Below are 237,055 nucleotides of genomic sequence, written 5' to 3'. Positions count from 1 at the left end.
AGCAATCCCATGTATATCTCTTCTAGAGTTCTAAAGAACACAAGTCCCAGTGTGTTCAATGAAACTTACTCCCAGGAAAGCATGTATAGGATTGCAGCCCTATTTGTTTTCAAATACAAATCAAAACATTAGAATGCATTCACTTTTTTGGATGGCTGAAAGAACAAATACAAATGACAATTGCACAACTTATGTATGCTTACTTTTGGGAGCAATGCTCCTTGAACTCCCTGAAGCATCTGGTGGGCCACTGAGCGAGACAGGAAGCTGGACTAGATAAGCCTCTGACTTGATCCAACAGGGCTCTTCTGATGTTAACTCAGTGGATATACCTTGAGTAAACAAGCAATGGACTGGCTATCAGCATAATTTTGTGTGACCACTGAGGAGAAGAGTTATATGAGATACTATGATTCTTGGAAATGTTTCATAGGTGACTGAAGATGAAAAATAATGCCAGAGAAAGGCTATGCCTCCACTGACTCAGAAAACATTTACTCCCAAATCATTAATTGGTTTGGATGTGGTACATGGTGGTTCATCACTGTGAAGTGAGAAGAGGCGGAATGCGCAAAGCTTTTGTGTTTAGAAAACAATGCATTATATAAAGATATGAGCATGGTTTCTTTGTATGAGAAATCAACAAAAGTCTGCTTCAGGCACCCTGAAATCTTCTACACGGAGTGGGCTATGACTTCAACCTTATGGATCAGAAGTGCCCAAAGGCCTGGGGGCCGTTTGCGGCCCTCAAGGACTCCCAATCTGGCCCACGGGGAGCCCTTAGTCTCACCTCTGGCCTCACCTAATGAGCCTCTGGCCTTCCGGAGACTTGCTGGAGCCCGCGCTGGCCCGATGCAACGTGAGGGTGACTGTTCGACCGCTCGCGTGAGCTGTGGGATGAGGGCTGCCTCCACTGCTTCACGTTTCATGTCTGTGATGCAGCAGCGGCAGCGAAAGAAAGACCAGCCTTACTTTGTGCAAGGTCTTTTTGAGGCCTTGAGCTACCGCAAGACCTTCATTCATTCATATAAGTTCCATCTCTAATATATTCATTTATGTAAATTTATTCAAATTTTAAATGTAAATTAATTGTTTTTTTCCCCAGCCCCCCCCCCCCCCCGACACAGTGTCAGAGAGATGATGTGGCTCTCCTGCCAAAAAGTTTGGACACCCCTGTTATGGAAGAAGTAATGTATGACATGGCAATTTTAAAAACATCATCCTTTTTGTAAGAGTACTTGTGGTTCTGTTCTGCCTACACTAAAATATAGATTTATTAACCAACCAAAGATTAGACTAACTCTAATTAATGGAGGATAGTTGCATCAATGGCTATTATTAACGATGATAGCTAAATGGATTCAGAAACATCATGCTACTGAGTACAAAATACTGGTACTCAACAACAGAGTGTAGCCATCCCTTTTGTGCCTTGTTCGCAATTTCCAAGAGAATCTGGCTGAGGGAAACAAGCTGTTTGATTACAGTGGAATCCGTTTTGTCAGTCAAGGCTGCTCTTCTGTTCTTAATCTCAGCAGTTGATTGAAAAGGTCAACAGATGCTGTTTTAGTGGTTGTTTGCGGTATCCCCTCACAGCAACAAACAACTACTTCTGACAGTGCTTCAGTTTATTCTGGGCCCAATCCTATCCAACTTTCCAGCACTGGTGCAGCTGCAATGCAGCCCCAAGGTAAGGGAACAAATGTACCCATACCTTGAGGAGACCTCTGTGACTGCCTCCCCACCATAGGAAGCAGTGCACACCCCATTGGCACGGCTACACCAGCACTGGAAAGTTGGATAGGATCGGGCCCTCTTTCTTTTAAGTAACACTGGGGCAACTTCTATCTCATGGCTAAGGTTTAATAAAGTATCTATGTCACAGGAAACTCTAGCCAGATTAGCACTCTTTATAATAACAGCATATATTTTAATATTTTAAAACAACTGAAAGAATGTACATTTAACAGCCATGGTTATCTGTAATTTTATATATTTGGTGTCCATACATTTACCTCTGTATTAACAAAAAGAGAAATCTTCCTTTTAAAGCATAAAGTGATCTTACATTCAGTTGTGGCATGTATGATAGCACACATCATCAATTGTTTTTACCGTCTAGTGTTCACAGGGCACTCCTGCAGCCCAATTCTCTGGGTGTGGGCAGTGTCATTTACTCCCTTGAAATATCCTTCTGTGGCTGTGACAGCACAAACACATGGAGACCTGCAGCTAAAATGTTAGCTTAATATCTAGCTCCCTAAAGCCAGATGACATAAACACTCTCAAAGTGCAATCTTAAACACGTTGGCACTGCACTTCTAGGCATACTTTATTTTTGTAGCTAAGGCCCTTTGAATTCAGTGGGGCTTACTCCCAAGTAAGCATGCATAATAACATAGCCTTTGCCAGAAGCAAGCCCTCCTGAGTTCATTGGCATGTGTTTCCTAATAATGATGGTTGTGACTGCAGCCTAGATTGGATAACCTGATATTTATCTCTCTTCCTTGTTTCCTGAGTCTGCCTGGAGGTTCTACAGGCATATAGCACATGGGCGAATACATTGTGTATTGAAGTCTGTTTTTTTTACAAAAACAAGTCATTTCCCCGAGGATATAGGCAATCTGCCTATGTTCACCCACACTCTGTCTTGAAGTTACAGTATATGGCCTTTCAAACAAACAAATGAAAAGGTGAATACCAAGCCTGTTACACAGCAGGCGCTACAGAAAATGAGAAGAGAAGCAGGAGAGGTATGTGTATCCTATGGCAATGTACTTTAGGAAGGCTAACGTACAACATATAATGCCTATAAACTGGTGGTTCTCAAATCTTTTACATCGTGTCCCACCTAAAAAAAAGTTTCACTTTACCAGCCGCTCAAGCCTCTGTAGCTATAATGGTGATTGGTCAGCAGTACTCCCTCCAAGTATCAGGTTGTTTAATCTGCAATGCACTAAGCCAGTGTTTCTCAGTGTTTATCCCCTGCTGTATCACTTCACATGGTCCACCTATTCAAAGTACCACCAGAAGTAACTGGCAATGACATTATTGCCAGTTACTTCTGGGTTGGGAGGTCAGATGCAACACAACAAACACCAGTAAGAAGCTCAGGGTGGATGGGACGGCTTTTTCAAGCATGGAAAAGCATGTTTTAAAGCAGTGGTAGGAAGCCTCCTGCCACTGTTTGCTGTGTCCTGTTCTTGGTCTCACTGCTGGGTGGCAGGTGTCCAGGCAGGGTAACCAGGCACAATGGAAGACAGAGTTCCTATACCTTTAACCACTGCATAGAAGAGGGGATTTTGGCAGGTGCAGCTCAACATGGAAGGGTTTAAAAAGCTGCACCTGCTTAAAGGTGCAGGTTAAAGTTAAAGGTGCAGACACTCTGTTCTCCTTTGTATCTGGTTACCCTGCAGACTGTCCAGGGATCCCGTGAGTACCACCAGACACTGCCTCAAGTACCACTGGTGGTACTCATACCACTGGTCAAGAAACACTTTACTAAGCCTAATGTGCCTTGTTAGTTTTATGACCCACCAAAAATTGGGTCATGCACCACTGCTATAAACTGATCTATTGTGGTCTTCCTAAAGCAACCCTGGGAAATGCAGGGTGGGAAGGAGCTGGCCTCAGGTCTTAATGCCCTCCCAAAACTATAATTCCCAGTGGCCTTAGCAGCAGTCATTGAGGGGAAGCCATACTTATTTTCATAACAGCCAATAGTTTTCCTATCACTACAGGAATAGCAGATGGGTTGACTCTGCACTGTGACCACATGTTGACCTGAAGCTGCACCAATCAGCTCAGGAGTTCGCTCAAGAGTGGCATGAATTTGAGCCAATCAGTGTCAGCAGAGGGATGGAGGCGAGAGGAGGAACCTTATTGGACTCCCTACTTTGATGGACGTGCCCAGCTTACTCAAGGAGTGAAGTGCTTCAGGTACAAGAGCAAAGTCTGTGCCAAACTTTAGTCTTAAAATAGGAAACACTGCTATAAAAACAAACTCACTTTCTCCTATTATGTCAAATTGTTTTGACTTTTAGAACTATAAAATAATTATTATAAAAGTCATATTTTTATTTTATATTACATTTTTATATTATAAAATTATATTCTTTTAACTTATGATTATTAATCAAATATTATTGTAGGTCAATTATTATAAGTCAAATATATTGCCTACTATAAGTCAAATGAGTAATTATTGTTCCCCCAGCTCCTGACCCCAAATGCCAATTTGCAGTTCACCACAAATGTGGGGCAAGCTGGGCACTTGAGACATGTTCACTCAGTGAGGACAGTTCTTAGGTCTCTTCTGGGGCAGGGTGAACAGATAGAATGGAGGACGGAGTGCCTACACTGTTGCAAGGTCAAGAGCAAAGTTCAAAAGCAAACTCAGTAGGCAAGAGTGGTGATTGTCTGCAAGCTTTATTTCGTTGCCAGCAACAGGCCTCTCAGGGACTTCTGTCCAAAGCAAAGAGAGCAATGAGAGCCATGTGGGAGCTCTCAGAGAAATGCAATTTTCCAGTGTGTGCCTCTCCCTAATATTGGATTCTGGTTTCTTTGTTTGAGGAGTCTTACATTTCATTGGCTGATGTGTGACATCAGAAATAGAGGCTTTGTCAGGATTGGCCACAGATAATTTTACAAGCATTTGATTAGTTGGCTTCAAGTTACAAACTCCAAAAAGGCAAAATGTACATTTGAGACATTGTTTCCAACAACCACTAGATGGCACTCTTTACTCATTTATTATAGAACTGGTGTGCTTATCTCTGACCACCAGTTCTATCTTTTCAAATTCCTTTCTGTCTGGTCTCATTAATCACTGTTTAAAGCAGGGGTGCCCAAACACCCGCCTTGGGGCCACATGCAGCCCTCAGGCTTCTCAATGCAGCCCTCAGGGAGCCCCCAGTCTCCAATGAGCCTCTGGCCCTCCAGAGATTAGTTGGAGCCCGCACTGGCCCGATGCAACTGCTCTCAGCGTGAGAGCGACTGTTTGACCTCTTGCGTGAGCTGTGAGATGAGGGCTCCCTCCACTGCTTGCTGTTTTACATCTGTGATGCAGTAGCGGCAGCAAAGGAAAGGCCAGCCTTGCTTTGTGCAAGGCCTTTTATAGCCCTTGAGCTATTGCAAGATCTTCATTCATTCATATAAGTTCATCTTTAATATATTCATTTATGTAAACTTATGCAAATTTATTCAAATTTTAAATGTAAATTAATTCTTTTTTTTCCCCCTGGCCCCCGACACAGTGTCAGAGAGATGATGTGGCCCTCCAGCCAAAAACTTTGGACACCCCTGGTTTAAACTAAGCCTTTTGCCTTCCCTCTATTCTATCTTTTCAAATTTCTTTCTGTCTGGTCTCATTAATCACTGTTTAAACTAAGCCTTTTGTCTTCCCTCTATTCTCTTTATATGTGATCTGTATTGTGGTTAATTTTATTTAATACAAGACAAACTAACTTCTTATTGTAAATAAGGATTTTAAGAAACCTTTCTCTTTATTTCAATCTAGCCCCTCCTGTCAGCTTTTAGCTCTGACAGAGGTTCTCACGAATGTTTGCTAATTAAGGGCTTTCTCATATTATCTTGTTCCTGTCCAGCTGTTTCTGCTGATGTCTGTATCTTGGAAAACTCTATTTTAATTAGCAACAGATTTACCGTCTTTACCAAGGCTGTCAACTGTCATCTAATGTTGCTAGTTTTCCCTCATTAAAAATGCTTCTAACCTGTGTATAACCTTTAGTTTTCTCGCTTCTTGCAAAAATTTATTATTGCAAGTGCCAAGAGATAAGTTTTACTCTGCTTCCTGGCTACTCCCTGCATCTAATCTCACTTTAGGTTGTAACTCTTTTAGTTCCAATTAAAAGTATCTAAATCTGTCACTTTGAGTCTACAGAGTTGGAATGTTTTTGCTTGAGATAAGAATCCTCCTTGTTAATTAAATTCTGCCAGACTTCTGCCTTCTCAGAGTTAGATTTGAATTACATTTTCAAACTTGTGGCTTTTAAGTAATAGCTTTTCACCTTTCTGTGTATTTCTATACTATTATTTAACTTTCAATAACATCAGGCAATTAAGCTTTACTCTAATCGCTAATTTATATTGGTTACACTTAAGGCATTGAAAAATATTTGCAAACAAGCAAACATTATAATCTCTTTGAAACTTCTATGAAACTTTGGTCTAAATAGCCCTTCCCAGTGTTTATCAAACTGTATTTGGTTTAAAAAGGAAAGCCTGAATGTTTTAAAATGTAATAATGCTTTTTGCCCTTTCAATTCTCTGCTTAAAAGCAACTTGAAGGTGGAATTTGCCTCTCTATTCAGAAACAATGCTTTATTTGATATTTTAGTATAATGAATATACAAGCTGTAAATTTGATTCCAAGAGAAGCTTAAATCATCTGTCATACTAGCAATTAGCCTGACAGATGGAAATTTCAGCTTCTTATACTCCCTTTTCCATGCAGCGTTCACTTTATCTGATGTCCTTGACAGTTTGCAGTTGTCTAAGGGAGAATACCATATCAGTGGTGGACCTGTTGGCTCAGAATCCGCACTGTGATTCTGGATAAACGCTCTCTGCAAGTACCTGGAGCCTCTTTAGTGCAACTTGGGCAAACAACTTTCCTACAACGCTAAGGAGAGTTGTTGCAGTCACCCCTGTCACCTTTGTTCTTGTACAGCGTGATGATGTTTGCATCCCTCATGTCTTGAGGTACTCCACCTTCTCTCCAGCAGAGACAGAGGATTTCATGCAGCTCAGTGACGATGATCTCTTTGCAGCACTTTAGGACTTCAGCAGGGATGCTGTCTTTTCCAGGTGCCTTGCCAAAGGCAAGGGAGTCCAGGGCCACGTGAAGTTCTTCTAGGGTTGGTTCACTGTCAAGCTCCTCCAGCACAGACAGGCACTCAATGTTGTTCAGCGCTTCTTCGGTGACTACATTTTCTCTGGAATATAGCTCAGAGTAGTGCTGCACCCAGCGTTCCATCTGCTGCGCCCGATCCTGGATGACCTCGCCTGTGGCAGACTTCAGAGGGGCAATTTTCTTCTGCGTTGGACCTAGGGCCTGCTTGATACCGTCATACATCCCCTTGATGTTGCCTGTGTCAGCTGCTATCTGTATCTGGGAGCAGAGCTGGAGCCAGTAGTCGTTAGCACATCTCCTGGCAATCTGCTGGACTTTGCTGCGAGCAGCTCGGAGGACCTGCAGGTTGCATTCACTGGGACAAGCCTTGTATGCTGCTTGAGCTCTCCTCTTTTCCTCAATGACTGGTGTCAACTCCTCAGAGTGGGCTTCAAACCAGTCTGCCATCTTGTTGGTCTTCTTGCCAAATATGGACAAGGTGTTGTTGTAAACGGCATTCTTGAAATGTTCCCATCTGTTGGATGTGTTTGCATCGACCAGGCCTGGAAGAGATTCCTCAAGCGCTCGTGCAAATTCCTCCACTTTTCTCTGATCCCGGGTCTTGCTGGTATCAATGCGAGGTCTTCCTTCCTTTTTCGTGTGGTACAGTCGCTTTGTTTGCATTTTCACTCTGCTGCACACCAGGGAGTGGTCGGTGTCGCAGGCAGCACCCTGATAGCTGCGTGTGATCTTGATGCTGGGAAGGCTGGAGCGTCTGGTGAGAATCAGGTCAAGCTGGTGCCAGTGCTTTGATCTTGGGTCTCTAAGTTGGGAGACTCTATGTTGGGGCTCCACTGGTCCACCACTGGTCCACATATCAACAGGTCCACCACTGATCCTGACAACTGCAGGAGAAATGCAGGGAACAACGACAGCCACTCTTTATAGCCTTCATAGATCTCACGAAGGCCTTCGACCTGGTCAACAGGGATGGCCTCTTCAAGATTCTCCCCAAGATTGGATGTCCACCCAGGCTCCTCAGCATCATCAGATCCTTCCACAAGGACATGAAGGGCACTATTGTCTTTGATGGCTCCACATCAGACCCCTTTGACATCCGAAGCGGCGTGAAGCAGAGCTGTGTTCTTGCACCAACCTTGTTTGGGATTTTCTTCACTGTTCTGCTGAAGCATGCCTTTGGAACTGCAACAGAAGGCATCTATCTCCGGACCAGATCAGACGGAAAGCTCTTCAACCTCTCCAGACTGAGAGCAAAGTCCAAAGTCCAGCTGAAATGTCTGCGTGACTTCCTCTTTGCCGATGCTGCAGCTGTCACTACCCACTCTGCCAAAGATCTCCAGCAGCTCATGGATCGTTTTAGCAAGGCCTGCCAAGATTTTGGACTGACGATCAGCTTGAAGAAAACACAGGTCATGGTTCAGGATGTGGACTCACCTCCCTGCATTACAATCTCTGCACATGAACTGGAGGTTGTCCATGACTTTGTGTACCTTGGCTCAACGATCTCTGACACTCTTTCTCTCGATACCGAACGAAACAAATGCATCGGTAAAGCAGCTACCACGTTTTCCAGACTCACAAAGTCTGGTCCACAAAGACTTACCACAAAGAGAGTCTGGTCCAACAAGAAGCTGATGGAACATACCAAGATCCAGGTCTACAGAGCTTGCATCCTGAGTACACTTCTTTACTGCAGCGAGTCATGGACTCTTCACTCACAACAGGAGAGGAAACTGAACGCTTTCCACATGCGCTGCCTCTGACGCATTCTCGGCATCACCTGGCAGGACAAAGTTCCAAACAACACAGTCCTGGAACATGCTGGAATCCCTAGCATGTATGCACTGCTGAAACAGAGACGCCTGCGTTGGCTCGGTCATGTCGTGAGAATGGATGATGGCTGGATCCCAAAGGATCTCCTCTATTGAGAACTCGTGCAAGGAAAGCACCCTACAGGTAGACTACAGCTGCGATACAAGGACATCTGCAAGAGGGATCTGAAGGCCTTAGGAGTGGACCTCAACAAGTGGGAAACCCTGGCCTCTGAGCGGCCCGCTTGGAGGCAGGCTGTGCAGCATGGCCTTTCCCAGTTTGAAGAGACACTTGGCCAACAGTCTGAGGCAAAGAGGCAAAGAAGGAAGGCCCATAGCCAGGGAGACAGACCAGGGACAGACTGCACTTGCTCCTGGTGTGGAAGGGATTGTCACTCCCGGATTGGCCTTTTCAGCCACACTAGACGCTGTTCCAGAACCACCTTTCAGAGCGTGATACCATAGTCTTTCGAGACTGAAGGTTGCCAACAACCTGACAGTTTGCGTCTGATTTACAGCCTGTCTCTGTTTCAGTTTGCAGACAGAGACCAGACAAACATAGTGGATTTCATATGTTTTAAGCATAATTTTCCTTATTTCTTAAACATTATTTGTTTTAAACTGTTTAGCTATAAACACCCATAACACTGCATTGACATTTGGTTCATTAACATAAGTAAATATTTGAACATTTTCCCTATTAAACTGTTAAGCATTTGCTCTGCCCAAATGATCTGTTTTATCATAATTGGCTGGCTTTCATTAGCCTGTATCAACGCCTTTAACCATTGTACAGAAGAGGGAATTTGGGCAGGTGCAGCTCAACATGGAAGGGTTTAAAAAGCTGTACCTGCCCAAACTCTCTCTTCTATACAATGGTTAAAAGTGTAGGTGCTCTGCCCTCCATTCTATCTGGTCATCCTACACACGTCCATGTGTGTCCAATATTTTATTGTACATGTGTGTGCATTACCTTTTATTGTACATGTGTGTGTGTGTGGGGGGGGGGCGAGGTTTACAGGACATGGTGTGTTCCAAGCACTGTGCACAAACGGCAAAGGTGGACAAATGTTCACCTTTAGGGACCCTGAACCTTTAACAATTGTATAGAAGAGGGAATTTCAGCAGGTTCAGCTTGTCTCACAGATGACAAGCTGCACCTGCTGCAATTATCTCTCCTACACAATTGCATAAAGGTCCAGGGTCCCTAAAGTTGAAAGTTTGCTCACCTCTGGCCTAGGGAATGCCTACCTAGCTGGGCTTAAAGACATAGGAATGTGCTGTTTGTGTTTAGGGTTTGCCGTAGACAAAGCCTTTCCCCAACTGATCTTCATTTGTTGAACTTCAGCATGCAATCAAACTTAAAAGCATGTAAGTATGGCATGTTGCAAGGGAAAAATCATACCATTGGGGGGGGGGGGCTGCAGCGTGACCAGATCCAGTGGAGGACAGAGTGCCTATACCTTTAACCAGGGCATAGAAGAGGGAATTTGGGCAGGTGAAGCTCAACATGAAGGGTTTAAAAAGCTGCACCTGCCCAAATTCCCTCTTCTATGCACTGGTTAAAGGAAGAGGCACTGTGGCCTTCATTGCATCTGATCACCTTGCGGGGGGGGGGGGAATCAAGCACCTTATTTCAAGCCACTGCACCAGAGAGGGAGCTTCTGTGGCTTTCCAGGCATGAATTCTGCTTATTCCCACTACTGGTGGAAAACCACCAGCTGCAACTAGGAACCGAAGTCTCCACGGAACCATTAGAGTTCAGCCTATTGTTGCACACGGTCCTTTTCCTCCACCCCTCCTTCCCCCCGTGGCGCAACATCCGGAAGTGCTCCTCCGAAGACTGCGGCAGGCGCAGTATAGTTCCGAGGGGCATTTCGTTCCGGGGAGTCTCACCCCAGGAAATTCTGCGGCGGGGCGCTTTGGCTTCGGCTGCCGCTGACATGATCCCGATGCCTGTGGTGGTCTGCGTGCTGGGGGGCTGGTGCGCAGTGTACTTGGCCGACACCGCGCTGAAGGTGAGGCGGGTGTGCCTCCCTCAACTTCCGCTGCAGAGGGAAGAGCTCGTTAGGGACGGCAGAGGGCAGGCTGAGGACATGGGGGGGCTGTTGCGAGGCACAGCAGGAGCAGCCTCCCCCCTAGTCTGGAAGGGGGATTCGTGGCTAAGTTGCCCACAGCCGTCGCTAGGGGGCGTGGACCTGCCTGAGAGGCTGAAGTCCCATAGCCATAGGGCACATGGTTGCTTTCCATGGGCTGGCCAGAGCCACCCTATTCTCGCCCCAACAAGAGACCCTATGAGGTCCGGAGTCCTTCTGAAAGCGCTGCTGCCGCCGCCGCCACATCAGGCACCCAAGCACCCAGAACCTGGTTGTGGGTGCCTTGCACGGTGGCGCTTTCAGAAGGACTCCGGTGGGGAGGCTCTGCCTCACCTGCCACCCCACCCACCACACATCTCTGGACCCTCTATACACTTTTAACAAGGATATCACAGAAGCTCAATGGGTGTAGCTGTTGGCTACCTACCTATCCTAACACTACATACACTCTGCTGTGGTCTCCAGAGTTCCACAAAGGAGGTGCTTTGTTGCTTACAGGGGTGTCAAATGTAATGCTCACTGGCCCCCCCAAAGCAATTTCTCCCCCCCCAATTATAATTGGGTTCTCCCATTGCGATAATTGGGCTCTCTCATACTCTGAAAATATGAACAAGATTTGAATGTTTTTCTTTTCTAGTCATTTGCAGTTAATGAGTTTTTATGTGAGAGCAAAGTGCTTCTTTATGGCCATCATCTGCTTAATGGTGTCACTTTCTGCTTAATGACATCACTTCCGGCCCTCTGCACTAGTTTTGCTAAAGTGCACTTAAGGGAGAGAAATTTGGACAGACCACCTCCGTAGAAATCATAAATAGATGCTAACTTTGACCCTCTATATGAAACAAGTTTGACACTCCTGGTCTAAAACCCTACACAGATGTTCTTCTATGTTGTTTCTTCTTATAAGGCAGATTATTAGAACTGGAGGTAGCAGGCCCTACTCCCCCTGTATGTTCAGTGTGCACATGTTGCATGTTATACTTTGTTGAAGCCTATAGGTATGCTCCAGTTTTTTGTTTGTTTTGCAGGTACTGTACCAATAACCGTTTGCTCCTATGTATAGTGTGGAATATGTATGCAGTGCTTTAAACAGACATTGTACTGCATGTCTCCACAGGGTTAAAAAGTTTGCCCAGCAGCATTAGAGTTGTTCGCACATTAATACTGGCAGATACTCCTGGGTACAGTTTAATCTGTGCCTGGCTCCAGTTATTCATACATGGTCTATTCAGTGCAGATAAAATCTGTGCACTGTGTACATTGTTAACCAGTCTGTAAAAATGAACCCTGGTATAGCCATTTACATGGAAATGTACTCATAATCATCAATTTATGATTTCTTTTGAGAGGGTCTATCTGAATTTCCCTTCCTTATGTGCACTTCAGCAAAACTAGGGATGTATGAAGGTATTTAGCTATGGTTGCGCATATTCAGAGCATGTTGCCTAATTCAAAGAGCAACCTAAAGATATACAAGGAAAAAATTCAAAGGAATATGAAATATGAGGAAAGCAGTAGAAGGACAAACCAGAACAGAAGAGAAAGTGAACACCTACAAAGAGCCATAAGCCTCCTTGTAGGCTGAAATCCTCTTGAAATTATTTGGTTACACTGATGTTTCTGTTCTCTATTACAGTCCTCTTCCTCTCTGAAGGCATCTTACGAGGATTGGCTCACATCCTATGGACTTACCATCTCTCCGTTTCACATGCGATGGCAAACTGCTCTTTTCAACCGTCTGTTTTACAATTGGGGAAGATGGAAGCCTAGATTTCTTTATCTATGGTATTGTTTCATGATTGTATTTTAGGCTTGTATGAGACAATTACTGGAAATTCTTTTGTGTTGTACTAAACAGATTATTTGCTGTTCTGGGACTGATTGCTTATATGCCCCTGGTATAAGAGACTTGACGTATTGTTGGTGAAGCAGTTGTTTCATTACATAGTGAATTTGCTGACTGGGCTTATCAAATTGATCTTGGAGGTGGTATCAGTCTCTGATATTGCAGATAGATATTGCAGATCTGCAGATATTGCAGATAGATATTGCAGATAGAAGAGACTCGGTTTTCCTGGAGTGCTCTCATGGAGCTCAACCCTTCCCAGCTAAAGAGTACTTAAGCTATTTCTACCCAACTTTGCAAACACACAACAGGGACCAAATGTGTACACCTGTGAGGCAGGCAAAAAGGGGTTATCAAACAGGGCATTACTAATAATATAGTACAATGTCATTTCTATCTTTCTTTCAGGTTTAGTGCAGGAATGGTGTTTGGCATAGCTGCTATGTTTGGTTCCGTCATTCTCCTTGGAAAGACTCTGATGCAGACACTCTCACAGATGCTAACTGAAGCCCCTGGAGCTCAGAATGATCAAATGTTGCAGGTGGTGGTGAGTATCATTTCTTCATTTACACTTTAAGCACTGGAACATAATATGAACCAATATCCTTTCAAAAAGGCATCGACCTTTTCCTGTGTGGATCTCTCATCTGTGTGTTTTGTGTTTTAAATTTGATTCAAAACATTCCTAAACTGCTTGCAGTGTCTGTTAGAATGGATTAAAAACATAATACAAGTCAAGCACAGAGAAAATCAGTGATTCAGCAGTCTAACCACTAAAGCTAAAGGCCAAATGGGAAATGTATCTTCTACAAGCCTGCAGGGAGGGGGAACTATGTAACTCTGTAGGGAAATAATTCCATAGGTTTGGAGCAACCAGTGTAAAGATCCTGCTCTTATTTATTTAATTTCTATTCCCATCTCTCTCTTAAAAAAAGGTGGTTTGCATAGAAATCTAAAATACATAAGGAGGTGAACATAAAATATAAGAAGAGTCTTGCTGGATCAGGCCAAGAGGCCATCTAGACCAGTTTTCTCTATCTCACAGTGGCTCACCAGATGCTTTGGTGTGTCAAGGAGCACTGAAGACAACAAGATACCAGTATCCTGTTGTCACTCCCATACAATAGGCATTCAGAGATAGCTTACTCCTAAAACCAGGACGTTGCATATATCCGTCATGGCTTGTAACCTGTGATGGACCTTTTCCTCCATAAATCTGTCCAGTTCCCTTTTAAAGGCATTTTAGCAAGGTGCCATCACAAGTGAACTCACATTAAAAACTAACATAGCAACACATGAAAAGGTCCAATAAAAATGAGATGTTTCAAAATACTTATGTCATAAAACACAATATACTGTGTTAAAAGCTAGGATAGATTAATATCCTAGATTAGTTTAATAGATTAATATGTCTTTTTTTAAGCTGCCTTACGCTATTGTGGCAATCAGAGGTGTGTGGCTTTGGGAGACTTGGCATGGCTCGGGAGTGTTGGGAAAATCTCCTGCACTTCAGAATTTACCCATGGGAATCTTGTCACTTGTGAAGTGGCTTTTAGACACTGTAGGAGGATGCCAAAAGGTCTGTCTTTGAAGCCCTCATTATCCTGCTTCTTGTTGTGTCTCTGGAAACAGGTGCCTGGTGTCAATCTTCCCATCAGCCAACTGTCCTACTTCTTCACTGCAATCCTCATCAGTGGTGTCTTACATGAAGTTGGCCATGGGGTGGCAGCTATCCGGTAATGCAATCTTCTTTTTTTACTTCCAAATGCCAAGAGCACTTTATTTGCCAGAGGATTTAATCACAGGTGAATAGGGCTGTATGTGTACTAATATGGAGAGTTCACATTATTAAAAAAGAAGAATTGACAAGGGAGTGAGGTAAGAGAGGAATTTTAGTTCTGGAAATCGAAAACTAATGCACACAGTTATACAGTAATGTGTATTTTCCATATATTGCTGTGCCACTTACTACCTTGCATACAAAGTTCAGATTCTGTCTCAAATTGTCTGCTTTGCAACTGGAAGGTACAAAGTTCTCCATCTTTTCAGTGTCCAGACTGTTCTGTCTCTCCTTTTCTTCCTGCACCTGCTGCAAATGTAATGTCCAGAGGACTGCTAATTAGAAATACCCGTCCAACCTTGTTATACACGGATTTTTTAATACACCAATTTGACTCAACACGAATGGCCACTGCAAATGAGAAGGAATGTGCTGATCCCTGGAGAAGGGGGAAAAATCCATCCTTTAAAATCACAGTTATAAAAACTGCTTTTTACTGTTGTGAAGAGACAGTCATGCAAGGGATTACAGGTATAACCTAATTATCCACAGATCTTTCTATCTGTACCCTTTAAATTAAAGGAAAACAGTCTTTTAACAACACCCTTATTAATGTGAGAGAGGGCAGCGAGCTGACAATCCATTAACCATTCTCTCTCCAGGCACAAAGCAAACCCCTCCCTTTCCCCTGAGCACATGAAGGAAGGCTAAATGGCAGTGATTATCACCTTCTCCATTCTTTCTTCCTCACTGCAGCTCCTGGTGAAGGGAGGGATTGCTGCCTCCTAGTGAAACCTAAGCGCCTGGAGAGAGACTGATTGCCACTGTGTGCATTTCAAAAGGTCAGCAAGGCTGTTTTTAAATCGCCTTGCAAGAACTTTGTTCTTTAAATTGATTTGCTTTAGTGTGGTTTTTGCCATCTACGTGAGTTCTGGGAATGGAATAATGAGACTCAACTTGTACTTGTCTTTCTGGAGTATAACACTGGAGGAGGCTATAATGGGAGCAACATGGAACTGGGCATGATTCTATCTCTTGGCTCTGAACAAATGAGGGAGGTTCAGATTGTATTTTTAGAGTGAGTCAGCACATGCTTCCTTTTCCCTAATCACCTTTGAAAGTTGCAGCAGCAAGTATTCAGTACAGAGAATGCCAATTGCTCCTGTAGACCCTGAAGCCTCACAGAGACTTTCTGGGGTCAGAAAGCAGGTTTGCTGCCAGAGAGGGTCGCCATAGTCTGGGAATACAAGTGTGAAAGCTGGTGAAGGCATACAGTACAGATTTTGAGGGCTACTATGCTCTGCAGAATCGAGTTTAGATGATCCCTGCTTGTTACTTTTGGTGACCCAAAAGTCACCAGGCGCTTGTCCTATTGAAAGAAGGGAATGTGACTCTTATGAACCTTTTTTGTTCAGCCCCATGCACCCTTCTTCTGACAGCTACACCTCTGCTAATGGAACCTTTCCTCTCTTCCTTAGTCTAAGTTTCTTTATTCCTTCTGTTTCTTTGTATCCTCTTCATACTGTTTAAGTGCCTCATTAATGCCCTAGCTTCACTCCTCTTATTCCTTCCCTCCCACATCCTCCCCAGCTACTTAGGGAGGAAATTGAATTTTTTGTAACAATGGTTGTTAGTAATGCCTCCAACCACTCAGAATGTCTTCCCCACAGTCATAAACTTGCTGAGGAAATAAAGAAGGCAAAAACTGAATACTGAAGGTGAAAACATTGAATATTTAGATACTGAAGGCAAAAACTGCAGGCATATATCTCAGTTTTCCTCCGTGACTCTGGTCACTTTAAGAAAGATGCAGCCAAACTGGTTCAGAGGAGAGCAACAAGGATGATCAGAGGACTGGAGAACAAGCCGTATGAGGAAAGGTTGAGGGAACTTGGTATGTTCTGCCTGGAGAAGAGAAGGTTGAGAGGGAATATGATAGCTCTGTTCAAATACCTGAAGGGCTATCATATGGAAGAAGGGACAAATGCCTTCTCAACTGCCTCTGAAAGTAGAACTAGATCCAACGGGTACAAATAGCAAGAGATTCCGATTGGATATCAGGAAAAATTTCCTGATGGTAAGGGTGGTTCGGCCAGGGAACGGATTGCCAAGGGAAGTGGTGGACTCTCCTTCATTGGAGATCTTCAAGCAGAGGCTCGACAAGCAGCTGTTGGAGATGCTCTAGGAGAATTTCCTGCTACTAGCAGGAGGTTGGACTAGATGACCTATTAGGTCCCTTTCAACTCTATGATTCTATTCTATGAAATATATTTTGTAAAGTTAAAACTGACGGTCTTGGATTCAGCTAAGGGTTTAGGCCTACCCAGCCCCCTGCACCAGATGACTTACCAACAGGAAACATTTGATGCTTGGAAGCTTTTGGCTCAGATTCATTGTAGACTTTTTTGAAAATCTTACCTTAGTTTTTTCCCCTTATCTTTAGCTCTGAAATAACATATTCAAGGTGTTGTTGCAGGGGGATAATCACCGTGTGGATTATAACCAAACCAGAATTGAATGAGGAGAGAGTCATAACCTTTGGTCTCCCAGGGATTTCAAAGAGCAACCAGCAGCAATGCAAAGAGAAAAGTAAAAGTCTGACCTAGAAACACATGACCCAGCAGACTACATTTTAGGGATTAGCTGGACATCTGGAAGTAGGTGTGCAGTGCTGATGGGGCTGTTGTATAGTAGGCCAGCCACAAATGATAATTCTGGAAATCCATAGCTTTCCAAACTTCTACAAGGGAGTTGGGAGCACAGTAAGTCCCTTCGGGGAGAAAGGCAGGGTAGAAATAAAGTTGTTGTTGTTGTTGTTATTATTATTATTATTATTATTATTATTATTATTATTATTATTATTAAGTGTGTGTGGTGGAGAGGGTAAGGCAGCAATGTGATCCCTAGGATTGCGCTGCTGCCAGGGATTGGAGGGTTTTTTTACTCATCTGCTGCCAGCACTGCAGTCCTGGGCGATCCAGGGCATCTCTCCACAGGGATTCAGCACCTGCAAAAGTCGAGAAAAATAAAAAAGGGGGGAGAGCACTTCTGGTTTTTGCAACGAAAGTGCTGGGAAGTGCCTGGGAATGTTCTGGAGAAGGACTGGGGCAGAGATTGGGACTGGCCTGGGGTGTGTTGAGAGCAGGCTGGGGGTTGGTATTGGTAACAATGCTGACATCCTATGACCCCAGCCTGGGTTTGAACTACCCCATTGGACCCACTTGGATTTATGCCAACCAAAGAGCTGGTACAGTTCCAGCTGGTAGGCTCATTGGGAACAAGGCAGCAGCAGATTAAGTATGTAGAATGAAGATTGAAGAATGAAGTTGCAGATCTCTTGACTAAGGTATGCAACTTGTCCCTCAAAACGGCCACGGTGCCAGAAGATTGGAGGATAGCAAATGTCACGCCTATCTTTAAAAAGGAAAAGAGGGGGGACTCGGGAAACTATAGGCCGGTCAGCCTAACATCCATACCGGGTAAGATGGTGGAATGCCTCATCAAAGATAGGATCTCAAAACACATAGACGAACAGGCCTTGCTGAGGGAGAGTCAGCATGGCTTCTGTAAGGGTAAGTCTTGCCTCACGAACCTTATAGAATTCTTTGAAAAGGTCAACAGGCATGTGGATGCGGGAGAACCCGTGGACATTATATATCTGGACTTTCAGAAGGCGTTTGACACGGTCCCTCACCAAAGGCTACTGAAAAAACTCCACAGTCAGGGAATTAGAGGACAGGTCCTCTTGTGGATTGAGAACTGGTTGGAGGCCAGGAAGCAGAAAGTGGGTGTCAATGGGCAATTTTCACAATGGAGAGAGGTGAAAAGTGGTGTGCCCCAAGGATCTGTCCTGGGACCGGTGCTTTTCAACCTCTTCATAAATGACCTGGAGACAGGGTTGAGCAGTGAAGTGGCTAAGTTTGCAGACGACACCAAACTTTTCTGAGTGGTAAAGACCAGAAGTGATTGTGAGGAGCTCCAGAAGGATCTCTCCAGACTGGCAGAATGGGCAGCAAAATGGCAGATGCGCTTCAATGTCAGTAAGTGTAAAGTCATGCACATTGGGGCAAAAAATCAAAACTTTAGATATAGGCTGATGGGTTCTGAGCTGTCTGTGACAGATCAGGAGAGAGATCTTGGGGTGGTGGTGGACAGGTCGATGAAAGTGTCAACCCAATGTGCGGCGGCAGTGAAGAAGGCCAATTCTATGCTTGGGATCATTAGGAAGGGTATTGAGAACAAAACGGCTAGTATTATAATGCCATTGTACAAATCTATGGTAAGGCCACACCTGGAGTATTGTGTCCAGTTCTGGTCACCGCATCTCAAAAAAGACATAGTGGAAATGGAAAAGGTGCAAAAGAGAGCGACTAAGATGATTACGGGGCTGGGGCACCTTCCTTATGAGGAAAGGCTACGGCGTTTGGGCCTCTTCAGCCTAGAAAAGAGACGCTTGAGGGGGGACATGATTGAGACATACAAAATTATGCAGGGAATGGACAGAGTGGATAGGGAAATGCTCTTTACACTCTCACATAATACCAGAACCAGGGGACATCCACTAAAATTGAGTGTTGGGCGGGTTAGGACAGACAAAAGAAAATATTTCTTTACTCAGCGTGTGGTCGGTCTGTGGAACTCCTTGCCACAGGATGTGGTGCTGGCGTCTAGCCTAGATGCCTTTAAAAGGGGATTGGACAAGTTTCTGGAGGAAAAATCCATTATGGGGTACAAGCCATGATGTGTATGCGCAACCTCCTGATTTTAGAAATGGGTTATGTCAGAATGCCAGATGCAGGGGAGGGCACCAGGATGAGGTCTCTTGTTATCTGGTGTGCTCCCTGGGGCATTTGGTGGGCCGCTGTGAGATACAGGAAGCTGGACTAGATGGGCCTATGGCCTGATCCAGTGGGGCTGTTCTTATGTTCTTATGTAGAAAGTTTTATACTTCTTTCAGTCATTGCCTGGTCTCTGGCTGGCCCATAGCATGCATCAGAGGCTGTGCTAGCACCACTTGGTGTTCTGGATTGGGCCAAGATAGGACTGGGCTGTTGAGGCATGAAGGCAGTTTTTTAATGTGTGTGTTTACCAGCACAAGGTAAATATATCTTAACCACATACCATAAGCACAAATTAAGGAAGTGTTTTTTTATTAAAAAATATTTTCATCTTAAAACCCAGTTTATATTTATGATTGTATTGTAGCATGCAGTGTACTGAATGATATAATGCACATGATGCAGTGCCTTTAAATTATTGTTTAAAACATTGTTATAAATATTACTGTTCTATCCTAAATAATTGATTCTGGGTTTGCAACATATCAGAGCAGAAAAATAAAAAAATAAACACACCCCAATCCGACCATTTTTTTTCTTCTATTTTAGAGAGCAGGTTCGGTTTAATGGCTTTGGAATGTTTATATTTATTGTTTACCCGGGAGCATTTGTTGATCTCTTCACCACCCACTTGCAACTTATTTCTCCAATCCAGCAGCTAAGAATATTTTGTGCAGGTAAATTAATTTAGATTCTTATATGAGAACTTAATTTGTGATGCACGTTGTTTTTATTTAAATGTATTTTATTTAAAAGATTTCTCCTCCACTCTTCCAGTACTCAAAGTGGTGTTTTGAACATTTCAGTGTGGTAGACTGAATGTGCAAGAGCAAAATTCACTGAGCATATTCTTCCACAAACATTACTGTATTCTCTGGAAGACAAATGAACTGGGTTTTAGATGAGGCTATAGCTTGTTTGAAGTGTGTTTGAGCTAGGACTAACAGTGGAAGTTGGGTTTTTATGCAAAATGTTTTTACATGTGAACCTTCTACTTGAATGGTGGTGACTTGGCTGCTTTTAAACCTCCAAATCCTGAATCCTGCTTTGTTGCTTTCAGTGGAATTGTGTGTTCAGTCACGTTTCATGATGTGCGGGGGCTTAAGTTAGTGTTGCTGAATGTTTGGCTATCTTACAAAAAATGATGGATATTTGTGGACTAGGGCTGGCTTTTGTTCTTTTCATAAGGTTGTAAGTATTAATATAGCAATTATCAGCAACCTAAAGTTCTTGAAGTGATTTACATGGTAAAGGAACAAAAGAATTAGTTTCATGTTCTTATAAACAAAAAAAGGGAGATACCAGCAACAACTACTGAATGAAATACTGTGCCAGAATGAACAGGAACAGTTACTCTCCTCCTGCTAAATATAAGTGAACCACCCCTTTTAAAAGTGCCTCTGGGTAATCAGTCTGAACTCCTTGCCTCATTTACTTCTTACATATGACTGGTGGCTTTACTGCCTTGTATAGATATGAAAACACATTTATACTCAGGAGTGATATATTTTTGCTATTGCTGGGAAGAGCTTTGTATAACCATCAGTGGTGCCAGCAACGGGATGTGTATGTAGATCACACACACACCCCACACACCCCCTTTGAGCATGACAGCTATGTCAGGTCAGTAGGATCTCCACAGCCTGCCTTTTGCCACCTGTTATTACAGGTGGAGGTATTCATTTGTAGTACAGGTACAACCTAATTATCCACAGACTTTTTACCTGCTGTTTTATCTCAATGCCATGAGAAGGGCCCTTTCAATTAAAGGGAAAATGTTTAGCAGTAGCCTCTTTAATGCAAGAGAGGGCAGCCAGCTGATAATTCATCAATCATTCTCTTCCAGGCACTTTGGACAGCTTCACTCCAAGGCAAATGACTCCTCCCTTTCCCCATAGCATGTGAAAGAATGCTAAATGGCAATGATTATCACCTCCTCCATTCTTTCCCCTGGGACTCCTGTTGAAGGGAGGGATTGCTGCCTCAGAGTGAAGCCTTTCTAAGTGCCTGGGGAGAGACTGATTGTCTTCTTGATGCATTGGAAAGGTCAGCAAGGCTGTTCTTAAATCGCCCAGCAAAGGGACATTGTTTTTTAAATGGATTTGCTTTAATGTCATTTTTGCTATCACATGAGTTCTGGGAACATAACCTTTGCAAATAAGGAGACTCAACCTGTAGTTACTGCTTGCACTCCTGGAGCTCCTGGCAAGTTCCTCCTAGATGTAAAAGGGAAGGAAATTCAGGTCCTCCTTTTTTCCTGTTTGCTGACTGCCTCTTGGCTAGAGAGCAAGCTCCCGTGTCACATTCCTGAAGAGATGAATTGCTACCACTGCCATTCCTTAGCTTGCATCCCTGCCTTTTTTTCTTTTCCCCTAACATCATCTGCTACTGCTCCTCCACCCACCATTTGCTTGAAAAAGTCAGAGTGCCAGGAGTGGAAAAAGAAGTGTGCGGAGGAGAGAGTAGAATGGTGTCCTGGAGCATTTCCCAAGAGATACTTAGGCCACTTATGCCTCCATGCTCTGACTTTTTCAAATGGACAGTGTAAGGAGGAGAGTGGCAGTGGTTGTAGGGGAGTGCCTTGGGTGCATGCAAAGCACCCACCACCCTTGATCTACTTCACCCAGCTTCATGAGCCAGCCAGCTCTGGTGGAAGAAAGGAGATCTAGGACCACTCATACATCTCAACATCTTTATCTTCACTACTTCAAGGCTTATTTACAAAGTCGTTTTAGAGGTGTTAATCACTTTTATTTTTAGCCAGCCTAATATCTTTGTGGTCTATAATTGAAGCTAACAAAACCATGTGGCGTGAACAATTCCTTTACTGTAATTGTGCTGCAATTATAATATCTTAGAACTACAAGAATACCTAGAACAATGGATTAATAGGGGGAAAAGGTAGGAGGAATTATTGTGGGAGGCAATCTGTCTTACTTTGAAATAGACTGTTTAAAGCAAAATTGTGTGTTGTGATGGTTCAGATGGAAAATAAAATGGCTCGGTTATCCATTTAATTTGAGCCCTTGTTGTGTATACTTATGAATGATGAACATTAGCGTTCATGCTGAATTTATGTGCCAATTTAGATTAAGCCAGATGTGATTTTTAAACTCTCCAAGGAGAAGTGTTTTTTTTTTTTTAATTAAATCAAGCCAGTAATGGAAATATAGACAAATCCTTAACTGTACAATTATGAATAGGCTAGTTTGGTTTACTAGTTTCTTTATGACAACTGAATCCCTCAAGGAAATCCTAAGAAATAAAAATGGTAGCTGGTTTACGAGGGTGATGCAAAAACATATCTGTAGCAAGCAGCTTTCATTGTGTTTAATTACTTCTGGCTTCTGCAATAATTCATTAGTAGATGTGAAATCAGATTATGTTTTCACAAGGTAGGATTTTCTAGAACAAGGACACACCAGAGTAATACACACATTTCCCTATGTTGACCGTGCCCAATTTATATCTAGGAAAAAGTGGAGTCTTGTACCATCTTTCCTAGAGAGCACTGTTTTTGTTTGTAAAATTATATTTGCAAGAGAAGTTATTAAATTTTGCTACAGCAGTTATGGCACACTTCCATGAGAGTAAGCTGTGTTGAAATCAATAGTAAAAATACTTGGCATTTATACAGTAGTTTTTGAGCTATCAAAGCAATTCACATATATATATATATATGGCACATATATATGTCAACACATGCAGCAAAACGAAGTGGAAGAGTCTTGAAGTGGTAGAATAGGTGATGTCATTTCAAGTTGTGGGTGGAGAGCACTTCAAAAAAAAATTGCTGTCAGAAACCTTACACGAAAAGATGTGAACTGGGATATAATTTTTCTCTTTGATGTGCTAGTGTGGTTTTCTATGTCTTTCTAAACTGGTATATAGGAGAATATAAAGTACTGCGCACCCCTTCCACTACATTCTGAAATAGCACAATGTACTCTTATCATTGGATCCTACTGCATGTATAGACCAGGCAGAAGTTATCTCTTAATGGAATTATTTCCAAGTAAATGCAAAATTGACTTGCACACACTTCCATGTTTAAATCTTTCATTTGGGGCTGGATTGTATCTGTCCCTAGGAAGCAACAGTGGTTCACAACAAAAAAAATTTGAAGAAACAGGTGATGCTTAAATGAAGCATTCTAACATTTAATTCCATTCTGGAAAAAATAATGCTTTGTTTGTGTGACCTTCTTGTATGCTGTGGGTCTTGAATGCTCCTTTTCAATGGTAAATCAGAAAACTCTATTCAGGATAACTCCAACTCCAGCTTACCTTATCACTGTGACAGGCTGCACGTATTGCCTGAGCAATTCTGATGTTTTGTTTTGCAGGCTGGATTGGTTCCCATTGCATTTTCTTATTCTTGGGTAGTGCTATATTGTGCCAGGTTTCCTAAGAACTATGCTCTGTTCACCAGGAAATAGCCCTAGTTATGGCTCACATTTTCATCTTTGACATCTTAATTAATATTATTGTTCCCTACTGGGCAGTACATTGTGTAGTGAAAACACAGGCCTACAAAATTGAGGATCAGAAAAGTTTTTTCCAAACTTTATGGTGGTTTGATATGAATTTGGGGTGCCGATTCCAAAAATGGCATCCGTTTTGCTCTATCATGTCTAGTTTTGGAGATATAGTATAGCCCAGGGGTGTCCAAACTTTTTGACAGGAGGGCCACATCATCTCTCTGAAACTGTGTTGGGGGCCGAGTTAATTTACATTTCAAATTTGAATAAATTTACATAAACAACTATATTAGAGATGGAACTTGTATGAATGATTGAAGGTCTTGCAATAGCTTAAGGCCTATAAAAGTTCTTGCACAAAGCAAGGCCAGCCTTTCCTTCACTGCCACTGCTGTATCACAGATGTGAAACAGCAAGCAGAGGAGGAACCCTTGTCCCACAGCTCATGCGAGAGGTCAAACAGCCATCTTCACACTGAGAGCAATTGTGTCGGGCCACTGCAGGCTCCAGCAAGTCTGCAGAGGGCCAGGTGCTCATTGAAGACTGGGGGCTCCCCGCGGGCCAGATTGTGAGTCCCTGAGGACTGCAAGTGGCCCCCAGGCCAGGGTTTGGGCACTCCTGGTATAGCCTCATTAGTGAATGGTTCAAGCAGCTTCCTCATGAGGAAGCCATGGTGTAGTCTTCCTCATGAGGAAGCTGCTCGAACTATTCACTAATGAGGCAATGCCGTGTCTCCAAAATTAGACGTGATAGGGCAAAATGGATGCCATTTTTGGAATCAGTACCCCAAATATACCCAGGAATTGGTGTAACGTTTAAGGAAGCAAATGCGTGATGGCCTGTGAAATCAGACTAACAGTGCAATTCTATACATGCTTACTCATGAGGTAAGTGCACTATGTCCAGTGGTGCTTATTCCCAGATAAGCATGTAGGATTGCAGCCTAAACAGATTAAGCAGTAACATTTTGTTTATACTTTTCTCCTTGTGTTGATAATCAACATCTTATTTTTTCCTCCTTGTAGGAGTCTGGCACAACTTTGTGCTTGGAGTTGCAAGTCTTGTGGTCCTTCTCTTCTTGCCAATCATTCTTTTTCCGTTTTATTACACTGGTGTGGGGGCACTTGTCACTGAAATTGCAGAGGTAAGAGTGATGAATGATCTGGTGCTTACAAAGAACAGCCTATAACCCATCAAACTCTGCAGTTTCTTAGTTATCTTCCGAAGTGACCTATGACAGCCCTACTTGGAGATATCCTTTCACAAACTACAGGCTGTAATCTATGACCAGTTGCTGCTGGATGGTTTCATTGCTACTGTAGTTTCTCTGTAGGGAAAAAAATGTATAGCATGTAACACTTCACAGTATGATCTAACTGTTGTTGCTTTTTCTTATATGTATATGTTGATTAAAAAGCCAGTATGTGTAGCAGCTACTCAGCTGGAAAATTTGCACTGGGTAAAAAAATACGTTTGCTATGCCATACATGTTACAGCAGGATATTTTTTCTTTATTTTACAAATACTGTATGTGTATGTATGTATGTGTCTTTCTGTCCATTCATCCTGCCTTCTCATCAAAGAGTTAAGTACAGTGTATGTGCTGGGAGTCTGTTGCCTCTTAGGTGGTGACTGTCCCTACTCCATACAGTATTACTGATTGCTAGGTTTTCCATATTACCTGGTTATTTTGAAGAATTTTTCTAGACTTTTGAGAACATGCTGCTATAGTTGGAGCTTCCTTAAACAATAACTCACTGCATATGTAGCAATGAATTAAATTCCATTACTAAAATTATGTATGTACTCTTGACTATTTTTTTTGTTATGGTTGGGATCTAAAGTGCTACATATAGTATTCCACACAAGCTTGATGGGTTTTGAGGTATCTAAATGCTACCTTGAAGTTCAGAGGCTGTCCAGAATAGTGCCACATAAAGAACTATGTGGTGCTGTTGGAAGGAAAAGACGCCTGTTCTCTTCCCCTTCACTGTACATGCACAGAAGTGTTTTAGGGTGCCAACAGGCATTTCTAGACCCCTGGCATAGCACCTATGACATTTGGAGGGAGGAACTTTGTCCACCAAGGGCATGGACAAGATTGTTACTGAAAAAGTTGAGTAGGAATGCTACTAGCATACATCCATGTCTTACAACCCAGATCATTGGACTGAAATTAATTACTGTCAGAACAGCAGATCTGATCCTCAAAGTATCTGCATATATTGCTCTGATCAAATACAACAGACGGTGATCCAGATTGGGGGGGGGATTTAAGCTGATGTAGATCTCCTTCTGCAGTATTAAATGTGCCTCTCAAATCCACATGATACAAAATCTGACTTTTCCATACTGTCACACATTTAAATGGAACACAGGGTCACATCTAGACCAAACCCATTCTTTGCAAAACTATATTGTTAGTGGCAGGCAAAAATCAAGTTTATTAAGTTGACTTTTTCTATAATTTAGCTGTAATATTATCATTCCCTCTAACTCTAAAGGTAGATACTGTACTCTTGTGCCTTTTAGTTCGGAGGTAAAATAGGGCTATACAGGTGAATGCCTTAATAAAATACTTATTGCTGATCTGCTTCTTTAAGAACCTGGTGAGCTTATTCTGCAAGACTCAGTTTGTTTCTTGAGGCCTTTCCCAGAATTTTGCTGGCAGGAAAACTAGCCACTGAGACAGTTGGCTAGGTCAGGGCTTTTCAAACTGGGGCATTGTGACGCCCCAACCTGTGGGCCCTGGCCTCTGCCCCCTTAAGGGGCGGGGACAGCCTGGAGGCAGGGAGGAGACAGCAGCACGATCCCCAGGATCGCACCGCTCAGGGGGCTGCAGGGGCTTGGGTGCACTTACCCAACCCTCCTGCAGCCTCCCCAGGGTGCGGGGAGCCTGGTGCGAACCTTTTGGCAGGGTTCCCTGCAGCAGTGAAAGTGAGAGTGGAGCAATTGCGCTCCACTTCCATGGAGGCGGGGCATGATAGCTCTGCTTTTACATTCGCTGCTGCGGGGAGCCCTGCCAGAGGTTTGCACCAGGCTCCCCGCATCCTGGGGAGGCTGCAGGAGGCCTGGGTAAGTGCACCCAAGCCCCTGTAGCCCCCTGAGTGGTGTGATCCTGGGAATCGCGCCACTGCCTTCCCCCCCACCCCTGCAAGCACTTACAGTGGCTCAAACTCTCCATTAGAGTTTGAAAATCACTGGGATAGGTAGATAATTAGGTATGAAATGCCCTATCTTTTGTTTCTTGCTTCATACGTATAATGACGCTTTTGCTTCAAGAAATTCAACTGGTGTGTGTGTTGCCTGCTCTGACAGTAACAGGTTTGTTTTTGGTGAATTGAAACCATTCTGGCCAGGCCTGCATCACTTCCATGTTGGGCATATCACGTAATGCATATTTGTGGTGTTTTTTGATTTTAAAAAAAAGTTATCCCCCTTTCCCCTCTTCTTTAAGTTACTTTGTGGTTTACTGGACTCCTCTTTGTTTTTTCAGAAAGTGTGGCAAGAGTCTAGGGACTACTATTGTTGTTATTGGAATTTACAATAATTGCTGATGATAAGGTGTGTGCAGATTTTTCAGCTTGATATTTTCCTGTTTTTAGGACTCTCCTGCTAATGGGCCAAGAGGCCTTTTCATTGGTGATCTTGTCACTAGTTTGCAGGACTGTCCTGTTCGTAGTGTGGAGGACTGGAATACCTGCCTTGCAGACATCTCTCGGAAACCACAAACTGGCTACTGCATAAAAGCAACAATTCCACAGCAGCTAAGCTTCCCATCTAGAGGTATAGCTGTTCCTACATTGTAGATGTTGTTGCTCATTATACTTTTATGTTTTTTAAATTATCTGTTTATTATCACATTCTAGTTGTGATTCATTACTGTCTCACAACTCTTTCCGACTCTGGCAATTATGTGGATTTTTTCCTCCTTTCTAATTATTATTTTTTAAATCAGTGATGGATTTCCTCTTGACCTCTACAGAGAATTTGGCTAATGGAATATAATTTGATTATCCTTCTAGGACATTCAGTAACTTCAATTGTTTTACTAGTAAAAAACCCACTAACTCAATTGTAAGGCCAGAACATGTTTTGTTAAATGCAAGTGCTGGTCAGTTTTGTTTTTGTTCTTTTTTTTTTAACTAATAACCAGAGGTGTGATTTTTAATGATAACAAAATAAAACCACAAAACACCACTTTCTGTACCTTTCATTTCGGTAAAAAACAAAACATAAAAGCCCCAAATCTGCAAAAATAAAAAAAATTTCTAATACCTAATTCACAGTGGCTGCATCTGTGGACACTATACCACCTATATCACCTACGTAGTACACTTTTAAAGCTTTTATAATTTTATAAAAATGCGCCCTTGGAGTAAAAACACATAATACCACTTTCTGCACTTTTTCATTGGGGGGGGGGGAACTAAAATCTACCCAAAAAAAGTTTAATAACATCTCTACCAATAGCACTGAGGTGTGTGCATCAAAACAGGGCAAAACGGTGGCAGGAGGTTGGTGGGTTTCATGGGTTTACTCCAGCTGCAGTTCCAATCCTAATTATACCCTCCCCTCACACTAATGAGACATAGCTTCAGCTGAAAGCAAATTGAAGTCTTTCCTCTCCGTGCATTAAAATAGTGTGTGGGTGTATGGGCACAATCCTAACCCCTTATGTCAGTGCTTTCCAGCACAATGGGACATGTGCTGCATCCTGCAGTTGGGTGTCACTCACGGAGGCCTCCTCAAAGTAAGGGAATGTTTGTTCCCTTACCTTACAGCTGCATTGCCCTTATGTCAATGCTGGAAAGCACTGACATAAGGGGTTAGGATTGCACCCTTAGTTATATTTAGGATCAGAATCATGGTGGGAACAAAGTGCAGTTTTCCAATTTTGGACACATATGCCCTAGTACGATTTGTTAAAAAAGCAAAACCAAACAGGCCAGCTCAGGCATTTGATGTAATTTGTGATTTGGCTTCTTAAGCATTGTTCAAATGGATTGTATTTTTCAGAGGCAAATTCTTTAGTTTGATGACTATATCTATTCTGCCTGTTTATTAATGATTATACCCCATGTCTGCTTAAGCTGGATAAAAGCAGAGATGACCATTAAATTGATACGCATGGGCAGCAAAGTGCTATGGATGTGCTCAGCTATGATATCTCAAGCTGTAGTCTTCACCCTTGTATCTAAAACAGTTACCTGTGCTTGGGAAGTGATGCAGAAGCTTTCTGTGGGGAGCCTCGCTGCTGTAGAATGATTGTGTGTCCTTGCAGAGCTGTTTTTCAGCTTTAAGCCTTTAAATAGCATGAGGGATGTCACATAAATGGATATTTTTGGCCCTTCCTCACCCATGCTACGAAAAGGACAAGCAGTGGACCATAGTGGCAGCTGTTGTATCAACAGTGAGGCTAAAATCAGGTCCCAGTGGGTGAGCTCAAACTGTGCTGCTTGAAATATCCAGCTGTATCGCTATTGCCCGTTTGCGTATACTGCAGAAAATATGTTGCCAACTTCTAGTTATATCTAATCTCCAAGAAGCAGCAAAAAATGAGAAATTGCTGGTTCCAGGTGCCAGACTCCTCCTCTCCACCCAGGTAAGATTGCTGCCACCTGTAGTTGTATGTAAATGAAAATAGGAAAAAAAAATTTTTGTTATTAGGCTTCTCTTTAGGCTTTTTTTTGGTTAGGCTTCTCTTCTCTATTTAGCTCATTTTTAGCTCAAGAGTCTTGAGCTAAAAATTAGTTGATAACACTTGGACGAAACAGTCGTTTTTAACTATAGATATAATACATCGTGCTTTGATGAGGCCCTGTGTTAAAAACTGTGTGCCTGGTCTGAGGATTCACAGTGCAGCCACTCTACTGAGGGCAAAGAGGACTCAGTCTGACTGGCTGGGAACACCATGAGTACCACTGTGAGTTCCATAATGGAAGAAAGGTGGAATGTCAATGTAATAAATGAAGTCTTCAATTAAAAGTGAAGTTGGCATTAGGGGTCATGAAGGGGTGACTGGGACTACACATGGGTCTTGGCCACCTGGTAGCTCATCTAGATAAAAGCTAAACCATCACCCTGACTGCCTTTTATTGAATGGCTCTGTTGTTTTTAACCTGAAGTGATCACAATTAGAAGTGGCAGAAGGATATAACAACGCATTCTGACTCTTGCTTTCCTGTTCTCAAGGTGTCTTTTTGACCCCACCTGCACACCTGTCCCATGCCCTATTCACACAGTTGAGGCCTCAGATAGAATCAGATGCAACAAGAATAAATCTTTCACACTTTCCCCACAGTTTTCCCTGGGCATCTCATTTTCCTGTAGTTCTTAGGCTGTGTCCACTGACATGGGAGTAGACCACATTGAATAAAGTGGGATTTGCTTCTGAGTAACTATGCATAAGTTAGTGCTCTTAGGCTGCAATCCTAACCAACTTTCCAGCCCTGACATAAGGGCAATGCAACTCCAAGGTAAGGGAACAAACATTGCCTTACCTTGAGGAAGGCTCCATGACTTCCCTCCAACTGCAGGATGCAGCACATGCCCCACTATACTGGAAAGTCGGTTAGGATTGCGCCCTTAGTTTTTTAAAATTTATACTGTAACTTAACATCTGGCTTTTATGTTCTACAAATGCTCAAAGTAGCCTAAAATAATTAAAACCAATACAATAAAAATAGTCATAAAGAAGCCCAAATAAGAATAGTTTTTAATCAATCTGATTTTGCATTTGTTTGCATGGAGATTTGTTTAACCATTAAGTTGATAGTTTGGACAGTGTGCCTAATCTTCCTTATGCACTCTCTTTGTTACAGTGAAGAAGTAGACCACAGTGATGTTAGCTGCGCTAAAGGGAGAGTGGGTGGGTGTGTGTGGTTGAGATTCTCTTTCCTTAAGACAGTGTTTCTCAACTGTGGGTCGGGGCCCACTAGTTGGGTTGCTAGCCAATTTCAGGTGTGTTCCCATTCATTTCAATATTTTATTTTTAATATATTAGACTTGATGCTACCATGGTATGTGATTGCATCTGGGAAAATGTTACAGACCTGTACTTTTACAAGCTACTATGTATATTCTTTTAACAATGGTAGTCAGTGGGAGTTACTCCTGGGTAAGTGTGGGTAAGATTGCAGCCTAGGATTGTGGAAAATTTTCCTGCTTGATGATGTCACTTCTGGTAATGACATCACTTCTGGTGGGTCCTGACAGATTCTCATTCTGAATTCTAGTGCTGAATGTGTGAGAACCACTGCCTTAACACAAAAACAGCAAGCTGTGATATCTGAAATCAGATAATTTACTCTTTTTTTAGGTTTTAAAAGACTTGATGGCACTGTTGAATGTTGTAGCAACAACAGCCTCACAGATGTCTGTTTTTCGTACAGTAATAATTTGAAAAGTCACCTGGTAAGTTGCTTATTCCCATAGTCACACTGGTATAGCACAAACATATTTGTTTGACAACAATAGTTTCAGGCTTCTTAATATGTATTTGAAATATTTATTCAGTGGTATGGACAAAATTCATGTAAAACTCTGGTGACTATATATTTTCCAGCATTTGTGAATTTGAAATAATTAGGTCAAATCAGTTGATAATGGAGAAAGGTGCAGATCAAAGCCTACCGTTTAGTCACTGGAGTTTGCTTCCCTGCCCCCAATTGCTCAGAATGTCCCCACATTTTAGTCTTGCAGACAGAACAAAGATGTGCCAAAAAGATAAAGTTTGCAAAGCAAAGAGATCATGGTTAAATTGCTTAGTCTGGGCTTTCTCATCAAGATGCTGAAAACTTTCCCAGGGCAATAAAATTGATGTTGATGATAAAAATAATTCACTCCACTTTACCCAACCAATAAGAGGAATGATGTATGAATAGATAAATTGGACATGGAACTTTGTGCATCCCTGTTCTCTTTCTGCTTCCCTCCCTTCTTTTCTTTTGCAAAAGAAAGAAATACAGGTCCAGCCTATTTATACACAGATTTTTTATACATGAATTTGAGTCAACACGAATGGCCACTGCAAATGAGAAGGAATGTACTGATCCCTGGAGAAGGGAAAAAATGCACCCCTTTAAAATCAGTTTAAAAAACTGAACAGTCCTTTAACACTAGCCTCCTTAATGAGAGAGAGGGGGGGCAGCTGGCTGACCATCCATCAATCCTTCTCTCTTCAGCGGACCCCTCCCTTCCCCCTGAGCACCTGAAACAAAGGTGATCACTTTGCATTGGTGAAGGGAGGGGCTGAGTGAAGCTCTTGGAGGATGACTGATTGATGGATTGTCTTCTTAATGACTCTTATCTTACATCACAAAGTTCAGCAAGGCTGTTTTTAAATCGCTGGAGCAAAGAAACTTTGTTCTTTAAATTGTTTTGCTATAGTGCGTTTTTTGCCATCCACATGAGTGCTTGGAACGGAACCCATGCGAATAACGAGGCTCAACCTATAATTAATTATTTTCCCTATTTATTATTTAGACTATCACAGATTTAAAAATGATTGGAAGGCAAGGGAAGACACGTAGTAGTTCAATTTCAAGCTCACTGCACTTTAGGATTGCATAATGACCCAGGTGCCAGTGTGTGCATGTGTTTATAAGCATTGTAAATGTTTAGTTAGTGGCATAGATGGGAAAATGAACACCATTGAGTAATCTGTGCCTGTGATCCCAGATGTGCACATGAAGCCATCTGTTGCTATGGCAGATGGAGCATCAGCAGTTCAGTCTGCTTTCTCATTGGGTGGGGCTGCATTACTAGATAGTTACCTGATCTCCAATTTTTGTACAGCTGTGGTACATATTAATGTTTGTTCACACTGGTGGTCCATTGAGCAGCAATCTCCTGCTTACATTATTATTTGAATTCTTTCCTGCCCAGCAGAATAGGATGAAAACATGAGTGATGAAGTACATACTGTGTATGTACTATCTGTCTGTGGCTTAGAGTACATGGCAATATCACCTATGGAAGCAGACTAGTGGGAATGCTGTTTTTAACCATTTTTCATCTATTTGGTGAAATGCAACTTTCTGTTTTGCAAATACAGTACTTATTCAGTACTTCATATACTTCAGTACTTATTTAAAACTTCATGTCCAGTATGCCTGTCTGCCAGCACGGAAAGCTATAGAGGCCAGTCAACTTTGCCGAACAAATATGGATTGCCAGAAGGACTTTGTTCCAAGGTTATGTGCAACTCCTTCTTTGGAAAATCAAACGAGGCTCATCCGAGTAAAGCATCCACCTCAAATTGATATGCTGTTCGTAGGGCACCCGCTGCATCTCCAGTATACAGGTTTGTGTGTTTTCAGGGTGGGTGGGTGTGTGGGATTCAGTATGTAACTAACTAATATTTAGTTATACTGGGATACTCTTTGGGATACTCTTTGGCAGGTCCTTTTGATTTTGTATTTGGTTCTTTGTCTTTCATGAAGTGACAAAAACCTCATGGTATGCCACAGTTTCCAGTGTAGTAGTGGATAGGATAGCTCTTCAGCCTGCTCCCAGGTTCCTAAAAGCAATACAACCCATCTACGGTCAGGTGCAGACCTGAAACCAACAAACATCATTCACTGTGTTTTCTCTCACTGAAATAGTGAGATAGTGAGGATAGTAATAATACTAGAGAGGCCACATGGTCAGGAGAAGGGTTATAGGTAAGTAATAATATCATACACATGATCTGCATGATTTGCATGCAGAAAATCCCAAGCTCCTAGTAGGGCTAGGCGATGCTCCTGTTCAAAACCATAGTTGCCAGACAATACTGAGCTAGTGGGACAGTGTTCTGACTGGGTAAGTTTCTGGGTACAGGGTTTTGACTGGCTTCCTTTCTATGATTTTTACTTTGCTTTTTGTACTTGAATGTGCACATATCTGAGCACAAATTCCATATCCATCAAGTGTGGAAGGTTCTTGGTGTAGAATTAAGTGCATGTCTCTTTAAAAATTGGAAGTGGAAACCTGAGAAGGATTGAGTCCACTGCTTCTAAACATACAAAAGGGACTCCACCTAATTTTACAAGCATGCCTTTTATAGTACTTGATGAAACAATGATCTGCTATTTTGTACATGGCTATGTGTAAACTGACAATTGCCCCAAGCAGTGGCAGGGAAATGCTGGGAAGTTGCATGGGTCAGATGATAAAAAATGTTACTGATAAATGAAATGTTACTGCTAAATGTTTAAATAAAAATTGCTCCTGATCACATTCCTGTCTGTTGCTTCAATAGCCCAGTGGTTCTCAAACTTTTTAGGGGCCCTAGAGGTTGCTGCCTGATTTATGCCAAGGGGTTTGGCTATAATGGTGATTGGGCAGCAGTTCTGTTCCCCTCCCCCTCCCCAAGTAGCAGTTTATTTAAGCCTTGCTGCAATTAATTGCCTAATCTGCCCTGTCAGTTTTGCATACCACCAAAAATTGGGTCCTGGACCCACAGTTTGGGAACTATTGCCATAACCCAGTGTTTCTCAAAATGTGGGTTGGGACCCATTGGTGGGTCGTGAGCCAATTCCAGGTGGGTCCCCATTCATTTCAATATTTTGTTTTTAATATATTAGACTTTAATATATTAGATTAGATGCTACCATGGTACGTGACTGCATTTGGGGAAATGTGACAGATCTGTACTTTGAACAGGCTACTACTATGTTTATGTTTTTTACTCCTGGGTAAGTGTAGGTAGGATTGCAGCCTAGAATTGTTAAAAATTTTCCTGCTTGATGATGTCACTTCCTATCATGACATCACTTCCAGTGAGTTCCAACAAATTCTCATTCTAAAAAGTGGGTTCCAGTGCTAAAAGTGTGAGAACCACTGCCATAGTCCATTCATGTACTTTCTTTTGCTACCTGTTTTAATCCTCAGGTCTTGGTGATATTTGCCTTGAAGAACTGAGCCCTGATTCTGACAGAAACAGGTATTCAAATCGGAAGTCCGATTTGAATTGCAGATTCTTAAATTATTTTCACAGTATCTTTTGGTCTTAAAGCCATATTTCAATATGTAGCGATGCTGCTTTATCAGTATTTCCACACATACCACAATCAAAACCTTGATCATTCCTCCTTGAACGCATTCTTCAAATAATCCTATTGTAACCTTAGACTTCTAAGTTCCTTGGTTTTAGTGTTCCTGTCTGCTATGAGAGGTAAAGCTCTGATAATCTGTCATTGGCAACATAGCACAATGTGCAGTTAAAATGGAACTTGTTTCCTGTTTTTCTGCCTCTTCTACAGCAAAACTGCATCTGTGGTTCTTCAGACAATGCTCTTATCTGTACTGTCTGTTCTCAAAGTCTACAAATGCTCAATTGTAAAGTGACCATAAGCACATCATGTGTTTTGACTAAATATTCTCACAAAAGCATGTACTATTATGACTAAATGATTGAGCCAATGGGGAGATCACTAGTGGGAAATAGGTCCTTGTTCATTCTTAATAGTACTGAGCTGTCTTGGCAATAGTGTGGAAAACAAAGTGTAAGTTCTATTTTTGCCAGGATGCTCATCAGAAAAAACAAATCATGTTGTATTGTGTTATTATGTTGTTTACTTTCATAACAAGCTTATAATGCTCTTTTTGTTTAAGTGAGCCTCAGCAGTTTTGTACCTCGACACAGCTTTCTCAGTATGGACGTGCCTGTGGTAATAGAAACATTTTGCAAGTATCCTTTGATATTTGTATGGGCTTTAGGAAAAAGAGGTTATCACTAGGGTGTAGAAGGAGCTCCAAGTACCACAACTCTGTTTCTTTTAAAGGGCCTCGTCTTCAGAATCACAACCATAAAACACTTGATTGACATTTCAAATTGTACCTTAGGTAATTATTAAGAATATTAACATACCGCTTTTCAGCATAAGTTCACAAAGTGGTTTACAGAGAAAATTTCAGGTTTACAGGATAGGGCTGTCAATCCAATTCTAAAGAATTTTTGGTTGAGTAATTGGATGCTTTTTTTTTTTTTACTTATTATTCAATTTGTTTTGCATGTTTACTCAATAATGTAAGTTCAGTTTTGGAGATTTCACCCCAAGTAAGTGTGCATAGGATTTCAGAAATGAAAGTTATCACACATGGTTAGAGAGACCTTCTTATCCAAAGGAAATTAGAAGCAGAACAAGCATTATGTTTATTTGGTGGTTTTATGATTGTTTGAATGCAATTTCACATGGAAATTTTCATCTATGATTTTAACAAAAAAAGTGTGCCCTTTACACCTTAGCCCACATGATGAAAAGGAGAGTGTGGGGGAAATGAGCCAAACCTTCAAAAGTGAGCAGAGCCAGGAGAAAATTGTTAAAAGCAGCGGAGCACATTGTAGAGACGGGGAGCTTTTCCTCCATTTGCACTTCTTTTGGTGTAAAAAAAAGAAAGAAAATTCATTCATCTCTGATTTACACATGAATGGGGCAATATAGGGATAAAACTCCATGTTGCATCCACTTTTACCACTTCAACAGTTTTGAGCTTGACTGATAACATAAGAATAAGGATATGGGGGTGAGTGAGAAAATTTGAAAATAGAGGAGAAATTTTTAAGTTTGTGTTGGTTCCACTGTCAGACTGAACACAAATATGGATGATAAAAGCAACTCATATGATTGCAGTCATGAGGTGAACCGTTTCCAAAGCTTAGACTCTAACAATAAATTTAATGCACATAGTTTATTAAAAGAACCACCTTGGTCGTACTCCTTAACTTATTTGAACTAGGTATCTGATTTCGCTGTCTGGAGCCTTGGCTGTAATTAATGCAGTTCCCTGCTTTGCTTTGGATGGTCAATGGATATTAAACTCTTTCCTGGAAGCTACTCTTAGCACACTGATTATTGAAAAGCAAAAACGGGAACTTGTTGGCTTTTTAATTTTGCTTGCTGGCAGTGCACTTTTGGCTGCCAATGTTGCATTAGGACTTTGGGTTGTGACAGCACGGTAGCATATTAGCTAATTTTTACATCTTACCATTTAAACATGTACTCCAGGTACACAAAAAATAATGACATTTGTTACCATGTAAAATATGGTGTGGGAAGAGAGACAGAGGGGTAAAGAAACCTCTTTTAATCAAATTGTATTTGAGTGAAAATGTTTACCATGGGAGCTGTTCTCAAGAGTCAATGCAAATAATTGTGAGCTGAAAGGATAGCTTCTTTTTGTCCTTATCATTCAGAACAACTATATTCAACGAGGAGGATTAAGGAGAGGCATGGCTTAAGTTTCCAAGCAGGAGTGTTTTTTGACATGAATGTCTTCTATACTGGGGGGCAAGAAGAACACTTGCTGTGTGTTTTTAATGAGGTGAACTATCTAGAGTGCATTTTACCATTGCCCAGCCAGCAATCATTTTATACAATTTGGATCCAGAAATTACCTGTTTTTGTTTTGTTTTGAATGGTCAAGTCTACTCATATGTATGTTGGTAAGGCGAGAGAAGACATGAAAACTACATCCACCACTACTTATGTCACAGATGCTACTTTTGGTTGGCTTGCTTCCATTTTTTTTGTCCTCCAACATTTTTGTTGCCTTTCAAATGACATTATCAGCTACGAATTGCTTGTTCTTAGGGGCAAGGAGACACTTCAGTGGAAGAAGAGTCTTGGTGGGCCAGATGTAGCCCACTATGGCCTATACTTTATCCATGATGTAAAAAGCCCCTTCCCCACGCATCACAATTAAGTCCTTTTTAGAATATATTGCATTTGATGCCTATATCATTGGGAAATTATACCTTCAGGCTGCAGCTTAAGCTTTTCCTTTCCTTTTGGTCATTCTTACTGTTGAAAATGCTGTCTGAGATTTGGTAAAATTCACCATTCTGTGATGGAGAAATGATGATGAAAATGACTTTTTGTCCATTCAAAATTACAATTTCCATTTCACGTAATGGTTGTTAGAGGAATTCCATCAACATTTCAGTTCCTCATTAAACTACATAATTATATCTGTGTTTCCATTTTTCATATTTAATGGAGATATTGCTGTGCACATGTGACCAAATACTGTTATGATTCCAGCAAGTGTATTCCATTTTGCTGTAAAGTTCTTACTGAATAAGTATTACTAGACATTGCATAGTATATTCGGTTAGACATTGAGGTGCCTTTTGAATGTTCTTCCTGCTCTGTGGGAGCTCATGGATAAGAAGTTCCCTCATGGCTGGAAGGATGTTTAAAAGGCATTGTAGTCATTGCTACAATCAGTACTTTTGCATATGGAATGTCTGAGAAAGAAATACTGGGGGACCCCCTTTTATGCAGCATCTGTGGTCAATGCATGCAATGAAACTTTCTTTTCTTATATGACATATGAAATGATGTGGGTGTGGGTTTTACATGCTTGGTTGTAAAATTTTCTTTCCCTAGAGTTGTAGTAACCTTTCTACCAAGATGTTCTGGATTGCATCCAGTACCAGGTTGCTGAGGACCCTGGGGGAATGCACTGCATTGAAACCCCTCTACTTATCCATCTCCTGATGGCTCGCTGGATGTTACTAGTACTGACAATACAGGGGTTGGACTGGTCCGGAAACCTCTGATGGGTGTGAGCCCTCTGCCAGTGTCCAACCAGGTCACTCTCTGATGCCTCCTTGGGTTATACCCAAAATGTGATCATTTTTTACTGTCTCTGTGTTAAACAGAATTGCTATGTTGACTACTCATTTTTAGTTCTGCTTGCTTATCAACTTATATTTGCATTTTCAAGTGTTTGGTTTATATGATATCTTAACCATGATTACCCCAGGATATTTTATAGCTGGTGTTGATCTGAGAAACATAAAGGGTATGCTTATGTGTGTTGATAATGGGTTGTGAGCTGCTTTCAGTGCCTCCTGGCATTAAAAGAAGATTTTAAATTTTAATGTAAAAAAAGGTGGAACATGAGCTACTGCTAATTTATATTTCATTGTAAAAAAATCTGTATCAGATGGAAAAAAGTACTGTTTGATATTCAGAGAGATTGTACATAATTTAGATTAATATTTGACTGCACTCCTATGTGACCCATCCTGCTGTGAAGATTTTAAATGAGCATCTAGAGTTAACATGTTTGATTCTGTCACCATATGATTAAATGCTTTCCATGCACTATGTATTAAACTTCTTGTGTAACTGGAAACACTTTTTTTAAAAACATATGATGTACATTGGATTAACATAAATCTTATTCTACTGAATTACCACTAGATCTCACAGCTGCCTGTTTGTAGGGCTATTTATCCTGCTAGAAGAGTCAGGTAGAGTGGGAAGAGTGGGTAGATGGGACTCGTTAGCCTGGGAAGGCAGCTCATCTGAGAGAAGGAAAACTCTGATCCCAAACCTCCACTGCCTTGTGGCTACATCCAGTTATGGAAAAGGCTTCAGGAGTCAACCTCGAGGCAAAATCCAGAGTCGGAGTCCCTGAGGCAGTTCATGGCTGAACACAGTCACGTTCTGGCAACTCCTGCGACACCGCTGGAACCAACCGTATTGGCTTCTGCCTTTCCATTGGACCATTTCAGCAACGTGGAGAGGGGGGAATTTGCTGCATGGGTCTATCCTCCATATCTACTCTACCCAGGCTTTGGCACTGGAGAGGACACTCTGTTCCAGAACCACCATTCAGAGCGCAATACCATAGTCTTTCGAGACTGAAGGATGCCAACAGACAGCAGAGTCTAATCCTGGCTTTTGACAAGTCTGATTACTAAGACTACAGTCCAATAGAGTTGGAGAGTGAGAGTTTTAGTAGGCCTAAGAATGTCTATTCCAAAATGGATAGTAGCCCAAGTAATTTGCCAACTGGAAACAAAGACAAATTGCTCAATTTCCTTTTCTTTCTTCAAATTTAGTATACATAATTTATAAAACTTGAAAACTATACATAATTTACCAACCTGAAAAACTTATAAATCCTACCAAAATATTTAATTATCTATGTATACAACCAAATTCTAAAAACGTAACCACAGTATGAGAATTACTATGCAATTCTATGAAGTGGAGTTAAATTATTAACTAATTAAATTCAATTTAGTGGAACTTATTCCCAGGGAAGTATTTATAGGATTGCATTTGGGCTGCCCAATCCTAATGGGGTTACCTGTGCCATGGTAGAGTGGTGCTGAAATGGCCGCCACTGTATTCCACGGGGCCAGGAAGGCATCTGGGAGGTCTGCTTGAGGTAAAGGAACAACCTCTATAGGTCTACTCGGATCTGGGCCAGCTCAATAGCTGGACTTTCAGGTGCAGGAGGAGGTAAAGGATATAGCAGCAGCTTCTGCTACCCCCCCCCCCCGCACAATTTTCTGGGAGTAAACGCCATTAAATACAATGGAACTTTCTTCTGAGTAGACATGCATGGGATTGCACTGTAAAAATACTGCGTTTGTCTGAAGAGTATCTAGTAAGTATGTCAAGGGTGGAACTTCAGAACTCATTCAGGCAGGCCTTGCTCATGTACAGAACAACCCTCTTTTCTGTGGGCCTGGACATTTATGATTTGGCTGTAATGAGCTTATCAATTTACTTGAGTGGAGGAGTAACCTTGTCTTTGATTCATAGAGCGTTTTACAGACAAAAGACTGTATGTTTTTTTTACAGACAAAAGACTGAAATGATATCTCTGAATTCTCCAATAATCTCAGATGTTTGACCTTGTCATTCATTTAAAAGAAACTATGTCTGCTGCTGATAGAATGTAATTGTTCTCCTGGTCATAAGCAGTAACTAGCTATCCAAATGAGTTTCAATAATTAACTAGTCTCACTAAGCAGTTGACATACTTTGAATTATGCAGGGTTTAAAACTGCTTTTCAAACTTTGGAACAGGGTGCTCCCAAATGCATCACGAAGATAAGGGTGGCCAAGACCAGGAAAGAACATGCTGTTAATGCTCAGTTGAAATTATCAATACATTGTGCACAACACAGATGTGAGAAACATTATCTGTGAACCAGTTGTCTATATTGTGTCCTTGGACAGTAAGTCTAACTTGCTCCTGGTTAGAAATGACCCCCCCCCCCCCAAAGTTCATGGTGGAGAGTTTGTGAAGATTGCCAATGAGATTCTGTTGCAGGGTACTGTGGCTGAATCTACTACTTTCTATCCTGTGCAAGATATGTATGTGATTTCTCAAGAATATGTCCATTGGTCTCCCTTCCACACTAACTGAAATCTTTTTTAAAAAAAAAAAAATCCTTGTTTGGAATGGAGAAAAAACATTTTTTTAAATTATTAACCAGTTTTGAAGGCTATCTTGACCAGGTTTCAAAATGGAACTTGTTAAATTTACCTTGGATTCCAACAGGCTGGGTTACAATTACATGTATGCAAAAAGCTAATGCTTTAGCCTTGCATATTAATGAAGGTGATTACCTAGTGCTAATTACTGAAATATACTCAATTTTTTTCTTAGTGTCATTGTATTTCTTTCTCCATGCCCTCTAGGCAAAGAGAGTTCCTGGAGAAGAACCAATAAGCATTCCTTCAGAAGATGTTTAGAGTTTGTCTGTGCTCATCTGAAAGTGATTGCTCAGTTAAGTGGGCAATTCTTCATCCTTTTGTTATACATCTCCCTAGAGGTTGGTTGGGATGCTTGCAGAGAGAGAGACCCCTCCCAGTAACAGATCACCAGGGCAGCTTATGATATTCATTAAAATACAGAGATAAGATAAAACAATTTTTTTTAAAAAATACAGAAGCCAACATAAAACATTATAAAAATATATATAACAAGAAGGCATAAAATACAACATATGTTGCTAAAATGAGGACATGGCATGCATCTGCACTGGCTAACAGAACTGTCTGTCCATGGCAGTTGCTTTGATTCTCTTTTTCAAAGCAGGGAATCAATCACCAGCTTGTTCATTTTGCTAGGCATAGGGAGATCAGTAACCTGTGTGGGTACACACACACATACACATGGAAACACTCTGCTTCTGTCTTCTTTTTCTCTGATTGTGGCATGAGAACTTTTTATTTGAATTAAACTCGAGGGTGGGTGATGAATGCTAGAACAAGGACGGTAAGTTTGAAGGCATTTGGGCCAATTCTTTCCTATTATTAACTAGTACAACCCTTATAGAACAGGAAAATGCCCTGTTGGCTTCATGTAAATATATCAGTTTTATTTTTATTGAATCAGACCATTGATCTGGTTGAGTATGGTAATTTCCGGCTGCCCTCAATGGTAATAGGCAGAGGGCTTTCCCAGTTACCTTGACTGTATATGCCTTCAGGATATGTAAGCTTTTAAGGGCCCAATCCTGAATGCTCAGCGCCAGTCCTCTGCCAGTGCTGAGTGTTGCAAACATGCTGTAAGTATGCCAGCAACACTCAGTACTGGGTAAGAGTTGGCACAGGTTCAGAGCCAGCCTGCGCTGAGCCATTGCCAGGTGTAGGTTCACTGCCCGAAGCAAGGCACAAGCTCTGGGTGGCAAAGTTAGTTGGGGAAGGTGTTCTGTGGTGTGGGGCAGCGGGAGGGAGCAGAGACTCTGCCAGATCCAGAACCCCGAATTGGGCCTCCAAGGCCAACACGGGGCCTCTCAACTCTGCACTGACAAAATAGTCAACACAGACCGAATAGCCCCATTGCAGGGCTTGGGCCTTCCCCTGAGGAGATGCTGGCAGCTGCCTGATAGGATGCAGCAGCTCAGGATTGGGCTGTAAAGCAATTATACAAAGACTCCTCCAGCTAATATGTAAATGTTGCTTGAGCAGTAAAAGTAAACTTCCAAGACAAATTCTTTAACCTGTGTACCAGAGTCCCATGGAGTTCAATAAGACTTTAGTACCCTTAACTATGTGGACAGATTGCGGGCAGTATCTTTGTGGAAAAACAACTCCTTGAATGGAAACAAAGCTAATTGCTGCATACCTCAGTGTTTGACTGTCTTATCAATGTATGTGGCATTCTATCAGATATTGAACAAAAAAGACAGGTTCTTGCTCAAAGGAGCTTATAGCCTAAATGTTGAAAGTAGGGGAGATAATGGGAAGAGGAGAAGGAAGGATTAACAAAGGCCAACAACTAATGAGAAATGACAGGTGAAAAGGTAAGGGAGAATGAACAGGAGCAATGCAGTGATTCTGTTTTAGCATAAGGATAAGTAGGAAAATGGGTGAATTCAATTAAGAAGTTAATGGCTGTAGGACAGGGTTCTCCAAACTTTTTGGCCAGAGGGCATCAAATGTCTGGCATGGTTTTGAAGGCAAAAAAAAAAAAAAAATTAAAGATAAAATTTATATAAATAAATTAAGAGATGGAAATTTGATGTGTGAATAAATGAATGAATGGGCTCATTCATTCAACCTCTCTGGCCCTTAGAACACTCTCCAGATGCAACCAGAGCATAGTTCCAGTTATGTTTGGCAAAGTGGGCCAGGGGCTTTCAGGGGACAAGAGGCTGGCCGTGGGCCGGATAGAGGCTCGCTGCAGGTAGCATCTGGTCCCCAGGCCGGGATTTGGAGACCCCTGCTGTAGGGGATAGAATTGTGGGAGCAGAGAGCACAAGCAAGAATCTACTGAGAAAGAAAAGCAAAAAGATTAGATGAGAAAACTCTGTAAATAAGGATAATTTGAAATTCAACACATGCATGTCCTGTTACTAATACAGTCCAAAATATTCCTTCTCTTAATAACACCAAGCTCATTTCCAGCTGCATTCAGATTTTTATTTTTCTCCTTTGACCTTACAGCTTTTTCCGCTGCACTTTCAGCTATTTTAAATAGAGGTGTTGGTTCAGTGGCAGTCTTGGTATGCAAAGCATATACTGGGGGGGGGGGACGGGGACTACATTTCCACACTAATTGCAAGGACTGTGAAAGGTTAAGACAGATCTTTAGTTCTGCTGAGATCTAGCTCAGCTGAGGAGCTGTGACCCTGAATATTATTGCCCCTGTAGGAGGAACTGCAGTTATGGTTTCCTTGTGAATTGCTGTTTATGTGATTAGTCTGCTAGCCTTGATCCAGTTTTGCTGTGTTTAAGTGGGGATAGTATGGTTCTCTTAAAAGTTTGGCCCAGAATCCTATGCTGCTGGGGCACCATTGTTACCAATTTGGTAGTTTTGAGGATGCTGTTTTTGATAGATGATCAGGGACCTAAAAGAAAGACTTGGATAATCCTCGATGACATCATAGAATATTTCTCTAACCATGAGAAGATAATAGCCATCAGAATTTAGGAGTAGAAAAGAGACAGCAAGAGGCAGTTGTGTGTTGAATTTGGGAAGAAAAGGAGAGAACTGAGTTGGCATTAAGTTGAAGTGCCTTGGGATGCAACTGTTCTCTTTGAGAGCCTAATGGATATACTGGCAGCCCATGGCATCTGTTTCCAAAGTGCTCTGTTTGTGTATATTTTGTAAATGACACACATCAGTGCACTTCCTTATCCAAGCAGAGTAGAGTCCCTGGGTTTCTCATCACAGAGAGGAGTGGAAAACCTAACAAAAGGCATAGGACTAGACAGCTGTACGTACTGATGGAAAGGATAGTTTGGTTGATTTGTTTGGTGAAAAGCATTAAGTTGAACTAGCACAAGGTCCTGCTTACAACTAATCACAGGCAGATAAGTTTTGTTCTTGTTATCCAGAGTAACTTGAAATTTTAATGGTTGTCTCATGGAGGGGGGAGTGAGAATGCATGAGTCAGAAATGAACTTCAGGAAAAAAAGAAAATGGTGATTTCATATGAGAACATAAGCCAACAGCACCCCTCATGTATGAACTTGCAGTGTCAGTCTTAACTATTTGGCAAAGAGGATGCAAAGAAAAGGCATGTTCATTTTCGGTAGGCCCTGAAACCTTTCCTGGGGTCATGGAGCACAATTGTTGGCTCTTAATTTGAACCCTCAAATTGATTTGATGTGCTTTCAGGAAATTATACTTTAACCTATTGCAGATGCAATGTACACTTATGTACAGGGCTGAAAAAATTGTTCAACATTCTAATGAGCATTGTGAGTTTTACATGCAGCTGATGCACTTTAATGTTCTGAAATAATATTAAGTAAAAGCCTATGTCTGTTAAGAGACAGGTTTGCACTGAAAGCAAAAACTTGTCAGACTTCTGGCTCATTGATTGATGTATGCCCAAAGCACCTTTACCTAACTATACTTAAAGGACACACTTTTGTTAATAAGTTTTCCAGGGTGAAAGGTTCACCGAGACCCCTGTGAATGCTACTGTTGTCTCCACAGGGATAAAAGGTTTCCTTTGGTATTTCTGCACAGCAGATTTTTTTTTAAATGTATTCTGTACACCCAGATCTGTTGGCTACACAGTGCCTGTGTGTAGCTTGCCTTGATTCTTCACACATTCATAAGGTAGGTGCTGCACTTGGATGCTAAAATGCAGGCAAAAATGTTCCCAATATCCACTGACGCATAAAAAGCTAGATCTAATTAATGCCTAAATTGCTGCAGAGGCCAGAAAGTGGTTTTCCTGCAGTTTGCAAACATTTCTGCACCTCTGGTGCAGGAAATTGTCCACAACATGTATGGGAATCAGTAACATGGATGTAGAGGACTCCATTCACTTTCTGTGATGCTGCTTCCTACACTGCCACCTGTGAATTAAAATAGGTATAAAAAACAAGGAAAATTTCTTTTACATCTGATTTTGTTATTATAACTACTATAAAGCATTATTAGCCAAACTTTCATATAAAACAACCTATTTTCATTTATATTCTTTTCAGAATAACCAGCGATCACTCATCCAATGTATAAAACACAAAGTATTGCAAGTTGGTAAATCCAGGCCCTATCACCAATAAAACTTTGGGTATAAAATCAAAGGTTTGGCAGTACTATCTGTGACAGAGATGAGTTGTGGGACAATTTGGATGTTCTCTAGGAAGGTGAAGGTGTTTGGGAAATTAAGTGACTTAAGGTTTACAGTGAAAGATTAATGCCTTGAAGGAGAATAAATTGTCCTGTATGTTTGGGAAGGGAAATGCTATGGTTGGAACAAATTAATGTGGAAATGTGAAAACTTGAGTCCCTGCAAGACTGGAGCCCTGATAGACTGAGAGAATAAAATTGTAATTTAAGAGTTATTGTGGATACCTGTGAGAGGAGAAAAGGTATAAATTGGTAAGGTGTACTCAGGAGAGGTCTTTAGGGTCAGTTTCTCTGGAAGGCTCTGCCAGCTGGAAGAGCAATTTGGCTCTATTACCATGCAAGTTTTATAAGTCCTATGTTTGTAGTTTAATATATTACAAGATAAATATAAGATTAAGGCTACAATCTTATATACAGACTTATCTGGGCTCACACTTATTGGACTCAGTGAGGCTTATTTCTCAGTAGTCATGCCTAGGATTGAAGAAAAAGTCATTGAAATAGGATGCAAAGTGGTCCTGATCTGAATGTTTTGTTCAGCTATCCCTCAATAAGTGATACCTGAGGGCATTTCCACTGTAAAGCTAGTTGAAACTTGGAAACCTCCATGAAATATTAACATGTATAAATACCAATAGTGCACACTGATCTTGTAGTTTCTTTGGTACACAGCCAGTTTCAAAACCACTTTGTTGTGTTGGGCTTGTAACAGCACCTCTTGTTAATCCATATTTCCTCAGCTGCCTCTCCTTGCTGACATCTTTCAATCCCGCTCCTTCACTTTGAGTGCCTTGGCTTTGAAGGCCAATAGATTGTTCATGTTCCCACACCTACACAGTGCTGCTCTCAGCAACGGCCCCTTGCATGCAAAAAATCACAGTACTGCACTCCATATTTACAATAAATAGATTATAAACCTGCACTCAAAGAATATGTGGGGAAAGGCTCCCCTTTTTGTTACTATGTGATGAGAAAGGCGCCTGAAACGCTTGCAATTTGGTTAAAATATTCAGAACTGCTGAGAATCCTATTTTTGTAGTTATTTGCTTAGGAAATCTGATAGTGACATTGGGAGTATTCAGTCCCTGAGTCAGATAATATGAGAAGGCTTTTCCCACATGAGAGAAAATGGAAAGCTTCTCCCCTCTGATTTGCTGGATAGTCTCCCAATGCTTCTCTTAAACAACTCAGGACACAGAGTCCTTTGTACCTTCCACCTTTTGCAATGAGAGGCTTTGGCTGCTCAGTAACTTTTGCTGTTAAGTGCTAGAACTTTGACAGTTTGAATGCCTCTTCTTGGTCAGAACTGAAGGAAACCAACATAAAAGCAAGCATGTTGCCAAATAACGTATTCAGTTTGTGGGTTTTTATGACAACAGAAGAACGAACAAAATAATGTGATAGGTGAAGAAAGTACGATGTGCACTGTGTAATTCTGAAAATGGCAGAAGTGGCTTGCATGTGCACTGCTTTCAGTTTCATCAGCTATGGTCCACTTCAATGAGTTCATGCTTTGGCAAACAGCACATTGCAAGCATGAAGACTGTGACAGAAGCGTCTTGAGGAAAAAGGATCTAGGGTTCTATCCAACTTTCCATCCCTGACTATGTAGTTATGCTAATGGACTGTGTGCTGCATCCTGCTGTGAGGGGGCAGTCACAGAGGCTTCCTTTGGACTGTGGCTGCATTGGTGCTGGAAAGTTCGATAGGATTGGGCCCCAAGTAATATAACTCTAAGCACACTACAGTCTGGATCCATCTGGAATAAAACCATTTATTACTGCCACAATCATAATTCAGTCTATACATTGACAATTGTAACTGTTGTTCTATGTTTAGGAAATTTTGTCATCTAGTAATTCTCCTGTGCTACTTCTAACACAGCATAGATGTGTGGAAGGACTTAAGCATGCCTCTCTCATTTTTCACTTAAAAATATTCCCCCTTGAGTTCCAAAGTACAGGGTGCTGCTTTTAAATAAAACAGTTCAAAGCACTTTTGCATGTATGGAACTAGTTGTGCAGTTCTTTGATCTTGGCCTGGGTTTGTGTTGAATGTAATTAACTCATGTTCAATATGAAACATTACTGTTATATAAATTCTATGCAGTGCTCTTTGTTCAGCAGTAGCTTTCTTAACTCTTAAGAATTATGACAAAAAGCAACACAAAGGAGACACTGCAGCTTGGCAACACGTAAAGGCATATTTTGTCAGTCTACAGTTTTGCTAGTTCTTTCCTGAGAAGCTTTGTACAGCCCTTAAAAGGTCAGCTTCCTTTAAAAAAGAGGAAGGACTAAAGAGCTAAGGTGACTTTTGTTGTGACCTAGTTATATCATCATGGGCAGTACTTGTCCTGAAATAGAATCCATGCAAGTCCAAGAGTGAAGAAGTCCTGAGCAGACAACGCACATTTTCTCAAGCAGCTCAGCAACTGCCTGGGCCATGGTTTATTCCCCCCCCCCCCGCCCAATCTGCAAATGGATGTGATATCTAGCTGTGGACCCCTGAGTGAACCCAAAGGTTCCCAATAGCTGTTACCCACCTCCAGCAAGAACATGGTTTCACCCTTTGCACATAGTCTAGTAAAACCATTTGAATATTCTCAGTTAACCAGAAATTCTGTGTAGGTTAAAAAGATCTACGTGACCGTGAATATTTTAATTTGCATGTCTTTTGGATGCCAACATGTATTACTTACTACTAGCAGTGTCAAATATATATTTTAAAGAGTCTTAAACATGAAAAAACAATGCCTCATGACCTGTTTTACAGGTGAGTTTTCTTGTTTTAGAAACTTGGTGGTTGTAAACATACTTATTAGCCCTATTTTAATATCCTTAAGCTTGTAAAACCAAGTTGCCTTGGGGCCTGGTCCTGCACCATTAAAGTTAATGGATGTCTGCTCATTTTTTTCCAGTGCAGTAGAATTTACTGAAATGCTGACTACTGAAAACCTTTATGCCAGAGACTTCAGCTAAACTAAGTCAAACTCCCTACACAGGTATCTTCTCCATACAGGATAGTGTGCATAGAACACTGTATGGAATTCAAGTGCTAACTGCACACTTGTCTATGTAGCTTTGTGTGTAAATAGTAGTATGCCCTGATTAACCATTCTGGATCCCTGTAGGTAGTAAAATAGACACTTGTGGATGTTTTTGGTATGTGATGCTATATATCCTCCTTTTAAAATCATACATTTTTGTGAAGAAACCTGAGCCATGCATATACATAGCATGCATCATCATGCTCCATCATCAAACATAATCTAAAACTCCTCAAATAAGAGGTCTGTGGAAAGTTTGATCTACTCCAAGAACTGCTTGTGAATGTGCAAGCTTCTCCGTTCATGATGGGGACAGATATGTCCCTTCAAAGGGATGAACACTACAGCGAATAAGGACAATGCTTGATGCATAGAATTTCACATACACCTAGGAATACCCATAAATTTGGCTGTGTCCCTTTGCGGCCTTTAAATAAACTGCACATCGGTTTACAACTACCCTAAAGCCTTGTGGCAGACTTGCCTTGCCTGAGTTAAGAACAAAGTTAAGGTCTGATAAGATCTGGTTTGATCAATAGTGCTAATGTGACTCCAAAGCCCCAACAGCATGCATGAACGTTACACTGCAGCTTACCCAGGTGCAAGGGGATAAATTTCCCCTCACCCCAAGGAGACTTCCAGCAGCCAAAAATACAGAACTCTTGATCAAACACGATCTTATCAGACCTTGCTCAGGCAAGGGAAATCTGCCACAAGGCCCTAGGGTGAGTGTAGACTAGAAACTAGACCTGCCTGCACTGCTGCAAGGGGATTTAGGGTAAGGGTAGGCTATGTATGAATCACATGTGCACTTTTTTATTTCGTCATCGGATCCCAAGTCTTTTGGGTACAGGTAACTCATAGAATTTTCCAGGTAACAGGTGAGAAACTACAATGGATGGAAATGGTGTTCATAGGACCCACAGGCTATCCTTGCACCTAGAATCCTTTGGGTACTCTGTGGGAAATCCCCTCCCCCAAACATTTAGCACCAGGGAGTGGCTACTGAAAGCAGTATACAAAGTGTAATTGAAACCTGGGGTGGATCATTTTTTAACACTTTCCTCTTTCATGATACTCAAATTTGTCTGCCCTCCTCCATTTCTATTCTTAATACACAGCTTGAAGAGCAGTGGTAGAGAACCCGAGATATTTAATATGTTAATTTCATTCAACAGCCTGGAAACTGTTCATTAGCCTGGAAGCTAATCATGAAACATGGCTTATTCAGCTGCACCATCACTCTCTTGTTAAAAGAGAGATCTTATTTTCCAGTTAACAATTCCTTTAAAGTGTTTATGCTCTGTCCTTTAAGACAAGTCTTCTTAAGACAACAACCAGATAAAACATTAAAACCAGTAGTAAAATGTATCACCTAAAGCCAGTGATTAAAAGCATTATGGAGAAGGGTTTTTACTACAAACCTAAAATCAGAAAGAGAAGGGGCTTAAGGAATATCCCCAAGAAGGGAACTACAAAGATGAGGTGCCAACACCAGAAAGCTATGATCCTGTGACCCAAATCCTAATCAACGTTCCAGCATTGGCATAGCTGTGCCAATGGGATGAGTGCTGCATCCTGCAGTTGAGTGCCTGAGGAGGCACTCATGGAGGCCTCCTCAAAGTCAGGGAATGTTTGTTCCCTTTCCTTGGAACTGCATTGCTGGAAACTGGGTTAGGATTGCACCCTGTGTCAAACAAGAGCCAGAGATCAGAGAATAAGCGTGTTGCAAACTGTGGATAGATTTCTATGGACAAAAGCAGTTTTAACAGCCCATATCTAATAGATATCCTATCCATATCTATTCAGAGGTAAATCCCACTGTAGTTAATTGCGCTTACTTCCAGTTAAGTGTGGACAAGATTGCAGCTTGAAGGATTGTCTTCACAAACCTGCAGCTTACTGATTTGCAGTGCAATCCTATTCAAGGCAAATCAGAAGTAAGTTCCACTGTGTTCAGTGGGGTTTACTCCCAGGAAAGTGTTATAGGATTGCATTCTTTGCTATACACTCTCATTGGATGGGGGGCAGCGGCAATTGAAGTCTCTTAGCTCTTATAGGGCTTATGAACAGAATCCCATAACAATCACAACCAGGAAAGAAAACATAAGGGAATTTCAGCAGGTGCAGCTTCCCTCAGCCAGGCTCCCCCTTTCTTTTTGCCCACTACCATTAACCCCCAGTGCCTCCATGTTGTGCATTAACTCTGGCCTCCCTCCTCTTCCAAGCTCCAGCCACCCAGTTCCTGCTGCCTCCTATCTGCAGCCTCTTCTCCGGCAGTCCTTCCTCCCACCCTTCCTGCTGCCAGGCGCTTGCAGCAGGCAAGGGAGGGGGGCGGGCCTGTGGTCCAGTTGCCCATCCAGGTCCCATCGTCTTCCTCCTCAGGCGTGTGGTGCTGCGGCTGGCTCAGGCTGCAGTCCTGCCCACACTTTCCTGAGAGTAAGCCCCACTGAACCCAATGACATGCATAGGATTGTGCCCGCAGGCTCGTCTCCCGTCTGGGGGCTGCAAGTCCACCTGCTTGCTCGAGCCACCAGGGATGCTCCATGGAGAGCAGGAAGAGGGGCTCAGAGGCTCCCCTGGGCAGGGACTCAGCTAAGGTGGTGTGTGAATGGGACTGAGGGATTCCTCTCCTGCCTTCTCTCCCTTCCCCGCAGTGCTCTTCAAATGTGCAGCCTGACCCTGGACCTGCTTAGTCCATACGCACCCCCGCCTGCTGCCTGCACAAGTCTACAAAGCATCGCTATAGTCAGTGGGGCTTACTCCCAGGCAAGTGCGGTTGGGATTGCAGCCTCAGAGCCCAATCCAATGCATGTCTACTCAGAAGCAAGTCCCATTCTAGTCAACGGGGCTTACTCCCAGGAAAGTGTGGATAGGACCGCAGCCTCAGAACCCACTCCTATGCATGTCTACTCAGAAGCAAGCCCCACCATAGTCAGTGGGTCTTACTCCCAGGAAAGCGTGGCCAGGATAGTGGCCTCAGGAAGGTCTTTTGTTTCAGGTGGGCTCAGGAACTCTGGTGCGGAAAGAAGGCTGGCCCTTCTTTTTGTTTGCGAAATACGTGCCGGGGAACAGGGACGAGAAGGGCAGCACATCCCCTGGGCCTCGTGCGGGCCGCCCGCTGCTGCTGTTGCTGCAGCCGCCTTCCCTTCCCTCCCCTCCCCTCCCCACCCGGCTGTTGACTCCTTCGCTCCCTCCCAGCCGGGCTGCGCGCCCCTCCCTCGGGCTCCCCCTGGCAGCTCTGGCGGAGGCTCGGCCGCAACCCCAGCCTGCAGCTCGCGTCCGCGCGCACACCCCACACACGCGCAGCAGAGCTCAGTCAGTCCGCCAGTGGCACTCGCAGCACAGCGCGGCCGCCTCCACCAGGCATGGCACAGGGCTCCACCTCACTATGGCAGCAGCAGCAGCAGCGCGACACGGCACCCTGGACCTCCTGCTCAGCGCCACAGGTGAGGGCGCCCACTGGGGCGGGGGCCTCCCGCGGCCACTGCCCTCCTCCCCGTCCTGGGGCTCTTCTGCCGCGCGGGCAGCCGGCGAGCGCTGCCTCCCGCGCGGCCGGCCAGGGCTCGCTGCAGGCCCTCGCGGTGCTTCTGCAGCGGGCAGACCGGGGCAGGCTTCCCCCCAGCGCTTCGGGCTCCCCAAGCCCCGTTTGCCGCCAACTCCTGCACCTCCCCCCCCATATTTCCATTTCTCCACTGCTTTCCACCCCCCCCGTAAAACCTTCAGGCTTGCGGCTCCTCCCCTTCAGATATGCAGATTCCCTGAAGCTCAGCCCCCCCAGCCCTTACCTCTAGCCATACAGATGTCTTGGCTGTCCCCCCCACACCAGCATGTGCCTGCCCGCCCCCCGTAATCGAGCAACCTCCATTCATTGCATTGAGCGCCCTCCATGCTCTCATTTGATCTGCACTCAAGCACCAGAAAATAGACCAGCGGAGGCCTTCCTTTCCCTTTCCGGGGGTGGTGGTGCTTGCTTGCTTGCTTTGTATCCTAGAAGGATATTTAAAAGGCTTGTAAAATAGATTTTCCAACTACGTCTTTCAAAAGATATGCATGGGTTCCTTTGAGGAGGAAGGGCTGACTGGTCTTGTACATGCATGACCCTTAGAGCCCAATCCTATGCGTGTCTGCTCAGAAGTAATTTCCATTATAGTCAATGGGGCTTACTCTCAGGAAAATGTGGATAGCATTGCAGCCTTGGGGCCCAATCTTATCCAATTTTCCAGTGCCACTGCAGCCGCACAAATGGAGTGTGCACTGCATCCTGTAGTGGGGAGGCAGTTACAGAGGCCTCCTCAAGGTATGGGAACATTTGTTCCCATACCTCAAGGCTGCATAGTGGCTGCACCAGTGCTGGAAAGTTGGATAGGATTGGGCCCTTACAACCAAATCCTATGCATGTCTACTCAGAAGTAAGTCCCATTAGTATCAATGGAGCTTACTCCCAGGAAAGTGTGGATAGGATTGGGCTGACAATCTCTTAGATGGACAACTTTATTTTAAAAAAAATTTCAGGGAGTAGAGTGGGGAGTATTTCAGTTTATTTTTCCCAGTAAATTATATGTTGATATGGAAAAATCTATGGGGTAGGGGGTGGGAACAGGAAGAAAATTGAGTTAAAACATATATTCCTTCCCCAACAATCCCTTTAATAATAATGATCTGATAGCAAATTGACCCTGCATATGCCTGATCTTGTCTGATCTTGGAAGCTAAGCAGGGTTAGGCCTGGTTAGTACTTGGATGGGAGACCACCAAGGAATACCAGGTGCTATAGGCTTATACCATAGTCTTTCAAGACTGAAGGTTGCCAACCAATAATGATCTTTATTAAAAAAGAACCCACCAGGATGTGCTGTTACATAGGTGAACTGGTATCATCCACGTGTAACACCATTAACAGTGCAAGCCTAGTCATGTCTAATCAGAAGTAAGTCTCATAGAGTTCAGTGGGACTTACTCCCAGGTAAGTGTGGTTCTCCCAGGTAGCAGTGGTTCTTACACTTTTCACACCAGGGCCCACTCTTTAGAATAAAAATCTGTCAGGACCCACCAGAGGTGATGTCAGGACCCGAAGTGACATCATCAAGCAGGAAAATTTTTAGCAGTCCTTGGCTGCAATCCTACCCACACTTACCCAGGAGTAAGTCCCATTTACTATCACGTACACCAGGGGTGCCCAAACTCCGGCCCTGGGGCCACATGCGGCCCTCGAGGCCTCTCAATGTGGCCCTCAGGGAGACCCCAGTCTCCAATGAGCTCTGGCCCTCCAGAGATTTGTTGGAGCCCGCACTGGCCCAACGCAACTGCTCCCAGCGTGAGGGCGACTGTTTGACCTCGCGCGTGTTCTGTGGGATGAGGTCTTCCTTCACTGCTCGCTGTTTCACATCTATGATGCAGAAGCAGCAGCAAAGGAAAAGCCAGCCTTGCTTTGTACAAGGCCTTTTATAGGCTTTGAGATATTGCAAGACCTTCATTCATTCATATAAGTTCATATTTAATATATTCATTTATGTATACTTATATAAATGTATTCAAATTTTAAATGTAAATTAATTATTTTTTTCCCCAGCCCCCGACACAGTGTCAGAGAGATGATGTGGCCCTCCTGCCAAAAACTTTGGACACCCCTGATGTACACAATAGCATTTTAAAAGAACAGATCTGTAACACTTCCCCAAATGCAGTCACATACCATGGTAGCATCAAGTCCAACATATTAAAAATAAAATATTGAAATGAATGGGGACCCACCTGAAATTGGCTCATGACCCACCTAGTGGGTCCTGATCTACAGTTTGAGAAACACTGGTGTATGGGATTACAGTCCAAGTGAAGCTGCAAGAAAAAGAAAGCAGGAATGTTTATCATCCCCCCTTTCTTGAGGGGGTGCAAGAGTACAGGTGATACTGGATGCAGAATCATTCTCATGCTTTGATTTGTTTAATGTACAAACTGTGTGTACTGTAAATTGGTTTATAACCTGTATTGCAAATCTTCAGTAGAGTTCAGTTGAAATATTTAACAACTGTTCTAGAGACTTTACATCCAACCACCTTCTGAGTAGTACAGTCAACATTTTACAGGTGTCCCCTGTATCTGCTGATCCAGTATCTACAGATTCAGTTGACCGACAATCCGCACCCTCTCCGATGCCCATCACAGTATCTTTGTTTTCTGTAGTAGGACTTGTAGCACAGGTGTTTCTTGCATAATATTCTTGCTCAGTTGAAGAACATGATGTGCAGGCAAGCAGCCTGCACACTAGAGGGAGACCAACCACACCTTAACAGGAAGCATCCTGGTTGGTCTCCCTCTAGTGTGCAGGCTAGTTACCTGCACGTCATGTGCTTCAGTTAGCAAGAATGTTATGCATGAAACACTCCTGCTAAAGATGCTACAACAGAAAAACAAAGGTAATGAGCATGGGGGCCGCTGCTTACATAGGTCTATTTACCTATCTGCGGTTTCTGTATCCATGAGGGGGCTGGAATGGAACCCTCTCAGATATGGTGGAACACCTCTTTTTACAAACAAAATGCTTCACATTATTACCATTAAAAAAAAAATACTTGGTTATCTTTTCTGAACAAAAGTTCTCAAAGTGGTTTTACATATTGAAAGTATGAAGAGGGTTTTCTGCCCCCAAAGTGTTCACAAGCTCACTCTCACTGACACCCATCAGCAGCTAGTGTCAGCTGAGATTGAAATATATGAAATATAAGAAGGCAGGCTTCTTCACCACAAGGCAGGCTTTTGCTGCAGGACTAACCTGCCCTAGGTGTGTGGGTGGTAAGGACATTTTGGGAATGTGCATAAAGACCAGACACATTGCTCATTATCCGCATGAGATTCCTGTTGGCAGAAGCTGGGACATCCAAATCGATAGTGAAGGACAGGTTTTGCCCCCACTCAGTTCTTTTCAGGTGCAGCAAGTTATTTTTCTCCATATGAGAATGTGCAAGTGCTTGTTTACATACTAGGAAAGTGAAATTGGCCATGGTTCCTTGTGTACGTGTGATTGGCACCCAGGGCAAGCTGCATGCAGTTTTCATGCTGTTTCTTACATGAAAGAGTTTTCTCCACATTGGGACTTTGTAATATTTTAATATTTGAAACATTTCTACCTGTTCTAAATGCATTGAACGGCTTTCAAGTTGGATTTTATAAATGATAACATGGGAAACACCTATCTTTAGGAAGAATTACTGCTAAATAATAGGGAAAGAAAATTATAACTACCAACTTTTTTTCAAACCACAAAAAGAAGACAACACTTTAAGCTCCTGCAGCACTGTCCCTCCCTTTATTCATAGCGATTCAGCTTAAGGTTTCTGGAGATATTGGACACTGTGGGTGGTTACAGCATGTAAGGCAGCATGAAGTTAAAGAAAGGACAATTTGCAAGCAGTTGCATAGAGGCAAGTCAGATACGAATGGAATTGCTTCTGTATAAAGTAGAGGTCAACAAGTCAGTTTGGCCCTTGAGGAGTCTTATCTTTCTTTCCTTTCCCTTGTTGTCTATTAAGAGAAGTATGAACAGAGTGGTGATTATGGTAGTGGGGTTTGCAAACAGTCCACCCAGTGGGTCAGGTCTTAGCTTTTCATTACCCTGATCTTCTTGTGCCTGAGATTGGGCACCAAATGCTGCAACTGCCCCTGTTCTTACTCAGTGGCACACTGGCAGATGCAAATAACTGCTCCTCCTCTTGCATGTGTTAGATTTGAAAAAAAGGAAGTAACAGAGCAGAAGAGTAAGTGTGGAGAAGAAGAGAGTAATGGGTTACAGCAGTGGTCCCCAGTCAGTAAGGCATGGCTCCCAGGGGCAGGGTGGTGAACTCTCATGGGTGTCAAAGGATGCTTGCCCCCTGACAGCGGGCACCCGACACAACTCTGAAAACAGCAGTAAATGGCTTGGTGGGCAGAGCTCTGTGTAGTAGGGTTTTGCTGCAGGGCCAGCCTGCCTGAGCATCTTATTGTCATTTTCAAAGTTGTTCTGTGGTCTCCAACCTGGAAGTAACTGATAATGATGTCATCGTGTCATGTGTCACTGCCACTTCTGGGTTCTGAGCATGGAGGGTCTTGTAGCATGGAGGGCATCACAACAGAGTTAAATTTGGGTAGTGCTGGGTTACAGTGTCTTCCAGAAGATGCTCTAGCCCACCATTCTCACCTTCACTTTCTGATTTCCTTATCCAATCCCAAAAACACAGGAAGAGGGGTGGTGTTTAACACACACTGCCAATCCACTGTCTAAAGTAACCACTTCAAACTACCACAGATACTCACCTACAGGGCCATAAATTTTAGCCAAGTAATCAAGCTTAAATTATTACCTGGACTTAGATCAGAGGGCAGAGCTTTTCAACTCTGAAAAGTTGGCAGGCAGTCACCCCTTGATCATTAGAAGCAATGCAGATCATTAGAGGGCTGTTAATTTCTATGGTAACCTCCCTGGGAAATTCCAGCCAAAGTTAGCCTTTTATTCTCCTCAAGAGAAAAGGGCTCAATTTCCATTTTGCAAATGCTACTGCAACCTGGCCTGATTCTGTTTTGCAGATGCTTGCATATGGCAGGGGTCTGTTTTTTGAAACACCAGGACATCATCCTCCTTTCCATTTGAAACAAAGTCCCAGGCTACAATTCAGTGCACCATTACTTAGGAATAACTGAGTAAAAAGTTGGCAACTATATGCAGCTGCACTTGCTCATCTCTCTGCTGTGAATTGAATTGCACACTCCCAGTTATGTGTTATAAGTTGTATGTTATATATAGAGCTTCTGGCTTAACACACCAGACACCTTAAAGGTGGATTTGATTCATGGTTCTCCTGCAGAGATTCCCAACTTTTTTCACTTGCATATCCTTGGTAGCCTATTTCCATAAATTGTACCCTTCATATTAGCAAAATGTTTGTAATTAATTATATAAGCCCTCATCTCCTCTATTTGAAAACTCATAATTCTTGTATTCATCACAGTATTTTCTCTTTTTATCTGTTTGAAGAACAGAAGACTCTGCCTTTGCACTGTTTTGCACCAGAAGTGTCCTGAGAAATTCTGGGTGATTGATGCGTATTATGTTTCCGCTTTTTTACTGTGCTGGTTTTCAATCACTGGTTCATACATGGATTGATGACCAACATCTAGCTATTGGTAGGGCTTTCACAGCCAATTAGCTACCTCCCTTCCTGCTTTGCTGGCTCTGCAAGGCATTCTGGAGCTCTACCTGCCTTTTCCTGCCATCATTCCATTCTTTTTCAAGTACCCCTAAAGGTCCTGTTGAGTGTCCCCAGGGGTTCTTGAATCCCAGATTGGGAACCACTGTTTTACTGGTGTGTTGTTTACAGTGCACTTACTCTGATAGTGTTTACAAAAAGATTGTGAAGATCAGAATTTAAAAAGTTAAAGAATGAAAATGTATCTTATGATCTTTTACTATGTTTTTAATAATTTAGAGACTATACAGTTCTTAGGTAACAATTACTGGTAGGTTATTTTTCAGGATCTGGCCTCTGGTAAAATCAGACAAAACTATAGTCAGGCATCCCCCCTAAGTTTAACCCCCAACTTATCAAAGGGTCATATAAAATTCCATGATTTCTGGCTCAAAACCTGCTCTCGACTTATCTGTGAGATCGACTTATGGGCTAGTGTCTGCTGTGCTTTGTGAATCGGCTGGCCCTGCTTTTGCATGTGGTCATCTGACAAAACTCAAGTATAACTCAACCTGCAAATTGTTTATATGATAGGAAAGTGAAATAGGACTATGTTTGCATATATAGATTCTGTGAAATCAGATTTTGGCAATCTGATCAGTTATGATACCATGCCTAAGCCAGGAGCCTCAGAAACTAATGGCAGTTCTGTATATCCAAGACTGTTATTTTGTTTTTTAAAAAAATATGAATAGCATCCTGATTCTTTACGTCAAACTTCTTTTGAAACTGTAAATAGTGCAAGAAGCAATTTATAGTGTGGGGTCTGCAGGTCAAGGGGGGGAGACAAACATTTTACTCCAGGCTCCACCTGCCATATTAGCCCAATTCTGTGCTGCAGAGTGTTATTTGGCACTGGGGCTTTTTGACTGCACTGCAAATCAAGAAAAATATGGGGAGTTTTTTTTCCTAATGCCAGTTAATATACTTGTGTTGAGGCAAGCTACTTCTGTCCTGCTAACCTATTAAACTGGTGTCCTATTAAACTGGTGTCCTCTAGATGCTGCCTAATTATGTTGCCATATGCACATATGTAATGGGAATATTCTTACAGTAAAGAATAATAAGCAAATAGCTGGCAGTTTTATATTGAAAAATATTTTTGTTTATGTTATTCCCGAAGCATTTGGTAATGTGTCATGAAACATTGTGATAGTAGCAAGTAGTGTCTTACAGAGTTAGCCACAGAAAAGGGAATACTTTGGGAACAAGGAAGCGTGCTCTGTTAGTAAGCCTTTGAAATAATGTTTGTTACACACTCACTCATGTACAGTAACCTTCTAACAGGTATTGCCTCTGCCCAAGAGTTTGATATGTCACAAAAATCAGTAACAGGAGTTTAACCTTTTACTGTCCAAATAGATAAGAGTTGGATTTGACACTGCTCTCGCACAAAGGACCTTGGGGATGTTGTATAGCAATTGGTGCTTTTGGGATTATATTGTATGTCAGGGCTTCTAACGTGGTGCCCATGGGTACATATGTGTCCATGGAGGTGTCAGTGGGTGGTCACCTGCTGTCGCCTTTGCCACTGCTGGATCGGAATAGCAAGAGAGGGGCTAACTCTTTGTCATTCCAGATATTCCATAATCTGCTTGAGTTGTTCAAGCTGTGCTGTGTGTGTCTGTTCAGAAGTTTTCTCTAATAGGATAAATAGCTTTGAGTGGAGGGATCATTCAGGTTGAGGTGTAGGGGCAAAAAGCTAAATTCTGCAGGACTGTGACCCCAACTCTGATCTGGATACCACTGTGTTGATGACTGTTTTCGTGAGAGAGGAAAATTCAAGGACTTTCCATCTTGCGGTGCTCTAAGGGAGAAAATAGTTCAAAGTAATGCAAGGCAAGTTTTTAAAAAGGAACAGTCAGTTACTTTGTTATTGATTGCATTAATGGCAAAAATGAGAAAGCAGTGGAACAGATCCATCTAGGGAACACAAGAAGGCTAGTAGCAGGGAATCGCTTGTGCAATACAGGAACTACAAAAACTTACTGCTTGTTATGTTGACAAAATATTCATGGGCTTTCTGAGTCAAACAGTTAAGAGGAAAGCTTAATCTTTGCTCTTGCTCTCTGGGGCCAACTCTTGTACAATTAAAGAATCAAAACATATGACAGAGCTAATATTCTTTCTTGAGTTTGACATAACAGGGAATGTTTCTGTACATTGAAACATTTTCCGAGATTGCAGTTTTATTTTGGTTGCCTTTAAAGTATACCTCTTGACACTGATAATAGAATCCAGTATGATACATCCTGAGCCTACAAGGATCTTAATATACTCATGGCATTACCCATGATCAGGCAAGATTAGAAGTGGTCCTTAATTACACAGCATGCCTTTTATTATTGCTCCTTTCTCTCTCTCTGTGCTGTGCCCCTGCTGTTCCCTCAACCTGGATGCTTTTAAATGCCACCTGGATATATTTAGAAATAATAAATAAATAGAAAGGGGGTCCTAGAGAGTGTGCAGAAAACCTTTGTATAGTATTTGGAGAAGGGCCGTAGCTCAGGGGCAGAGCACATGCTTTGTGTGCAGAACATCATAAGAACATAAGAACATAAAAACAGTCCCACTGGATCAGGCCATAGGCCCATCTAGTCCAGCTTCCTGTAGCTCACAGCGGCCCACCAAATGCCCCAGGGAACACACCAGATAACAAGAGACCTCATTCTGGTGCCCTCCCTTGCATCTGGCATTCTGACACAGCCCATTTCTAAAATCAGGAGGTTGTACATGCACATCATGGCTTATAACCCGTAATGGATTTTTCCTTGTAGGACTCACTGACACATTCTGACTGACCTGCTGAGCCTGGTAGGATTGTATTTACATGCCCTTTCCTTGTTCCTCTTTCACCCCCATCCTTGCCTGCCAGTACACATCTTCCTCCTGCTGGATGAAGTGACTACTAGACTGAGAACCCAGATAAAGAAGAGAGACAGCAAGCAGCCCCACATCTGCAAATATTGCAAGCATTTTGCAAATATGTTTCTTCTCAAGGAATTTTCAGAGAGCTAGTTGGGCTATGTTGGCATGGTTAATACAGTGGACCTTGGTATCTGTGGGGGTTCTGTTCCCACCTCCCCTCGTTACGAATACTGATTTCTGTGGGTCATCAAATTTGCGGAGAGGACTGACCTGAAAAACCGGAGCTGTTGTTCAGAAGCCTCTGGCAGGCCTCTGAGGTGTGGGGAGGTGTGCATGACCTCCCTGTGCTTCAAAACACCCTCCCAGACATGACCTGATCGCACTTCCAGCCACACCTGAGAGGTGATATGAGGCGCTCCAGTGAGGTTCAGCACCTGCATTGAGTAAAATGTGTGAGTGCTGAACCTATTAGTAAATTAGTAAAGTAATTAGTTAATTAGTAATTAGTAAATTAGTAAAGTGAGTTAGGTTTTTATCCACTTTAAATTAGTGGATAAAAAGTGCCCATTGTTCACCTCTGAATCATCCATAATTAGTGGAGATTCTTAAAATTTCTTTAAAAAAATGAAAAAAATCTGGTTTCGCCACATGCACAGCTAGCCGCTATTGGAAACCATTGCTGCTTTTTTAAACCTCAGGCCTGGTCCGATCATTAACATTTGAATTGCCTGTGTTCATATGAGAGGACACAGAATTCTTCAGGCTTTCCTTTTCACCTCACATAAATAGTAAATAAACAAAATTAGCTCTGCAAAAGTTAGGCTGCAAAAATACTAATGCGAAGAGCACAACCCCAAAAGGGAATAGGTGAGCCTTGCTGAAAGTGGAAATTGCCAGAAGTGCGTTTTGACACCATTACTTTCAATAGGTAATTAACGGGATTAAAGTTTCATGAAAGGTTTCAATTACACTAACCGTTTTACTAGTTTTAAACCCAACATCATTTTAAATACAAAATACTAAAGAGGCAGTTAATCCATATTGACTTGTTTTGAGCCCTTGAAACTTGGTTCCTGAAATTATAAATAGCCTTCTACAAACTTGTCAGGTTTGTATGCAGGGAGCAAGAGCAAATGCAAAAGAATAATATTGACCCCTATTATGCTATGAAACCAGAAACATATCGAACATTATTCAGGCAATGACATTCATGGGAGAGGGAGGTGGTAGACAAGGCTAGCATGATTTCTGAGACTTAGAGCTCTGTGAAATCCACAGGCCCAACTGCTTGTTAGACCCATGGCTATCACTTCCTACTCCCTCTAGCACAGTGATTTTTAAACCCTTTTCATCAAATGGCACACTGACAAGGTGCAAAAATTGTCAGGAAAACCATCAGTTTTTTGACAATTGACAAGGCACACTGCTCTGCTGGTGGGGGGCTCACATCCCCCATAGCCCTACTAACAAATAACCCACATCCAAACTCCCTCGGCACACCTGCGAACCACTCATGGCATAATAGCTGCTTTAGCATAATGCTAAAGTGTCCATTAATTACTGCCACTTTCTGAAAAATTACACTGCTTATTAAGCAGCAAGCTAGGTGAAACTTTGTGACTACATCTAGCTGCAGTGAATAAAATTCAGTTTCCGAATCCTGGACAATTCGTTAAACAAGCTTCCTCTTGGTTCTGTCTATATATAGTTATGGAGCAGAAAACAAAGGTCTTTCCTGTGACTGTTATTCACAGATATATTTAGAAAATACTTCTAAAATTAGTATTGTGGGAGACACTTAAGCCAAGGCCTATTGTTTTAGCAGACATGCTTGTACAGACAGGATAGGTTATTTGTGTTGAAGAAGGAGGGAGGAAACCTTATGAATAAATACCTGTATGTTTTTACCCTATATGAATAAAGAAATCCTCCCTCATTTTGTGCAGTAATGCTCAGGGTTCCGTTTTGTTTTGAACTGTGAGTTTGCAAGCCACTTTGCTTCCTTTGTTTTTTTCTTTTTCTTTTACATATGTCTGTGACATGCATATGTTTGCATCCCCTTGTATTACACAGGTATGCCATCAGAGAACTGGGATAATCATGGCTCTCAATACACAGTGACAAACATTTGTTCACTGTTGAACAATACTGAAAGCAGATTTAAGACAGCATAAGCTCTAGTTTTGTTGCTTTTGTTCAAAGCAAGAAATAGTGAAACTGTATGAAATGTATTGATTTCATTGCTTCCTTTAAGTTGTATTCAATATTTCTGTGTCATAAGCACATTCATTCGGATCACACATGTGACCTGCTATTGAAAAGCTACAGCTTATGGTTATTTTTATTTGCACTTAACTTACTGTACAATCCTAGGCATGTGTGCTCAGAAGTAAGCACCACTGAATTTAATGGGGCTTACTCCTAGGTAAATGTTTATAGGATTGCAGCTTGAGGGCCCAGTCCTATCCAACTTTCCCACACCATGCCCGGAGATAAGGGAACAAATGTTTCCATACCTTGAGGAGGCCTCTGTGTCTGCATCCTCAACACAGGAAGCAGTGCATACCCCATAGGCACAGCAGTTCCAGCACTGGAAAATTGGATAGGATTGGGCCCTCATTGTGAATTACGCCTAGCAGAGATCTTGCAGCTGCCATTTGTCTATGCTTCTGTCTTAAATTAGATTCATTGACTGATCCATAGCATGTTGGCACAGAACAACAATCCAAACTTTGGACAGGAATACAAAATGATTAGAAACAAAGGAAATATATCGGCAATTAAATTTGAAAGCACAACATAGAAGAAACTATTATCTTAATTATAATTGTGTACAAATTTCAACCTGGAGCATTAATGACTAAAAAGCATTATATTATGGGTAAATATTAACTCTTACCCTGATTAATATGAGGCCATTGTGTTTACAAAACCAAGCAAGACTTTTTGCCTTTATGGTAATAAAATGATCTAGATCAGGGGTCTCGAAACCCCGGCCCGGGGGCCAGATGTGGCCCGCAGCAAGCCTCTTTTTGGCCCACGGCCAACCTCTTGTCCCCTGAAAGCCTCTGGCCCACTCAACTGAACATGACCAGAACTGTGCTCTGATTGTGTCTGCAGGGTGCTCTGAGGGCCAGAGAGGTTGAATGAATGAGCCCATTCATTCATTTATTCACTCATCTAAATTCCATCTCTAATTTATTTATTTAAATTTTATATTTACATTTTTTTTCTGGCCCTCCACACCACGCCACATATTTGATGCAGCCCTCTGGCCAAAAAGTTTGGAGACCCCTGGTCTCGATCAATAGTTTCCAACCTTTTTTCACTTGTTTACCACTCGGCAGCCGATTTCCAAAAATTGTACCCTTCATATTAGCAAAATGTTTGTAATTAATACAGTTACTGTTTTTTCAAATTTATATACTGTAATCAAGGGTGCCCAAAGCCCAGCCCAGGGGCCACTCCCAATCTAGCCCGCAGGGAGCCCCCAGTCTCCAGTGAGCCTCTGGCTGTCCGGAGACTTGCTGGAGCCTGTGCTGGCCCGATGTGACTGCTCTTAGCATGAGGATGACTGTTCGACCTCTCGTGTGATCTATGGGATGAGGGTTTCCTCCACTACTTGCTGTTTCACATCTGTGATGCAGCAGCGGTAGCGAAGGAAAGGCTGGCCTTGCTTTGTGCAAGGCCTTTTATAGGCCTTGAGCTATCACAAGACCTTCATTCATTCATATAAGTGCCATCTCTAATATATTCATTTATGTAAATTTATTCAAATTTGAAAGCCGATCCCGCAAAGTATGAAGCGGGATTGGAGCTTTGTTTGGCCAGCCGGGAACACAAGAGCCTCCTCTCCTGAAAGGGGATTGGACAGGGACTGGGAGCTGGGCAGGCCCAGAGGGTTCTTAGGGCACCAGCAGCCGGCCCGCTTTTGCATGTGGGCACAGTGCTGACCCCTTGAACTCAGGTGCAACTTCTGAGGAGGCCTCTCCTGCTCTGGATCCCAGGGCCAGCTGCTTGGTCTGTAAGTTGGGCGATGGAGGTTTGCATGGCTCTGCCCGAGGAAAGGTTCGGGCTGCAGTCCATGCACACTTTCCTGGGGGGAGCCCCATAGTACACAGGTCAGCTTCGGAATGGCGCTCAGCCCCTGGCTCCGTGGCTGGAAGGGGACGGGTGGCCGCCTGATTGCTGGCAGGGGCTCCACAATTGATTGCCGCCTCTCTGCACGCTGCCCTGGGAGCTGCAGGGCTGTGACAGGCCCGGTGCTCCACTTGCAGGTGAGCCTGGGGAGCGAGGAGGCGTCCCGCCAGGCAGACGACCTCCGGATCCCTGTGAGCACGTGGGGAGCCGCGCAGGCTCAAGGAGGCCGTGCTCCTCCATTAAGAGGTCCTCCTGGCATCCCTCCAGGGAGTCTTGGAGGCTTGGCCCCACACCAGGTCTACTCGGAGGAAGCCCGCAGAGCGCAATGGGGCTTGCACTCTGAGCTGGACTCGGCTGCGCCTTTAGCTGCCCTTGCCTGTGAGTAAGCTCCATGGTCTTTAATGGGGCTTGCATCTGAGTAGGCGGGTGGAGGCTGGTGCAGTGGGGCTGCAGTCCTGGCCACACTTTCTTGGGAGTAAGCCCCAAGAACTGTAATGGGGCTTACATCTAAGGAGGCATGTGGCGCCCTGGGCGCTAAGGCTGCGACCCCGGCCACACTTTCCTGAGAGTAAGCCCCATGGGCTATAATGAGACCTACTTTTGAGTAGGCAGGCAGAGGCTGGAGTTATGGGGCTGCAATCCTAGCCACGCTTTCCTGGGAGTAAGCCCCGTGGGCTATAATGGGACCTACTTTCGAGTAGGCAGGCAGGGGTTTGAGCTTTAGGGCTGCAATCCTGGCCCCACTTTTAATTCTCCCGCCCCCCCCCCGGCCCCTGACACAGTGTCAGAGAGATGATGTGGCCCTCCTGCCAAAAACTTTGGATACCCCCTGCCATAGTATAGTTGGAAAATGCCTGGCAGGATATTGTTTCCCAAGCTCCTGGTTCCATGATTCTCTGCTCTTGATGAGCACTATAGGATAAGATTATGGTAAATCTGAAGTCTGTATTTTCACTAATGATCAGTCTGTCTTCTTTCACTTTCTAGCTGACTGTAATGCAATTTTTAAAGGTCTACAGTCCATCTTCCAAGAGCAGGGAATGACAGAGACTATTCATAACTGGGAAGATCATGGTTACCTAGCGACATATGTCGGTAAAAATGGCAGGTGAGTTGAATTTTTGACCTATTGTTTGTGAAGGATATTAATGATTACTGTTTAACTACAAGTTAGGCTGTGGACCCAATCCTATCCAAATTTCCATTGCCAATGCAGCCACAATACAGCCCCAAGGTAAGAGAAGAAACATGGCTGCATCGGCGTTAGAAAGTTGGATAGGATTGGGTCCTGTGTGTGTTCACAGTAAAAAGTAATAAAATGAACTGAACTGTTCATTTTAAATAAATTTGTTTGTTTTAAATAAATTGTTCAAATAAAATGAACTGAACTGAAATCAAAAATTCCTATTATATTGTCAAGGATTTTAAAACGTTAATTTCCAGTCCCTTCGGTAGTTAAAATGTTAAAAAAAAGAACTTGGACCCATGTGAAATTCATCAAGGCCTTATTGTTTAAATGCTACAAAGCTAATCTAGTTCCTTACTACCAACGTTTATACGTATGTTGCTGACTGAAATCATTGATATTTTTGTGGCCAATCGACAGTTTTGTGACCTTGCAACTAAAAAGGACATCAACTGTGGTTAGCTAATCTAGTCTCTACCATTTTAATGTCATCATAGGGAACGGAATTCTTCTCTGCTTGACTGCTAAAGTGGAAAAGCCAAATGTTCAGAGCTGGGGTTGCTGGGTACTCTCACATAACCAAAATAGTAACTTAACGTATTTTTTGAGGAATCATTGATAGAGGTTTTATAAAGTTATGGATCCATTTGGTGACATCTTTTTCAACTGCATTTATTATTATTATTATTATTATTATTATTAACAGTATTTAGATACCGCTTTTCAACAAAAAGTTCACAAAGCGGTTTACAGAAAAATCAAATAAAATCAAATATTTTCTTTGTATCCAGCAGTAGTCTGTTGTGATGTTACTTCAGATTAGGAGAATTTAACTCTATGCATGCTTGAATCGTTTAAGTTGAGATCAGAGATTACTGCAAGACCAAATGAACACTTGCATCCTTACTGTAATGTAAAGTTAGTAAACCTACAGAAGTCAGTTTTCTATACCTGTCAGATATAAAAGTCAAATGCTATAAACTGTAGGCTATCCTTCTGCTTTAGTTATTATTTTAGTAATTCAGTAATTCATCACAAGATTATAATTTATTTATTTTGCAATATAAACTACTTTGTGAACTTTTTTGTGGAGAAGCAGTATATAAATATTTTAAATATTTATTATTATATTTAATATTTAAAACTTTAATATTATTATACAGCTTTTAATTGTATGTCATAAGGAGACCTAATATCTGACCATTACCTTTTCCCACTTAAGTGAATGACTTTCATTAATTCCTATGGGGAAAAGTGCAGCACAGTACTTGGGGATGAGGCTATGGTGAGAGCAAAAATCTGCACCTAGCTCTGGCTACAAACTGAGCCAAAACCTCATCATCAGGGACCCCAGAGAAGAGAACAACATAACTCATCACGTACATACCTATCTCTGCAGGACCTGAAGGTTATGTTTTGGAAAAAGAGACCTCATCCAACCGCTTACTTTTCTTGCATCGTTGATCTCAGTAAGGGATGCTAGGGTACGGAATTCCAATGTAAATTGTGGCTAGATGGGTCATAGGTCTAACTAGTGTAGTATCAAAAGATTATTTGATTTGGAAATCCATGTTATTGTATTTTAACAAATAACTGTGGAATCAAAGTGTATTGCTGAGTAATGGTGTATAGTACAAAGGATTCAAGTATGCATGCTCTGCAGTTTCAGTCATATTTTGCCTGTTGCTGACAATTTTCTCTTTGTCAAAGGTGTTGTATTAATACCCATTTTGAAAGCTGCAGCTGCTAAATGATTCGAAGCTGATTCAGGGATTAAGCTATACTTTCTTGTTGTCACTACCAAAACAACTCATCTGTAACAAGATCAAACCTTCTTTGTCTGTAGCTAAGCTAGTAAAAGTAGCGTTTGTCATTTGTTCCAGGTCCACTTAATTCTTGTCTCATTCTAACTCAAAGTCTAATTGAAGAAGATTCAATTGTAAAGCTTTCATTGATCATGTTGTCAACATAAATGTGAGCAAAATAGCCACCACTTTCGTTGCTTACTGGAAAATTAATTACTTGTGCCAGTCAGAGCACTATATGTGGTGGTGAGTGATTTTCTGTAAAAGACAAAAACAAAAAACCCACCTCCACCACCAAAACATTTGTGCATGCCAGCCTCTCTGAAAATGTCAGTGAAAGGGGAGAACAAGAGATGCCACAGACATCTGAAGAAGACATGAATTCTTGTATTTTTGAGATTCTTGAGTCTGGGAACTTTTGGGGTGCTAGTGCATTTCTTAAAGAACTGGATAACTGTATAAAATATTGGGATAGTGCAACTATTTTTTTTTTTAAGTTTGTACATATACAGTACCATTTGGCAAGAAAAGAGTGAAGAGCTTGCCTTATTAGTCCAGAATGTTGTTAAGGTAGTCTTTGTTTGGGAACGTAGTGACATGTTTCATTATTTATTTGTGTCATGTGTCACAAGTCTAAGTTGTTCCTTTTGAATCTGTATATTGTACAAAATGGTTTTGGCTTTTTAAGAAAATTGATGCCTTTTTAAGCATCAATTCTGCCTTTTTCTGAATGTCAGACCATCAGTAAGTTTGTTCTCCTGAAGTGAGGGATTTTCATATTTATATATATTGCCTCAAACATTTAAAGAACATGTTTAGCTTGTACATCATCAGGTATCATTGTGCAAAAGGGAAAAGGGGTGTTTTTTCCCCTCTCACACAACACTAGAACTAGATCCACTAAAACTGAGTGGCAGGAGAATTAGAACAGAAAAAGAAAATATTTCTTTACCTAATGTATAATTAATCTGTGTAATTCCTTGCCACAGGTTGTGGTGATGTCTGGCCTAGATGCCTTTAAAAGGGGATTGGATAGATTTATGGAGGAAAATGCCATCTCAGTTTACAACCATGAGAAGTAGACTATCTCTAAATACTAGGTACAAGGGTCAGTTGGGCAGCGGGGAGCAGGCACTTTAAATTTGGCTCTGAGACTTGAGTTGTGACTTGAGACTTGAATTTGAGTGAGGACTAGAGACTTGATTTGAGGATTGAGACTCAAGACTTGGGGTTAGGGACTTGAATACATCACTGAAGTGTTGTAAGTAAAGATTTCCTCTTTCATTTGTTTCAATTACAAACATTGCAATTTTGAACTGCCACTAAAAGTAACACAATACAATAATTTTAACTAGTAACAATTTGTTTGTTTGCAAATGAAGCATAAACTTCCTAGATCAGATTTTTAAAAAATCTTGTAAACAAGTATGTTCCTTTTTTAATCACAGAGAAGTATTAAAATTGATATCCTACCTTGTTTTCAGGGTTTAAAGACATATAATCCAATGGAGAAAGGAGGAAACACACACATCCTGATGGCCACCTTCAGTACTACTTAAACACTTCTAACAAAGGAGTTGATCTTAAAATGGTTTTCTTCTCTCAGTTCTTATTAAGGAAGCTAGTATTTAGAATGTAGGTAGTGGCACCTGGCACTTTCAGCTAGGCTGTAATCTAGCAGCTTTGAATGGGAGGCTGGTGCATAGAATACCATCTTGCTAATATTGACAAGCAAGTCATTTCTTGTTTTTTAACATGGACTTTGCATTGGATACCAGGATCTAATAGAAGTTCTTTCTCTTATATTCCAGTTATGTTTAATCAAAAAAGAACCTTGCTTGTTTCAGTTCTTGAAACTTACTCTTGCTTTCTAGTTTTGCCAATCTGAGAATTTATCCTCATGGTTTGGTGCTGGTTGATGTGCAGAGTTATAATGATACGAAGGGAGGACAAGAAACTGAACAGGTATGTGTACGATTAACTTTATAACAGCACAGGGATTGTTTTCCGGAAAATATAGAAAGCTGCACTTGTTGTCATTTGCAGGGTTTTTCTTTATAGAGTACAGCTCGTAAGTCAGGTATCATACCAAACAATGGTTGTATTAATAATAGGTTTAGGCTTAATAGCCAAACCATAGCCATCAATCCAATTCTTGGGGTTGCACATTCTTTCCCTTGCCGGGCTTCAGTTTGCCTGAGGTTTGTATTGATGGCCAAGTTGATCGATGGTCATAATTTCCAAACAGACCATGTTTGGAGGATCCAAATGTACTAGTAAGCAATGCTTTAGAACAGTGGTTCTCAAACCTTTTAGTGCTGGGACCCATTTTGTAAAATGACAATCTGTTGGTACCCACCAGAAGTGGTGTCGTTAACCTGGAAGTGATGTTATGGCCGGAAGTGACATCTTAAAAAAACTATTTATATACTGCCTTTCTTGGTCATTGGAATTGCTCCTTTGACTTTAATTCAAGACGGAAATAAAGCAGAAAAATTTTAATACCCCCTTATGACTAAATAAATAAATAAATAAAGTAAGTAAGTAAATTAAAAGTTTAAAATAACTATAACTTTAAAAACTTGTTTAAAATAAAGAACCACCTCATAACCCTCCCAGGCAGTTGCTAATCTGTTTAAAAAAACATTCCCAGACATCCTGAAGGCTGCAGTTCTAGTCAGACTTACCTGGGAGTAAGCCCCATAGACTATCATTGTTAAAAGCATATACGTAGTAGCCTGTGTAAAGCACAGATCTGTAACATTTCCCTAATACAGTCATATACCGTGGTAGCATCAAGTCTAATATATAAAAAATAAAATACCCATCAAAATGGATGGGAACCCACCTGAAACTGGCTTGCGACCCACCTAGTGGGTCCCGACCCACATTTTGAGAAATGCTGCTTTAGAACTTAGTTTTCCTTTCTGCCTGCTCAGCAGTCAAGTCTCAGTGTAGTTGCCTTCAGAGGCAGAGCAGCAGCCATAACTATAGTTTGTCAATTCAGTCATAACACACCACACCATGGCTTCTGATCTTGGGTTTGCCAGCCAGTCCAAACTGAGGTTGATCAATTCAAGCATCATAGTAAACCATACTTAGGCTTCCTTTAACGTGGTGTGCAACCCAATCCTGTCATTATCTGCAAGGCAGCCATGCTGACGGAGTGCACATTTCATCCAGTGAGGGGGGAGACCAGAAGGTCAACCAGAGATAAGTAAAAATATTTTTTATTTATGGTCACCTATAGGTCTCCTCAGACCCACGCCAGCTATGTAACTGGCATAAGTCAACAGAGAGAAACAGGGCAGGGTAGCTTGGGAAAGGAGGTAGGATCCTGGTGCAAGCCACTGCTGCTGAGATTTACTCCCTCTCTCTCCCGAACTGCCACTTGCCCTCCCCGAATCTCTGCCTCCCCACCCACAACATGTATCTGCCACAGACTTACCAGGTTCAGTTCAGGCTCAATGGCAATAGGTGCGTGGAGCTGTCTATGTCTCTAAATGGCCCTACAGTGGTGTGATGTTTATGACATTGCTGGATCTTTTGTGATAGCGGAACTGAAGTTCCACTGTTGTAGTAGGATTGGCCATATAGTGTGATATATGACTAAGCTGCTGTCACTTAGCCTAGCTTCCTCATATAATTATTGTTACTTTTATGTGAAAAGTAAAATGAAATAGGCCATCTGAATCTTTTGGTATGTTGTTAAAATAAAAAATTGATGATGAAGGCCAGTTAAAGTCCCCTATCCCCTGCATGTTTGCTGCATTCAGACCCCACTCTCCTTGTTATTTGGAGAAAAAACAAAACTAACTCTCCATCTGGCCATGTTGCTTGATTATATGCATTTCTTGTTTGGCCCCAAGAGGGCAAAATACTACTATTTAGGCTTTGCATTAAGACTGGAAAATTGTTTAAGTTTAAATCAGCCATTCATTGTTAACATTGAAGGTACAGAATACAAGTTGGTTAAATAAACAAAAGTAATTTAAATTCCTAAAGTCCAGTATCATATTTTAAAGGGATGGGCTAGGATTTTTTCAGTCTATTGTTTATCTTAATCAGTAAAGAGTGACTTAAAAGTAAAGGGACAAATTCGCGTGAAGTGTTTCTGTAACCGTAAGCTATCATCTGTGGTATCAGATATGTCTGAATTTTCAGATCCTTTATAGGAAATGTTACTCCCATCAGATGCTCGATCTACTTGTTACTTTTTTATGTGTGTGGTTTTCGTGTTTGTTTTGTCCTGCAGTTTCTGAACAAGGTAGAAGAAAAAGTGAAAGAATTGTTTCACAGGAATGTCAAAAGGGTAAAACGGTAAGAGGATTTCTGATCTGATCCTAAATGTGACTAGATAAATTCATGTGAAATCAAAGAAATGCCTTGATTACAGAATAGTCATATTCAGTAGGCACTTGTAAAGCCAGTTATTCAGGCTTATTAATTTTTTCCTTGTATTTACAGTTAAGGTCTTGGTTCATCATGACTAAATGATTAATTTCGTCTGGAGTTCTCATGGAGTTACATAGTTACATGATTTAATTGAAACACTGGGAAATGTATTCAGCTGGTGCCATGTTTGTTGGTTTGTTTGTTTAAATGATTTAGAGCCCAATCCTGAGCTCAGTGCACCTGCTTGCTGCTGGCGTGCACTGTCGCAAACATACCATAAGACACATTTGCAGACCCTAGTGCCAGTGGTAGCCCAGCGGGTTCCCAAGTTCTGCTGCTTGCCAGTTGCGTGGACCACCAAGCAGTGTAGAGGTAAGTGGAGGCAGGGAGGAGGCGTTCCAGGGAGGGGAAAAGTGGGTGGAGGGTGTGTGGGAGGTGTTATAGGGAGGCGGGGAGAGGGTGGGGAGGAGGCATGCCAGGGGAAAGGATCCGGGAAGGAGGGAGGCAGGACTGGTGGAGCAAAGTTCCACTCAAGCCAAAGCCTCCCATTGCGGGGCTACTCCATTTACCCAGGGGAAGGGGATGAAAGTCCCCTTCTCCTGAGGAGACGCTGATGGCTACCTGGGGCATGGAAGATGCGGCAGCAGCCATTTTCGGTGCCGCCACAGCCCAGTGCCCCGGGCAGCTCAGGATTGGGCTGTTACACCCCACCTCCACTGAAAAAGGGAGCTACCCATTGTATTCATGCTTTTATTCTCTTTTTGCTGTAATCACATGGTGGGGGGGAGGTATTAGGTATCTGGGAGATTGGTAAGTAGAGGGACCTGTGAGACATCTTACTTGATATTCTTCTCTGTGTTTGGGTTAGAGGGAAATATAGCAGAAACCCAGCTGGGTGTTCCATATGCAGTTCCTCATTCTTGTCCAGTACTCTGAAAGGGATGATTACCAGGAGCAGAGAGTGATATCAAAGATATCTGTCTCTCTTCTGCTTGTAGATTCAGGATTGCCAGGTCTCCTGATACTTAGATTCAGAGACTTACCAGCAATTGAGAGGAGGCAAGGAGCAAGCAATTCACTAACCATGGCCCTGTCAGTTTGGAGGAATTTTGTCCAAGATATATCATTCCTTTATCCAAACCTGACAGTCCCTTCCTCATTAACAGGAGGCCAGCTGTGTTGAAGAGGAAAGTTTTGGCTTTCAGCTTATAAGTGCTGTAGGGGAGTAGGAAATTGCAACTATCTTGTATTTAGAGCAGGGGTCTCCAAACTTTTTGGCCAGAAGGCCGCATGAAATATCTGGCGCAGTGCTGAGGGCCGGAAAAAAATTTAAATATAAAATTTAAATAAATATATTAGAGCTGGAACTTGGATGAATGAATAAATGAATGAGTGGGCTCATTCACTCAGCCTCTGGCCCCATCTGGCCCCCGGGCCAGGGTTTGGAGACCCCTGATTTAGAGGAAGGAGCCATTTCTAATTTGCCGCCAAAGTTATGAGGAGCCCAGTAACAGTTCCTGACTGGGCAGTGAGAGGACTTGGGTAGTGGATGGCAATGACATGTTAAGGGTTTGCTCGTTTGCATATTATACATACTTTATTTGATTGAGGACTATGAATTGATTTTTATAGTTAACTAACTTACACCTTCTAGATTTCTGTTTCTGTCAGCTACTGCCCTCTAGTGTGTCTCCAAATATTTCACTATTTCATGACTTCAGAATAATGGAGACCATGACTTGTTTTTATAGTAATAGTAGGAACCTTTATTGGCATAATAACTTGTTTTTTCCTTATACTCTCCAGAAGCAGAAAAGCATAGTTTATTTTTAATTTATGTCCTTTCTGCTTTTAGAAGCCTGCAAGGTAACTTACAAAACATATAAAACATCACAAACACAATCACAATTCTTTGACAACTTTTCTATGTGACAATGTATACCTAAGTTATTTAAAAAAATATTTTGTGTACATGTACCTGCCTCGAAATCAGTTATTTCTGTATTGCATTCAGTTGCATATTTTTAGTATTCAGAAAATATCAACTTGAGTCTGCCCAGAGCATGTGAAGTACAAGCATTTTTCAGAAACTATGTATGCTGCTTATCTCTTGTTCCTGTGACATAGAAGATACCTTTAAAAGGGAATTGGATAGATATATGGAAGAAAAATCAATCACAGGTTATCAGCCATGATGACTATATGCAACCTCTGGGTTTTAGAGGTAACCTATCTCTGAATGCCAGATGTAAGGGAGTGGCAACAGTATATGGGTATCTTCAGTGCTCCATGAGGCATCTGGTGGGCCACTGAGAGATACAGGAAGTTAGACTAGAACAAGGGTGTCAAACTTGTTTCATACAGAGGACCAAAGTTAGCATTAAGGGCTCCAGCTGAGGGCTGGAAGTGATGTTATTAAGCAGAAAGTGACATCATTAAGCAGCTAACGGCCAGAAATCAGACTCTGTTTTCATATAGAATTAACTGCAAATGACAGAAGAGCAAGTACGCAAATTTTGATCGTATTTCAAGATTTGGGAAAGTCCAATTTTCATGTGGACCAGCTGTAACACCTCAGCAGCTGAGAGCCTGAGGGCCAGATAAAAAGCTTCTGGGGGCCACATCCGGCCTCGGGCCTTATGTTTGACACTCATGGACTAGATGGACTCCTGGCCAAATCCAACAGCACTCTTTCTATATTCTTATGTATTCTTGTTCTTTTTTGTAACTATATTTTATTGTGTCACACATCTGTGAGTCATTATTTACTATCATTAAAGCAGTTTAAAAGCAGATCCTTTGCTTTGACATTATGTAAATGTGAACTTCTGCGAACCTAATGCTTAAAAAAATCACTTTAGAAAAATTTACATCCTAACTTCTTACAGAATAAACAAACTGATCCAGTCCCTCATGTCTATGTTGCTAGATCCAGTAATTAATAAAAAAGACAATTTCTTTTAAAAGCGTGAATGTAAATATTCATCTCATTTTCTTACTACAGGTTGGACATCCCTTATCCAAAGTGCTTTGTACCAGAAGCATTTTGGTTATCAGATTTTTCCATATTTTGGAATATTTTCATATGCATAATAAATGATCTTGGGGATAGGGCCCAGGTCTAAACACAAAATTCATTTATATTTCATGTACCCTATACACATAGCCTGGAGGTAATTTTATACAATATTTTTAATAATTTTGTGCATAAAAGAAAGTTTGTGCATGAAACTCAGTTTGTGATTTTATTTCTTTAGGCAAAATGTAAAAAATAAAGTCACGTTGGCCCTCAGAAAATTTCCATATTTTGGAGTTCCATAATTTTGGAACTTCAGAAAAAGTTCCATATTTTGGAATTCTGGATAAGGGATGCCCAGCCTGTATAGCCATAAGTTCATTTATAAGACTTGCCCAGCACATTCAATAGACTTATGTATAGGCTAGTATCTCCTTGGTAACACGCACAAAAGTCAGGATAGAATTCAGAGTTTTCTTTCTCCAGAGTAATCTGCTCTGGATGCTACCCATTACATTTTTGTATTCTTTGTTCTTTTTTTCTCAGGTTGCCAGCCATTGTAAGAGGAGATGTCATTGATAGATACTGGCCCACAGCAGATGGGCGACTGGTGGAATATGACATAGATGAAGTTGTTTATGATGAAGATTCGGCTTATCAGAATATTAAAATTTTACACTCAAAACAATTTGGAAATATTCTTATCCTCAGTGGGGATGTTAGTGAGTACTATTGTCTTATTATGTCACTAGCTACAGAGTAACCCTACACAACTTTTGATTCAACAAGCCGAACTAGTATGAGTAGGTGTGTGAACTTTCTTTTTCTGCTAACCAAGGCAGACATCAAAACCAGGAGTTGTGACAAAACATGCATAGCATAAAGCTATGAAGTATCGGGAGTGTGGGATCTCACTGTTGCCAGCTATTTAAATTGAAGATTTTACTGTTTGACCGGATCTGTTTGACCAGATCTGTTTGACCAAGTAAATTTTTTCATGCTGGTTTGTTTCCCTTTTAGAATTTCTAATGCAGTGTATGATAGGGAAAGAGATCGGCTCTGCTGAACTTTGGTATCCCAGCCTTGGTGGAGAGAGGGCCCTTTTCCTTTCAATATTGTTCTAAAGGTTAAAACATGCACTGTATATGAATAAATTGTCACGTTATGTTCACACCCATCTGGGAAAAACAGTGATACAGGCATTACTAGATGTTTGTTGTTCTGAATATCTTGTCTCAAGTTATTCCAGAATTTGGAGATAAGTTATATATAGAAGATCAGATCTGATTATTTCCATTTTGTGATATCTGCTATGTATTTTAAAATGCAATTGTGCTGTATAAACTCTTTTGAAATAATAAAAAGACATTATGGATTCCCTAAAATACAAATTTGAGGTCTAATTTTATGTTTGTATTGCTTTTTAAATGTTGTCTGGTAAGGCATTAACTCCTCTGTGTATAATGCTATACACATTTATAGCAACACTTCTAATATACAGGACAGGTATTGTCAAGGGGGTTTTGTTATAATAAATTGTTTGTTCATCCTTTTTTCAAGATCTGGCAGAAAGCGACTTGGCATATACCCAGGCTATAATGGGCAGTGGGAAGGAAGACTACACTGACAAAGAAGTGCTCATTCTTGGAGGTGGCGATGGAGGTATATTGTATGAAATAGTCAAGCTGAAACCAAAGATGGTCACCATGGTAGAGATATCCTTTTAATAAGTGACTACTCATGTTTGTAAAACAGTGTATTTTATTTCCTCCTTATCCATTGTATGTTGGAAGGTTGGTATACATGATTGATGTATGCTGCTTCCTCGGAGAACCAGCTATCTTACTGTGTTGTCTGTGGGCACTTTAAATCTTGGCCATGTAATATAACACAGAGGTTCTTCTTGCCATCATTGCTTTACTAACCAGCTTGAACAATATCTGTAAGAATTTGGCTGATGATATGAACTTTTTTTTTTAGTAATAATTGATTTCATGTGCCTTCTTCCCTAGCAGTAGCATAGCAACAGTTGTCTATTGTGGAAATTGAGCTTTGCTTTTCTGAAGCAAAACAAAAGAGCTGATTTAAAACCCTAACAGAATAAGCTATTGGATTCTTAACAAGCATCAAAAACATTGACCAAATGGTGATTGACGGGTGTCGAAAATATATGCGCAAAACATGTGGAGACGTCTTGGACAATCTGAAAGGAGACTGCTATCAGGTAACTCCTTCTGTAAAGCGAGCAATTAGTTTTCATTAATGAGAAGTATGTGTCTGAGAAAAGCATTTGTGAAACAAATTTATTTCTATTGCGGAGTGTTATATTTACTCGAATTTGACAGTTTAGGATGCCTCTGTTGCAGCATTATTGGAGCTTATTGGGATAATTGTGTAAAATTATGTATAAGCACCAAGGTAGGACAAGCAAGAAACACAGGGTGTGAAAGCAGCACCATTTTTATTACAGGTGGAGCCTCTTCATCTGTGGATTTTACATCTGTAGATCTGACTCAACACGGGTGCCCCGAATCTGCATTGAGCCAGACTTGGTTGCACCTGTCCTCTCTGAAGGGGACAGGAGCACAGTTCCCTCCGAAGGATTTTCTGAAGCCTGCTGAGGCCGTGAGCATCTGGCTGCAGCCTTTATGGGCTTTAGAATGACCTAAAAGGCAAAAAAAAGTGACTTCCAGTTTTTGACCAAAAACCAAAAGTGCCGTTTTTATGGCCTTAAAAGGCATTAGGAGGGCCGGAGAAGACCCAGAGAAGCTTTCAGCCCTCCTAATGCCTTTTAAGGGCTTAAAAATGTTGCTTTCTGTGTTTGGCCAAAAACCAGAAGTCACATCTTTTGGAACTTTTAGGCCATTCTGAAACCTGTGGAAGCTGCGCGTGGCCTCTGCAGGCTTTAGAAAGCCCTCTGGAGGGCACCGGAGCACAGCTCTGATCCCCTTCAGATGGCTTTAGGGACTGAAAACTACACATTTGCTTATCCGCGGGATGGGGAATCCATGAACAGATCCCCCACTAATACCGAGGCCACACCTGCATTTGTACTTAAACTGAAGAATTGCTGAAATCTCCTTTTCAATAAACAAACAAACAAATAAATAAATAAAGTAGTCCACATATATTCCAAGCATTCAAACTGAGAGCCAGTGGCAGGAAAACAGTAGTGACTGCTTACTGTCAATTATAGTGTAAATTTATCACTAAATATAATTATTCCTTGTGCTATCTGCAGTAGCTTCATGAAGAAGCATAACCATGTATTAATTGGAAGAGTAAACATGTATTAGCAGAGAAGAGTGAACCCAAGTTCACTTTTTTACTACAATGAATGTGAATGGGCTGGTTTACTATATTTTTTCCCCTCACATACTCTTATGCGAGTGCTCTAATACCCCTAAAACTTCATATAACTTATATGGGGAGCTATTGCTGTAAGTTCTCCTACTTTTTTTAGGTTCTAATAGAAGACTGTATTCCAGTACTGAAGAGATATGCCAAAGAAGAAAGGATGTTTGATTATGTAATTAATGATTTGACAGCTGTTCCAATCTCCACATCGCCAGAAGAAGGTTAATATGGTTCACATCTATAATCTCTTTAAGGCAAACCTTGCTTGCAATTAAATTAAAAACCTTGCTTTCAGATGAGTAACTTCCGGCTGGAGGAAGAGGGAAGGCTGGGAGGGGGAGGGGGTACAGTGAGGCTTACATGGACTTCTAGTTTCTAATAATGGTTTTGGCAGTATGCCTGAGTGCAAAGGGGAAACAGATCATTACTGTGCCCCATTCCTCCCACTGCGTGCACAAGTGCTAGGACAGATTTGTGCCCTTAATTGTAAAAGTTGTTAATACCCTTTGTCCTTCCATTTTTTAACCATTTGTTTACAAGGGCTTGACCATAACCATGAACAAAATAATCATTAATATTACTAATGTTGCCTGTTCCCATCACTTATCCCAAAGCTTTGTCCTTGCAAATACTCTGTTTTCTAATTAAACACTTGGTACTTTCAAATTTAGATTCTACATGGGAGTTTCTGCGGATGATTCTGGACCTTTCGATGAAAGTCTTGAAACCTGATGGAAAATATTTCACACAGGTTTGTCAGGTGAAAGTAATTATTCTTCTATGCCTAGTTTGAAGCGATTGACTTGTTCTCACGCTGCTTTTATCCTCAGGGTGAGATTGGAAGGCCATTGGGCTTACACCACTTCATCTTTATTCCCTTCCCACAGACAGAAATGAATCAGAGTAATTCTGTGTGTGTTACAATACAGAATCTTCCTGAATTTGAGGGAATTCATATAAACACTGGATCATCACCTTCTGCCTGTGAAAAGGGGGAAGCTGAAGCAAGCCTGAGGTGGCCGACTGATACCACTCTGGATAAAATACCAGGGATGTTTATTTTAATTTTAGTTAAACTGTATTTGAAATATTTGCCTAAAGCTGAATTGATGGGTGTTTTTTTTATTCCCCTGGATCCATATTCTGTGTCATTTCAGGAAAGGCTGGAATCAGCTACCCTGCTACTTGAAATGGTTTTTTTCCCCCCAGGAACAATGAATGTATTGTCAAACCCGGCTTGTAGCTATCAAGGTTCTTTTTTGCAGATCACATCCTGAGAAGTCCCATCTCTATCTCTCTCTCTCAAACATTAATTGCAAACATTTGTAAGCCAGGCATGCTCAATGCCAAACAAATTACTTATCCCTTAATTATTCCTTTAGATGGCGTTATCTTGTGTCTTTGAACAGTATACACAGACAAGCTACTCTAAAGTCACTTCATTTTAATTTAGTAAAACTCATTTCAAGTTCTCTGTAGGGAGAAATTTGAGGGCTTAAATTAAGCAAAGTTTTCAGCATATATGTAGATAGAGTGGCCTGTTTCTCTGTATCAGTGTGAAAATTTTTTCCATTTTGTATAACTATTAAAGGCAAAGTGTCCCATCCTTTATTGTGACCCCAATCCTTTCTTTCCCCACATACACTGATGCTGCCAGGACACATACTGGTTCCTGTGGGGGAGGGGCAGTCCTGGAGGTCGCCTCTAGGTAAGGGAACATTTGTTCCTGGTGCCTCTGGCACCAAAACAGGTCTAATTGGACTTGCAACAGCAATTTTGCTGGTGCAAGTTCAAGTGGACCAGGGATGGCGGATCAAGGCCAAGAAGGGGTGTAGGATATTGGTGGCACCACTGCAACTAATACTGCCCCCTTCCAGCCCTTGCTCTGTTCCCTGTTCCTCCCCTGCTCCATTCCACCCATCCTTGCTTCCCTCCCATCCCGTGTTCTGACATCCTGGAGCTGGGGGATATAATAAATCTGTTGGTGGGCTGCTGCCGCTGCTTGCCTCTTACAGCGGCAGCCCGGCTTCTCCCCATGGCATATCGCAACCACTGTTAATCACTTTACACCACAGGAATGCTAGTTCTGGCAGCATAAGGCCCATGTAGGATTGTGCTGTGAATTAGGCAATATTTGCTGTCACTGTCGTGGAACTAAAGTTGACACGGTCAGTGGTGCAGATGTTGTTAAAAAAAATGCAAGTAAGGTATGTCTCCTGCTATATATGGATGCATGAACAAAATTGTATAGCTTAATTTCTTCTGAAGTGTACTTTGAAGTTTATTCTATGTAAAATACGTATTAATAGTATGGTGACAATATATCATTCAAGTCATTCATGTGTATTATACTCCTTGACCACTAGATAGAGCTTGATGACTAAAAATGTCTGCCCATGTAACAGAATTCAAATGGCACGTGTATGTACATGTATCAGGAATAATGTAAGATATAAGATAAACTGCTTTTGACCATTTTTATAATTTTTTTCATAGGAGTACAACATATCACCAATTTTTTAAAAGTGCGAGTGCCTTTATTAAAATCACAGTTATGAGTGATTTTCATATATGTGACTCTCTTTATCCATGGAGGTTCCATTCCTGGAATCCCTGTGGATACTGAAACCATGGACAATGAAATCTGCGATTTTTGGAGCCCACTTTTGCTTCAAATGTGACCACGTGCGGTCTCTTTGAGTCTCTTTGAGACTACTTCTGGTTTTACTGGAAGTCGTCCTAAGGCCATTGGGAGCAAGGCTCCAGTTGCGTTCAGAGCAAAGGTGGGCTCTGAAAACTGCAGATTTCATTATCTGGTTTTCAGTAAAACCTAAAGTTGTTAGAAAACCGCTCTGGGTGCCATTCGGAGCCTCGGAGAGGCCACAAGTGGTGGAGTGCAACCTCTCTAAGGCTTAGAAAACCTCCCAGACGTGACTGGAACAAGATTCCAGTTGCATCTTGGAGATCTGCAGGAGTGCGATACAGGCGTTTGGCATTCACAGTAGGGCAAATGCGCAGATGCCAGATCCACACATAAAGAGGCCCCACCTGTATTTGCTAAACATGCCTCTCTTGTTAAGGATTTAAAACAGTATAATTCTGAAAGTTCTGCATTTTAAGTGTTAGTATTTCTCAGTTAAAAACAAAGGAAATAAAAATTCTCATTTTTTTTTCTGAAGGTGAGAACCTTGCCCAAACCTTCATGCTTGATTCTATGATGTGCACTCTCTCATTACTGAGTACATTTTCATTTTTTCAAGTAGGGTTGTATTTTGACAAAGAAAAGTTTACCATTATGGGAACGTACTCTTCACTGAATCTGAGGATCCAGAATTATGCATGTGAAAACACTATAACTTCTGCATTTTGTAATGTTTGTTCACCTTTTTGTAAGGAAGAGCTTAATTTCTACATTTTTATATTCCAGTTGTCAGACTTAGGGCACAATCCAAACCTGTGCTGGAGTAGGCAAGCCAGGAGGCTTGCGCTGCATCCAACGTGGGTTTCTGGCAAGCAGCGGCTCAGCCAGAAGCAAGGGGAAGCTCTTCCCCTTACCCCTGGGTAAGGGCTGCTGTCCCCAATGGGTCTCCTCGGACCTGCGCCACCTCTGAAGGTAGCGCAAGTCTGAGGAGAGTGGAGTGGCTTGAAGCCGCTCCGTTCTCCCCGGGATGGTGGTTGGGATCCGGCATAACTGCTGGATCCCAGCCCCGCCTCCGACTCCCCATGTGCCCGCCCCCGGGGCTGCCCATTGCTCACCCCCCGCCCAGAAACGCCCCCTTCCTACCTCCGCCTCATGCCTACCTTCGCCACTTGTGCGGCACGGGTGCACTGGCGCAAGCGGCGGGGAGGAAGCCACTGCTGAGGCTTCTGCTGGCCTCCGTGCGTCAGCGCATCTAGATGGGTCAACGCAGCTTCCTCCCACTGAGACGCAAACATGCTTTACAGCATGTTTGCGACCCTCCTGGGGCTCCTATGCCAGCACAAGTGCTGGTTAGGATTGCACCCTTAGTTTTGATTGTTTAAAGATTCAATTTTGGAGATTCATTTTGTTACAGATGTTGGGTTCTGGAGTGCAGGAACAAGGGAGAAGAATGTTTCTTAAGGAATAGGGTCATGAGACGTGACAGAATTCATTTTGAATAAACAGGTCTTTCTTTTGAGCTCTGGAACATGTAGCCTTCAGATGTTTTATCTTAAACCTGTTGCTCACAAATTATTTTACCTTTATTTTTTTTGAAGATGAAATTCAGTACTCCTTATCTCTTTGCCCCCTTTCCTGTACTGTATTTTTTCTTTCACTAGCGTTTTCCCAATTTATTCTTGCCTCTTGGATCTCCTTCATTATGGTAATACATAGCTCCCCTCACCCTTAGGCTGTATTTGTCCCCCATCTTTCTTTTGCCTTTTGGCAGGCCTGCTTCCTTGATTATAGACTGTGGCTCTGCATCCCAAATGACTGCGGCTCTGCATCCCAAGTCTTCTCCTTACAACCCATGCTGCAACACTCAGCCCTTTCCACATAGATCATCTAGAAACTTTTTATCCACTCAAACGAAACTAGCTTCACAACAGCTGCACTGATTGGTAATGTGTCTTGGTTGATTTTCTCCTCAGCATTAGACCTACTCGTAAAATCATTTTACGATGTCGGAGCAGATCAAGAAATGGCTGCAGCGCTAGAGAATTAGCATGCAGAACGCTACCTAATCTATAACAAATTTCAATTCCCACCTTTCACTTTTCAATAAGGAATACCCTGTGTTAATATTTTTGCTAAATTCAGTGTGTTATTAGTAAATATATTTGTTGTACCAATTAGCATATAAAGATTTAGAAAAGCTTATAAAGATCTGTCAAACCATCTGCTGCAATTAAATAAGTAATTCCCAACACCAATGACTTAGGACCCAATCCTATCCAGTTTTCCAGAGCTGGTGCAGTTGTGCCAGTGGGATATGTGCTGCGTCCTGTGGTGGAGGGGTAGTCACTGGGGCGTTCTCAAGGTATAGGAGCATGTATTCCCTTACCACAGGGCTGCATTGTGGCTGCACTGGAAGTGGAAAGTTGGATAAGATTGGGCCCCCAAACTCCAATCCAATCCATTCTCTCTCCCACTGGTGCAGTCACGCTGCTGAAGCATGCGCTGCATCCTGTGGGGGAGGTGGTCCCAGAGGTCTCCTCTGGATCAACCTCTTCTAGCACGAGAATGGGTATACTTAGACCTGCACCAAAAATTGTGCTGGTGCAAGTCTGAGCAGACCTAGGCAGGCATATAAAGGCCTGGAAGGGGCACAGGATATCAGTGGCCAGCTCCTTCCAGGATATCCTTCCAGCTCCTGTTCTTCTCCATCTCCTTCCCACTCCCCCCACCTCTGCTCTCACCCCCCAACTCCACCCCCCCCCCCCGCTCTGACATTGATTCTGGGGGATATGGAGGATCCGCTGACAGGCCACCGCCATTCAACACTTGCAGTGGTGGCCTGGCTGCTTTGGATGGTGTTTCTCATTTTGCAACATTGTAAAGGATCTTACACTGCCTAAACACCAGTGGCTTAAGCCCCACACAGGATTGCTTTGTTAGCATACACACTTTGCACTGTATTTTGTTGGACTAATAGATCAATGGCTGTAAAATAAGGTCAGTTGAATTTGTTATAAAGCACCATAAAGCATACATTGTATGTATGTATATATCTAAAATAATTTTTTAAAAGATAAGAGTGTAGCATTGCACAGTGGAATATTTCTTTGTTTTTGATGTATTAACATTGGTTAGCAAAGCTTCAAGATCTCGAGCAAAATGTAAATGCTGTACTTCTAGACCGCCATTTGCCAAACTGCAGCCTGCAGGCCACATCTGGTGTAATGCTGAAGCCCTCCCCACTGTGAAACATGCTTACCTTTCCAGCGCAGTGGCACTCCAAAGAAGCCCACCTGATTGCTGCAACACAACACTCTAGGCCAGGGGTCTCCAAACTTTTTGGCCAGAGGGCCGCATCAAATATCTGGCATGTTGTGGAGGGCCAGGAAAAAAATAAATATAAAATTTAAATAAATAAATTGGAGATGGAACTTAGATGAGTGAATAAATGGGCTCATTCATTCAACCTCTCTTGCCTTCAGAACATCCTCCAGATACAATCAGAGCACTGTTCTGGTCATGTTGAGTGGGCCAGACGCTCTCATGGGATGAGGTTTTCCACGGGCTGGAAAGAGGCTTGCTGTGGGCTGCATCTGGCCCCCGGGCTGGGGTTTGGAGACCCCTGCTGCAGGCAGTCGCATCTGCCTGGAAGTATAGGCGCAAAGCCTGCTGAGGCGGTGGGCTACAGACACAATTGCCTAGTGTCACATAGCGGCAATCAGGTGCACTTCTTTTGAGTGTCATGCTGGAATGGTAAGAGATGGTCCAAAGGGAGACTGCTTTTTCTATGCACAGCAGTTGTGAGTTTGGCGACTGCTGTTCTGTACAGTAATGCTTTCGTTGTTTGCTGCATGATTTGCTTGTCACGTTGTCTGCTGTAATTGTTGTTTGTCAATTATGAAGAGCGCTAAGAGTGCTGGGATACCAAGGAGGGCAGTCTGCAAAACTAGACTGCAGATTATACTCATTACAAAGGCATTGATCAAGCCATTAAACTACGTTGATACTAGTAGGAAGTCCCATAAATTACCTAGCACTGTTTTCTATTTGTGATTTCTAAATTGCACGCATAGGTTTTTTATGTACTATCCTATTCAATTTGGTGCTGACAAAATTATATGCTTGGTAAAAAGTCAGTGGAACCAAATAACCACTGCAGGACTGTGGATAATAATAGATTACTAAACAAGTTTTGCATGGTCAATTTCCTTACCTTTTCATTAACCTCTCCCTTGCCATTTCCTGATGCTTTTGGTATGTCTGCAAATTCATTTCATTTCTAAATTCTTTCCTCCACTGTTTATTTGATGATCTAGCATTAATAAAATCATTAAATTATGCATCAAGAACAACTTAGATGTGAAAGTAAACAATGAAATAAAAAAATGTTTCCCCTCTCCTTCATTTATCTTATACAACTTATTTCCACAATATCGAGATAGATGGTATTGTATTCAATATTTCTGTAACATTTTGTAGTGCCTTTGTTTTATTACCCTGCCTTGGGCTTCTTCTGTGTAATTTAACAGTCACCATTTGTGCAAAAAAATTATCTTTTTTTGTCCGCCACGCTTACCCTCATTTGCAAGGAAAGCTTATTCATGATTCATGTGTCCCAGATTTTATTAATCCAGTCTTCTTCCTTAGAACATTTTGCTTCTTTCCAATGTCGTGAAATATTTCATTTTGACATTTAAATACTTCTTACACAACATAGATCCACCTTGAGCCAGTTTCATTACCCACTCTGTTATGGTCCATTTCAGGGGTCTCCAAACATTCCAGTACAAGGGCCACAACATATATTTTACACATTTTTAAGAGTTGAAAAAAATCAGTTTTATAAATGAATGAATGAAATTTAAATGGATGAATAAGTTTTACTTGTATCTTTTTTCTAATCAGCATGATATGATTCAAAACAAAAGAAGATATGACAATTACAAAGAAACAATGCTACTCTTAAACAGAGCAATGATATATAATGAGTAAAAATATTAAATGTTAGCAAAAAATAATTAGAAATAAAAATATATTTTACGTTGCTGTGGTCCAGATGAAATCTTGTGGGGGGCCAAATGTGGCCCCTGGGCTGTCATTTGGAGACCCCTGCTCTATTTCATTGGCTCAGGTCAATCACTGCAGCTCACTATCTAACTAGAATGCATCTAGTTAGTTATCTAACCTGCATGTTTCATGTTTTGAGACATCTGCACTGTGTATACCACCAATCCCATTTTTAGACAATCTTGGATGGTATTCAGGGAAACAATTTAATGGTTTAATGCTGCAAACCTAGATGCACTTAAGGGACCTATCGTATCCAGCTTTCCAGCACTAATGCAGCCGTGCCAATGGGGCATGCCCTGCATTCTTTTGTGGGGAGGCAGTCATGGAGGCCTCTTTGTTTTATTCTCTTACATCAGGCTGCATCGGCACGGAAAAGTTGAATAGGATTTGGTCCTAAGTAATATTAACCTTGTCACAAAATCCTCTCCCTGTTCAATTAGTGAGATTACTGCTTCCCTCCCCGTGTTTATTGAACATAAAGTGGAATTAGTAAGAAGAGGGCTACTGAACTAATAGGCCTGAGTTAACATGCTTATGATTTTGTTATATGTTAACTTTGGCTAGATCATCCCTGATACTAGGAATACTTTTGCTTTCAGGTTTCTGAATTGTGTGGACACAAGTGTGTTTATAAAAAGACTGGATTAACCTATCCTTTCTTGTAGTGATTAGAACTTATTAATAAAATTTTTGCATTAATGTGTGCATTGTCTTTCAGTTTGATAAGTGTACAGGTCGCATTTTATTCCTTCCTGTCTTGCAGGGAAATTGTGTCAATCTGACTGAAGCCTTGACCCTCTATGAAGAACAGCTTGGCAGGCTATATTGTCCTGTGGAGTTCTCAAAGGAAGTTGTATGTGTCCCCTCATACATGGAACTGTATCCTTGTTTTAATACAAGATCAAGTCTCCTAATAATTGTTCAGGCCTGCCTGCCAGATCAGGCCTGAATAATTAATACAGCAACAGAACCGCCTACTCATACAATTCAAAAGCTAAGTGTGTCCTAATAATGTAGGGATGATTCTTCTTACCTTTCTTTCTCCATCTCTCACTTGCTTCTTTCCCTCCTCTTTCTATATCTCGCTCAATTCTCCATCTCCTCACTTATCTTCAGCCTCCTTTTGTTTATATCCTGTTCTTTTAAAGTCTCTTTCTTCTCCCTGTCAGTGCTTCTTGTGGTGGCCAAGCTGCCTACTTCCCAGGTAGCTTGTAGCCAGTGCTGAATGCTGGCTCACTGAGGCTTGCCCCTGACTATCTCCAGCCCATGGAATGGGGCCATTCCAGCACACCATGTTGTGCTTGCCATCAGGGATGGCTTTAGCCTTGGTAGCAAAAACAAACTTGGTGGCAAAATGCTAGAGCAGGGGTTCCCAAACTCCTTTAAGGGAGTTGGGAACCTCGTAAGTATTGGCAGGGGTGGGACTGGAGCGGGGACGGCCCTGATGGCGCTGCAGTGATTGCAGTGTCATGGGGACCCAGGGACATTTTAACATACATGGGGGGGGGGGCTCCTGAAGCCTCCATGAGGGTCCTAGAGGCTTGAAATCTTTAAATTGTATGCTGTAGATGATCCTTTATATAGGTGTGTAAAGTTATATAAACCTTTATATAGGTTTATATAGGTGTGTTTTTTCTTTTTTTGGAGACAGTCCTTGGGACAATATGTAAGATGCATTTTGAATTCCTTGACATAATTTTTTTTCAGATGGGTATTTTATACTATATGGAAGAAGAGGACTGACACTTGAAGTTTCATGCTGCGTGAAGCATGTTGGCTTGCCATGTGCCACATCTTGGCATCTTGAATCTTTAAATTATATGCTGTAGATGGTCCTGAAACTTAGTCATGCTGTTGATTTGTGAATTCTTTAAATGTTGCTTATTATTTTAATTTAAAAGCAAATGGAAAATGTATATTTTGATGAGCTAGGGTGTTATTTTTTTGAAAGTCCACTTAGATAAACTAGCAGCAAAACTATAGCTGCTGAATGCACTGAACCTTTAGAATGTGATCATTTTTATTATTATTTTTAATCCTTTGAATACTGATTTAAAAAGACAATATCAGCATTTCAGTGTGGTCCTATAGGTTTTTTCCCATTCAGACATTAACCAATTCATTTTCACAGTGGTTTTCGTAGACATGTATTTTTTTTTTAAATGATCAATGTGCTTCCATTAGGAGAATTAAGGGCAAACTTATTTTTTTAAGGATACCCTCAGGCTCAGTGAAATGTTGTCAGACTGCCATAAGATGACATCTCTGTATCATTTTCTTATGATGAACCTTTTATTTTCTGTGTGACCCTCATGTTCCAAGATCTAGCATTTAATTTTCAGGACGGTTGTCCTCATGGGGTAAATGCCAGATCCAGCTATGTGAGGATGTGTTCATTGCACCAAAATGATAGGGAAAAAGTAACCTAGTGGTGACTTTACTGAATCAAAATTAGCTTGAATTGGGCCCATCCTTAGTTGTAAAGGGAAAGGAGCTAACCTGAGATTTTGTTTACTTTTTCATCAGACTAATCTTATTCTATGGACAAGACAAAGAGGAAAGAATTTCCATATGTTCCAAGTAAGGCAAGATTTATGAGTGGGGTTGCTGGTGTAGTGCCATGGACTTACATAGTCTAAGTGGCTTGTGAATGGTCATTTTACAAGATATTTAGTCCTGTTATATTTATTATGAGTAGTAGGTGAAACAAGTACCCTTAGCACTATAAACTTTGAAACTGTGGCTTGACCTGCTCCTTTACCCTTTCAAGTTTAGTATGAGAAGCTGAGATGTGCAATGAGAATTATTTCTATGAGTTCCACACCCATCTAGCTTTAGAGTTAATGCTTTTAGACTGTGAAGAGTCATTTAAAAGGGAAAATTTGCCTAGTGATTAGGACACAATGTGCTGGAAGCTTCTCCTTCACCAGTCTCATCAAAATGGATGGGAATTGAGCTCAACAACACAGGTCAAGTACCATTCATTTCAATGATATTTTGTGTAAAAGTTGCTGGTAGATTGTATTCCAGAGATTCTTGTGCATCTCATATTTATTTTTTGTGCATGTCTATAAACAAAGTATTTTCTCCACTGAGTTGAGCCCAACGACCATGGATGTGATGAATTTGTGACCCCAAGTTATCACTAGCCCATACACTGTACTTGCATATGCATGTTGAAATAGTGATTAGATGATTGCATTTGTACTCCCTCCTCCCTTATCTGCTTCTGCACATGGCGTGAAATTATATTTTTGTAAAATCCTTCTATGTATTGATTGATCACTCCCTGTTACCTTTGCTATAAGCAAACCCTTTAGAAACCCTTCTAAAATGTAACCTTCCTGGGTTGTTTGGGAGGGGAGAAAGAGAATTAAAATGCACCATCCCTCCATGGCTGTTTAAGGTCTTGGAAGAAAATAAGTTTTTTGTTCCTGATTGAAACCCCTGCATTTATTTTAAAGGATGTCATTGTTTTCATACAATACCAGAAAAAGGGTTGCATCTAGACGGTGCTCCCTAGATCAGTAAATATAATCACAAGGTGCATTCTCTTTCTCTCTCTTGCTTTTTTGTGAAAAACCAAACACGTTTTGCACAATACTGTTTCTCCAGGGCAATTTATGTATTGAGAAGGGAAGGCATAGTCCATTATGGTACATGAAGGGATTCCACAATGAGGCACATCATTGCTTGAAACGCATAGGGTCCTTTCACAAAAAAGTGTATATGCAGCACCTTGGGACTCTTGTAATTCTAACAAAATGGACATACAAAACAGGTTTGCTTACAACTCATAACTCTTCAATTAGGTGTTGGTAAATGGAAGCTACCTAATAAACTCTTTGAATCTTTATAGACTTAATGTATTGTTAAAATGTAACTCTCTGATGTTGTCTTTGGTAAAGAGATTCATTCAGGCCAACACAATTTTCCTGTTGGCTGAAAAGGAACCATTAATTCATGTTCATTGTTGCTTTTTCTAGTTTGAGGTCATAATTTACATAAATGCTCTTTATAACTAAAGCAAAGAGCTTCCATTCTGTCTGATGGTGAATATGAGTGAATGTGCAGACCCACCCTACTTTCTATTGTTAAAAGCACAGAACCATGCCCAATTATACTGAATAATTTCACCCTGCTTTTGAATAGATGATAGTGGTTTAGCTAGCATCCTTTATTTCTTCTCCTTACTAACTGATGATATAAGGCACAAAATCAGGAACAGTAGAGAGAAAATGGAAACAAAAGCATATGCACACGTGTTGTTTGTCAGAAATTGTTGTTGCCTGTTGAAGTAAGCCTATACAGTATATTGGGGGATTATCCAATGCTTCTAACTTCCAAATAACAGCTACCTTGTTGGGTAAGTAGAAGGAATGTTTCCACCAACCCTCCTAAAAGGAACAAAACAATTTTAACTCTATCATATTTAGACTACAGAGTTCAGCCAGTAGTCATACTGGAAATACCCAAACTAGATAAACATAATTCTGCAGGTGGGTTGTAATCAAAGCCAGCATGATTTCCTAATTTTTTCTCAAATGTCCCACATGATTTAAGGTAGTTATAAACAAAGATTTTCTGAAGGACTGACTTCAGAAAAGAAGTGTAAACATGCTAGGTATTCATGAATGGAGTTGGAATTTTTTTTCTCCCAGTCTTAGCTACTATTCAGAATGAAGCTAAAGGCACTGATGGATTTGGAGAAAGATATTGATGCTTCATTTTGTCATATTCACAAGCTCCATGAACATAGGGTTGGAAGTGTAGTGGAGGTTAGTGTAGCATTAATTCCCTAATATTCTAATAGATAAAAGCAAGGTTAGTCTTAAATCTGGCAGGAACTGAAAAAGATGAGATTATTTGGTAAGTGAACTACATTCATGCGTCATCCTGTCAGCAAAAGGGAAAACATGGAATATTAAGGTTTTTAAAAAATATTTTTGTGTAGAGTGTCATTATAACATTGATGTGTGTCTTAAAAGCAAAATAGTATAAACTCCCTACTTTTTTCCATTACTGCTTGAATAGATTCTGAGGAAATGTTTTAAAATAAAGTGTTGTCACTCTTTATTTATATATATAGTTGTTGCTTGTAGTGTACAGTGTGAACATTCACTTTTCTTTGGTTTGTAAAAACTTTGAGAAGAAACCTGCAACAGATTTACACTTTTTAATTTTATACATAAAGCTGAGTGGAACATAGTTGTGAGTGCCTCACTACACATGCAAATCTGAAAGGTGGTTGGCATGATGTGTCTCTTAATTTTTTGCACTAAATGCTGCTTCCATCTGTAGTAAAAAGATAACTATTTTTTTTAAAAAGTTTGATTACTAATCTGCCTTTACTGAAAGAAAACTGCTGGCGTTGTACTGACTGCACTGGGATGGTGCATATATTCAAATAAAGGTATGCTGTTATTACTTGTGCTGACTTGGATGGTTGAATTCACTTTGGATTACAGGCTTCAAAAACTGAAAGTATATTGGTGTCTTTAAAGTACATAGATGCAAGTGATGTGCTGAAGTTAGTAGTGCAGCGAGATCCATAGAGTGCAAAGCACTTCATTGTGAGCAAAATGCATGCACAAATTGCACTCCTGTTGCCTATCTATCTTCCATTTTAGCATACACCTTATTAATCCACAGATGGCAATTCTAATACTTTTTAAAGGAAAATTATAAACTAGGTTTTAAAAGCTGTCATGTGATACAGGAGCAGTAGACTGAAGCCCCAAGGTGGTGTTGCAATGACAGTATACCAGCCAGATGGTTAAAGCTCAGGCTGGACTATGCAATCAATTTCACCTGTGACAAAAATGTTACCAAATCTGTGTTTGTGGTAAAAGAAGCCTCACCCATTTATGCTTTTGTGTGTCAGTTTCTAACTTAGTTTAATCAGGAGATGTTCAGCCTCCAGGAAATAACTCCCTTTGGAGTGGACTTGGGAAGAATATTTGGGCGTCAACAAATCCTTCTGACTGTGGAGATGAAGGTCACATGAATAATCCTTCCAATATGTTCTTTTGGATTATTTGATAGCCTTGGAAGAAACAATGCACATGATTTGCAAAATAAAATTGGCACCTTCGAATGCTTTCCATTGAATGAAAGTTGTTTTCCCAGTCAGTGAGTTCTGCATTTAACATCTGTGTACTTGGCATATATTCCACATCTTTATTCCATAATATGGACTTTAAAAATTATCTTGTGCTACAGCAAGAAATTCAACCGCAATCCTATACATATATGTATATCCTATACATATTTTAATGAGATTAAGCCCCGTTGAGCACAATGAGTCTTACTTCTGAGTAGATACACATAAGATTGCACTGTGAATACTGCAATATACTTTATATTGCAATACTACAATCTCATTATTTATGCACTATACAAACTATTCCTGTATATTATGTTAATCGTGTAAGGACAACCTTTTTGGCTTCAATATTTTTATGATATCCTTTTTTGTTTCATTAATTCCTTTCCTCCCAACTTTTTCACCCCCAAGACTTTCATAGTGGCATCATTATATAAGTCTTTGCCCTGTAGAAAAGATAGCCTGCAGTAAGGTTGATGGAACATGCTTGGATTAAAAGATAAAGCTAGCAGGAATAAATCTCCAGGTCAGCTGCTACTGGATGAAATACTGTATTCTTTGGGAAAAAAACTTGAGTTTTTTCCTTTACCGTTCTTTGTAGCCATATCCTCAAATCAGGTAAATCCAGTTTTGAGTAACAGTGGTCACAATGAGCTCTGTGTAGTCACAACTGGAGTATTAACAGTGAAATCTGACCCAAATGGCACAGCACAGCTACAAGAATGGTAGAGTTTCTATTGCCTATATGAGTAGTATCCTGAAGATAATTTAAAATAGCATCCTGGGGTTTTTTGGCAGGTGTGCCTTCCTCTATTTGTAGACTCAGTGGTGATATAGTCAACAGTGCTGTTTTTGTTATAACCTTCCTTTCCGCTTTGAGGGTAAATGTGCATTAATGTACACTACAAAATGCCTTCAGTGGAGTAGCTGTAACCCTGTACACATTTATCTAAGAGTAAGGGCCCAGTCCTGTCCAACTTCCCAGCATCGATGCAGCCACAGTGCAGCCCCCAGCTAAGGGAACAAATGTTTCATGAGCTTGAGAAGGCCTCCATGACTGTTCCCTGCCACCACAAGATGCAACATACGCTCCATTGGCATGGCTGCATCAGCACTAGTATGTTGGATAGGACTGGGCCTTAAGTTCCATTGAACCGGATGTGGCTTACTTCTGAGTTCACATGAATATGTTTGTGCTGTTGCATCCGAAACAAAGCCTCTGAAACACTTGGAGTGTGCTAGCACTGTCCTTTCAAATATTTTTAAAAAATGCCTGCCCTGTTCCTGTTACTAGTTCTTCTAGTAACTGATTCTAGAAGTTGTAGATTTTCACATGCTGATAGTCCGCAGTAGTTAAAGTGCACTTAGATAGTACACAGAAAAAGCCCCCACAGTATATAAATTCAGCTCTTAGCCTCATTACTTCATGGCTATTAACACGTTACTCAACGTATACGTTTACTCAAATTTTCCATAGGGCTTGGATTTAAAAAAGGAAAAACGTTGAGTAGCCATTATAGGTATTCTTCCTACAAACTACGGTTTTTGTGTGTGTGCTTTATTTCAGCTAGAAATGTTTAGGGAAGTGTTGGGGAAGGACTGCCCAGGAACATAGTAATTAGGTTTCCCAAGATAATTATATTTAGTTCTTTAATGTTCAGTTCTTGTGGATTTTGTGTGCTTGTTTGAAGGAAGGCAAACATTTAGTCACATTTATTCCATCCTGTGGGGCTTTGCGTGGTGTTTTTCCTCTAACAGCCACCTTGACTCTGAGAACTTCAGCAATGAAAGCCCATTTAAGTCCTCCTGAACTCAATCAGACAGAAAAGGATACTGTCTTTTTGCATGTACTATTCTCATTTCATTATGTACATTTTGGTACATAATACAACATAAGGAATATTCAAGTGAATGCAGGCCCTAATCCAGATGTGCTTCTAAACATGTGTCAACATACACACACGGAGAAAATCTGTCTTTTGGGCTGGGACCCTAGGTAGTGACCAGTGGCACACCTCAATCGTTTTGCAAGACTAACAGTACTTGGTAAAGATGCTCTACAAACCTTATTGTGGGGATAATTTAACAATGACAGGGAAAAGGAATCAAAACTAAAAAGCAATTCAACATTTCTAAGCCATTCATGCAGCTAATCATGTACTGTGCAATTGCTACATAAAGAAGATGACAAGAGAGGAAAGGAAATCCTTAAATGGGAAAGGGACACATAATGGCACAAGCATGGAGGGGGTGGTGGTGGAAGGATGCTGAATTTCCAGGGGAAACTGAAAAAGCAGGAATTCGAGAGAGAAAGGGGAAAGGAAGCACAACAGTTCTGGTTGTGGCAAAAAGCCACGGCTGAATGGTAGTGCTCTTGTTGCCTGAACCAAGGGCAACAGGTAAGGAGTGAGCCCCTTGGCAGGCCATGAAATCACTTTGCTTCCTTGCAGTGGAGGGCCTAGTCTCTCCCACCCGGCAAACTCTCCTGACACCACAGCTGCTCAAAGGGGAGCCTGCAATGAGCAGCCCATTTATTTGAGGAGGCGGACTCATGCTTATGGGTGTCTATCTAATGTGGGGCTGGTTTTAGGCATCCAGTAAAACAGCTTAGGGGCGCAATCCTAACTGTAAAGCATATTTATGACTCCTCGGGAGTCAGCTGGGCTGGTGCAGGGATGTGCGCTGGCCCACGGATGCTGCATCCAGCCTCTGCGCCAATCTGGGAAGGGAGAGTTGCATTGGACAAGTTAAGCCGACGCAGTGGTCTGCGGAGGGCAGGGAGGAGGCGGGACGGAGGCGTTCTGGGGTGTGGGAAGGGCGGGCAGAGGGTGTTACAGGGGCAGGCAGGGAGTGGGAGGCGGGGCTGGAACCTGGCAGTTATGCTGGACCCCTACCCCATTCCCCGAGCAGTGCGGAGTGGCTCAAAGCTGATACTCCTCATACTTATGCCACCTCCTGAGTCCATTGGAGCTGTGGTGGCTTACCTGGGGGTAAGGGGAAAAGTTTTCCCCTGCCTCCAATTGAACCACTCCTGGCCCCAATCTAGCGCTAGATACAGCACAGGCCTCCTGGCCTGCCTGGTCCAGCACAAGAAGGAATTGCGCTGTAACTCATTTTTGCCTGTCTCACAGCTGTACACATTTGGTCCCTGTTGTGTGTATGCAAAATTGGGCAGAAATGGTTTGAACAAAAAATCCTAGACTTGTGAATGTGCACATAGTACTCACAGAAAGAAAGGAAGCATTAAATGTATCATCAATTTGCTCTTGAGATGAGGAAAGTTAGGAGTTTTGTGGGTTGATGGCACCAAAGACCAAGGTTCCTAGTCTGTTTCTGCTGTGCAGTGTACACAGCTTTGTAGGAGTCGTAAGGCTAGAATGCCAAGACCAAGTGATTCTCCTTTTTAAAAGTGGGATTTTCAAAAGGCGGAGAAAGGCTCAGAAACAAAATCTGTGACCTAGGCAGTAGCTGTAGCAAGTTCAAAGAAGAGAAGTAGGCAAGAGAACCTGAGCGGCTTCCCCAGGAGAAAGAGAGTCATGTTGCAAGGTAGGTCACAAAGGATGGCCCTCCAGCCAAAGGTGGCTTCTGGTGGCACTTGGGGAAAGAAAAGTGAGAAAGTTGGGAAAGGAGAGGGGAACGGGTTATCCTTCTTGGGATGCTAGTGTGGCACAGTAATGGCCTGAATGGATGTGGCTTAATGCAGCACCAGCAGGTCAAAGAAATGAACAGTGTCAGCAGAGCAAACATACAAACTAGGGGCAGAAGACACAGGCTCTAATGATCCAACTTTTGGTACCTTTCTCTCCCATATGAATCTACGTTCTCCAATGAAAGGAATTGTCATGGTAAACAAGCTTCCCATTAGGACAATTTTGTTGGTCACTTCCAGTCTGCCCCTAAAGATGCAGTTATAGATGAGGGGCAGGCTCATTTGTAGAGCATACTGAATCTGGGACATCAGCACCAACTTCCTGAACTGCATACACACTCTGGAACAGTGTTTCTCAAACTGTGGGTTGGGACCCACTAGGTGGGGCATGAGCCAATTTCAAGTGGGTCCTCATTCATGTAAATATTTTATTTTTAATATATTTGATTCTACCATGGTATGTGACTGCATCTGGGAAAATGTTACAGCTCTGTACTTTTAACAGGCTACTTTGTGTATGCTTTTACCAGTGATAGTAAATGGAACTTACTCCGAGATAAGTGTGAGTAGGATTGCAGCCTAGGATTGTTAAAAAATTTTCCTGCTTAATGATGTCACTTCTGGTCATGACATCACTTCCAGAGGGTCCTGACGGATTCTTATTCTAAAAAGTGGGTCTCGGTGCTAAAATTTTGAGAACCACTGCTCTAGATTTTCAGTAATATGCTGGGTTTCTGTAACAAACATTCAATAATTTCTTAGCAGATGAGTTAAGCAAAGAGTTCCCTGAAAACAAAGGTTTTTAAAAGCCACCCGGACAGTATAGAGAAATGTGATTCTGAAATATTACAGGATAAAACAGAGTAAGACCTTTTTGGGCAGCAGGTATGAATGTTTTGAATTGTTAAAAATAGCTGCACCACCTTGTTGGCCTAAATTAACATGGTAAGCAAATCAGTGAGTCTACCAATGAGATTATATTGGACCTTAGGAATGTTCTCCATACAGGAATTACAGTTGCAAATTCTTTGGGAAAAGACTGAAGAAATATAAAATAAGCTATTTAAGTAGATTGTATGCATAGTTTGCATAGTTTGAGCCTCAGCCAGATCTTCTCATCGCACTGCTCCTTACTTTTGGAGCAGCCTCATGGAGCTATGAACTGGATGATATTGCTGACGTAGAGGGCATTTTCCCTTTCTACTGCACCTCCCAAAACCTATTATGATGTATCTCTATAGGCAAAGAGGGCAGGTACAGAAGCTGCACCTGTTCTTCTCTCATGGAACTGCAGCAGGAAGCATGACATGGGCTTTAAAAATTGTCCTTCTGGGTGAACACAAGTGCCTTCTATTCATGCAAGAGCACGGTAGCATTCAAATGGCTGGGTTTAAATTTCTAAAATACAGCGCATGTCAAAAGGTGAAAAAGCAACAAAATGTTACTACCAAACCCTTAAAATGTAGTGTAAGTTGCTGGTTTTATTTTACTACCTTCTGTTTTGACCTTCCGAATTGTCTCTCGCACCCGGATTTATATCTGGTGCACAACTGCTCTAGAATCTCCACTTTCAATCACGTTTGTGTTTCACCAGGTATAAGGTACAGCACAGGTTAAAGTGAACGATTTCAGAGAGGCTCTCTCAAGTTCTACCTCGATGTTGCCATCCAAACATTAAGCAAGATTAGTTTCTCGGGGACCAAACGCTTGCTAAGTATGGCAACTTCTGATTGAACTGAAGGAGAAGTATGCAATGCTGAGCTCCAAAGAGAAAATAATGTTCCTAATTTTCAGCTCTCCCTCTCAAAAATTCATGAGAAAACTATGAGAGTTTGGCTTCCAGCCATTAGCAGGAGGAGATAACCTCTAATTATAGGCAGCTCACTTGGGGGATAGCTCACAAGAATGCTTATCGCCCAGTATGTGTTACATCAAGTCATAGCTTGCCTACGTGAAAGAGCTAGTTTAGCTCAAACACCACACACACACAGATGACCTATCTCATCACCGCAAGCAAATCTAATTCCAGTGGAGGCCATGTGTAAAATTTCAACATGAGTAATGTGTTGTGTACTGTAATACATTTCTTTGTGACTCAGCCCTAGTGGAGCCTGATATCAGACTCCAGTGGGCACTTGTATTCTAGTGAGATTCTTACTGGTAGCGTTTTCAGACTTGGTTCCACTCCTAGCACACTTTTAAACTTCACAATCATAAAGAAAAGAAGGCTTTTGTTTTGTTTTTGCTTTTTTACAGATGACAGATTCTAAGGACAAGATATTAAGCTTTGGGTAGGAACTGTAGGTAAGGGTAGCAAATATGCTTTGCTGACATTTCTATGTGGGGCTAAGAAGGTCACCTTTCTGAAACCTTGGTGAGGTGCATCTGCAATACTGAGCAAAATGGAGTAGTGGTCTGACCCGGTATCAGGCAGCTCCCTGTGTTCCCATGTTTTGTTTGTGGCACAAGCACAGAACTGAATATTGCTCACACTGCAACTTTCCTGTTGACATGCCTGCTTTCAGCCTGACAGCTAACCAAATATACTCTACTCATCACCCCACAACAAATGGCATGCACCACAGAAGTTCCCTGTAACCACTTCGTATCTTTGGAGCACTACTTCAGCTGGAAAATAAGTACTTAAACATTCCACCTGAAGGAGAGGTATCTTGGGACCTATTAAGTGGGCAAGTCAGGAAAATCAGACTGCATGTTTCCAGCAGGGGAAAAAAAGCAACAACAGAAACTGCTTTTGCCAAGGTAGATAGAATATAGTCAAACAAGAAACCAAGACCTGCCTCAGTCCCATCAAAAGGTGGTCTGCTCTTTCAGGCAAGAGCAACAAAGTTGGTGCTGGTTTTTTCCAGTTTCGATGTTTAAAAGGCCAGGTAGGAGGAAATTGCCCTCTTGTTCTGACAGAATTGGTGCATCCTTCAAGATAAAATACAGTGTCGATTTTCTTGTTTATGCTGATTCCCAAGACAGAGACTGATCCAGGTCACCAGGACTACTGTTCTGGCAGCAGAATGCATGTAACAGCTTTGCAAACGGCAATCTGGATGCTTCCAGACTGCTGTCAGAGGTGCTACAAAAGCCCCACATATAGAAGCAGAGATAAAGTCTACTGATCTGTGTAAGTTGGCAGGGTAGGCATAATGGGGCAGAACGGGGGTGGGGGCAAAAGTATGTCAAAGGCAGGAGAAGTGGCACCTGGCATGGGCAACTTGCACCAAGTGCCATCCCCTCTGGAGCAAGCCAACACACCCCCTTTTTCTCCTTGGACTTGCACCAGATAAACAGCTGTTGGAGGTCAGAGAAGACCCATTGGTGGCCAAGGGGCTTACAGAAGATAAGAGAAAATATTTTCATTTTTCGCTCCCAAGACTCCCGATCCACCCCTCCCCCCAGCCTGCAGCACAGCCTGTTCTGGCCCAGCTGCATGGCAGCTGCTATGGCAGGGAAAAGCATAGAATTGGGCCCCTACTGATGTCATATTTTGTGTGGGATTTTCCATGGAGAATTCAGGACATATTAATGATTATATATGTCTTTGCAACCAAGTAATTTGCATTTGACATTTTCAGAATTTGAGTGGTACACTCATCACAGTTCCCGTTGACTGTAAGATCAAAGAACTTTTTTGATACCTATCCAAGAAGACATGAAATATTGTGCAGCCTACAACAGGGGCGGTATAGATCAAGTTGTGTTGCTCTAAGCAGGAATTTATTTGATTGCAGCATTAATGGTCTCCTGGCATTCCAGAGTTCTTGAAAGAGGTGATTCACACATGCTCCGAGAAACCTTTGAAGAAGCTGTCAGAAATTACCTTATTGCAGTGGCAGATTGAGGACATTCGTGTTTCATAAATAACTCCTTTCAACCTGTGGGATCTCCAAAATGTTTTAGAGACGATGGGCCTGAAGCAGTGATGCTGTCACAATCCAGAAGTACATTCTACATACCTGTGCTGTGAATTAACATACAAATGTGATTCCAGCCTCTTTAGTCCTTGGGCATCCGCTCTTCAGGTATTTATCCTAAAGCACAGAGGAACACAATATTATGCTTGTAGGAGAGAATAACAATTCAAAAGGTTATTGTTTGGTTGGCAGCTTTGAAGTGCAGAAAAAATTTAATGGGTTGTACCCTAAGTCATCTTGCCACCAGCGATGTGTGGTACTGAGGCAGCAGGTGAGGTAGAACCACCCTACCGTAGTCCATGGAAAAAGCCGTACACCTGAGAAAGCCGGTGTAAAGAGAGCCTCCTCAGGTGCAAGCAGGCAGGGCAGCTATGGTGCTTTTCCACAGACAACGACAGGGCAATTCTGCCTCACCTGCCACCCCCGCACTGCACGTCCCTGCTTGCCACTTGCGTAGGGGAGCTTGTGTACATGGAAGTGATATTGCAGGGTTCTTGTGCACAGAAATCCAAATGGAATCTGCACTTGGGATTGTGCAACATGTTGTGCATCACATCGCACAACGTGCTTTAAAATATGTTGCACAAGATGTCATATATAAAATTGTTGGGCCATTTTTTTTTCCACACACGGTTGTGAAGTTACATACAGAACAACAGTGCAAAGCGCCACTTTTACTTCCCTGTGCTCTCCTTAGGATATAAGCCGATGCTTTTGTACCACAAAATAAAATGATGCTATGTGAAGTGACAAGTTTTGTATAATGGTGTCCATAGAGACCAAGAGATGGATTCACATGAGCAAGCATCTATTTCAGTCAACTCTGGGGCGATGTGGACATCTTACTGAACTTTCAGTATTTGAGCAACAATTATGCAATCACAGGAAACAGGTGTGGAAGTGGTGGAGCTTTCTCACCAGCATAAGGCCATTCTAAAGTAGAGAATGTGCCCTCCAACAAACACAATTATTCACTTTTCAGAACCAACAACTGATTTCTTGCAAGGTACAAAAGCTAAGCAGTTTCACTGGAGTTCTGTCAGATAGGAAGCCAATTAAAATTGGGCCAATTCAAGGTAGATTTGCACTGGTAAATACAGAAAGAGATAGAGTAGAAAGGTGAAACAAGAATGGTTGCTGCAGTGGAATTAAATGTAGTATGAAATCCAAGGTCAGTTGTCAAGGGTGAGAACTTCAACCAATTGAACATGGCAAAGTGAATTGGATAGAAATTATTCTAAGGATGTGTTTTTAAAGCATGCTTTTCAGTGTGAGACTTTGGCAATAGAAGATGGCAGTGTCAGTTCTTGGCACAAACAGACTTTAATTTGAGCCAAGGTTGAACTCCGGAGCTTGTGGTCAGTGCCAAGATTCAGTCCTGGACTGTGAGAGTATGAAATAAAGAGCAAAGTACATCTGAGCATGTACAATGCGCAGATCCTCTCGCCACCGACCAACCACAGCTTTCCAGTCACACGTTCGGGATTAAGGGGTATCGGGGAAACATTTGTAACAGGTGATGTGTCCTCTTCCAGGAAGATTTAAGCCCTTTTACTTTTTCTCTTGAATGTAGTCACTGGGAATGAATTGGAATTTCATGGTTGCAGCCAAGATGTTTCTATTAGCATAGAACATTATTACATAAATGTGGTAGGTATTCATTACGGCCTGTTTGAAACAGTTTCCATCACAAAGGCATTATTTCAAGACTGAATCTTTTAAAATGTGAAATTGCTCTGTTCGTAGCACATGTCTGCATGGGGTCTTTCTTGGGGAGAAAATGCATTTACCCAACACTTCTCATCCTTGTATCCTGTATGCCTGTCGCTCATCATTCTTCCTCTGCCTAAAATGCTATGTTTGGATAAGACTTAGAAAAGTACCACAGATACAGAAATATAACTTGCCCATCTGTGTGGGTTGTTTTTTTTTTTTTTTAAGCCATACTGTAGGTTGTTTTAATAACTGCTTTGCCCTGCACTTAAGCATGACTCTGATTTTTGGCACTTGGCGTTGTACACAAACCTCCCAGTTTTTTTTGTTTTTTGTTTTAAAAAAGCAGCTATAAGATATCCCAAGAACTCCCTGCAAGCTTGAAAAAAGAATTTGCTTTTGAAGAGGATGTCTTTTCTCAATGAAGACAAATAGCACAGCTAGACTGAAAAAAGATGTATGGTCAGTTTGATAATTAGATTTCTTAAATAGGGGCAAGAAAAGGGTCCTCGTTGTAGTGCCTGCAACACTTTGTCAGAAGTCCAGATTTTAATTGGAAAGGATTGGTGTTTTCTTTTTGTTGTTGTTGCTTTTTTTTGTTTTTTGTTTTTAACTTGCTGGAAGATGGAATAGCTAAACCATCTGTTTGGGCAACATTGTGAAATGTTTATGTCCTGAACTGCTGATAAAAGGGGTCTGTTTGCATTGCAAGCAGCAGCAAGAGGTATAAATTAAGTTGTCATTGTGTGTCTCTCCAAGTCCTGGTCAGCGAAGAAACTTAATACTGCATTTTATGTGGTTCCCCACCCCGAACTCTGAGGGGATTGAGAGACTTGGAAATGGGTCCTGACAGCAATTTTGACTTATAATAAAACATAGCCATTGGAACAGGGCAGTCATGGATGGGACTTCTCTGTAGCCAAACAGTGACAGAACTGCAGTAGGAAAGAAACGCAGACCTTCATTCAGACAGCTTTGCAAATTCATCCTGATGGAAGGCGAGGCAGCAGGGAGCTCAATGCCAGCCAACAGGAAACCAGCTAGCAAAATTACCCGAATCGCCCTTGGTGTGTTTGTGAGTAGCACGGTCGTGCTTGGCGTGGCGCTTTTCCTGGGTAAGTGTCAATATTTGGGGGCTCGCATAGATGCAGCTTTTGTAAGGCTCCTCAAAAATCTTGCTGGAATGGAATTGCTCTTTGTACATTTGGCTTATTATGCTAATCATGTTTTACATTATTTTCCCAGTTCTCTTAAGGAGGTTGGGTTGGTAGAGGATCCTGCCTCCAGGGAAAGAACTTAGAGGACTAAAAAGTCCTCAGGTTCCCACTTCACTCTTCTGGGATTCTCTGAACATTGCAGCACAAGATAAAGTTCATAGCTATCTTTTGCTAGAAAGTGTCCCAGTTTTACTGTCTTTGCCATACAGTTTTATTAATTAAAATACTTCTAATCCACCTTACGACTACAATTCTCCCTGGTGGCTAACAAGACATAGTAAAAGGAACCTAAAATCATGTTAAAGCTCCCCTTTAAGAAAAATCCTGCGGCAAATTAAAGTGGTAGCAGCATTAATCACAGCAGCACTAACAGGGAAAAAAGAGACAACCCACAAGCAATCTGGAAGGGAGGGTCGTCTCTTAGCAAGGCATCTAAAAACCAATAATATGCTGATTGTGAAAATGTAGCTTCTGAATAAAAATGGCTAACGTCTTTGGAGTGTCAGATATTGAGTTGTAATCCATACATTTGGCAAGCTTATTTGGAGAACTCATTCCATTTGGTTTTTAATTTAGTTCTGGTTGATTAAATGTTCAACGGGTCATTTGGATAAAGCAGTCGTCTCGCAGTTCAGTACACATGCATAAGTGAACTGCGAGATGATTGCTTGTTGAATGGTAATATCTTTAGGAGATATGGTGGGGGAGAGTCCATCAAATGTATTCATTAAAGCTGTAACAGGAGAGAGAGGGAGAGAGGTTTCCTTCCCAATATCAGCATGTTGCACACAATTTGTGATGAAATATTGGCAACAAATTCCATGCTCTATCCATGTACTGTACTAAAGTTATTTGTATTATGGATTTGCAGGTCACTTGTCAAAACTCTATGGGTAGCAGCCCATGCAACTTGTGTGAGTGTAAACCCCACCTCCTAACTAATGGCCTCTACCCTTCAAAAAGCTGCCCTTGAGGTTTGAGGCTCCTCAGCAGTAGCACGGAATGCAATGTGGGCCTGAAGGGCCAGGAAGGAGACCCAGAAGCCGTGAAGGAAACCACTAGCAGAGTAATCCCTCATCAGCAGATTTTTTTTTTTTTGGGGGGGGGGGGTTTGTGGACTTCTTTAGGGAGTATTCAGGTGGGGAGAGTGGTGTATGCTTGTGCAAGATGCTTGAGTGTGACTAAGGGTACTACCCAATAAAAAGAAACACTGTAGTCATATCTCCACTACATCTTTAAATCATTCCTTTTCTGCAGGAAACCCTGGGGAACTATAATGTTATGAAGGCAGTTGGGGATCTCCCTATGAAAGCTTGGCACCATCATTAAACTCTAATTCCAAGGATTCTTTGATAATCAAACTGATATAAAACCTGATATAAATTTAATGTAGGCATACCCCATAAAATGAACTGCAAAGTCAGCCCTCCTGCCTGCCCTTGGCTCTGTACAGCTCCAAATAGAGCTGTTTTCTGAGGTGATGGCCATGCATGTGCAGGGGAGGGGGTGACAGCACAGGTGTGTGTGGGGGGTGTCACCCTCCTCTGTGACATAACCCAGGCCTGGATGCCACTGGATCCTGGCAACACAACGGTCCAGAATTGCTTACTCCCACCTGCTTTTCTCCTAAACATAAAATATACCAAGAGTCCAATCCTATCGAGCATCAATGCAACCACGCCAATGAGGTGTGCACTGCACCCTGAGATGGGGGGCAGTCATAGAGGTCTTCTCAAGGTAAGGTAATATTTGTTCCCTTACCTCAGAGCTGCATTGTGCCTGCATCACTGCTGGAAAGTTAAATAGACTTGGGCTCTTAACCTTGTCAGCGAACATTGAAAGGATTAAGCACTGTTCTCTTCCTGCACTTGAAATTACCATCACTTACAGCTAGTTTTCATTTTTCAAATGCCAGTTTATGCTTTGTTACACTTATTTCTTTTTGATTTTCAATACAACCCATTCCTAAGAGATCAGTGTGTATAACAGTACTTTCAACAAACAGTGATTTGAAAAGAACTCTGCCATTAAAAAAATAATAATTAAAACCCTGCCTACTCTTGGCCGTGACATACTTGGCAAAACAGAAGGATCTTTCAATAGTTCCAGAACCTAGTCAAAGTAGGACATTCTGAGAGGCACTTAGGGCCTAATCCTATCCAAATTTCCAGCACTGATGCAGCCATGCAAAGGGGGGGGGGGTACACTGCATCCTGTGGTGACGGACCAGTCACAGAAGCCTCCTCAAGGTAAGTGAACATTTGTTCCCTTACATTGGGGCTGTATTGCAGCTGCATCAGTGCTGGAAATTTGGATAGGGTTGGGGCCTTAACTAGTTCTGAAATTTCTCTCCCATGCATATGAGGTGAAATCATAGTGTATCCAAGAACATGTGAGAGCAATAGGACTGCTTGCTTGCTTGCAGGCAGGATCAGTTTGAGCCCCAATGCCACCTGAAGTGGTGTGCAAATTCCACACCCCCAAAACTCACACATGCTCCCCATGGCTGCTGCCTTCTCGCCTACATCTGACTGCTGGGTGTGGGAAAGGAGAGGGAGGCACAGTGATCTGCAGCCTACCCATTTAGTCCAGATTGCTGTCTCCCATCTTTTATCAAGCACTGGATGAGGAGCTCACTCTGACCTAGGGACCAGTTGCCCAGTTTCGAGGAGATGCAAAACCTGGCTCTTTATACCCGGCTCTTTTTTGGCCAGGTATACCTGACCAATTGATACCTTTATACCTCTGGCCAATTTCTACCTGGCTCTTTTTGGAAGAAGGCCATACAGGTTCATAGGGCCATGAGAATGTTAATTCCTAAAGAGAAAAAGGGCTACTTTCTAAAGGGCACCCAAATCCTTTGCCATCTGAATAATAGATAGGTAGTTTCCCCCCCCCCCCTCTTACTGAGCTTTCCTGCTAACACAGACCATGAGACATGGTACTAAAGTTTGATTCAGGGGATCCAGCAGTCCATCATGGGTCTAAAAAAGTCCTGCCCTTCTCTCTGTGACAACCCTCCAGGTATTTCAAAAAGTAAAAACTTAGCACATTGAGACTGAAAAGTTTCTGTATATACAAAATTATTTTTCTTAAATTACTTCTTTTCCTAACATTTTCAAACTGTAGTTTTGATTTCCTACAGTTTTACAGTTATCCACAGTAACTCTGCAGAGATCGTTATTCTCTCTCCAGAATAAACAATTTGGAGAGTACAGCATTAGTACTTAAACTGCATGAAGTATTGGCCAACATAAGCCACAATGTTTTCCATCTGCACCCCTTGCCATCCTCCATTGTCTCTTTTGCTCCTATGTCTAAACTTTTTTTTCTAGCTTGGCCTACAGTCCCCAAGAATGCTCTGTGAAGAGCCTTATATATGGCATTGCTGCTTCCTTTTTTTTACCAGACTCCCGAATCATCTCTTTGTACCAGTCGCTGCATGGTAGAGGGATGGGGCAATGGCAGATCCCCATTAGCATCAGTTTCTGTAGTGGTCTAAGGGCCCAATCTATCTGTTACACAGATTGATGTGGTCAAGGAAGGTGGCAGAATTGTGAGGGGTCATATTTTAGAATGCTTATTTCAGAATGCGTATTTTAAGTTTGTCCTCTACTGTACCACTTCACATGGTCCACCTATTTGGAGTACCACTGGAAGTAACTGATGATGACATCATCACCATTTACTTCTGGGTTGGGAGGCCAGATGCAACATGACAAACATCAGCAAGAGGCTCAGGGTGAACAGAAGAGCTTTTTCAAGCGCAGAAAAGCATGCTTTGGAGCTCTGTCCGCTGAGCCTCCTACTGCTCTTTGTTGCATTGTGTTTCTGATCTCACTGTCAGGCAGCAGGTGTTCAGGGTCCTGTGAGCACCACCAGACACCACCTCAGGTACCACTGGTAGTACCCATGCCATTGGTTGAGAAACACTGCACTAGATGGATGCATGGTCTGACTCAAGATAAGGCAGCATCCTGTGTTCCTAGCACAGACCATTGCTGGTTGTTGTTGGCAACCTTCAGTCTCGAAAGACTATGGTATCACACTCTGAAAGATGGTTCTGGAACAGCGTCTAGTGTGGCTGAAAAGGCCGATTCGGGAGTGACAATCCCTTCCACACTGGGAGCAAGTGGAGTCTGTCCCTGGTCTGTCTCCCTGGCTATGGGCCTTCCTTCTTTGCCTCTTTGCCTCGGCCAAGTGTCTCTTCAAACTGGGAAAGGCCATGCTGCACAGCCTGCCTCCAAGCGGGCCGCTCAGAGGCCAGGGTTTCCCACCTGTTGAGATCCACTCCTAAGGCCTTCAGATCCCTCTTGCAGATGTCCTTGTATCACAGCTGTGGTCTACCTGTAGGGCGCTTTCCTTGCACGAGTTCTCCATAGAGGAGATCCTTTGGGATCCGGCCATCATCCATTCTCACGACATGACCGAGCCAACACAGGCGTCTCTGTTTCAGCAGTGCATACATGCTACTGGCTGGGGACTGCCCAGCTTAAGGCGGGCGGTAGCTGCCCAATGAGATGCAATGATCTCTCCCACCGTCGGAAGCAGCCCCTGGCGTCATGCTCTACGCCAGTCGAGCGAAGACTTATAACCGGTAACTGCTGCTTCCCATGTTGTGCCGATGCCGTATGGCGAAGTTGGAGTGTCCTCTCCAGTGTGCGAATCCTGGGTAAAGAAGGTATGGGATTTAAAAAAATACAATTCTGCAGTCTAAAATGGAACAGTTCAGAATTCTAACACCTCACTCTCCATAATAATGTGTAGACTGAGTCTCATGCAAGACTGATTCACATATTACAACTGGTATTTGCTGCTACAGAGACACAGAATATGGGAACACCTAATTGTGTCGTTTGGTACCCATGCAATTTACCTTCTTAGCAATAGCCTTACACATTGCCAGCATATCTTGTGAATTAAGCTGTTAGATTAGAAACGTGATTACCAATATACAAATGATGAAATGGTTGTATCCTTAGTGTGGATTTCTGAAAGGCCCTATAGCCACAAAGGTCATGATGATTTATCCATCCAATCAGGTCCCAGTCATTCATCCCGCAACAAATGTTAATCCATGATATTTTTTCCTTTTTGCAGCTAGCCGAGGGCTTATAAAATTGCAACCAAACCAGGAGTATTGCTTGACCCCGGAATGCATTGAAGCTGGTAAGCAATCAATTTTCTTTTTTGCTTTATGTTAAAATATCAATGCAATTCAGGAAAACTTAGGAAACTTAAATATACTATAAACTGCACTGAGAGCCAATATTCAAGCTATTTATGTGAAATCTGGAATGCAGTTGCCTCCCTAAGAACATAGCTGCTGAATGAGACCAAAGGTCCATCAAATCCACAAGCAGAAGAGCAGGGTAGACTTCTCTCCACCATTGCTCCCCTGAAACTGGTATTTAGAGGCATACTGCTGCTGGTTCTGGAGACTGCGCAGAGGAAGCATGGCTAATAGCCATCGCTAGACCTGTGCTATCTATGAATGTGTCCAAACCCCCTTTAAAACCATCTAAGCTAGTGGCCATCACCACATCTCATGGCAACACATTCCACAAATTATGTGCTGTATGATGATTTTATCCATCCTAAATCTCCCACCAATCCGTTTCAAGATATAAAGAAATAGACTTAAGCCCAGTTGGTATTTTCTAAGCACTACAAAACAAGGGACAGTCGTGATCATAACTGTTCGTGCTAATAAAAGTGATTTGTGACTACTTTATGTGCAGTCATTTTGTGCAGCTGCTTGGAAAAGGGTTCCTCTGAAAAAGATAATAGAAACTGTATGGCACAATATGACTCTATAACAGACTCTAAAGATATAATAAAAGTAGCATCTAAAAATGTAGCTATGTAGTAATACTGTATTGCAATTTGTGAAAAAGCCCTGGAAGTAGGTTGGGATTCTGTGTACCGTGAGGTGCATTGGGCGGAAACCATATGGAGTGGAGCAAAAAGTGAGTTGTAAGAGAGGAAGTAAAGAAATGGCAGTGAATAGCATACTTCAGAAGTTTGGAGGCCAAAGGAAGAAGTAAAATCAGTTAGTGCAGCAGCTCCAAAACTGTGGGTCCATGACAATCCAGTGGGTCACAACCCAATTTCTGGTGGTTCACAAAACCGACAGGGTAGATTAGATTATGTGCCTCAAGGGTTAAACCACTTGCTATTTGAGGGGAGCTCTGTTGCCCAATGATATTTACAGTATGGCCACAATGGCTTAAGCGGCTGGTAAAAAGAAACTTCTTTTTTAGGTGGGTCCTGATGCAAAAAATTTGGGAACCACTAGTGGCTAATAGATGAGTGTTTATTTTACAATGGAGGAGATAGTGTTTGAACACAGCAGGGAAAGAGCCACAGTTTGACGGACAGAGGAAAGAATGCCAGTGGGTAGATGGTACCTGGGAGCAGGACCACTGAGAGGAATTTTATCAGGGAGTACAAAATTGCTTTTGGGCCCCTTTGGAAAGAGAGAGGGGTGAAACAGGGTGGGGGGAGGGTAGAGACAACTGGAAAAGTCTTTGGAGCCCAGGTCTACCCACCCATGTGGCATCAGTAGTGTCTCCAGCATCCCCATTCCTGGTAGTGTCCCCAACATCCAGTGAGGGCAACAAGTCTGAGTAAATAGGAAAATGTCAGATCCCAGGAAGTTTCTGGGGCCCCTCCTTTGGCTTCTGGGCCCCCCTTTTGACCCTGGGCCTGGGCACAAATTACTCCCTTTACCCTCCTCTCCTAGGCCCTGCCTAGGAGAGAATGGAAAACCTCTTGTACAATCATGTATAATCATGTACATTTTGAAACACGGAAGATACTGTACGAACTCATGAATCTTTCCAGCCGCAGCCATCAAAAGCAAACTAAATACATCTGTGGATCCCTGTGAGGATTTTTTCCGGTTTGCCTGTGAAGGATGGATAGAGAACAATCCTATTCCTGAAGATTCCTCAAGTTATGGAATCTACCCTTGGCTGAGGCACAATGTAGATCTCAAGTTGAAAGGTAGGTGGCTCTTTGCTGAAAACCTCAGGAAAGCGTGGTCAAACACGCCATGCTTTATATGCATTTTGTTGTGCTGAATGTTAGAAAAGCAGCATCACGCTCTCTAGTCACTGGATTGCCATTGGTCAAATGTAATGAGAAGGAAATAAATGAAATACTGTTGTTATGTTACCTCCCAGCAGATGTTTGGACTGGAATTTTTGCAAGCTCACTAGTTTGACCTCTACGTCCCAGAGGACTTGGAAAACCACTTCCGATTTGCTTGTCAAACCAGAAGTTGCTACAGATTTGCGCATCATGGGGGATTCTGGAACAGATTCCCACAAATAAAAGGGTGGACTGTATGAACATTTGTAGATAAGAATGATAAGCATTTGTATTGCACTTTTGCAGTATGCAAATGCTTCATGTGTAGTATATTGAAGTAATCCTTTCAATAGCACTGTAAGGTAAGCAAATATTACCGGCTTCATATTGCAGCTGGGCTGCTAGGACTGAGAAGGATGGCTAAGGCCATCTGGTGAAAATTTTTGACCAGAGCAGTATTCAAACTGGGGAAGTTCTGATTCAATGCGCAGTCTCTTAGCTTTTACACTACAGCAGCTGGCAGAATCCAGCTTTGCAGAATACATTAGTGAAGCATTTATATTTACTTTTTGCTCAGTATGTATAGCTCTTGGTCTCAATGTTCTGAGAAAGTTATGCATTTGTAACTGAGGTCAGGGTGTAGCTAAATATGTAAGCTGCTCCCAAAAAGTCTGTTGTGGGTGCTCGTTCATGAATGTTCTTGTTTGTTTCAATGGCGGATGAAAGCCGAGATTTTTGTGCTTCCTCAGCAGACGGGTTAAACGAAGGCGCTTAGGTGTATGGTTCCTCTTAAATTATCCATTGCCAGGAGAACTGTTTTGGGGAATGTTTATCTGTCTGGAGAAAAACATAGCCTGTGGTGGAAATGTGTAGGAAGGCAGATAGTTTAATCTGAATGTTTTCTCTTTGCGTTGGATACTTTGTTTGGATATTGCAAGACGTCCTCAGCAGGGTGTCACACACACAAACCCACACAGTCAACCATTCTTCTAATTTTGGAGCACCAATAACAAGCTTTTATAAGGAGCATGAAATCTGACCATCTCAAAGGATACTGGGCAGTTACTAATGCCACATGTACAGTAGAAGGCCTTTAGCATCACGTATTGCATCAGCAATTTCCAATGTCTTCCACTTTGAGGACCAAACTTACTGTTAGATCAGGGTTCTTGGCCCCGGGGCCAGATGCAGCCTGTGTAGAACCTCTATCTGGCCCGCCGCCAGCCTCTGATCCCCTGAGAGCCTCTGGCCCAACTGACTGAACACAACCAGAGTTGTGCTTCTGGGGTGGGGAATGGGGGTCCATTTAAGTGTATGCTTTATTTCTTGGGCTGTGTTGGTGCTTGGAGAAATTCTGGACATTTGAGCCCATTCATTCATTTAAGTTCCATCTCTAGTGTATTTATTTAAATTTTATATTTAATATTTTTTCCTAGACACTGTGCCAGATATTTGATGTGGCCCTTTGGCCAAAAAGTTTAGAGACCCCTGTGTTAGAACAAGGGCTGAAGACTGGTGTCACTGAGGACCAAATCAGATGTGTGATTGGGCAGTTGATCACATGCCTGCCCCCATCATGTATATAGTATATGTGTGTCTGTGTTCCAGCGGCTACTATTTATGTGGAACAGAGCAGATTTATATGGAACAGAGTCCCCATCATGTATATAGTATATTTGTGTCTGTGTCCCAGGGGCTACTATTTATATGGAACAGAGCAGATGGGGAAGGGATAGAAATCTGCTCCTTCATAGTACCTCCCTGCACTCCATTTTTGAAGCGATATTCTTCTTGTTGAGTTCTGATACCAAAAGGGAGCAGGGCTGGGTGATAATCACTGAAAGTGATTGATCTCAGCCAGGTAAGGTGGAGAGGAGGTGAAGATTTTGCTTCTCTCCCCTGTGCATGCTGTTTCATAGGAAGAGTAGACCTAGCCATCCCTGCTTTATACACAAATGGATGATGCATGGATAAAATATATGTGGCTGCCCCATCACAGCTAGTGTGGCCTTCAAATGTGGAGCTATAATACAACCTTTCTCTTATTCCAATTAATTCCAATTACATTGGAATACAATTCTGTATTCCAATTACAGAATTTCAGTATCCCACTTTGAACTTCTTATGTAAATCTGTCCAGCTCAATGTATTATCCAGCTCTACAAATGGTTTTTTATATGATGATTTAGGTTACAATCCTATGCATGGAGTGGCAGGGAACTGGGGGTGGCATGGAGCTGTGTCCCCCAGTTGCACTGTGGCTATCTAGAAGCAAGGTCCCTGGATCAAACCCAACATTTGAACTGGATTCAAATACTAAAGATGCTCCATCAGATGCTGAATTTGTTTCCAGTACATAAACTGAAGATCCCTAACCATTTAATGTACAGCCTGCTTCACTCGTCTGTCCTTGCAGACACAAGTCAAAGGCATAATTGATGCCTGAAGCATCCTTATTATCCTGGAAGTATGCATAGCTGGCGCATTGGATGTAGTCGACTCAAAAGTACTTCTGGTCAAGGCAACTGTCTGCTTTCCCAGTACTGATCCTGATACCAGGAGCACTTCCAAATTGTGACTCTTTTTCATTAAAGGCCACAGGTCTCCATAAAATTACAGGCAAACCTGTCTCTCTATTACCCCCCTGGATCATGCCTTTGAACAGCAAGTACTGAGGAGAAGCAAAAATTGCCTTCTTGCTCTGCCAGTGAGCTGTTCAGAAGAATTTGGAGGGTACCTTTTGAAGAGAGAATTCTTGACTACTTGAACCTTTGGTCCAGTCTTGGGGAGCTCAAGTTCTTATGTCTTCCCACCAATGTCACTTTTTCCCCCTGAATTTACTTTCAGGCTGTTACAGCCCAATCCTGAACTGCCCTGTGTGTGGGGGGGGGGGGTGCAGCGACGCTCAAAATGGCTGCCGCCGCATCCTGCACGCTCCAGGCAACTGCCAGCGGCTCTTCAGGGGAAGGGGACTTTCATCTCCTTACCCCTGGTAAAGCAAGTAACCCTACCATGGGGCTACTCAATTCTACGGCGACCCAAAGGTCAGTGTAGAATCAAGAGCCTCCATGTTGGGCAGCGAGCCTGACACGGAGGCTCTGGAGCTTGTGGAGCGAAGCCCTCCCTCTGCCTCCCTCCTCCCCGGAATGCCTAGTCTCCGCCTCCCACCACGCCTCCACCTACCTCTTTACTACTTAGCAGTCTGCACAACCACCGAGTGGCAGAGCTCTGGCACTTGCCCAACGGAGCACCTTATGGCACATTTGCGACAGTGTGCACCAGGATTGGGCTCTTAGTCTTCATTCTCTTACAAATAACTACTAGAAGTGTGGAAGATGTGTCTGCATCCCATAACAGCACCACAGAGGTGCAGTGCCAAAATGGGGGAACCACAGTATCACCTACCCCTTGTATGTGGTCTACTTGATATGTGACTTCAGTGGTATGGCATGCAATCACAAGAAAAAGATCAGGTGGTACTCAAGTGGTGTGTGAACTGGCCCGAAAAGTGAACTGTAAGGGACAACCAACAAGTCAATGCAATTTAGGAGATTCTTGGCAAGCTGCCACACTTCAAGTCTCTTCTCCAAGACTACAGCTAGTTAGCAGCTGCCTATAGGTCATGATCTTACTAAAGATGAACAAGACAGGAATGTGTGTGGTCTGTAAGGTCAGAGATGGACCAAGCATGGTGAGGGTAGGCTGCAGTAGCACGTCAAGTGATCTTCACATTATTACAAACATAGAATAGGGCTGATGCCTTGTATGACAGATTCAGCAATTTTTCATAATATGCAGTTAGAACCATTCTGTTGGTGCAGTTGCCTTTTGCTAGTTGTCAATCATTCCAGGTCAAGTGAGAGCTAAGTTGCAATTGTTTTCACTTCATCCACAGCTCAGATTACTTTGGGGACAGCCAAAGCTTAAAATGAAGGTGTGCCAACCATCAATAATACAGCCAGGAGTTAGAGCTACTGCGTTTAATTTGACACATGGATACACTATTGGCTACTTACAAATTCTCTCTGTTTTTTTTCATGTGTGTCTACCTTATGTAGAGACTTGATCTATTATTAACAGAAGCATTGGTTGTAAAACTGGAGGAAGTGGTATACTGATATGCTGTAAAGGTAATAATAGATAATATAGGATTTAGATCAGCCATTTTCAACCTTTTTCAGCTCACGTCACATTGTCAAGGCACTAAAATTCTCAAGGCACACTCCCAGTTTTTTACTTACGTTAAATTACCATATTACAATTAATTTTTAATTAATATAATTAATACAATTAAATCATTACATGACAAAGGGCACAATCCTAACCAGGTCTACTCAGAAGTAAGTCCTATTTTGTTCAATGGGGCTTACTCTCAGGAAAGTGTGGTTAGGATTGCAGCCAAAGACTGGGGAGGATGTGCCTGTGGGACTTACTTCTGACTAGATATGCCTAGGATTGGGCTTTTGGTTGCACTCTTTTTTTCTCAAATACAGGAGCAGGCAAATGACACTTCTTTCTCCTCCTCTCCCCCACCCACCCCCTCCCTCAGGCACATTCCCCCCATCTCATAATTGCAGTTAGCACCTCTGCTACTGTCCCTCCCCTCACTGATCCACACCTTCCAAAGGTCCAGAATCATTTGCCTCACATTCTCCTCCCCCCATTTTCTGCTCCTGTATTTCAGAAAAAAGTGTGACCAAAAGCCCAATCCTAGGAATGTTTACTCAGAAGTAAGTCCCATTATAGTCAATGGGGCTTACTCCCAGGAAAGTGTGGATAGGATTGTGGCCCAACGCCCCTCCTCTGAAAGGCAAAGGCAAGGTAGAGAGGGTTGCTTTGGGGAGCTGCAGGAAAAGAGACTTTCATGGACCCTCAGCCAGCCCATTCTTAGGCTGTGGCCTCAGCAGACCCGCTCGCTTCCTACCTGCTTGCCTGCCCCCCCTTGTTCTCACTCAGTCCCCCCAGACCTCCTCCAGGCTTTTCTGGTTGCCCCATCAGCAGGCAGGGCAGAAAAGGGACTTGATACCCAATCCTAGGTGTGTCTGCTCAGATAGTCAATGGGGCTTACTCCCAGGTAAAGGAGGATTGGGTTGCAGCCTTCCTCTTGCTCACAGCAGGAGATGCAAAGCAGCCGCAGCTGCGGCACACCTGAAGCTGCCTCGCGGCACACTACTGTGCAGCGGCACAGCGGTTGAAAACCGCTGATTTAGATGCTGGTTTGCATTTTGGTATAGCACGATAGAAAAATATGAAGTCAATAAAGCAAAAGCAGACTATTTCTTTAAGGCAGAATTACACAAACTGTTTATCTAATTAGATAACTGTTTATCTAATTAGAAAAATTAATTAGAACAGTGCTTCCCAAACCGTGGATCGGACTCGCTTGCAACCTGATTATTGGTGGGTTGCAAAACTGACAAGCAGATAGCTTACTAGGAAAATGTATTGAGCCCCATGGAAAGTGAAACTCAGCCCCATGTATGCATTTATAGTTGCGCATCTGAGGGGGGATCACAGTGGTCTCAGGACCACAGGCAGCACTCCTCTACGACTGGCAATGGTGTCCCAGCCATAATGATCTAGTCGCCGTGGTTCGGCTCCCCTCCCTCACAGCCAAGCCGCTTGAATCAAGGCTGGCTACAGAAGCAGCCGGCCTTGCTCCGAGTGGCTCACAGTCACGCTGAGAATGACTGTGGGAGTGGGCAGATTCTCTGCCTGCCCCCACAGTCATTCTTGGTGTGGTTGTCAGAGAGAAGCCAGCCACTTCTTTGAAAGTGGCCGGCTTTGCTCTGACCACACCAGAAGTAATTGGTGTGATGTCATCACATCACCGCAATTACTTTTGGGTTGGAGTGGGTGGCAGGTGGACCAGCATTCCCCGGGATGGCATGCCGGTCAGCTACGCAGCTGGTGTTTACTCATGAGTAGGCAAGTGTTCATCAGTCTACTTTGAAGGGCAGGACAAAAGGAATGCAAAGCCACCAGATGGTTCTGATTCGATGAATGCAGGCCCCAAAAACCACTTGAAAAGGAATTTCTCCAAGTTGACACAGAAACTGTATCGTCCTATGGAAACAGAAAGGAGCAGCACATGGATGTTTACATGTGCCTAGGCAACTGTGCCTTGGCTCCTATTGAAGGCCAGGTGAAAGGGGACACAGGGCCACCTGAATAGTCCTAATCCAGTGAACATAGAGCTCAACAGATGCTCCAGAAGACGCCCCCTGCCATAATAAAAAGGATAAGTCAGAGGCTTGAGCAGTTGGTAAGGAGAAAGTTTTTAAAAAAAATTCTTGTAAAGCTAGGTGGATCCTAATAGACTTTAAAAGTGGGTCCTGGTGCTAAAAAGTTTGGAAACCATTGGATTAGAATAACAGAATTGTTCTGTTACATTGCAGTAATATTTTGATTCTAAAATGTCCATGAGATGACTCTTGGGCTAAATAACATAGAGTGGAATCCGGGGATGGGGGTGGGGTGGGGTTTGTCTGGTAGCTCTCCTTTATTTGCCAGAGGTAATCAATTTCAGAGAGATTTCATTTAAAGTCCAGGACTTGTTCTGAGATAAATTTTGCTGTCTGCTGAGCACTGTTCAGTTGCAGGCCAAGAAGGAATGAACTGCAAATGAAAATGATTCCCAGTTAGATACTCTATAATAGAATTGGAACAGGGCTGATGTGAACAAAGTACAGAAGAAATTTAAATCCGTACTTAAACATGGATTTTGTTTTGCAACAGAAAAAAATACATCTGAGGAACAGAATAAAATAAAACTGAACAAAGACTGCATGACATGAAGAGATCCTTAGATTTTGTTAGTATTTTTCTGTGTGAATTACCGTACCTCCATTTTTTTCTACCTTCAGACCCAGAAAAGGCTTGACTCATGGGTTAAAGATATTGCTGAATGTTTTAGTAATGCTCCAGTTCAAGTAAAAACATAGAAATTTGCGGCACCAGTTTGAAAACAACCACAAGGTTTTCAAATGCTGCTAAAAGCAGATTCAGAATGAAAAAAGGACATTGTGTTAGGATTGGTTGCAATGTTTATGCAGCCTGTTTATCTGAAATGTGTTTTTGGAATCAGTCGGTGGGAAAGAGGTGTCCGATGATGGGCGAAGTGGGATCAGGCAACACCCATGGAATGCTAAATGGATGTGTCAGCTGGATCTGTTGGATCTTTTGAGTATTTAAAGGCAAAGGTCAAGAAAGCATTTTGGCTCTTTGTTTATTTGAATTGTGTAACAAAAGAAACCAACACTCCTTCTCCCAGCCCTTGCAAGCACCATTCTGAAGGCTGGAATCCAAATGTCAGAATGTATGTGCTAAGGAATGATTTCCAAAGTTTTGCAGTTTACATTTTAAAAGGTTAGTTATAACATATATTGTTACATGATCCCCACTTCCCTGAGCAAAGAGACTTTCTAGGGGCAGTATGACCGTGGTGTCGTTTCCTTCAGCATAGAGGACCTGGGTGACTTCTGGTGGTTTTGTAAAACAGTATTTGCTTGAGATACTACCAGGCCTGGCCAGAACTCCAGTGTTGCCATCAGCCACACATAATGCCACCCCTGCATGCCCTCCCCCACTGATGCTGCATTTTCTTCAGAAGTAAACAGAAAAAAATAATAATTGTATATGTGTGGTTGGTGTGATCCAGGTCACAGGTAGCAGGAGGGGGGGAGGGAGCAAAGTCTCACAGCAGAGGAACATGGAGCAGATTCTCTGATGGTACAAGTGCATGGTCAGGTTCAAATGGAATAGGAAGTGGTCCTTAAAATATTGCTCTGCTTAGGCCTTTAACGGGGGGGGGGGGAGAGAGAGAGAGAGAGATGATGACAATTTTTTCATATGAAGAGAATACCAGACCATGTTCAGCATCAAATATGACTATGGGTTTTTTTGAGAAATATTATAGTAAATGAGTTCCTTTTTATCAGTATATGTCAGGGGTAGCCAAACCTGCTTAATGTAAGAGCCACGTAAGATGAACTTCAGATGTTTGAGGAATATTTAAAAAAACATTTAAATTCATAAATACATTTACTCACTATGATCCTTAAACTTATGTTTTAATCCATTGAACTCTGTTTGTACTGGGTAAATAATTATAAAGCTTGAAATTTTTAAAATTAATCTTTTATATTCATTGTGACCCTAAAAGGAGCTCAGCCAACATATTTCCATGAGCCACACATTATATGTCAAAGAACTGCATGTGGCTTGCGGGCGTGGTTTGGCCACTCCTGGTGTATGTCTTGCTAACTTTCCAAATTGAAATTTCTGAGCTTTTTGGAGGCATTTGGGTTGCGGATATTTTCTTACAGTTTAGCTGGAAGTGGTACTCTTTATGAACCTTGCAAATAATCTTGCACAACTAAACAACTTCTTATCGTCTGGCTTTGACCAGATGGTGAACACTTAATTTCTCCTCATAGCTAGTTTGTGGAACACAGACTACACAACTGTTTTCCATTTGGCTGCTCAGGAAGCCATAAATTTCTGCTCACATTTCTAAATCTTAGTATTAGATTGTTTAGAATGGCAGTAATTCTTTTGTAAATGTGTATTTTAAGGCCTGTTCAGCTAATTTATCACTGTGGAACATTTTATCCCCATATTGATTCTTGGCCTCATCATGGTATAATGGTTCTGGTCAGAGAAATGGACTGCAAACATCACAGCAATTGTGCTATTATTTTTAAAGGAACATATTTCTAGGCGAAAAACTCAAAAGTAACAGTAAGGTAACACCTTTATTACAACCAACAATATCATCATAATCATGAGCTCATGCCCAAAATTCCCAGAACTCTCCTTCGGATTGAATGTTAGGCAGCAACCAAAAGTTGAGTGGGAAGAAAAAGTGTGCATCCAGGTCTTCTGGGAGAAAGAAACAGTGGGGCGTCTCTTTGGAAAGTATAAATGACAGTGGTAATTTTGAGCTTCCTCTCGTCTAGTGCTAACACACAGGATAGGAGTCTTCTAAGACAGGGAGAAGGACTAAAGAAAAAACATGGTAATTCTTATGTTAGCAAAACTTGAGATGATTTTTGGTTGATAAACAGGCATCAGTAAGAGTCAAATTTGGTAGTATTACCTAATATTAGATTTTATGTATCGTCTCTAGGTAAATCTCTTTATTAGGTGGAAGAAGGCCATCTTCCTCTAATTTTAAGATCTCTCGCTTGGATTACTCAATTCAGTATGCTGAGATAAAAGCAGACAAAAATGGAAAGGTGATGGGTTGGTCCATTAGCAAATAAATGCACAGGCAGTAGTTACAAGGTAATAGCTTTATTGGAATCTATTAAAAAACCAGTTATGAAACACAATGGCACTGCTACGGGGTGCGGGGGATGCTGACCGCATCAGGTGATGTGCAAAGGGGTGACAGCATTACTAGCCAAAAATTTTTAAATCTTGGTATTTTCAAATAATACCATAATATTATATATCATTTGAAGCATAATTTCATGCAGAAGGCAATGAAATACGTTGAAATATCACTGTTATATCAAACATTATAGCCAATAAACCAGTGGTGCGGGACAATGGTTCATCGCCATGTCCACCACCAAGGGTGTTACCCAGTCATGTAGCTAGCAGGGAGTGGGGGGGTGGTTCACCCCGGGTACCACCCTTGGGGGGTGTAACACCACAAATGCCCTAACATCGCTAACATTGTGAAGGTTCAGAGTAACCCCATCATGCTATATACTGTTGGATGTGGAATTTCCAGCGGAATGCAATGCAAAAAACCAGATGGCAATATCTCCTTTCCATCAAATGTTATGGCCAAAAAAACGGAAACAAAAAATGCATGGAACGCTATGGAAAATGAAACTGAGCCGTATTGCGCGTTTACTCGTGAGCAGGCAAACTTGCCATAGTTAATCGGAAAGGGCAGGCTGAGAGGAATCCAATGACACCAGAATGGTTCCTATCCAATGAAAGCAGCCCCCCAAAAACACCCAAGAAGGAAGTCCCTCCCTCCAAGCAGACGAATGTATTGAGCCCTATGGAAAGCCACACGGTTGCATTTACTGGCGAGTAAGCAAATGTGCCTTGGCTGCTAGTCAAGTCAGGCAAAGGGGAATGCAAGGCTAGCTGCATGGTCCCAATCTGATGAAAGTGGAGCTCAACAAATGCTCCAGAAGGCAGCCACCCCCCCACCTCCCAAAGAATAAACCAGAGGCTTGAGCTGGTAAGGTGGTCACTGGGGACACTGCATTCATTTTTATGGCCATTATTATTATTCATTTCATGTCATGACTATTACTATCTCTTTCTCACCTATCTCACAGGGTTGTTGTGAGGACAAAATAAGGGGAGGAACCATATACACCACCCTGAGCTGCTTAGAGGAAGGGTGGTATAAAAATGTGAATTAATTAAACAATATAATTAATAATTATTAATAATTAATTAATTAAATATGTCATATGGGGTGACAAAAATTTATGGGCCCCGGGTGTCAAATGACCTAGCTACGCCTCTGGTGTTGCCCCGCCCACTGCATGGGAAGAGGTCCATCATGGGGTGATATTCCACTGGCCTTCTGCACCGGGTGACGCAAACTCTGGTGACATCACTGATGAAACATGAAACACAAGTCATGAAGAAGTTATTGATTGTGCTATTATCCAGTGGAGACCAAGTTCTAAATAACACGAATAGCGTAAGATAAAAACAGAGTATTTTTCACTTTTGGAACACTTTCATTTACGCCCATCAATGATCCAAATAAACCCAAACAAAGAATTGCTGAAATGTCAACATTATTGTGTTGAGGTTCTTCTGATATAGCTTTTCCCCCACCATTGCCATGAATGAGACAACTTTTGCATATATGACCCTGTGCAAAGGAGATAAAAGAACATATGTCATTGGGGGAGATTCCAAATCAGGCTGCTTGTCTTCTTCACTTTCCTTGCTAGGAAAGGATCTAGGTGAGCATCTGGGGCTTTGAGGAATAAGGGATTAGCGCAATTACTTTAACAGGTAAGAAGTGATAAGCATCCACTTCTTTCATCCCAAAGGACAAATAATATTTGTTATCCCAAATACTTTTTATTCCTTAAAAAAAAAAAAATCTTTGTTTCTTAAGGACATGGGCTAAAGACCCTGTTTGCCTTATGTTATTTATTGATTTGTTTGTTTATTTAATTTAACAAATTGAAAGCACAAGTCTATGCTTGTCTACTCAGAAGGAAATCTCATTGTGTGAAATAAGACTTGCTTAAGTGTGTGTAGGATTGCTGACGGATGCTGCAGAAATGAGCTGATGGTAACTGTCCAAATGAGAACCCCCATGTGAAGCATGGCATTCAGTTAATAGTTTGATTTTCTACATTTCATTTTCATTTTATTTTTTCTAAACACTGCTGGATTAGATGGTGGAGCAGTCCAGGAACTGTGTAGGCTTTTAACGTTAGACAGATGAGCTGTCTATAATGGCTATGTCGGAAACCAGGAATGAATAAAGGAGATCATTATGGGTCCTGAGATGGGTTTTTATGGCAACACATCTGATGAGCCACAAGGCTGCCACAGAGTTCTTTTCATCAGGAGAGGAGCACAACCTTGATGCTTTGAGAGTTCATGCCACTGGATCAGACAGTTTTATATAGCTCTCCGGTTGCACGTATTACAAACTATTTATGGAGGGTTTATACTGGCCTTGTGTAAACTGGCCTTGTGTTCCAACTCCCCTTTTCATCAAGATGATTCATTTGAGTCCCTGAACTCCAAAAGGTATAAACTTTGTACAAAACAGCATGCAAAATAACATCTGTGTTTGCATCATGATTGGGGTCTGCTTTGCATAATTTCTCCAGTTCTTCTAATTGCTGTTGGAAAGAATAAAACAATTGATTAAGCATAACAAGAAGCAAAACTAATATAGGAGAATGTGAATAGCGCAGCAGTTGTGAGGTTCAATTGCTGGAACTCCAGTTATTAGGGAAAGCCTTTTGCCTGCGATCATGGAGAGCTGCTGTTGGACAGAGCAGGGAATGAACCAGTGGTTAGACTCAGCATGAAGCAGCCCCATCTGTTGAATTTACACATGTTAAATCCTTTTTGGAAAAGAGTTTGAACACTCTTCCAAAGATTTAATGACAGTAACACTTCAATCCTATGCACAGTTACCTAGGAGTGAGTTCTCTTTGATTATTGTGATTCATTCAGTTTAATTCTTGCACAACTGTTTATTGTCTCTTGGATTATCCTACCAATTTCTGTTGATTTATGGCTAAATGTTCATGAAATCACCATGGACGTGCATATTAATTAAATCCTCATTAACTGCACATTAGTACACTTTGATTGATGATTGCCATAAATGCCAGATGTATTAATTATAGTGACCCAATTGTTTCAAAAAATCAAAAGATTATTGAGAGTAAAAAGTACTCTCCACTCAATCGAGGGACAGGGTAGCTGTTTTTCATTGTATTTAAAATTAAGTGCAGATGGCTTTCTTTAGTATTTGTGGTTTATGGAACATATTGCATATTGTACTCTAAAATGATTTTGAATTATATAGCTGAACAGTTAATACCAGGATTGGCCCAAGTCCGCCCGGCATATGAGGAGGCACACTGGATGCCAGCAACCCACCCTCCTACTCTAGCCAGTGGTGTAGCTAAGGGGGTACAGGGGGTAGCAGTTGTACAGGGCAACACACTTTTGGGGGGCAACAAGCTGAGCTTGACACTAGTGGTCAAAATTGTGAAAAAGTTGGTATGTACAAATAATACCATCATGTTATATATCTTTGGAAAGGTAATTTAATCCAGAATGTAATGAAACAAACCTCACTGGAATATCTGCATTATATCACAAGTTATGGCCAATTAACCAGAAAATGAAAACACAACAGCCTTATGAAACAAGAAATGGATTTCTTTAACTCAAAACTGACCTATGAGATGGATTGTTCTGACAGCCAATTAGATGTTAGTATGATATAGCATGGAACCAGTAAGTTGTTTCAGCTCTCATTTCCATGTATCATAATATAGTTACCCTTGCTAACTGGGTAGAGAGGGACTTTTTCAAGTGGTGCTCCTCTTATATTTAGCAGGGGGAGAATAACTCTCTCTCTTCACCCCAGCACAGTGTCTCTAACCAATAAGGGACACATTTATTTACTTAATTAATTAAGGCTGCAATCCTAACCACACTTTCCTGAGAGTAAGCCCCATTGAACAAAATAGAACTTACTTCTGAGTAGACCTGGTTAGGATTGTGCCCTAAATTTGATTTCGTCATGGGGAGGCTACAAAATCTTCATTGACCCCCAGGTAGCAGATAGATACCTTAGCTATGCCACTGGCGGCGGGGGGGGGGGGGGAGACAGCAGAGCAAGTGGGTGGTGAGCTTCTAGGGGAAGAGGCAGGTTTCCCCCCGATTTTCACTTTTTTATAAAGCCTGGGTGTGACATCACTTCCAGGGCATCATTTTGAGTTTGCACTGGGCTACACGATTGTTAGCTATGCCACTGACTCTAGCTCCTTCAGTGTGAAAAGTAAGAGGGGAATGGAGCAGAAGAGGAAGTGTGGAAGACAACAGTGGGCTAGAATGTCTCCCCTACTCTCCTCTCCTCCATTTCATAATGTCCTCCTTCCAAGGAAGAGGATCCAAGAGGAAGATGAAGGAGAGCAGTGGAAGCCAGGAAATGGATGCTAGTTGACTGGCAAAGAAGTCCAAACTGTTTGAAGGGCAAACTATTGCTTTTGTGTGTGTGTGTGGGGAGGACGACGGACGGGTCAGGGAACCAGTGCTGCTTTGAAGGCTAGCCTTGACTGTGTGCCTGCCTGCTTCCCATATTTCTTCATTGCTAGCCTTGAACATTTTACAAGAGCAGAGTACTAGAGATAGCTGTAGTGGCTCAAAAGGCAATCATTTTGGTTGTAAACCTTTCCTGTTTCTTAAAAATGACAATGAATTATGCTTAAAATGTATATTTCTAAAGAAAAAAAACTGAGCACTGTTGTAGCTTGAAAACTCATTGCTAAGGTTTCCATAGCCTCGGGTGAACACTTTTCTTTGGTTCCTTCATTTCAGTATAAATCCTGTATTAAAAACTACAAATCCTGAATTTAATACTGAAAGAACTCAACAATATGCCTTTCCTTCCTCTTCTTCTTTCCTTCTTCATTTGCACAGAGTTCTGGAGAACAATGACCTATGTTAGAATAAAAGCACTCCATCTAATTTTAGAGGCTGGTGGTTGTTGTATTTTTATTTTCAGCCAGGACAGTATATACTTAGCATTTTGTCTGTTCTGAAATACTCCAGATGTCAGCCTTCCGTATTTTCGGTGCCTGTTCTTGGCACTTCCAGGAAAGTAGAAATGCAATACAAGAACTATCCTCCTTCCTGGAATGCACTCATATAAAGTTGTGACACTATAATTAAGGTTTCTGTGTTTGTCAAGTCAGATATCCGGAGACTAAAACCACAACTATGGCTGTGAGAGCTTTTAAAAATGAAGTTTGTCACTTTGACTAGCCACTGTTGAACAGAATATGAACAGCGTAAATATGACTGATTTGTCCTTATGGGTTCAACCCTATAAAATGGTAGACGTGTGGCATCTGAAAGTTCTCAATGCTTTAAATAATTGATACACTTTAAAACTTGACCTAAGGTCAAACTAGAAGTGTGCGCCAATGCAATTTAAGCACCTCATCTTTAGAGAAAAAGAGTCATCCTAATTTTGATTAGGGTCTACTCTTTGGTGCAGCTCTCCTTTTTTCCCACATGCCATTCTTTTGCTAAAAATTATCCCTGAATCTGGACTCTCTACTCGTCCCCCGCAACTATTTGCTGCAAGCAATTGAGACAAAAAGCAGCTTCAGGGGCGAGAATGGCACATAAGAAAAGAGATGATCTTCCCTTCATATGCACCATAGTTCTGATCAGCACTGACGCCCCCATGGTTCTCTTTTTTGGGAAAGAAGAGATGCTCCCACCATTTTATTTTCACCTTGTGATCCAGACTAATGGTATATCTGGGGCTTGGGGGTAAAATAAAATGGTGGCTTGCACAAAAATCTGTCGGCTCTCACTGGGAGCCATCATGTTGTCCTTGTAGTGCCGCACACTCATGTTGTATCCATGGCATTGTGCGAAAATAAAATGGTAGCTGCCAGGAACTGCCACCTGCCTGACAAGGTGAGCACTTTTCAATGTGGATACTGATGGGGCTCTTAAAACAAATGCCATTCATATCATTGATTGTACATCGTCTTCCTTCGGATGTTGTATGTGTGAATTGTCTGCAGTGGCAGAGGGGTGGAGTCAACGATCTCATAGGACCCTTCGAACTCAGATTCTATGATTCATTTCAGAATGCATGGAAAATAAACCTAATGGCCCCCATTTAGACAACTTCCCATACATTCCAGTAAAGGACCTAGTTCCCATAGCGCCCCAGGGCAAAGATCCACCACATGCTGCCCCTTGCATCATGCTGCCTCCCCAAGGGGATACTTATGCAGGTGTAACTGAGCCTTGCACAATGCTTCACAGTGCTCAAAAAGACTTCTGAGGCTTCTGGTGCAATACGATGAAACCGGAAGTTCTCTTGAAGATCATGCTAGAAGCCTCAGAAGGCTTTTTACACACTTTGGAGTGCTACATGGAGGTTTGCCTGCCTGCGGAATGGCTCTAACAGGTGGCAGACAGAGGTGGCAACGCGGTGGCATGGCGGGCAGAGGCAGCAGCACTGGGGTTATGGTGGGTGCAGCGCCTAGGGCTTTGCCTCCCCTGCCCCCCCTCCAGGCCCACCAGCGACACGTTCTGAAAACACACCAGACTCACAACTGGTAACAGTTTCTATCACCTTTAGTAGGAATGTGGTTGTTGAAATCAATGGATGTCATTGTGATGATAAATGGACTCATTTAGCACATCGAAGAAGAGGAGAAACCCGATGAGATAATTTAATAGTAAATGCTAATGTTTTGTCATTTACTGGCATGCATTTTATGGGCACTTTAGGTTTAAAAGAAATCTATTTCTATAACAATTCTTTTTAAAAAAGGTAAAGATAAATATTAATAAAGATGGAAGGTGAAGCAGATTGATTGTAGGCGATCATATTCTTCATCTGTATTTCTCAAGGAAGTATAACCAAATACATTTACCCCAGCAGCATGTTAGGTAAGAAACCTATTGACCTAAGCTGCTTCACTTGTGAGGAAACACTGGGTTTGTACCAAATAGTCTCCGATTTCAGTATTCTGTTCCAAAGCAGTCTATTTAACTAGCAGAAAAAGATGATTAAAACAAACATTAATCGTGCTGAAATTTGCCTTGTTTCAGATCTATTCATCACCCTTTTGTTCTCTTGGCTACTGCAACTTTTTTTCCATTCACTGTTCTCAACCCCGTTTTGAGACATTGCTGTTCAATTCTGTTGGATGTGGCAACCCCCATGATCATGTTAACAGCATCATAATGATGCTGTGGTCTTATACTAGCAAAATAAGCTGCTTTCTGTCTTTATGAGATGTGCTGCAGTGACCCCCTATTTCTGAGGTATTCAATCTGTGCGGCTCCCTAGGGAGGCATGGCTAGCCTCCAGGGGTGTTGTGAGGCATCTGGGGGAGAGAGGTGGCCATAGCTGCTCTGCTCAGCTCAGCTGCACATGCTGCCTGTTGACTTGCTGCTTTTCTGCAGCTGTGAACGAGGTGGGTGGGGCAGCGTGAGGTGGGGAGGGGGGAGAGAAAGCTGGCTGGGCAGCAGCAGAGGTGCTGCATCTCATCAGCACAGGGTGTGCTCTTGGCAGGCTTCAAACTGGGAGGGAAGAGTAAGTACAGACAACACAGCGCTTTCCTCCACTTGGGAAGGAGGGAGCCCAGCCTGCTTTGGGGGGGGGGGATGTCCAAATGCCACAGCCTGCATAGGGGTGGCATCTGCTGGGCTGTATATGTGTGAGCATGCCCCATCTACTTTGGGGTGAGTTGTAATCTTGCTCTGTGTGGCTGCAATCCTGTCCACGCTTTCCTGGGAGTAAGCCCAATTGACTCAAATGGGACTTACTTCTGAGTAGACCTACATAGGCTTGGGGTCTGTGTCAGCTTAACCAAGGATCCTCACCTTTCTCTTTTTCCTCCCCCTTCAAAAAAGAAAAAAAGCCACTCTTGATGGTTTTGTCTCCAAAAATTGATTAAAAAATAAAAATACCCATTCCTTTTCAGCCATCCCCCTTTTTCCACCTGCCTTCTTTGGGGGGGGTGGTACTTCCCATATTGGCTACTATTGTAAGACAAAAGGCACAATCTTAGCTAGGTCTACTCAGAAGTAAGTCCTATTGTGTTCAATGGGACTTACTCCCAGGAATGTGAGGTTAGGATTGCAGCCAAACTGTTTCGGGGTCTTAGTTTGCAATTAGCAGATACACACAAAACAAAGTCTTCCCCTCCCCCAGCAAATTCATCACTTCTCCCTCCCTCCTTTTCCAAAACCCTCCAGGTGTGCTGCTAACAAATTCAGGGCACAATCCTAACCAGATCTACTCAGAAGTAAGTCCTATTTTGTTCAGTGGGGTTTACTCTCAGGTAAGTGTGGTTAGGATTGCAGCCTCAGAGTGCTGGCAGCTGTTTTTTTGTTTCTAGTGTATGATTATAACACCTTCATCCCCATTTTGGGGGTAACTGAGGTGAGGTAATGGGGAGCCCTGGCCAATAGCCACAAGGATCAGGGAAGCCGCAGGCCAGAAAGGTTTGAGAACCACTGCCCTATTTTGTCCCCTCCCGTCCCCTTTCCTTTGCATTCGATAGACGAAAATCTATCCTTTGAATCCTTTGAATGCGATAGACGAAAATCTGAAGTGTCAGTTTGCGACCAACTGCACTTTCCCATGTCATCCAAATTCAGGAAACTGTGGCTTGTACTTGGACCAACTGGGATCAGATCAGGGTTTGCTATTGGTTTCTTAATTAAGTATCCTTTGCATATAAACCACAGTTTCCTGTATTCAGACAAAACGGAACTGTGGTTGGTTACACACTGCAACAGAAGCTTCAAATTTCTTTGGCTCACATGGAAAGGAGAAGGGGAAAGGAAGGTGGAGCATGTAAGCTTGAGGCTTGGTGCAATGCATTCTCATAATAACAAATGATGATGTTATGATTGAATGCAGCCTCTATTTGATGTTATGACATCATGGATGGTCAGAAGTAAAATCACATGGGTTGCTACAGCCAATAGGATTCACTGGCACTGGACAGACCTGAAGACCATGAGGCCAAGAGGAACAGTATGGACAAAATGCAAATGCATTTGTAACACATACCACCAAAAATTAGAGATTTTTTTTGACACAAAAAGAGGACATAAAATGAGGCCAGTAGTTTCATGTTCACCCTAGTTACCAGAAACAGCAGTACCATTTTTTTCCTCTTGATAAGAATTTGTTAAGACCAAAGTCCCTTTCAGCTCTGAATTTTGGTAAGTGGAAATCTATTTTCATCACAATTTTTAAAAAATATGTATTTTTAAACTAAGGCAGAAATAGTAAACAAACTGAGATAAAAACCAGAGTGAAACTGCCTGTCTGTAGGCTAGGAAAACAGCAGGAGCTAGAAATAGCAAGTAAGATTAAAGGTAACATTTAACCACAAGTATATAGTTAGGCAGTTTTAAAATAGATCTCTTTTTTTATAAGAAAACCCCCCAAGGGAATTCATAGTTTTCAGTGTAGGTTATACTTCAGTTTTATAGAAGATGATTAATGTTTACTGTTAGGATAGGAAATGGATGAAATTTTATCCTTTTCGGACTTGATCGCTAAGTGCACTAAGAGGCTAACTACACATTACACGCTAGCGCTTGTAACTGAATCCTTATGGTCCTTTTATTTCAGTTAACAGCTGTCAGGAGTTGACAGTTTGGAATGAGGAGGAGGGATACTTAACGTATTCCTCATCTCTGTTCCAAATTTCAAGGGGAAAAAATTGATTCACAACAGAGAAATCATAGGTGGGGAAAGGTTGAAGCAAAACACACACACACACCCTTCATTCAAGTTCAGAATTACAAGTGACTGAAATAATTTGCATTACTGGTAAGGATAAGAAGTAGAGAAGGGGCTTTGTTTTGCAAAGTGTATACACACATCACTACTAAACGTGAACATTTTTGCAAAGCGGAGTATTGGAGAAAACTGTAGTGAAGTGATCTAGAAAACCTACTTCTTGGTTTTCATTTCTTCCTGTTCATTAAAAAATGGTTTTGAGCTATGATCTCAGTTGCACCTTTAAAAAACGTAGATTTTTATTTTAAAGTGGTGACAGAGATATTGAAAAAGATATTGATATTGATAACTGAAAAAGATATTGATAACTGTCCACAAATTTTCAATTACATTTATATCCTTTTATGAGCTCCTGCCATGGAGCTCACAAAAGTGTACAAAATTTTCCTGCTTTCATTCTCAGAAAAATCCTGCAAGGTAGATTAAGCTCAGAGAGATTGTCTAGTCTGGGTTGCCCAGCGAACTTCAGAACAGGGCAGACACTGGAACCTGGACCTCACTGCTCCAATGCTCTATCCCCTTATACCACATGGATTCTCAGATTGACCTACTCCCTGATAGGAGATTCTAGTCCCCATGATGCGCTTATCATATAAATTTCTGTATCAGTGTGACTGTATTGAACCATATGTGCTCTGGATTTTGTACTTTGTATTGAAAGTGGCTTAACTGTGGTTCTGTCTTGCCCGTGACACTAGTCAGAGCATGATTTGACATGCTGAACTAGGCCAAAATAAAGACACCAGTGATGTAAGCCTCTATGCCTTTTTAAGCCTCCTGGGCAGAAGCCACTGAGTTATAGACACTAAAGCAACTGACAGAGTTTGGAAGGCTTACAAGAGGGTATGAACACCTTGAGCTTGCTTTGTAGTGCACTCAAAGATGACACTTGCTTAATGAGGCAAATTATGGCATTCCACTACCTTGCAGGAGAGTGAACAACTGGCTTTAGCACCTGCTGTTTCCATTTGATATTTTGAGCTAGATGTAAATCCACTTCGGAGACAATCCGGCTGCTCCATTGGAGTGTATCTTGTAGATAATTAGGCCAAGGGAATCCCCTTGAGGACTGTGAAGCAGTTGAAAATGAAGGTGGTGACTAAAGACATCTAGCACTATAGCTGACATTTAAGGTTTCATTTACAATGCATCTTTTCCTTGAATTAGATGTTTCTCCTCTTGTAATCCTCTTGTCTTCCTTGGTTTATATTTCATGCTCATCATGTCATTGAGTCTATAATCTGAAGGGTGGTGGTGAGTTTATTATTGAGTGTTTTTCAAGATCTTGTAGGTATCTAAGGACCAAATCATAACCAACTTTCCCACACTGACAGCGCTATGCCAATGGGGCATGTGCTGTATCCTGCAGTTGACTGGCAGACATGGAGGCCTCTGCAAGGTAAGGGAATATTTGTTCCCTTACTTTGGAGCTGCATTGCCCTTACTTTGGTGCTGGAAAGTTGGTTAGGACTGTGTCCTAAAAGTACCTACGGTTAAAATGAGATTAATGGTCAGTGTTGGCATCAGGTTATGGAGGTCCTGGGGTAGAGTCCTGCACTGGACACACACACCCTGGTGCCTGCACCTACTTCCTGATGGTAAATTGGCTGCTGCTATTACTGCCTCTAGTATTGAGGGTTCAGCAGTTGGCTTGATTAGGTGGGGTTTGATGGGTTTGTATCCTCAGCCGTTGCCTGACCTGACTAAACTCTGATGTCACCACTCTGAACTGTTGCTGACTAAAGCCCTGTTTAAAAAAAGCAACAACTGTACCTTTGGTAATACTGCTCTTCCAGAGCAGGCTGGCAAGATACATTCCTGGCACATTGGTAGTCTTGCCCCTGCCTCTCCCCATGGAGAGTGTCCCAGATTGTGTGGATAGTCTCTTGCCATGGAGAGCTTTTGTCTCTTTAGACAAATGCTCTGCATGGGGAGAGCAGGGCAGGGGGCAGAGCTATAAGCACAACTAAGTGGCTCTTAATTCTTAATGCTGAAACTGTGAACTCTGTCAGTGGTTACAGATGTGTCAGAACAGAACGTATAAGTTTCTGATTGCCAAGATCACATATTATCCATGTGTGGTGTAAGAAGGGCACACAGGGGAAGCACAGGTAGAGGGCAAAACCAGTGCACCTAGCGGTTAGTGCAACAGCACTTTACCCTCCCCCTTCTTTCTTCTAAGCGTTGTTTTTGGGTGGTTGGTAGGTCTCCGCTGCCACCTCCAAGGTGGGGAAAGCCAGGCAGAGAGTTGCACTTTGGAAACCATCATGGAAATGCATGCTTATGCCGATGAAATGCAAGAGATATTTAGAAAAAATATTTTAGATATTTAAGAACATAAAGAACAGGCCATAGGCCCATCTAGTCCAGATTCCTGTATTTAGATATTTAGAAAAAATATTTTAGATATTTAAGAACACTGGATCAGGCCATAGGCCCATCTAGTCCAGATTCCTGTATCTCACAGCGGCCCACCAAATGCCCCAGGGAGCACACCAGATAACAAGAGACCTGCATCCTGGTGCCCTCCCTTGCATTGGCATTCTTACATAGCCCATTTCTAAAATCAGGAGCTTGTAACCCGTCATGGCTTGTAACCCATAATGGATTTTTCCTCCAGAAACTTGTCCAATCCCCTTTTAAAGGCATCCAGGCCAGATGCCGTCACTACATCCTGCGGCAAGGAGTTCCACCGACCAACCACACGCTGAGTCGTTATATATATGAGGATAATTGAAGTCCCCTATGATTACAACCCTGTCCCTCCTTGTCACCAACCTGATCTGTTTCCTTATTTCAAGGTCCCCTTCCGGTTTCTGGTCTGGAGGACAATAGTATGCCCCCAGTATTACATCACTCCTGAGGCCTGGTAATTTAACCCACAGAGATTCTGTGGTGGAGTTGGATCCACCTTCAATCTCTACTTTGCTGGATTCTATCCCTTCCTTAACGTAAACGGCCACCCCACCTCCAACACGCCCTTCCCTGTCTCTCCTGTAGAGTTTATAGCCCGGGATTGTGGTATTCCACTGGTTCTCTGCATTCCACCAGGTTTCCATTATGCCCACTATGTCAATGTTTTCCTTTGTCACCAGACATTCCAGTTCTCCCATCTTTGCTTGGAGACTTCAGGCATTTGCATAAAAGCATTTGTACATGGAATGCCCCAGGATGGGCTGCTTATTAGCTCCTTTGTCCCTGTATCCTCTCACTGTGCCAAACCGTCTATCACCTCCCATCATGCTACCATTCCCAATTTCTTCTCCTACTCTGCCTATTAGAAAAATAGGAGGACACAGGAGGAGCTTCATGCTCATGCAAGCCTCATGACAGGTAATCTATTCTACAGTCAGGATGTTTTATTTCTTTACAGACCTCTCCTTTCTACATGTACATACACCCAGTAATCCAGCCATTTTCAACCACTGTGCCGCAGCACATTGGTGTGCCGTGAATGGTCCCCAGGTGTGTTGCAGGAATTTGGGAAAGGGTCATTTATTAGTAGGGCCATTGGAGGATGTGAGGCCCACACTGGCAGCACACTGTGCCTTGTCAGTTGTCAAAAAACTGATAGTGTGCCTTCACTATTTTAGTGCCTTGTCAATGTGCCATAAGATGAAAAAGGTTGAAAATCACTGTAGTATTCTATCCTTTCTCCTTTACAAAAGGCATAACTGAAAATATGTGTGTAAAATACCCAGAATCCTAGGAAGTACACAGGGTATAAAGCTAAATAAAAGGTAAGTAAATGAAATGGGAGCTCTGGAGGGAGCAGACAGCCAGGTAGAAAGAACAACCTGAACCCAGGCAGAAAGAGCCAAAGAAAACACCCAAGGCCTCCAGAGTGGCACATGAGCGTTCTGAAGAAGAAAAAGCAACACTCTGTTCCACAAACACAGATTTAGCCTTGCCAGCCTTGCCTTTCCACAGAAAAGCCATCCATTATGGTTAATTACAGAAAATCTGATATGCTTCCTCTGGAAGTAATAGCACTTTGTGGTTTTGGCCTGGAATGAAAAAAAAATGTATTTAAATGTTCTTTTGGTATCTTTGCAAAAATGCACGTTTGTTTGTTTTTCTTCAAAAAATGATGGATTTCCCTTATGTCGTGTTTTATTGGTGCTGTCCACATTCTTAGAGTGTTCTCATAGCAAGATTTAAATCTCCTCTGAGGATCTTTCCTACTATTTATGTGACTTTCTGACTGTTATTAATGCGGGAGAGAGGTATTTGTAATGCTGATGAATATTCTGGCCAATTAGGTTTCACTGCTGCATGCAGACACATTTACAGCAAGAACCGCTTTGCTTCAAGTGGAAAAAACTCCCTTAGTCTTGGAGAATATCCCTCACAGTTTGGTCTTTCAGGGTAGCAAGGTCTACTGCCTGAGGGTCTGCAATTATTTACACATTATTGAAGGTTCTGCTCTACCTAATGTGCATTAATCTGACCAAAACAGCTTCCAGAGAGAGAGAGAGAGAGAGAGAGAGAGAGAGAGAGAGAGAGAGAGAGGTCTCACAATGAATTTGGTTCTCAGACCCAGCCCAGGTTCCTCTGTCACCTGACACTAAGGTCTGGTGCTGCCCTTCCCCTTGAGATATACAAACAGCACTATGCACAATTTCCCTCCCTCCCTGATTTCTCTTGACCCCTTCAAGGGCCCCAGACCAGGCCATTGCCAGAGAATGTTGGGCCGTGGGGCATGGCCCTGCTTTAAGGCATCCTGCACATGTGCACTCTCCCTCCCCACCTTGTCTTTTTGGCTCTTTCCTCCCAGCTCTGTCCTCCCCTTCACCTGCCTGTTTACCTACTTCCACCCTGCTGTTCCCACCAGCCTCCAATTTGGCCTCTGCTCTCAACTTACCTGGGGCAGAATGTGAGCATAGGTGTGGGCTGTTCCCTTTTTCCAATACACCCAGAATGTGATCTACTATAAAATCTAAGGTGTCTTCCCACACAAGTGGGGAGCCAAAGCCTGCTCCCCTCATCTGGAATGAACTGTAGGAGCTTCCAGACAGAAAATGTGGTTCTATGGAGTGCTGTTATTCTGAGCCTTGGAGTCAGTCAGGACAAAGATCCAGACTGATCTTCCTAGCCCTGGCTTAAAGCGCTCGAGAAGTTGGATTTGTGTGGAAAGCAGCAGCATCTAGTTGTTATGTCCTGATCTGTTGAATGATGTCAGTAAAACACCTGAGCAGTTGAGATCAATGTTCTCCCCTCCTTTCATTCCACAGCTCTCCTTGAGAAACCTCTTAGCAAAAGGCGGGACAGTGAAGCTGTTCAGAAGGCCAAGATACTGTATTCATCATGTATGAATGAGTGTAAGTAATTCACTTATTAGCAGGGTTGTGGGCTGCAGTCTGGATGAACAACAACTGCATCCTGAACCTATCAGATATTTTTAATGGCCATGACTACACTTTGTTTCTCTGAGAGTTTGTATGACCCCTTGCTTTTTTTCCAGATAAGATTGAGAAGGCTGATGCAAAACCACTCCTAAGCTTGTTGAAACATTCTCCTTTCCGCTGGCCTGTGCTAGAATCAAACATCGGCCCTGAAGGACTGTGGTCAGAAAGGAGGTTCAGCATGCTCCAGACCATGGCTACTCTTCGTGGCCAGTACAGCAATTCTGTTTTCGTTCGACTGTATGTGGCTTCTGATGACAATAACTCAAATGAGCACATCATTAAGGTATGGTTACAGCAGCCAAGCAGCAGGTAGGATGAAAGTTTTCACTAGCTGTCTTGTAACAGCCAGTAATCCACATTTAAGAAATCACCATCATATGTCCTATTCCATAGTAAGCCTGGAAGTGGAGGTTTGTGGTATACCTGAACAGGGGCAGGATGGTCCCCAGGTGTCTGTGGCATACAGTCAGGCATGTACCAATTTGGAGAGTAATCTTAACACCTCCCCCACCTCTTACGAAACTGCCTCTCCTGTGAGATCACCTGAGAGGGCCTTGTATGTCCTGCCTTTGCAGAGATGTGTTTGGCAGGGTCTTTTCTACAGTGGCACCCAGGTTTTGGAACTCCTTGCTGCTGGATGTAAGGCTGGTTTTATCTCTTTCAATTCAAACATTTCTGTTCTGTTTAGCCTTTAAGATCCAAGTTTATGTTGATCTGTTCTGCCTTGTCTTTGTCATGCTGTTTTGATCCCCCCCCCCCCCCCCGTAGCTGCTGCATGTCATTTAATGTGGTGGGGTTTTTGTTTGTTTGTTTTAATTACAAATTAAATTAATAAATGTTGTTATTATATTTTATTGTATTTTTAAAATGTGGTGATCCTCCTCGTGTGCCTCCCTGAGAAGAGGAAAAGTAGGTTACAACTATTTTAAATAAAAATAAAACGAACACATCTTGGGAATGTAGCTTTTTTGCAGAATTCTTAAACTGTGTCTAGCGACTCCTCAGTGCCTTTCTCAAGAAAGCTAAACATTGTATTCAGCGTAATCCAATCTGTTGGCTGAAAACGGTGATTTAAAGAAATGGCACTATCATTTAATTATGTCAATTAAAAAGATTTGTATGTATTTTCTGTTTTTTTATTTTTAGTGTGTATGTATTTAGTGTATGTATTTTCTGTTTTTTTATTTTTAGTGTGTTTTAGTTTTTTCAGCCCTATATTGGAGACCGGATAGCATTGTGTAAGCTTGATATTAATGTTGTATTATTTTTGCATTTTTAATAGTTAGACCAAGCGCCCCTCTCTCTGTCAGCACGGGAAGACTATCTGGAAAACACAACAGAAGCAAAATCTGTGAGCATGATTTCCTTTGATAACTGTTTCTAAATGGAAACCTATTTCTACCAACTGACCAACTGCTTGTATGCCATTGTTAACGTGGTAGTAGGAGATGAGAGATTTCAATCTCTTGATCCACCCTCATCATAGTTTCTGCCCTCTGCACTGTCTGTCCTCTATCCTATCCCAGTTACTGCCCTCTGCACCGTTTGCTCTCTATCCCTTTCCAACCACTCATGTTTAATCTCTGACCACTCACGGGCACCCTGCTCTTGTCCTTTTCATAGACTGTACATCAGTCTGAGAAGGGACTGTGTGGTTTTTCTGGTTGTGTACTTAGCACAATGTTTCGAATGCTCTGTAAGAGGAGAAGTGGTAGACTTTAACCCAGGTGTTCCATATCCAAATCTAGCACTGTTCATAGGACCATGCTGACAAATGTCTTGTTGAAAATGCCTACATTCATCAAGCTGGTGAATACAGCAGCTGAGTTAAACATCCTTTCCAAGCCCACTTGAGAAGCTAGCTACAGACAAGTCTGACACCAAACATCACGTCCTCACAACCTTGTAGCACATACTTGAGATAATTTGATTCTGCTCCATCCAATTTAGCCTAGGTGTCAATGTTACAGCACCCAACACTACCCCAGAGTGGAAGTACTCCATGCTTCTGGTGGCTGAGCATCTTCTGTACTATCCAAAGGGAAAATTCTGCAGAAAAGGTTTGCATGCTTAGAATGTATATCTAGTTTATTGGCTTTTTCTAAGCAGACTTGCACATCTTGTTGCTATAACACCTACAGCAGCTTTTAGTTACCATGTAAGGACAATGAAGGGATCAGGTTAAAGGCCCATCTAGTCCAGAATTGTATTTCTGGAAGTGGCCAACCATATGTTTTTGGAAGCCTACATAAAGAGCATGAAGGACACTGTCCTCAACCTGTGCCTCAAGCATTTTATTCAAAAGCATGTTGCCTCCAAACTAAATGGAGGTTTCATTTAGCTACCATGGCCTATAACCATTGATAGACTTATCATGAATGAATTTGTTTCATTAAAAGCCATCCAGGTTAGTGGTCATAACCACATCCAGTAGCAGTAACTTCCATAATTGTGATCTCCTATGCACAGCAGCAGTAGATATCTTAGGGGCAATCTCTTAGGGTATGTATATTTTCTATAGGTATTCTGATTTTAGTGAGAGGACTTGCAATAGATGTGGACTGAGCACTGAAGAGGAGCTCCTTCTGGTTTCCAGGAATGGCCTCTTCAGTGGAAATAAAATACTTTAAATCCTTTTAATCCTGAGTCATAATAAGAATGTGGGAATGTTTTTCAAACACTCAGAAATGTGATTTTGTTAAACACTTGAAAACAATTATCTCACAATGAAAATGGAATTTTTGTTGTACGTTTCCAGTGAGGAAGGAAAAATGATGTCTTGTTCTTCAAATGACTTCTTACCGTCTAAGGCCATCTCAGTGCTGACCCAGTCACTAGGCAACCGTCAGCGATGTAAATGTCTTCAAAAAGAGGAGATGCCTGCATTTTGGAATGTTTCCATTTATTTTCAGCCCATGTTTATAAGTGAAACGGATTCTAATTTATGTGAGTGATAGTGCCAGGATTCTGGGCATAGTGTTTAGACCAGATTAACTAACATCTGGCCCAATAATTAAAAATGGAAAATAATAAAATGCCATCTTGGTAAAATGTTGATTATTTGCTTGTATGTTCAGCATACAAGTAAACAGTAGGGTAGCAGATCTGGAATTTTACATTTGTTTAGGTTGACAAAACACCTAGGACGAGCCTCAAACTATTCTCAGTTTCAGTATAACAGTGATTTAATTCTTGTCTCTCTGCAGAACAGAAATGCCCTGTTGCAATTCATGATTGATACGGCAGTGCTTTTGGGTGCCAATGCTTCCCGTGCAGAGTTGGACATGAAGTCTGTGCTGAAGCTGGAAACCAAAATTGCTGAGGTTAGTGCCCTTCTAAGGCTGCAATCCTATACACAGGTACCTGAGCTTAAGTCTCAGTGAATACAATGGGATCTACTTCTACATGCATAGGATTGTGCTGTAAATGTGCTGTCATTCCATTTGATAACACTCATGTTTACTGCTGCTTTATTGCTGCAACCCATTGGTTCTTGAGGCAAAACATGAAGACTTTGTCTGTCTTGAAGTCTCCTTATTTCCTGGGCACATTCCTTTGGCACCCCTCCTCTTAGTTCTCCAGGGCTCCACTGCTCATGCTACAGTAAGCAGCATGAAGCTTACTGGACACATGTGACCTTTCTATCTTATTGAGTTGAATGTTATATTTTATCTTTTCTGCAGCTTTTAATTTTATTCTTTTCTCTTCGCACCATTGTGGCACAGTGAGTAGAGCCCTGAAGAATCCTCATTTAGACTGTAAGATGGTCCAGAAGACATTTTATATATAAAGCATTTATATTTAGAATGTTTAGCCTAAATTCAAGAACTGCCAAAAGGGTGGTGGTATTCCAAGGGGCAAAGTGGTACTCATTAAATCCCCTTGCCAGCAGGATTCCTGCAAGAGGCTTCCAGCTGAACTTTTTCTTAAGAACAAAAGGGGAAGATGACTACACTTCAGCATTTGATGTGCATTTAAAAATCCTAATAAAGTCTATTTAAAGAATGCCTACCTTTCCATACATATGTTCCTATAAATCACAGTGCTGTGGACCATTTTTGTATCAGGCTCGATGGTGCTAACTCAAAGTAGATGGGTATAAAGGCAGATGGGATGTGTAATTTTAGTGTAGCTATAGAATAGAAGGCATATGTACAGAAAGGGTAGGGGAAATATGTCGGCTGCTTTTTTTATATAAGAAGTTCCTGAGCTACAAAGAAGACGCTCTCTGTGATCCTTTGAGACATTAGGAAGTTTCATAGGGAAGCCAGAGTGCGGTAGTCTTGGTATTTGTCCCCCACCCCAAATCCTGCAGAATGGTTTTTTGCAGTAGCCCTGTATGAGAGATATGAGGGGGTTAAAGAGGATTTGGAATCCTACATGAACTTGCATAATTCCTTGTTCTTTAAACACTACAAAGCAATTCACAGCGCAATCCTATCTCCTGCCTGAGCTGGCACAGCCATCCCTGCACTGGCTCAGAGAGTCGCAAATGTGCTGTAAAGCATGTTTGTGAGCTGGTAGCACTGGCCCAATGGCCTACATTAGCCTGCCGGCACTGCAGCCAGGTCTAGTGCCAGCTGGCACAGGTAAGGTTGTGCCAGGCGGCTCAGGGGAAGGGTGACAGGGAGGATGCATTTCTGGGTGGGAGGAGGAACAAGGGGTGGATCAGGACCAGGAAGTGTTGGGATCAACATAGGCCTCCTCTGCCATATCTTAATCCCTTTCCTGGGTCAGGCAGCCCTACACAGGGCTTCCTGGATTTGCACCAATTAAATAGCTAGCGCAGATTTGAGGAGCCCCAAAGGGACGGCTGGGCCGTTATTCAAGGGACGGGGAAACATATGCCCTACTCCGAGGAGAAATCTAGCCGCATGCTAACCTGCAGTGGATACTGCGCAGGCCATGTGGCCTCTCTGTGCCAGTGCTGATTAGAATTGGGCTGCCCGACTTTTATTTACTTCCTTTTTTCTTTTAAGATATTTTCCCCGCAGTGTGAACATGCATGTAAACAGCTCCTCTGCTGCATGGGAGCCTGAATTAAACTTCACCGAAGCTGCAGTGCTGAATGGTGAAACCAGTCTCAGCAGGTCACAATTGTCCCTGGTTTTTCTAGAACGACTTGGATTTAAAATACATTTGGAGGGGAATAGCATTCAGTTGGCACTATAAAACTAGATTGGAGTTAAAGGATGAAACTTGGTATGGCTAAAGATGAAATTAATTGTATTTACTATAGGGTACATGGAGCAAAATTTATCTCAAAATACTGAAGCATGGAAAATGGATTTTTATTATTGAACTACATGAAATAATGAGTCTGCATGTTTTATTTCCTTGAAAGCAGCTGGTAATCTATTGCTGTGTGTGGCTTGTTGCTGTGAACAAATAATTTTTAACATATCTTTGGGTATTTGTTAATTCGAAATGGATTTCTTAGGGAAAGTGATATTTGTTTGTGTTTATATTGTGCAGATAGTGATTCCACATGAGAATCGAACCAGTGAATATATGTACAACAAAATGAACATATCGGAACTTAGCACCATGATCCCACAGGTTGGTTGGAGTTAATTGGAAAATGACTGTACTAATGCCTGATTGGACTTTGTAATTACCTTTTCAAGATGAAAGGTGCTTCAGATGTGCAGAAGATGGCAATTTAAATGAAATTAGTGGAAGCAGGTGTTCACTATTATTATTTTAAATGCAGCTGCATTTTTATTTGACTTTCAAAATATTTGTGGTGTTGTGCAGCTCATTTTCAAAAACTTTGAAATGATGCAAACATTTTAAGTCATTCAGCTAATGTTAGATAATTTTCTGTGGTCTGAGTTTGTTTTTTTCTGTCTGTAAGGACCAATAATGGAACCTTTATTTGTCCTTCAGTTTGACTGGCTGGGATATATCAAGAAAGTGATTGACACCAAGCTCCATCCTCACCTCAAGGACATAGATGCTTCGGAAAATGTGATTGTCCGTGTGCCCCAGTACTTCAAAGATTTGTTCAGGATACTGGAAAGTGAAAGGAAAAAGTAAGGATTTCCAATTTGCTGTGTGTGTGACTTGCCCCAAAATAATTCCTGCACCATGTTGAGGTATTTGGTGCACCTTGAGACAGCTTACTCACACCGCAACAGGATAAATACTTGCATTTATTTCTGTTATTGGGTTACTATTCAACCAAGTAGTGTGTGACAGACTAGGATAGAGACGGACAAGTTTCAGTCTTCTAAAACAGGTGTTCCCAACTTATGGTACGTGTACCCACAGGGGTACTTACCAGGACCTTTGGGGTACTTGAAAAAGAATAATGGTGGGAAAAGGGAGCCTGTATTAGAATGTGTTGCAGAGCTGGCAAGGCAGGAAGGAAGGGAGCTGGCTGGCTGTGAAAACCTAGCAATGCTGGTTTCTGACATCAGTTTATGCATTATCAGATATGAGTCTGTAGTTGGAAACATATACATTTGAAATGTATATGCAAATTACAAACATTTGTAATATATTAATTACATGTATTTATACATGTAAATGTATATATTAATTACAAACATTTTGCTAATAGGAGAGGTATAACAGTTGGGAACCACTGTTCTAACGTTTAATTTTTTGGAAAGGTCTTGAAAGCCACTGGCATGAAATGGCACTTTGGGAAAGTGAAACGAATTGAAAAATATGGTTGTACAATAATTTTCACATTTTATTTTCTCTCTCTCTCTCTCTCTCTCTCTCTCTCTCTCTCTCTCTCTCTCTCTCTCTCTCTCTCTGCTCAATATTCCTTCCATGGTCCAAACTTGGGTTCCTAAGAGCCAGGGAAGATACAAGTTGAACATTCAAACCTCCAGTGCAGGGGTTAACTGGGCAGAGGATTTGGGAGTGACTTTAGACCTCTGGGAGAGCTACCAATTCTGGTTGCCCCTAAACTACTACGGAACTCATAGTTAGTGATTCCGGGAACCAGATACTGTAATTACAAAGCCTTTCATTCTCAGGAACAACCAGTGTGTCTTAAGAAGTCCAGGATGTTGTTGCTTTACTTTTGTCAGCACATGTGGACTAGGATGTGCAGATGTACTACTATGTTAAATAATGTCAACTTGTGATCCTGATCTGTGTTTACTGGCAAGGGTGAACACTTTCTTTTATAATACTTTTAGGGTGCTTAAATGCGTTGAGATTCCTACATACATTTATACTGACAACAATCCTGTTAGGTTGGCCAGTATTATTGTTCTCATATTGTAAATAGCTACTAGGCTAAAGGTGGTGGCAACCCAGGCAGCTCATGGCCAGAGACAGCCCATCCATGTGGCCAACTGAAGCAGTTGCCTCAGGCAGCGGATCGGGGGGCACCCATCTCTGTCTGCCTACTTGCCACCACTGCCCCTTCTCCTCCTCCTTGGATTGGGGAAGGGAGAGGGGGCAGAGAGGAAGAGGAAATGTGGGTCCCAGTTGACCAATAGTGGGTACTGGGACTTAAAGTCCCCTTACCCTGAGGAGACCTCCAGCAGCCAAAACTCCCCCCCCCCCAGGATGTAATGGAAGCCACACCAGCACTGTTGCATTGCCACACTGGATTGTTGTCAGTATAAGTTAGGTAGGTTTCGGCTGTGAGATTTTCTGAATCTCAGCCGTCACGCTGTGGAGAGTGCCTGGTTCATTGGGACCCCTCTTTGGATTAAGCCACAGAACTTTAATTGATCAAGCAGTCTGATCAATTGATTAATGTTGCAGCTGTAAATTTTAAAACGTTATTATAATATAGCAAGCTACAGACATTATTTCAGCAATATAGTTCTGTTCTACTGTGCCAAATAACATCATCTTGCATGCAAAATTTTTATAGTGATGTGTCACTGGGCGTCTTTCATTACACAGAAATATCTAAGATAGCCAAAATGCTTGGGAGTAAAGTGGTACAAGATCCAGCCGTGCAGATACTTCAGGTGAATAATGCTGGACTACAAAAGTGTCATCAGATTCAATGTCATACAACGCTGAATAAGCCATAATGTGCTCTTTAATATCAGTTCATATGTTTATGGGATTGAGCTCTCATAATGCAAAGAGATTTCAGGGCTAACCTTGTACCTTGTAACAAATGAATACTAAAGGAAGCAGCATGATGGGAGATATTAGATATAGTGGGCACTTGTGATGATACAGTGTTTCTCAAACTGTGGGTCGGGACCCACTAGGTGGGTTGTGAGCCAATTTCAGATGGGACCCTATTCACTTCAGTATTTTATTTTTAATATAGCAGTCTTAATGCTACCACAATATGTTACTGCATTTGGGATATGTTACAGACCTGTACTTTTAACAGACTACAATGTATATGCTTTTAATAATGATAGTAAATGGACTTACTCCTGGTTAAATGTGGGTAGGATTGCAGTCCAGGATTTTTAAAAATGTTCCTGCTTGATGATGTCACTTCTGGTCATGACATCACTTCTGGTGGGTCCTGACAGATTCTCATTCTTAAAAGTGGGTCTCAGTGCTAAATGTGTGAGAACTGCTGAGTTAGTAAGTTCACCAGTCCTCCAAAATTAATATATTTGATTATCGTAGAGCCCAATCTAATCCCACCATCTCCTGCCATGTAGCTGCACTAGTGGAGCATGCGTTGTGCATTGTGGTGGTGGTGGGGGCAACCAGACAGCCTGGGAGAGTTATCCCTCTGTAGGTGCTTGGCTGCCAACGGGTTTTCTTGGCTCTACACCAGTGTGTCGAAGCAGGAAAATGGAGATCACAGTCTGGAGTGCGCGGCCGCCACTGTGTTCCACCACTTCCCACACTTGAAATGCCCCCTGCCCACCCTGCTTCCTGCCTCATTCCTCCTCCCACCCTTGAACTTTTCCTTCTGCCACCTTACCGGCTCCAGTATGGCAGCTTGGAGCCATTATCATACATGTGGGGCCTCTGACCATTTACACCAGCTGCCCTTAATCCACACAGCAGCAGTGGACCTTGTACGACACTGCTGAGGCACCTACAGATTGGGTCTGTACAGCACACACTTCTTCACTCTGTGGCAGTCCATTCAGCATGTCAAAGGTTTGTCCAATCATTGTCCCTCTGTGTGTGTGCGTGTGTGTCCCCCAGATCCAATAGTTTCCTCCAATGTTGAGAAAGCAACCTAAATAATTTTTTCTCCTGCACTAGAAATGTTGACTTTATCTACTCTTTGTAGCCCTAAATATGCCCCAGTGTTCTGCAGGAGTGACATGTAATCATATGACCCGGCCCTAGGTGAACAAAGGAAGTAATCGAAGATTGTCTATTACTTGTCTACCTGTCTAGGGAGCTAGCCCTCAAAAAATGACTTCACCCCACAATATGTAGTTGTTATTAGTATGTCGTTTTATTTACTTCACAAGTTCCGGAATTGGGCAGGAGTTCAGGCTAATGAGCTAGTCCAGCTGTTCCTAACCTTCTTGGTGCCATGACCCACCTTGTCCTCTACAGTGGGTTGTGATGTGGGAATGATTTATCAGGTAGTTGGGGAGGCCTCTTTTGGGTTATGCTGGGCCAGCAACCCACTCTACTGGCCTCTGCAGGCCTTGGAATGGCCCACAGTAGCCTCAAAAAGCCCCTTTCAGTTTTTGGAAGCAACTCACTACATGTGAACTTGTGACCCACCAATGGATTGTGATCCACAATCTGGGAAACCCTGAACTAGTCAGATGGGATGTGAGAATTTCCCCTCTTATCTTTCCAGTAAAACTCTCTTTGGGTATTCAAATTGCTAAGCTCCGGCTTTATTTCGTCTTTTTTCTATCCAGAGTTGTTTCCTTCAGATAGATAACAAGCATGTAGGATCTCTCCCCCCCCCCACACAGTATGAAGTTCTTATAAATAATTTCTTTTTCTATGACCATATATGCCTTGAAGTGATCTTCTTAGTAGAACCCTTCCAAACCCTTCTATGTAAACCAGCTATGCTAACATTAACAAAGCAGATAAGAAACTGATAAGCAATAGTTATTAATCGCTGTTTTTCTGAGTTGGATCAAAAGCTTTGTAGATTTTTGCATCTTCAACAACAAAATTTGCTTTTAATGAGAATCTGTCTGTATTCAAGGGTAAAAAGTACATTTGGAGTCTATTGCTTAATTTCACACGCTTTAGTCCTGCCATCTGAATTGTTTTAGAAGTATTTCAGTAGTGCCATCGGAGCAGAATTTGTGAGAGACTTCCTGTGTTATTGGTGTTTTTATGTTTTGTAATCAAGGTCTTGGTAAGGATCACCAGAGATATCAACATTACATTCAACAAGATGGCATTTCACAGATTCTGTTATATTATTCCTTCAGCAGTATTGTTGCTGCTGCCTTTTTTATGAATAATTGAAAAAATCTGCTAGTTCAAAAGTGTTAATGCCAGATTCTATCCTAAGTTGTATAGAACAATCATTCACTTGAAATGGAAGATCCTATCATTCAGTTAGGCACCAAATGGGCTGTTATCATGCAGTCTCTTCTGTCTAATAGGATTCTGTCAGTTTGGTCATTGCTCTTTAATTTTCAAGATGAAGCTGCGACCATACTGATGTGCAATGCTAGCGCTGATCTGAAATAAAAAATCTGTTCACATATTAATTTATAGTATCAGACAGCTGTACATTATGACACATCGGTTTCACTGCCTGACATAAAGATGTGTCTGCTTTGACAGGACCATTGCAAACTATCTGGTATGGAGAATGGTTTATTCAAGAATATTTAACCTCAGCCGACGCTTCCAATATAGGTGGCTGGAATTTTCAAGGGTAAGTGTGAGATTTTGACATCGGTATGTCCTCTGTGTTCTCAAAACCACTGACAACAGCTGATAGCCAGGTTCAATGAATTCCTATAACATTACGAGTGAATGCCTCAAGGCCCAATTCTATCCAACTTTTCAGCACCAGTGCAACCACAATGCAGCCCCGAGATGACGGGACAAACATTTCCTTACCTTGAGGAGGCCTCCGTGACTACCTCCCAACAACAGGAAGCTGTGCACAACCCATTGGCATGGCTGCACTGGCACTGGAAAATTGAATAGGATAGAGCCCTCAATGAGCCATATGATAGAGCTGAGGATCAGGCAAGGGCAAAAACATCTATAGCCAGCAAGGTCAAGGCTCCCAGTTGTGCAGATCATCTCACAAGTGTGAACTGGAAACATTTATAGAAGTTGGTGAATATAACTTGATGTCTCTTAGGCTGCCAGGGCTTGAGTCCTGACATAAATATGAATATGCTTTTTATTTTATTTCTGACTCCAAGAAATGATATTTCCCAGTTTGAAATCCCTCCCCTGGATTTAATATTTGCTCCATGGGAGTTGGGGGAGGACACATGAATCTATATGGGCAAGTAACTTCAGGAGAAACCATTTAGGAAAACCACACAAAGTATGAGTCTTCCCTTCCACTGCCATGGCCCTAACACGTATTTGAGTTTTCACCCTCTTTTTGCATTTTATACAAGTGGGACAGACACATTAATAAGCAGACATGGTTGTCCTCATGTGCTGCTTAGTCATGACTTTCTTTAGCTGGACTGGGGAGAATGACTTCTAGTTGTACTGTATGTCACCGTTGTACTTGTTGTCACCGTTCATACATTACCTAGGGCTGAGAAGAAGGTAGATCATTTTGTCTGCCCTTCTAGCCAATTCCTGCTGGACCATCAAGTACCTACTGGTTGCTGAGATTTTTGCCAAAAATTTGTCTATCCAAGTTTATCTATCCAGGCCCAGACATGCTTCCCAGGAGAAATAGAGCTTCACAAGTTACTATGAGATGATTTTCTTAAATTCCAAAATATATGGTCCAATTCTGATTTGATTTGTAATTGGTAGGATGTTAGAGGGCAAACTGAAAACAGTCAGAAATATGTTTGAGGATATTTTGAAAAGAATGGGGATTATTCATTCTTAGAAACTATATTATTATTATTATTATTATTATTATTATTATTATTATTATTATTATTATTATTATTATTATTATTAAGAACAGTATTTATATACCGCTTTTCAATGGATAGTTCACAAAGCGGTTTACGGAGAAAAACAAACAAACAACTAATGGCTGCTGGTCCCAAAAGGTCTCACAATCTAAAAAGATGCAAAAGAACACCAGTAGACAGCCACTAGAAAAGACACTGCTGGGGTGAGTTACTCTCCCCCTGCTAAAAACAGAGGAGCACCCACTTGAAAAAGTTCCTCTTACTCAGCAGAGGTTACTATAATAATTGTATAATCACTATATTGTGATTATAGTGTAATAATCACTATATTGTGATTATATACCTTCATGCAGTGTTTCTCAAACTGTGGGTCAGGACCCACTAGGTGGGTCACAAGCCTATTTCAGGTGGGTCCCTTCAATTTATTTTTAATATAGTAGTCTTGATGCTACCATGATATGTTACTGCATTTGGGAAATGTTGCAGCTCTGTACTTTTAATAGACTACAATGTATATGCTTTTAACAATAGTAGTAAATGGACTTACTCCCGGGTAAGTGTGGGTAGAATTGCAGTCTAGGATTGTTAAAAATTTTCTTGCTTGATGACCCACTTCCAGTGGGTCCTGACAGAATCTCATTCTAAAAAGTGGGTCCCGCTGCTAAAAGTTTGAGAACCACTGCCTTAGTTGTTATATCAATGGTAGCTACTAGATGGAGTGGCAAGAATAGAGTGGAATCACAACAGCCAGGATGACTTTACACAGCAATGGCTGTTGTCTTGTTCAGTAGAATTTGCCATGAGTACACTGGATTTTTGTAAAGAGACACTTGATTTATCAATCTTGAATCTAAACAGGTAATCCAGGGGACGTCCTCCTTAGTGCCTCAGTGGGATAAATGTGTTAATTTTGTGGAAAGTGCTCTCCCTTACGTTGTTGGCAGAATGTTTGTAGATCTTCATTTTCAAGAAGACAAGAGGAAAATGGTAGGTACTCATATTTTGGTGCCTTTGGAATTTATTTTCTTCTTCCCAAAGAGTTGCCAATCATGGAATGAACGCATGAAATTAGCCTTGAGTCACTTCAGGATTTAGCGCCAGATCGTCTCTGGAAACTATTTCAGGGCAGCAATGAACATATTGTATCTAAAATGTGATCTCTGTGGCAGGGTCATATTATGTAGGACCATGATAAATCAGTGTTCAGTAGGCAGTATCAGGAGATTACAGTAGTTACCGTAGGGAAGCAGAGCCCAAAGACCATAGCAGATTCAAAGCCAGACATTCAACCTGGGTAGCCTGTAAAATGAGACCTAAGAGAAGGGAACAGTCTGAGGCACAGGCTTGACAAGCCAAACTACTCATGATGCTGGAGAGCCATGACTGGATCACCCAATATCTTTTCCCCTAAAGCAGCCATTGATTACCCAAAACAAATCCTTTTGAACTATTAATTGCATACAGAAGAACATAGAGGCGCAGAAATCAAATGACATACAGTCTTGTTCAAATGACAGAAACTAGACTTTTAGTCAACTAACTAATGTCTCAATCCTATGCACGTTTATTGAGAAGTTCCACTGAGTTCAAAGGGACGTATCCCCGTAAGTGTGTGGTCTTGGACTGCAATCTTATACATTAACTTGGTAGTAAATCCCATTGAAATCCATGGGATTTACTTTGAAGTGAATGTGGATAAGGATTGGGCTGTAAACTGGATACCAGGTTAAGGGCCTAATTCTATGGGCTGCAGCGCCTGCACTCCACCGACACTGCAGGACCAGCTGTCTTAAAAAGTGCTGTAAGGCGCTTTCGTGCCAGTGCTACTGGCACACCAGTGGCACTGGGTCCAGCATCAGTCAGCATGGGGCTGCAACACCAGAGGAAGGCTGTCAAGAGCTCCTGAATGTAAGTATTGCCGCTGGCTAGCGGCAGAGCTGTTCAGGGGAGGAGAGTGGAAAGGGGCAGAGAGTGTGGAGGCAAGGGAGGAGTGGGCCCTGGAGGAGGATGGAAACAGTGGCAGGCTCTGCTGCCCTATCCTAACCCCCCTCCTGGGCTAGGAAACTCGACACTTAATAGTGGGTGCAGATCTGAGAAGACCCATTGGGGCCACCTGGGTGCTACGTGGGGTAAGGGAACATTTTTACCCTGAGGAGAGCTGGTGCTTCTTCCTTGCCCCACTGGATACAGCGGTTGCCATCTTGGATCCGCTGTAGCCTTGGGCGCTAGGGAAGCATAGGCCTGGGTTGCCTGTCCCTTTTCCAGAAGTGACAATTCACGTTCAGTCTTTCTCTTTCAATCCTCTGTTTTAGTGACAAAGGTATACCATTTTCTCCTTCACTAGTGTGAGGTCCATGTGTAGCAAATAATCAATCTTGGGAAGTATGGTGTTTTCAGATTTAGTCACTGATGAGCTCATGCCCTGGATGTCTTCCTGTCTCCTTTTTACCAAAGAAATATTATTTGTGTCTAAATATAGCACTGTTTTTTGACCTACAGTCTAGGCAGCATTTCATATGGCTACGCCTGAACAATTTTGATAACAACTCTGATGATATGAATAGATTTCTCCTCCCACCCCTACTGCTACAGCTTGTGCATAAAAACCGGAATATACACCAGGGTCCAATTGTGGAGCTAGAATATGAACTGCCAACCTCCAAGTACAGAGAGTTCACCTCATTAGCTCACTAAGTTAATTGAAACAGTACTCTCCCATCAATATTCTCTAAGTTACCTTATTCCCTGCGACTGGCAAATGCTTGGTCATATTTAATGGTAAGTCTGTTCCGGCTTCCATATTTTACTAAAATTATATGATATTAAAAGGACAGTAATGCATAGTTAAAAAGCTGTTAAAATTCTTTTAGGTTATTTAGGTAAGGACATTTTTCCCCCACTTATCAATATCAACATTTTCAGTCAGGTAGATGAGTCACCAGCCACTTATTCCGTGGTTACATAGCTGGGTATTTTTTCTGGATCTCTTTTTCATATTTTTCTTTGCTCTTATGGTACAGCCTAGCAGTGGTGCTTTTTCACAATCCCCCTTGGACTCAAGTGTGTGTGTGTGTGTTCCTTGAATCTTTCAGTCCTGCTTTATTCTAGTATGATATCTTATACTACACTTGGCTTCTTCCGGTTTTTGAGTACAGGGGGACCCTGTATCTGCAGATTCACTTATCCACGGATAGAGTCTGTGGGTGCCTTTGCGTGTGCCCCCTCTGGAGGCGAGGGGAGCTGAGGCATTAAAAATGTCACTTCCAATTTTACAAAATAAACTGAAGTCACATTTTTGTTGTTGTTGTAAGGCTTATTGTAAGGCTCAATCTGAGCCCGGCAGAGGCCGCCTGATGGATGTGCATGGCATCTGCTGGGCTTGGAGGACCCTCTGAAGCGTGTGGGGGCGTGTTCCCTGGTATCTGCAGTTTCAGTTAATGTGTGTGTGTGCAGAACAGAATCCCTGTGAATACGGGGGCACACCTGTACTTCCTAAATACAAAATTGCATTTACAGAACATTGCAGTGCGTAGGTTTAAGTCAACTGCAGGTTGCCTTGGTTTGTTCCATATCTGAAATCTACCCAGCAGAATGACAATTCATAGATCTTTAAATTAAGTGGAAGCAGATAACTTGTTGCTCTGCCCAGATTTAGATTGTCTAAAAAAAAGGTGTCACCATAGTATCTAAGAGTGCCCGTTTTTATGATAAAAATAACTTCTGAAACCACCAGTTCTACTCTGCAACATGATAGTTTTCATAGGTTTGTGTATGTCCAAAGCCTGTTAGTCATGACTAAGGGCCCAACTCTATCCAGTGCTCCAGCTCTGATGCAGCTGGGCTAATGGGGTGTGTGCTGCATCTTGCGGGGAGGGGGGGGGGGACGGGAACATTTATCTTTGGTTGGATATTTTTGATATTTAAGATATCAGTATTTAAGATATTTTGGGCTGCATTTAGGAACCAATCCTAAAGGCCCATAGCACCAGTCGGCGCTGGGCCCAGTGCCAGAAGAATGCCACTTTAGCAAATAAATAGTAAAAATAAATGAAATAAATAAAAATAAATAGTAGTTTGAATGTCTTCCACTCTGGGGAATATTTAGTATGCTTGATTGTATCTCAACTTATTGTGAAGCATAACTCTGTTGTTGGAAGCTCCTTCTGCAAGCGGGAGGAACATTGCACTCAGGCCATTAATGGAAGGGATCCTTTTGTGAACAGAAGGAACTTCTGACGATGCAGATGTGTTCCATGATAAGTTAGAATACAGTCCTATGTATTTGTTACTTGCAGGCAGTAGTACTCCTAGCAGTTCTGCCATTGACTGTTAGTTAAAGTAGTAAGGTTGCAATCCTTTGCATGCTTACCTGAGAGTGTGCTTCATAAGACACAGTGAGACTTATGTCTGAGTAGACATGCATAGGATTGTGATGGCAGAGAATAAATGAAAAGTGAAGGAATCTGATCATGCATAGAGTACATTGCTCATCTACATATAGGCTCCGATCTAGCTCTAGTTTTGTACAACTAGTAATTCGAAACTGGTTCATTGGGACCAGTGTCTGTATTGGCTCATCAGTGTCTGTATTGGCTGCATTTGCAGAAACTTGTCTTCTGCAAATCTCCTTTACTGGTTTGGACCAATAGACTTCAGGGTATTATTATATGTTTCTCAGATCCTTACTGAGAAAAACCTGTGTTGCAGATGGCAGAATTGACTGAAGGGATTCGTTGGGCTTTTATGGACATATTGGAAAATGAAAACACCTGGATGGATTTAGAAACAAAAAGAAAAGCGACTGAAAAGGTAAGGGCTTTCTAATGCATGCTTTCAGATGTCTTGGTTTCCTTTGTATCAATAGTCTATTTGAAAAGATGGTATATATTTATATTTTTTTTGCTGCAAAATTCTGCTAATTCCTTTATCTTTATCTTCTGGCATTCTGTCTAATCTTCATTGTGATTTGTCTGTGCAGTGAGGATTTCAATGGCTTCTTGAATTTTGCTCTTACCTAAAGCTCCTATGCTGATGCTGGGTGTCACAAAAGCACTGTAAATCATCTTTTGATACCCAGTGAGTAAGCAGTGCCGGTTGGAAGGCCTGCACTGTCCCATGGTCACTGCATCCCACCTGATAGCTGCTGGGGAAAGTGTTGCACTGGAGAGTGGAGCTGATGGGGGAGGGTGGCTGGAGGGTACTCTGGAAGTGGGGAGAGGGTGTTTTGGGGTGGGGGAAGGCAGGGAGGCAGGTGGTTCAGGCCTGGGAGGGGGAGTGGGGATGGCGGAACACGTCATCCTAACCCCTGTCCTGGGTCTGAAAGCCCTACATGGGGTAACAGTTCTGCACCAGCTGAACAGCTGGCAGAGATCTGAGTAGCACCATTGAGCAGGCTGGGGACGCTGTATGGAGTTTGTTCACATTTGTTCACTTACCCCGGAGACCTCCCCCCTGCTCAAATCCAATGTTGGATACAACATGGGCCCAGAAGCTCCACTCCCCCAGCATTGAATACGATTGGGCTGCCCATTTCAAAGAGATTATTACTGGACGACTGCGCTATTCTTTTATTATTTGTTTAGGCCCTGGAATTGCTTGAAGTCACAAGTTTTTCTTTTGTGATGCTCTTGAAGGCTTGCATCTTTTTTATTCACCTTTCATACATATGGATGTCACTTTTCTAAAATGTGTTAAATATATTTTGATGGATCATTGTTCTGGGGTTGCCTTTTGCTATCTTGGGGGTTCACATTGACAGTACAGATGAGCTGAATACAGCATCTGTTGAATCTAGCTTCCCAGAACCTGAGAGTAATAATTACATTAAATTAAGATAATGTATATTATAGTGCCTTACGGGTTGGAAGCCCAAAATGAGTGCCAAAAATGCATTTATATTTAGGAGAAGGAAAAGCATTTGTCTGCTGCCTTCTGCTAGCTACAAGTCAACCCTGAACCAGCATTCACAATTACGAAGTTCATCTATATCTAGTCAGAAATGCCTGACAATAACACTTAGGTCATGTAAATACAGGAACCTCTTGTGCTCCAATCAAATGGTTTAGCTCTACAGGGAGATAGGAAGAGTTACCTCTTCCCCCTGCCACTCGTTCCCTATGCTGTGTAATTGCTATGTGATTTGATGCTGTGCAATTTTTGTCTGTAATTACCATTCCTTCCTATGTGCAGACTGTGTTGCCCATGCTCAACATACAGTTCATTTTATGCATAGGGTAGACTGAAGTGACATGTGGTGCGGGGGCGGCAGGTGAGGCAGGAATGCCCCACCGGAGTTCTTTGAAAGGTGCTGCCACCACCACCGGGGCTACGATCACACAAACACTCACAACGCACACCCCAGCTGATCACAGCCTCCAGCTGATCACAGTGGTGGTGGTGGCACTTTTCAAAGAAACCTGGTGTCACCTGCTGCCTCGCACGACACGTTGCTGGTAGATTGTGCAGAGGATCTAATCTGACTGAGTAGGAGCATTGTGGGAATGAAAACGTGATGCACAAAATTTGAATTTTTTTTCCCCACTGCAGGCTGATTAACAGCCCAATCCTATCCACACTTTCCTGGGACTCGGATGGGACTTACTTCTGAGCAGACATGCATAGGATTGGGCTGTAATTTATTATAGATGGGACCAGAGGATGTTGTAAATACTCCAGTTGTAATGCAGGGAGTAGATCTATGCAATGGGATCAGTAAGCTCACTTTAGAATGAGAATGACAAGGTTCTCTTCACCCAAAAGCAGGGAAGTGGGGAAACAAGTAACGCATGTTTATTTTTTCATTTCATCTATGAGACACATGGAAAGCCAACAAATTAGGGAGAAAGGCCTGGATTTTTCTCTCTATAAAACATTCAAGCTTGTGCTCTTTCAACTGCAGTCTCTCAAGTGCTATAGCTGAAGAAACACTCGACAATGTACTCTTTCTGCATGTTTTAACTCTCTTTTAGTCATAATATTTTCAGTGCTTTGAGTGACATTAGAGAACAACAGGTATTTGACTGGTTCATAGATTCCAAAGGATTCTTGGAATGATGTTATTGTAATCTTCCATTTTAAGCTCTCAGGGGAAGCGCATCCAAATGCCAAGTAGCATTTAGAGTGGCACTTAAAAAAAAGAAAAGGAAAAGACAAGAGTGCAGAAAGGCAAAAGGGAAGAAATGGCCTCTTCACCTTATTTGTAGAAGGGATTGGGTAGCATCTTATTGGCAAATGCTCTCTGAGATTATACTTCTGTGGTGGCTGCAGCTGAGTCATTTTCCACCTGCGGTGCCCACATGAAAACAAGCAGATTTGATTTTTTTCTCTTTCTTCCAAAGCAAACTTCAAAGCTTTTTGACAACATAGATGAGGAAATGGCTTGAGTAATCTGGAATAGTTTAACACTGAGCATATCTCATATTGAAATTGGGTGACATGCTGCCTTTTACAGATCCTTTTTCTAGAACAGTGATGGGAAGAATCTGGGCCCAATCCTATACAGTGCGTGCCAGCTTACCACCAGCGTGCACTGTTGCAAATGTGCCACAAGGCACATCTGTGGCTTGCTGCCCAAGTTGTGTTCAGGATGCAGCAGCAGCCATTTTCGGCGCCACTATGCACCAGGCAGCTCAGGATTGGGCTGCCCAACCCAGTTTAAGGGAAAAGTCAGATCGAGGGCAGTAAAACTTGACATGGGTATGCCAGGATGATGAATCAGCAGGCTGTGTTCGAGTTGACCATATTCCTCTTTTCTTTGTTTGTAAATAAAAGAGTAAGACATTTACCATGGACATCCAATGGAGATGGACTTTATGCTTAAATGCCTAAAGAAGTATTAGGCCAGGGTATTAGGAACAAGGGAGATGCATGGAGTATAGTCTTTGGGATAGCTTGAAAACAAATGCTGTGCTTCTAATGTTCCTTGCATAATCTAGATCAGTGGTTCTTAAATTTTTTAGCATAAGACCCACTTTTGAGAATGACAGTCTTTGTGGGACCAGAAGTGATGTCATCAACCTGGAAGAGATGTTGTGACTGGAAGCAGCATCATCAAACAGGAAGTGCCCTCATTGTGATGTCAGAGCCACAAGTGTTGTCATCAAACAGGAAATGACATCTCCTTTTAATACAGTTAACACCATGTGTTGGAGGCACAAGTGTTGACTGTATTAAAGGGTGTGTATCTCATGGCATTTTATTAGCTTTTATTGGGTTATTTCTCAGCCATTTTCCAATTCCAAAGTGTAAAAAAAAAAAGCTTATTTACAATCTTGACACAACAAAATAATATCCTGGACTGTAGGGTTGCCAGAGCAAATATGATGCAAAGGTCAGCTTGGAAGAATGTCAGCATCTCGCAGTAATGTCAGAGTCACAGTAAGTCACAATTTCATGAGCTGGAAACCCAGAAAAATGTAAGCAAATGCAAACAGCTTATCAGAGCCACACTAGCAAGCAAGGACTTCCTACTGCACCAGTCCCAAGTCAGGCTTACAAAACTATGTCTTGCACACACACCAGCAAGGCTGCGAAAGAGACGTATTTCTGCCTTGCATTTCAGAGACCATTCCTTGCATAACTGATGCACCTTCTCACCTCCAGCTCTAAACAATTTCATGGGGTTTCTAGGTAGAAATAAGGCTTTTCACCTCCACTTTTCAAGGGAAAGGAAGGTGTGTAAAGAAGTAAGCAGTGGCATTGCTGCAGGAGTGTGGTCCACACCAGGTGACACGCACAAAGTATGGGCTCCACTTCCCGTTTTGCCGAGGCGGGGTGTGATTGCTTAACTTCTCCAGCTTTGGGAAGCCGTGCAGAAGGTCGTACAGGGCTGGCTGCACCCCCAGGAGGCTGCAGGAGGCTCTGGTAAGTACAGCCAAGCCCCTGTAGCCTCCTGAGCGATGTGATCCTGGGGATCGCGTCGCTGCCTTCTGCCGCCCCCGCTGCCTCCTCCCACCGCCGCAAGGACTTAGAGTGGCTCAAACTCTCCCCAAGAGATTGAAAACTGCTGAAATAATGCCTAGGAGAATTCTTGTGGCAAGCTCTGGGAGGCCCCTTAGCCAAGTCCTGTTCTGGGTCATTGCAGGAGCCTGTGAGGAAATCCAGTTGCAGATGGGGAGAGCAAAAGAAAGCCGCAATGGTGCCAGTTGCTTGGCTGAGCAAGGCACATCACAGCAACCTGCTGCACTGAGAAGGGGGTTCAGGCATCAGGTGGTTTTTCCCTTGGGGGCCCAGAGACCCTCAGGCAATGCCCAAACTGGCCAACTCTTGACAATGTTCTTACTCTTCTGCCTTCACTCTCATCAATGTGACTTGCTCTCCTGTTTAACTTTCTGTCTCTGGCATCCTGCAAATCAGTTTACCTGGAATGCTCTTGCCGATTTTAGACAAGCTTAGATCAGACGTCAGTGGTACAACCAACACTGTCATTTATACAACATTAATCAGCTTATTTTAAACTTCAAAAGAGCCTTTGTGCTGGCAAAAATTTTCTGTACTGTGCTTTCATTAGGGCTGAGGAAATCACTCAGTATATTTAGACCAAGCTTGATGTCTACTGATCCTGATCTTGGCAGCAGACACAGTCCAGTTCGCTTTCCTGGTTACATCCTGACAGGTATATGGAGTATTTATTTTACAGACCTCAGATTCTATTCATGACTACTATATTTAAAAGACATGTAAAGGAATATGTCTTCCACTTTTCTTTTTTTTTTAATGCACTGATAATCAAGAAAGGCTTTTTTCCCCCTTCACTGAATCCAATAAAGCTTTGATGTTTTCCCTTCCTTAGAAAAATGTAACAATAAGACAGTTAACAAGGATTGCTTCAAGTGAAAACACAGTTTTAGCACTTATACTTTCTGGTGCAACTTGATCTATCAAACAGACTCCAAAAGGCTTGAGATCTGGCTTTCTAGTTAATGTGCAGTTCTCATACAATTCTCTGGATGGAGCTCAGGTGCTTCCATGGGCTGCAGACAGCTCAATAGCCGGTATCCACCACTGCGCTTTTTGTTTTTTTCTACAAGTCTTTTTTCATACCGTATTGCACATTCATCACAGATTTAAATGCTTAAATACCTAGTTGTTATTATTGTTATTTAAGTAAACTGCACATACTGATCCTTTCAATCTAAGGATATTTTTTACAGAGGAGGCACGAGTCAACTTGGGCTAAAATTAATCCGTAATGCATATGTAAATACAAATTAGCAACAACAGACTTCTGATTTTCTTTAATCTCATTCACATGTGCAAAATAGTGTGAGGGAGGCTCTGATCTGCTGCCCAGCCTTACACACGAGTGAACCTATTAAGGGTATCTTCATACTGAGACACTGTCCACAAATTGTGACGGGGGAGAGGGATATTGTGAAAAGAGTTTAAGTAATGTGACATGCCTCATATTACATCACTAAAACCCTTCTTGAAATGACTCCTTCCTCCTGCTGCAATTTGTCACTCTCCTACAGCTCCGCCCCCAAGGATGTCACACATATTTTTAACACTATCTGTTACACACAAATAATGTCTCTTTTTTGACAACCAGACTGTTTACAGAAAATGAGCAGCAAGAAACATCTCCAAATGTTTCCAAAAGAGCCTCTCAGAAATTTGTCATTTTTAGACACTTATTTATATCAAACAGGCAGTGGGCAAAGAGGATGGGGGGGAGGAATGACTGAAGGAAAAGACAGAATATGTTCCTATTGGCATCAAATAATGGCAGACTAAATTACAATGCTAGAGAAGCAAACACATGAGTGTGATACAACATTTCAGGCTCTTCCCTTGTCAAGACTTTTATTGCTTCTGTGTGCACAGCACACTTTGCGAATGATTCGGAGGGTTGAACAGATTTTTTGCTTTAGAAAGCAGTGTGTAAAAATCAAAGCTACATTGACTATAACTATTCAATCAGTTGTAAAAGAGGTTTTTTTGCACCGTCTGTCAGCTGTTGACAGAATTCACATGTGACACAAATAGTGACTCAGTGGTGCCTTTTAGTGTCATGTATGTAGACTGAGATATAGTTCCTCATTTTATCTTGATTTACTACTTCCTATTAAAAACAGCTACCTTATTTAGATGCTTCTGTTTTGGAGGGGGGTTGTTATGCTACCAGCTGTTTGACATGCTCTCGGCACATTACGTTAGCTGGTCATGAGCACACTTCATCAATAATTCTCATCCTGGATCAGCTCTGAGTCACCCTGCAGCCTAGTAGAAAAGCCTCTGAATGTAGAAAACACACTTTTGAAAAGGACTTTCCTTAGCTTCACATGAGAGGAATAGATAACAGGCTGCTCTATCAGTGGAACTATATTGAATGTTGCATTCCATACTAAGTGTTCTGAAGAGAAAAAAGGCTAAGGTAACTCAGGACTGAGATTATCTTAATTCAGTATAGGTCCTTTTATAAAATGGTAATTTACTGCTGTTTCTCCCGATATGTTCATTCACTGGTGGATTATCTTTGTGAGAAGAAAATGATGCTGTGTTTTTGCTGCCCGGGCATGATCAATTCATTTATTACTTGTTCCCCCTATAATCATAGACATATTTTGAAAAATGTTTGCTGAACTTGGAAAAGTGTTACAGATGGGCTATGCAGAAGCTCATGCTCACGTATTGGACACGTGAGACTTGTGTCATGGGACCACAAGGAATGTGTAGGTTTCCTCAATATGGTCACTTCCAGTGTGGTTAGAATGACAAGGGGCAACATGGGGTAATGAACAACTTTGGAGGTTTTCAAATAGTTTCTACAGTAATAGATAAGATTCTGCTCTTTTAAAATTAAGCAGAGCTCCACAATAATTTTTCAAGATGCAAATACAAATATATCTAATATTGGCTTGGAAACAAGTCCTATGAATTTCAGTGCATCATATTCCCTTACCTTGAGGAAGTCTCCATGACTGCCCCCCCCCCAATGGAGCTCATGCCTCATTGGCATGGCTGCATTGGCACCGGAAAGTTGGTTAGGATTGGGTTGCTAGTCTGAAGGCAGCATCATCAGCATACAAACAGGTTTAGTTCTTATTTTTCCTAATTGATAATCTGAGATATTCTTATCTGCTTATACATATTGCCAGGGTCCTATAGCTAGCGCAAATAGGTGATAAAAAACAACGCTGCTTAGACCTCTCTTAGCTTTGGAATTAAGGCATCCTTGTTTGCATTCTGTACATTATTTGGGGTCTGTAAGAGAAACAGTCTCCAAAGATTTATAATGATGTAGAAAGATATTTTAAGATGTAACCATTCCATATAGTCAAATGGCTTTTCTAAAAAGATGGCTTCTTTCCGCCTAGTTCAAAATACATTTAGCAATAACATTTACCATGGCTGGAACATGACTTGGATGACCCGGGCTCGAGTTGTGAAAATGCATTTTGGGTGACTTGTTGACATGTGAGTAGCACATATGGAAGACTCTGAGAAACACTTGAGTCAGGGACCCCCTGACTCGCACTCATCCCCACATATGCAGACCCAAGTGTGCCTGTGTCTGGGTGTGCTTGCTTACTGGTTTTGCAGCGTGAAAAACCTTGTGGGTTGTGGGGCTGGTATTCTAACCGGGTGAGTAGCAGGAAAGTTTCACCCAGGAGGCAGGAAAAGGTTAATACTTTCCTCTTTCAAAGAATGGGGGAAGGTGGGACTGGGCTCTCTTTTCTCATCTTTGATATGAAGGAAGGAACGGATGATCTTTGGACAAAGGATGGGCATTCTGATATTTTCATTGGCTGAGGGAGGGCAGGAGGAGGAGCCAATGGGGTTCTTGCCTTATGATTGACTTGAGAAGCCCAGGGAGGGGGAGGAAGAAGGGAATGGGGGGAGGAGCAAGTTCATAGTGATCATGCTTTGCACCGCATGGCTGGTGCGGAGGAGGAAGCCCCATTGAATGACCGGCTGCATTAGGACTATTTTTGAGTAGGGCTGCAAAGGATCAAGTCGTCATGGTAAGCCTTGCAGCTGTTCCTTGTGACCCTCCTCCCTCTTGCCACTTCCGTCCCCACTCTTTTGCAGTCCCTCCCACTCCCTCCTGCCCTATTCACAGATGGGATGGGCAGCAGGGAAGTAGTTAAAGGGAACTCCAACATACACACAGAGCTTGGCAGCAGCCCCCTTTTTTCCTGCGGCAGGCTTTTTAAAGGGGGGAGGGCAACTCAACTCGTCCTTTAGTCACTAAAGGGAGACTTGGCAACTCGGAAAGTGCCCAGTTATGACTCTTTTTCAAGTCGAGTTGCAGGAAGGTGGTGACTCTAGACTTGACTCGAGTAAAGCCCCGCTGGACTTTCCCATCTCTTACATTTACCATTTGCTTGCTATTTGCTGGCATGGACTTTTTGAAGAAGAAAAAAATTTCTTAGAAGGAAAGTACAAACTTTGGTGAGGTAATATTGGTAGTATTTTAAACATTTATTTATAAATATCTTTTAGAAGTCAGTATAGAAAGGTTAACTATACATCTTATACAAAAAATCAAATATGTACATCATAAAAAAGTATAAAAATTATACAAATACAGACAATGCCCTGGAATAAAGACAGTCTGACCACAGTCTATACAGGTCCAGCTTATTTATACACAGATTTTTTATACACGAATTTGACTCAACATGAATGGCCCCTGCAAATGAGAAGGAATGTGTTGATCCCTGGAGAAGGGGAAAAATGCATCCCTATAAAATCAGTTTAAAAAACTGAACAGTCCTTTAACAATAGCCTCCTTAATGAGAGGGGGGGGGGCAGCTGGCTGACCATCAATCCTTCTCTCTCCAGTGGACCCCTCCCTTCCCCCTGAGCAAGTGAAAGAAAGGTGATCACTTTGCATTGGTGAAGGGAGAGGCTGAGTGAAGCGCCTTTGTAAGTGCTTGGAGTAGGACTGATTGATGGATTGTCTTAATGACTCTTACCTGACATCACAAAGGTCAGCAAGACTGTTTTTAAATCACCTGAGTGAAGAAACTGTGTTTTTTAAATTGATTTGCTTTAGTGCATTTTTTTGCCATCCATGTGAGTGCTTGGAACGGAACCCACACGAATAATGGGGCTCAACCTGTACATTTAAATATCATTGTACATAGTCAAGGCTATCAGTCAAGGCCTCCAGCTGCCACTAACTACCTCTGATGAAGTGACAGGTGTGTAAGACTGAACTCCTATTCATATATACATAGGAGTAAGTCTCATTGAACTTAGTGGGAACTCCTTGCCACAGGATGTGGTGATAGTGATAGTGTCTGGCCTAGATAACTTTAAAAGAGGGTTGGACAGATTTATGGAGGAAATGTCCATCACTGGTTACAACCATGATGGGTATATACCAGGGGTCGGCAACCTTAAACATTCAAAGAGCCTTTTGGACCCGTTTTCTGGAGAAAAGAAAACCTCGGGAGCCACAAAACCCTTTTGACATCTAAAATGAAGATAACACTGCATATATAGTTTTTTTTACCTTTATGATCTGCTGCAAGCTCCCCTCCCTGTGCTAACCAGACAATATACTTATTGTCAAGATAGATATATCTTGACTGAGGGCCCAATCCTATCTAACTTTCCAGCACTGATGCAGCCCAGACGTAAGGAAACAAATGTTCCCATACCTTGAGGAGGCCTCTGTGACTGACTCCCCACTACAAGATGCAGTGCATGCCGCATTAGAATGTCTGCACCGACACTGGAAAACTGGATAGGATTGGGCCCTGAGACGGCACTCTGAGGCACACACAGGGTGACCAGATGTCATAACAATAAAAGAGGACAAGTCACCCCAAAATGTAGGATATTGAAGAAAAATGTAGGACCACAAAATAAAAGCTAAAAACACTCATCTATATTGATTATATATTGATCAATATATAGATTATATATTTATTATATATTGTATTATTGATCTCATGTGCCTAATTTTAAATTACTTATTATTGAATTTAAAACTGTATTACATATAATTTATTAATTACAAGAGGGGATCCGTTGCCTGCTCACAGGGAAAAGCAGGACATTTAAGTTCTTTTCCAGGACATGGGGCTAAAAAATAGGACATGTCCTGGAAAAAGAGGACCTCTGGTCACCCTGGGCACACACTGGGACGGTGCATGCTAAGATGGCACCCTTGAATTTAGCACTCTTCATTTTCCCCAGGTCAACCCCCATCTTTCTTGCTCCTGAAAGAGCACCCCTTTCTAAGGGTCCCACAGCCTCATCTCTGCCCTCCTGCTCCCCATGGCACCCCAGAAAAGCAAGGTAAAGATGGAGTTACACAGGCAGCCCTTCCACAGCCTTCCTCTTCCCCACCCACCCACCCTTGCAAAGTCAAAGAGCCAAAGACAAATCAAAGAGCCAAAGGGGCAAAGACAAATCAAAGAGCCCCAAGGGGAAAGCAGCCGCCGCCCATCCTGCCCCTTTAAATCCCAGCCTGCAGGAGCCAGAGCAGATGGCTGAAAGAGCTGCATGCGGCTCTAAAAACACAGGTTGCCGATCCCAGGTATATACAATCAGGAGGTTGAACATACCCATCATGAATACTTGAGTACTTCTAAGACTAAAAGTAGACTCTGACATGTCAGATGCAATTTGGATACAGGTATCTTGTGATCTTGTGTGCTCCCTGAGGCATCTGGTGGGCCGCTGTGAGATACAGGAAGTTGGACCAGATGGACCTTTGGTCTGATCCAGCAGGACTCTTCTCATGTTCTTATGCTCTTCCTGTTTTTGCAGCAGTACCTGCTGCCACCATTGCTACTGCTACAAAAGTTAAGAAGAAAGTAAAGGGGTTGGCAAGGAGGAAGGGAACAATTTCTCTGGGCTCTCAGAGCTTGAAAGAATTACTTAGGAAATTCTTAGGAAATTTGTCTCTTGAGAAAACTTTTTTAAGTGCTAGCCATTCTGTTCCAAACACAAACCTGACAAAATTGTCCTGCATCTTTGTCTTTGGCTCTTTGATTATATAAATGTTTTGTAAGTTTTTTCAGCATGGTGATAACTACATGGCAGTGTTAAGCCTATGGTCTAATTAGTATGGTCTAATTAGTATATGATGTTCTAAGTATAGTATAACCATGGATTACTGGACAATGGTCTAATTTTAAAAATACATAGTTTTAGATTGTTCACTGGCCACATCCACACCCTGCCGCACATCTGGGACAATTTTGTAGGTAAAAATGTCTCAAGTTCTTGCTTATGTCATCTGTCATTTTGAACCTATGCAGGCTGTTGTGAAACACATATTTGGGAGCACCATGCTTTCATGGGAATAATGGGATACTTTGTGAAGTGTGTGCAACAAATCTGAAGCGAACACCTTTCCATATTGATTTGAACAGCTATTTGGAAAATGCCACTCTGTAGACATGAAAACATTTTTCAGCCGCAAAGTGATGGATATGAACATGTGTTAGGCTTCTGTGTAGAATTTTCTCATCTTTCCAGGCTGTCGTTAAGGACTTGCATGAGCAAAGAGTGTTGAGTTGGTGGAACAAAAAGCAATGGATAGGAAGCCGATGGGATGGTGTAGTATGAGTAGCTTGGCAGGGTGTTTGAGACTTGAAGCGCCCCTACTTTTTAGAAATCCCTGCTAATCCTGAAAAAGATATAATCTCTTGTGCAAAAATGTGGGTTCAGCACCATGTGAAATACTTTCCTCTGCCGTGCCTTTGTCTGAAACTAATTGCCATAACATGTTTGGTTATCTCTTATCTTGTTGGATTATTTTCTGCTGTCAGCTTCTTCCTTGTTACCTGGCTTCTGCCAGTGATCAGTCAGTTGTACAGGGATGTCAGTTCCATTAATAACCTGAGCACTGTGCAGACAGATTGTGGAAAACTGGTGAAGAGAAAGGAAATTGTATTTAACCCTGGGCTCCCAGCTGTCATTTTATTTCCACAACCTAGCGTAACTCTATAAGGCCAACACAATTGCATGAAATGGAAACACTTGTGGCTACTCTCACATTTAACATGGAATAGAAGGAAGGATATAGAAATGGACAATGTATGTTTGTGTACACAGATGAAGCTCTTGCAGTCAAATTAAATGCAAGAATATACTTTGACCATAACTCTCCTAATTAAAGGTCTGTATACAGTGAGCACTGCACAAGGTCTAAGATCAAATGAAGTGGCCTCTAGTATCTAAACAATCTGATTGAGCTATTGAATGCCATATCTTGTTTAAAGGATGTCTGTGCACTCACCTGAATACCACCCACTAGAGCAGCATTTCTCAAACTGTGGGTCAGGACCCACTAGGTGGGTTGTGAACCAATTTCAGGTGGTTCCCCATTCATTTCAATATGCATTATATTTTAAAATTCTATTTTAAATATACTAAATTTGTTGCTTCCTTGGTATGTGACTGCATTTGGGGAAATGTTACAGATCTGTACTTTTAACAGGCTACTGTATATGCCTTTAACAATAACAGTCAATGGGGCTTACTCCAGGGTAAATGTGAAAGGATTTCAGCCTTTGGCTTGGGGAATTTTTTTAAACAGATCAGCAGCTGCTTAAGAGGAGGGTTCTTCTTTATCATAAATAAATTTTTAAACTTATACTTATTGTAAACTTTTAATTTGATTGATTTGATTCGTCATATGGGGGGGTGTTATAAAATTTTTTCCTGCTTGATGATGTTACTTTTAGCCATGACATCACTTCCATGTTAATGACATCCCTTACGGTGGGTCCCAACAGATTGTCATTCTAAAATGTGGGCCCCGATGGTAAAAAGTTTGATAACCTATGCACTAGAGAAACAATCTCCAACAGTTTTCAATGGCCTTAGCACTTTGTCTGCCCTGTCAGGCCTTTGGGTTAGGATGTGCTTCACTCTACATAGTGAAGTAACATCAACGGAATCCTTTGCTTCTTTGCAGTACCATTTCACAAGGAGGTATCAGCCACCTCTAGCTCTATCTGTTAGACCAGTGATTTTCAATCTTTTTCATCTCATGGCACACTGACAAGGTACTAAAATTGCTAAGGCACACCATTAGTTTTTGGACAATTGACAAGGCATACCTTGCTGTTGGTGGGGGGCTCATATCCCCAATTGTCCTATTAATAAATGACCCTCTACCAAACTCCTGCGACACACCTGAAGACCATTGGTGGCACACCAGTGTGCCACGGCACAGTGGTTTAAAATGGCTGTGTTAGACAGACAGTCTCTGTCTTAGAATGACTATGCCAGCTACATTGAGCTGCAAGCCAATCTTTTGAGAACATACCAGATTTTCATCCCATTGCTCAGTGAATGACTTGCCATTGGAGGGATTTCATTTTTCCACTTCTGATTATTTAATAAATGATTTTTTTTCCATTTAGGGACCATTTTTGAGCTCTGAATATTTGTTTAGAAATAATTCAGGACCTCGGAATGAGACATGGAATATGGAGACAAGGGAAGCAGAAGTGAAAGAGGCAGAGACTACAGGCATGAGTGTCTGAGGTCCAAGAAATAAACGAATGATGGTGAGGGTAGGATGAAAGCAGTATTTTAGTTCATTTCCTGCACTTCTTACAGTTCTCCCTTTTTTGAAGGGCTCTCAGGTACTCAGCCCAACAATACTCAACCGAGGTGGTGATTCACTTCCAACATTTTCCAAAAGAAGAACATGTAACTGAGAAAGTCACTCTTGGTATTTAAAACAATTAAACAGTAGTATTTTAATAACGTGTAATGCAAAACATGGGCATTAATTTTTTTTTTCCTGAGTTTGAAAGCAATACTGAATAGGACTAGCATTAGAAAATGACTCTGCTCCAAAGATAAGAGGACCTATCAAAGTGACAGTGAGCTTCCTTCTGCAAGATAACCTCATTTATTTAAAAGCTTGAGAAATTATATGGGTACAGGAATGTGCACACAAAGTTTAGCCACTGCCATTGAATGACAATGGAACAGATTACTGTAATTAATCCAGTTACCAGTGGGTTTGTTTTTTTAAAAAAAAATGGAACAGCTGATTAGTGGCTGTGGGATCTTATTACGACTATAGACGGCTGGACTATTGTTCGGCTGCAGACATCCTAAATGATTGGAATATGAATGCAAGTTACTGCTTGACAGCCAAGATACTTCTTCTGTCTCTGGTCCAATACTTGGATGCTTAACTAACAATGTTGGCCCACTGATTAAGCCTAGTGAATGGCCACTTATGCATCATACTGGCGGGTGGTGGCAAGTGTGCTGTCCCACTCGTGCTATCCCATGCTGCTGCTGCTGCTACTACTGCTTCCACCAGCTTGACCATCACCACTCCATTCTTCCTTATCCAATGCAGCCCCACAGCGGTTTGCTGGAAAATTCTCTAGGTTCCCATCACTCTCCTCTCCTCTCCCCTGCACACTTCCTTTTCCACTCCTTTTGGCATTTTTGAAATGGTGGGAGCAGAGAGAGGTGGCAGCAGTTGCAACACCAACATGTTGTCTGGTAGGGAAAGGGCTGACAAGTCACCATGCCACCTCAGGCCCAGAGGAGGCTACTTGAGCCAGCCCTGTTAGCCAGTCATGCCATTTCTCTCTTGAGTTTCCTGATACATAAGACATTTTTAAACATAACATCCTAAAACTTCAATTCTCAAACCCAATTTGAATGGAGTTCTGCGCAAGATATATAGAATGAGGTTCCATGTTCCCCTCATATTTTGAACTACAAGAGCACTGGCAATATAAGTGCTTCTGTTTTAGCAGATGGTATTCAGATAGCCGACTATTCATGAAAAATGAAAACATAGATGTGTACATAAAAAGTGAATTCACTGTTGTAATTAAATGGTCCATTACGTTGCTGTGAAAGATTCTTGCTTTCAAACCAGATTTTATGCTAATTTTCGTGGCTTTTTTAAAGGTACTCTAATATTTAAAAAGTTCTCCAGAAAAAAAATAAAACAGGATATTGTAAAAATGTCATAATACGTAGATTTAGGTTTTCGATGTGAAAAGAAGTATGTGCCCCCTCCTAAATGGTCATAATAAAACATAATGTAGTATAGCAAGAGTTTAGATAAGGGCCTTTTTGTTCTGATTTGAGCATAACTGGTAATTTATTGCCAGTGGATCCTTTCTGGAACTAGCATATTTTCAAGAAGACTTGGGGTAAAAAAATATAAATATAAATATTGACCAGTTACTGATCCTGAGGGCCAAGCAAGACATGATGAAAGTGGCCCACTTGAGATGGGTTCTGCTGCCTGCCCTGATTCTGCTTGCAGAGACGATGCTCACACGTGTGAACGCCCTTGCTCAATTGCTCATAACAGCTGTGCAGTACTTCATACCAAGTCAGACCTTTGGTCCATCTAGCCCAGTATCATCCACTCTGACTGGAAGCCACTTTCTCAGGCAGGCAGAAATCTTTCCCATCTCTGCTACCGCTGAGCAATGCTCCTGATGGAACTTGGGACCTTCTGAATTCATAGGATGTGGTTCAACAGTGAGCCATGATTCCCCACCCCATGGTGCTATGCTTTTGCTGCTCAGGGACAGAGAAGCCATTTCAGGGGGGCAGTTTTCAGTGGAAGCCAGCACAGGAAAGTGTTAACCTCACTTCACACATTGTGGTCCTGATCAGAACTGGGAATCACTGCAGTTGTTTTATTGTTGAAATAAGAGTCATTTCTGGTTGGAAGCTCTCTTCTCAATAGTGCATTTGTCTAGTTTGTCTCTCCCCTTTCCTGATCCTCCAAGAAGTACTATGGGGCTGCTGATTAGTAAAACAGGAGAATGTGGGTCTCCTGCGTCATATCTAGTTTGGCCTTGATGGCTTTCAGCTATGACACTTACAACTTGAAGCTACCCCGACTCAGATTTGTGCAGTTGCTTATTATGAACTGTAAACTTTGACACAAAGATTGGAAAGGAAGTTCAATGGTTATCTCTGTTAACAAAATAGTTTAAAAAATAATCTAACATATTCACGTTTCACAGATGGAACAGGAATGAATGTGCATTAATGAAAATAAGCAATTCGGAAACGAAGGCAAGAACTCAACCTTGTACCTTCCAGCTCATCCTGCACCAATCAGTATTATTTTCCCCAGAAGAACCATAAATGGTCTTTTATAATGCAGAAAAGTTTGATGTGATTTTAATTTTAGAGAAAGTATGAAATGACTGAAATAATTGTCAAAGAGCAAATTGCTCTTAGAGGGCTTTCTGTACTCTTGTTCCGGATGAATAACAGGTTTTAAAATAGAAGTTAAATATTAGCTGCATGCAGCAGAAAAGGCTATGCAAAGAAATGAGGAATCTAGGGGAAATTAATATTTTGTTGGAAAGTCTTTATCTTCTACCTTGTGTAAATAATCAGAGTAAAGATGCTATCTTAAACTATCCAGATCATTCTTGCTAGTATCCCTCTGTGTGGTATTTTGAGGCTCAGTAATCCTAGAGTGGCCTTTGACTAGAGTATCAATACGAATGCTAAAGGATTTCAAGGGGACTGCTTGGCTTTCAAAAGGCCGATTTCCAGTAGGAAAATTTGCAGCCTCTCTAAAAGCTGCTTTCCATATCATGATCTTTGGTCAAGGGAAAATTCCACAAATCCTCTGCATGACTACAATCATACTGTGAAAAGGATATATATTGTTATGTGCTCTCCGCTCTTTGCTGAATAGCAGGAAATTCCAGATGCAGCTGTGACCATATGTTCTTTGGAGGAGAGATAACGGGAGGCTTGTATTGACTTTGTAACATTATTTACAAATGCATAGGCTGAGCACTGGGTGGAGGTAAAAAGCAGAGCACTCCTGCATGTTCATTTCTCAAAGAGCACTTTTGCAATGAAAACTGTTGCTAGCTTTTGCTCTGAGGTTGCATTCCTACATCTCTCCGTCTGTTTCATTCAGAAAACTGTCTGAAATTTTTTACACTGACCACACAAGGTGGGGGGCAGGAGTTCCCTTATGTTCAGGTGGGTGTATCCTCTCAGGTGGATATATGTTGGCTACAAGGCAATAATATCCTCCCATTCATAAAAGAGTTATCTTTCGGAATTAGATACTTGATTTGGAAGGAACATGCCCCATAACTTCCTGGTTGCCAGAGCTTGACAATATGCACACAGCTTCCTCTGCCATTTGTGATGATACCCATTGATATCACTTAGGGCCCAATTATAACAGAACCCTCCCCACTGATGCAACCTCACCAAAGGAGCGCATCTTTCATCCTATGGTGGTGGGGTATTTATGGAGGTCTCCTCATGTTAAGGGAACTTTCATTCCCTTATCCTGGGACAAGCTTCTGTTGCCTGAATAGGTTTCCTTGGATCTGTACCAGCCATTTTGCTGGCACCGAAGGAGAGTGAGGGAGAGGAGAGAGAATGGGGATAGGATCCAGGTGCATGCTAGTGCTGCCAAGATCCATCTCTCTCTCCTCTATTCCGCCTCCTGCCCACCCCCCCGCCCAGACATTCCCCCATTCCTCCCCTTCATTGCTCCATTCCTCCCCTTGCTCCCTCCCTGCAGTAGCTTACCTGTGCTCCCATGTAGCAGTAGCAGCAGCAGACCACTGTCGCCATTTACCATTTGACCATTTACTGGAACCTGTGCTCCTGTGTCATAACGTTTCATTTGGATTGGGCTGTAGGTCTTTGCCAGCAAACATCTCCATTCGCTCATTAATTACCTGACATGGTTTAGTCTTTACAGATATAGGAAGAGTCATCTTTGTCCCTTTGTCCGTTCCATGGTAGCCACAGTATTCCTCAGTCTATCCCATTTAATGACTACTCAACTTGTACGTTTGATGACTGTTGTATTAGGAGACTGAACTCCAAACATTTTCATTTGGGGAGCCCTGGTTGTTTTTGGGGTTCCCAATTTGTTCATTTCTAGCTGATTGGATGAAGAAGGTGGCAAAACAATGAGTGCGTAGAAATCACTCCATTGCTAGTGACAGGTTGGTGCCAGGAATGGGAACTTGGTACTGTGGGAAGACTTGAGTCAAGTCCCAAGTCTTCACCTCCTGCAACTTTACTTGTGCACAAGTTCTAGCGGGTGGCCTTTCCTGACCTGGCCTCCCCCCCCCCCCCAGATTTCCAAATCTTTTTGACTTGAGTCAGAGTCTTTTGGGTCAGGCATGCTAGGGCCAGGCACACCAGGGCATGGACCAGAAGGGTCTAGGAGGCAACCAAGCTTGGCAAGGAAGGAAGGGGCGGGATGGACAGTGGGAGGGGACAGAAGCAGCAAGCAGGAGAAGGGTTGTGTGGCAGCAGCTGGAAGGCTTATGTTAGCAGTATGACCCAATTCTTTGCAACTCTACTCAGAAGTAGTTCCACCGCCTGTCATTCAATGAAGCAGTTTCTTCCTCTCAGGTAACAACGGCCAGAGTCAATAGCCGGAACCATGAGGAACAGCTTCCTGGCTTCCCTGCCTCTTTTCCTCCCTCTGGGCTTCTCCAGCCAATTCTAAGGCAAGAATCCCCTTGGGCTTCTCCTTCTGCCTTCCCTTGACCAGAGGAAAAAAAGGACCACACATCCTTTGTCCAATGATCATCGGTTTCTTCAGAGATGGACAAGAGAGCCCACTCTTGCCCTCCTCCCCCACCTCCTGCTCGATGCAAAACACTAACCCTTCCCTGCCTCCTGGCTGGAACTTTCCTGCTACTACTTACTTGGTCTGAATGAAGGCCCTATGACATCTTTCACATGCTGACAAAAGTAAGCAAGCTCACCCAGACACAGAAAGACTCAGGTCTGCACATGTAAGGACTCATTTCTGAGTCAGTGGCTCAAACTCGAATTAGTGCCTGAGTCAGTAGCATGTCTGACTTGAGTGTACATGAGTTAGCGAAACACGTGTGTTTTTGTAACTCGGACTTGAGTCTCGTGACTGGCGTTCCCATCCCTGGTTGGTGCTTTTGTTAATGCTGAGATGCTGATAGTGAGGTTGACATTTCTTATCTATGATATGAATTTGCTTGCAGAAGAAGCCAATGGTAGGTCACTGATTAAGCAGGATGAAACATTAACTACAGGCTGCACAAAACTCTTTTGATGTAACTGAAATAACTGGCTACTGGAGAAACTCAGAGTGAAGACCATTCTCAAAAATGTGAGGAATCTTTCCTTCCCACCTCTTTATTCCATGTGAAATGAAAGCTGGGTAATGCTGCTTTCTTTTGTATGCTTCCCACTGTTCCTCTTGTATTAGGGATGTTGGATGGAGGAAAGACTAGGCCAATATGCTTTTTCTGTCACTTGCTGGCCCGTCTTCTGCATGCTTTGTGACAGGTGGCAAAGAGAGACATCTTGCTTTCCTTCCCTATTTTCTGCACATGGATGAACTGCTTTGTTGCAATGGACACCATTCAGGTAATGACTGATGGGAAGATGGCATATAAATCCTGAGCTTTAGAGAAAGAAACCTTTTGGATAGCTAATGATTTATGAACACTTTGACAGAAAATCTGTTTTTATTTATGCTGCTGGAGCCCTGGTTCTGGATGTTTGTGTTTTGCAAATGGCACCTGTACACCAGTGATGTTGTGGTACATTTTGAAGTTCAGGAGCTCATCACCCCCATAGATTCATGTCTCTAAAGACGATACGATGACAACAACAGTTTCTCCTTTAGGGCCCAATCCTATCCAACTTTCTAGCACAGATGCAGCTGCGATGCAGCCCTGAGGTAAGGGAACAAACATTCCCTTACCTTGAGGAGGACTCCATGACAGGCCCAAAGGCAGGAACTGAGCACTCCTGCTGATGACATCACTGTTCTTACTACAGGAGAATCCCCAGAGGTCTGCCCCCTGCTCCTCCCTGGCTACCCCCCTGAGGTACGCCAATAAAGTGAAGCAAAGAAAGAATAACATTAACTCTTGAAAGGCAATTTATATAATGTGAACTTTTTAAAAAGGTTATCGGGATTTAAATGGTGTTGTGTGGCCTTTTTCTCTGTTAAATTGTCTTTGGGGTACGATCAACATTTTGCACTGATTGCTGTGCTCGTAAATCATCTGCAACACTGGACCAGTTAATCCACACAGATTCTTCTAAAAACCACTGAAGAATTAATCAAGCTGCAAACTGAATTGTTTTACACAGCTGTTAGAAATTATTTTGTGCCTCGTGTTTAGTTTCTTTTTTAAAAAAAAAGGTTAACAGGCTTATTCATATGGATGCAACACAGTGTTTAATTAAGTGATTGAAATGATTACTTTTGAATAGATGCAAGACAGTTATGACTTACCTAGCTCATTTACATCCCAATCCTATCCACACTTTCCTGGGAGTAAGGCCCATTGACTCTAATGGGACTTACTTCTGAGTAAACATGCATAGGATTGGGCTGTTAGGCAAGCAGCTCAGTGGAAATGTTAGGTCTGATTTTTCCTTCTTGCTTTCTTGAACTAAACAGAAGAAGAAAGAATACTAAGAAGCTTTGCACATGCCAGCTTGGCAGTCATTGCAGAGCTTCAGTCAGTTGTACCTAAGGTTGCAAACTCTGACTGAAACTACTTATTATTAATTATAATATTTCACATTTTTATGCCACCCTTCCTAGAAGGATCTCAGGGCGTTGTACATAGTTCTTCTGCTGTTTTTGTCTGAGGCTGAGAGACAGTGAGGATGGGAGAAAGTGGCTGTCCAACAGTCACCCAGGAAGCTTCAGGGCTAAGAGAGGATTTGAGCCTGGATATTTCAGGTCTGAGTCCAACTCTCAAAACGCTACCGCAGTGGCGCTCAAAGTTGCGACTGCTGTGCGCCTGGAATGCCGTCTCCTCCTGGACTGCATCCGAGTGTTCCGCTTGGGCGCTGCACAAAGTCCTCCTCATTTGGAGGACAGGGATGATCTGGGCAGTCTCATTGTCTGCCCGGCATCCTAGAAGGCCACGCAACAGGACATTAAGGCAGCTATGAGGGAGCTTCCTGCAGTGTCCAAGCAGATCTGAAAGGTCTGCTCACTGGGTGGACGCATCTGCGCAAATGCTGGATCTGGCCCCCAGGCTGCAGTTTGCATGGCTCTGCGCTATACCTGGGTCTCTTCTGCAGATTTTTTCCCCTCAGCATGGTGCAGTGGCATCACTAGGGTTTGCGTCACCTGGCACGGGAGGCCAGCACATCACCCTCTTGATGGACCTCCTCCCATGCAGTGGGCAGGGCAATGCACCATTGCCCCACCCTACTGGTTTTTTATACTATAACTTTTGATAGAATAGAGATATTTCAATGTGGTTTGTTTCATTGTATTATGCATGACATTAAACATCAAATGATATATAACATGATGGTATTATTTGAAAGTACCAATATTTTAAAAATTTTTGACCAGTAATGGTGTCACACTCCCCCCCCCCCCTGTGAGCGTCCCCCAGTGATTCTTACACTTCCCACACACCCCTAGCAACGCCACTGGTATGATGTAATGTTAGACATGGTTGGAGGACTTGTTAAAATCTCCCAGATTGCTTTCAGTAGTCACCTGGAGATTGATGTTTATTCCTGGAAACTCCAGGCCAGTCCTAGAGTGTTGGCAACCTAACTGTACCAAACAGCAATAAGATGATCAAAATAGATGCTGTGGCATGCCTCTTTTCCTCCCCTCTCTTCCACTGAAAATTTTTTCCCAAAGAACATGCACCTCATGGAAACTAAACGCAACTATTCAGTATAGTTATCATTTGCTTCATTTCCTATTTTCTTCTGCACAGCATTTGTCTCTCATTGTTTTTCAGTCGCTGGGGACCTTTGCATGACAATGGGATCTTTCTTGCTTAAGAGTTCATCTGTTCCTGCTGCTAATTCCCCACCTGTATTCTTCAGTTTGTGACATCTTAATTATCATGGTAGCAATTAATTGTGATGTCACAGGCAGAAGATTTCAGTTTCAGGTGGGAAATAGAGACCTAGGAGCTGAGGAACTTTTAATAATGGAAAGATCAAATTTTGGGAGCATATCTTTTTCTTCGTAAGAATAAATACAGACTAAAAAAAAATCTACTTCATCACTAAACAAGAGTAACGAGTTCAGGAAGGAATAGCAAGAATAATGCATTTTTGCTGTGATCCCTTCCACACAGACTCCCATACAGGTGCCAAGAATTGTGGTTCTCAGTGAGTCAATGCTGACTCCAACAAGCCCTCAGCTCCAGTCTAACTTGCGTTTACCCTGTGCCTCTGTTCCAGCCCAATGCCTAGTGCAGGCCTATGATTACATTCTTTGTGTAATGAGATCTGGATTGTAGGAATATTTGCATCAGGTACAATGTAAATGATGTCTGGTTAAGCCAGACTACTAGGCATAGAAATGATTGCTTTTATAGAGCTATTATGCAGAATACTGTATAGGGCTGTTCCAGCACTTCATCTTCTGGACAATTTGCAGGTGGCTTTATTTATTTGGCCATATTGTTTGCCATATGCTCTTGTTGCCATAGTTGATTTCAGGAAGGAATTTTTCCTCCTCCCATACTGGGCTGCCTGCTAAATGAAAAAAAATGTGACGAGGATTTTGGGGTTCTTTTTTGTCTTTCACTCATGCATTTGTGCCATCTGGCTATATATTACAGACATTTTATCTCACAGGAAACTCTATTACGGTGTGCGGTTTTGGTTTTCACTCTGCTCATGGCACAAACCTATCATGACAGCCATAAAATGTAGGAATGGGAAGAAGCTGTACCTTCTCGGCAATAGATTGCAACAAGTGATAGCCACATCCCTTACAGTGTTGTGGTTTTGTAGCTATGTGTAGCTATTCAGTGTCGTTCTTCTCCACCCATTTCAGGGGGAGGTACATTGTGGTGCCAGGCACACATGGAGGCCTCGGTGCAAACATTCTACAGTATTCATAGATATTAGATGTGCAGAGCGGACAGGGGATGCTTCTGTGGTCACAATCTCCCCCCATCATGCATAGAGAAGAATGCCACTAAACAGCTGCATAGGGCTTCTGATTTTGAAACAAATGACAAGCATGCAATCAGATAAGTTCACATCATGGGGCCATTTTGGATGATATACCTGACCAGTCCTGCTCATCATGTGATGAGAGATGCATGTACACATGACCTTCTCTCCCTTCTGTTGTGTGTTGGGGGAGAAGTAGTCTGAACTCCTCCTAGAGGTGTTTGAAATGGGTGTTATTTACCTTTTTCAGAAGTATGCCTATTGTGTTAGGTAAGGCTGTAATCCTATCTGGAAACAAACACCTCCACCCATCACACATTATTTAAATGGTACCTTATATAGTATTTAAATTATGTGCAAGGATCAGTGTGAATAAACCACACCACACACGTGATTAAGCAGCAGTGGGACAGAGCGACAGGTAGGTGGAGATGTTGGTCATCTGGACCATGTTTTAAATGAGCATCATCATCATTTGCTTGTGTTTCTTTCTAAAGGCAAAAGCAGTTTTGGCAAAAGTGGGCTACCCTGAGTTCATAATGAATGACACATATATTACTGAAGACATCAAAACAGTAAGTCTTCTTGTTATTGCTGTTCTTGTTGTTTGTGACTTGCTAGTTGTTTGTTGTCTCTCTGGAACATGGAACCATTTTAATTATTTTTGTGCTTTGCTTTGTTTGGAGCAATCATTGTGACAGCTGTACATAAAGCACAAGCACAACAAGCAAAAAAAAAAAAAAGATTAAATTAGGTCTGTGCTCTGTAGAGACTCACCATATAGGTTATATAAGGCATCAAGTTGAAGAGAAAGTTGAATACCAGTAAAGCTGATTTTTAAATTCTCAAATACATATAAAGAAGCAACTTCCTGATTTAAAAAAACAGAGCCCCACAACCACTATTTTGGCTGGTGTCACCTATGCATACAATCTGTCAGCATGCTATGGGAGAACATCCCTCCCCATCCTGCCGCACCTTGTCTGTCTTGCCCATCTTTCTCTCTGGTGTCTTTCCTAGTCTATAGTTTGTGGTGAGAGTCCTTGGGCAGTACAAGGAGCATTCGGCAGCAAGAGCATATGCGTACTCTTCATATAGTGCAGAAGGGGGTGGATGGCCCTCCCCTTTTCCATGAATCTCAAAGAACATGTGAACCAAGAAAGGCACTGCTTTCCTTACCCGTTTCTGTCCATCTTCCTCTTTCCCTCCTCTCCATCTTCCCTGAAGCCTATTCTCTCGTCTGCCTGTTTCTTTTTCCCTAATTCATGCATTATTAATGGCAAGCCTTCACTGCCGCAAGCGCAATACAATATAAGAAAGATTACTGGTGTGGTATCTTTATGCAAGTGCAGTCTAGCTAGCCAGTGGGGCTGTGAGTTCATTCCCCAAATCCACAGAATATGTTTTAGAGAGCTAAACCGAAGCATCTTAAGAATTGGTTTTTTAAAAAAGCATTTTATTTTAGCATTTCTGGCTACAAAAAGAACCTTGAATGTGTGTAGCCAGGACCATTTGAGTGCTGTAAGGTTGGAGGGGGTGGGTGAGACTGAGTAGGGAGTCAGCAGTGGGCAAAGCCTCTTAACTTCTTCTTCCTTGATGTCAGGATGTAGAACAAAAAAAAGTCATTTTTTTAAGTGTTTACCTCACCTTGCTTACAAAATAACTCAAGGCAGCTGACAAGCAAGAACAAAAGACCATGAAACCTAGCCACCTTAGTAAGAACAATCCAAAGATAGGAGTGGCACAGTGAAAGCAAAAACACCACCACCAATCTGTGTGTGACAGAGAAACCTCATCAAACATTCTCATCCTGCCTAGCTTAAAATAAATAATAATATAATAATATACAGTATTTATATACCGCCTTTCTTGGTCTTTATTCAAGACTTTATTCAAGGCGGTTTACACAGGCAGGCTTATTAAATCCACGCAGGGATTTTTACAAATTGAAAGAAGGTTCTCTCTTTCAAGAACCACCACATTCAAGCTGTTACACTCCGATCTGGTTTAACATTCTGGCCTCCATCCTCCCACGCTCCGAGCAGATGGAACAGCTCAGCTGCAGCTTGCCAGCTGCTTCAAGGTCGCACGGTGCCGGTGGCCTCGAACTGGCGACCTTGTGGATGTTAATCTTCAGGCAAATGGAGGCTCTACCCTCTAGACCAGACCTCCTGCCCAAGACCAGACCTCCTGCCCAAGGGTATCAAGGGTACATCCTGCAATATGTGTGGGGCCATATTAATTGGGACATGGCCATGTTGCTATGGAGGCCATGAAATTCTGAACCACACTGGACAAGGTGGCTTTGGCACAACTGTTGAAGACTCCCAAGGCAAGAAGGCCCAGGGTTCCCACTACTACACTCAAGACCATCTCCATCTATCAGCTCAGGTAGGGGGACTGCTAGACAGTGGCATTGATAATATACTAACAGAATCCTTCTCCTGTTCCAGTTTCCACCATGAGGTACATGCACTTGAAGTTGACTGATTTCTGGGTAGGACGTTTGAAAAGACAGACAATACCAAGATAGTCTATGGCAACCCTTAGCAATTGGATAATTTGATCTCTGGTGTTGCATCACTGAGAACCATGGTAGACACAGCTGAGACACCTGAACCACGCTACTGCATCCGTCTAGGTCTCAGTGATGCATACTAGGATGGCATTCATTGAACTGGCATTCTGTGATCAATGGGTTGCCAGCACAATCACCAAGGGAATCCCAGTTGAGAGATAGACCAGGAGATAATCCTAAAACATCTATCCTCTTCTCTGGCCTATCAGTCTTCTGTTGCTATGTCTATTGGTTCCCCATGTACTCCATATGATGGCACTGTTTATTGTTTATTTATTTGAAAAATTTATATCCTGCCTTTCCTATGCCAAAGCAAACCACTAACACTGTCACTGTTTGCCAAAGCAAACCACTAACCACTTTGCTCCTGTCCATTTGTGCCTCAAACATAAAACACCACAACCCACAGCTCATGATATGCAATGAGTTTAAAAATGAAAGTCATTTAATTTGTATAAACACCATTCACAGCAGCCAACCAATTGGTTGGTTTTGTCTGGGCACACAGCTGTGAACATACATGCGTACATATATGCACAGAGCATAGACCACCCTGTTCATTACTCCCCAAATAACCAGAGGCAAAGAAGTCAGTGCATTAAAATAAACATGTTTATGCTGTATCTTTGATGAAAATTTAGGTTGCAATGTTGTTTGATCGGGTTTTGATTTGAAATTGAAATTTGCTGTCGGAGGAATTATGATTCTGGGATATATTGTCCAAGGCATAAATGGCTCACATTGACATATCTAATTCCCACTGGAAGTAAAGGGATATTAACTTCCTAAGTGCTGCATTTTAGCTCTCTAAATCTATGCCTTTAGCTATAACCGTTTCCCTTGCGTTGCACATTTTGGGAGTTTGGCTTAATCTCCCACGTTATTTACATGAGTCTTTTGTTAAGCATCACATCTCTGGAGAATAAAGCGTTTTCAATTGAAATTGAGGATGATGAGTAATTACTCTGAGCCTTAGTTAATACATAAAGGGAAGTCTTAAACATGTCTTATAGTTCTACTTGTTTTGCAATATATGCAATATCTGTCTGCAACACAAAGCAGTGATCACTGTCAACTGTGTCACTGGAACAAATTTAATGGCAACCGCAATCCATTTTCTGAGTCATAACCCTACCGCTAAATTGCCAAATATTTCAGTGAGGTGAAAAAATCTCGCCCCCAATACACCACACAATGCCTATGCTGAGGCAATAGTTTTGTCTGTGGTAGCTGAAGCAGGCCGGGAACCGATAAGTCACTCCTTTTATTGCTTTATGTTCACACCCTATCAAATCATTGTAGTGTGAAACTTTACAGCTCCAGATATTTAAAGCCAGGCAAGACAACACCTACAAATCTAGAAAGAGGCCTGCAGTTGGGAGTGGAGAAAGTAGGTGACATCAGGTCTGGTTTCTTTCCAGAGTAGTCAGTTCAAACAAAACTAGAAGTCCCTTGAAATATGATGAAGAGGTAAAAAAAGCAATGGACATAGTTGTATGTTAAATATATGAAGCAATAACATTGCTATTGGTGAAACCGTGCACTCTGCAGGAGTACTTGGGGTCATATTCTTACTATTGGGCTTTTGGTTTAGTGGTGTGCTTTGGCCCTGATGTGTGGTGGGGTAGCAGTATTCAATAGCAGGCAGAGTTAATGGCAGAGTTCTGAACATCATATGGCATCACTGAGAGTTCTGAGCATCACTTTGTGCTGAGAGGAGGAAGTGACCTGACCCTACTAAAACTTAATGAAGTAAAATATGCAGTTAAATGCTAAAACTTCAGTGATTTGAACTGGCATCCTGAAGTGGAAATAAATTTCTGACAAAATGCATGTTTTCCATACCTCCTTCAAAAAAACAGAAATGTGGTATAATGTAACTATAATGAATGCTAGATCCAACAGTGGTAGACCCTAATTGGATTGGGCTGCAAAAGGACTAAAAGCCAAGTCCCGAGCTGCCTGGTGTACGGGGCTGCAGCAGTACCAAAAATGGCTGCTGCTGCATTGTGCACACTCCAGGCAGCCGCCAGCAGCTCCTCAGGAGAAGGGGACTTTGTCCCCTTCCCTGGGTAAAGACAGTAGTCCCACAATGGGGCTACTCAATTAATCACAAACCCAAAGTTCGGCCGAGAATCAAGAACCTCCATGTTGGGCAGTGCGTCACCTCTCTCCCTCCCCACTCCCTCTCCCTGGAATGCCTCTCCCCACTTCCCGCCTCCCCAGAATGCTTCCTCTGCACCTTCCCCCACGCCTCCACTAACGTCTCTGCTGCTCGCGCAACTGCTGAGCAGTGGAGCTCTGGAGGCCACCTGGCAGTAGCCCAGTGCTTCCCTGGTGGTAGGGCCCGCAAACATGCCTTACGGCATCTATGTGACAGTGCATGCCAGTGGTAAGCCAGTGCGCACTGTTCAGGATTGGGCCGTTATTCAGTGGGAGAGACTCTGCAAGTGCTCTCTGAGGGAATCATCCCTTGCCTATAGTTCTTGGTTTAGGCTAGAGAGAACCACTATCGAGCCATGCAGGGCCAACTTTAACCCAGTTTTGCCAGTTTGACACAACTGAGCCCTACAGCGGGGGATGGGTCTCCCGCAGTCACAGCCAGCACTTTGCATGGAGTTAAGCATCCATGCAGAGGCTGGCAGAGTTCCCTTGCTTCCCACCTGCCTACCCCTGGGTCCGATTGGGCCAAAATTGGCCCATTGGAAGCAATTGGTGGTGATGTCATCATGTCACCACCATCTATTTCTGGGGGCTGCACTTTGTGCGAGGTGCCATCATCCCCAGGCTTACTGCTGCCACGTGTGCAGGTACATTGGGAGGGGTGGGACCCCTGCTAAGCTGTTTGCCTTGGGTTCTACATCTCCTGCACCATGGTCTTTTGCTGTTGTCTGAACCACAGAAAGCCTCCTGCAGCTTCTGCAGCCCCTGCACCGTGGTCTTTTGCTGTTGTCTGAACCACAGACAGCCTCCTCCCTAATTTTCTTCCACTCCTGCAGCTTTCCTCTTTCCTCCCTCCTTTCCAACATCCTAAAACCTCCAGTTTTCAATTCCAGGTTTCTCTAGATAACCCACATAATATCAGTTCAGTTCAGTTTTATTACGGTCACCGACCAGCATAAAAATGTCAATACTTCCATAATATACCACTGAGCATACATACAACCCATCACAGCATCCTCATATCGGCTCTTGTCAACATAAAATACTAAAAATAAATAAGACTAAGGGTGCAATCCAAACCTTTAGATAGACCCTTGGACCGGCCTGGGAGAGTCGCAAATGTGCTGTAAACACAAGTGGAAAAGGTAGGCGTGTGTGGGTCAGGGGGGAGGAGGGAGGGAGGAGTTCCTGGGCAGGGGGAGGAAGGGCGATGGGCAACCCTGGGGGTGGGCGGGTGAGGAGAGGGAGGTGGGGCTGGGATCCGGCAGTTATGCCGAATCCCAACCCCCATTCCCAGGGAGAACGGAGCGGAATCAAGCCGCTCCGCTCTCCTCGGACTTGTGCCACCTCAGGAGGTGGCACAAGTCTGAGAAAACCCATTGGAACCAGCAGCCCTTACCCAGGGGTAAGGGGAAGAGTTTTCCCTTGCCTCTGGCTAAGCCGCTGCTAGCCACAATCCTGTGCTGGATACAGCGCAAGCCTCCTGGCTTGCCTGTTTCAGCGCAAGTTAGGACTGAACCCTAAGTCTAGTCTAGTTATAGTGGATTAATCTAAATACAATGACTGATTTTTTTTTTAAAGTTACTTCTGATAATCTTCTAACCCATATAGAGATAAAAAATTGCCCAAAATATGAATGTTCCTCTATAAACAGCTTAGCAGGCCACAATCTATTCTTTTCCTCCTGATGTTAACTGCAGCGGCTAAAAATTTAGCCACCCTCTATGTGACATCTGGATTTGAATCTGATAAAAGAGAGTGTCTATAATCTTGACCCGGGCTTTTGGCCAACCCTTCTAACAGTGGGGAGATAAGGGATAACCTTATATCCTTATAGAAATCGCAGTCCAGTAAAACATGTTTCTGGTTGGTTTGCCCCACAAGGACACAGTCACTCTAAGAATGGAACCTTCTGAAAGTGTCCTTCCACTACAACTGAGGGCAAACTATCACACCGCCCCAATGTAAACACCCTTCTGTGGCTTGGAATCTCCAACTGGAAAAGTTTGGGTGCCTGGGCAGCTCCTCCTTGATACAGAACTTTCTGACGTTATTAATTTCCTGGTGCTCTATGTTAATGATCTGCTGCTTAATCTTAACTCCTGCCTGATCCAGTCCCATATCAAACAAAAATGGCATGGAAAATCCCAAGGAGGTCAATTTTAGTTCCAGCCCTTTACTCCACCTGGATTAATACTAATCTTGGAAAATTAGGGGAGCAAGCCCTAGTGGGCGTAAGTGCAGTCTTAACCAGTAAGAACAAATGGCTATCCAGATACGGACCTCTATCCTAATCTGGCCTGACTGCAGATGTAAAAAAGTGTTTGAAACAGTTCTGGTACACAAAATATAATATCTCTGTGGCCTTTCTGCCATCTCTCTTTCCCTTCCTTGCTTGTGCCATTACACACCCCTTTTTTATGAATTTCCTCCTCTCTCTCTCGTTTTTGTACATAGGAACCACTTGCGCTTAGAAAGTAGCTATGTAAAATGGCTAAGAAACATTGAATTACTTAATTTTGATTCCCCCTCCCTACGACTGTTATCCCCTCAATAAAAGTGATGTTTGTTGCACCTTTCACCCTCATCTCCCTCTTCATTCCCTACTGAACCACTGAGCTGTGTCATTGGCCGCTACACTGGATCCCAGCACGAGATAGTTCTGCCTCATGTGCACACATAAACCCGTGTTTAAAAGCACAGCTTTATAGTATCCAAGTCATTATGTGTCTCTTGGGTTGCAAAAGAGCAGCAGCTTTAGAAAATGTTGCCACTGAAGTGTGTGCGGAGGTGGTTTAATTTTTTATTTATTTATTTGTTCTGGAGTCGCCTGGGGATTTTGGAAGTAGCATTAAGCTGCTGATTATTTTCAAACAAGTCACTAACAGTAATTAGATGTTAATGACTTTCCCTTCCTACTAGCATGATCTGAGTGTGAACCAGTGACCTAGAGGTGGATTCAATTACTAGTTATCTGAGCCACCCACACTGTCAGCAGTCATATTTTGCAACTGTCTCCAGCATGCAATAAAATATTTATTAGCCCTTGAAGGGTATAATTTGAAAATAAATAAATAAACACTGCTGCTTTGAGTATTAAAACTCCAGGGGAAGATCAATTCTTAATTTTTTTTTGCTTGTAAACCTCTCATGTTTGAATGTATACCTTGGCTTAGCTTATCCTTGTCAGTTGTCAGAATTATTAACTCTTTGCTCAAGCATGCCTTAGGCAGGGATTTAAAATCAAGTCTGGTGCAAAATGCAACAGCAGCCGGTTGCTAACTGAGGCTGCTCTGTGGTATGTCACCCCAGTGCTTCAGGAACTGCATTGCTTATCAAGCAATTTCTGGCCTCATTTCTGAATCGAAATGAACCACAGTAAAGGTTATGATATTTAAAAGGACTAAATGGTTTGGGACCCAGTTTCTTAAGGACCTTTTCCTATCATGTGTTCCGTACCTCAGAGCTGGCCCATCCATTACTCCAACTGAAGCATTTGCCTCAGACAGCAGACTGGAGGGAGTGCCATCTCTGTCTGCCTACTTGCCCCCACTGTTCCTTCTCCTCTTTCCGTAGGTTGGAAAAGGAAGAGGGGGTGGAAGAAATGAGGAGCTGAAAGCAGTGGTTCTCAAATGATGGGTCACAACCCAATTTGGTGGGGCACAAAACTGAGAAGCTGTTAGTTGACAGGGAAAACGTATTGAGCCCCATGTAAAGCGAAACGGACTCACACATGTGCTTTTACTTGTGAGTAGGTGAACGTGCCTTGATCCACGTTGTAGGACAGACCAAGGGAAATGCAGTGCCACCAGAATGGTAAAGATCCAATGAACGCAGGCCCCAACAAACTCTTGAGAAGGAAGTCCGCTCTTCCAAGCGGACAAGGAAAATGAATTGATCCCTGAGTGAGCCACACGTGACAACAGCATGAATATGCACCCTTGACATAGTTATCTCTCTATATCAGTGGTTTTCAAACTGGGGCGTCACAACGCCCCAGCCTGAAGGCCCTGGTCTGTGCTCCCTGAAGGGGTGGGGGCAGTGAGGAGGCAGCGATGTGATCCCCAGGATCGTGTCGCTAACGGGGGTGCAGGGACTGGGATGCGCCCACCAGTCCCTGTAGCAGCCATCCTAGGGTGTGGGGAGCCCTGCATGAGCAACTACAGGGCTACCTAGGCTTCTAAAAGTAAAAGTGGAGTGATTGTGCTCCACTTCCAGTTTTGTGGAGGTGGAGCGTGATTGCTCCACTTACATTTTTGACAACCTGGGGAGCCCTGCAGAGGCTTGCGCAGTGCTCCCTGCACCCCAGGATGGCTGCTGCAGGGACTGGTGAGTGCATTCCAGTTCCTGCAGCCCCCTTAGCCCCCCGCCCACCGCCCCCACCAAGACTTACTGCGGTTCAAACTCTCCCTGAGAGTTTGAAAACCGCTGCTCTATAGTAATCCTATTTGTGTTTACAACAAAAGAAATGCCCACTGGGGGAACATTTTTCCACGAAGGCTGTTTAAGAATTCTTAAAGAAAAGGTGAAGGCATGGGAACTTTGTGTTCACACTTGCAGTGGGAGAAAATCTAACTTGAAAAGCTGTGTTGTGTGAATGAATTTGTGCTCAAAATAAGAACATTGTGATTCAGGGTGTTGATTTTATTTTATTTTTTGCCTCATGAATGCTAGAGTTTTTCTTCCCCTTTGGATCTTTCAACTGTACTTGCATAATCCTTATGTTCTGTTCCCAGATGAAGTTTTCTGAAACTGACTATTTCGGCAATGTACTTCAGACCCGTAAGAACTCTGCACAGTCTGATTTCATCTGGCTGAGACGAGAAGTTCCCAAAACAGAGTAAGTAGACAACGAATGCATTAGGGATGACTTGACCTGGTGCTTCAATTGCAGAGTTAAAATGCAGGGAGCACAAACACTTAGGGCACAATCCAGGTAAAGTCAAATACTGTAAGCCTCATTGATTTCAGTACAAGAGTTAAGCATGTGCTTAAATCTTCCCCATTAAAATCAATGGGACTTAAAAGTGGTTAGCTTTGACTGATGTTTAATGTTTCTGTGTGTGTGTGTGGGTTTTTAAAAACACTATCTGTAATTGAATTGTAATTAAAATTGAATTTCTGTTGGCAGCTGTGGCAATTTGGAATGATACAACAGGCATTCTTGTGCATTAAATTTTTCATCAAAAAAAGAAGCTTAGTAGTTAAGGGGTAATGTTAGTAACATAGTTAGCTGCTGTCAATAGCAGTCATGCATGGGCTTAATGGATAATTGCTTTCTGTTCGATAGTTTTTAAAAGTTAAACAAATGCCATACTTCCATAGACTTGGAGTGCGTTCCATCCAAAAACTTGACTTGTAACTCAAGATGTGCCTTAGCTGGAAGGCATCTCTAAAAAAAGATCTTATTGTGCTTCCAAATGGTCATCAGTCTTAGACTCTGATCAGTCTCCAAAGTGATGCAGTTTTGCCAAAGAGGGTGTGCCTTATAGGTCTGGTGATGAGAAATATGAGGTGGACCTACGTCAATGTATTTTGTACATATAGCAAAGTGCTGGCTGGTTTTCAGTCTGTTGTCATTCAGTGCTTTCTCGAAACCAAGAAATCAATGGATGCCACCTGTGAATACTAGTTGTTATTATTTTATGTATTAGGATCCATGTCTTGTTTTTCATAATATCTTCTGGTGGTGGGCTTCAAGGATTACCCCATTAGCTGAGAACCCATATCCATCAGTGAGCCCATCAGACCATGCTGAACCCTGAACTCCCCAGTACCAGCCAGCTACCATTGATCTTTCCCAGTTTGCCAATCAGGAGAGTGGAGGGAGCCACTGCCTACTACTGCTCAACACTGGTAAGCTTGGTGGGGCAGCCATTGCAGGGCTTTGCCCCAGGACCTTTGGCAACCTGCCGCCTGCACTAAGTACCGTAATTCCTTCTTGCATTCTGCTAAATTGAACTGCAGAACAAAGATTGTGTCCTACCTGGTGTCCGAGAGGATTCTAGATCTTGCCTCCAATACAGGGAGATGTTGTCTAAGAGAACCCTCTCCCAACTTCACCACACAAACAGCACAAATATGTGGTACAATGTCTCTCCATATGCAGGCTAACTGAACACATGGCTAGCAATAACAGCTTTGACAATGCTGATCATCTTGTTAGGTGTGGGTGGGTGAAATCAAGTATCTTCTCATCTGGTGGTCAATATTGATAACATTTGGTGAGGCAAAGGGGGCATGCCTGGCAGCAAGCAGAAGAATATATTAATTAGAATCCTTGCCTGTGTGATTTATGATGCCCTTCAAAAGTCTGAGCAATGGTGGTGGCAGTGTTGTAATTGTTATGCAGGCCTACTTTGTGAAAGGTACCCTGAAGTTATCATTTTGAGACTCTTTAGAATCATGGATCAGCAAAACCCATTCTTTTTAGCTCACCATGAATTTCCAGAATGGTGGGGGGAAAAAAGCATTTACTCCTTTGTGAAAAGAGGAGATAAACACCCTTGATCTGCCGTTCTTGTGGAAGAGGCTATTAGCTGCACTAATATACCCTGAAGAGGTTCTTAGGCTGATGGAAAATGTCACCAAAGGTGAAATTGGCAGATAATCCCTGAAATATATAACTTTAGGGCTACCCCCTGTGAATTGTGCCCCTTCATTGGTATACTTTAAAATGAACAGAATTATTTCCCAACTCAGCACGAAGCAGAATACAATTCAGCTTATTTAATTTTTTTCCTTCAAGGATTGCTTAGTATCATCCTTCCCCCACAATCTTCGCATTAATGTGGCTTAAATCTCTTTCTGCATGCTTTTTTGAAAAAGACACACTTCCTATGGGGCGTCCCTCTTTCAAGCTGATGCCATTGACTGTTCTGGAGTGGTTAGTCCTTGAATTCTCGACTGCCAAAGCACTGCCTAAAACAGCATGCATATTCTGAGCCCCCTCCTCCACTCTCTTGTATGTGTCTCACCACTGCTGCTGCTGCTGCCTCCCCATGCACACCCAGTTGCTTAGGAAAGCAGCCAGATGTGAGCAAGGAGGGGGAGGCAGGGCAATTTGCCCCTTTACCGTTATGTCACTGATTTTCAACCTTTTTCATCTCACGGCACACTGCCAAGGCACTAAAATTGTCAAGGCACACCATCAGGTTTTTGACAATTGACAAGGCACCTCATGCTGCTGGTGGGGGGCTCACATCCCCCATTGGCCCTACTAATAAATGACCCTCCCCCCAAATTCCTGTGGCACACTCGTGGCACACCAAAGTGCCACATTACAATGGTTGAAAATGGCTACTTTATGTTAAGTTCTCGATTGCCACCTATTTCTTCTGTGCCCATCCTATTTAAAATAAATATGCTTCCAGGCAGCATACTCCACTCTTTATATTTATCTTAAATAGACTGGGAACAGAGAAGGAGCCAGCAATCTGGAGTAGAAGGTAAGTAAATATGGCAGACTCCGTATCACTGCTCTCCTTCCTTCCTTGCCCACTTAACTATTTTTCTAAGGGACCAGCTGGGTGGGAAGTGAGGAGGTAGCAGTGCCAGCAGCAGCTTTTTTTTCTCTTCCCTTTCTCCAGTGACTCTCCCTGCACTGCTCTCCTTGTCTCTTATGTTTTTCATGTCCATCCCTGTGAGCTTGTTTGGACGCTCTGGTTTCACTTCTCACAGCACCTGTATCTCAACCTAGAAACCACTTCAGCAGAGATGAATTAGGAAACATGGCATTTAACTCCACTTTTCTGTCTTTTTGTCTCCAGTGCCACCAAGCTGGCAGTGAACAGAATGATTTTTCTGGCTCTTAACTGGTTAAGGTGAAAGTCCAAAGGTCAGCGTCAGACTCCCCAATATACTTAAATGTTCCTTAAACGAACACCCAACTACCCAAAGTCTTGGAATGCCCAGGAGTACAGGGGCTCCTTTCAGCCACCTGTAGTGTCAGTTAAGAAAATTAGTATGGTAGGAGAGACTAGCTTACTTGCCAAAAGTGAGCAAAGTGCTTTACAGCCAATTGAGGGGCTTACTCCAAGCCTACAGTTGCTATAGGGAATTCCTGTCCCAACCGTGGTCCTCGACTGGAATTTTTGCTTTCTTTCCATCAACTTTCAGACTGTATCTTTCTTTCTTTCGTTCAACGCAGTAACCTGCTGTCCCTTCCTTACCCCACAGCTTATCTGGGTAGATAAACCATTTCATATGAGATGCTAACATCTTTCCTTCCATCCCCCCCAACTATCCTTCATCTTTTCCTGCCTTTCCTTTCTTAAGACGCTGTAGCAGCTCATCCATAGTACTAGCAACGAACAATGCTTTTGTTTATTGATCAATCTTGAATTTTCCCCTTTCTATTATTGCACATTTTCCACTTTAATAATATTATTGTGTGTGAACTTATAGCTGGGTCTCTTGTGAACACCAATATCCATTGGGTGTACCATGAACGAACTACCCAAAGATCCAAGTTTCACACAAATCTGAGTGTGCATGTATGAGCATGTGTGTGTGGTAACAATCCTAAAACTATAGTCTCACTGAGGTGGGTTTTTTTTGTGAAGGGTTTCTACAGTACTCAAGCCATTGTGTGTGATTAAGCTGGTGTCATAAGCAAAGCTACATATCTTGCAATTATATTAGAACAAAAGTTAACTATAGTTTGGCCACCTGTACTCTTGTTCATTGAATATGCCTTGCTGTCTAATTTTGGATGTACTGTAAAAGAATTTTCCTTCATAATTTTCTCTTTCTATTTTGAAAACTCAGTGTTGAATCCTACAGTAAAATGCTCAGTATATAACAGTCTAATTAGGGCTGCACAGATAAATCTCTTTATATAAACTGCTTGCTCTCTACTAAGCTAGGAATTTAACATAATTTGTCAGCAATCTATGTTTCAAAATCTGTCCATGCAAAATTATTCCGGGATGTTTTCCAACTCTAATTACATAGGGAAGCAAGCATGAAAAATCAGAATCCAACTCCATGTGTTGAAATCAGAGGATGGCAAAGGATCATCACTAAGGCTGCAATCTTATATGCCCTTACCTGAGAGTAAGCTGTGAAGTTGTGTGCTGCTGGAGCGCCAACATTTGATTGCTTTCCATTCTACCATAGAGATATAAAGTGTGCAATAAATTTTATTTATATCTCTAAGGTTCTACTGACCTTGGCTGTGAACCTGGAGCCCTGCAAAAAATATTTCCAGTGGTGGCCTGGTTGTGTGTGACAGTGCTTTGGGGTTTGCCACACCAGAAAGGCTGCTGCACCTGCAGAGCATGAGTTCTGACTGCATAGTGGCCTAATAGGATTGGGCCCTAAAGGTACTTTCCAATGGCATGCTATTGTAGACACACTGAACAGCATCAGGATGGTGTGAGCAACTTGCGCCTAAGACTTGATAGGTCCCAGTCCTGGGCCTTGATAGGCCCCAGCCTCCTCTCTTATCGGTCTCCTCCACACACCTTGTCTTCTGCAACCCTCTGCTTTTTAAAAGTTGCAGATGTGGGAAGAGGAGGATGCAGGAGGAGCTGTGGCCGGGACAGGGTTAGGTCAGGAAAGCCAAGTGGGTGGGTGGCCAGCAGGCAGTAAAAATGGGCAAGGGCACCTGCAACCATTTTCCTCAGATGGCCACCTCCCCATACCTCATTAGCAAGCTGATTGTGCAGTCAAGCAAGAAGTGGTTCATGAGGAAACAGACCAAGAAAAAATAGCTATCTGATAGCAAAATCCTATGTCTACTCAGAAGTAAGTTCCATTATATTCAATGGGGCTTACTCTTAGGAAAGTGTGTATAGGATTGTGGCCTTAATCAAAACTTCAGTTCTTGTGAATGTTTGTTGCTTGCCAAATTCAAGCATTAAAAGCGATTGTTGAGGGGATCTTGGAGCACAGTTTTGTTTATGCCTTTTGCTTAGACCTGGTAAAAACGTTATGTGTTCGAGGAAGTTGGGCAGAGTGCTTCAAGACTGTTGAAGCCCTTATGAATGAAGGGGGATGTCAAAGGTTGAAACCATGGTAGAGACTTGAAATGTGCAGTGGCATTTTGAATTTCCACTAAAAAAAAAGTTCAGTGTTTCAACTGTGTCCTGCAGGTCATTGCAAAAGTCATTCAGTTTGTCCTGTGTAAGGGCACCTCTTTATAAGCGGCTGTGCTGCTGCATTTCCAATTAGTTTATTTGGCTGCTGCCATAAATGACTCTGAAATTGGAATTCAGTCAACCCTGCTAAGTGTTTTCTCCTGGCTCCTCAGCATGGATGTCAGTCATCTTCTGGCATCTATTATCTTACAAAAATATATCTACCATTTTATCATTTTATGAGAAATCCTTTCTTGTGGCTTGGGGAGGGGCAGGGGAGAAGGAGACAATGCGTGTTCATTTTCCCCCAAGAAAACCTGTGGAGTGAATGGTAATTTTCCGTAGATAACGATGGATATTTGAGATTGTCACATGGCACTGCTCTGTGAGGATTTCATGGATTAATTCCCAGCTCCCCTATTCATTAGAGAACATAAAGAAAGGGGAAGGCTTTGAATTAATGGATATACATTGCCGTTTAAAAATCACTCTCAGAAAAAGATTATAAAACCAGAATGGTCATCAAAAGCATTAATTAAAGAAATTACAAACTGGTATAATTAAGGAAACTGGAAAGGTTATAGATTTCTGGTGCTATTTCATAGTGGGCTCATGAAATAAAGGTAAATGACTTGCTCTGGGGTGCAGTGGCATATGCCTCTTGGCACTGCCATAAGCAGGTGGGTTGCCATCATGCTGGGATTTAATCAGTTGCAGCATAAAGCTTCACAAACAGAATGTAGCAGCACTTATCACTGTTATGCCATGGGAATGAGAAACAGTCTTCTTGATATGCTGGAACAGCATCACCTTTGTCTCAGTGGGGTGACCCTTGATAATCTGAAGCAGATAAGAAAATTAATCTATGCGTTCTGAATGGCAGGGATCTTAGGAGAGCATGTGGCAGGAACCAAAGAGGGTCACGGGCAAAAGGTTGATGGCTAATAAGGAAGTAGGAAAATGGCTCACACGGTCCAGGATGATTTCTGATGTGCTGGCATCAATGGAAAGAGAAATGCTGGGCCTTATAGTGAATATGGCCATTGATCCGTCTAGTTCGGGACTGTCAGTAATAACTAGCAGTAACTTCTCTAGGCTTTCAGTAGGAATTCGTGATCTACTTGGAGTTGCTGAGAGTTGCCTGGACCCATCTGTATGCAAACAGGCACTGGGGTATGGCTATTCCTCTTTGAAGGTTATAGGTTGAAGCAGGGTTGGGAACTCGAGTCAGGTGACTCAAGTCCGAGTCACAAGAAACATATTTTTGCTGACATGTGTACATTTGAGTCACCTGTGCTGCTGAATTGGGCATTGACGTGAATCTGAGGCCACCTGACTCAGCACTGATTCCCCATACATGCACACTGAAGTTTGTCTGTCTCTGGGTGTGCTTACTTACATTTTTTGGCATGTGAAAGACTTCATGGAGCCATCATTCAGATCAAGCGAGCAGCACAGAAGTTCCAGCCAGGAGACAGGGAAGGGGTAATGTTTTGCTTTTACATGGGGGGAAGGCAGGAACGGACTCTCTTGCCTGTCTGATAGGAACCGATGATCCTTGGACAAAGGATGGGCGGTCTGATTTTTTTTTTTTTGGATGAGATAGGGGAACCCAGGGGGTTCTTGCCTTAGAATTGGCTGGCGAAGCCCAGGGAGGGGGAGGAAGCAGTTCATAGCAATCATGCTTTCCATCCTCATGGCTCCTGTAGCATACCTAGAGGGGGTGCAAAGTACTAAGTTTTGCAGGGAGCCTCACCTTAGCTTGCAAAGCACTACATGTTGCATGGAGTCTCACCGTTAACTGACTGAAACGGTTCTGAAGCAGAGATATGCAGTGTGGAGTGGCAGGTGAGGCAGAACCGCCCTATCGTAGTGCATGGAAAAGCACCGCAGCGGCCCCATCTGCTTATACCCAAGGAGGCTCTCCTTACACCTGAGAAAGCAGGTGTACAGAAAGCCTCTTCAGGAGTAAGGAGAGCCCTCTCAGGTGTAAGCAGGTGGGGCAGCCGCGGTGCTTTTCCATGGACAACGATGGGGTAGTTCTGCCTCACCTTCCGCCCCTACTCTAAAGGGGAGGAGGCCACCATGCCTGTGGTGAGGCTCTGTGCAACACGTAATGCTTTGCAAGCTGAAGTGAGGCTCCCTGCAAAACTTAGTTAATTGCACCACCTCTAGCTATGCTAGTGGTGGGCTCTGTTACTTGGGAGATAGAGCCTCATTGAATGACCGACTGCAATGGTACTACTTCTGAGTAGAGCTGCAGAGGATTGGGAAGTCCTGGTAAACCTGGCAGCTGCTGCTCGTGACCCTCTTCCCTCTTGCTGCTTGTGTCCCTGCTCTCACGCAGTCCGTCCCACCCTCTCCCACCTGGTTTATAGATGGGATGGGGACAGCAGGAAAGTGGTTAAAGAGAACTCCAACACACACACCTCGGCAGCAGTTCCATTTTTTTCCCCACGGCTGGCTTTTTAAAGGAAATGACTTGTGACTTGAGGCTTTCTGAGCTGTGAAAATGCTCTGGGTAACTTGGAAAGTGCCCGTTTTAATTTGTTTTTGAGTTGAGTTGCGGATGATATGGCCTTGATATCTCGCACTAAAATGGGATTACGGAGACTGGTTAACGCCTGTATAGATTATTTTACCAACAACGCCCTGCAGTTAAACTATGATAAGTCCAAGGTTGTGGTATTTGGGCACTCTTGGAAACCGCAGTCTTGGCTTTTTAGTGGTAAATCAATACAACAAGTCAAGGAATTCCAGTATCTTGGTCTCCAGTTCCACTACCGGCACTCCTGGTCTTCCCATCGCCTCACAGTAATTAACTCATCCAAATTAGTTGTCCAGGCTATAACCCGCTTTTTCTTTTCTTGGGGTAACTCATTTGTTCCAGCTGCTCTCCAAGCGTTTAATGCTAAAATTACACCTCAAATTTTGTATGGCATTCCTATATGGATGCCAGCATTAAATGATTTGATTGAAAAGATCCATTCAAATTTTTTATACAAAGTCTTAGGTGTTCCGCATTGCGTTCCCTATGCGGCACTCTGCCTGGAGACAGGCCAATATAGGCTGGAGTTTCTAGCATGGTCCTGTTTCTTAAAATACTGGGCCAAAGTGTGCTTCAGGGCTGATCAAAACCCCTTGTTAAAAGGGATACTGTCTGACCCACTGTTATCTCCCTGCTTAGCTCATTTCTATAAGAAAATCAGACAAATGGGCCTCGAGGCAGATCTACAAGGAGCTGCTACACCTGAGGTTTCTATTAGGCTCCTGATAACAAGATTAACTGATATAGAAAGGCAAGAGATTCTGGGTGCAGCACAAAAAAAAATGTTTGCCCCTGAATTTCCACCTAAGTATTACATTTGGTCAACAACCAAAGTATCTGACCTTCTTGGAGTGCCCCTTCGCAAGGAGGGCTTTTACATTAGCTCGCTGCAATGTGTTGCCTTCTAAAGACCTACTTGGCAGGTTTAGAAATGCCCCGAAGGAAGAACGAGTCTGTAACTGTGGCCTTGGAGAGGTAGACTCTCTTTTACACATTGTTTTGCACTGTGTTGGCAATCAAGTGCCTAGAGATCAGTACCTTCTCCCATTATTAAGAACTAAAAAAGGTCTTTCTGAGAATGTTTGCCTACAATTTTTATTAGCGGGAGATTCTAAACTCGTGACCCTTCCAGCTGCGAAATTTTTACACCTGAGTAACTTGAAGAGGGCTAATCTGTTGGTCCTAAGCAACCTGGAGTTACCGCGCAAGTAAATTGTTGTGTTTTAACCTTTATCTTTATTTGCTTTTTAACATATATTTATATATTGGATTGTTTAGAGATATTATGTGTTAATTTTTATGCCTAATAAAGGTTTGATTGATTGATTGATTGATTGATTGGTTGGTTGAGTTGAGTTGAGTTGAGTTGAGTTGCAGGGGGCGGAGTTGCGTGACTTGACTTGCCACAAGCCACACTGGACTTGCCCATCCCTGGGTTGAAGAGTCCAAAAATACAACCATGAATATGGGGAGTGATGGAAACAAATTCTTCATATTGATTGGAACCTACCAGCAAAAATTTTTTCAGTCACAGATATATTGTACTTAATGATAGTCACTTAAAACATCGTCAATAGCAAGTTTTTTTGATCAGTACTGCAGATGGAAAATGCAGAATTACGGAAACATATTTGCTTTGCAAAAATAATTGCACCTTCTCAGCTGGCCTCTTTTCATAGACTGTACTATTGTTCATAAATCCACATAAATTAACCTGTTTTTACTATTTCAACAGGTGGTTTACTAGTCCAACTACTGTCAATGCCTTTTATAGTTCATCTACAAATCAGATCAGTAAGTACTTGCCTTTTTATTTAATTATTTGCATGAGAGAGAAAAGTAACAACGTTCTTCACCAATTGGAGTGGCATGCTTTCCTGAAATGCCACGTTTCCTTCCCTACTCTGCCATTTTCTGCTTCTCATATTGCGTTCTCCAGGAAAATCCTGGGCAAATAAGAAAAAATATAACAATCTGGTGCAACTGTGAGTGTAAGGGTAGATTCACACATGAACATTGCAGTTTGGGATTGCAAGACACTAGATTGGTAACGTTTGCATACAGGCAGTATGTAGGATGGGCATGTGCTGTGTTTATTCCCCATTATAACAGCTTCCTAAAGAAGGATGTCATTGCTATAGGAAGTAATCATGTCTGACCATCCCATGACATGGTTCATGTATGTATATTTCCAGTGCAGCACACAATCCAATGATTTAGAAAAGGCTCCCATTCATTTACCAGGTTTGTGGCACCAGCCTTCATTGCTCCAACTATTCCTTGCTGGATGAGCTTTGGTTTTATAGCTGATAAAGTGTGTTTTCCTTCAAAGATGAGTCATAGGCATAGACTGCAGCTAAGTGAATTTTATTTTTAAAGTGAAACTGAAGAATTCAATAGTTCTAACAGAAAGCATTATGACGCTCTGCATTTGTCAGTTAATATGGTTGTCTTAGGGCACAATCCTAACCCCTTATGTCTGTGCTTTCCAGCATGGACTTAAGGGCAATGCAGCTCTGAGGTAAGGGAACAAATACTCCCTTACTTTGAGGAGGCCTCTGTGAGTGACACCCAACTGCAGGGTGCAGCACATGTCCCATTGGCACCACTATGCCAGTGCTGGAAAGCACTGACATAAGGGGTTAGGATTGCGCCCTTAGAGTATTTTATAGCATTATGAGAGTTTCAGGAGATTATACAATCCACTTCCATCATTGATTGCTGAGTCCTTTAGAATTTCTGAACAATATAATCTGGTACTAGGAGACCTGTTGTTGGGTGTGGGTGCAATAAGTTAATTCGAAAAGAGAATCAGTGGTCATTGCATCCTATTTGATATTGAAACCACATGGTCTTAGGCTTCCCAATCATTTAATTTTGCTCAAGTTACATGTTGCTTTTTGTAAGATAGATCCAATAGGTATAGCAGGATGAGTAGTAGTACGTATTACTAAGTGTAAGGTCAAATTAGATATGTCTGCAGATGCATGCTTCAGGGCTGTGCTTCCAACAGCACATCCCAACACTCCTGCTCAATAATGACAGCTGGTGGGGGTGGGAAATGTGGTCAGGTTGTGAATGTGTGGGGAGAGGAAGGTTTACTGCAGATGTGTGAAACATAAGGCCTGTGGGCCGAATGCATCCCCGGAAACAATGTATCTGGTCCCCTTTATAGTTGTGCTCTCCCAGTGTGATCATTGGACTCTCTCATATCTTGAAAACTTGAACAAGAGCTGCACATTTTCTCTTCTTTCATTTGCAGTTCATGAGTTTAATGTGAGAACAAAGTGCTTATTTCTGGCCATCATCTGCTTAATGACTTCACTTCCTGCTTAATGATGTCACTTCCAGCCTTCAACAGGCACTACGAATGCTAACTTAAGCCCTCTGTATGAAATTAGTTTGACATTCCTGGTTTATTCTTTCTCCACAAACCATTTTGCTGCTGAAAAACTCCCTCCGGAAGTGGCAGTTTGTCCCTGAAGCAGTGATTTCCTCAGTCCCAGTTATTTTCAGCAAGAAATTGGCAAATGGGGAAAACACGCCCCCTTCACACATGCTAGTATCAAGCAAGCTGGAAGCGTATCTTATTTGTACCATTCTTTTTCAGCACTTTGGTTCATCAAAGAAATTATTTCAATGTGTGATTGTTTGCCCTTTTTATGCCTTATTCATCCCTTTCCCTCTGAGTTTCCCTTTTGCTTTTTGAAGGTCATTTAAGACTGATTTGACTGGTTTCTTTAGTTGACTCAGGAACATATCACAAAACTGTCTGTTCATACTAAATTTAGCACCAAGTTCTTATATGTAGATTCACATTATGGAAAGTATTTTCATTCTATTCCTCATTGCTGTACCCTCAAATATTCTGTTTTAACTCCTTTTTCATCTCAGCATGAATCAGATCCCAGAGTTGCCTCTCCATAGCACATTAAACAAAGCTGTACTGAAAAGTCAGGTTCTTGATGTAGGATTTCACAGTCAGCTGTGTCTAACAGTATCATGAAGCTGAGAGCTGTCAAACGTAACCAATCAGTCATGGGCATACAAGCAACTGTATTCTGTATTTTTCCTACTGACCTTTCTGTATTGGTTGTATTTGACCTTGGGATCTTGCTGCTTGCTGCCTTTTATAAGCTGTCTTTAGAAATCAACATATTCATGTGGCACAAAAACAGGTCCAGTTTGGAGATGGCCTATTGATCTAGGTCAGTGATTTTCAATTGGTGTGCTGCGACACATCGGTGTGCCGTGAATGGTTTGCAGGCGTGCCCTGGAAGTTTGGGGGAGGGTCATTCATTACTTGAACCATTGGGAGATGTGAGATAACCCCCCCCCCCCACAGGCAGTGCAGCCTGCCTGGTCAATTGTCCAAAAACTGATGGGGTGCCCTGAAAATTTTAATGCCTTTGTCAGTGTGGTGTGAGATGAAAAAGATTGAAAATTGCCGATCTAGGTACTCAAACAGCTTAAGAGAGGCATATACTTCTGTATGCATACTTACATCAAAGTGACACTGAAGTGTAGTGAGAACCATTGTGGTGTAGTGGATGAAGGTTTGGTATTGAATGGACAAGACTTGGATTTAAATCCCTGCTAATAAATTCAGTGCTTACTTCAGGTTGCTGAGGTCTCTGAGGCAGAATCCTGCTGCAAGGTCTCCATACCACTCTCCATCCTTACATCAAAGACACTGAAGTGTAGTGAGAACCATTGTGGTGTAGTGGATGAAGGTTTGGTATTGAATGGACAAGACTTGGATTTAAATCCCTGCTAATAAATTCAGTGCTTACTTCAGGTTGCTGAGGTCTCTGAGGCAGAATCCTGCTGCAAGGTCTCCATACCACTCTCCATCCTTCTCCTGACAGGGCATTGGGCACTACCACTGCCACAGGTACTGAAGGTTCAGGGAATGGTCAGCCAGGTGGTTGCTCTGATAAGCATGAACTTTTGACCAATGTCTCATCTGGCCAATGTGATTCCAACTTGTGACCATGAAACTCACAGTGTCCCAGCCATGCCCAGGTCATGACCTATTGACATTATCTACTTCACAGCATTGTTGTGAGAATACAGTGAAAAGCTTTTAGTATGCTGCTCAGAGGAAGGGTGGGATATCAGAGTGACAAATAAAGAGTAAAATTCATCATATCAGAATAAAACAGAGCTTAGAAGGCCTCACCTTGTTTGTTGCCATGATCAAGTTGCTTGTCTGGTCAGTAAAATGAGGCGCTAGCTATAGGTGATGTTCACATCTTGCATGTTTCCTTGTGCCTCACAAGCTCTAAATATTACTTTCTCTCCCATGTCCTTGGGTACAACTATTGACGTAAGGACACATGGAAAAATAGTAGAAAGCAGAACAAATGACGAGCTTCTGCTTTCTCTACTTCCATTGTAATGTGTGAACTCATGGTCCTCCCCACAGTGAGATCCATGTGCTTAAGTAAGTTCTAACCAGGGCTGGCCTTACGAGCTGCAGGGCCCAATTGGAAACACTTTTGCGGGGCTCCCTCTACTACTTTTTTTAGCTCTTAAATGGAACCAGACCAAGAAAAAAATCTGTTACTTCTGTGAAGGTGGATAGGACTCCTGTACTTTTAGTGGTTGTGCAGAATAGGCATCTGGGAGGTCAGCCAGAGGGAGGGAGGGAGTGCGCACCCAGCCCTTAGTGCTCCCAGACTTTTGCCCCATCTGCAGCCCATTCCGGAATGAGACGGGTAGAGGATGGTGCTGGGAGACATGAGGGCAGGGAAAGAGTGAGGTGTGCATGCTGCCACCTGCATGGCATCAACTGGAAGCAGGGGTGGGCAGAAGGGCAGTGCGGGGGCCCCCACCATGCACAGGACACAATTGGACGAAATTGTTCCAATTGCCTAAAAGTTGGCCTTGCGTCTAATGCTCACCTGTGGTTGTGAACTGGAAGTCCCACTGCAGCTGTTCTGTGGAAAATACGTTCAACAGTCTTACAGTGAAATCTTCTGGTTTGAAATTCAGAATTAGGATTAAACATAAACAATAATCTACAGAGAGGAATGATGTAGAAAATCTCATGCTATTTGGTACAGTATCTACTTACTTTGGGAAAATGCACACTATTGTACTCATTTTGTCAAGTTTTACCTATAGATATCAAAGCATCTATGGGTAAAACTTGAAATGGACTATAGCCTGGGATTTATAGATGGCCAAAATGTTTTGGCAAGTACTTTTTATTTCAGGGTTTTACATTTTCAGAAAATAAAGTTAAGCAAGAGATGCATTTCTGTCTTAAAATAGTGAGCTAATAATGTTTTTCCCCCCAAGAATGATCCTGCATATGTAATTGATATTGAGCACAATTATTAAAGCCTTTGAATTCATTGTTAGTGATGCTAGTTCTCCAGGCACAAGATATCAAAGCTAAGATCTGTCTTCAGAGGCATGCCTATTTATAACTTTATTGGATGAGAAACTATTAAAATTAGCTTTGAATGAGTGTCTGTAAAAAATGCAGATTTTTATTAACATTTCTGAATATCTGTAGAATCAATTGCAGTAGGATTGCACAAGGAAAAATGCGGTGTCTTTGGGGCTCAAGTAAATGCTGACAAACACAAGATGCAATGTCTCTGTTGGTGAATATTTCCCATTAGCTGCTGGACTTTTCTACAGGAGTTTTTTTCAGGTGTTTGTGAAGAAACTTGCTAATCAGATGTTTATTGATGAGAAAGCACTTTTTAAATAGCCCACCAGGTTCCTGGTGGCTAATGGGCAGAGTTGTTTTGGAATGTACATGTTCAAGCAGGCTTGCTAATTAAAAGATTCAAGCTGTTCCCATTTTCCTAATCACCAATGCATCTGTAGTCTTTATAATACTCCTCCTTTTTGCCTTTTCTACTAAGTGTTCATCTTTTTGTTTGTGTGTGTGTGCAGGGAGAGGAGGTTGGTTCATCTCCTCTCTCAGGGTACCTGAGAACCCTTTCACCAAAGGATGTTGCTTCCCTAAACTTGTTATTTTCACATTGTTATCTATTTCTTTATTTCATCTTTTAATCATTGTATTTTGTGATCCTCTGAATCTTTCTTTGATCTTTTGTGCTGCTTTAGTGCTCTCTAAGCACATAATGAAATGATGATATATCTGCTGTTGATAATATGAAGAGAAGGCCACAAAGAGGTTGGGCAATCCATTGGCAACAAAAGAGGATTTGAAACCAAAAGTATAGTGCCTTAGGACCAAACTACACAACAGATGTGATGTGTGAACAAAAGGGTTGGCACCCAGACCAACAGCAAAAGAAAAAGAGATAAACTTAAAAAACGTTTATCTTATATATAAATATATAAGATATATTTATCTTATATTTGTATAAGATATATACAAATGGAATGTAATATACAAATATACATTTATATACAAATGTATATAAATGGAAAGTAATATGAAATATCTCCGTAGGCCCAATATTTTGGTCAATTGCCTTCTTCATGTGCACAAAGAAGGATTCTTCCAGTAACAGTGAATTGTTACAAATCAGGGACTATACTATATAAGTCTTATCCAGGCAACTTTCTAACATAAGAACAACTCCGGCCCATCTAGTCCAGCTTCCTGTATATCATAGTGGTCCACCAAATGCCTCAGGGAGCACACAAGGCATCAAGAGACCTGCATCCTGGTGTGATCCCTTGAAACACGTTGGGCTTATAGAGATTAATTTTATAGTGAAAGGAGTCAGTGAACTACCCCGATCTCCTTGGAGGAAGGATGAGAAAAAAATGTAATAAATAAATAAATATATTTTGTTTTAAATGGCTATTTTGAAAATTCATTTCTACTCTATAGCACAGTGTTTCTCAAACTGTGGGTTGGGACCCAATAGTGGGTTGCGAGCCAATTTCATGTGGGTCCCTATTCATTTCAATATTTTATTTTTAATATATTAGACTTGATGCTACCATTGTATGTGACTGCATTTGGGGAAATGTTACAAACCTGTACTTTTAACAAGCTACTATGTATATGCTTCTAACAATGGTAGTAAATGGAACTTAGTCCTGTAAGTGTGAATAGGATTGCAGCCTAGATTGTTAAAAATGTTCCTGTTGATGATGTCACTTCTGGTCATGACAGATTCTCATTCTAAAAAGTGGGTCCTGGTGCTAAATGTGTGAGAACCACTGCGTATAGCAGGTATCTGAGTGTGTTTGGGATGTATGTGTCACATTTTTTTGAGAATCTGGATTCCTTTGCTGTTTTTTTTTTAAATATTATTAATGAAATCCCCAAGGACATTGTTGATTTTTCTTCATGCTCGTGTTAAATTTCAGACCTTAATTTGTAACTTTTATATACACTTGCTATTCATTAATGTTAATACTTGTTAATATATTTATTTTTCAGAATGTACTATTGCTAATTATATTTGATGGATTATTTTCACAAGGTATAAAGCATGTTATTTCACTGGTAAATATTTAAACAAAATTAAATTTTAATGAGTTTGATTAGGTAAGTAATCAATAGACTAATCAATCTTAAATGTGACCTTCATTAAAACAGCCAGCTAATTGCACTTAAGTCAAAATTAATTTGGCAACCCTCAACAGTTAAATGACATTTGAAGACCTATTAACAGGAATGAATCTCTGGATTTGATTTGCACATCAGCTGCATCCACATTTCAAATCTAGCTAGCATGCATGCATTTGTGGGCAGCACACATACATGTACGCAAAACTGTAAGAAAGAGTTAAGATATACTTTGCTATATTCTTCCTTTCTAAGTTGTTATTTTTGCAATGCAGTAATCTATATGCTATTACAACTCGGTGAAGAATGCAGGCACATACTGGTGACATCCACAGATGGGAGACTACTCCATGGAAAACAATTAGTGTGCAATTTTGCTGAAAGATTGTCATTAATTAGCAAAAAAAGATTTTAAATGGAAAAATTCAGTAGAGCATGCATCCTGTGGAGTATGGGGATCACAGCTGCTGAAATGATGTGTGCTTCTCAGCTGTGCCGACTCTCCTGGTTCTTGTCCATTGTACAGGCGGTAGGCACTCTCAGAGTGCCTCCTAAAGGTGACTGTGGGTTCTTTATCCATTCCAGAAGGAAGGCAGGGAAGCAGTTTGAGGTTCTCTTCAGGGGTCCCTTAGTCTGGCACCTCTCAGTAGCCATTAGAATTGACAAGTGGCAGCCAAGGCAACCCAGGCCTCATCCTGCACTGTACCACCTCTACAGGCTCCAGGCTGTTTTTGTTGTGCTGTAGCCACTTGTATGTAGCCCAAGTGATTCCTTCCCCATCTATAGATTAGCACTATAAAAATGAGCTACAAAGTAGCACTGTCATGGTGCTCGTTTTCTGATAGTCTGAGGATGGGGAGTGGATTGCAAATGTCTGAAGGGTTCGAAGAACAGAATCAAGTACTTAATGTGCATCCTCCTGGGAAAAACAGCAAGAATTTATTTATTTTATTTATGTATTTATTTATTAGATTTGTATTCTGCCTTTCTCCCCGAAGGGTACCCAAGGTGGCGAACAATTTAAAATACAAAGTAAGATACAAATAAACATTAAAAATACAAAACAGTTAAAAAACAATTAAAAACAAGATAAACAAGAATGGAGTTAGATCCAGCACTCTGCTCTTCCCTACAGATGGAGGGACTTAGCTCCCATTCTGCAATGGGAATGATGGGAAGGGCATTTATTTCCCATCATGAAAGCCTGGATATAAAGGACAGTTGCGAGCAAATGCCCTGCTGCCACCTCCTTCATTTTAATCTGGGGGTCCATATCATTATTTCAATGATACATTCATAAGGGATCTAACAGTCTAGTCGCTCTGATGTTCCCTGGAGCTTTGCAGAGCTTTGGCCTCATTGGAAATGCAGCAGATCTTTACTATTTATTTGGTACTACTTAGTTTCACCTGCTTAACTTTTCCTGGTTGATGAAAAATAGATTCCTGTTGTGTCACATATGCTAAAGGTCCATGTCTAACCGCGGTCCTGGAGCAAGTCAATACTGCAAATTTCAGTGCCTACAAACAGTTCCACTCACTTAAAGTCACAGAATAGCCACCTTGACATTAGGGGCACCTCAGCTACTGTATAACTGCAAATGTTATAGTTGACCTGCCACCTCTTTAAAAGTGGATGTGCATTTTTCTGGTAAGTTTATCTCAAAAGGTTGAAGGGGACGCAGAGATTCTAAATGACATCTTATTTGATCCTAGGTGTTGTTATTAAAACAGTATAGTACCATCCATAAACTTTACAGCGCAAGAAAAAGTCAGGTCCCTGCCCCACGGTGCCCAAAACCCATAAGAGGCAACAAAAGAGGAAAGGGGGCAGAAGGGGAAGCAGTGTAAACAGGAGAAAAATACAGTTATTATGTACTTCTCATCTGACCCCAGTCCTGGCACCAGGATGCTAGGGAAAAAACCAGCATTAAGTCCCCGTTATGCCCCTTGCCCACCTCTGATTGTGCATTGGATGATATCACTGCTACTCATGTGGAAGATTCAGGGGCTGGCCCTGCCAGATGGGCCCTGGTCAGTGCCTGGCCTGATTGACTTCTGATGCCACCCCTGTTTGAACCGTTGATACTGTTGCAGAAAGGTGGTGTTAGGTGTTGGCTAGGTTGGGCATTGACTGGGGTACCAGTGACAGCAGTAATATCTAACGCACCATTAGGGAGTGGGTGGAGGTGCTGTGGGAAGCCCAGGCTTCACCCCAAGACCCCCGGCAAACTGGTACCAACATTGATGAGAATTCTAAAAGTCATCATCATAAAATCTCACTGCTAACCTGTGATTCTCCAAAAACCTCCAAAGAATTGGACTTGTGGGAGAAAGCCTCAGAAAATAGTATTGCCTTTCTAGGCCTTGTTTTTTTCTCTCCCCACTTTGTGTAAGGAGTGGGTGTCATTAAGCTGAATGATGCTTAACAATTCACCTTGCAGACATGAAAGCTCACACTTTTACATGTGCTATCAGGATAAGATTTTTTTAAAAAACAATGAAGTAGATCAAGGAAGCCTTGTTTTCCACACTTGTGTAATTAATTTGTTTTTACAGCATAGATATGAGCTTCTTTGGCAAGTTCCAAACAACTACAGGCCTTCAGCAAGACTGCAGTCCCCAGAATAAAACTTCTCATCATTTCTCTGTCTCAGACATCAGTGCCCAAACAGGTGGCAGTGGTGACAGGGGAACAACCACCAGCAGGCAGCAGATGGGAAGGCCAAGGAAGCGTATTGCCCGTTGCTGCGCTTGATATGAATTGTATTTACTATGTCCCTTTAAATGATGCTCCAAGGGAAGTGATGAATACCTGCTCATCCAATACAAGGATGTCCATACATTTTAGAAATTGTTCCACAATCTATTCTAAATTGTTCCACAATTGTTCTATAATCTATGGAATTCCTTTCTGGCGGGGTTTTACTAAGTGGATTGTTGAAGCAATCCTAGTTGGGCTCTCTGAAAAAAACAAGTGTGAGGAAGGATGTAGAACCTGCAGGAATCTGTAACGACCCCTGTCACTGACAATAGTATCTTCTAATTATAAGCCTAACCTGCAAGTTCTAGAGTGGATATAGTTTATAGGGTATACTTTCATTTGATCTCCCAAAGAGTGGTATTTCTGAGATGTAGACTTTCACTGGTAGCATTTCCTGAAAGCAAAGTTCAAGCAACATATGATCCCTTGAGCATTATAACTGGGCATATGCAGCACATGGTGAAGTGATCACATGATTGCCTCACCACATGTCCAATATATAACTCAACTCATATTGGTCATGCCAGCCTCATCATAGGTTTCAGACTTATCTCCCCCATCGTGTGTTACCTAACACACACCAAGTGGAAGGAACAGAAACAATCGTTTATTGCAGGTCAACCAAGCAAGGCACAAGGACAGTATACTCAGATCATGTGCCTTGCTTGGTTGACCTGCAATATATGTCTGTTTCTGTCCCTTCCACTCAGTGTGTCGTATTGGATTGGGGCACACCAGGCACCCCACCATTGCTCTCAGATTTTGGGGCATGTTATACAGAAGTTTGATAAATATGACCTAGTTATAAGCAATAAACATGATAAATAATGCCATTGCACAGCCATGGATATGATCCTCAAGTCCATGATATCTCCGTTTGATCATGTGAAGTCTGGGGCATTTGTGGCATCACGTTTTGTGATGAATGGGATGTATATTAGTAGCCATATTGATCTCATGCAACAACACAGATGACTGAGACAGTGCAAATGTTTAAAATGCTGGAGATAAACTTTCAAATTGCACATAATACTTAGGACTATCAAAAATGCCCTAACAACTCATGCCCACAGTGCCTTATCCTCTTCTGTCATGATTTTAATGTAACACACCTCTAATCTGCAGTGAATTCTCTCCATTAGGTGGTAGGAACTGTTGCTAAAGATTGCGCTGAATAACTATCCTAGGAGTACATAAAAATGAACACACTGTTGATGATATGGGCTGTATATATAGCTATTTGCTCATAGATCATCCAATCATTCTTAGATGCATAACTCCCAAGGGAGGCAGATTTGAGTAGCAAAGTGACCAATCTCCAGAATTTATTCCACAAGTCATTGTGTACATATAATAATGCTGCCACTACCACTGTGTGTGTTGTACCTAAACTGCTCACTTGAGCATTAGGTCTGCTAGTTCTTTTTAATTGCAGCCCATCTCACTCACACACGCAGCAGCAGCAGCAACATTTAGCTAAAGTTTTTATTAAATGTGTTTTAAATTTTTTCCACTTAGCCTTGATGTCTGGTTCATTTGTAAAGTCATTCTGTGCTCCTGCCCTGATTCATATCTATGATAGCCAATTGATTAGCCCTGTTGACATTAGTGGGGAAAAATATAGACGCCCTGCTTTCTTGAACCCTCTTAGTAAAACCACGGCTTCATTATGCAGTTGAATTGAATGTACTATTCTTATTTTCCCTTTTTGTTACTACAGGATTCCCAGCAGGAGAACTTCAAAAACCGTTCTTTTGGGGGACTGAATATCCCAGGTAAAAGAAAGCAATCTTAGAATGTACAAACTGGATGGGTTATGAGACAGGGAGCAGAAACAGAACTTAATAATTTGATGTAGTGGGTTGACGTTCTTGTATGCAGAAATGCTTGAGAAACTGACAACTGAAAACCCTGGAGGCACATGCTGTTTATGCTGTGCTCCTGTTTTTTTGTGTTGAAAATGCAGAATGATGTGAGCAGCTGCAGCCTTGTGAGATAGTCTGTATTGATGTCAGTGGACTGGCTGTCTGGGTTGAACATGAACATAGGTATACTTGAATGTGTTTGGAGGATATTTAAAAACCGTTTCCAGCTTAATATGGTGTAAAATCCAGTGCATTTATGGATGCAGGGCTCCAGCAAACACGACTCACGTGCCCACAAAACCTCCTCTCCTATGACTATTTAAGCAGAATGGAAGTCATAAGTTTGCATTTGTTTTACATTAGCTAAAGGACTATTCAGCCTAAAATGCTACCATGTATGAATAATATTACCAGGGTGTATCATCTCAGTGGGATGTAAGGCAGGAGCAATTCACCATTACATGTTAGTTTGTTTTACACTAACAGCCCTTCACAGTTTTTTTTAGGGGAATCATGCCTGGGCTTCAAAGTCCATTCAGATCAATAGATTGTGTATCTATGGATAGTTTCTGTGTGCACAGAATTAGGCCTAAGAGACGGGTCAAAGTGTCGAAGTGTGAGGCTGGTCACTACTGCAGCGAGACCTTTATTTGCAGAGTTCAGCTGCCAGTTATGCAGAAAAAACTGGGATCAATCTTCTTTCCTCAAAATGCTCACTGTGAATTCCTTGCTGCAATCCTGCACACAATTAACTGGAGGAAATCCCATTGAATTCCATGGAGCTTACTTCTGAGTGGACAGAAGTAGACATAGGCTTGTGTTTGAGACTCTGTGATGTTTCTGTTTGAGAAGGAGCACTGCATGAGAAAATGATTCCACATCCAGAATCCTTCTATTTATACAAGTTCCAGGACCATTTTATGGCCCACTGGAGTTTCTGTATTTTCCTTATTCATCATGTTATCATACTGTAAAGCAACTCCTAATTCATTGTGCTTACAAGGAGCCTTTCACAAGCACTTGGGCAAGAGTTCACAGAACAGCACTAAACATTTTCTTCTTCCACTCGTGGCTCTTTTAGGGCGCCTCCTGTGGGCCTCTAGTGCATGCGCTGAGATCAAGTACCAGTGCGGGATGTCGCAAATGTGCTGTAAGGCATGTCCGAAACACCCAGAGGAGTGAGCACTGGTGCTGGGCTAGCGCCAGTCGGTGCTGAGCCCAACGCTGGGTGGATGCTGCCCAGAGCAGCAGTAATAGCTCTGGGTGGCAGTGAGGGCCTTGGGGCAGGGAGAGGTGTTCTGGGGTGGAGGAGAGCAGGGCAGAGGAGGAATCAGGACAGGAGGGGTTGGGACTGACTGAGCCCTGCTCCACCAGATCCTATCCTCCGTGTCAGGCTGCAAAGCCCGACATGGAAGTTTAAAAGTCTGCACTGGCAAAATAACTGGTGCATTGTAGGGCTTGGGGCTTTCCCGGGGGAAAGGGGATAAAAGTCCAAGGAGACCACTGGTGGCCCCGGCGGTGCTGCTGGGGATAGGATTGGGCTGCCACTTGTATATCGTACATGCAATTTTTTTTTTCCATATTTGAGGTGGTACTTATACACTGTTTCTTTCAATAATGTCATGACCTAGAATTCTGATCACTGGGCTATGGTGAAACTCCCATCTCCGAGCTGAGGCTAGCCAAACACATATATCCGCACCCCCTTAAAACAAGAATTTAGTTGTATGGAGTCCTGCATATTTTTTGCATACAAGTAATAGGTACAATAATAATTTTGTTTCATGAGACCTTGAAATGTTTGTGGATATTCCATGTCATTCCACCCATGCAGCCATTGCCAAAAGCTTTACTGTTTTAAGTCTAATATGATATAGTTGGATTATTTATGCAACCAAATCACATGGGTCATGTGCATTTGATTCCATAATCTTCAGTTATTTATATAAGCCCATGGAGAAAATTGGACTGTACTTTGTTTTGTTTTCTAGGCCACACTCCTACGTATTATCAAAAACTTGAGCAGTCTTATTCTTAAGATTGTATTCTATATCTGATGCCACACCTGTCTACAATACAATATAAAATAATAAGCTTGTCACAGGATGGGATGCTTCCATTGTTGAAATGTATAATTTTAACCTCAGGGCTATAATGGAATTTTGCAGTGATAGAAAAAAAAAATCCGGAGGAAGCATTTTCTGACATACAAATTACCTTTTATGGAAGGCATAATGCAAGAAAAATGGTGCAATGAATAGGGGGAAATCAAATCATACTGTAGGTTTTAGGCATAACTCAAACAAGCAATTAGCTTGTTGCAGATAATTAAATCCAGGAAAAAAATATCTTGAAAGCCTGAGCCTTTCCCTGTAACCTAGTGCAGTTGCCAACATTGCTCCCCCTACACAGGAGGAGGAGAGAGCAACTCCATAGAAGGAGAGCAGGCAAAGCGAAGAGGGGTAAATGTTGGGGGAAAAGGGATACAGGGCGTTTAAATGGGCTTCTCAGAACAACAGAGGAGGAGGAGGAAGAGGTTTTGGGGTGCAGAGAAAGAGGGAGAAAGAAAATAAGAAAAGTGGGGAGTTTGATAGGAGAGAAAGGTTCAGGTGGTTCAATCCTCAGGTGGCTTCCTGTAGCTTGAACCAAGAGATATAGGTAAGGGATGAGTCTAGGAACAGGCTACGAATGTTCACCCACTTTTGGTGGCAGAGCTTGTCTCATAACCAGGAGACCAAATCTTCATTGAAGATATTTCCCAGCTATCATGTGGTTATTAATTCCTATTCAGAGTCCCTGGTTGATAAGAATTTCTTTAGTTAGGGGTGTGTGTGTGTGTGTGTGTGTGTGTGCGCGTGCGTGCGTGCGTGCGTGCGTGTGTGTGTGAAAGAGAGAGAGAGAGAGAGAGAGAATAAAATGAATGTCTGGAATGAAACATTTCATATTTGTTGCATTTCACCACAAATGGAACATATGGAACCAATCCCCCCCTCAAGTGGGCTTCTTGTATTTTATTCTCTAATTTTCTGCTGTGCCTTTTTGCATTTTCTTTACTTCCCTGCCACCCTTGTCTTCCTTAAACTCCAAATTACATCTTTCATTCCCTGATTATACCCTTTTCTGCCTTGTTGCTCTCTTGTCACTGCAATTCTTTTTTCTTATGGCATCTATCTTGTTTCTTCTGTTGGTTTATTTAAATACCTGATTAAAAACTCACCTCTTCCTCTGTCATGGAGCTCATCTTGCATGTCTACATTTCCCTTCCACTCCTCGTTCCCTTGCCTGTTTTGTCCTATTTAAATGGTAAGCCTGAGAACAAGGACTGTGACTTTTTCAGTGCAATTTACAGCACCTAGTTCTTGGAGGCACCTAGAAATAACTAAATAAAGCAATAAATTACAACAAAAGTGCTCATTAGAAATAATCAGCATATTCATATTGGATGTTTCCATTTCCTAGTCTGGCAGCCTTGACTGTAAATAGTACAAGTATTTTATTTATAGCCCGCTTCATCTGGTGCTTAAGGCATCATCCAATCTATAATTTTTCTACATTGCTGCCAGGGTGAAAAGAAATGGTAGCAACTCCTTTTGAGAATTTAATTAGTTGCCATCTGTCTCTTTCTCCCTTCTTTCTTTCTTTGTACACTTGCTTAAGAAAGTATTTCTTTAGCATTTAGTGACAATGTGAGGTTTATCTTTGGAGGTAGTGTGAGTGGGGAATCAGGGGGTAATTGATTACAAAGGTTTTATTATGAACAGATATTGTGCAATTGAAAATGTTCAGTACTTCATTCATATGAGGTAGTTGGGGACTTCACATAACCAGAGACCTGTTTTTGAGGATGGCACCTCTTCTTCCTTTCCACCTTTGATATGTCTCCTATGGACACATGAACAGAGAACCTTTTATCCTACTTTTTCCAGGGAGAGCCTACTACAGTGAGCTACTATCCATTTCTTGGGTCTTTGCTTTTAACATCAGGCATTTCCTGATAACAGTACTTAAAAGGTTTCTTCAAACAATTTCTTTTCCTGTTCCCTCTTTTGCCATTTAAATGAAAATTTTTCCCACTTAAATGTTAGATGTAAAAATGAGTGGCCATCTGCTCCACTGCATATTCTACTTCTCTCTAAAGTTTATGAGAGTGCGTACATTTTGAGAGATACTGCTCCATTTCATTACAGGTCTTTAAGCTATGGTGCCATTGGAGTCATTGTTGGGCATGAGTTTACCCATGGATTTGACAGCAATGGTGAGTAATTGCAGGAGCTTATTTATCTATCTAATTTATTTATTAGTAGAATTTATATCCCACCTTTCCACTCCCAAAAGGAGCACTCAAGGAACGCTTTATGGTTCTGTTGAATAAAAATGGGGAGCTTGTGTTGCTTCCTTTGACTCAGTGTGCTTTGAGCCAGTTGATAGTCCTTCTCACCCACCCACTGTGATAGTCTGAGACTAGCTAGTTGCCATCTGGAGCTAGGTCAGAATTTTTTACTTCTCACCTGATTGGCTGTTCGTGACATATTTTTTTTTTTTTTTTTGCCTAACCCAGACTTTTGTAAGGTTGTAGGAGGGCTGGGAGGAATTTCCTCTACATTTGGATTATTAATATTATTATTATTATTATTTATAATAAAAAAAGCCTTTTGGAAATGACTCAAAGAGAGTCTCTAAGGATGCTCAAAAACCAAACGCTTTCTGTAGTGAACCTGGGAAATTTTTTCTTTTTCTTTTATTTTTTTTTTTTGCCTAACCCAGACTTTTGTAAGGTTGTAGGAGGGCTGGGAGGAATTTCCTCTACATTTGGATTATTAATATTATTATTATTATTATTTATAATAAAAAAAGCCTTTTGGAAATGACTCAAAGAGAGTCTCTAAGGATGCTCAAAAACCAAACGCTTTCTGAAGTGAACCTGGGAAATTCAACCATCACCAGAAAGTTCTGTAGTTCTGTTTATTATATTGAACCACAATACTTATAGATAATACTTGCATGAGTTTGCATTTTCTGCTGGCTTTTCAGTGAATGTAATTCAGAGTGACATTATGTTCTTTCCTAGATTTTACACATGGAAAATATGTGAATTAAAAAACAAACTTATGTGTATTGTTTTAAGAAATGTGCAGTTTTTACTCGATCAGTCCTTATGTTCATATTCACTATTATATACCACTTTGGAATATTTTTTCTTCAAAAAACTGCAGGCCGTAAATATGACAAGAATGGAAATTTGGATCCCTGGTGGTCTGCAGACTCTGAAGAAAAATTTAAAGAAAAAACCAAATGCATGATCAACCAGTACAACAACTACTATTGGAAGAAAGCTAGTTTGAATGTGAGTGGTCATTGACATCCTGTTTAAATCTTGCATGAATTGTTCCAATAGCATGGAAGCAGTTCAGTGGGGATGGATGACAGCAGATAGAAGTCTGAGAACAGCTGATAGAAAAATGTATTTAGTTAATTATATTATTTTGTCCAATTAGGTAAAAGGAAAGAGGACTTTGGCAGAAAACATTGCAGATAATGGAGGTTTGCGAGAGGCTTACAGGGTAGGCACGTATTTTGCTTCTACATTCACAACCCACAAACACACACCGAAAACTGAAGCACAGTGTTGGGGAATAAGGGCTGATGAAATATGCATCAATTCAAACACGTTCATTGTGCCTTTCACCAGGCCTACAAGAAGTGGATTAAAGAAAAGAGGAATGGAGAGGAGGAAGCCCTATTACCAGGCATTGACTTTAACCATGATCAGCTTTTCTTTCTAAGTTATGCTCATGTGAGTAGTATTAATAAACAGAATTTCAAAAAGCACACATAGATTTAAGTAGTTGTTCACTTTGTAGCAAGTAGACAATTCTGCTTTATTATCAAAAGAAACCTGTTAACTTGGAGCGTTCCTTCAACCTCAGATTTTTTTTTTTGGGGGGGGGGTATATCTCTTTTCCTTATTTCACCTGTCTTTGTCCTGCATAAGCACAAACGACACCATCCAGACATCTGCTGAGAGTGCAAATGAATGAATCTTTCCAACCTTGAAAACACTGAGGCTTTTTTTTAACCACTTCCCCTCAATACTCCTGCAGCTACCCCCAGTTTCCAACTCCTTGGCTTTTTAGTTTCGTTCGTTGAAAAATCTGAGTTTTTGATGCTGCTGCATCTCAAACACATCTGTTAGAAGTCATCCTGATGCAAAGTCAGTGGTTGGCCAAATGCATTGAACTTTCTTATCCTCAGTATTCTTTTCAGACTGCTGGCAGTTCCTCTCTATAGTCAAGAGCAAGGGTGTCAAACTCATGTCATACAGAGGGCCAAAAAGCATTCATGATGCCTGCTGAGGGCCAGAGGTGATGTCATTACACAGGAAGAGATGTCATTAAACAGGTCAAAACCAGAAATACACTCTGTTCTCATGTAGGAACTCATTGGCTGCTAATGACAGAAGAGAAAATACACAAAACTTGATCATATTTCAAGATATGGGAGAGCCCAATTATCATGTGGGCCACCCTTTCAAGCAGTGTCACCTCAGCACTGCTCAGCAGATGAGAGCCTGAGGGCCAGATAAAAAGCTTCTGCGGGCCGCATCCAGCCCCCCGGGCCTTATGTTTGATACCCCTGGTCAAGAGCTTTCCCCTATGCTATGTCTCTACTTGCAGCCTTTTCCTGGTCACTGGAGGTTCCTCCTTTCCTCCAGTGTCACCCCAGAATGCATCGTGACCAGGAAGAGAATGCATCGTGATGCATTCTGCAGTGACGAGGAGGAGCCTCTAGTGACCAGGAAGAGGCTGCAGACAGCTCAGAAAGCTGCCTACAGTCCTGCTAATACAGTGGTTTTGCTGCTGTAAGGTAAACACAGTTATTTTTAACATCACCCTTCATTTTTCCTATCTTGTAAAGGGGCATCCCCGGTATCCATGCGTTGGGGGGGGCAGGTTCCCCACAGATACCGGGGAGGCCTGTATATTTTAGTATGATATGCGCATGTCAATGCATTGACACATTGATTTGTTTATTGTAGGTGAGATGCAATTCCTTTAGACCAGAAGGTGCAAGAGAGCAAATCTACACTGGAGCTCACAGCCCACCTCAGTTCAGGTATTTTTTTTTCACTTATAGAAATGAGTGTGTACATGCATGAACACATACATGCATATGCACACGCAGACACATAGTGGGCCTACAGAACTAGTTGTACTTCTTCCCCTAGTAGTACCCTTCTCCTTGTAGTCCAGTGTGTATTGGGAAATATTTCAAGTAAGAGAAATTTTTCTTTTCCCACACAGCAGTCCTCCAAACAGGTCAATAACACTGGCAAACTGCTTTTAAAGTTCTCCCTAGTTTAAAAAGCTGCATCCCAGTGAAGCGGTGGGTTTCCACCTTAATCTATAGACCAAGAGGACCTTGTTCTGTTTCCCTACAAAGCTCACCTTAGAAATGACTGCATCACTTGACTGCACTGCTTTTTTCACTTGAAAGGTGATAGGCGTCTCCTTTCACCTTTCTTATCTATACTCAAAGGGTGAATTCCCAGCATCATAGAGGCACACGATTGAAAAGGTTAAAGTGGAGATACAATGCCATTTGGGGACTAGAAAATACAATTTCAAGTAAGATATCGTTCTTCCATAGGAAGAGTTTGGCACTGAAGCAGCACAATTCAATTATGGCATTAAAGCATTTTTTAAAGGTTTTTTAATGGGGAACTCAAACAAAGCGGTGCAAAGCTGGAGAAGTGCCCAACCAGCTGTGGTAAACAGATAGCTCTGTAAAGAAACACAATGGAGTTGAAATTAAGGAAAAGTACCTCACAGTTATGATCATACCAGCGGTACACTAGCAGTACTGACTTAGGGCCCAATCCGATCCAACTTTCCAGTGCCAGGGCAGCTGTGCCAGTGGGGCATGCACTACATCCTGTGGTGGGGTGGCAATCATAGAAGCCTTCTCAAGATATGGGAACATTTGTTCCCTTACCCTCAGGGCTGCATTGTGGCTGCACCGGTGATGGAAAGCTGAATAGGATTAGTTGGCAACCTTCAGTCTCGAAAGACTATGGTATCGCGCTCTGAAAGGTGGTTCTGGAACAGCGTCTAGTGTGGCTGAAAAGGCCGATTCGGGAGTGACAATCCCTTCCACACTGGGAGCAAGTGCAGTCTGTCCCTGGCCTGTCTCCCTGGCTATGGGCCTTCCTTCTTTGCCTCTTAGCCTCAGACTGTTGGCCAAGTGTCTCTTCAAACTGGGAAAGGCCATGTTGCACAGCCTGCCTCCAGGCGGGCCGCTCAGAGGCCAGGGTTTCCCACTTGTTGAGGTCCACTCCTAAGGCCTTCAGATCCCTCTTGCAGATGTCCTTGTATCGCAGCTGTGGTCTACCTGTAGGGCGCTTTCCTTGCACGAGTTCTCCATAGAGGAGATCCTTTGGGATCCAGCCATCATCCATTCTCACAACATGACCGAGCCAACGCAGGCGTCTCTGTTTCAGTAGTGCATACATGCTAGGGATTCCAGCACGTTCCAGGACTGTGTTGTTTGGAACTTTGTCCTGCCAGGTGATGCCGAGAATACGTCGGAGGCGTAGGATTGGGCCCTCAGGAAAAAGACCAGCATAAAATTACTGTCACTTCTGTCCTGTAGTGATCCTGTTTAATAAGGCCCTGCAGAAAATGAGCAAGTCAGATATCAGACTGCCTGAGAAGCTGGGATGAGAAATAATACTGAGAGGATTATAATAGCATTAGACAAATTAATAGTGTGCCCTCATCAAGAATATCGTGTGTGGTACTGGTCACCTCATCTCCAAAATGCAATTGTGGATTGAAGGCAGTCAGACAAGGGGTAAGAAATATGTATATAAAAGTGAATTGACAAGCTAAATATTATTTACTGTAGGAAGCAGGTTCATTAAAGGAGATGAAAAAGTATACATAATAAGGACCACTACTGGGGAGACACCCTAGCCAATCTATGGACTCTTCTCAGGATTACAGAATCGAGGTGTTAAGAGATGCTTTGCCTACTACTATAGCCCCTTCCCATTATTATTGAATACACTTTCCCTTCAACTATAGAATTTTGTTTGATAAGAGATGAAAATGCTGGCTCTTCAGCAGAGCTTGGGGTGGAAGTGGCACAGGGAGGCTAAGAGCTGGAGCTCCTCTTTCAAGATAACATCTGAGTCCTGCATCATAACACAGTTGCAAACCATTGCCTAGCCTCTCTGCCCTCAAAGCTTGGTTCAGCAATGTTGAGCTCAGCCAAGCACTGAACTAGTTACACAGCTGCTTCCAGATTAAAGAGTCATGTTTAATCCTGAAAAAGAGTTTTCTCTAACTAAAAACAGCCCCAGATGGACCACAGGAGAGTCTTTCCAGATGACCTTAGAGAGCCAGCATGTCCCCATGGAAGGAGGTGGTCTTTCCGAGACGAGCCATTGAAGCCTGTAAAGGCTGCAACCAACAATTGTGGCCTGGACATAGTTTGGAAGAGAGACAGAGAGAGAGAGAGAGATCTGATCCATACAGTTGTGTCCAAAGAAAGTTAGTCATGACTACCTCTCATCGAAACAAGTGGGACTTACATTAGCCATTATTAACTCACCTCACTTATTTCAATATTGATTAAGTCATGGCTTCTGATGAATGCTACCCATAATCTTCATTTTAAAAACTCCTCCTGTTTCACGAACCTACAGCCCAATTCTATCCCCGCTGCCGCCGCCGCCAGGTGTAGTGGTGCCAAAATGGCTACTGCTGTATTCAACAGCACTGTAAAGGCTGCCACAATGGGGCTTCTCAAGTTTGCGCCAGCAAAACTTTTCAGCCCAACAAAGAGAATAGGATTCAGCAGAGCAAGCCTCCGCCAGTCCCACCCCCTCTCAGGCCGATTCAATCCCCAACCCCTGCTTCCCCCTGCCCCGAATAATCTTACTGTCCCAAAAGACCTCTTCCCTTGCTCCTTAAACCCTGGGTGCCATAAAAGGTGCTTTACAGCAAGTTTACACCACCCGGCACTGGAGCTCAGTACCGGCGCTCATAGCCCATAGGTCTGGGCTCTCAGTGATTAATAGTGAAGATGCAATCCTATTCACACTAACCTGGGAGTAAGCCTCATTCACTATAATGAGATTTATTTCTGAGTAGATGTGCATAGGATTGGGCTCAAAGTCTATTGCAGAATGGAATGCTCATGCTTAGCACAATCTTATTCAGGTCTACTCAGAAGTAAGTCCCATTGTGTTAACTAGGGCTTACTCCCAGGAAAGTGTGCATAGGATTGCAGCTGTTATCCATTGGCATGAGCAACAGATAGGGAAGGTGAGTCTGTCCTGTACCATTCCATAATTGATTCTGAATTTAAAAGCACAATTAGATCTAGCTTTTCTAGTATTGAATCAAGAATTCCATTATTTTCAAGTTTGCTTCTTTTTTGTATGGTTGAAGAGAGCCAGTGGGTTTTTGATGTATTAGTGACGTGAACTGTATGAAATGAACTGTAATGATGTCATGTCTTTTAGAGAGCACAGCAGTGTTTCTATGGAGTGTTTGGCACTATGCCTTCATCCTCTTCTCCTACTGCAACTAATCTTAAGTGCAATAATTCCACTCATAACTTTGCTTCTTTTAGTGCTGATTTACTGTGCTTTTGTCCTGGCATAATTGATGGCTATTCTAACCAGTGGGAACAGTGCATTTGGGGAAGCGTGGCAATCAATCAACACCACTTTCCAGTCTTATCTTTAACAATGCATCCTATAGTAGTGGTCCATCAGATGTGTGGGAGAAAGCAACTCACAAGTGCTGTTTCACACAGCTCTCAACTTTCCTGAATGGAGCTCCCTCTTAATGAGAGGTATTATTGTATGTGTGCCAGAGAAAATGGCATATGCTTAATTACTCTTGCCTCCACCCTCTTCCCTTCCTCTGTTATCTCTGATGTGATTGTTATTTAGATTTGAAAGGTCAGGACAGAGACTTGTCTTTCTGAGTCTTGTAAAGTGCCACAAACACTGATGGCACCATATAAATAAATGAACAAATAACAGTCCTACGACCAAAGTAGTCATGATGTTAATTGTTTTTGAATCATATTCTTGGGACTGGCAAGATTGGCACTTGGGAAGCCCACATACAGCAAGCTAACTTTTGTTAAGGGATTAAGGGTGCAGTTCTAACCCACTTTCCAGCACTGACATAAGGGCAACACAGCTCCAAGGTAAGGGAACAAGCATTTCCTTACCTTGAGGAAGACTGCATGAGTGTCCCCCAGCTGCAGGATGAAGCACACGTCCCATTGGCACAGCTATGCCAGTGCTGGAAAGTTGGTTTGGGCAAAAGAAAGAACTGCAGCTATTGTTAGTCTTACTTACTTTGGTAAACCTTTATTGGCATACAAAAAGTCCAACGACAATAACAAATATAACAAGGCAAAGAGATACAACTTTATCAGCTATCCACTTCTGGCCTTTGCCATAGAAACTGCCGCCAGAAATTCCGCCACCAAAATGGTGATGGAAGGGGAATAATCACTAAGAAGGATTGGGAAAGGATCAACAAGAGAAGTAGGAAGAGAAGAGAGAAAAGGGCCAAGTAGGTGGGACCTGACAAGAAACCAAACAAGAAACCAAACAAGTGGTCTATCTGATGTATGGGAGAAAGCAACCCACAAGACTCATTCCAACAACAGGCTCCCCTACTGGTGACCATGTCTCTTTTTGTACAAAAAGCAACCATAGGGGAGGTTTGAACTGAATCAGGACTGTGGGAGTGGGGTGGGGGTAAACCTTTTGCCCTGTGCCATATTCCTGTTGAAAATCAAACCATCCAGAATGCTGGATGTTTTTTCTGTGTTCCATCACAACAATGGTAGCACAGGATATCCAAAGCAAAACCAAAGGAAAATTTTGGAAATCAAGGCATAGAGAGGAATCTATAATATAAAGCAGGGGTGCCCAAACCCTGGACCTGGGGCCACTTGCGGCCCTCGAGGATTCCCAATGCGGCCCTCAGAGAGCCCCCAGTCTCCAGTGAGCCTCTGGCCCTCCAGAGATTTGTTGGAGCCCGCACTGGCCTGACGCAACTGCTTTCAGTGTGAGGGCGACTGTTTGACCTCTCACCTGAGCTGTGGGATGAGGGCTCCCTCCACTGCTTGCTGTTTCATGTCTGTGATGCAGCAGTGGTAGTGAAGGAAAGGCCGGCCTTGCTTTGTGCCAGGCCTTTTATAGGCCTTGAGCTATTGCAAGACCTTCATTCGTTCATATAAGTTCATCTTTAATATATTCATTTATGTAAACTTATGTAAATTTATTCAAATTTTAAATATAAATTAATTCTTTTTTCCCTCAGCCCCCGACAGTGTCAGAGAGATGATATGGCCCTCCTGCCAAAACCTTTGGACACCCCTGATATAAAGTAATACAAATGTTTGTCTCTTTTCTCTCCAGAGTTATTGGTGCTATGAGCAATTTTGAGGCGTTCCGGAAAGCTTTCAGCTGCCCCGAAAACACGACCATGAATCGAGGCGCCAATTCTTGTCGGCTTTGGTAGCTCTTCTTCTGGAATCCTGCACTGAAATCATTTCAGTGGTTCCAAACTGTTGATGGGTTCCAGCTGCTTTTGGAACAGTGTTGGACCACCGTGGACCAGATTTGTTTTTAGTGTGCCTTGTCATCTGGGTGGGTGACCCACCCAGATCTAACATTTAACTGCTTTGTTCAAGATATAGAGGCTATTTAAAACATAGGACATAGAAAAGGACAGACCTTCCTGGGGTTGGTTTGTTCCTTAAGGATTATTTTAACAACAAATTCTAATCTATGATTTATAGCCTGAACCCTATGTATGTTTACTCAGAAGTATGTTTCACTGTATTCAATGGGCCTTCCTCACTGTTAAGTGCCATGAGATTATGGGCTTAGGTTAGTAAGATTTAAATGTTATATTACTGCTTTTCAGAAGACAGGAGCAGAAGAACAGTCTTTGTCCAGTGGCTGACCATGCTCATTTGAAATTAATCAGGGAACACACCCCAAAACATACAGAGCTAGATGTGCAGTTCTATCATTCTATTCTATCACTTGCACCTCTATCATTCACACCCAAACTAGACTTGAAATGCAACTGCATCTTTCCCCCAACTTCTTTTTAAAAATCAAAAACAATTTCCAGAGACTGTGAGTTTGAGTGACAGAGCGACGGTGGGGTGTCTTAACCTAGTCCCTGTGAACTTTACTTTTCTCAATACCGCTGCCACCACACCACTTTTCTCCCTACACATGCCTGTGTATAATGTCTTGTTGGCTCCTTCTTCCCTCCCTTGAATACATATGTATGGAGCCACCCATGCTATCTTCCATACTCTAGCAGCAACTCAGAGGCAAAAACCGCCACTAAGAATGGAAGGGAGGAAGGTACCCTTTCCTGTTTTTATTGCTAATTTCAAAGCCTTTTTTTTTGTTTGTTCAGATTAAGTTTACCGTTTAAACCAGGCCCGCAGCCCTAGCTGAGATATGCTCCAGAGATGGAGCTGGCACCAAAGCAAAAGCAGGCTTATCTGCAGTGGGAACTCCTGCAACAAGAAAAGAAAGCAGATCTCTGACAGTGTATACCATTCTCTTCCTTAACAAAATGTCTCTTTTGAGGGATTCCAGTGATAGCCCGTACGTGATTCTGATTAAATCAAATGACTGTGAAATGTAGAAATCTGATTCAACATGTGACTGAAGGGGCAGAAGCCCAGGCCCAATCTAATATTTTTTAGGATCCATTACACATACCTTTAGGATCCTTGATTGTTCTCAAACTGGTCCAGGTATGTGGAAAGGCAGCAGCACTCATGCTTTGTCCTGACACTGTATTTACATACCAAACAAATGATGGACCTTCTCAGGACTGGGTGTTGCTTGCATGATAAGTAAATATGGCATCAGGATAGACCATGTAGACCAAAAACTTTCACACATATCTAGACTCGTGTGGATGCACTATGGAAGCAGCAGCCCTCACACTGCTAAAGGTACATGTAAAGGGGTGCGTGTTTGCATGTGTGTGTGTATGCCTGCGTGTTTGTATGCATGTCTTAGTTGGACTTTCACTTGCCCAGCAAATGTTTTTATTACATACACTGCATAACTGTTTCAGGAATAAAAACTTGCATATAAATGCTAATGTTTTCAGACTTGTTGTATACATTTTTGCATGTTTATCTTTGTGAGGATGGAGGTGAATCCTAATTTGTTTTAAGTATAGGAATTTTATAAACTATATCATGTAATAAAAGCTTTAGAGATTACTTTGACCCAGTGTTGCAACGCTGTTCTCATTATTTTTATTGTCTCTAATGATCTATTTGAATAACAATCAGGATGCAGGCACAGGGTTATATTCCAATTTTGCTGCACCCAACTGCCTCTGAATCTATTGCTGTTCATTATCTTATGACAAGAATGCTGTTGACACCTAACAGATATTTCCATGTGGTCACACACAGTGTGTCATGTTCTGAGTTCAGAGGTAGTGTGAAGAGCAGCAAATGCAGAAGAAGGGTATGCTTTTGGCCATCCAGAGGCATTTGCTCTATGACATCCTTTGGATCAGTGGTGTTGCTAGGGGGGTGCAGGTGGTGCAGGGGGTGCAGTGGGCCACACTGGGAGACACACACAGGGGGGTGACACACACTGGGGAGTGACATGCTAAAATCACAGGTGTAATCCCATCATGTTATATACCGTTGGATGTGGACTTTCCAGAAGAATGCAATGCACAAAAACCAGAGTGAAACATCTCCTTTCTATCAAAAGTTATGGCCAAAAAACTGGAGAACAAAAAATGCATGGATCCTTATGGAAAGTGAGCCATATTGCGTATTTACTCACAAGTAGGCGAACTTAGGTCGTCAAAAAGGGCAGGCTGAGAGGAATCCAACAACACCAGAATGGTCCTGATCCAATGAATGCAGCCCCCAAAAACAACTGAAAAGGAAGTCGCCCCCTCCAAGCAGATGAATGTATTGAGCCCTATGGAAAGCAAAACCAAGCCTGTTTACTCATGAGCAAGCAAACGTGTCTTGCCTGGTGTCGAAGATCAAGTGAAGGAGAGTGCAAGGCTACCAGAATGGTCCTGATCCTATACACCTGGAGCTAAACAAGTGCTCCAGAAGGCAGCCCCCCCCCAATTAAAAAGGATCAAAACAGAGGCTTCAGCTGATAAGGTGAACTTTTCTGAGACTTGCAAAGCCAGGTCTGACAGCCTGACAGTGATCTGGTTTAAACAGAAGTTCTTCAATTGAACTGGGCACTGGGCTGAAAACCTTACTGGTTTTGGAGGGAGGGGGTATTGCAGGCAGGCTACAGAGGAAATTCACTTGGTGGAACAGGGCTAGCTTCTGTTTATTTAATTATTTGTTTTACTTTAATTGTTTATACTTATTTATTTTAATTTGCCTGATGATGTCACTTTCACCATGACATCACTTCTGGTGGGTCTTGGACAGATTGTCATTCTAAAATTGGGTCCCAGTGATAAAAGTTTGAGAACTGCTGCAATAAGGTGTTAGTAAGTTGACACCCTGGGGGTGTATGTGATACCACTAGTGACCAAAATCATTAAAATCACAATTTGGAAGAATAATTCCATCATGTTATATATCAATCAATGCATATTTTCATGCAGAATGTGTTCTATCTTTGTTCTGTCAAAAGGTACAGCCAAAAACCAGTGGGGGTGGAGTGATGGTACATCACCACGCCCACCACTTGGGGTGTTACCCTGCCCACTGCATGGGGGGGTGACGTGCTGGCATCCTGCACTGGGTGACACGAACCCTAGTGACACCACTGCTTTGAATAGGAGAAAAATTGGACGAAGTGCTTATCAATAGGAGGGAAGTGGCCCTCCTATTGTGCAGTTAAATTGCAGGAACTTGCAGTCAGGGGAGGCAGAGCCTCACCTATACTACTCCAAAACTCAGCCTCCCTTGTGATTGGGTGCACTCCACCCACCTTTTGAGGGATTGTGTGATCACAGGGGAGGCTGATATCCCACTAGACAAGCTGCAAATGAGAGTTGAGCCTTGAAATTGGACGGAGCATGTACAAACTTATTTCCTGTGACTGTGCATGTGATCCACCCAGTTTCTGAGTGTTGCACCATCACTGAAGAGGCCCAGCTTTCATATGTGTCAACTAGTCTCTCTATATAGAGACTTTGCTGTGACAGGAAAAGCTCAGCCTTCCCAGTGATCGTGCATGCAGAAGCTCAGTAACCCAGAAGTTTGACAGTGACATTGTGCTTCTAGGTCACTGAGCTCCACACAGAGTGCTTCCCCAGCATCACATCTCATCTCATCATGCATCAACATTTAAATTTGTTTTCCAACACTACTTCCTACAAATATTCAGATATTTGCAGATAAGTATGGTGGTACAGAGCTGTTTTCTTCCTCTGTACCTCTAAACTGCTTAAATATTCTATTGATCACTGGTTCTCTCATTTCTTTACAGTTCTTGTCTTTATTTCTGAGCTATCTAGTCTCACAATCAAATTTTACACTGTTAGTGCATATTTTAATAAGATGTTTTTGATTGTAGGAATTAGACATGCAACAGATTTTAGTGCAAGAGATTTGGAAACATGCCACTGGTAAAATATAAACCTGCCTGTGTTTCCGGGATCTAAAAATGCACTTTAGCAACTGCCAAAAATGCTTTGGGGAACATTGGCTTATCTGCTGGAGTTCGAACCAGCTTTTCTAATCAAACCATTTAATCCAATTTGAAATATGAGAGATTTGAGATTCCCTGGTGATTATTGCAACCACAGCACGTCTTATTAAATATTTTATCAAAGCTAACAGTTAAAAAGAAGTCAGATAATATGTTACACTAACCTGTGATCTCAGGAATAGATGATTATGTGATATTAATTAGTCGAACTCTAACAGTAAGAGCTAGATATAGAAATGTGCATGGAATTTTAGTAGATACAGAACAATGTTGTTTTGCTGTCTGCTGAATCAGATTCTTTCTATGGGCTGGTGTGCACATCCTAGCACTTTAGTGTTCAAACCGACCCTACACAATTGGTGATGTGTGCACTCATGCTGAGTGCATGTCTTGGCCCATCCACATTAGTTTTGCTAACTCTGTGGTACGGGGTGGTTCATCTGTGCACTGCTAAGATGTCTTTAGGTTTTAGCAGTGTGTGTAAAGGGGCAGTTTGGATAACATTCTTCCATGCAATTATAAAACTAGTCAGGAAAAAAAGTTTTAGTCAGGTTGTGTATGCAGCGTGAGCATGTACACCACTAATCATGTGAAGTTTGTTCAGGCACCAAACTATCCCTACTGTGATGTATGGCTGCTTGAATGACTTGCTGTGCTAGCTAAGGGGCACTCTTAAGTTGAAACAGTAGTGGTGCTAGCACTGCATGATGTACAACAGCAGTGATTCCCAACCTTGTCAAGTTTGTGGGCCTCACAGGACTTCTGAGAAGGAATGGTGGGCACTACCACAAAATGGCTGCCAAGGGGCAGGGTCAGATACAAACGGAGATTGCATACAGCTTCCACCAGCTGCCACCATCTCCTCACCATCACCTAACCTCACCTCACCACTGCTTAGCATACTGTTTTTTGAAGCTCTACTTGGTTTAGTACGTGCTTGAGTTTTGAGGAAAGGAATGAAAGTGTGGTTGAGAGGAGAAGGAAGATGCTCTACCTTCTGCTATCCTCTCCACACTTCCACTTTCACAGTACAAGATTCTAGAGCAGAGGCTAGGTGGTGAAGGCAGCAGCAGGTGGGCATGACCAGACACATCTACAGGCACCTAAGTGCCCATGGGCACCATGATATACAGTATAGTGTTGCATTAGTGTTTTGTAAACAAAGCACATGCACTAACGCTGAGCTACACTCCTCTCTGACCAAAAAGAGGGCAGGTTGGGCACATGGCAGGCCCAGGGCAAGGATGGGCTGTGACTCACCAATGTGTCAAACTGCAGTTGTCACTGCCCACTCAAGCCTACACATCTGAGGTGCCTTAATAGTCAGTTATCATGAGACTTTTTCTTGCAAACTTGCCCTCTACAGCTGCTGGATAAAAGGCACAACTGTGGCTGCATGCATCTTAGGTTATGCACAACCTATAGCTTTAGCTTGATTGTTCAGAGGGAGAAAAATGCCTCTGCTTTTCAGAGGTTGTCCACAGCATGTATCCATGGAAACTGACTGATCAAGCAGACAAAGGGCCTGAAGATCTGAGCCACATGCAACTCCCTCTTTAAAAAGGGGGGGGGAACCTTTTGAAGCAGCTGATGTCATAAACACACATGGCTGAGGAACTATCACTAGAATCTTTTGAAGTTTCCATCTAACAATGAAGAGTTACTGAAAGCTTAAACACTTCTGCTGACTTAGGGAAAAGGAAAATGTATTTTAGGTAGCCAGTGATGCCAACAGAATATTGAATTAATGCCAAACTACACATTATGTTGAATGTATGATTTGGCCGTGTGTGTGTGTTTTTCTTATGTAACATAAAAGTTGCAGGGGTGGCAGGGAGAGCTTCTAACTAGGATCCTGGTTACTGGGAATCCCATTTAATTAGGTCTGCCATGTTGAATTCAACCCCACACCTGAGATGTCTGAGACAGTGTCAGGTGATGTCACAAGGCTGCCAACCCTCAAAAACTGGGAATAAAATCTCATACCAGGAGTGTAATGAAAAAAGGGCAGAGACCAGGGGCAGCTAAAAAAATGACCTTCGGCACCCATTCAACAGAGACGAAACAAGCTGTACAGCAGTCTGGCAGCTTTTTAATCCTTTCTCCTTGTGCCACAGTCTTGATGCAACTTGCACCTTTGAAGCTGCTATGGAATCTGCCTGGGAAAGAAGCTTTATGGAACCATAGCATCAAGGATGTGGAGAACAGGTAAAAATCTGTTGAAAATAAATTGAGGAACCAAGTGTACCCTTCCAGGAAGTGAGCTCTATAGCTCTTCTTGGGAAGCAGCCTTCCAAGAATGCTGATCTTGAAGCCCACGATATTGATGCTTGCACCATAATGTTCATCTGAACCAGTACACAGACTACTCAGTACCCAGACTACAAGATGTATCTTGCGACACATAGGGATACCCAACCGATTGTGCAACTAATTGCCTGTCACTAGAACTGGATTGGGATCAAAGTCTCCATTCATTTACATACAGCCTGAACCAGTGTGTGTTTATGCAGAAGTAAGCCCCACAGTGGTCAGTGGGTCTTACTCCCAGGCAAGTCTGTTTGCAGTGGTTCTTAAACTTTTAGCACCAGGATCCACTTTTAAGCATGAAAACCTGTCAGGACCCACAGGAATCTGTCCTGACCGGAAGTGACAACATCAAGCAAGAAAATCTTTAACAACCCTAGATTGCAATCCTACCCACACTTACCCAGGAGTAAGTCCCATTTACTATCATTGTTAAAAGCATATACATTGTAGCCTGTTAAAAGTACAGATCTGTAACATTCCCCAAATGCAGTCACCTGTCATGGTAGCATCAAGATTACTATATTAAAAATAAAATGCTGAAGTGAATGGGGATTCATAGGGTTGGGACCCACAGTTTGAGAAACACTGCTGTATAGGATTGCTGTTTTTGTTTTAATAATAGGTATTGTGGGTTTCTTTTAAGAGAAGGAAAACAAATAGGCTACAATGAAAGAGCTGAAAAAATATGACAGCAGAAGACAGATTTCAGAGCAATTATGTAAGTCTGTTCATCTGTTAATTCTTGAGAGGATTTTTAAGTAACTGTTTGTAGTGAGTAACAAAAGATTTTATGGACAAAGAAGGGAGAATCAGTTAGACTAAGTGAGAATTAAGGGGTATTTTTCTCCCTTAAATTCCCTAAACACGATTTCCTCCTTTTCATTGCATTATTAATGAAAACACCACATTAATTCACTTTAATTAAAATCCTGCCATGCAATTCTTTGGATAGAGAAGCAATTTTTAGCCTTTGCTCAGTTCAATCATTTTCCCCAACTTTAGCAGGATCAGCCCTGCTGCTTCTCTTTGATTGTCATCAGGTATAATGGCTTTTCCAGCTGCTTTGTGGGGGAGGGGGATGATAATTGGACATAGGTCAATGCTTTCATGTGGGATTAGCAAGCCAATCACAGAAACAGGTCCCTAAATATTTTAGATTTCCTTTCCTCCATGTAGTTGTATTTGTGCAGTCATTTGTACACACATAAAAAGGGGGCAAGGTCCAGAGAAAATGATGTGCATCCAAATCTAATTGAAATCAATGGGATTTGAATGCTTAAGCCCCATTGATTTAAAGAGGATTGAATCTGCCATCCCAAACACACGTCCCTGGAAACAACAGCCACTGAAATAAAAGGGGCTTGCTTCCAGCGGAACATTTTTAGCACTGGACTGTCAGCCATGCCTAACTTCCTCTGGATTGCATCCTGTTGTCCCAAACCAAGGAAGTCTTGTGTGTTCAGATGTGCACATATGGATCTAGTGGGTGTGCATGTGCATGTGCATGGGACCCTCTTTTATTTCACTGTAGGGAGTGAAGATTTTCACACAAAAGAACGACGTGATGATGAGCTGCCGCCTTTGCTGAAACAAATGGGAAACCCATTCTAGTTGAAGGAGCTTCATATTCACATTGTTTCATATTGGCAAATTCACTATCTGAATTTGTGTATCTGCGAGGGACAGAATTGCTACCTCCCTCTTGTTATCTGCACCTCTGTTCTCATTATCTACTATGCAGTGACCTTCTGAGTGGCTCCTGCAACCAGCGTGAACCCCTTTAAATGGCTGGGGGAAGGTACCCTTTCCCCCCTAAGTACCCCTTGTACCTAACCCCGTTAATCCCATAGGATAAATGATTTGTTATCCATGAAGTCACTATCTGCTAGGGTTTCCAGGAACCTAACCCTAGGGACATTGAGAACTGACTGTATATTTTGTGAAATACAGTGAAAGATGTGGGAACCTTTAGAGTTGTCCCTTACTATTTTTTTCCAGACAGGGCCCCTCTGTCTTTGATGGCTGCAAGTAACAGGCAGACATGGAATAGGATGGAGCAGCCATCCAGATATGAAGATGGGGGGCAGGAACACCTCTGGGGAATTTCTACCTATCGTGCTATAAAAGGAATAGGAGTCCTGGCAGAAGACAAGTTGCAATCATCAGCTGCTTTCCAAAGCAGCCTCTAGGTTAGCAAACTGTATCACTTGAATAAGATAATGGTTTTCGTTAGAAAATGTTTTTTGTCAATCTTCTAACAGGTTTTTTTGAGAAGTTTGCTACAAATCCTTAAAGTTCTCTCAAATACCTTTTTATTAACATGGAATTGAGTTCAGCAGTATCAAATATTTCCTGAGACTGAATCCTGAGGTGGTCTTTGCTATTTAAGCAAGATAATAGTTCATCCACAATAACTCAAGAATGAGACAGCCTACTTTGGAACCTGCTGCATTAAATACCGTAATATTCCAGTGTTCCTTCTGTGCTCTCAAAATAAGCTTATTTTACATTCTTTTTCCATAAATCACTTTCCCATTTTCTAGAAGAATCTAATGCAAGTATTTACTAGGTCTCCTTAACATGATGTCCTAACATCATGTTTCAATTGATGCTAGAGAGCAATTCATTGCACACTTGCTTCAAGTACACTTGTTCAGACAGGGCATCAAGTCTTCTCTCACACAGTGTAATGTTCAATGCGCAGCACATCTTGTTTGACTTCCTTAGCATGCCTCAGACATTGCTGCACCAGAAGGAATCTCTCTCTTGCAAATTTTGCTTTGGACTGGATACCATTTTTTCTTTCTTAATAATGCAGTTTGAGCAAAAGTGTCTATCTGCCAACAGAATTTTTCAGGACGGATCCCTTTTTTCCTAGAAATTTTGAGGCTTCCATATATTTCCCCTCTCCCTTTCCTTTAAAAAGTTTGGCACATCCAACCCAAAGAAGAGTTCTGTGTAGCACAAAAGACTGTATACTGCAGTGAGAGTACGAACACTAACAAGGGGCTCATTTTACTGACTCTGTACATTTTGTTCAATGGGACCAACACAGCTGTGAACATTTAAAAAAAAAAGTACTTTGGAACTGATTCAGTTATTTAAACAACTTGTAATTCCTCTGATTGTATTTCAAATTGACTTTCAGCCCAGCCCTACCTAAATCCCGGCACCGCAATGCAGCAGCGCTGGTGGAGCTTCTGCTGTATCCCATGGAGGATGTTTGGCTGCTGAAGATCTCCTCTGGGTAAGGGGAATTTGTCACCTTGCCCCTGGGTAAGCTCTAGCAGCTGAAGTGGGTCAATGCGCATCTACCCCTGCTAATTGGGTAAGAGGCACTTTTTCAAGTGGGTGCTCCTTTTTTTAGCAGGGGGAGAGTAACTGGCCCACCTCACCCCAGCAGTGTCTGTTCTAGTGGCTGTCTGCTGGTATTCATTTGCATCTTTTTAGATTGTGAGCCCTTTTGGGACAGGGAGCCATTTAGTTATTTGATTTTTCTCTGTAAACCGCTCTGTGAACTTTTAGTTGAAAAGCGGTATATAAATATTGTTGATTGATTGATCTGCACCAGCAACATTGCTTGTGCAAGTCTGCATTGATCTGTGTAGAAGGATCAGGTCCAGGATCAAGCCCAACGGTACTGATCCCTCCCAGCCAATATGCCTACAGTTGTGGCCCCATTCCACTCTCCCCCTGCCCCAGTCAACCCCCTCCCTGCCCTTCTCCCATCCCTGTGCTGGATTTATGTGGTCCAGCAGGCCTCTCAACCACCACTAGTGCCAGTAGGAAGGCTTTGGCCTTCCTGCCAGTGCACCTTGTGCTGTTGCAAAATGCTTTATGATGCTTTTGTAACAGTGTACCAGCAGAAAGTGTGTTCCCCTGGCACAAGCCCTCAATGGGATTGGGCCATCTGTCAACTTCATAATTGCACTAAATCAAACATTACTGTTGTTAGTTCTATAGTCACTGCACTCAGAAGTATAAATATATATAATTTAACCCATTTTTGCCTGGCCCATAGGTGTACACATTTGGTCCCTGTTGCGTATATGCAACATTGGGCAGAAATGACTTAAGAAACTGATGTAGGGGGCAGGAAGGACCATCTTAAGCTGTGGGACCCTCACTACAGTCCCCCTTTTCATCCCTCACTTGGTAGGCCTGTCAGCTGCCAAGTATGAGATGGACTTTGAGAGCTGGATGTAGCTTTGAGTGATTCCAATGAGGTCACCACAGAGGCAGGCAAGCCCTGTTAACCACTACACAAAAGCAACATTGCAAATTGTGACATGATATTGGTATCCTCAGCAGACAGACTAATGCAGGCATACCGTTTCTGCAGAATAATTTGCTTGCTCTTGAAGCTCAAATGACTGAAAATACAGACTTCAAATTTAGGTTTGTTCATTAGGAAAGCTGGATCTACATTAAACAAGACTGGCAAGGTAATGGATGTTAAGCTCCAAAGCGTTATCTCGAGAGTCTCCAAATTCCTTCAAAGTTATGTATATCAATCAGTTTACTCTAAACTACTGGATTAAAGTGTAACATATCAAGCGAAAATTCAAATAAGCATATTGACAAAATTTCTCTTGCTGCCTCTTTGCTAATGAATTAGAATATATCTCACTATATGGCAGAAGGGATTGTTCACTTAGCAGATGTGGCTGTACAGAGTTTAAAAAAATTGGACATGGATTCTGGTTTTATCAGAGTTATTTTCTCTTTGATAATTTCCTTTTTAGACTATAGAAAGGTATAATGATTCCTTTTACTTATTAAGGTACAGTGTGAGTTGGGTGTATCTACTTGTGTCTTAAGGATGGCATAGCCAACCATTAAGCAAATGGCCTTGAACTCAAAGGTCCTTTAGATTATACATTTGTGTCCATAGAGCCTACAATGAACATATGAAGCTCCTTTATACAATCAGTTCATTGGTTTATTTTACCTAGCTTAGAGTGCAATCCTAAGACTGGGCCAGTACACGTCCTTTGTGCCAACCCAGGAGGGTCGATAACATGCCACGAATCACATTTGCACCTCCTGGAGTATCAGCCGGGCCAAGGGAAGGATGTACGCTGGCCCCCAGAGGCTGCATCAAGCCTCCACAATGACGGATTGAGGCTTGGCCAGTGCAGGGGTTGGGGGGGGCGTGAGGAGGGCGGGGAGGAGGCATTCCAGGGCAGGGAGAAGGACAGGTGGCAGATGGGCCCGTGGGCAGGTGGTGGGAGAGTGGGGGTGGGGCCAGAATACAGGCTGCTCAGATCTGTGCCACCTCTTTAGATGGCACAGATCTAAATAGACCCATTGTGGCTGCTGCAGTCTCCCTGGGGTAAGGGGAAAGCAATTCCCCATGCCCTGTGTTGAGCCACTTTCAGCCCCAAACTTGCACTGGAACCTGGGCAGGCCAGCTGGCCGCTTTGTTCCAACACATGTTAGGATTGAGCTGCCCGTTTGTTTACACTAACTGCAATCAATTCTCCAGAGTTTCAGACAAAGTCATTTCATGTTCCACCTTGGGCTGTCAAGGCTCAAACCACAGACAATGCTCAATGGTAGAGCACATGCCTTGTATGCAGATGGTCCCAGGTTCAATCTCTGGCCTCTCCAGGTAGGATAGAGACACTTCTGAAACCCTGAGAAGACACTCCCAGGGCACAATCATAACCTGCACAGGAACAGGCAGGCCAACTGACCTGCGCTGTATCCAGTGCGGGTTTGGTGCAGGCTGGGCCGCAACTCAGAGTAAGGGAATTTCCTTCCCCTTACCCTGAGAAATGCCTAGGCAGCCATATGGGGCTAATCAGATCTGTGCCTGCAATTTTGTGAGCACAAATCTGTGCAACCTCCCCTCCTGGGCCTGATACACCTTCCTGGCCGGCCATCCCCCAACCAGAAGTTCTCCCTTCTTCTTCCCTCTGTCCTCTCGCACCCCCTGTACTAGTCTGTTCAGGCCAGCACAAACCTACTGCCTCCAGTTGTGGGGCCGGCTCCACACTGGCCCATCCTACTCCTGAGTTGTCACAGACATGCTCTACGGCACATTCACAATGACTAGGAGCCTTTACAAGGGACTTGTGCTGACTTGGGGGGGGGGAATTGGATTGTGCCACCAGTCAGTAGTGACAATACAGAGCTAGATGGACCAGGTCTGCAGCAGAAGAAGGCCGCTTCCTATGACCTTCTGCATGTGCTTTACCACTGAGCTATGTTTCTGATACAAGATTAATGGCAAGGACACATGTTGGCAAGATCAATTGGAAGGCCATTTGTTTTTAATATATCTGAAGGTACTGCCCTGGCTCAGCCATTGTGACCTAGACTGAAAGCCCCCCAGAAAGATTAATCCTCAAACAAAATAATCCATCATGGTTAGGAGGCTGACACTGCAGAAAGATGAAGACAATGTCTATGGCTTCGGGTCAAACGAGATGTACACTTACTTGCATTTTCAAGAGGCCTGCTTAAACCCAGAAGCGCCTCATATTTCACCAAAATAAGAACGGTAAAGCATTCTGTTCTGACAACTATAGTAAAACTCTGCTGTTTCAGTATACCACAAATTATAATTCGGGGTGTGTGTGTGTGTGTGTGTGTGAGAGAGAGAGAGAGAGAGAGAGAGAGCTGCATTTCAGAAGAAGAGTTCCTGACACTCAAAATGTAACCATGAGGCTCACAAATTTGATTTAAAACACTTGCCTCAGAGCATGGAAAACCTTGCCTTCGATAGCTAGGAAATGTGTCATGTATTTGTAAAAGGTACTTGGTAAATGAACATTGCTGGAAGTTTAAATCAGAGCTGAAGCTTTTGCTTTTTTTTTTGCTTCAAAATATTGCATAAAATATGCCGCATCACATTTCGACTATGTAGGTCAAAGTACTGTGACCTTAAGCTTGTGGGGTGATCTCCACATTCTGACCATTTTATTATTCAGTGGTCATGGTAAAGTGAGATTAACTGCAAGGTCCCTTGGAGTATGGAATGAAATAAAGTCAAGAATGCACTAGCTAAGCAGAAGGTTATGGTGTCAATGAGATCTTCAAGATACTTATCTTGAATAAAGAAGCCTGATTAGGGAGAAAAAAATTCTCATTCTCAACTCTCACTAGAATTTATTGTTGGATTAGGAAGAAACATGGGGAAAAATACCAACACCTCTTAGGTTGTATGATGCCTATATCCCCCCAAACAGCTCTACCAAATGGCTCCCCAGAGTGCCTTTTCCTCTGAAGTAGCAAATGCCACACTCAGTCACTAAAAGCTACTTCTTAAAAAGAACGGATATGCTATTTCTTTAACAGAAATGTGTTCCAATGAAGATTTACACAACTTTCTATAATATTTATGTTTTCAGATGTGGCAGACATAAAAGAAATTCGGAAAGCATGATGGGTAGTAAAACCAAAATGGAGCACTTGATATCATAAGACCAAACGAGAATCAGGAAGAAATGTCATGTTTCCAAGATCAAACCTAACAACATAAGAACAGCCCCACTGGATCAGGTCATAGGCCCATCTAGTCCAGCTTCCTGTATCTCACAGCGGCCCACCAAATGCCCCAGGGAGCACACCAGACAACAAGAGACCTGCATCTATATAACCTGGTGCCCTCCTGGTGCCCTCCCTTGCATCTATATAACCTGAGAGCAAATTGGACATTGGAGCCAATATTATTACAAACATGCTGTCTTAACACAAGTAGTGGCCCAATCAGATTCCCTGCCACCAGTGCAGATGCAGCTATGCTAAAAAGGTGCATCCTGTATCCTATGGTGGAGAGTGAATGGAAGGCTAACAGGAGGTAAGCAAAAGTAATTTTGGCTTCACTTCCTATTCCGAGCAAGGGACTTCTGGTACTAAGCTATTGGCTGGCTCAGTTGGGTGGGGGGAGGCCTCTCCTGGAATGTTACTGCCTTTCTGTTCTCAGTCTGGCGGCGGCCAGAGGAGTGGTCCCTGCCTCTCACCCTGAAAGCAACCCAGGACTAGGTGGTTGCTTTCGGAGATGTTGAAATTTTTTGCTCCCCTCCTGATCGGCTGTGGCAGGTTTATTTTTCACTGACTCTGGACTGATGGGGGTTAAGGGTGGGCATTAGCCAAATATGTCACAGCGGGCAGGATATGTGAGGGTACGGGAACAAGAGTAAGGATCAGTGTGCACCCTGAGGTTAGTTGATGGGTTAAAGGTGACCTAAGTCCCAGAGGCCTTTGCAGCTCAGAATGCAGTCTGCATTCTGACTGCAGTCAACCCCAAAGGCTTCATAGCTTGTGGCAGGGTCTGCTATTCATAGCTTCCTTAACTCCCCCTACCCTCATTCTGGAGCATCAACGGTGAGATGGGGATTGTTATTAGACAATCCTTAGCTTTGAGTTAGGGTGGGAATACCTAAATGGGTAGAGACTGCTGATGTCATCTCCCCAATTGCAGTTCCCATTGCAGATTTAATTACATCAATAAACGGTGGCTAGTTTAACTCACAGCATCCTGCCTCCTATCTTTACGTGGACAATGTAGCCTTCCAACTTCCCATCAGCAATTAGAGTCAGGTCTAAGTTAAGTCACTATTTGCAAAGTAGATCATAGGATGAATCTCAAAGATCTTGCCCAGTGCACTGTTACAGCAGCACTACTCTTGCAAGGACCTGTAAAGGTTGTGCAAGATAGTCCTGAAGCATGTGGAGGGACAGAGAGAGTAATGGGTTTGCAGGCAGCATGTTGTGTGTCAGTTGAATGGTCCAGGGTTGTGCTAATTCAGGGGGGTCCAAACTTTTCGGTAGGAGGGCCACATCATCTCTGACACTGTGTCAGGGGCCAGGAAAAAAAAAAGAATTACATTTCAAATTTGAATAAATTTACATAAATGAATATATTAGAGATGGAACTTATATGAATGAATGAAGGTCTTGTAATAACTCAAGGCCTATAAAAGGTCTTGCACAAAGCAAGGCCAGCCTTTCCTTTGGTGCCGCAGCCGCATCACAGATGTGAAACAGCAAGCAGTGGAGGGAGCCCTCTTCCCATAACTCATGCAAGGGGTAGAACAGTTGGCCATCACACTGAAAGCAGTTGCGTCAGGCCAGCATGGGCTCCAGCAAGTCTCCAGAGGGCCAGACGCTCATTGGAGACTGGGGGCTCCCCATGGGCCGGATTGGGAGTCCTCAAGGGCCACAAGTGGCCCCAGGGCTGGTATTTGGGCACCCCTGTGCTAACTGATACAGCTGAAATGCAGTGGGTTTTTTTGTTTTTTGTTTTGTAAGACAGACATTGCTCCTCTTACCTAACACACAATGGGTTCTAGCACATGGTGAATCCTGGACAGCAGTTACATAAGAACATTCCTGATGGATCAGGCCAAAGGCCCATCTAGTCCAGCTTCCTGTATCTCACAGTGGCCCACCAGATGCCTCAGGGAGTATATGAGACAAGATATCTGCATCCTGGCCATCCCTTGCACCTGGCATTCTGAAGTTGCCTACTTCTAAAACCAGGAGGACGCACATACCCATTACAGTTTGTAACCTGTGATGGACTTTTCTTCTAGAAATCTGTCCAGTCCCCTTTGAAAGTCCCCTTCATATGTAACTGCTGTCCAGGATTCACCATGTGCTAGAACCCATTCTGTGTTCAGTAAGAGGAGCAATGTCTGTCTTACCAAAAAAACAAAACCAAAACCAAAACCACTGCATTTCAGCTTTGAAAGGCACCTAGGCCAGATGCCATCACCACATCCTGAGGCAAGGAGTTCCACAGACTAATTACATGCTTGGTACCAGTTCGTGTAGACAATACCATCAATGTATGTGGGAGCTTAAACATTAATGTTTCAAATTGCCTTTGATATCTCAAAGAGTAACTAAGGCTTAGAACTTGCCAGGAATGGCTGTGCTTTCCATTATCTGAATCTGATGCAAGCTATCCTTCTTTATTAATTGCATGCTTATCTTAATACCCCAGAAGATTTTGTCCACATGAAAACAGAAAGCATGTGCTAAAAGAATACTATACAGTAGACACCAAATGCTTTTAGTGCTAATGAATTTGTATTTTGCCATTAAAAGTCTAGGGTAGTCAGCGGAGCTTGATAAACTACGTTAGAGATCAACAGTAAAAATATAGCATTTGGTGCTATCTGTTACTTTCCAGTATTTGGTTGCCCTTAGGATCTATTTCACTCTGAGATTAAGGAGATTAAAATGTCTGCAAGCACAACATCTTTGAATGGGACGTCATTTTTACACAGAAATATGGAGGTATATGTCTTATGGGTTAGGCTCTTACTTCTTCCCCATGTCTGTGTGTTCTGGAGACCAGATCCAATAATGGCTCTCTGTACACTCAATAAGAGATGAAAATGTGTCATGTACATTGAAGTCACACTGGGAGTATGTGTATGCTATTCTGAGAACAAGTGTATTAGGCACAGTCTGTGCACCCTCAGAACTGTTATTTGAGGATGTAATCAACAACCTACAGTGCAATCCTAAATATGTTTATTCGGCCTGCTTGGAGGCAGGCTGTGCAGCATGGCCTTTCCCAGTTTGAAGAGACACTTGGCCAACAGTCTGAGGCAAAGAGGCAAAGAAGGAAGGCCCATAGCCAGGGAGACAGACCAGGGACAGACTGCACTTGCTCCCAGTGTGGAAGGGATTGTCACTCCCGAATTGGCCTTTTCAGCCACACTAGACGCTGTGCCAGAACCACCTTTCAGATAGTCTATTCCAGGGTTAGTTACTCTGGAATGGTCCCACCAAGTCTATTGGAATGCATAGCTTGTCACAGTTTCTTTGTCCCTCCTTTGATAAACTGATGGAATGGGTTGTGAAGCTGATAAGCTGATAGCTGACAAGGAAAATGTATTGAGCCCTATGGAAAGTGAAAGTCACACATGTGTGTTTACTTGCAAGTAGGAGAACGTGCCTTGGCTCTTATCAAAGGCCAGGCAAAGGGAAATGCAAGGCCACCAGAATGGTCTTGAGCTTAACAAATGCTCAAGACAGCACACCCCCCCCAATCTTAGTAAAAAGGAGAAAAAACAGAGGCTTGAGCGACTGGTAAAGTGAAATTTTTTTTAAGGTTTCACAGCCCAAACCTGAGCTGCCCGGAGCACCCAGGCTCGGCAGCCCCAAAAAGGGCTGCCGCCGAATACTGCGTCTCCGGTGCTACTGCGGGAGGCTCCTTGGGAGAAGGGTACGTTCGTCCCCTTCCCCCGAGTAAGGTAAGCAGCCCCGCAATGGGGTTACTCACTTTACCACCGACCAAAAGGTCGATGGTAGAGTAAAGGCGCTCATGTAGGGTGCACAGCCCTGCACGAGTGCCCTGTATCCTGCAGAACTTGGCTCCACAGATCCTCCTCCCGCCCGCCCCCACCGGTCTTCCCCCTCCCCGGAATGCCTCCCCCACGCCCCCGTCCACGCCCCCGCCTCCCGTTTCGCAGCCTGGCAGTCTGGGAGACTGCTGAGCCACGGAACCTGGGCCACCGCCTGGTACTAGTCTAGTACTGGCGGGAGCCCAGTGGGAGCCCCGCAAATGTGCCTTATGGCTTGTTTGTGACTGTGGTCCGCGGCACGGAGCCATGCCGCCAACCACAGGATTGGGCTCTCATAAAGCTAGGTGGGTCCAATAGAGTGTCATGTTAAAAAGTGGTACCAGTGCAAAAAAGTTGGGGAACCACTGGTATAAAACAATATCTATACTGGTAAAATGGTATAAAACAATTTGAATGTATATACAGCATTGCCTTTGAAGGCTGTTTAGAAACTTTTATTGGTTCAAAATACAGCTGTGAAACTGTATGTATGTAAGCATGTATATATTTATTCAATACCCTGCTTTTCAACTACACAGGCACCCAAAGTGGCTTACAAAATGTAAAAAAAAACCATTAAAAATAGAAAAGAATAAGAAAGCAACTGTATTCTTACTCAAGGCTGGCACAGATATCTCTATCTTTCTAACCATAATTATCCTGCCTTTCCATCTCCTAAAAAGTCTACAAGGTGGCTCACATTTGGTTGGCAATACAATACAGACTTCCTTCACTGTCTTCTCTTTTTTTCTCATAGTGGAAAAAGTGTCACTGGCTACCAGTTTCTTTCCAGCCAGCATAATTCAAAATGTTCTCTGTGTGTGTTTTATCTATAAGACTCTGAATGGTCCAAAATAAGGGTGTCTGAGAGATTGCTTGCTCCCATCTTCATGGGAGACCCTAATGAGTAACCCCACCTTCAGTGGGGAGGTGCAAAGCTACCACGTAGTGATGCCTCACTTGTGCAGCTCCTTCCCAAGGTCCATTCATCCAGTGTGTACCTTGACCATTGCCGCCAACTGGCAAAACATGGATTGTTCACTGTCCTTGCTTGGTTCTGCTACTGCTCTTTTTCTGGTTTGTTTTACTTTGCTGTACAGTATTTTAATATGGCTAGCTTTTTCCACTGTATTTTAATACTGTTGTAAGCTGACTCATGAACTTGAGTTAGAATGTGGGGTAACCGTATTTCAAAGCCATAAGTGAACCATCAGAGCTGACTGCTTATTCACAAAAGCTGTGACTTATAAAAGTAAACCTTGTGACTTAGTATGCAATAATTCCTTTTCTTGCTCATGCCCATCTAATGTCCAGTTTATGCAGTATGAGTACTCACGGGTTTCAGTGAGACTTCCAGGTAACAGTGAATAGGACAGCAGACCAAATACTGTCCATTAAGAAGCTAATTTAAACCACCATGACTCAGAGAATGCAACTCCTTTGCATTTGTAGTATTTGTGCTTCCCAGTCACCTGTTTTTCTCCTCCTGGTGACATACTGTGATCCCATCTCTGAACAATGCTGTTAATGGCTTTCATAATGGCTTATACAGTAAGTACCACCGTTTACATCTGCTATTAATCATCTGGATACTTTAAGACTACACATGCTGCCATTGTAAATGAATAAACTGAGCCATAAATCCCAACTGATTACATGTAATTGCACCAAGCCAACAATCCCGCTTTGCTTATCTTTCATCAGCTCTGCTCCTTTAAAGTAAAACAAAAACCAAAATACACCAGGGAATATATTGCTTTGTTGCTCTAGAAATACTAGTGCAGCATTTCTAATGTGCTCTCCTACTTAGTTGCATCAGGGAAAGGTCAATGCATGCCACTCTTTAGTCTAATGATGCGCCACAGTAATTGCAGTATATCCA

The 237,055-nt window shown here is 42.3% G+C and overlaps 3 protein-coding genes and 1 pseudogene across 4 annotated transcripts; all 4 read left to right on the top strand.

Annotated features, from left to right (window-relative positions):
* Positions 1–3,835: 3,835 nt before the first annotated feature.
* MBTPS2 (membrane bound transcription factor peptidase, site 2) lies at positions 3,836–38,838 on the top strand. 2 transcript variants are annotated; one of them, XM_066622438.1, is made up of 11 exons: positions 3,836–3,939; positions 12,418–12,566; positions 13,036–13,174; positions 14,260–14,363; positions 19,795–19,922; positions 24,751–24,869; positions 27,331–27,511; positions 31,047–31,141; positions 32,837–33,032; positions 35,327–35,402; positions 36,452–38,838. In XM_066622438.1, exons 2-11 carry the CDS (start codon positions 12,490–12,492, stop codon positions 36,672–36,674), a joined length of 1,338 nt encoding a protein of 445 aa, XP_066478535.1. In that variant the 5' UTR covers positions 3,836–3,939; positions 12,418–12,489; the 3' UTR covers positions 36,675–38,838. The 2 variants fall into 2 exon arrangements, with proteins under 2 accessions (XP_066478535.1, XP_066478534.1); XM_066622437.1 differs by lacking the exon at positions 3,836–3,939 and adding an exon at positions 10,550–10,703.
* A 13,081-nt stretch (positions 38,839–51,919) lies between these two features.
* On the top strand, positions 51,920–92,364 carry SMS (spermine synthase). Its single transcript, XM_066622220.1, has 11 exons — positions 51,920–52,060; positions 65,825–65,945; positions 69,703–69,793; positions 72,084–72,148; positions 75,786–75,961; positions 76,800–76,956; positions 77,376–77,463; positions 78,703–78,817; positions 79,268–79,347; positions 87,071–87,186; positions 88,015–92,364. The coding sequence occupies exons 1-11, from the start codon at positions 52,003–52,005 to the stop codon at positions 88,055–88,057; spliced, it is 1,110 nt and encodes a 369-aa protein (XP_066478317.1). The 5' UTR covers positions 51,920–52,002; the 3' UTR covers positions 88,058–92,364.
* On the top strand, positions 53,273–53,391 carry LOC136646679 (5S ribosomal RNA; annotated as a pseudogene).
* A 10,328-nt stretch (positions 92,365–102,692) lies between the features above and the next one.
* PHEX (phosphate regulating endopeptidase X-linked) lies at positions 102,693–217,379 on the top strand. The gene is made up of 22 exons (XM_066621215.1): positions 102,693–102,816; positions 108,019–108,087; positions 109,765–109,926; positions 134,302–134,388; positions 134,532–134,758; positions 135,758–135,826; positions 137,682–137,802; positions 139,955–140,034; positions 140,365–140,510; positions 145,156–145,249; positions 147,297–147,425; positions 151,146–151,247; positions 174,806–174,883; positions 183,786–183,889; positions 193,415–193,473; positions 204,678–204,732; positions 209,010–209,077; positions 210,036–210,166; positions 210,318–210,383; positions 210,512–210,616; positions 211,859–211,935; positions 217,277–217,379. The coding sequence occupies exons 1-22, from the start codon at positions 102,693–102,695 to the stop codon at positions 217,377–217,379; spliced, it is 2,256 nt and encodes a 751-aa protein (XP_066477312.1).
* Positions 217,380–237,055: the final 19,676 nt, after the last annotated feature.

This window comes from Tiliqua scincoides, chromosome 3, assembly GCF_035046505.1.
Source record: "Tiliqua scincoides isolate rTilSci1 chromosome 3, rTilSci1.hap2, whole genome shotgun sequence".
Classification (NCBI taxonomy): Eukaryota; Metazoa; Chordata; class Lepidosauria; order Squamata; family Scincidae; genus Tiliqua; species Tiliqua scincoides.
This window is presented reverse-complemented; position numbering and strand designations above follow the sequence as displayed.

Coding starts and splice junctions, on each gene's coding strand:
- MBTPS2 (XM_066622437.1), top strand. CDS start 10,629: ATGATCCCGATGCCTGTGGTGGTCTGCGTGCTGGGGGGCTGGTGCGCA. Junction 10,704..12,417: donor TGGCCGACACCGCGCTGAAG/GTGAGGCGGGTG, acceptor TCTCTATTACAG/TCCTCTTCCTCTCTGAAGGC. Junction 14,364..19,794: donor CATGGGGTGGCAGCTATCCG/GTAATGCAATCT, acceptor CTTCTATTTTAG/AGAGCAGGTTCGGTTTAATG.
- PHEX (XM_066621215.1), top strand. CDS start 102,693: ATGGAAGGCGAGGCAGCAGGGAGCTCAATGCCAGCCAACAGGAAACCA. Junction 137,803..139,954: donor AACCAAAATTGCTGAGGTTA/GTGCCCTTCTAA, acceptor TTGTGCAGATAG/TGATTCCACATGAGAATCGA. Junction 174,884..183,785: donor TTACTGAAGACATCAAAACA/GTAAGTCTTCTT, acceptor TTCTGTTCCCAG/ATGAAGTTTTCTGAAACTGA.
- SMS (XM_066622220.1), top strand. CDS start 52,003: ATGGCAGCAGCAGCAGCAGCGCGACACGGCACCCTGGACCTCCTGCTC. Junction 65,946..69,702: donor TATGTCGGTAAAAATGGCAG/GTGAGTTGAATT, acceptor CTTGCTTTCTAG/TTTTGCCAATCTGAGAATTT. Junction 76,957..77,375: donor ATGGTCACCATGGTAGAGAT/ATCCTTTTAATA, acceptor CATCAAAAACAT/TGACCAAATGGTGATTGACG.